Here is a 288,358-nt window from a genome sequence, read left to right as displayed (position 1 = left end):
CAAGATGACATCATTCAATTTTTCTCCGTAGATGGAGAAACTGCAAGGCTCGTGGTGAAAAATTTGGATCGTGCTTGAGGTAGAGGGATCAGGGTCGCAAGACGTCATGGGAACTTGGAAGCTTTCAAAATCGGCATAAAGGACGACGGGATGGTGGAGAAGAGCCTGGTGTTTCTGAAATTTCATCTTGGTTCCGGGTTCCGGCATGACATCTTCGGGTTCTGCATTCACGGAGCCAAAACACTTGTGCTGTTCTCTCATCTTCTTACCCCCGCGAAAAATTCTCAAACACCGATCGCAAATTTCGATCTTATCGCGATTCTTGCTGATCTGTCTTCCTACTAATCCTGAGAAATTCCGTATCAAACTGTAACGGCCATCTACAAGCAAGAGTCGAATTACATTATTCTGGCTTCTAGCAGGTCTTAAGACACGAATATTGCCGGAATCGTCAACCCCAAAAACAGAAATATCGATATCTTCTCCTTTTTCCTCTTTATAGTTTTTTAAAATTTGATTGATCTTATTCAGGGGCACAGGATAGGAAATTCCTCTCATTATATTCTCGTATCTTCCCTCATATCCTCGGTAATTGGACAGACGTTCGGGGTTAACATTATTTGCTGGGTGTAATGCGGCGATGACAGACCACAGGAAACTCTTCTGATCATTACTTTGTATGTTCAACACTGCATTTTGCTTTTTTTGTTTTTTGTTTTTTTTTTGAGTGCTGCGTAATGGTTTGAAATTGCAGACTCGAAGTTCTAACATGTGGTTGTGACCACAAAGACTCCATCCACTTCCTCTACCTTCAAACTCTTCTTGTTTTTGTGTCAAGTGCTCAAATAGCCGTGTCACTATCTCGTCAAGATTCTCGTTATTGTCATCGTGTAAGCTTTCACACCCTACGTAAAAGCTGAAAATGCTTGACTCGGACGAGACAACTTTCTCATACAGCAGGGTCAAGACGAGATGAATTTTAATTGCAACATTGACGAGGCAATCACGTAATTTATCGACTACCAGAGATTTCACATTGTCGAGGAAGATGCTCGAGTCACACTTTTCATCGCTTCCAGATTTATACGTCATGATACGTGCACTTTTATTCAAAGCATCGTCTTCATGCTCATCAATGCGAGATTTTTTTGCCGGTGGGGCTACAACATCATGATCCGGTCGACGACATTTTTTCAAATGCCTAGCAATATTAGGTTTAGAAATTAATATTCCGCAGTTGCGACATGCCACTTTCCCGCAAAGACCGGAGGGACCTGGTTGCGGTTCCATTTTTTCTCTCTGTTATTTATATATATATATATACAGAGAAATTTTTTGGGGGGGTTGTGGTGATGGTAGTGGAAAACGCACTGAAACAGAAGGAAAAAAAGTTGAAAAATGCTAGATATTTTTTCCTTCCACATATATATTAGACGCGAACAGTATGTATGTATGTATGTATGTATGTATGTATGTATGTGTGTGTGCACTGTTGTAGGAGGTTAAAAATATACGACATGTAAGTGTGTGTCAATTTTTTATGACTCCTCTGAATATGTGTGTGTCAGACGCAAAAACAAAAAATATTAATATATCATGAAAAAATAAAAACTTACCTTTCAACAGAGATAGAGAGAAAAACTTCAAAATAAAAACTTGTAGCTCACTAAAACTTCCACGATGATATATATGTATACTGCCAGATAAACAATTAAGAATACTGAACTGCCACGATTGACGTTTACCTTTCAAGAGAGATAGAGAAACTTCAAAATAAAACTTGTAGCTCACTAAAACTTCCACGATGATATATATGTATACTACCAGACAAACAATTAAGAATACTGAACTGCCACGATTGACGTTCACTATGATAATGACGTACAAAAAAACTGGTAGGTTATATAGGAACTCCTCTCCTTTTTTCTCCTTCTCTCCTTCCTACTCCACGCGACTCTCTTTGGTGAAAACACAATGAGCGCTATAGTCAATGTCCTAGCAAATAAAAACCCTTGTTGGCTGATTTACTCATGTTATATTTTTTTCAACAAAAGATTTTGTGATGCGCACAATATCCTGTGGGGGACAAATAACAATAAACGGGACGTTGATAGTTCCACCCATGTATGTATTGTCGATCATTTCCCCTCGGCCTCTATTCCACGCCCCGTCAGGGTGTGGTGTGTGAAACAAACGATTCCCAGTATAAAACTCAAAAAGCGGAAGATGCTGCTGTGTTTGCTTCCACCACATCCCCCTCTGATTCTATTGTTATCGGGGATGTGATGGATTCTTCATTCAGAACCGTGGGAAAGCTGAAAAAAAATAGAATCTCTTCGGGCGAAAAAGGATGCAAGGTGAATAGGTTCGGGGAGGGGTTGCTGTGGATAGTTTGGTCCGTGATGAAAATGTTACATTGGGCGACGAAACACAATTGCTCCACAGGGGACAGGAAAAATTCTACCGAGCGTCGCTATCCACGCGAACATTAGAAATTGCCTGAATGCCTTGGGGGGCTTGGCATAGGATTATCGATTTTCGTTTTTAGAGAATAATCTATGTAAGATTCTAGCATCGAGAATAAACAACATTGATTAAATTTTTGACAACATTCGCAGTACAAATCTAAACTCGTGATGATTTCGCCGTTACCACGCACCCCTGGCGAGGTTATAGGGGCCAGGTATCCTAAAAAAACAACAATTATTATTTTGTTTGCTTGCGTCACAATACGGAAAATAATAAGAGACATACGCACGCGCGCACGTATGTGTGTGGCACATCGTTCCCTCCCCGAGAGAGAAAGGTTTACGTAGGTCGCAATATATAAACATTTGGTCCCGGACTCGGAAAATTACGATAAAATACACTCATCTTTCAAAAATAAGAGGATGAGAGGAGAGGTTTACGAAGGTCACGATATATATATAAACATTTGGCTCCGGACTTGGAAAATTACGATAAGGTGCACTCATTTTTCAAAAATGAGAAGATGAGAAGATGAGAGGAGAGGTTTACGTAGGTCGCAATATATAAACATTTGATCCCGGACTTGGAAAATTACGATAAAATACACCCATCTTTCAAAAATAAGAGAATAAGAAAATAAGAAAATGAGAAGATGAGAGCGCGCGCGTGTGTATATGCCACATCGTTCCCCCGAGAGAGAGGTTTACGAAGGTCACTATATATAAACATTTGGCCCCGTTGATTCCAGCACTCCAACTTCATCTCTAATGTTGACGACAATGTTCTAAAGGTAGAGAGAATGAGAGAATGAGAGAATGAGAGAATGAGAGGATGAGAGAATAAGAGGATAAGAAGAGAGGTTTACGAAGATCACGATATATAAACATTTGGTCCCAAACTTGGAAAATTACAATAAAGTGCACTCATCCTTCAAAAAATAAGAGAATGAGAGAATGAGAAAAGAGGTTTACGTAGGTCATGATATATAAACATTTGGTCCCAGACTTGGAAAATTACGATAAGATGCACTCATCTTTCAAAAAATAAGAAAATAAGAAAATAAAAAAATAAGAGGATAAGAGAAAAATAGGAGGATGAGAGGAGGATGAGAGGAAGATGAGAGAATAAAAAGAGAATGAGAAAGATGAGAAGGATGAGGGGATGAGAGCTCATCTTTCACTCATCACTGCCTTTTTGCGCCCGTGAAACGTCGTCAGCGTAATAAATGAGGCACGGAACAGGGAGAGAAAGTGAGTTTTTCAACTTTTTGTGGTCGTTTGGTCAAGAAATCAGAGTTGCAGTGGGAGTCACAAATTTATACTACTGTTCACCATTACCAAAAGATTTGGTTAAGTTCTATTTGTTTGTCGTAAACAATTTTTTGGTTACCAAAACCAAATATTATTTTGGTAAATCTAACAAAATGTAGCCCATTTGTTTAGGAAAACCAAATAATTTAGTCAAAATTACCAAACGATTTGTTAAATAATGTATTCATAATTACTTATGTTGTAATTTAGCTAGGGTGGATAGTTTGTAGAAAATAACATCTCAAAATACACATTCAGAATAGAAAGTTTAATTAAACTAAGGGATATTGGAGCGTGTTTGTTTTTGTCTGCGGGATAATAAACCTTTTCTTGCTCCCACAAAAATAGGCAATAATTAGGCTATAGAGTTCAATGAACTAAAAGATCTCTAATTACGCACAGGTCATGATTTGTTTTTTCTCCGGCTTTTTTTTTTTTTTTTTTTTTTTTTTTTTTTGCTAGTGTCAACCCGTTGAGAGGGTTATGCCCTCACTTCGGTAAGTGATTTCATTGTAAGTTATGTGTGTTTCATCATTTTGGATGGTCTAAGTGCTTTTTTTTATATTGCAGAATATTTTTCTTATTAAGATTGGTGATTCGTATGTGTTATCTTACTTTTGAGCATGGTTGAGAAGATTGTAAATATGGATTTCGATATTTGGAGTCGGAGTATTGTTGGTACTGCTTAGGCTGTAGTGGTGGGATAAATATGGCGTGATAACTGCGATGGATGATATATATCGTATTCGTGTTTCTGTGGGTCTAGATCATCTAGATAACATGAATACATGGTGAGCAGGTGTTGTAATGGCGTATAAATATGTGTAGGTGCTGCATCATGTCGGATGTCAAGATGAATGGTATTCCAGAATACTGGGTTTTCGGATATCATGGCTTTGTTTATGTATCGTTGGCGAAGGCTCTCGACGTGATACAAAATGGTCGGGAAGGAAATTCTGTCATACAGTAGTGCTGTGGGATAAGGTAATTTAATCCGGAAAGCCAATCTAAATGCGTGCCGTTCAAAGATTTCCAGTTGGTCGTAGAAGGAGGCAGAAGCGTCAATCCAAGCCATATGCCCGTGAGTGATGGCTGGGCGCAAGAACATTTTGTAGGTGGTTAGGACTGTTGTCGGGTGTAATCCCCAAGATGTACCCACCAGTTTCCATAATAGGTTTAGGCGGTTCTTTACCTTCTTCTTTATCCTTTCTAAGTGTGGACGCCAGGTCAGTTTTTCATCTATGGTAACCCCAAGGTATGTTACGTGATTTGAAGGTAAGATGCGTCTCCCCTCTATTTTAATCTCCAAGAGTTTGGGGTTTCGGTGTACTTTGGAGCGACAGTGGGGAGGTAGGAAAACTACTGCCTGAGTTTTTGAAGAGTTTATTGATAGTTTCCATTGGTTGCACCAGCGAATAAAGGAGTCTACGGCCTTTTGGAGTGTTTTATTAATGGATTGAACTGTTTTCCCAAGAGTTAGGAAAGCAGTGTCATCTGCAAATTGGAATACGTGTGTGCTGGTATCCATGGTCGGCATATCTGTTACATACATTAAATATAACAGCGGTGACAAAACAGACCCCTGCGGGACTCCTGTGTGCAAGAAGATGGGATAGGATGTTGCCGAGTTCAGAGAGATGTATGCCATGCGGCCTGCCAGGAACGAATGGATAAGGCGAATGTAGCATTGAGGAAGTTGGAATTTGTGGAGTTTATATATTAATCCCGAATGCCATACTTTGTCAAACGCCTTTTCGAGATCGAATAAAAGAAGACACGATGGCAAGGACTTGTTATAGTGGTTTGTTATAGTTGTTATCAATCTCAGAAGTTGGTCGTTGAGGCTGATGGCTGGTCGGAAGCCTGCTTGATGTGCAGGTAGGAGCTTCTTGGATGAAAGGTGTTGGTGCAATCTGCGTACAAGTACTTTTTCAAAGATTTTGCTGAGGGTCGATGTGAGCTGTATTGGTCTGTAAGAGGATACTTCGCGAACAGGTTTCCCGGGTTTGGCGAACAGCAGCATTTTGGAAACTTTCCATTCTGTCGGGAAGTAGCCTGTTCGTAGTATATAGGTATATATGGTGGCTAGGATTATCAGAAAGGTTCTTGGAGCCTCTTTGACGAGTCGGTAGGTTACCGAGTCGAAGCCTGGAGCAGTGTTTCTTTTCCGAGATATGGCGCATGCGATGTCTTCTGGTGTTATAGGTGAGGTTAGAGGTTCCTTTTCATCCATACTATGGTCATTGTTAGGTTTGAGAGCTCGGTTATGTGGGTTTGAGACACGTTGTACTGTACGTGATTGGGTTGTTTTGTGTAATGGTTCAGTTTGTGGTGTGAAGATACCTTGGAAGTGGTGCGCAAAGGCGTTTGCTTTCTCTTGGTCGTCGTCTACGGATTTCCCATCGACTATAATGGGATATGTAGTTCTTGACCTTTTCCCTGTGAGTTTGTTAAATTGCTGCCAGTATTTTGATGGGTGGGATGTATCAGCCAGTGTATTGCACGTTTTTATCCAATTCCTTCTTTTATATGCAATGATATAGTTTTGTACCGTGCGGAGGAGTTGTCTATGATGCCGTAACGCTTCAGGATTTCTTGTTACAACATACTCTCGGAAGGCACGCCTGGAGGCTGAAATCAGTTTTAGATAGTTCGGCGGTAATTTTGGTTTATATAGATTGATGGTTTGAAGTGGGATGGTACTTTTCGCAGCTTCAGTTAAGGCAGAAGTGAGTAATGGGACTACATCATCCAGATCCCTATGGTTTGTTGGCGTATCTGCGTTTTGCACGGAGTTTTCGATTGCATTACGATATTTTTCCCAGTCTGCTTGATCGTAGGAGTACCTTGTTATGAGAAAGGGTTTGTGAGGAGTTGGTGCAGGTGCGTCAACTGTAAAGATTATAGGTGCGTGATCGCTACCAATGGGTTCAAGTACATCCACGTTGCTATTTGTAAGGAGGGAAGTCGATGTAAGTATAACATCTGGAGAAGTACTGCTGATTGGTCTAGATGGTTTCGGAAGTTGGTGGAAATGGCAATTTTGGCAGTTGACTATAGTTTGGTGAAATTGTCGCTTTTCGGCTTGTGGTCGACTATGGAGATTTATGTCGGCCATGATTATGTAATGCTTGTAGCTGTTTTCAATGTAATTGATAAAGTTGTATGGTATAGGATGTCCAGGCCGAACATAGATGGTTGCTAGGGTAATGCTTCTGTGTCTCAGATATATTGTTGCTATGCTGTATTCCGGCAGGTTGAAATGCGGTGGTAATGTGTGTTCTCTGTGCGGATATGATTTTCGAAAGCCAATTGCAGTTCCTCCATTTGCACGTTGAGCTTCCGTTGGCCCATCATGTCGAATCATATTATATCCGCTGATCTTGGGTTTGAATTTTGGCGTTAGGAATGTTTCGTTGAGGGCAAAAGCTGATACATTCTTTTCCTGCAAGACAGTCTCAAATAAGCTTTTGTGTTTTGTTAAAGAGCGAATATTTAAGAAGAGAAAAGAATAACCCATGATTGTTATGAAGAGTCTGAAAACTGTTTTAGGATGTACTTGTGTTTTCAAGAGGGTTGATATTGAAATGGACATGTGGTCCCGTATACGTAGCGTGTAACTGCAGTTTGAAAAGTGTTTTTGCAGCGAGTATGACTTGGTCCAGAATATGTGTGCGTAGAAATGGCTGTATGTTTTGAGTTGTAATAGTAAAGAATCGTAGCAGATCTTCCACAGTGATTGGGTCCATTAGTGAATTTGCCGGTTTGGTTGAGCTATCTATAGTTCGGATGGGAACAACAAGCTCAGGGTGATTTGGTTCTGGGTTAGGTCTGGCTTGGCATTTATAGCTGTAAGTAGGATGTCCTTCAGAGCATGTGTTGCATTTAGGCGGGTTCTGGATGTTTGTACAAGTGTTGGTAGAATGTGGCCCAGAACAGTATCCACAGATGGCTGAATTTGGACAGTTGGTTGTAGTGTGCTGATTGTATGTTTGACAACGTTCACAACGCACTGGCAGTGGTGTTGACGTCCTGGAAGGTTCGACTCTGTGCTTTCGACAATATATATAGGCTCCATTGTGCAATAGTTCGTCCACGGTATCTTTATCTACTGTCAGTATTCGAACCATATAGGTTGGTCCGTTGTCATTTCGGATTCTCATGCACTTGTGGATGGTGTGACCTTCTGCCTGAATTTCTTCAGCGATTTCTGTGTCGGTGTATTCAGGGGGAACACCCCGAATCACCACTGATAGCATTGGTGCTCGTTTAGGCGGAGGAGGTTGCTTTGGACGTGTAGAGGTTAGTGGCTTCATATTGGCATTTGTACCAAAAATTTGGTAGGAGGCCTTGTCTCTGATAATGGTGGAGAAATGTGGGTCAGTAGATTTTATAAGTATTCCGTTCCTGGTGAAGACTATTTCATTAACTGAAGCTCTTGGCACATATTTTAGGATTTGATTTAGGATATGTTTTGGCGTCTTGTATTTGGTGTCGTAGTTCGAAAGAAGGAAGTTGTACAGCTCTGGTGTCTGTGTGTTTACTCCGGTCTTGTTCTGTCTGGAGTCTGTTCTCTCTGGAAGTTTCTGCTTTTTGTTGGCAAGTGGTGACCTAGATCGATCTCGGGAATCCATGGAAGAGCTTCGGGAATTTGGGTTTTCTAGCTTGTTCCGGCCTCTGGCTCTGACATCTCTAGGGACAGTACCCCCAACTTGTTGGGGGAGCCCTTTATGCATCGCTTCCCTTGCACTACTTTGCAATCGGCGAGTGAGTGTGGAAGCTGCACTTTACACGTGATGGAGAGAGTCAGAGTCAAAGTCTCGGAAGAGACACTTACCAAACAAGATTTTAGAACCAAACAGCCAATGAGAAACGAGGACAGAAACCAGAGCCAACGAAAGAAAGAAAGGACTGGTACTGTGACCAGAGCTCCAACGGTGAATGTTTGGGGCTACAACCTAGTTGCGGCCACCTAAAAAGTGTCGTTCGAGCTAGATATCCCTTCGCAGCAAGGCGTTCAACAAAGTACCTCGGAAACACCAAACCACTGTGTAGACTGCAATTACCTCCAGTCGTCCTTTTCTCCGGCACTTACCTTCTACTTATATAGTCCAGAATCAAAAGGTTGCTCATGGGAGATTCACTTTTATTCACTGCAGTACATTTTCTTCTTTAATTTGTAGCTTTGATGTTCACATATCTTTCGAAGAATGTTAAAGCACAATTTTTCACTATGATTACAATCAAACGTACCATTATTTGTTGTACAAAAACTTATGTTTCTTGTACAAATTTTGACAGAACCATCTAGCGGCCGGTGTAGGAAACTCAGTATGAAGTAAGTATATTCTGAGCTTTTTTCAGAATATTAGGTTACACAGCAACATAAAGACTCGCTTCGAGTAATTATCTATATACATGAGTTTCAATTTTCGACAAAAGATTTTCATACTACACTCGACGAAACTGGACAATCGTTATTTCAATTTCGAAAGCACGCTCACGCACATATAGTAAATTTAACCAAACATTTTGTTTCTCTTTACTTACATATGTATCATTTTGTTTACGAGTACCATATTTTGTCTGACCAAATTTTTTGGTATTCTTAAACAAAATTATTTAGTAATTACAAGCAACATTTGGTTATCGGAAACAAAAGGCATAACCAAACAGCTCAACCAAACTTTTTTGGTAATTCCAAACAAACCAGTTTTTTCTGTGTAAGAACAGTGTTTTTTGGTTGTAACTTATGGGGAAACGGACTGACATCAGGTAGCATTGTTTTCAAGGCTCAGAAAAAAATATAATTTTTCATCAACTTCCGAGCCCTAGTGATCACTAGACCTCGGATTTTTAGGTTCTAAAAAGTGTGCTTTTAGGTTCCTATAATAGGCTCTAAAAATCCTAAAATAGGTTCTAAAAATCCTAAAATAGGTTCTAAAAACCCTAAAATCGGTTCTAAAAATCCTAAAATAGGCTCTAAAAATCCTAAAATAGATTCGAAAAACCCTAAAATAGGTTCTAAAAATCCTAAAATATGCTCTAAAAATCCTAAAATAGGTTCGAAAAACCCTAAAATAGGTTCGAAAAGCCCTAAAATAGGTTCTAAAAACCCTAAAATAGGTTCTAAAAATCCTAAAATAGGCTCTAAAAATCCTAAAATAGGTTCGAAAAACCCTAAAGTAGGTTCTAAAAATCCTAAAATAGGCTCTAAAAATCCTAAAATAGGTTCGAAAAACCCTGAAGTACTGATTAGGTTGAGTCACCGGCAATGAAAATGGGACACCTAAAGTGAGAATCATAGAACTTTAGACCTTCTGTAAACAAAAGCACGTGTACCCTAACAGTGTTGCAAACTTATGAAAAAAATAATCCACATAGCTTACAAGGTGTAAAAACATCCCATTTGTCAACAGATGCGGAATAAGCAGTGTATCACTGATGACCTGTTGAAAGTTATTGAATGTATGTGAAAAAAAAGTTAAAAATGTACATCTTGCCTGGTGGCCGACTTTCAGACTCATCACCGAAGTTCCGGCTCGGGTGTTATTTGTGAGTGTCCCTTCATCAATTTCATCTGAAGATCACTCATTCTCATCGTCGGGAATAGCCAAAAGTGGAAGAAAAGCAACGCTAAATTAAAAAAATCAAATACAAAATTTACATCTTATCCCCCAGGAGTAAGACAGTACCGTACCAAAGGATTAATTTTCTCTCACATTTCATAAAAAAAAACCTTGCTAGAAGAATGTGACACATTGAGATAAATTACGTTTTGAAACCGGGGTCTCTTCATTAAATTTATTTCATGTTTGAAAGTGTTATGATTTATTATTATAGATAATGAAAGTAAGCTAATACATATGATTTGATTGACTAAATTAATAATTATTAATTTACATAAAAATAATGGAAATAACTCATTTGGTTTGATTGATTTGCTTTATTTTACTTCCCCTCTTGTGCCACTTATGGCTAATTTGCGATGGGGATGAATGATGATGATATGATGACATCGATAAATGGACATTCACAAACATCCATGCCCAGGCCACGATTCGAACCCGGGACCCCTGGCGTCGTAGCGCGATGTGCTAACCACTCCGTCACGGGGGCGGCTAACAAATTTGGAATTCAAATATCACCTATCCCTCATCGTCTCGTAACTAATGACAAATGTGCGTGTCGATCTACACCTCAATGTCACACATTCCAGTATCTTACAGAGTGTAGTTCAACATCTCTAAAGTGACTTCATCCAAAAACACACTCGTATGTCCTTTTCATCCCGTTGAAAAATGCTGGATTATGCAGCAAAGACACCAAGGGAAACTAAAACTGCAACTTAGAGAAGCATAAAAGTAGGGAAAGAAGACTGTAGAAGACATAAATATTTTGAGGCAGTCACATTTTATTGTACGCTACATATAATATAAAATGCATATTTGCGGGTGAATTTTTAAATATTGTCACATTTTTCTTCTCTCTTGTTGAGAGGTGTTCATTTTAAATCAACCTCCCTCACCCTACGGCCTGCCCTCCTTCACCCGCAAAAGTATTCCGGAGTGTGAGGATGTCACCATGCGGATGGTAAACACCTCTGGATTATAGATCGACTCCTGTGTCCCACCCCCTACTCCATCCCCGGAGGATCGTCACTGACAATGTGCAATCACACTATCATATGCCGACATTCGACTTACCACTTCCGTTTCTGTACTTGACTTAGTGAGAAGCAGGGGCGGCCGCTCATAAGGACGATACGGACGCCGCACTGCCGTGTGTAATCACAAGTGAACAAACATTACTTTAACATTTATATATTATCTTTTACATTGTCTGAATTACAAATGTTCCGTTGCTTATAGATCGTTGGTTAGTCGGTTCTGTGTTCATTCTTCCGCGACAATTGCGAAGTTTGCAGGCCACCGTGCGGGGGAATACGGAATTTGGAGAGAAATCTGGCGGGGCGGCATCCTCCCACCTTACGAGACGTAGAGCATTTTCAGGCGCTGCCGCGAGGGGTAAGAGGCGAGGGAACTGGCGGAATAACACGCGCGGGATCTGTGGCTGGGAATGGGCTGGGAGGACGGAGGGTTTGTCGTCCGAAACCAACCCCCTAGGCGAAACTGGCCCTCTCTCCGGAGAACGGTAAACAATGAAGAGTTGCCAGAAGCAATGAAGTTAACACAAGAAGGAAAATTACCAACCGTCGAAAGAAATCATTCTGTATTCCATAGAGCAATAAATAATGCAATTTCCAATGAGGAAAGAAAATATCGGTAACTGAAAAAAGTACAGACAGGTGCTTGATATTTGTTATTTACCGTCGCTTTCTGCTACTTTTCGGTAATCACGACGATAATTAAATGATGGAAGGGCACTCACAAAGAACACCCATGTCCAGGCCGGGATTCGAACCCAGGAACCATGGCTTTGCAATGCTGTATGCTAGCCACGGAAGTCGGCTACAGCTTCGTGTTACTCACAAAATTAGATTTAATTACATGTTTTGATTAGCACGTTTTGAAAAGCACCTGATAGTGTGACAAAGTTTCACAATTTCTTTCGGATCCGGCTGTTAAATAAATTAGAAACTAGTCATCTAAACTCACCAAAAGCCGCTACAGAAACCTGTGTACTACGAATTTTTGAAAATTTGGCAAAATTGTCCTGCAACCCCGAGGCAATAAAATGACTGCATGGGAAGACGATAGCATTGACACTTGTTGCAAAGAGAATACTCGATTCTCTTTGCTTGTTGTTTCTTCGTTTTCCATGGACAAGTGAAGCTTTTTCGGTAGTGTGCTGTAGTTGTGCGTTTGTTGCGATGAGCTATGTGGAGAACTTGTTGGTGCGAAGTTTTTTTCCCAGAAGTCTAGATGAATAAAATAAACATAAAAAACCTAGGCCTAGACCGAATTTGAATCTAGAACAAGCATGTCTGAAGAAGATTTCTGGTAAGTTTGAAGTTTTTACTGTAGAGCTTGAGTTTCTGGTAACGCAGATATCACCTTTCCAGTGAGATATTTACTTTGCTGCCCTATTTCATATATCAATTAGTCATTGGACAGGAAACGTTTTTTGTGTAACATTTTTACTAGAAATTTTCACGTTCAATGCACGTAAATATTCGTCGTTGTGCTTATCAATTTTCCCCTCTGTTAAGTTAAAAAACAAACAACTAAATCTGTTAGAACTCTATTTCTTCTTCCATCTTTCGTAATCTTCGCATTACTGTTAAATAATTATTAATTTATCATAATATGTGCAAGCGTGCAAAGCATGATATTCGGTAAAGACGAATATATCAATTTCTTATCATGTTGGCTGTTATATACGAAATTAATCAATTAAACTCACATTACAAGTAGAGCAAATTTGTGAGGTGTCGCCCCTCCACTTTGGTTCACCACGAGCCGCCACTGGTGAGAAGTATTGAGGTTGGCAACAGCCTAATAACGGATTTCTTCCACATCATGTAGTCCGTTCTATGAAAGTACGCTAATGGAAGAAAAACGTTTAAATTACATTGGATTATACATTTTAAAATATATTTTCATTAAAGGTTTCTGTTTATAATAATAATACGTGATTATTGTATAAATTACAATCGATCACGTGAACAGCAAGAAAATAACGCCAGTTTCGAACATGGCGACTTCCATGCGTGCAGGAAGGTCTCCCCGTGTTTTCAGAGTAGTCTTTTGGAAATACAGCCGTTTGAAAAGCGGCAAGAAGCAGGTTGTTCTTAACGTTTATGTGACGTTGTGTCGGTGCTATCCTGAGCAAGCAGTGAAGTTGGTGTCCAAGTGTAATTGTGTGTCTGCGTCTTTGTGATTTCGGTGTGGTGAAAGAAAGGAAAACGACCGGTCAACAGGTCCGTAGCTAGAGGGGGGCAAGGGAGGCAACTGCCCCCCCTGATAGCCTGCTCTGCCCCCCTGTGAAAAATACAGAACACATTCCTACTTGGAATTCTCACTAATCTTTACAATTATATGATGTGTTACTCTAGCAACATTACAAAGACACTTATTGATTTTGAGATTTATTAGGGTGTATGGGATTCCGTATAATGTCGTATCAGGATTGGGGGGTGGGATATCCTTCCAGATTAGACTTCAGGAAATGATTTCACAATTTTCAGTATCAAGAACAGTTGTGACATTTTGAGTAGTATTGTATTAAAGGTGCCTAATGTGTTTGTATGTTTATCTTGGATGTCTTGCTATGAACTTGGAACTGCTTAAATTTTTGTTTCCCAAGTCTATCTTTTGGTAATAGTGTGGTAGAGAGATGGAGTGGATATATGTTACTTTGCGTTGCTTTTCTGTCACTTCTAGCTAATCGCAACAATGAAGGATGACGTGAAATTGATGAAGAGACACTCATAAACAGTGCCTCAAATACAGGGGGGCAGAGGGCATTGTCCCTCCCCGACCTTGGACGGAAATCCATTCTAGGGAAAGCAAACATTGAAGTAAAAAAACAAGACTAGGAGAATCTAAGAATAGCAGGACAATTGCATACTCATGATGGAATTAATTTTTACGTGTTCCTTGCATTTTTCTACCAGACGTCCAAGGGCACTTGCAAGGGGCACAGAGGGGTAATTGCCCCCCTCGATTTCAAATTTTATACAAATAAAAAAACATTTCGTAAAATTTTCTTGCTCGCTTCGCTCACATTATCTACTGTTCTTACAGTCCAAGTTCAGAGCCATAGATAGCTATGGGGCGGCAGGAGTCAGCTCTGGAAGCCAAACGATCTATATGAAAAAAAAATGTTAAACAGAATGCCATGATGCCCCGTAAAATTATTGCACCCTATTAAAACAATTTCTTTCTATGAAACTTAACATGAAATATTACTGATGACACTGTAATCCAATAAGTCATTGATCAATCAAGGGATTCCTATTTGTTTGTCAGGTGTCAAAACATATATTTCAACTATACTACAATTCACACAATATTTTGCAAAATGGTTAACGTAACCAGTAGGCAAACGTTGTCTGTAGTGATGCAAGAGTCTCCCCTTTGAAAGATATAAAGTCCGTGGTGAACTAAGGGACACATGTTTTAATGTTTTAGCAAGTACAAAAAAAAATGTATTAGCTACAAATGTTTACACAATTCATCAAAGTGTAAATAATATGTACCCATCAATATTTAATTAATTCTATTTTCTTGCATAACACAACACAATGGTGTTGTTGGATTCTCGTTAGATTCCTTTGTGTGTAAAAATCTTGCATACTAGAAACTAGAGGGAATCATTATGAAGCATGATTTATAAAGGGCTCCCTTAATCAGTTCTGCAGAGAGGCCCAAAGTTGCTGGTGCATATTAATAATCTATTAACATTATCGACCTGTAAATATCAAGTAGATACAGTCCTTATTAGCCTACCTAGGTATTTATGTTAAGGCTCCTTCATACATTGACGAAAACGCGCAGTGCAGACGTTCCGTTTTAAACAGATTTTTCAGTTACGAGCAAAGATAGGATCTCGGGGTTTGTTTTCTATCCTTCAGAAAATATGGCTGCGTATTTCCTACAAAGCAGAAATTTAAAAAAAAGACCCTGCTTAATAAGTAAATTGGGCATAAAAATGGGGAAAACCGTAATTTTCACATGCAATTATCTCGTTAACCACACAAGCTTATGGAAAACTGTTTTGTTGGGGACATGCAATGTTCATTGTACTTGACATTAACATCATCACTGTAGAAGTCAGTTTTCCTATTTTGAGACTGTTTGAGGAAAATGAAACCCTTGCAATACGTAAAAGTGTCCCTGCACTGTGGCGACATCTCGTGCAGATAGTTAGAAGCGTTCTAAACTCCACCCACAGTAGAACGCGGAGGGATACAACAAAATAGCTCGAAGACAAAACACGATCGCGAGAGACAGGGTGAAGTGTGCGTGCGTCAACTGGACGTGTTCAATTGCAAAATATGGGTGACGGCAGCAAGTGTGTTTGACGTAAGATGTGGGCTCCGAGAACAATGAAGTTTCAAGCGCTACAAAATCGCTGGCAAAATAACTACACAGACGTTCACGTATTGTGGAAGGGTTCAGAATGAAATATAAATAATACCTATCCGTTTACTACATCATCAAATGGGGAAGTATTTATAGCTTTCCATTAGACGTTTACATTGTACGTACGTAAACCAGTAACGTTATTTTGAGTAATTCAATTAAACCGGTGTCCTTGGCAAATATTACGCTATAATACGTAGAACAAGTTTGCTGGGGCTCCGGACCCCCCCGAAAGGATAATGAAGTACTAAAATTAAATAATGTAAATATACTCCTTTAGCAATTTTTGCATATTCGATGGATAATTTCCTCTGAACGCGTATTGGAAGGAAGGATTATAGCTATAAATATAATACGGCTTTGAAGTATAGCACCCGAAATACTTATCAAGTACTACTATTTTTACTCTGAATATTTTGGAAGGCAATGATTAGGATTGAGATCATAAGGCTTTGAAAGACATAAAGGATTTATTTAGGGCGTCTGGACCCCCTCCCCCAAACGAAAAGATTACCAAGTAATAAAATAATAACAATACTCGTCTAGCATTTGTTGTATATGATGGTTGTTAGTTTTATCTGAAGAGACTGAACTTATTGGAAAGCAAGGATTATATTGGGATAGCACGGCTTTGAATGATATTACAAAGAAGGTTTATGCATACTACAACTCATAACAATATGTATACAATATCTAACTGAAACTTCACTGTATCTAACATTTATTTCGTTATGCAATTATCGAAATTAAGTGTCCCTTTTCTGTCAAACATGTAACACCTGCACATGCCATCAAGACGAAGAAAGTAACTTTCTGGAAATTTGACGAAGAGCTTAACGCCAATATCATGAACACCACAGATAATTACTATTACCACGTGTAGGGTAATAGTAATTATTACACGGAAGAAGGTACTGTATCTTTGGTCTGTGGACACAGAAAGGTGTTAAAATAGAATACATCCAGAGAGATGATCAGTTCTGGAAGAAGAATATGGAAACGCAGCTACAACAATTCTATGTTGAGTGTCTACTACCAGAACTTGTCTATCCACGGCACACATGTTCAATGCAGATCCGAAATCCCACGAGAATAATCCAAGCCCAAAATAGAAGGGAATAAAAAAAACACCGGCAAACTGATCAAGAAGGAGAATCTTTCTAAACGAGGTAACCTTTGTAGGTAACGTATGCACTGTTTGTGGCATAGTTGGAAGTAGTTATTTCTGGGAGGCCTACACATAACGTACAGCAACAGATTTTACTATAGTAATTATTTAGAGGCTAATTTCTTCATGAATTTGATCTTATTTATGTATTGCAGTGCACAGGAGGCGTTTTGTATAGCAACAGAGAATATGTTTACCTTTGAGACTGATTTTGTCATATAAATTGTTCGCAAAGTATTATTAGCTTATGTAACGTAATGTACAGAAACACAGGGCGCTTTCCAATTATTGTGAGAATTTCGTTGTCATGTATTTGTTCTTATTGTATTACATAGTGTATCTACGTGCACTGCTGTTCATGAATATTTAAGAAGCTCATTGTTTCTGTCCGTGTATGATTTCTTTATTTTTTGTAGCCCAGTAATTTTTTATCTGTTTGTCAGATTTTTTTCTTTTCTTGTTATTTGTACTTCAAATAAGCAAAGATTGGAATAGTATACAGGGTGGGCCAGATTCAATTAGGCAGTTTTCGAACATTAGTAACCAATAAATCCAACAGCATACGGAAAAAATTGGAAAGTACATTTTTTGTCCATAGATGGCTGCATCATACGGTATGCTGTGAAGGAGGTTGATCGCTGGATTGGCCGTCGAGGGCCTGTGGACTGGCCAGCCCGATCACCCGACATCAACCCACCAGACTTTTTCCATTGGGGTTACCTCAAACACAAGGTGTACGCTAATCCCATTGACAGTGAGCAACATATGCGTGAGGTAATTGTTCAGGAGTTCAAGAATGTTCAGGTTAACATGTGTAGGAAGGCGTGTGAAAATGTTGCTTTGCGTCTACAAGCCTGTGTTGACTTAGATTGTGCCCAGGTCGACCACTATCTTAAAAATCAATGACTTATGTGTGTGTGATTCCATTTTTGTAACAATTTTGTAGCCGTTGGAATTGTTAACATTTGTCAATAAAAATAAAATGAAGAAAAAATAAAAATAACATCTAATCAAAAGCTGCCTAATTGAGTCTGGCCCACCCGGTATATCTACATAAGAAACTGTTACTTAAGCAAGAAAAATAAATGTACCTCGAGAAAAACCAGTCTACTCCGTTCCCTGCAATGTAGATGGCAATGTCTGTTCTCATCATCCCATTCATTACTCTTCACCACGAAATAAACTTTATCTGCAGAAAATAATACAGAAAGCCTACTAATTCAGTAGCGCACAACTTTGCTCTTCCAGTGTGAGCGTTGTTCGTTGTAAAACTACAATTTTAGCATACGTGTAGTTAATTGTACATGATCAGAATGATATGTGTATATCTTATGGAACACTGTCCATTCAATGAACCTGTTGTGATCACTGACTGGGCAAACTGAAGAAATGTTTAATTCGTGCTCTGTTTTAAACTAACTAGTGTCACACGAAAATATAAACAGTTCATATTATTAGATTACTATTGTTAATAAATGTTATAATAAAAAGAATGTATTGCCGGCTCCCGTGGCGGAGTGGTTAACACATCGCGCTACGACGCCAGGGTTCCCGGGTTCGAATCCTAGCCTGGGTATCGTTGTATGTGAGCAGTCGCGCAGGAACGTTTTGCATTTGGTGGGGTACAAAATTCACCCTCCCCATATATATATATATATATATATATATATACACGCACACAGACATACTACTTCAAACCAAGTGTCACAATAATAATAATTATTATTATATTTAATTAAATTAAAATATTAATTAAATATGTAAATTAATTAATAATGAATTATTATTATTACATGAATAGGTAAAATATAGTAAAATAATATAGATATAACAGCACGTTTGGAACCCTTCAAAGCTGTATGCGTCAAATTCCTTGCTTCCAATAAATTCAGCGGAAATAATCATCGAACAAAAGCTAAACAATATTTTGATTATTTACTTTTACTACTTGTTAAGTCTTTCGGGGAGGGGATCAGGAACCCCCCGTTAAATACGTCCTTGATATCTAAGTATAATGTGAAATATTATATTTTAGAACAACACACACATTCGTGTTATTTAATGCATATTTTGCATAAATATTTTTTTCTTAGTTTTCTTAGAATTTAAAAAAAAAAAAAACAGATTTTAAAACCAGATGAAAATTCTGAAACATGTAAAGCTCTGGACCTCGTTCGGGGTTTGTTTTAATTTAACGGAACGGGAAATCAGGAGTTTTAACTGTGAAAATTGCGAACAAAGATACATCTATTCATTTTAATGCAGGTTGAGATTAAAGGGGATGAGGAGGATCTTGGGACACCCCAACCAGAAATAATCATCTCCCACCCAATGGATATAGAAATTACATTATTAAATATATAATACTTATGGAGTTCCACTTCAGTTCTTTTCATTCTAATTTTAAAGTGCCATAGCTACGCATAAAAATATCTTAAACAATTTATGGCAGATGTGTACCACATCCAATGCCTTTGAGAAGCCATGTATTTGGTATTTTCTCAGACACCTACAGGGCGTTGTATTAAAAAAGAAAATAAAACTCGAGTTGAGATGGTTCCCGATCAACTCGTAAGAAGTCTAAGTTTGAAATATTTGTGAAACATTTGACAAAGCATTTATTTCTTATATAATTACAATTAGCTGTACCTAATGACACTCTACAAGCACTTTATCATTACATATACAAAACTGAAATCCTTCAGATCTCAGAGGAAACTAGGAAAGTTATTTGCTCAAGACTTTTTTCTTCTTTTCAATCCTTGGTGGACAATATGAAGAGCAGGCCAAGGTTTATTTTCGTATGTAATGGTATTAAATGCAGGTGCATGCGTGTTTTTTTGGGTGACATGTCAATTTCTCGTTTATGTGAAAAGGTAAACTTTAATGTAAGCAAAAGCATGTGCGCGTCACAGTTAAAAATTTTCGCATCTACAGAGAAAATCCAAAACGCATTCCCACCTCGCCGGCCTCCGTGACGATGGGGGTTACAATAACGCGCTATGACGTCAGAGGACCCAGGTTTGAATCCCGGCCTGGGCATGGATGTTATTTGTGAGTGTATATCAATTTCATCATATCATCACTCATCCTCATCTTCGCGATTAGCCAAAAGTGACAGAAATGCGAAGTAAAATAAATAAAATAAATGAATCAAACACCTTGTGAATCCATCCAATCCAAAATATACCAATAGAACCTGCAGTGAATCTAATTTATGTCGTTCATTCATCTGACTAATGTAATGTACAGTTTGACTTTAGGGTTTAACTTAAAATGGCTTTGTGTTTGTGTTGCATTCGATATCACAATTAGATTATAAGCAATTAATATCCAATTATAAGTATACCCTAATACATAGGTAAAAATAAGTCCCCCTGATAAAGTTGCATCCTGTTTAAATGTCTAGGAAAAATTTAATTTCACCTAGGAGTGATATCGCTATGCGATGAGTCGAGAATTGTCACAGCCTCATCTCATCTCCTGTGTGGTGAGGTCCTTCTCGTTCTTGTTTGTGCTTATTTTTGTTTCGGTTTCCACTCTGAAGTTATTAAAACTTATTCTAGATTCACTTCATGCTCAAATAGGCTAATCGGGACTCTATTTCCAAAAAAATATCTTAAAATATAGGTTTAAGTATAGTTTTCCGTACACCATCTTACAAAGTTATGAAAAATATGGGTGAGGTACAGGAGTACATTGTACCCCCCAAGTTGGTCTGTCGTGTCTCGTCTCGTTTGTGTAAATATTTCGTTTCGAAAAATTACATTTTAAACATTCAAAAGAAAATGGAGTCAGTCATATACTCTTCTGATGAATATTTGTATCTTATCTTCGAATCGACGAGACCACTTCTTTAGCATTCGTCTGCAGCATGATTTTCTGAGAGCAAATATGGTTCCATCGTTCCACACACATTTTAAACAATTTTCATCTTCTTAAGGAGGTTACCAAGAACACAGGTCAATGAACTAACTAGTAGCAAGCACAATGTAGTAGAATAAGTTTGTAATGGATTGAATTTCTGTGGTAAGAAAGATAATGCTCATAAATTATAAACAATATACACTTTTTTATTGGGTGAATTGAAATAGTACCTTCCGTCTGCTGTAAAATTACCAAAAGGGGCTACAACTCGATTTACTAGGGTACAGTACCCCCTTTAAAAATTTGGGGGTACAATGTACCCCTGTACACCCCCCCCCCCCGTTCCTGCGCCACTGTATGTGAATGTTCATTCATCATATCATCACCACATTAGCCAAAAGTGGCACAAAAGGCGAAGTAAAATAAAGCAAATCAATCAATCAATCAAAAAACAATGTATTGTTATTATTACTATAAATACTAAAATCTTAACAAACTTGAAACACCTCGCGACAAAATTCTGCGTACGCCAATTATAGTTACAAAAATTGTAATTTCTATTTAGGAACTATAGGTACAAAATATGAACAGTTTTCGATTTTTCTTTCATTGCTCTTTATGGAAGATTAAAGAGAGAGAGAGAGAGAGAGAGAGAGAGAGAGAAAGTGCCTTTTCCCCTCCCTGCCTCTCCCACATAATGATATATCCAAGATTCAAGACATGAAAGCGCGGCTGTGTTTACTATCTTCCATTTCATGAATGTTTCAGAATCTTTTGTCATCAAATTACGGATTTACTATCCATGAAAAATTCGTTACGTGTTAAAAGAACGATAATTCATGTTTGCTTTCTTCGCTCGCCTGCGCGCCAGATGGTCGGTCAACTGCTTCACAACAAACAAATTTTCGTCCTTCCTCCCTTGCAAGCGATTGTGTTTGTTTCTCCTCAGGTACTCCCCCACCCGAACTGCCCTCCCGTCAGCCGTGAACAGTAAACAGCAAATGCCTATCTTCAACGGTCTCATATGAAGATCTGTTTACATGTGTAGGTGATCTTTTATACTTTTTTAAAATCATTTCGCTGTTTCTTTAACATAACTTGTGTAGGTTCGTTAGGGACTATTTACTGTGTCGGAGCTCTACGAGGAAGTAGAAGCTGAGACCCAAGCAAACTGTGAAGACTGCCAATCTCGTGACGTACTCGGTTACGTCCGAGATACGTTACAGAGTAAGCCACGCAAAAACCAACCCACATGACCCTCCTTTTTTCTTCTTCTTCCTCAGATTCGACTTTCGTCAAATGTATGAAGGAGCCTTAAACTTCATATTCTTTGGCAATCTGGAAAGGTCATTATCGAAATATTGCTATTTGATGTTGCTCGAAGTTCGTTTGTTCGTTGCAGTTTCAAGATATCATCTCTTTTCTGTTACTTATCTCTTTTTGGGGAGGGGGCAAGTGTCTCCGTGTACCCTGTTATATCTGCCAATGCGACACAATATATTAAAAATTTGCCCCCTCTAGGATTGACTTTGCCCCCCCCCCCCCTACAAAGAATTCCTGGCTACGGGCCTGCCGGTCAAGTTGTGAGTCCCGCGAAAAAAATACGTTGTTGCTCGTATAAACAAGTACACCGATTTTGAGATAAGCGCAATACAACGCGAGGTGCTTTCGTATTCTTTCAATCAAAGAGCCGTCCTATTCACTGTGGAGAAGATGTTGATGGTGATGATTGATGACGATCTCCCCAATTTTAGCAGTCGACGTTAAATCCCCTCTTGTGCCACGTTGAGTTCCTTTTTGGAAAGCAAATTTGACAGACCGTACTGTGACAGGATGATGTCTACCGCCGAAAATGCCTCAAGTTCAAAAAGGAACTGCTGAATCAAGGTAAGAAAATACGTTACTTGCATGAGACGTGCGTAAATAATGTGCTTATTATCGTCGTCTTGTTTTCTAGTGCACAAGAAACCGAGAGAAAGATAAACAATCTCTTTTTATTCCCCGGCTTATCTTTGTTTAGCTTCTGCTAAAACTGGCGGTATATTTGTTGCACAAAGGAGAAAACAATACTCTAAGCCGCGCGTCAGGCTAAGTTTGCAGCAGGTTTTATGTATCAATCCGCGCGAGAACTGAGCTCAGAATCTTCCGTGCCAGTCTTGCCTCAACCGCCGAGCTGCTTACATCGTAGACACAGAGAAAATCCACAGTATTGCCAACAGCACAACACATCAACACCCGCATGCATGTCAAGCGAAATGTATTTTTGCTTCTCTTTGTCTCCTGAAACATAACATTTTAAAAGTACTTTCTGCGCATATATTATTTAATAAATGTGTCATTAATATAAGAGCGAAATAACTTTTAAACATGAGAACATGTGTGTACATTTCGAGCACGCAAAAGGAAAAATAAACGGAGATAAAAGTAAACAACAATAGGCCCCTCTTGAATTTAATGACAAATTATTGTTTTTGGTTTAGAAAGAAATACATTTATTAAAAACGTGATTGCTTCGTCCGCAATACATCCGTCAATGTAAGACACACGCACTTCAAGTTATACCACCAAAAAAGCATGATTTGTTATTGGTGATATATACAATCAGGTGCATTGTCTGTCGCTATTACTCTGGTTTCAATCACTTCACTAAACCAGGATTCAAATCTTGGTCTGTCCATTTCTTGCTGATAATCACCCTTCCCTTTCTTTGCGCGGAACAGTAAATATGCGCCTTCAACAAAGCTTTCATTGCCGCCAGTGGGTGAAACAATAAGCCTCCCCCTTCCCCTCTCCTTTTATCGTCGGTTTCTTCAGCCCTGGCGGTGGTTTTGCAAGGTGGTATCCTTCCATGTTTTATTCCCCCTTCCCCCACCGAGTTGAAGGACGTCTCGTCCAAATAATAAACATGTTTCTTCTCACGGCGATATCTTTTAATACCGCGGAGATTCTTTTGTCGTCAAACAACAAGCAATCGTTTCCTCTTGCTAAACTCAAACCGCAAATCATTCAACACCCGTGATACAATTCGTGCACATTGACGGCAAATCACCTCACGCCCTGTTTTACTTTGATCTTGTTTCCGCAAGAAGGATTATGCATTTAAAACAACTTGCTTGACTATGAAGAGCATTTCCCTTCGGATGAAGCCCAAAATAACATTCGGGTAAAACCGCGCGCTGAACAGGAGATTCAGCCATTCTCGCCGCTCTACAATAAACATAGGGTTAAAATAGTGGGATGTGCAACACTGGTATCACCGATTCCACGCGCTCTGCAAACGCATTCAGTCTCGCTCGACTCGCTCTAAAGTTTCAGTGTCTCTTCAACGCAATACAGATTCGAGTTGGCGAATCTGCGGTTCTAAGTTCGTCTGCACAGTGATTGCAACCAATTAAGTCCATACCTGCTAATGGATGTATTATTTTGTCTGTATATTACAAATTAAATAACTGTTTTCTTGCAAGTATGCAGTTGTGTCGGAATAGAACCCGTCTCAATGGAACTATATTCTGCGCGCACGTTTGGATCTACATATGCTAAAACCTGCTGCAAGGTTGACCTGACGCTTGGCTTACATGTCAACAATGTTGGGCAATAATTTGGTGGAAGAGGAAGCAATAAAACCAAAAGGCTTGAATTTACTGAAACGAATCTCTCACTCTCTTGTACGTATAACTTTGGCGCTGTCATACTGAGAGAGGAGGGGGGAAGGGGGATTTGTTAACCCAGTGTCAGATAAATGGGACTTTTGGCGTAGAAAACTATGTTCATTCTTGAACAAGAACACGTATTTAATCACTTCTAGATAATTTATTATAATTCAATGTGTAGATTATCAGTTAAAATAAGAATAAGTTTTTCCATGTTACGTAAAATTAAAGGTTGCGAGTGAGCAGCATATGATGGCCGCGTCATTCACGAACAGCTGGCGCGGAGTGATACGTTACTCGAAGTGAGACGGTTGTTTACAGAAGATCGGAAGGTTCGTGATTCTTACTTTATATCCTGAAATACGCACTATCTTGCATAATGTTATGTGTGTTGCCTAACCCTACGGCGATGACAGAACTTACCATTGGAAATTCCACTCTTCGTATAGTTAGGCAACAGTCGTTTTTCATATTATCCACAGCCAAACTCTGCAATTTTGTCTGTGAGGATCATCTTATGTGCTGAGAATAATCTTTCAACAAAAACATAGTCAGTGGTGCAAACTTCATTGCTGAAATGTTAGTTTGCAAGGTGTAAATGCCACAAAGCACCGAAGTGATGTGAAAGTGAACAACACCACACATATCAAAAGTTTGCACTTAGGACTGTACCTAGGTACAGGTAACAGTGGCACCAGACATTTTGCTTTGTTTTAAGCTTTGAAAAATCACCATGGACTTAAAGGAAGGGAAATCAAGAGAGAGTACGTTTCAAACACGTTCGTCATTGAATTTTTTCGTGACCAAACGAAGCAAATGCCTCTGTGTAACATAAAAATCCTGTAAAACCTTTAAAATATATAAAAACCTTTAAAAAAGGTTGATTTAGGCGCATAGACCTAAAATAGGTTTTAACAAGCAAAATAGTTTTTTAGGCACTATAAAACTTCATCAGTTGTTGCGTTTATTAACGAAACGCTGACATAACGTATTATTTCTTACATACCTGTAAAGGAAAAAATAGGTTAAAAGCCTACAATCCGAAATCTAGTGATCACCCACCCTTCCTCCAACCACTTTGCCACTCACTTTTCTTTTCGACGACACGAAATATCTTAACGCAATGTGAAATTTCCTCGAAGGACAATAACTGATGCCAGGTGAAGTTATTCGGTATATTTGTGATAATAGACTGGAGAGTGTGTACTGAAGCCACATAGAAAGTTCATCTTCGTGAATTCGGAATCAGCGCCACAGGAACGTTTTTGATTCGAGAGCCGTTTAAGCCTCATTGGTCCTTGTCCCTCCCGCCACCCACCCACAGGATTTTTTTCTTAAATTTCTTAAAACATGCTTTCACTACCAAAACAGTGTGTCACGTATTGATACTTTCGATTTTTTCAAATGTTTATGTAATAAAATCTCGAATCAAATGAAACTAGACAGATTTTTTTGGGCTAATTTTCAATTTCCATCTTTCCTTTTTACTTTTCGAGTGAACTCAACGAGCTATCTAGTTTCATTGATTCGGAAATTTTACATTGATTTATTTAATCATCTTGCAGAAATATCCATATCTGTATGGATAATATGCGATAAAGTGTTAAATAAAATGTGATTATTATTTTGTGATGGAAACACTGGCGTACGCAGGTGGAGCTGATAGGGCTACAGCCTGGTACCATGAAAGACCGTGAAAAATAGCTGCGGGAATTGAACTATATTCTACAATTTTGAATTCGAAACAGGATCAACTGGGTAATGCTCGTGTAGTCCAAATATGTATATTTTGAATGCTATTTATTTGCAAATTAAACTTTACTGCCTCCCAGGAAATATTCACACCCCTACTCTGCCCATTACTCATGTGACACCTTCACTGCAAATGATATAGTAAGAGGCAGGGAGGAGCACCGTTAGGGGGCCATGTCTTCCGAAAACTTTCGTGTGCCCCCCAAATTTCCTGTAATTTACTTCAAAATATAATTCAATAATAATAATAATAATAATAATAATAATAATAATCGAAAACTATATATTATCTTTTAGTGAATTTTATTTGTAGTATTGTAGTTTGAAACACTGCTCCTGACTTTTACTTGACTGCACTCCAACTCTTCTTTTGCCTTTGCTCAAAAACGGAAAGATGCAAATGGAGGAGGTAGCGTTATGTTAGAGTTTTATTATTGATTCCCCCGCCCCCCGTTGTGCACGCCAATGATTGTGTACACTTACATATCTTGAAAGCATAGGCGTGTGCAGAGGGGGCAACTACCCCCTTAATCATGGATGTCCGCAGATTGTTTGCAGAGAGCGGCAAGGAAGGTATTTTTTTTTCAGTGGATAATCGAGACATATTGCCCTCATTATAGTGTTGTCCTCTTAAAAAATATCACTTCCATTTGAAATTATCACGTTCCTGCATCCCCAATATTCTCATTAATGTAAATTACTGTGACTGATATCAAATTAGATGTGTGTGAAATATGTTCTTTTAGGTTGACATTCATTTTCCAGGGAGAGGTGTGGCCATCCTCCCCCCCCCCTTTCCGGACGTCTACGCCCCTAATACTTTCACATAAAAATTTCGTGTAGAGGAATCTTATCGCCGTTATTAAACGATATTATACTCTTGAAGAAAATGAAGATTAGAGACTACGGGTTGGCGGGCTGAATTATTTCCTACGTAATTGAACTATCCCGCTAAATGTCTATTAAGGGGGTTCTAAAGCCATGCTAAAGCATAGACCCAAATTTCTACGGATAACCATACAACTAATATAGATTCGGTAAGGAAGAAATTTTCCGATATAAAAGATTGTTTTATTCACTAGAACATGTGAACCTTATAATTTTGTTACGATTGAAGGGATTTGAGTAAATAACAGAAAATATAAGGTCTCCGTCATATTCAAACTGCTGCGTACAGATGGCGCTGAAGTGGTAGTTTTGTTAATACCTGTGCATTTTCTTTCTTTTATGATTAGTATGGAAGATTCCGTGGTGAAACAAAGATCACATGTTCTTCCCGCAAGCATCTGAAATACTATGTGAAAAAATGAAAACATTTCGTTCCTTCAGAAAGTAATGGGTATCATTAAAATTTTTGAAGTGGCGTTTCGTCGCAATATGCTCCGTAATGCAGATTTTAGCATACACTGTTGCCAAGATTTCATTCCGTGTTCTTTAACGACATGATCAATACAAGTTCTTGAAAGAGTGAAAATCAAATCAAGCTTATCGAATCCCGTACAGATACAAGAAGAAGGGAACAAATATTCCACGGAGGATGTTAAAAAGCTGAACAAGCTCGAAGGTAAGTCTTAATATTTAATTGCTTGTTGCTAAATATTATCCATCAAAAGCAAACTGCTTGAAATATAGGCAAAATATCTAATTTATTTACATGTTGAAGAAATGTCTTCTGATGTAATTTCGGTGAGAATATCGCTTTAACCTATCAATATATTAAACACAGCATGACTTTTTTTACTTCCAAACGAAGTTATTTCTTTGTAAATGGAAAATCAGAATAGAATGTTATATTTTACGTTAGACATAATCCTAATAACTACCGTTTTGAGATCATTACTAACTAACTAACTAACTAACTAACTCTCTAGCCTTCTTAAACCCGAAGGTTCATGGCTGCAGCAACACAGGCCTTCCATCTGTTCCTATCTTGAGCAAGTTCTATATACTCTTTTCCATCCCTACCGATTTCCTTTAGGTCCATCTCAACGTTGTCCCTCCATCTTCGTCTTGGCCTTCCTACAGGTCTCTTACCATCAGGTTTCCCAACAAGAATTCTGTAAACTCCTCTTTCCTCTCCCATTCGTGCCACATGGCCTGCCCACCTAAGTCTTCTTGATTTAATTATTCTAATAATATCTGGACATGAGTACAAATTATGTAGTTCTAAATTATGTAACCTTCTCCACTCACCTGTCTCCTCATCCCTTTTAGGTCCAAAGATTTTCCTAAGGATTTTATTTTCAAATACTCTCAATTTATGTTCCTCTTTCAATGTAAGGGACCAAGTTTCACACCCATATAATACTACAGGCAAAATTACTGTTTTGTATATTTTAACTTTTAGTTTCTTAGATATTAAACGAGAAGACAAAAGTTTATGAAGAGAGAAGTAACATGCATTTCCTGAATTAAGCCTACTTTTTATTTCCTCTTTAATATAATTTTCATTTGTTAATATTACTCCTAAGTATTTGAATTTGGAAACTGTTTCAAACGAGTTGTTACCAATAATTAGATTTTGATTATTATCTAACACTTGGTTTCGGCCTGTAAGCATATATTTAGTTTTCTCTTTGTTAACTTCCAAACCTATCTCTTTAGCAGTTTTGAAAAATATTTTAGCATTATTCTTAATTGTATTCACATCATCCCCCAGTAAGTCTACATCATCTGCATATGCTAACAACTGAGTCACACCATTTAATTTTAGACCTTCTTTAGTTTCTTTTACCTTCCTGACAGCATATTCTAAGGCAAAATTAAAAGCAATGGAGATAATGCATCTCCTTGTTTTAACCCATCATGAATTGTAAATTTGTCAGACATATTATTACCCACACGAATTTTACTTTCTGTTTCACTGGCGCATATTTTTATCATACTAACAAGCTTCTTAGGTATTCCAAACTCTACTAATATATTATATAATTTATCTCTTTTGACCGAATCATATGCTTTTTTGAAATCAATGAATAGCTGATGGACATTTTGATTATATTCCCACTTTTTTTCAAGTGTCTGTCTGATGTGAAAAATTTGATCTGTAGTTGATCTGTTACGTTTAAATCCACATTGATAATCACCTATAATTTCATTAGCATATGGGGTTAGTCTTGTTAAAATAATGTTAGACAATATTTTGTATGTTGTTGAGAGTAGAGAAATTCCACGGTAATTATTGCAGTTCATTTTATCACCTTTTTTAAACACAGGAACAATTATGGATTCTTTCCACTGTTGAGGGATTTATTTCTTCTTTATTCCATATTAAACAAATTAATTTATGAATTTGACATATTAATGAATTTCCACCATTTGAGATCATTACTATAGCATAAAATATACGTAGCTTAATATAGACTATATCTGATATCATTAAATCAATATTGCATTAAATGTTCTATTTTCATTTCTGTAAGTTAATTTCCAAACCTAGGAAACTCGTGCTATTCACATGTACAACATCCGAATGTTTATTACAAATCAGTAGTTTGTTCAAATGCTTTTTTACTTTGCCCTTGTACATGGTTGAAACAAGTACCTTCTGACCTTTTTTCTACAAGGGTTTTTCTCTTTATTTTTGATGCAGATCGGAAATATTCATGTGTATTAAGTAGGTCAGGCTAAGTTAGGTTTGATTCGGATAGATGTAATGTGAGATCCCTGAATGTTTGCAAGTTTCGGACACAGTTCTGTTATCTTCCTTTACAGAAACACGTCAGAAAACCGGTTCTGTAAACTGTATGAAGCTCTTCTGTTTTCTTGTTCTTTTATAATTTAAGGCGGCTCATAATGAGAGTGCATTTCGTCCGATAACTTGATGTTGTATATATTTAAAGTGTAAAAGTACACCCTAACAGTTATGAGACTAAAGTCTTACCGTCTATCGAACACAAATCTCTATGTTTACTGAGAATTTCCAAATGAGTACCGGTATAGATAAATGAAGATACTAGTTCCCATACTTGCAAGTACAAGGACAATAATTTAATTGTGGATGCCACAGAGCTTCATAGAAATCATAATTTGTCCTGATTATGCTACGTATATTTGGTTCAATATCAGATTGAATTTAAGTAGCCGTTTGTACTAAATAGTTTACTTTGAATACCAGTGAGTATGTACCTTGACTAGTTTTTCTCTCAGACCCAGGGACGTAGCTAGGTTGATCAGTTCGGGGAGGCCAAATCTAAAATTTGTTCCTATGCAAATATTACCAGACAGTAAAGTTAAACAACTCTGTGTGATGCACACACACACACACACCATCACACACACACACACACACACACACACACACACACACACACACACACACACACATACACACATATATATATGTTTTATATGTACATTATATTACATTATAATATTGCTACATATATAGTGAATTGGTATATAAAACTACTACGAAGTGTATATAATATATATGTGAATACTGGAGGTCAAATAAACATTAGAGTTCAAAATTTTCAGGAAGCAAATCAATTTATGAAAGTACTACTATTAAACTATTACTTTACAGTTTTCTTAATGTATTTTACTTTCTGCCTGTCTCAGTGACAACTTCTTCTTTTTTATCGAAACTACTGTGGAAGTGCTAAGCTGATTTCTTGACATCTGATAAATTATTCTGTGCAGGATTTTTCCTATTTAGCTATTCTGGAGAATCCTCCTGTGGATTGCATTATTGTGTCAAGATATTTGATATTAAGTTTCCGGAAAGACAAAACTACTACATTTATTTTCAACACAGCTACAAATGCAACCATCATGAGGATTCTTCCAAACCTACAGGTGAAAGGGCCTCGCCGATGGTGTAGTGGTAAGGTCGTCGCCTTGTAATCAAGGGATCCCGGGTTCGATATCCGGTGGAGATAATGGCACAGTGGTTCGGATCCCACTTTAAACTGTAGGTCCAGTCCTGATTAGCCTTTCTGTGCATAAAGTGAAGACAACAAATCAAACAAACAAACCTACAGATGAAATCTTACACATATTCATTTTTCAGAATTTACGAAATCTGCTTAGCACTTTCAGAGGAGAGATGTTTTTGAAAATTCCTCTCTGCTGAGACATGCAAAAATCAGTACAACGAAGCTTGCAAACACAGTTTTAAACTATATACAGGAGTCACAGTTGTGGACTGTTGACACATTTGTGTTCGTGCTTACTTATGTAGCAATTGCTAATCTTGAGACCGAGGCCATTACCGGAAGTTACATTCTTGGAACTATCAAAGAATGACGTCGTTTCGTTTGTAATGCGAACGAGTCTATGACACGATCAACATTTAATGACGTTGAAATTTCTTGTTCTATGTTTATGGTTGCCAAAGCAGATGTTCTCTCTTGGTTTGATTTGTTTCTGAGGTAAGATTTTAATCTCTTGTGCACGCTAAAAGATCGTTCACACGCACAAGATGATACTGGTAACGTTAATGCTACTTGTAACAGCTCTGCTGTAATTGGAAAAATTGTTTCCGGCAAAGCTGAATGCAGGTCAGAAATGCTGTTTAGTGTGGTTGTTTGTTTTATATTACGAACATAGTTTTGTAGTACCTCAATCTCATGTTGGTTATATTTGATATCAAACTTCTGTGCGAAGGCTTGCGGTTTTCAGTGAATTCACACAAAGTTGCGCTGAATAGCATACTGTTTTTACTATAAAATCACTGAAAAAACTGTTATACCTGTTCTTTAATTGTAATACAATTCCACAACGAAATATTTTCATAATTACCATTATTAATTACAACTGAGAATAATTTCTATGTATCAATAAGCACAACACATTTTCAGATTTTAACTATTTAGTATTTTCAGAGCACTCCCGCATATAGTTTTAGTCATTATTTGGTGTCCTAGAGCTCAATCGTTAGGGGCGTCTGACTACCATGAGAAAGACCCGGGTTCGGAGGTGAACCGGGATTTTTTCCCATCTGTTCAAGCGGCACGGGCGCCCACCGAGCGTCGTATAAAGTGGGTAATTGGAGGGAACTCTGGCGGGTAAAGGCGGCCACCTTCGGCCGTGATCAAGAAAGTATGGAGCCCAAACTCCACACTCTCTATACGCCTACATGGCGTGGTGAAAAGCACAGGGGAGCACTTTACTTTTTACATTATTTGGTATCCAGTATGTCATCATTAACAAAACATATTACATACACGCACACACACATACACAGTTTTTTGGGATAACAAATATAATTTGTTACTTATTAGAAACGCTTATATTGAGAGCGAAGCAAACTAGAAAAATATTACTAATTTCATATCTTTCATTCTTTCAAGCAAGCAATAACAATTTTACTTTCACGAGTCATCATGTAAGTAAACTGCTACATTTTCTTCGTCCTCTTGCATCTGCCCCGCCTCCCTCCCCCAAAGCCCTCCTGCCTCCTCACTCAAGTTATTCCTTGCTCGAGGGCACCGAGGTCATTGGACCGTTCTGGTACTTGGCACCCTGGATAGAAGCAAAATCTAGCAGAATGAACAAAATGAATCGGAAACAAAGATTTACTGGGGAAGGGAAAATTTAAACATATTTGCGTATTGCCTTTCAGAAACTGTGCTCTCAAACAGCAGGGGTACAACCCAGGGATAAGTCTTCTCTACCATTTGATTGTCATTTCCTTCCCTTTATCTTCTCCAGCTTTCCCTTGTTCCCTTAAAGCAAGACGCTCCTTGCAATTTGTCAGGTTCGACAGGTGACGACTGTCCTCTCGCAGGAATATTTTATGACAGGCAGTTCAGAAAGTATTTGGGACGCAGTGCCGCCTTTGGTTGTCCGCAACCTTCGCGCCAACATTTGTTGAACAAGCTTGTTTTATTGTCTCCATTCAAACTTTGTGCTGGTCTTAGGACCGCCTTGTGCCTTGTCAAGACGTTGCTTTCCTGAAGATAGAAGATCGCGTTTTATTCGTATTTCTGGGCCTCCTCGATGGCGCAGTGGTAGCGTCGTTGCCATGTAATTAAGGGGTCCCGGGTTCAATACCCGGTGGAGGCACATAGTGGTTCGGACCCCACTTTAAACTGTAGGGCCAGTCCCCATTAGCCTTACTGTGCATAAAGTGGACTTAAAACAATAACTCAATCAATCAATCGTATTTCTGGCTGCGAATTTAGGCAGGGACGTAATGATAACAATAATAGGACGTTACAAAATCATATTAATAATGGTAATAATGATGACGCCTTTAACATTGAAATTATTTTCAAATTTAAATTCTAGCAGTATTCCATCGCAAGCAGCACTCTACATTACGCGAGTGATTTGTAACTCTCCTCCAGACACAAACGTACGCAGGATTTTCTTTCGGAGGGGAGGTGGAGAGAGACAATATAAAATATTTGGTAATTACCACTTTTGGGATTCCTTTTTAAAGTTGTTCAAAGAGAGAAATGGTATATAGGGTCATTTTAGGGGGTGTGGGGGTTGCACTTACCAATTTGTATTTTTCCCCGAGTTCTTTACAGATTTCATTTCAAAATTTTGTTTTTCTCAAAGTTTCGGGAGAGTTGTAGCCTCATCAGCTCCCCCATGTATACACCAATGCCTCGAGATGTAATAGGAAAAATAGGACGCGTGCCACTTTTCTTTCGAAAATTGTGCACCTCTAAACTTGCACCCTGCATTATCGCAAAACGACGTTGGTGGTTTGTACAAGTGTCATGAAGACACTGACTTAGGTATTTTCACACTTTGTTTATTTCTGTCTCAGTTCGTGTTATCAGTAGGGAGCGCGTTTATAATAGCCACAAACCATGCTAAATAGACAGGTAAATTGGCGCCAAAAATGACAACTTGAAAAAGCCCAAAAGTAGGTAGTAAATATCAACTTGTTATTACCTTTCTTTTCAGTTCATTTGTAACTTTTCCTTCATTAATTTCCATTTACTTTTATTCTATGTATATTTTATTTTTCAAATTTTGTACCGCTTTTTTGTTACTTTTAGTTAATCGCAATGTTGACGATTATGAATGGCAATTAATGAAGGAAAACTCGCAAACGGCCATCACAATTATATGTAATATGCAGAATATTATTAGCGACTCAAATATTCTGGTTTTTCTTGTTGTTTTTTAACATTCTCAAGAATAAATTCACATTTTTGCTTTATATTGCATATTTCTTATAACGACACGTTCACCACGGCGGGCCTCGCAGGTGTGGTTTACCACGTTCCCTTATAACCAAAGAGTGCCAGGTTCAAGTCCCGGTGGAGGCACATTACACAATGGGTCGGAGTCCAATTGACATTATAAATCCAGTTCCAATTAATCTATTTGAGCATAAAATGGACTTTAAACTATTTTTGATTACGATGACAAGTTATTGTAATAATGAAAGAAAATAATATCTCCAATGATGTTCCAATATTTTCAATGAAATTCAGTCATCGATATGATTGTTCCAAATACATGTTCTTATTTTGTACTTGTTACATAAAAATGTTTCTGAATTTTAAATATGTTTATTTTTTAACTTAAGGCAAGCAACGTAAGCACACTAACAGAGCGTTACAAGTGTTAGATAGGGCCTCCCCGGTGGCGTAGTGTTAGAGTTCGTCACCTTGTAATTAAGGGGTCCCGGGTTCGTTACCCGGTGGAGTCACATAGTGGTTCGGATCCCACTTTAAACTGTAGGTCCAGTCCTAATTAGCCTTACAATGCATGGACTTAAAACATCAATTCAGTCAATCAAAGCAAGTACTAGATAGGCCTACATTCATGACGTAGGCGCTGTGGATAAATCTTGAAACACGAAGGGCGCCGTGAAACGAAAATGTTTGGGAACCCCTGCTCTAGACAGTGGAGATTAGCTTTGTTCCTTCGTTCGTCAGTGCTGTATATATTTTTTAAAACAATGCAAATATAGGTAAAAATTATTTCTCCGTTCTGCGAGGTATCGGTAGACCGTTAACATCTGCTAGCAATGCCAACAATGCATTAGTGTGCACGTTATTATCTCGGCTTCCACTCTCTCCGACATTCATTCTAAACCATGGCATTACTTATTTAATTTATTCCAGTGTTCGTGGCGGAGTGGTAAGCGTAAAGGGCTACGAAATCAGAGATCCCATGTTCAAACCTCCACCAGCCATTGGTGACTCATTCTGTTTGTCTATGCTCCCATCACTTTTCCATCCGTCCATCCTTCATCAATCCACATCGACTTGTCGTAAAAATTAACCTACGAGGTAGGAAAAAAGGTAAAATAGCCAAAATTGAAACCTATTGAATTTTAGCCGCCTCAGTGGCTGAGCACGTTAGCTCCCGAATTACGATTTTGTCCCCAAATGTTCTATGTCCTCTTCATGCACAAATAGGAGGCCAATCGGGACTGGACGTACAGTTTAAAGTTTGATCAGAACCACTATGTGCGTCCACTAGATATCGAACCAAGGATATATATGAAATCATATAGTGACGACATTACCACTACGCGATGTCCTCCCCTGGACAGGCAGGCGTGTCTTTTGTTACTGTCCATTCATTAATTTCTTGTATCACCGTTGCATATCTTTGACGAAAATCAAAGTACATCCAGTGTTCGAATTAAAATGGTGTGGGGGGGGGGAGTTTTTAATTTAACTCCTGACCATGTAAAGAATTTACCCTCATAAGTATATTCTAGATCATATTTTGCCATTGCTCAGAATTTGACGCAATCATTTCTTTCAATTTCAAGTAAATTTTACATTAATATCAACATATATATTGTCAGTTTCTGAACTAAATTTTACATTAAAATTAATACTGTTGTTGGTTTGCAAATTACAATATATATTTAATGAGAAAATATTTCCTGATTAATTTGCCTTCCTCTAAGAAAAATAATTCTGATATTAAATAAAAGTCCACTGAGACGAGATCAGTGATTACTGAAACCTTGTACACTAATTGGAAAATTTGTGTTATTTACTTTGAACCCAAGAAATTTATATAAATCAGTCCGTATGTTTTAGATACGGGATTCTTGAAACCCCACCCCTAGAGAAATTTCTGCCCAACGCAGTTGGCTTTCTGTCAGGTACAATTCTCAAAATTAGAATAGGGAAGCTGTGAAATTTTTCCCTCAGCATTTTTTCAATTTAAACACTGGATACAGGCATACACATACTTCATTTTTTAAATTTAGTCTACGAACATACACACACACACACACACACATATGTATAATTGTTTTACAAAAGTAATTGGTACTCACTTTGTAATTCGCCCACAGTTCCATGCATTTTAGATGGTATGACGTTCCTTTGTGTTCCTTGATTTTTTCACATGCTTTCTTCCAGTTGCGCATCCCTATTTTCCTGAAATTTGGTTCTGCATATCCTGAATCTGTGCCAAATTTACGGCATGGAAAACAAAAGCATGCGTCAAGTTCCACACTATATTCTAGCCACGGCGCAGATGCAAACCAATGTTTTTGAAATGACCGCTTTCGCTTTCCGAAGGTAGTATTTGGATAGTTTTGCAAAAGTGGTTGCCTAGGATTATCTACCCCAAGATCAGTAATTGTTTTCACATTAGTACATTCACTTGTTTTGTCTAACTTTGGAACGTCAGAACTTGGACCAACACCCTCTTCATTGCCATCATCTTCCACATGTTTTGGGATAGTTTTAAAATATCCGGTTTTGATAAATTTATCCATTCAAGATGGAAATGCACAACAACGCTAGAACTCTTCCGACACACGAACAAATACACAGTGACCGTAGGAACCCGATAGCAGACCTTCCTCGCAAGCAAGAACACAAAGCTAATCTGTGGCTCTGAAGCTGAAGCATAGAGAAATTTTAAATCTCAGAACAATGCCAGTACTGGAGAACTCTCTCCATAGCCTATGTCGCTCGACCACCTACTGTTGACCGCTCGGCCACGGCGGAGTCTTTGATGCCATCTGTATTGGAAGGGTCATTTACAACAAAAGGGTCGGATCTCTGGTTTCCAGGAACTTAGGGCAATAACCTCTAAGCAGGCAGATTTTATGACCTTGGTTATAATCTGGTAAGCAAGGAAAGGGTGGAATTTTGCTGTCCTACATTTGCTTCCGAAGATTTTCTTCGGAACAGTGTTTCCAACTCTGCTACAAATTTACCAGAAAATAATATGTAGTATTAATTTAGGATAATTTTTAATCGATCAAAATTTTGTTTGCGGGGGCCAGAGTTACAACTGCCGGGGCCAAAGCCCCCCCAGGCCCCCCCCTAACGACGTCCCTGCTCAGACCTATGAATGATTGATTTTGAATGGATGTCTGACATTATCATTCCATACAGTTAAATGTTTTAAAAATGCTTTTCTTGCTTCTTTGATGGTCCATTATGTAGGAGTCCCGTGTTTACAAATTTAGCCTGATTAACGTTACCCCACAAGACTACTTCTGACATCGATATACTGACCTAAAAATATCACGAAACAGTTTGTCTCGTCCATACCTTTCATTTGATATATTACATGAACATATTTGGATGAGTTTGAAATTTGACCTTTTATGGTCAGAATATGACCTTGAAATGACCTATAAGGTCGAAATTTTTGGTGGCATCCACCCTAGTTTTTCTGTCAGAACCATGACTGATTGATTTAGCATGGATGTCTATTATTAACATTCCATGCAGATTAAAAAAATATAAGCTTTCTCGCTTCTTGGCTGGTCTTCTATAATAATTCAAATAAAAATATAGTAGGAACTGAATTTCCATTTCATAATGTATTTCTGTTATATTACCTGCAACTTCTGCTCCTTGGGACAATGATGATGAATAATGATTTGATAAAATGGATGATTGGAACAAAGATAATGATATAAATACATACATGAAACCAGGATTTGAACCTGGAGGAACCTCACTCAATAAAGCGTTGCAATCATCACTCTACTATGAAAATATTTCTAACAATTATTTTGCAAATTTCTGTTTCAGGCTCATCATATTTAACATTCATTATAAAGTTAGATCACTGAAGTGAGCTCATATCGTGAACCAAACAGCCCTTTAATAACAGGACGATATCGTTAAGCATTATAGTGCCGAATGGATCCATTATTTTCAAATCCATTTACACAACATCTGTAAGTTCCATTATTAACTCAACTTGTCTAAGGTTGTAACAATGTAATATCACTATTTTTTAAACATGTTTTGTAAGTTCATAGTCTCGTTTACGATGTTAAAACTAATTTTATTTATTCCTTTTGCAGATGAGCATTTGAGAATCTAATCGAAGTGTCTTTTACCAATAGTAAAGAGCACTCCTGAAATTTGTATAAAAGGACAATAGGTTTGACCGACAATGGCAGTTGCGTACCATGGCAGTTGGTGTATAAGCTTCTAAGGAATATAAATCAACAAAGTGGACCCTTTGAACTTTACATGGAAGAGTACATACATTTTTGCTTACTAGCGTATACACTTGATTGAATGGTGATAATTTACTAGAAATCACGAGTCCAAAATATGCTCAAGAAATGATGTTTCAAGCCTTAATAATATCTGATAGCAATTGTAAATTGTATATATGGAGAAACAGGAGAAAAAAATACAGTGCGAGGGGTGTGACTTACTTGTCTTGTTTGTCAAGCATTGGCACACATTGATTGATATTCTTGCAAGTTGAAATTTTGAGAGGTATTTTCAAAAATCCTAAGAAAATTAATTTCTTCCTGAATGCGATGATGATTTGCAAAAAGCATATTAGGCAGCAATTAGGGGGAGGGGCAGATGGCCCCCACATTTACCACAATACTATACAAAACCTTATCCTTGCCCTCTCCCAGTTTTTGGAACCCAATCGCCAACACTGCTCTCAGAGAACGCAATAATGACTTGCAGTTTACGATAAAGAAAAATAATAAATATGCATTGAAATAACAACGTAAATATGATTTTATATATCCCAAAAATCTAGTTTTAGTAGTCCCTGTAAAAAATGATTTGTAAGCTATTGGACTTCTATTCTAATGGTATTTATTACTGTATTGTATCTTCCCTCGAAATACGTTTAAGTCTACTTTATACACAGAAAGGCTAATTGGGACGGGACCTACAGTTTAAAATGGGATCCAAACCACTATATACAGTCACCGGCAATAAAAATGGGACACCTATATTCTGAAATACCCTCATCCCTGCAATGCGTTATGTGTGTAACCTAACTCCACAACAGTGACAGAAGTTGCCATTGAAAATTTGCTATTACAAATCACTGATCGCCGTAGATTTAGACAACACACAAGACGCATTGTAGAGAATGCGACTTTCTGGATCTAGTTATCTCATTTTTATTGACGATCACTGTACACTCACCGTCTATCGAACCTGGGACTCCTGTATTACAAGGCGATTACGTTACCACTTTGCCAAGGGGGAGGCTCAACTTCCCTCGCAATTCATACCAATATGTTGCTGAACTCGATGATATATCAGCAATGTTAGAATAGTTACTCTTTAAAAGTAACTCTGGGTTAATCACTTGAGAAAGTAATTCGCATATAATTACTGTTATTACTGTTCTTAAAAAGTACCTTATATAGTTATTATTACAGTTACTTTACTCTATATTTGTTTCATCTCGTAAGACGTTGTTTGGAACATGAGCTGCAAGCGCGATGTCCGTTTCACCACCGATGACCACCAAATGCTGAGCATTAAGTTTCTTGAAATTATAACTTATTTCTTACATTTCATGTACAAACATTAAGGCAATAAAATTCACAGTAAACTTCTGTTACAAAGCAATGACGATTAACATTTCATTTCATTTTGTTGAGCAAACCAAATATTTTTAGAATTTTTGCTGAACTATAAAATTACTGTGTGTCCATGAGAATTGTTGGAGATTATGTATGTAGTCTTATATGGTAAGTGTTCTAATACAAATAAACTTGGAATACATCCTGGCTCTTGAAAAAAATACAAAATTGTCCTCATGGTCTCAAGATTTATTTTACCTCGCTTTCTGTGCCACTTTTAGCTAATTTACGATGATGGAGATGAGTGGATATGATGAAATTGATGAATGGACACTCACAAACATCCATGCCTAGGCCAGGATTCGAACCCGGGACCCCTGGCGTCGTAGCGCGATGTGCTAATCATTCCGTAGTTAGGTGGAAAAATAACTGAGTTATAATTACTAATTTCATAACGTAAGTAGTTTACAGTTACTGTTACTTGAAAATGTCACTGATACTTCCAAAGATTCTACATCAGCTGCAGAACTGAAAACCAGAATAGACCAAATCCGTAAAGAACTATGAAACAGGACATTGTGTGGTGACAAAACATGCAAATAAATTAGATGCGCTACGAAACTGTATTTAATATTTAACTATTATAAAAATAACAAATCTGTCTTCTATTGTGTATCCAGGATTCTTCTGACATTTTTCTTTCAAATTCGCGATATTAAAACTCAGTAACAAATAAGGGTGCATAATTCCATGTTTATTCACTTCAAGGATAAAAGATTGAGGATCGTTAGAGAGCGCTAATATTTATAAATACTTTCAAAATGTTCACTTAAATTCTGCAAATTTATGAAGAAAATCTGGTAACGTCACCGATAAAAGATATAAATGTGTTCAAGTACTGTCACATAAAGTGAATTCTACAGCCAACGAAGCATTCGCTTCAAACGTAATTGCAAAATGTTTTAAATTATTTCAATTACTCTCCTTACTTTATGCATTTCGTGTTCGAATTAACTACAGTTATCTTTGTATGTTCTCTTCTGCTTTCGAAATATTAAAATAAATACGTATTACAATACAAGGGATTTTATATTATTATTAGGACTATTACTATCTTCCATTGCTGATAAATTGTTATATTTTTTTCAATAGGAACATGCAACTAAAATCTCATGATAAACACTTACGTTGCTCCACATCTACTTAGATTTTTCAATAAAATCTACTAACCAACGTAACGTCATATCCCATCAAGAAGTACCCTAATCGACCAACCTGTATGTATCTACCTTAATTACGCGGAGAACTGGCAACACGGCCCTCGGTTGCCCGGACGCACACTATATAGGCCCTTGTTTTGTACTCATCAATACAGTAAAACAGTGAGACGGGAATGAGGTTTTTCTTACCGACTGAACTCTCATCAAGGTCTCTCCCCCAATAAGAGAGTCTGCGCCAGTGATGTTCGTCTACGCGTAAACAACGATAGTCTACGTTCTACACGTAGACTATTTTATACACGTAGATTACGTAATCTATTTAAACAACATGGCGAAAGTTGATAACTTAGCAAAGGCGACGTGGAATTAAAAGAAAATTATACTGCATATCAGTTCCTGATGTGTGAGGAGAACTTTTCATACTATTTCTTGCAAATTTGAACAATTTCTCACCTAGGAAGAAACCTAATATAGGAAATATTCTAGTGTTTTATGGGAAAAAGACCACTCTTGCCTCACGACTGCCATCTGTTGTTGTTTTTTGCATACTATTTATTTCTTCCATTGTTGGTAATATAAGAGAAGAGAAATTTTGTTGTAAATAGGGTTCTTTTCATTTCGTTAGGAACCAATATAGTTGAAAATGTCACTATCCTTTCATGAAAGCCTTGAAAATTAATTTTAGTGTACTTTAGATTGTCTACGTAGTCTATGTAAACTACAACCCTATGTAATCTACGCGTAGATTACGTGTAGACAACACATGTAGACGTAAACTTATAGTCTACGGCACATCACTGGTCTGCGCACGCCTATGCTTGAAAGGAAAGTTCCATAGATATTCATGGGTCAAAAAGTCACATTCATTTTCAAATTCTTTCGAACTTTTCTAAGAAACCTAGTCAGACATAAGAGCGACCACAAACAAAAGAACGTTGGGCGAAAAGTCTGCGTATCTCCCCCTTCTTCTTCCTTTCAGCTCGGGCCATAAGGAAACATGTTCCACTCTGTCCCCCCCCCCTCACGCGGGAGTACGGTGCACAGGAGTCGCGGGTCTGCGCAGGCTCTTTTGCTTGTGGTTCCACTACAGAAATTATTTGGTTTCTCATTCAATTCGATCTGTATGAGCAGGAGAGACTCAATGTAAAATTTTCACCCCGAGGAGGTTGGTCCCTCCCCCTAATTTCTACCCTGCCTCCCTTCTAAGTTTCAACCATGATCGCCCTACTTTCCACCCCCCCCCCCAACAAAATGACCACGTTATATATTTACGGTTTTAACGAGGAAAAATAATAACCTTATTTTTTAAATGTACTGTTAAAGATCACATTTATTGTAGGTATGTATTTATTTAATACCTACATAATGATGTCAAAGTAAGAGTAATAGCTTAAATTGCTATATGATTTTGCAATATACTTGTCATGTTATGCAGCTGTAACCAGGCCTGTAGCTAGGCAGGGGCCAGGGGTGGAATGTACTGTAGGCACTGTGATTGAATATTGTGCACTTTTTGTGTGATACAAATATCTGTATCAGGGATGATTTCAGTATCAATCAATTAACACTTCAAGAGGTGTTTTAAAAGATGTAGAAAAATGCAGTATTTGTATGATATTTATAAATTTTATGTAACTTAATGCCCCCCCCCCCACACACACGCACACATACATAATTTACCTTCATTTAATACTGTTAATTTTTTAAAGAATGAACTTGGTTTACAAAGCCCCCCCCCCCCGGCCGCCCCTGGAGATCAATTCTAACTACGGGCCTGGCTGTAACTACAATTAATTTTTGTCTACACAAATCGAATTCTTTTGAAACAAGTATGTAATTTAGAAAGAAGGTTTTGGCGCTACTCAAGGGGGCGCTAGGGTTTGGCTACCCCCGAGAACGATGCCCCGCCCAGCCGCAAGGCTCTTAAGCCGCCCATGGGCGTGAGGGAAGAGTGATATGTGAAAAGTTTTCACGTTCTATGACTTTCAGCTTCTATAAGAGCGACAGAAGGTAATGAACAAAGAATCTGTCTCCTACATGAGGATAATCTCTACGTAACCCTATCTGCATTATCAGTAAATGCGCCCGCGCTCAAAGTATTAAACGTCACTAATGGTTCTCCCTGGTGCCATTGTGAAAAGGAGGCGACCGACTGTGGAGAACCAGAATCGTAGACTATGGTAGAACGCCTATCATTCTGAACACGGGGAACTTACTGAGAACGCTCATCACCTTCAAGTGAAGACCTAGGTTTGTTTTTATTTGCTTGACACTTTACAGTACCACCATATGCTCTTGCTATAACCCAGCATCTCCAAAAATAAGAGATTCGTGCATGAAATGTACTAGGAGTTGTTTGACTAATTCACAGTGTAATTTATGTCTTATACTTTGCACCAACTTTCTTCAATATTTTGACCTTGGATCCTGTGCTATACAATAGGAATGGTACCGATCTGATTTGATTTGTTATTTAGCGCCACTTTTCTGCCACTTTTAGCTAATCGCAACGATGCGGATAAGTGATGATATGATGAAATGGATGAAAGGACACTCCAGATTTTAACCCTGGATTTCTGGCGTCGTAGCGCGCTGTTCTAACCACTCTGCCACGGAGGTCGGCAGGGGTGATACCGAAACGGCCTTTTAAAAATTGAGACGAGGCCGAGATTTTGGTGTGGTATTGAAAATTTTGAACAAAACCAAATTTGATTTATTATTCGACTTTTGCAAACATACCAACCGAATATCTATCTGATTTTTTTGATACGTCATATATTTTGCTAATGGTAAACACAGTCACTCAACTAGTGGCAATTGCGAGCTTATGCTGTACGTGGTTGCATGCACATGTACATTTATGATAAAATTAATATTTTCGAATGATTGAGACGTCACCCAGGAAAACAATATTAAAGAAAACTGGAAAGTTGGTGCAGGAACACACTGTGTATGTTATTTATATATATATTTTTCGATACTCGAGACAAAATGGAGACACAGTCAAGTCTCGTCTCGATACCGTTCCCAGTATGGAACCAGGGTGCGAAATCCTGGGGGGCGACAGGGATGATTCCCCCCCACCAACAACCTTGGCTTCAAAAATCCCCCCCACCAAAAATTTCCGGGGGACGGAGAGTTTGTTATAAAACAAAAAAGGTAAAGTGCTCCCCTGTGCTTAGCACCACGCCATGAAGGCGTATAGGAGGTGTGGGGTCGTGAGTGGGGGTGATGTGATCAGCATCACGCCCCTGACCGCCTTTCCTCCAGGGTTTCCCCCAGGTACCCATGTCATTCGACGCTGGGTGGGTACCGGGTCACTTTCAGGTTTTGAACAGGCCAGGGATCGAACCCGGGACCTTTAGCATGGTAGTCAGACGCGTTACCGACTGAGCCATCGCCAGAAAGAAGTGGTGAGGAGGAATGAGGGGTGTGACAGTTTAATCGCAGGAATGTCCCTGTGAAAGTAAAATGATTTTGGAATATAATGGGCAGTACAAGGACCAAAGTCGAACGCATTTTGACTCGGATAACTATCATACATATCGAGCATATTTATGCTGAAATTCATATAGCACCTAAATACCTTCTGTGCGTTGTTTTATGCTTCCTGTGTCACATTGTGTGTGTGTGTGTGTGTGTGTGTGTGTGTGTGTGTGTGTGTGGGTGGGTGTGTGTGTGTGTGTGTGTGTGTGTGTGTGTGTGTGTGTGTGTGTGTGTGTGACAATAATGAAGTGGAATATCATCTCGTCCCTGTACAGTAAGAATATACCTACATTTTTTTTAGCGCGACACAAATTAAACGTCTCAGCACAGACCCACTGCGATTCAGTTCATTGCTGGTGCAGGACAAATTTCAATCTCATTTATCTTCTTTATATGGAAAAACACAACGATAAGACTTTCCCAGTTCAAAGAGGAATGATGGTAGTTAAAAATCCAAAAATGAGAGAAATCGATTGGGGGTGTTTTGAACAGTTCAAACTTAAAATTTGAACATTTGAACGTAGGGTTCAAATTTGTCTGATCATTTCTTAATATTCTGCTCATCTTGATGTCCGCCATCTTGAATTCAACTTGAGAATTTTAAATGGGAAGGGGGTGATATGATATATCAAATCAGGCTAGAATTTCACGAGAAATGCAATGGTGAGGGTTTTTTTTCGACGTATCTTTAACCAGTAAAAAGTTATGACTGAATTATTGTACCAATTTGCTCCTTTTAGAGGTGTTAGAAAAATGCCTTAAAATTTGTTTAGCACATCGGTTATGCATCGAGATCAAAGTGATGTCTAGGGAGAGAAGTTCGCATGCCTAGTGTTGCCCACGAGACGAGACTTTGGCCTGTCTCGTCTCGTGGAGCCTCGTGGAAATGCTGTCTCGTCTCGAAAATATTCGTTTGTCTTATGACACATGGTCAATCTCGTCTCGTCTCGAATTTTTAAAAGCCTGTCCCGTCTCGTCCCGTGGGCAACACTACGCATGCCATTGCACACGATTTTAATCGGATACATCCATGAAGTGCTGCACATTATGAATGGTTGTCGCGAACAATTTACATTGTGACGCTTCCATTGAATTAAAAGTCCTTCACAGTGACAAGGCTAATGTTTATGTTCATAAGGAAGTTCATAAACAAAATATGCGACTCTTGTCATCTGATAACTAACTTTGGACAGAAACTGCATCACAACGTTCCCATAGTGTTCTGGTGTTCCTCCCTATTGAAAAAAAAGCTCTATAAAAAGTACCTTCTTCCACAAGCAAGGATGAAAAAACCTGTTTATTTAGGTAATAAATCCAAGTAGCCCTAAGCATTTAAGGTTCCGGTGATGGAAAATTGACTAACCAATCGTGTTCCACACAGCACGCCACACAATTAACTTACCAGAACTAACCAATCAGCTTTGATCTGTCAAAAATGGGTTATCAGATAAAAAGCATCGAATATTCTGTTTATGAACTTCCTTATGAACATAAACATTAGCCTTGTCACTGTGAAGGACTTTTCATTTAATGGAAGCGTCACACTGTAATTGTTCGCGACAACCATTCATAATGCGCAGCTCTTCATGGATGTATCCGATTAAAATCTTGTGCAATGGCATGCGAACGTCTCTCCCTGGACGTCACTTTGATCTCGATGCGTTACCGATGCACTAAACAAATTTGATGGCATTTTCTAACACCTCGAAAAGGAGCAAATTGGTACAATAATTCAGTCATAACTTTTTACTGGTTAAAGATACATAAAAAAACCTTCACCATTGCATTTCTCTTGAAATTCTAGCCTGATTTGATATATCATATCACCCCCTTCCCATTTAAAATTCTGAAGTTGAATTCAAGATGGCGGACATCAAGTTGGCCGTCGACCGTTTGGGTCAATGTGGTTCCCCCTTGGCCTGATAACGATTGGTCATCACCATTTCCATGTTGCAGTGGCCTTGTACCTAGGGTGTTAAGTGACTCTTTGAGCCATCCTGTATAGGCTATATATTGAAACTTGTACTGTTCAACTGATGCAATCTTCTACATTGTATTTTTCTGTATCTGTACATAAATATTTGATCAGAATATATGACTGCACACATAGAAAGGAAAGAAAAACTGAATTTGCCAATTTGAAAAGGAAAAGGGTTTCTAAATAAATAAAGTTTAAAATATGGAATTTGAATATCCAACTTTTAATCCTTGTAAGTTTTGAATTTAATTTTGAAAATTTGTTCAGTAACCATTATTAGAAGCAATATTTTTGTATTATGACTTGATGAGAACATGGACGCGTGTAAGACCCGTTTCATTTATCTTCCATGTGGGCAGCAGAGCAGTGACGGATTAAAGACGTTCTCTCTGAGAGGGCGGACATCCATCACGGCGCCCCCGCTCCGAACTTTCGGCGCCAAGCACACTTCCCCCAAACTAAGGTCCTACCCTATAATCATTAAAGCACTGTCGTGACTAAAACGTTGGAGACCAGCAGTGTGTAATGCTTTAACCACCCGCCCCCCTCACCAGCCATAGTATTTCTTGCACTATGAGGGCGGTTATAATTATGAATTGCATGCTTATAATGTTTTAAGTCAGAAAATACACATCGTGTGGCTGATGTTTATTGAAAGAAGTTTGCATTTTACAGCAAAGCAAGTAATGAATATGTATTTAACACATATCGAACAATCAAGATACAAGAAATAAGTAACGATATTAAATTCAGCGTAAAATAATTATTTGATCCCCTGTGAAGGGGCGGTCATCCTACGAGCCCTTTGATCCAACCTAGTAATATTATACTAGTCCACTTTAAATTCATTTCGTGCTTATTTTTTGTCGCCCCTCTCCCTTCCTCCGTCATCCATACCTTTGTTCGCCCCCTGTCTGTTGTCGCTTCCTTATCATTCGTCGCGTCCTATCTTTCATCATTCTTATCTTTGTTCGCCCCCTTATTCGCCGCGTCCTATCTTTCATCATTCTTATCTTTGTTCGCCCCCTTATTCGCCGCGTCCTATCTTTCGTTATTCTTATCTTCGTTCGCCCCCTATCTCACTTATCAACACTCAACAGACATGGCAGATCGCGATTTCAGCGCACCGTCATCCTTCTATGTAAATAAATGTTAGTATAAATGCCCATTCCATATCGATTAAAGCCCCTATCACACGGAACTGGATTTCTAGTCAGAATGCCCTAGTTGGCGATGAACTGACTTTCTGGCTAGTAATCATGGCCGCCTGGCTGACTGCTTGACTGGTTTTGAGGAATAGGACATGTTCTAATTGCTACTAACTTCTTCGACTAGATTCTGTGGAACAGCCAATCAGAGCAAAGTTTGGCCATGTGAAGATATTCTGTGAGTTTGTAAAGTAGCCTTTTTTTTGTCTGTGGCTTCCGAGTGCATACAACACGAAAGGCATGTTTACAATTGAAAAAGTTAAAATATTCTTCCATACGTGTACAGTAAACGTTGTAAAGTATGTATTTTATCAGCGCCGTTCTTCTCTACCTAAAACCATTTAATGCGATGCGATATTCCTCTCGGTTGAATAGTTATCGTATTTTAAAAGTGTGAAGTGATACGTTGTTTACATCTCGCGCGGCCGCCATTATGGGAACGAAAGACTATCAACAAGTACGGTGGGATCCATGAGTATTACCGTGCAAATTGTCCATCACCAAGTTCGTGTACTTTATTTGACCCAATAAAAGCTTCAAGAATTAAAAGAAAACTCAAAACATGCTGTTGACAACTTCTGCACCAGCATACACAAAACTCCATCGCTTAAGAACACATAGTATGTGAGAGAAATCTTAATGAAAATAGTCATGGACAATTTGCACGGTAATACTCATGGATCCCACTGTACCGTGTGAGGCGAAAACTAGCAAATGGGTAGCCAGTCCAGCGTCAACTAGAGCATTCCAAATAGAAATCCAGTTCCGTGTGATAGGGGCTTAAATGAAGATGCTTTTAAATTGTGTTGTTCTTGCCTGGGTGCTGTATAAAATGACACTGCATCACAGCAAAGGAAAAATTTTAAGTCAACAGTCTGTGCATGAGTAAAGTGGAACGGTTTAGTTTCCAGTCTGTGCGAGGATTGAGTTTTAGTGGCGCGGGAGTGTTTGTGTGTGCAAGTGTGTTGTGAAAAAGGGGATGTAACCGGTTATTGCGTGGGATTTACGAAGTGTTTGTAAGTATATCAAATAGTAAAATTATATGTCACACGTAAATTGGTTCTTTGTGCATAGTCTCATTCAAAGTGATGGTACAAATGCTTGTTGTCCTCATGCGCTGTCGTGGCTCCTTGACTATAATTGAATACTTTGAGAATGTACACTGCTATTTAGTGATAAGATAATTTACACTGCATATCATTGGATATTATCAGTTTAATATTAAAAATAAACAGCGCACATGTTTTGTGACACAATGCGCTATCATAGAGCTTTGATTTAGGGAGAATTGTAGTGAATATTTTATCCTTGCACTTTTTAAGAGCAGAAGTATAATACAGATATTAATTTGCAGAGAAAAATATTTTTGGATGGTGTATGCTTCCGAAAGGTGTAGTAATGATTTTCTTCCTACCAAATTAGACTTAAAGGCTTAAACTAAATTCGAGAGAAGTGGGATACATTTATTTTCTGGTATACAAGCCACAATACAGATTTGAATTTAATGCAGATGACCTACTTATTTGAATGCATGATTTGAATTATTTTACTTTGCGTTTCTACCACTTTTGGCTAATTGCAAAGATGAGGGTGAATGGTGATAAGATAGTGGAAGAAACACACATGGACAGCACTTAACACAAGTCCCATAGAGGATTATACTGGTGATAGGTCCAGACCCCAGAGCCTCGTAAGTCTGAAAATTGCAGTCCAGGGGGGGGGGGGGTACTACATGTAACTAAGGTTGACATTTGGGAGTCTGTAGAAAGGGTCACTCCTTACACCCCGACCTTTTATTTGATTGAGCTTTGTTTTATAATGAGTCTCACTCCCACCAGGGTGAGTTGCAGGAACTGGATGTGCCCATGTTTAAGATAATTTATCAGAAGCTTTGTACCTTCATAAATAACCGCAATAATGTGAATGATAAGTATAAATGGACTCAATTAACTGAACATTTAGCATTTGAAAACTACTTTGTTACAACAAGCAACTAACTATAAGTAGACAGAAATAGTAAATTGAAAGTCTTGTAAGGCATGCTATGTTTTTAACATTTTGTAATGCAGCAATCTAAAACAAATGGGTAAAAATGTCAAGGCCGGGAAACAGATTTCGGTAACAGTAGTATAAGCCGGAGACACATTAAACTCGTTTGTTTTCAAATAAAAATCATTGGTACTTCCCTCATATGCATAGCGGAAGATTTTTCAAGCTGGAAACCACTTTTTTCCCATGAAAAAAGCGTTATTTTTAACATTATAATCATTTATTGGTCGTTGCTAATTCGGCGGGCAAATTTTGACTCACGTTGTCTATCGTCAGCTGATGTGCAGTGTTTCAAAACTTATGAACTGATAAATGCCGCACAAACTATTCACAAAAGGATTTTAAGCGAAAATTGAGGCTAAACTCTACTTTACGTCCTTATCTGCATGCTGATTGCTTCTTTGCGTTCGCGGTGCGCGATCGTGGTGCGGCACCCGGCATCTCTTCGGGTAAGTACCTTTTTCTTTTTACACTTTCTGTTCACGATAGCCCCACTATCCATTCACGGGGTCGAGGTATGCCTACGAGGTTAGGTTAGGTTCCATTAGCATTCATTTCACCCCTAAATATGTGCTTCATCATCTAAAAAAATCCTCAGTACGTTCAATTGCGCATATCCGGACAACATCGGTTTTTCTCGATTTACTCCTTCAGGAAATTTTTGCTCGCTTTGAGATTTACGTTGTCGAATTCCTTATAAAATAAGCTTTCCAACGATATATGACACGTGTTCCTTATGAAAAGAACGTAAACTAGAGTCTTACCTTACATTGGAAAAAAAAACCGCTCCGCGTGGTTGCTACACTGTGAGGGGGGTTACATAACCGAACGCACGGAACATTTGATTCACGTAGTCGACGGTAATGGCGGCACGAGCTATCGTACAACGGAGATGCATGATTGACGAAAAATACCTTATTTACAGGCAAAATACGTTGCACGATTCTAAAAAACAATTTCCCCGGCTTCAGAAAGTCCTCAAGAACGCAATTCCGTAAGTACTTTCTCGTCTTTTCTCCTGTAAATTTTAAGAAATCCGTCTCCGGCTTATACTACTGTTACCCAGAATGTTTTTTGGGGCTATGCAGGAATGGTTTTTGGGGTAGTTTTTTTCCCACTATATTGCCCAACCTAAAGCAACCTAACCTTACCGTGATGGTGCGTGGGGCTATCGTGAATCGTTTTTGGTGCTATGCGTGAATGGTGGGTGGGGCTATTTGTGGATGGTCATATGATCCCGAATGGTTTTTGGGGCTATGCGGGAATTTTTCTGCTAAGAAGGTTGAAACACAGCATATCGACAACGCTAGTTATTTTGCATGTTCAGGAAACGATAAAGGAACGAGCAATAATTGCTCGATATGTTGACAATAGATACTAATTTTGTTAAAACAAGCAAAATCCCTTGGTAAACAATCTTTCGCAATGCAGAATGGGTAAGTACGAATGTCAACAATTACAGAATAAACAAGTTACAGACGTTTCCCGGCTTTGATAGTTTTACCAGGTCCCATGTTTTAAGGTTGTCTGAGCCCCATGAAACTCCATGTCATGTCAGCCATGTCATATGTAGATTGTCTAGGTATCATTTACCCTCTGTACCCCCTCGAAAAATTGAAATATTTTGCATGAATTATGAATATTTTCTTCTTTATGAATGTTTTAATTTTGTTTAGCTTGCGGAAATGTATTACTGTGAAGTTAAGTAAGTATGTTACCTGTCCGTGAAGCAGAACAGCCCGAAGGCTTTGTGCAAAAATATAGCACCGAACACAACATTCACACAACAGCAGCTATAATTTTATGTGGTTAGATTAGGATTGTTAGGTGTGGGACTTATAGTTATTTTCAACATGTTCTTTCGTTATTTGAGTGTGCATACAAACAGTTTTTACTAATAAGAGGCAGCGATGGCAGGTTTTTACTTATGTAGGTCATACTTTGGGATGAAATATCTCCATTATTTCTGTTTTCTGTGCGCTGGAACCAATTTTATACTGTGCAAAACCTTGATATCTGTTGATTAAAATAAAAATTCAACAGGTACAGTTTGTCCATTACCACTTTTTGAAAAGACTGTAGAATGGGGGAGACATGGATGAAAGAATAAAACATAAACTAGGTCAGTTGGTCAAGAAATTTGAAAACTACATTTAACAAACTACTTGATTTTTGAAGTAAGTCTTGAAACTTTCTTGGCGACGAATGATGAAAAGATTCTCTCGGGCTATCAACCAGATGAGTTGTGGAAAATATTCCAAGCTTTTCATACTTGATTTTTGTCATATTATTAATTAAGTTAACTAAGTTACTATGCATTACAACATAATACAGCTACTGCAAATTGCAAGATCTACTGCCATGAGGGAAATTCCTTTTTTATATGATGCTTTGCCTTATATTATATAATTATTTTTAGCCTCTAGAAAACAATTTCACAATTTGTAAAGCAGTTGCACCTTTGTTCAATAGGTACATATCAAAAATGAATGTGAGGGATCGTCAGTTACTCAGGAACCAACCAGCATCTCGGAATGGTACAGCAAGCAGCCTAGGAAGAGGGAGAAGTGGTAAGTACCTGGCATTATTTTGGCTTATACTGTACGGATACTGGTCTACTGAGCATGGATGCAGTTATGAAATAGCTACTCAGCTCACCAATCATGTTGAATATTCAATGCTTTATTCATGATCTGTTGTGGTTGAGTTGCAGCCTGATCCTGGTTGTTTTAGTGTGTGTTTGTTTATCAGTTCCATCTAATCATCTGTTATTTTGATCATCATGATCAAATTTGAGTAAGTTACTCAATATAAGTTACATGTTAAAGTTGCTTTATTTATTTATTCCTTGTTTTGGATGGCGAAGTTAAGGCACAAGCCTTTTCTTCCACTTAACCATCTCTACAATACATTTTATAAATTGATTTTTATAGCTAACTGTATGTTAAATATATAAAAAACTAAATATTTAAGATACCAAGAAATGAAATCTACAAAATACTAAGAACATTGAGATACCAAAAAAAAATAAAAACACAAGGAAAAATAAAAGAGAAATACGCAAAAAACATAAAAAATAAAGACAAAAATTCATACACACTAAGTAAAAAAAAACACGTAAAACATAAACACACACGCAACAAACATAGTCAAATTACAGAAAAAGTCGGTGGGTGTTGGTCCTACCAGTTTACACGAAGGTTTAATTTTATTTCCCTGTTTTCATTTCTGGTAAGTTGACTCCAGAAGATGATTTGTTAATTTTGATTTGAATTGGCCGAGGGAAGTAGAGTTTCTTATGTCATTGGGGAGGTCGTTCCACGCTCTGGTAGCAGTGACCGTTAAGGAATTTCCATAAAACGTTGTCTTGTGGGAGGGAATGGCCAGCAGAGAGTTTTTACTTTAAAAGCTACATCTTACTTTGTCATAAAATACAGGGTGGCGCGCGGTGTGGGAGATTTTGATAATGCCGTAATGCACAGTGATAATATATATATACCGTGCGTTCATTTCGATCTTCAGCCGAGATATCGGGAGAAGCGTGACGGGCGGCACTGGCGGAGATGCCGACATTTGCGGCCTGTAATGCCCGCTTATTTTTATGGACATACGCAGACATTTATATAAATATTGCTAAAGACGAGTACTAACCTGTGTTATAACACGCAAAAGTTATTCTGTAATTCATCCAAGTTCTGCCCTTATATACACAAATAAATACGCTTTAGAAACGATGTTAAGAACCACAGATAATAAAACATTTTAATCATAGTTTTGACCAGTATCGTCCTCCTTAAGTTTATATCCTTGAAAGAGTTTTGTGTCGATGGGGATCGTTTAGAGGTTTCGAATGTGCAACACTGTATCAAGATTACGCTGCAGACGAAACCGTTAAAAGCTAATGGTTTTCGTGAGCTTCCTTGCAATCCGAAATCTCCGAGCTCGAGTTTATTGTTCCTTCACGACTAGATGAAGACAGAGCTGTGAATATAGTGGCGAGCAGATATAAACCAAGAGCGTGTTAATTTCGTACCGTGCGCAAGAGTGTTATTCTTGGTTACTTGCCATTACTTGTTTGTGTTATTGCAGTGTGTATGTGTGTTGTGTCAGTCAGACGATTGGAATGCCAGCCGCAAGATTCACGTTAGAACAAAGAATTGTTATGTATGACACTTACGTGAAAACAGACTTGTGTCGAGATGTGTGTAGGCAATTTGTACAGAAACTCCCAGGCGTTTCACCTCCACATAGATATACGGTTAGTCATTTCGTCCTTAAATTACGAGAAACTGTATCGTTAAATTTTAAAACACGTAACCAAAAACGACGGATTCTAACCGAAACAAAACTCAATCAAATTGGTGCAGCGTTAGAACATTCTCCAAACAAACCTCTACGCCGTGTTTCACAGGAGATGGGCATGTCAAAATCATCGGCACATACAGCCACTAAGCTACTAAAATTAAAACCGTACTCTTATAACACAGTTTAGTGCTCGTTTTGCAATATTTATATAAATGTCTGCATATGTCCATAAAAATAAGCGGGCATTACAGGCCGCAAATGTCGGCATCTCCGTCAGCGTCGCCCGCCACGCTTCTCCCGATCTCTCGGCTGAAGATCGAAATGAACGCACGGTATTACATAATAAGGTACATGTATGTCATTTGCAAAAAACAAAACATAACTCACGTTTTGAAAATAACATCCTCTAAATGGCGTATCATGTTCAGGAAGGGTGATTTGAACTGGCCTGCAAGATCACCAGATCTATAGGTGTATCATTTCTTTTTATTGGGATATTTAAAGGATCGTGTGTTTACTACTCGTCCTCATACACTGGAGGAACTAAAGGCTGCGATATGTGAATAGATTCGGTATATCACTGCGGACGTACTTCAGAAAGTTATGAGAAACGTCCATTCCCGAATGCAGGAATGTTACTTCAGGGAGAGAGACAATTTGGAGGATGTTATTTTCAAAATGTGAGTTATGTTTTGTTTTTTGCAAATGGCCTACATGTACCTTTTTATGTCCAGCTTATGTAACAATATATATATTATTACTGTGCATTACGGCATTATCAAAATCTCTCACTCCCGCACCGCACGCCACCCTGTATAAACCTTACGAAGTTTCAACTGAACCACATATATGTAAACTCCACTCTAATGCACACATGCCTGTTCACTTATTTTTTACGGTCACACTGTTAGTGGATTCTGAGAATAGTAAAACTGTCATTTTTAATTTGTGCAAGTAAAGTAGTGGTAAGTTTAAAAAGTATCATATTTACACTACAATTACAGTGAAACTTTGATTTTATGATTGTCAGGAGATGAGGCTAAAAAATACTTAAAATACTGAAAAATGTAAAATCAAGGAAAGTTTTATGCCATTTTGCTATGTTGGGACCCATCATGATTGAATGGATATTGTGGGAAAATGTAAAATCTGAGTTCCATTGTACTTACAAAATTTTGTTAACACAATGGTATTGTGATCTGTTACTACTGATTACTGATAGTGAGTAGCCTAAAAAGGGTAAAATAGTAGAGGTATAAAGTATATAATAATTACTCGTGTACCTTATCCATGTCTTGTACACTCGCATGCGTGATCTTTGGCCACGTTGTGGGCATAATCATATTATAAATGGGGTAAAATGTCTGCATGTTGTATTGGATGAAAGGGAACAAGTGTAATTTGAATTCGCTAATTTTAAAATTTTAGAAAGTAACCTTATGTGTGTATGTGCTCTAATAAGGTACAAATATTCAAAATAGTATTGTCTAATTTCTTAGTAATAAACTGAGTAAGTGATAACCATTTCATGATAATTAGTTGGATAGTTTGCATAAACAAATTCAATAGCGACACTAAATTGGAAATGCAATATTTACACCTTTTGTCATTTTCACATTTTTAAAAGTAATTGGAAAATAATTGTTTTCCATCATTCCCCTCAAATTCCTACCTTGCCTCTGTAATAAATTCTGACGCTCGTATTTTGAAATACGAAATGTATAGCATAATTAACTTACAGTAGTTTTTGGGGGTGGAAATAAACTTTCTTTAAGTTACCTAGCAACGTCTGTTTCCATGGTGAACAACAAGCAGGGCAAACTCTCAAAATAGTTGTTCGTTATTATACCTCTAAACATTTAATTAAAACAACCACGATGTAAATATTTTTGCATTGAGTTTACCAATATATACGTAGTTGTATCTGGGCTGAAACTCCTTATGTAGATGTCAGTCTTGTTTGAGGCACCTTTTCAAAACCAGGAGTTGATTCATCTGTGTGTGATCTGTGAGAAATATAATGTAGCTAGACAATTAAGAATTGAAGGAAACAATGTGTGCTGCAAAGAATGCCTGTGGCAATGGGTTGCTAAGGACATGAAAAAAGGGCATTTTCATCCTTAGAAAAGGGCAAAGTGAGCGATTTTTTAATTTTCTCACCCTTTTGGGGCAATTTCATGGGGGTCGTAATCAGGCATTTTTTTGCTCCGAAGCTTTCTCCATGGTGAACGTTCATGTCAGTGAGTGAGTGGTGGGATTGGGGTTTTACAAAAGACTGCTGTCTGACATGCAAATAATAGTCCCAAGTATGACAGGATATATGACCATTTCTGTGTTTAGTCATTTTTTTATTGATTTTGGACTGGCTCATTAGACGTCACTAGGTGAATAAAGTAAGAAAATTTTCCCCAAAATACACACAGAGTTGTAATTGTATAAGAAGAGATTTCAACTGTGTTTGTGCTGTGAATTTTAATATTTTATCATTATGTAACTAAATATATACACAAAAGCTTTGAAACCTTTTTTTGGTGAATGTGCCCTATTATTTTGCCTGCATAAAGCACGAGAAAAAAAAACATTTAAAGATTAGATTGATTAAATAGCTTTTGAAACACTTATAGACTTGTTTTACTGCAGGTAAGTTTTATGATGGGAAACGGATATAAAATACAATTCTGTTAGGTGCACTCAATATTTACTTTTATAATGAAACATTGTAAACCTAAGAGATTACTTTATTACAAAGTAATAGAGTAGTTATGTTTCATGCAATTTTTGTTTGTTATCTTGCAGATAAAAATCAACAATTATCATACACAATTGAGATGTATTATGCAATGATTTGTTTTTATTATTTATACTTTCTCCCAGGATACCAATTGTCCTAAGATATAAGTGGTATTTGCTGAGAATTGCAATCATTATCTTGGTAGTAAACAGGGGAAAAATCTTAGCACTAAGGGTGCCATGAAACAAAAAGGTTTTGGAACCCCTGGTGTAGGATACATCGAGTAAGAAATGGTGAAGAAACTCCACTTTAAACTGTAGGTCTAGTTTCGATTGGCCTATAAAGTTGACTTAATACAAAACTCAAAAAACAACCAATCACCAACACTTTTATTTCAATACAAATCAACAACATAAATGTTTTGTAGCCACTTCTCTTACAGAGTTTCCACGAGGCTAAATGCAGACTGTTTCCCACACAACAATGCTTAAGTTCTTACACCACTACTTTTCATAACTCTTATATTGATAATTTTAAATTAAAATAAAAACAATTAATATTACATAATTTATCTCTTGAAAAATCACAGGTAATTTTCTAGTTGTTTATTTGGTTAACATTGAAAATATACAATTTAGACTTCAGCATTGATTGCTCCATTAATGAAGGGTAGTATGTAATGCTGATAGTCTTTCCTCTGCATTGTTGCATGCTTTGTATTCTCATCTTCATCCTCCAGAATTCTTGGTATCATATCCCATGACATGCTAAAAGTCTCACTGCAATTTATTCTGATTCATACCTCCACATGTTTCATCATTAATGAAATAATAGTTATTTTCACACTTTGTATTTATATGTTCCTTTTATTGCATATTAGGAGTGCTGCACCGAGGCCTTTTTGCTTGATTGTTTAATAGTTTGCACAAATGACACTAGATGGCTTACTGAATGAACAGTTTCTTCGCCCAAGGGAATAACACTTGAACATTTAAACAATCGGTATATGCTCAAAGTTCAGTAGTTCTCGTGTAATCGTAATTTTTCTATAGTAGAGGGGCCTTCAAATATGGATTGTGAAGTAAAAGATGCAGTGAAATTGAAACTAAAGTGAACATAGTCATCATCTCCATGTTAAAATGCGTACCAGTTTGTTATATCGGAGACACATTAAAATCGGATATTATGTGTTTCTTTGCTTTCTGCTCGTGAGCACAATGTTCCGTGTGTTACATAACGTAACCCCAGTAAGTGTTTCAAACCTCACCGTGTTTTCACTATAACATGATGTGTCGAGTATTTTTAATTTTTTTTTTTAAACTTTTCTTCCATAACCTAACCTAACCTTAAGGGAAATGGTTTGTGGGACTAATGTCAATGGGTTTTGAGGTATTAGCATAATTTCAAATCCGGTCACAAAAGTAGGTATTTTTCGGTGAACAAGGTTGCAACACTGCATGCACACTCCAATCGACAAAACACTGGCACAACGCATGATGAACCAGTACGCAATCGCCATATTGTGTGTTACAGAATTGAAATAACGAAGCACAAACAGTAAGTACTTGGAAATGTAAGAAATAGATTTTCATTAGAAATTCATTATTACACCTAAAGAAATGTTCCGCAATGCAGAATAGTACGTTATTTCACCTATACGAAAGTAGTACCATTACAGTAATGTCTCGACAGTCGACATGCATTTTAATTTCCAGTAATTTTCTCGATTATATATTTTTCATCTACCATACCTAATACACATAATAATTTTGAAAGCAATAAAGGAAAATTCTTCATCTGTGCCATAGTGCGCACAGTCCAAGAATTTTAAAACTACCCTAAAGAAACTGTATAAAAGATTCTTCACTCATTTAATATTAGTAGACAAGCACATAGAGAGGGGTAGGCTAGGGGCCTGAAGCCTATGCACAGAGGATACTTGTAGGCATGGGGGTATTTAAGGGGGGGGGGTCAATGGGTCCAACCCCCTTTTGGTTTCGTAAAATTACCAGATTACCTGTTCCATTTGCTTGTTCATAAAAATTTCTTCGGACTTATTTTATTCTCCTAAATTAGAGACGTATAGGATGGGAACATTTTTTCCCCTCGAGTTTAAGACTTTTAAGGTTTTTAGAAACTCAGTGCAAGAGACCAGGGAAACACCATAACATTCTCAAGTTGTTTAACACAAGATGGAGAGAAAAGTATCAATACTAAGTAGCGTGACTTGTGGAATTGTATTCACTAATTTTAGTAACTTTACAATTTACTAGTAGAAGAGAAATATTTCAGCAAGCTCTTCAGTTTCTTCACTGTGTAACCTGTGGGGAGTTTGAAATATCTCCACTTGTTCTAACCAAATTGTTTTCATGCAGTGCAAGATTGTGTTGGGCACCTCAAAAGGTACTCTTCAGTACTGTGAACATGTCAGTATTCTAATAGAGCTCTTAAAAAAAAAACTAAAAGAGAGTTCTGACAACTTTAATGAAATTTATTCCAAAGCAGAAAAAGTACAAAGAGACTATGATGAAGAAAGGAAGAGACCTAGAACACCGAGCCGTCAAATAGGAGGAACAATGCACCAGCTGAGAGCACAAAATAATATTACAAAGTAAACCATTATCGTTCATTTTTTAACCATTTTGTAGTAGAATTGAACTCACGTTTCTCTGAACACAGTCAACACATTGCAAAATTGCAACAACTTATTCAAAAAATGTGAAATGGCTATCCCTCATTCATTGGAACAAAAACAATCTTAACTGTACATTGAACCGCTCTCTCTCGATAATACAAGAGTTAACGAGTTACAAGAAGATGCAGCAAAGATATTTGACTTCACGATAGCGCCGCCGTCTGTTAGCAGCACCGAATTTCTGTTGCAAAGCTCTTCCATTGCATAGTAAGCTGTTTACTGTAAACAGTCAGTGCTTGGGTGCCCGGACTGTTCAGTCCGCAGTCTCAAATAAAGTTTTGACATTGTAAGATAGCAGCTTAGTCCATTATGCACCGAGAAGGAATTGCAAGATTAATGATATACTTGGAAGAGGATTTCTTTTTTTTCTTTTTTTAAGAAGTGTAAAGAATATGATAATGGATGTATACATACACACAACTTTGTCGGGTCCAGCACCCACACTCCCCAACAAGCTTCCAGTCGGCACTCTCTCGAATTTTCACTTATGAAAATAGCAACCATAATCATACCAAAGGTTGAACCCTTCCTTTACGTGAACTATATATACGCCCATACTGGTAGGCTTATATTCTAGATACACACTGCTAGAATTTTCTCTTCTTGAAAGTAGTAGTAGTAACAATATGTTTTTTTTTTTTGTAGATGATCTTCAGCCATAAGTCATAACTGAAATATTCTTATATATGCTAAACTTTTTTAAAAATCAAAAATCCGAACTGCGATTTTTTTAAATCTTCCAGTCGCACTGCGAGTCTTCTAGTCGCAATTTGCACCGCATCAGTTTCGATCAATGGTTTTTCATTCTTTCTGTTCTCAATTATCTTAAGTAAAGTTGCGACCAGAACTATCTTCTTTCCTTAGGAGCAAATAAAACTTCCTTTGCTGATTAACGCGACGCTTAAATCACCGAAGGGCTGAAGTTAAGAGCCAAAGAGAATTGCATCTTTTCCCGAGATTGTGGAGTATTGATAAGGCTTCTCTCTGCCTGCAGCTAGAATTGAAACGGCTTCCTTTGAGCTTGCCTTAATGACTGTATAGGAGAGGGGTGGGGGTTGCGAGCGGAAATTTGGGAGAAATTGAGAAAGTGTTGCGAACTGTGTTGGCTAAAGAGGGCTAATGGAAATTCCGAGTCGATATACGAGGGCCTCGCAAAAAGTAAGTTACCGCCTAACTGATTCTATCAGGTCACCGCTCTTTGCGACTTTTGTTCCAAACATTATACGATATTACCTTGATGCAGGTACTTTCAGATTATTGAATAATTAGTCCAAACTTCAATAGTTCATTGCGACTATGCTCTGTGCGATGAGAGGTTAGAGTTTAAATTCGATTTTTTTTTCTCATGCGGAAAATGGCAGGTGTAGATGCTTGAACCCTTGAACCAGTTGCCATGAAGCAGAGAAGCTTGTGTGGTTTACTGAGTTGCCAAACTTCCGCCGTAAAGGAGACGTTTTCAGTACTAAGTCAGGCTAAAGCTGGGTGGTTCGGTACTAGTTAGCAAATTTGAACAACCCTTCCCCTACTTTACCTCTACCTGCATTGGCGGAAGTGTACCAAGTCTAAGGGAGATTTGACACCAAACCGACACGCGACACATTTCGCTTAAGATTTCACCAATCGAACGCAACAGTGCCGGCGATTAGTGCAAAGACTAAAGAAAGTAAATGACAATGGCGACCGTGATTCCATTGCAGTATACGTAAGAGGTGAAAATTCAATTTTAATCTTCTGAGAGCTTGTGGTTCAGAAATATCGAAAGGACAAGAATTTTCAAAAACTACTTCGCTGTCCCAGGCCCAAGGTCCAGCACAACTTTAACCAACTTCCTTACTTCATCAACCTAGCATTTACAGTTAAGTTTATTCGGGCTAAATAGAATGAAGTTTAATATTTGAAGGGCTCGGGTGGAAAACATGTTAAGTGACATTTTGGTCATTTCTGAGTTAATTGAGAAAAAAAGGTTACGAAGCTATACTGTAGGTAAATTGTTTTCGTGTTGTGTTTACCAATTTCACAAGGCTTCACCGAGTACATTGCAAATTGTATGACATGGCAATTTCACTGAAAATTTGAAGGATGGCATATTTTATTTTGTAACACAAAAATTACCAAAATGTCACTTACCATGTTTTATGCGCGAGCTCTTCATTTATTGAAGACAGATTGGCATGTATTTACGAGTAAAATATGCACTTTGAAATGCACGTTTTTAATTTGTATTTTCCATGAACAACCAACATTTTACTGATTTGATCCGAAAATGTTAACAGAAATAAGCATGTAATTACATAATTACCCGGGCCTTGAGAACGAATATGGTTGAGCAAGTACCATATTACTCCAGAGGAAAGTATGTGTTGATGTACTTATACAACTGAGTAGAAGATTCGTGCCGATTGTGTCTTTCTTATAAGCTTCTCAGCCCTTCTCATGTCTCAACCAGCATCCGCAAATCCTCGAGAGAGATCGAAGGGAAGGAATCTGTCATGGATCTTCCAATATTCGTTCCTCGGTCGCTCACTCGCAAAGAATGTCACCGCATGCAGGTTGCCTGGGGAGCAGTCAAGATAAGACGCATTCCGAATGAGACGTTCCGCTGTGTCAGCAAGGAATTTGCTTGTCTGTACTCCCTCACCCTTTGGCAACGTGATCTTTACTCGGTCGTGGAAACAGCAGTGAAGATTGTGATATTTGCCGCGTTCTCGTTGTGTTCCTTTCTTAAGGTGATCTTATATCCTGGCCTGGCGAATAACTATTTTGCGCGTCAAGCTTGGGCTAACTTATGGGGTAATTTTGGTCACGATTATCTCGAGAACAGGTCGTCAAAAAACTTTCAAAATTTACCTGAACATCGAGAAAGGGTGTTTCTAGAGATCCACTTTTTGGTATTTAATGCACAGTGCAACCGTGCTGGCAGTCGGCGGACTCACTACAGGACCCCCGCTCACCTAATAAGCTGGTTTTGTCCCAGTATACAATAGGTTTAGCTTTGAGAAAATGGACGGGAAATACTGGAATGAAATTGCTGAAGCGTGTTTCGAACATACAAAACCTTCAAGGTATTGCTTCGGTAGGCTCTCGAGTTCGTGTTCTGATGGAAAACATCGTCGTTCTTGTCACACACAAAACTATGCCCCATTCCGATACACCTATCTTTACCACGCCTCACCCAATTAAGATGCCCTCGCCCGTAGAAGGCTGTTGCGCACCAGGCAGTTTATTAGTTTGAACAATTTACATAAACGAAACTTACTTAATGCGAGACTTCTTCAGACATACAAAGTGCTTTAGTAATTACAATGCCAATCCTTTAACAGCATTTCTTGCCTGTGCTGCGTGGTTGCACGTCTTCAGGATAAAATCCAGCTTTGAGAGCTCGTAGCCCAAACTAAGATGTATTCTGCTTGTGTTCTTCGAATTTTGAGTATTTTTACGTTTTTCTCCTAAGTTAACCCCACCGAGAAGGTTAAGTTAACCCCACATTATGCAGTGCTTGCAAGTTACAGGTTAAAAATTTAACATTTATTTATTTGCGTGAAAAATAAATGACAAATTATGTATTAAATTTTAGAGTAATTATATTGAATGTAATCGTTTGGTTGTAGTCATCCACCCACCAATCAGCGTGACGTCTGCTCTCTTCACACGTGTTGAGTTCCATGTAAGACATTGTGAGCTAACATGCATTTAACTTGTCTGCGTCATATTTCTGGTTTCTGCAGATTAAAAATAATCATCAACCTCATTTTGCCCCATTGCAAAAAAAGAAAAGTTCCCTACGTCATTCACGTTGTCTGTCAAGAAATTGTAAACTTGTTCTCTTTGCGGGGGAATTATTTTTAGACGTGACGAAAAGCCACACTGAGCAAGCTTTAATGAGGGAAGGAATTCAGATTTTTTTCTCTTCCTGCATGTTCTAGACCTTCCCCAACTTCTAAGAGGACCACATAGCGTACTAGATTGCGCTATTGCTCTGTGGTTTCATCAAGGGGACCTGGGTTCGATTTATATTACGTTTCAGTGATGCGCACCCCACCTGAGCGGCATAAAGTGGGCCTAAGAAGCGAAGTGTTTTTGCTAACTGTGCACTGTTTGATGAGTAGTGACCGACACGAAGAATCGTGTACTTTTATAGAGTTGAAGTTTATAGAAACTGCTAGGATATTTCAAAATCTGAAAAATTACACTTGTTTAGAATTTCCTTGCGTGAATATTCGTGTGGTTTTTCTCTCGCTTAGATGTTATCAATAGTTTAATAGACTTACCAGGCTGTCCCAGAAGTCCTGCACCATACAAGGGTGAAAATGAAACACAGAATATCAGAAACAGACATACTTTATTCAGCAAAGTACATGCCTCCATGTTCAATTACCTTCATCCATCTTTGTGACAACAGTTCAATCTGATGTCGATACCAGGTGGCAGGTTTAGAATTGAAAAACTCACGACAGGCAGAATTTACCTCATCATATGAATTGAACTGCCGACCACCCAGGAAATGTCAGAGAGAGTGAAACAAACCGTAATCCGATGATGCAACTTCCAGACTATAGACGGGATGAGGTAACAACTAAAATCCGTCAAGCTCAGTTAGTGTGTTAGTCACTCTTCTAGACCGGCGACTGGGAGCATTGTCATTTTGCAGCAGTAACCTCTTCCTCCTCGCTTATGCTGGGTATTTCCCGTTCAGAATGGCATACACTCGGCGTAATTGTTCAGAATACAGTTTACCTGTTACAGCATGACCTTCTGGAACAAACTAATAATGGACAATCCCGTCAATATTCCACCACATACTCCTCAGCATGAGCTTTTCCCCCAAATCTGTCCTGTTTCACATGGGCGATGGCTTGTCTTCTTTTCACCCACTGTTTACGTGTATCAGGGTTTTCAGAAACACCCACTTCTCGTCTCCTGTCACAATTCTCCTCCAAAAACGAAGATCATGCGGGTTTTGTAGTAATGTCTGCCAAATTGCAACTCTGCGCTGGGCCTGCACCTCTGTCAGCACGTGTGGACTTTATGTCGGGGCTGTTTACTGGTATATTCCATGTCAAGCAAGCGACGGTTTACTGTCGATTTGGATGCCCTAACTAGTCTTGCTAACACACGTTTTCTGGATTGTGGTGTAGCATTCACAGCATCCTGCAGAGACTCGTTAATGTCCATCGGAAGTCAACCCGTGCGGGCCTTGTCCACGAGGCGTAGATCACCTTAAGCGATTTTTTTTTAAACCAACGGGAAGCTGTGATCGATTCACCACTTCGTTCTCCACACGACAAATTTCCTCCGCTGCCTCTTTTGCTGTTAGTCGTTTATTCCATAAAAAACGTAGCATTGCACGAAGTACAATTTGGTCCTCACTCATCGTGCCCACTTTAACTTCACGGGAACACTCACTACACATGCAGTGCGTGCCTTCACTTCATCCCACGAACGTTCTCTATGCCTCCCAACAGCCTGTTAGGGGTGGCGCCAACTACCCTCGCAAACTTCACCTCTTGGAGTTCAGTGTGCTGATGGTGCAGGACTTCTGGGACAGCCTGGTACGTATCCACGAAACTATTGAGAATATTTAGACAGCAGCGAAAGCACACTACGCGAAGATTCACGTGGATGCTGCAACGTACCACCACTCCTTGCTCCGGCTGGTCAGTTGGGAGCACCAGTTCTCACCCAGGGTTCGGGATTAAGAAGATCCACCCTTCCTCCAGGAAGGAAACCACCGAATTGCGACACGTGACAGTAAATAAAATTCCAAATATTTTATAATTAAAATGTCCAAAATCTTTAATCACGAATCGCGCGCGTACATACTTATTCGCACAAGCCAAAAATATAATGTGTTGGGTCCTGCTTGCTTGTAGGCAGTGATGAGTAACTTATTTATCACGACAGAATCCGCGCACCGCCTTCACCGTTAATAGCAAGACCTCAACTGCTTACCTCGAAGCGCGAGGCGCAGCATAACAGATTGTTCTAACTTACAATACAAACTCATAACATAAAATAGCACAAGAAAAACTGGTAATTTATACAACACATCAATGTTAATTAGCGATAGTAAGCTAAAGTTCAGGTTGGCAACAATTAAAAATGCCAACGTGGAAGTTTTTACATCGGCAAGAACACGAAGCGTGGTTCCCCCACTCCTAACATAAACAGCCAATAGGAATACGATATTTTATTAAAAACGAGGGAGAAATACTTTGCTATAATATTAAACTATATAGAAATAACTAAACTGATTTTATCAAATGAATCATATTTGCCCTTGCACATAAAAATGATTAAATAAAGATTTAGTTTATAACGAAGACAAATTACTTCAATCTTGTACATTGTTGAACAAAAATAGATATTAAGAAGAAATGTATTTAACTTGTGCTTAAGGCCGTACTAAAGGCAATTTTGTGGTAATTTTTCGATAACAGATGGCAGCACCGTTTGCCATGGCAACCGAGGGCCATGTTGCCAGATCTCCGCGTAATCAAGGCAGATACATACAGGTTGGTCGATAAGGGTACTCAATGTGAGATGAAGCCATATTGGTTAGAGGTGAGTTAGTGGATTAAAAAGAAATAGTAGTAAATCAGGGAAATTGATAATCATGAGATTTTAGTTGTAAGTTCTTCTTACAGAAATAAGCAATATATCATCAGTGGAAGGTAGTAATAGTCGAAATATTAATATATAATTCGTTGTTTTATATTAAGTATTTTTTAATATTTAAAACGCAAAGAAGAAAATGCAATAATAAGCGTAGTTAAATATTAGTATAAAATCCGTTGTATTATATTCAGTATTTATCTTAATATTTAGAACGCAGAGAAGAAAATACAATTATAAGTGTAGTTAATTCAAACACGAAACGAGTCAAGTGAGGACAGTAATTGAAATAATTGAAAACATTTTGTGAATTCGTTTGAAGCAAATGCTGCGTTGACTCAGGCACGTATCCAAGGGAGGGCCTCGAGCCCCCCCCCCCCCCGAAAGTTTTCGGTTTTCACTAGATAAAATGGGTCTTTTTGGTTTCTTGTGTGTGCGAAATAAAATAATATGACGAAAATTTAAGAAGAGAAATAATTATCGAGGCAAGGTAAATTTTTATATAACCCTGTAATTGATAATAGCACGTATCCAAGGTGGGGATAAGGGGGTTCGAGCCCACCCTCAGGAAATATTTCAGTTTACACTAGATAAAGTAGGTTTTTGGCTTCTTGAATAATCTGACGATAATTTGAGGAGAGTAATAATTATCTAGGCAAGACAGAAAATGTTCTATAACTTTTTTATTAATAACTGCATGTATCCAAGACGGGGATCAGGGAGGTCGAGCCCCTCCCCAGGGAAATCTTTCAGTTTACACTTGATAAAATCCGGTTTTTGGCTTCTTGAATAATGTGACGATTGAGAGAAGCAATTATCGAGACAGAGGGAGAATGTTCTATAACCCTGTTATTGATAATAGCACGTATCCAAGGTGGAGATCAGGGGGTCGAGCTCCCGCAGGAAATCTATCAGTTTACACTGGATAAATTAGTTTTTTGGCTTCTTGAATAATGTGACGATAATTTAAGGAGCGTAATTATCGAGGCAAGACGGAGGATGTTCTATAACCCTTTTGTTGACAATATCGCACGTAAACTTTTATTGCGCTTTCATTGTTGTTGCCGCAGCGAGCGCGATCAATATGTAAAGATTTGTCATCATTTAGAAGCTGCACAACAAAGCGTGCCACGAGTAGGACGATTCTTTGTATTATTTATTCTTTGGAAAGCGGAAAAGGAAACATTCTTAAATAAGAGGTGGAGTCGAACTACTGGTAACATTAACGAAAGGTTTTATCTGCGGAACATTCTAGAATATAATGAAGACATAAATAAATACCCGGCTTCAATTTCCCGGTTGATCAGTACAACAGTAGTAATTCGAAAATGAAGCGGACTAGTGACGCAATTTCCTGTAAACTACGAAAGTCTACTTCTAGTTCCACTTCGTGTCCAAAGTTGAAGATATTGCCGACTAGGAGCCTCAGTGTAGTGCTAGTTCGAGGCATGAGCCGAAGAGATCGAAGGTCTCTAAAGTGAACATTTCACGAGTACCGGATATTGGGGCGGTTTATTAAGACATAAATAAGTTGCACAGATCAACTGTAATTTTATTTGTGCTCGGGCCAAATTTCGTGTATGCAGTCCGAGACTTTCATGGGATAAAAAGGACTTTTATTTAAGCCAACTGGGTTTGACACACACTTAAACACTTAACTACTACAAAGGGACAGCCGAAAATTTTATGAATGTCAAGAAGAGAAAGCAGGAAGATGCTGCATATGTAGATATTTTAGCGGAATTTTCAGCCTCTGCCAGGACCCGAACCAGGGTATCTGGTATATTGTGCCGTTGCTATACTGGCATACCCAGGATTTTCGAAAAGGGGGGGGGGTACGTATACTCTTTTCGATAGTCAGTCCTCATTTTACCATCTATATCTGCTTTATACCTTCATTTTTTTAGAAATGCTTGGCCGAAGGAGGGTTATGATCCCCACCAACACTCACTCCCTTGGGCACGCCACTGGAGATAAATGAGTGAGCATTTTATCATATTGGAAGACGAAACATTAGATGTGTTAGGAACGGAAGGGTTTTCACTGTGCATTAATTGTTTCTCGATCCAGCTGTATTCGAGAAGACTTCCTTTGTTTCGTGCCGATATATGACAAGACTGCGGAAGCTGTGACGGACAATTTCGAACACTTGGGAGTGCTTAGGCCTGAATATGCACAATTTGGTGTGTTTCAGCTTGTATAAGAGCTGCAAACATGGGAAGACGAGACACATTAGTGGTGTTCAGGCTCGAATCAGGGAGAAATATTCGAAAACTGTGTGCGTCCAGTTCGCAGCCCACAGTTTGAATCTCGCATTGTCGAGTGGATTGTCCATCCATTGTGTAACAGCTTCGTGAAAACACTCGGACACCAAAGATGTTTTGATGCCTGATGAGAAGAAACGGACAAACACGTTGTGATAAAAATGGCAGCCTTAAATGGTGGCTACTATTTAGGGGACAGTTGCTTCCCATTTTTTTGCCTCCACATTATGGCCTCGTAATGCTAGGCCTTGTCTGCCGAGAGAAAGTAAACTTTCCTTGCCATCCCACCCCCCAAGTTTTGCCACCAAAGGGCACCACTGCCCTTAAACATACACTTGTGAGTTTATATCTACACCCCTTAAAAATATATTGTTCAGCCCCCCTCGAAAGGAATTTCTGGATACGTGCCTGCATTGACTACACTTCATTTTGTATGACAGTACTTTCTACCATTGATTGGAGACTTTATACTCTGTCCCGACTATCTCTTCTGCAGCAAGGCTGCACATAGCGGCAGAGAAGAGGGGGGGGGATTGAGTGGGCAGAGCGAAGCAGTACACGATGCTGCGAAAGTTAGTAACTACAGCCGCTTTCACCCGTTCCACGCAATCCCGTTCCCTCTCACGTGTTCATTGGTAGAGCCATCTCGCGTCACTACTTGCGCAGAGACTTGTTTTCGTTCGTTTCCTCCAGCGAAGTTCTTTTCTTGTGTATAGAGTGACCGTTCAAAATATTCTTGGGTAGAACGCAACGCAACGCACCGTGCTTTCATTGTTGAAACGCAATTTCCCGCACCCTGTATTAGTAAAATCAGGGCAAGAAATTTCAAGTTTGAAGTCAGTCGCCGGACTAAAATCTTTGGTCGCCACTATTTTATATTGATAAATAATAAAAATATGAGCAAGTATTAAAAAGTTAGGAATTAATGTTTGTGTAGCGCTGTCGTTCTGCACTGAAGTACCACTTATCAATCGCAGCTGCTGGGTCAAACTCTGACAGGGGGGATGAGGGGGGGGGGTCCGTTTACGAAAACTCTGAGCAAATCATCCAGTGTCTCAGACTTCAGAGAGTTCCTGTAAGTAGTCTTGAGTCTGTTGTGACAGTTGAAACCTCCCCCACATGAGGCTGTGCTCATTGGTAGAACAGCACAAAATGTCAAAATCTGGAGCAAATTGGGGAATCTTGCTGAACACTCCGCGCTGTGGATCGGCACTGTGGATCTTCTCCAGCGTCTGATTCAAAGCTGCAAAGGAAACAAAAGTTTGTATTCTATCCACTCTGCTGACAGAACATCCATTTTCTCATTATAAAGGCTCGAGTTCAAGTATATGTAGAGCTTCTTTATTTCTTCTATCCCAAACTGAAGAATATTTTCTTTGGGAGGCCAACCCAAGGTGTCGAAAACATGCAGAGATGCAATCGCATCTGTTGACATAGACGGCAATGTTTCTGTGATGTACACCTTCGCATTGTTAATTAAGTTTCCTCTAACAGTCTGAAACTCTTGAACATCCCTGATCTTCCCTGAAATGGATACATGGTCCAAGAAATCTTGTTCGCTTGGTCCAACATTAGATTCCAGGTCAGCCAAAACTGAAATACAGTGTTCAATTCTTATTTTCAGAGATGAAATCAAAATATTCTTATTTTGCAGTGCCACGCTTACAGGGTTCAATTGCCCGTAGAAATCCAAAAGGAAGTACAGAAGCTTAACAAATTTAAATTGCTTCAAACTTTTCAGCAAATCCTTAGCTTTAGCGCCATCATTGTCTCTTCTATGGGCCACCTGTTCAAGATGGGTCACAACAGCTTTCCATGATTGCAAGAGAGCTCTTATTGCACGTTCTTTGCTGGCTAACCACCTAATAGTGTGGATATCACTCAGTTTTAGAATTTCTTCTATAACTTCTGCCGATTCTCTCAAGAGGTGAAGTCTTGAAGCGTGTTTGACACACATTTGAAACAACGAAATTTTAGTCGCCAGCCCAAAACTTTTGGTCGCCAATGGCGACCTGGCGACCGGAAATTTCGCGCCCTGAGTAAAATGAAATTAAAGATAAAACACATTTTCAATTTTTTCAATTATAAGCATTGTTCAATAATGCTTAAAAAGTCGTAATGTTAATTTTTCCACAAGGCCGTAAATTTCAGTTTCTTCATGTATTTTTCTTGCAGAATTCCAATTGATACAAAAAAGTGTTCCATTTTCTCAGGATGGCGATAAGACCAAATAATCTTTTAGTTTATAATATTTTCGGGTATATTAAAACCTGCAAAAGTTCTTATTCGCAATATTGGAAGAAAACTGAAGATGGAAATTTAAAAAAACATTAAAATCGTGACTTTTTATACTTTATAGTATAAAAAATATATATATATACATAAAAACGTAACGTTTCCACCCTCTAACAGGGTCTTCTTCAGACGAATATTCACAATTGAGGGTGGAAACGTTACGTTTTTATGCATATTTTTTATACTATAAAAGTTTTCCTTGGTCAGCATTTTAATGTTTTATTAACATGGAAACAAGGCTTAACAGTGTTACAATGGAAATTAAAGCTTAAATTACTATACTATAAGAAAATTATTTTTTTGAAGAACCTTGAAGTGATGTTTTAAGTCCTTTTTATGCACATAAAGGCTAATCAGGACTGGACCTACAGTTTAAAGTGGGATCCGAACTACTGTGTAATGCACCCCCACCATGTATCGAACCTCTTGAGTACAAGGCGACGACGTTACCACTACGCCATCGGGGAGGCTTTTATTTGAACACCGGGAATAAAGGTAAACGAGAAGCAGAGTGATTATTTGTTCGTTTCGTAATACTTAAGTACAATTTTACACAAGTTGCCTCCGTACAATGTCCAAGGTCCTGTTTCACAGTTCTTCACGAATTATACTGGTTTGTTCTGCAGCTGTCTTTAGAAGTAACAGTAACATTTTCGTGTAACAGTAACTGTAAACTACTTACTTTATGAAATTAGTACCTGAAATTCAGTTATTTTCCCACCTAAACAGTAACTAAATTGAAAGTTAGTTGTACACTCCTGTTCACATAAAGTGTCACTCTTTATAGGGTCGAACAGTTGAAGTATGTACCAATTGATCTGAACAGAAGTGTACAATTTCTATTTTTTTCGCATAGAAAGGAATTTTCTTTTGTTCCATTTTTACAATTTGTTGAATCATGTCCTCGCCTGAAACAATGGATTGAAATCGTGAGACCATGAGAACAATCTTATTTATTGCCAAGAACCAGAATGTATCTATTCCCAGCGTATTTTAATTAGAGTAATTTCGACATAAGGCTATATAATCTCCAACAATGCTCATTGGTATACAACAGTTCAACAGTAATTCTGAATAATATATTGTTTGCTCAACAAAAATACAATAAAATATTATTTTTTCATCTTTAAGTAAAAGATGTGGATTTTATTGCTTCTGTATTTACATATAAAATATATTAACTTAGTTATAATTATATGGTTGATTGATTTAAATATATTAACTTAGTTATAATTATATGGTTGGTTGATTTAGTTTATTTTACTACGCTTTTTTGTCTAATCGCAAAGATGAGAACGAGTGATAATATGATGAAAGTTATGAAGGATCACATACAAAGAATATCCATGCCGGGATTCGAACCAGAGACTCCTAGCGTCGTAAATCGCTGTTCTAACCACTCCGACACGGAGACCAGCAGTTATAATTATATATGAAACTTAATGCCAAGTTGTTGGTGGTCATCTGTGATGAAATGAATAGTGCGCTTGCATGTCATGTTCTGAACCATCTCTTAAAATATACAACTAATCTAGAATAAAGTAATAATTACAATTATTGTAATAGTAACTAAATTAGATACTTTTAAAGCAACAGTAATTATAACTGAATTAATTTCTCAAGTGATTAACTTTGAATTACTGTTGATATCTTAGAGTTCAGCATTACTCAGATAAGAATTGTAAGAGAAGTTTTCTAAGATACAATATGGTATTATTACCATTAGAATAAAATTCAAATCATTCAAAAATCATTGCATGAAAGGACTACAAAAACTATATATTCGGGATATACGTATAAATTCACATTAACATTTTTGTTTCAGTGTAACTTCATTCTCCTTCTTGCTCATCCTGCAAAACATTATGTCGTTCTTTCATAGATACGTATGCTTCTTGCTGTCTTGTAATCATCATCCCATTCAGAAAGCAATGATGGGCAAATATCCTTAAAAATTGGAACTAGCAAAAATTTCAAGGAATGTGTGCTATAACTTGCCAGACAAGACACACACGTTATACCATTCCCATTATTTTCAGTTTCTCTAATATACCGTTCCCAATTGCTGACTACTTGCAACCAGATATTAAGAAGTCTTGCAACATAATTTCTTGAGTATATTTTGGACTCTTCATATCTTGTAAACCATCACCATTCAACCATGTATCTGCAAATTGTGTACAGGTCAAACAATCCACAAAGATGATTTTGATTCCATAGAAGCATATCCACAAACTTCCACGGTGTTGGGTTGCCATTGTTTGTCAAATCTGTTGTCCTTTTTACAAATTTCAAGGTATTCTTAGAAGACATATCAAATGGATTCTCAAATGTTCATCTGCAAAAGGAGCAAATAAAAATATTGTTAATATGGTGTATGAGACTGAACTTAACAAAAATTAAAGAAACAAAACAAAAAAAAACATTTTCATTACATTGTTACAACCTGAGACAATTTGAGTTAATAATAAAATGAAAACAACTTAGAGATGTTGTGTAAGTGGATGTGAATATAATTGATCTAAACTACACCATAATTGTTAACGTAGTGGTCCTGTTATAACAGAATTATTAAAGGTTTGATTCACTATATCAGCTCAGATTCAGATCTATCTTTACAGTGCATGTTAAATATGACTTTGACTTCAGTAGGTTATTGAATCAAATATTCGTAACATAATCAGGACAGATTATGATTTCTCTGAAAATCAATCAATCTTACCCACAAATAAATGATTGGCTGTGCACGTGTAAAATATGTAAACTAGTAAACTTTCCTAATCTATACTAATTTCTAAATTCTCAGTAAATACGCAAACTATTGTTTGGTAGACTGTTAGGACTTTACTCTTTTAGCTGTTAGGGTGTACTTTTACACTTTAAATACATAAAGCTTGAACTTATTGGAAATGCTGCACTACCATTACAAGGCGTTCAAGATTATGAAAGAACGAGAAAACCGAAGAGTTTTATACAGCTTACAAAACCGGTTTTCTGACTGATTCTGTGAAAGAAGATAACAGAACGTTGTCCAGAACTTGCACAAAATTCTGGGATCTCACATTAAATCTATTCCAATCCAACCTAACTTAGCTTAACCTACTTAATGCATTTAACACTTGCGAGCTATATATATATATATATATATATATATATATATATATATATATATATAATCTTGTTTAAAACAGGCCAGAAACGACTCGTTCCAACCATGTACAAGGGCAAAGTGAAACTATAATGAACGACTGATTTGTAATACAAATTCCGATGTAAGTACGTACTTTTCAATAGCACCAGTGAAATACGAAAATAAACTCATGAACGATAGTAGAGCATTTTGTGCAATATCGATTTAATGCCAGAATATAATCTATATCAAGTTATTTCATGCTCTAGTAATAATCACAAAACTTTAATATCTGCATTATGCCTAATTTAATATAACATTCTCTTCTGATTTTACAATTGCAAAGAATTATGAACTTCGTTTGTAAGTTAAAATGCGTGCTGCGTTGCAAAGGTTGAGACGTTGAAGCGATATTCTCACAGAAATCATATCGGAAGGTATTTCCTCAACATGTAAATAAATCATACATTCTGCATCACTCTTGCATATTGAAAACGTTTTACTTTTGATGGATTAAGCAACAAGAATTTAAATATAAGACTTACCTTTCAGTTTTTTCCGATGTTTCCTTCTTCCAAGATGTACTGGATTCGTTATTCTCGGCAACTTGATTTAACTTTCACAATTTCGAAGCACTCGCATTGATCATATCGTTAGAAAACACTGAGTGAAATCTCGGCAACAGTGTTGGCTAAAATCTGCACCACGGAGTATATTGCGACGAAAAGCCACTTAAAAAGTTTTAATGATAGGCACTACTCTTAGAAGGTACGAAATGTTTTCATTTTTTCACATAGTATTTCAGATGCTTGCGGGAAGAACATGTGATCTTTGTTTCACCACGAAATCTTCCATACTAGTCATAAAAGAAAAAAATGCACCGGTATTGACAAAACTACCACTTCAGCGCCATCTGTACGCAGAAGTTTGAACATGACGGAGACCTTTTATTTTCTGTTATTTACTTAAATATCATTAATCGTAACAAAATTATAAGGTTCACATGTTCTAGTGAATAAAACAATCTTTTATATCGGAAAATTTCTTCCTTACCGAATCTGTATTAGTTGTACGGTTATCCATTGAAATTTGGGCCTATGCTTTAACATGGCTTTAGAACCCCCTTAAACAATGAAAACGTTGCATATATTATTTGGGATAATTATTACCCTATGAATTCTGAATAAATATTGCAAGAATACGCGAATAATATAAGATAAAACGTAAATACATACATGAATTATGAAAACAATTAAGTATAAATAATTTAATCCAAGTACTTAACTTGAAAGTATACGAATAAAATAAATGCCAATATACAACTTAAATCTGCCTAACATGGCGGTCGTTACAATTTCCCCCCTTGTCGGCATAAAAAAAAATGGCTGAGTATATCGAAGTATTTTTTTTTAATAGATGCTTACTATCGCATAACACAAATAATATTCGGTTGAAACAATTATAAAATTATACACTCAGATTACACTGAAAGAACTACTTGATAACAGATTCAAGTTTTCTTCCAAACAATAATTTATGACACATATAACTGAGATAAACTTTTAGGTTACATATAATCGTCAAAAGTTACAATAAATTTCAATTAATGTGCATGTACATGAACAATCAACTTGGATAATGTAAGATATACCTTCGTAAATATAAGCTTGCTGTAACAAAACATTTTTCAGGTCTTCTAATTCTTTCATCAAAATTTTTGTTCCTTTTTGGTCATTGTTTTTTGACCTTATTTTTATAAAGAGCACAATCTTCTTTTGACCTACTTATAGCTTTGCTTCTTTGAGCTTATCAATATATCAGTGTTTATTGTTTCGTCAACAATGGCTCTTTTATCGCGTTATACATTCTGCACCATTGTTGTTACATAACCCTTTAATTTGCTTCCGTCAGAGAAAAATAAACAAGACACAAAATAAAGGAACTGATTGTTACAACGCTGAAACTCTATATATCAACAATGTTTTTCTTACAAGAAAAAGTCTCATAGCTTAGCTTCCAAAAGAAAGATCTTTTTCCTTTGCTTCGTTTTTATCGTAGTACATTAAAGAACACAATGAACTAGATTGTTCATCATTGTTGAAAATGAAAAAGAGAATGTTTGTTGAATAAAATCTCAGTGAGATTGCGCTGATTCTTGAGGTTGTTGGACAAGGAGGATAGAATAAAAAGTTCCGAAGGAGCAACACCGATGTTTGCATAACTAGAAGTGTTCATTAACCATATGTTTATTGTATAAAGCGAGCCACAGCAGATCTTGAGAATTATAGGACTAGATAAGACATGTACAAAAGCATTAAGTTTGTTTTACTAAACAGCTGTTTTCCCACTTAGCTAAAACTTTTTTATGCGCGTCGCGTGTGGCATCGATAAAAGGTTTTGAAACACAGGCACCTGTTTCATTAAATTTAATTCACTCTCCACTCCGCTAAATCTTTCTCGCCTTTCGGGAAATTCGACTTCATAAGCCAATAGTAATTTAAATACATTTGGACTAATATAATTTGCACTTCAAGTTTGTGCATTTTCCGTCTACATATCTTCACAGATACGATGCTCACATTTATACTATCCTTTGGCACTCGTATCACATATAATATTTTCGGTGACGGAGGATGCATCAGTAAGTTGAAGTGTTAACTTATTTAGTTCAAAGCCCAGTTTGGCCTGGTAACCACATCGAAAGGAAACTCCAAAAACATGTCAGCGGGGAGATTCTTCACAACATAGATGTTGACTTTATGCCCATCAAAATTTCTGTGTCCACTATGCATAAACAAACAGTCCAGCTAAAGTGGTATTACTTTTGGAGTATTACAGTCTATAGATATAGCTCTTTTATGAGAGTTTCTTCACTATTTGACAGGTCTATTGCAGTGCTAACATCAGGTGGTTTTACTGAGGCGGTTCGCTTCTTGCACAGTCCTTGCCCAACTCGGAACGAATTAATTAGGCAAGACGAGCGTTTTCCTGGCCACTATGACCATCGAGACTCCAATAGTAGCGCCTTGTATCATTTATGGCCTCTTGCTGCTCAGGTGTTAATTGCAGGTCTTCAGTATTGGTCTCTGCGTTAACCATTGGTCTGCGCTGCGGTGAATCAGATCTTGACCGCTTTCCATAGTTCCGGCGGTAATAGTTCCCTCTTCTCGGAGGAGTCCAGCGTCTGTTCCTGTCTGAGCGCTCATCTGTTTGCACCGGGCGGTTTTGCTGATCTAGGCGACGAGGTTCCGGATACGGGCGATATTGTCTCTGAACCTGTCGATTAGGCCACGCGTTCTGCCTAATCGTGCGCACCTGCGGCGACCTGGTATTCTGCGGACGACAAGAATTAGCATCTTCATCACGTCGTCGCTCACCACCTGCGTTATCATACTGTCTGAAGCCAATGGGTTCTTCGCACGACTCGTAGCTTTTCAGGAAAGCAGTGAGATCACGAATGTTTCTGGGTGCATTAGCAAGGCACAGATGACGTACACGGAAGGGCAATTGTTCGATAATTAGCGTAACAACTTCCGGTTCTCGCAGAGTGTCCGATAGATTTTTAAAACCTGCGTATATGCTCCAGGCATAACTTTCCATGCTCGCATTGGTCTGCCGCGAGTACCGCCGTCTTCGCAAGGCTGCCAGTTGCCTTTGCTTGGCCTCAATAGAAGCAAACTGTGCCTTAAACTGATCACAGAAATCCTCGTAGTCAAGAAACTGGTCACGATTAGCCGAGAGCCAGTGCTCTGCAGTGCCAATAAAAATTCTCGACAACAAGTCCAATCGACACTCATCTGGCACTTGTATCAGATCGAAGCTTAGGTTCAACTCGCGGAGGTATTTCTCGGCAGAATGGGCTTCGATGTTTCCATCAAACTTCGGCAGCTGGTTGATGTCTGTCATACGGGGAACTCGAAAAACACGATCTTGGCACAGGACACTGTCTTTGTCGGAAGGATCTTCGTATCTCAGTCCACGCCGCTGATCGTTTCTTGCTTGTTTGGTGGGGAGAGAGACAAGGTACCTGTACATGAGTAGTTAACTGTCTTATCGTTACCCATATTGTGAAGTCCATCAGTGGTTCGGGGACCAGGGACTGACTTACGGTTTAAGTCACGCTCGTTTGTCACTGGAAGTTCTAGTGAAGCTAACTGTATCATGGAAAGCCGTGTCTGCACGTAGCGATAAGTTTGTCACTCGTTCTCCAAGTTCTTTTATTGAGTCCATTAGAGTGGAGCGTGTTTCGGTCACCGTACTCTGCACATGTGTTCGAAGTCCCAAAATTTCACTTGACAGTCGATCACTTCTTCCTGTACAGCAACAACTTCAGTCTCTAAAACCGTCTGTTTACAAACGAGTTCTTGTTGTGCCGACTCCACCTGAGTTATCCTCTCTTCAGTTAACTGAATCCGTGCAGGAATGGAACTAAGTTGCTGCACCATTTCGGATAACTGGCCCGTAAGCTGTTCATGGCGTCTCTTCTCCTCCTCCTTTTCGGCCTTCAATTTCTCCTCGCGCTCTCGGTCTTTCTCTGTGAACGCTGCGATCAGCTGTTCAAGTCGCTCACGCTCCTTTTCCGCTAGGGAGGCCACCAAAACATTGACCCACTCAGGCATCACTGTTGCTGGAGACGAAACAGTAGCCGTCGGATTTGGCTGAAGTCGCACTTCGAAGCATTTCTGGCATCGAAACTCCTGATCACCTCCATCCACAACAGTCTCTGTCATTGGACAGCACTCCGGGTGATATAGAAGCCGACACTCCAAACATTGGTGGTAACCTGAAGCGTCGCTCCACGGCTGGCTGCAGCACGCTGCCGATGTCTCGGAGAGTTCGGTGCGAACTTTGCTTCTAACTATCCGACGATCACCACGATCCATCTTCTGGAAATGACAATGGATTGGGTGGACAAAACACTAAGGGAGCACTGGGCAACACTTCACTGGGAAGGGGGAAGTCTTCTTTCTTCGCGCCCCTTAGTTGCGGCGCCAAAATAATGCAACGTGCCACCACTCCTTGCTCCGGCTGGTCAGTTGGTAGCACCAGTTCTCACCCAGGGTTCGGGATTAAGAAGATCCACCCTTCCTCCAGGAAGGAAACCACCGAATTGCGACACGTGACAGTAAATAAAATTCCAAATATTTTATAATTAAAATGTCCAAAATCTTTAATCACGAATCGCGCGCGTACATACTTATTCGCACAAGCCAAAAATATAATGTGTTGGGTCCTGCTTGCTTGTAGGCAGTGATGAGTAACTTATTTATCACGACAGAATCCGCGCACCGCCTTCACCGTTAATAGCAAGACCTCAACTGCTTACCTCGAAGCGCGAGGCGCAGCATAACAGATTGTTCTAACTTACAATACAAACTCATAACATAAAATAGCACAAGAAAAACTGGTAATTTATACAACACATCAATGTTAATTAGCGATAGTAAGCTAAAGTTCAGGTTGGCAACAATTAAAAATGCCAACGTGGAAGTTTTTACATCGGCAAGAACACGAAGCGTGGTTCCCCCACTCCTAACATAAACAGCCAATAGGAATACGATATTTTATTAAAAACGAGGGAGAAATACTTTGCTATAATATTAAACTATATAGAAATAACTAAACTGATTTTATCAAATGAATCATATTTGCCCTTGCACATAAAAATGATTAAATAAAGATTTAGTTTATAACGAAGACAAATTACTTCAATCTTGTACATTGTTGAACAAAAATAGATATTAAGAAGAAATGTATTTAACTTGTGCTTAAACAATGAAAACGTTGCATATATTATTTGGGATAATTATTACCCTATAAATTCTGAATACATATTGCAAGAATACGCGAATAATATAAGATAAAACGTAAATACATACATGAATTATGAAAACAATTAAGTATAAATAATTTAATCCAAGTACTTAACTTGAAAGTATACGAATAAAATAAAGGCCAATATACAACTTAAATCTGCCTAACATGGCGGTCGTTACAATGCTCTAGAAGGAATTCGAAGCACATGGCTCTTTACTTTAGCTGCGTTAAGTAAAGAGCCAATTTGAGGGAGGGGGTGGAAATGTAGGGTAATGGGGCTTTGACGACTGGCAACAGACTGAGTATACTGTTACAAGTTACGGTAAAATTTAACAATCTGCCTGTTAATTTACAAAACTGGACGCAACTTTTCTTAAAAACTTAAATTGGAATATTGTTATCATGCGTAAAGATAGATAATGGTAATGATAATGAATTACAGTTGTATGCGCTGTGAATATTTTTTTGAAAAACAATCAAATTACATTAATCATGTTAACCATAATGGTCATTAAAGCTCTAAAAACTGTCATGCGTTCAGTCATTTTACACGGTAGTTGGATGGCAGCGAAAGTTGACGGTCTTACACTATTTTTTTTTCTGTGTACATACGCGTACGGTTTGCCTGTTTTCCCCCCTGTGATATTAAACAGTTTTGGTTTCTTTTTGAGTTTTGATTCGCTAGTAAATCATGTTTTTTTTTCATCGGTGATTATCTTGTTTTCCTAGTGGTTAGTTTTATGTCATATTTTATTCTCTACCAGCATGTTTCTTCATTATGTCATTTTAAGCATGATACTGACGTGATTTAATACGTATCAGAGAACTCATTTCTTCCCCATTTAATGCGGTGCATGGCTATATCGTCACTCTTAATGACCCTTTTTGCATGTTTATTTTACGACTTAATTCCAAGCCTAGCATCCATTACATCTCTACAGAGTCCACGAATGTTTTAATATCTCGGTTATGATCGAAGTTAGCCGGAACATTTGAAAGGCCGTAAGTAAATATTTACAAGGCTCGAAGCTCGAGCGCTTCTCGTGAAGAATGAATGGCAAAAGTTCGGAGCAGCACCCTTTGGCTAGTTTAATTCAGACATAAACTTTTCTGAAAGGGATAAAGGGGGTTTGGCATTGTTGGCGTGTTATGGCCACAACCTCAATGTGATCACTTTGGTCTCGCTGCGGGCCAGATGATGCTCGGCACATTATCACAGGAGATGAGGAGATACGGCTGCCAGCATCACGGAACGGTGGCACGTTGGCTCGCCACCAAGCGTTTCGCAATCGCTCTGCTTCCGGACGCAGATGCCATTTCTTTTCCTTCAGCCTCTTGTCTGTTGGACTTCCTTCTTGAATTCAGATTGCATAACGATGTGCTCACCCCTCCCGTAACCGCACACGCAGGGTGTCAAAAGGGTGGCGGGTGGAGGTCACTTGTCCTACTCTGGAATAATGTAAAAATCAATCACCTTTTTATTCTTCCCTTTTATTTTCTTTCTTTTTCTATTTGGTAACTTCCCGCTCACTTTTCTCATTCGTGTCTGATTGTTTTGGTTTATTTTAGTTCGCTTTTCTGCCACTTTAGGCTAATCGTGAAGATAAGGATGAGTGATAATATGATGAAATTGATGAAGGGACATTCACAAAGAACGCCCATGCCCGGACGGAGATTCGAACCTGGGACCCCTGGCGTAGTAGCGCGTTATCTCAAGTTGTAAACGTCCATCTTGTGTTTTTGTCAAACTCAGTTCCACGTAGTGTACACCCTTGACTGCTCTGGCGTCTGGACTCTCAGCCACTATAATCCTCCATGCGGCTAGTGTTGTGTCCGTCCGTGTGTGTTTATCCTCTCATCAATTTAATCTTAACACAATTCATCCTTATCTTCACCGTTAGTCAACGGCTCCCGGCTTCGATTCCCGGTGTAGGCACATTGCACGGTAGTTCAGACCCAGTTTAATCTATAGGTCCATTTCCAATTAGCACATCTGAGCATAAACCCGCAGATTAACCCTAAGCAATTTAAAATATCGAATTTGAAAATGACCCATTATTGCATGCGACTTTTATATAAATATTTGAACAAGACATTCTCCTAATAATGTAGCCTAATCATGGATTTTAGAAGTGTGCTCGAGACCTAATTATTCCGAAAATTTCCGTTCAGTAGATGTGTATTCTTGACCTTGAACCTTGCCAGAAAAGAATGCCACGAAGAACTAATTATCTCCATCATTTATGTATTGTTTGTGATTTCCTAATAATTTGTAAGTGTTAGTGATTTGCTAGATCTTTGAAGTTATTTAGAACTCCACTGCATTTATATTTCGAATATAAGTGTTCTGAAAACTGAGATAGAATCGGTCTGCAAGCTACATACTTTCTCAATTTAAATTCGTAATTCTGGAACTGTGAGATGCAGTGGTATTTAAAGCATTGAATGAGCCTCTCTCTCTCCTCTCCCGTGTTCCTCCACACTGTAATCACCAGGAAAACCTTGATTTTTGACAACACTTTAGCAAGAGTATTTGCTTTCAGGTGCGGATTGGTTGTGAAAGTGTGTCACGTGCCCACAGTACACTCTGGGATGCAATACTCAAGGTGAACGACGCAAAAAACACAAGAGGTGACTACTCGAACGATTCCTCAAGGATATACTGACGTCGGTGTATCGAAAGCAAAGCCGAAGTTGCCACAGATAAGTTACAAGGTCGCACAACAATGAGCCGCCGTTTCACTTGCTTGGGCAGAAGACCACATTCGGTAGGGATGACCATCGAGAAATAATTGAGATGCGTTCCAAAAGTTTGCAGCCTTGGTTGACGAACTACAGGCTCCTAGGGACGTTACTGAGCTATAGGTGTGGACAAGTCTGTCAACGGAGAAAAGAAAATGACTAAGATTGTCGAACATATTATAAGCACAATCATTTCAGTGGTACTCGCAACAGTACTTCAATTGACGACTTACATCGATTATGTGTGGAGCCTTACCTCCACGTGCCATGACGACACAATAAGTGTTTGACCTTCGTGGCTTCTTATCTCGGCGTTTATAACAAAACGAAAGCAATTATGGATGACATATATAAGTATGCGCTTCCTGTTAAAAGTGTCTTACCCTATTTCCTTCATAAAATCGCCCAACATTTTATCCATTTTTAGTCATAGAGAATCCGGTTCTATTCCCTGTTGAAGCTTCAATTTCAATTGGAATGGCTCTTAAAATGGAGAGTTCTGATTGCCCTCCTTACACATTCATGCTTTTGGTTCCTATTTTGGTTTAGTTTATGTCACCGATGAGGATGAGGGCGATTTTATGACGTAACAAACTCAATGAAATCGATCTTGCCTTGACGAGGGTCGAACCCGGGACCTCTAGCTTGCATTGTGTTACGATTGCCAATGCGTCCTGGAGGGCGACGCAATGACTTTGTGTATTAGAGACTTCCATAAAGCATATGCATAATAGTACATTGTGCCAAAGCACAGGAAGACTTCACATGTGCTTTATATTTTATAGAATTTATAGAAAGTCCATGCTACAGTTCTAAGATATCAGTCCAGCCTATCAGAAGCTATTGCTTTGAGAATTCACAGCTGCGAGACGTGATTCCGTATTTCCTCATCCTCAAACGTGGATAAGCTATCAGGGAAGTGTTTTTTGGGATGCGTCCAATCTCATTTGGCTGCTGTTGCAAGAGAAGAGCCCCTCTTAGTTTTTGTCTTTCGCGGTCAATAGTTGGGTGTTTGAGACAGGTTTTTTGCCCTTCGATGAATCCATTGTACGCCTAAGTTCTGGTTCTTACTTGGCTCCATTACATAACAGAATACGGCATATAGAAGAAGGGTATCGAGATCTATGCAAATCGAGGGAACGAATTCGTTGAGATAACACAGTAAATGTCGCTGACGTTGGTCGACCATGTGTTTGGCGTCACAGTAACTTTGTCGTTCCCTTTGGCTGAGGTCACAGATTTAATCCTACGCTCCTATTGAGCACAGAGCTGGAGATTCTATATACTCTGAGACTTCACAGGTCTGGGCGTGTGTGTTTATTAACTCGAATAAAAATACTAATAAAACGAAATGCGTGAATTCTGAACGTACAATAATGGGTCAGAGTTTGCTATTTGTGACCCGTGAGTCGGTTAGTGGATAAATACGCGTAGTCCTCTATCTGGAGTCTGCTGTGACCTATTTACAGCCACATCGTGTTGTTTTTGTTCTTAGTTGCTAGATTCTTCAATAATTATAAGAGTTTTCTTGTTATTGTTACAATAATAACAATAAGAGGATCTTCCCGAAAACGTAGTGGTAACGCTTGTAATCAAGGGTTTTCGGTTTCGATCCACAGTGAAGGCACATTGCACGGTGGTTTGGGCCAGCTTTAAACTGTAGATCCAGTCTCGATAAGCTTATCTGAGCATATAGTTGACCTAAAGCAAAAGAGACAGAATAACAATAATACCAAAAAGAACACTATAACTCGGGAGCTTGTTTAAAAAAAAAAATAGTTGAAAATATTCCACATTCCATGACGTAGGTTGGGCCCATAATGATGTACCGCTTCAGTTGTGATTCTCTTTCCTTTTGAGCTCGCTTTAAACGTTCTCAGTGTCAGAAGGTGTCACAATTTTAAGTGGGGATAGATTTCGGAAAGCAGTGTAGGTCTATTGGAGAAAATCAATATTCTTCTGAGACGTTTATTATAATTTTAGATTTGTGTCGATTAATGTACACTGAGCTCCCTTGAATTTCACCTGCGTATACCTGACAGGTCTTTGTTATTCTCTAGCTCTCTCTCCTATATTTGGTGCCAGCATTCCTTGCTGGTGTCCTCGCTTACAGGTCAAACCGCGTTGGTGGTGGGAAAGATGTGTGGCCTTGCTTCATGTAGAGATTCAGTGTCCTATCTCTTTTCACCTGCTTTATTGCTGCCGATAAAATTATGGAGTTTACGGGGGCTGAGGGAATACCTTTTGCTGCTCTGTGTAGGGACAGTGGAAGGGATGGTATTGGTTCATATTTTTTTTACTTCATTATATGGTTAGAAAAACTAGATTTTTTTTTTATTTATTAATGTCTAAAAAAATCATAACATTTACCACAATCTACCTCGCATGGAAACTTACGGAGTGGTGAGCACAGCCCGCTTCGAAGCCAGAGGTCCCGGGTTCGAATCCAGAGATATGTGAATCAGCATGCCAAAAAATATCAATATATGCAAACTCTGGACCTTAAGCACGAATTGTCGCTGTGAGTGTGTGTATACATATAAATAATATGAGTTTTACTGAGTGATATTTATGATACATTTTAGTTTTTAAAACTTTTTTTTAAATTTAATAAGAAATCACAAACATACACACATGAGTTTATTTCATTTATATTTGGGGTAAGATTCGTATTTATGCAAGAAGCAGGTTGCCTCCAGAATTGAACATTTTAAAATTGAACTACTGAAGTTGACAGGCCATGGGAAACGTGCATACTTGAAACTAGAAAATACGCACGATTCAAGGGAATGGTCATGTGTGCCAATAAAATGCTAGCTGCAGAAATGCGACTACATATGAAGACTCTTCCTATTTGGATCACTTGTATCGACCATTATTTGACATTTTGTGTGGAGATATCGTAATCACCCTGTTGCTAGTGTAACATGTGTTTTGAAGACATCTTGCCGTGTCTCTTGCAGATGTTGACTACTACGAACAGCAGCCGTTCCTCGAGCCGCCCCTCGTCCAACCTGTGAAGCTGACCCCCAGCTGGGAGGAGACCAATTTGCCCAACGATGAGCTCAACTTCAAAGGGGTCACCATGGACCAGGTCGAGTTAGAAATGAACCCTCCGGTTGACAGGTAAGCACGACATATCTTATTTTTAATCAAGGTGGCGACACGCTGGGAGAAAAGTTGGGACAACTGTTATACTACACATTTCCACTATTTATGAATTACCTACCCCTCGCACTTTCTTTGTAGTGATAATGTCCCGACACTTTGAACTTCTTACTTTTTTCCTTTAACGACAGCATAGGCGACATGGTTTGGAATTTGAGGAGGGTGCGATACCTGGAAAAAAATACAGCATTCATAGTCTCATATATAGTGGCTAGCGGTATTTTCGGTATACACTTAACATTAACATTAACTTTTTAAATATATATTTATCATGTGCAAAGGGTAGGAAACTAGAAATGATACCGACACGGGGATTAATGTCCGAGATTTTGGTAAACTAGAATGTATTCTACTTGAAACTTTTTACCTAAACCGAAAATTGCTAGGACTTACTCAGATAAACCAATCGGATATATATCATTATTTTTAAACAGGTCAAACATTTTGTTTATCGTAATTGCAAAGTTAAGTTGTTGGTAGCAACTGTGAAACCGTGCAGCGTGGTTGCATACATACGGCATAAAATTTCAATTTTTCAAGGGTTTGTAGTATCCAAACTAGGAATGGCCAAATCCGGATAAAGATATTTTTCCGGATTATCCTAATTATCCCACGGTATTCGAATTACCCGGAAATTGGGATTATTCGAAATGTCCGGATATCCGAATGTGTGCATTATACGGACAACTCTCCACATAGTATTTTATTCGTCATTTTCGTATTCCACTGTACAGATTTTCTGCAAATCCTTCATCAAATCTGTTCCAACTGGATATCCGAGTTTTCAAGATATCCGATATTTTGAAATCCAGATATCAGTTATCCGGATTTTGTGGCCATCCCTAACGATCCGTCAAGCAGAAAAAAAGAAAGATAAAACGTCTGTTTGTCGCAGTGACCTCTACTATGCGCTGCAAAACTTTGTGGGGTAATATCCTGTTTGTGTAGCTATATATGTTGCATATGCTGTGTATTTTGAGACAAGTTCGAGAACAAAACGGCCCTCCTCCTATACGAGCCGAGAGATAGCCAAGTTTCTGTCACGACACCATCCTTAGCAAAAGGTGTCGAAAATCTGAAATTCGAAACGAATTCATGTAACATATTGAAAAAAAGATTACATAAATAATAATTTAGATATTTTATTTTGAGGCGTACGTCCTTAAAACAGAGGTGGAATTTATGAGTAACAGTCAGTTTTTTGGTCAGTGAAGTCAGTATTTTTGTATTGGTAACTGCAATTTGTAATTTTACTTATTGTATTTTTGGATATACATGATCACTTCCCAGTAATAGGACTGACATTGTTTCGGTAATTAAAAATAATACATTATTTGTATAATTTTTCCTAACATAGTAGTAACTATTATTGTACTTACGAAGTAGCCCTGCTATGACAGGGTTTCTTGAGCAATGGCTTTCCATAATTTCTGAAAACATGTATCTTCTGGTTTCAGGACTCGGGTTTTTCCTCTGATATTCTTATTCACCATGTTATGTTATTAATATTGATTTTTATGTGCAAAATGAAAACCAGTAGTACAACAACGAAAACATTGTCTTGATAAAAAGAAATGTGTGTTCACTAAGTAGACTTACAGATAATACTTTTTTGTTGTTGAAAGATGAGTTTCACTTTAAAAATTCTAATTTATCGATTGGCTGTAATTAAATTGGCAATAATTAGATTTTTTTTCCAGTTGAGTAATTTTGATCTTTTTGAGCAATTTCCATCCCTGCTTCAATTTTCCCCCGGATTTATCTGTAGACGAATTTTTATCTTTATTTCTGAAAACTTTTTCTTCTATTATCGCTATTTCTCTGTCCCGTCCTTACAAAAATCAACGCTTTTCCCCATTTTTCATTGACCAAGATCTAGTGGTCGTGAGCACAGCACCTAGAAGGTTGCGTAATTCCTCGTGATTTTATGGTTTGTTTTCGCAGACAACTTGCCGAGTTTACACACCTTGTTTTGTGGTACTTCGTCTTTAAGAACCTTGCACAGAAAGGTGCGCGCGCAGTTTTTGTCGCGATCAATGGCCAACCAATCACTCTGTTATTGTGGGTGGGCCGTGAACGGAGAAGGTTAGAATTTACGTCACCAGTCTTTAACAAATGCCTCGGAGTGCGAGTCTGGCACACTGTTTGAGTAGGATTATCATTCTCTCTGTTCTTTTGCGGTTTTGCCAGCGCAAATATGATACAGGCCACACGCACAAACGAGTAATTAAAGTATACAGAACACCGTTTGGTTTCTTCCTGGTGTATTTTTGGGGTCTTTGTTGGGAAGCCAGTTGTGTGGGTGGGCTTGAGGAGAGAGTGGCTTGTGGTGCTCTTAAGGTTTGTTCGTTTTGTATGTGTACGGTGTCGGTTTTCGTCTTTTGTAAAGGCGGAAATGATAATTGCATTTACGCCGACCTCAGTGGCGGCGTGGTTATCACAGCGCGCTACGACGGGTCCCGGGTTCGAATTCCGGCCAGGGCATGGGTGTTCTTCCTGAGAAGCCATTCATCATATCATCTCCGATTTTCATCGTCGCGATTAGCCGAAACTGGAAGAAAAGCGATGCTAAAAAACAAATCAAATAATATCATATGCTGTTCGCCTATACTCTGTCCCGGCTATCTCTGAATCAAGGCCACGGATACCAGCAGATAAGGGGGAGGAAATCGAGTGGGCAGAGCGAAGCAGTACTTCAGTCGGTCCCCCTCCACGCAATCTCATTCCCTCTCACATGTTCATAATGACCATGAATTGTAATAGAAACGGCAATGAGCATGAACAGCATTCCATTCCTTAAATCAACACAGGAAGTACAAATAGAGAAAATAGTAATGGAAAATTTGTCCACTATTATCTTTGCCGTTGGCTGTACGGATCAATTAGCTTTAGCAACCAACGTAAATGGCTGAATCATTGTGGATTGACAGAACATCCTTATAGCTACGTTTTCAAGACGTAGATCTCTATCTCCCCACTACTATTGGGCAACTTAAATGCACTGACAAACTTGAAATAGGAAAAAATATGGATGTTCAAAATTGCTGATAATTCAGTACAGTAAAATACATGTCAATGCATCCTTATAACCACGCAGCCCAAGTTGCACTATTGACACACTGGGTTGCATAATTTGCAAGCTGCAACTTTCGCCGTGAAAGTCGCACAGCTTCTTGTACAGTCACCGGCAATAAAATTGCATTGGCATCGGCTCAGCCCTAGAAATCTATATATAACCGCACATCTGCATTGAAGAGGTCCATTCACAGCAATGTTTATCGTTCTTTTTATCCTGGCAGAGTGTCGCGCATACCTTGCCACAGACGGAGTGTAGCCCGAGATGGAGCAGAGAATGAATGAGCCAATTAAACTCGGAGCAACTTTATTCAGTGTCGCGGAGAGACTTGAGAGAATGAGACCAATTCCAGGCATTTCGGAACTTGTGAGTCTCCTGTCGAGATGGGAGGAAAAGCGTGTGGGCGAACTTCTGACCTTTCTACCAGTCTAATCTCCTGCTTATCTGCACCGCTGCTGGTGGGTGCGTTGTCAAGGCACATCGAACGGAAAGTTTCAGCGACAGATGGGTACTTCACGAAAAATGGTAATTTGTCATTGTGCTGTGGGAACAGTACAGTGTTTCCTTCTCTTGATAGAACAATATTTTATTTTATCGCAAATAGTGGAATAATGTATATTTAGAGAGTACGTGATGCCGTGAGCCTGTAAAACTGAACATAGATGACTTCTTGAAACATACTTCGTAGGTATCTACCTGACTATTTTTAGAAAAGTCATACTTTTGTTTATGGTAATTACTAAGTCAGTCTATTAGTGCCAATTTGGACTGCGTTGCGTGGATTCCGTTTTTCGAGGGTTCGTGGCGTCAACACGAGGCGTCGGACAAAAACTTGAAGAAAAATGTTTCTACACGCAATGAAAGTTTGCGAAGTAACACCCTGTATATATTGTTTATAACTCTATAGAGGAAACCTAGTTTGATGTTTATAAATGGAGACGAGAACGAGACACTTGTAATTTCGTCTAGACACCATCCCTACTTATGGATTTACTTATGTTATTTTGCACTGCTTTTCTGCCTCCAGGTTAATCACGACGTTAAGTATTGATTAAGGTTAGCCGAAATTCTTGAAGCAACACTTACAAAAGAATACCGAAGCGCAGGTAGGGACGTGAACCAGGAGCCTTGGGCGGGTTTAATTATGGCAGAGTAGTTTGCATAGACTCAAACTAAGTGGTAAGTGTAGACCCCCAAAAGGAGAATAGTCTGTACTTAGTAGAAGTACAGCTTAAACTTTGAATGATTCATTTTAGCACTGGCACATTAAAAGTATAATGAGGAGGCGCCCAATCTTGCTGCAAGATATTAGAATTCCAAGGATTATTGAACTTTCTTCTGACAGCTGTTCCTGACAAAGTTGTGCCAGGCAAATCATACAATTGACCTTTCTTTCCACAGTTACTATATGTATATTTAAAAGAATCTGTAAATAATACAGGTACACAGTTAGTGCAATATCATTTCTTTAAAAGTTGTTTTCATATGCGATTTATTGCATTGTTTTTACCTGAGTTTATGGTCGTTTATAAGTTCACATTTAGGTCCATTCTGTATGATCTGGTATTGTGGAAATGAAGTACCTGCCCGTATTGCGTCCTTTCGAATTTGGTTTTACTGGGCAACACGTTATTTGTCAATGTTGTTTCCTGTTCTCAGTATTTGACCAGTTGTGCGACAGATCCGAAGAACTCGGAAAAACTAAGCCTTTCCTCTTTGCAAGAAAAACTGTTATTGCCTGCTTTGACAGAGTAAACCTGCCCGTGAGTAGACCAGCTTTTCGCGAGTTTGGAACAAGTTTGTTCAAGCTGTTAGGGCGACGGCGTCTTTCAGCAGCTGCCACATATTTCTCCTTTCTCTCTTCTCATTTCTTCCAGGAGGGACGTCAGGAGTGGGCGGGTGTCGAAGGAGGACACGCTTGTTTTCGGAAAGTTTTTGCAAGATTCCTATGCTTCCATTCTTCTTAACGCTGTTATGGCCTTTGTTCAGAGAAAATAGTAGTCTCACTGTTAATTCTGTAGTGAACATTGCCGGAACGTTGCTTTGGGAGTTCTCAAATGAAATGCCATTTTTAACAATCTGGACGTCTAAGCATTTGTGTCAATAATCTTAACTTTCAGAGGTTTTCTAGTGATTGTGACTTTTGTCACTCCTGAAGCTTCGTTTGGTTTATTAAGGTGTAGGCAGGGATAATTGTACACAAATTGTCCCTCACCATTTTACTGTGTTTCACACCATGTCAGCTTTGAGAATTGAAATAAAAACGCCTTAAGGGCAGGAGGAACAGTTTCTGTGCAGCAAAACCCTAAAGCTTAACGCCCGCTGAGGCGCGGTAACAGAACGCAACAGACGCGTTCCCGGCGTCTCAGTGGGCGATAACCTTTAAGATAACCTGCAGACCTCTGACGAGGAAATTCCGCACTTCGGTTCCGCGCCTTTCCCTGTAGTGGGCGTTACACCATTTAATTTCAATAGAAGCAGATAACAGAAGTTCTGTTGCCGCGTCTCACTGGGCGATATTCTTAAACAGCTCCTTCCCCAACTTTCTTTCGCCGCGGCGAGCTGGGAAAAGAGAGATCTGTACGCTGGAAGGTCGTATTTATACCAAGAGAAAACTTAGTATTATGCGTGTGGGAATATTATTTTACTTGTTCTACTGGGATTACCAAACTTCTGACGGCATAGCAAAATACGTTAATGGAAAGAAGACATGTTGAAGATTTGATTTATGGTAGGAAAAAGTCTAAAAATCCCATTTGATTAGCCGTAACGTGAAGTTGTTGTTGTTTTTTCTCCATAAAGAATGCATGGGAATCTTAAAATTCTTATGTTTTTCATTCATTTGTGTCCAACTTATTAACAACTTGTAGAATCGCTTCCACTTTCAACATGAGGAGAAATTCATACTTTCTTGTATAGTCGGGTTTCTTTTTAGTAGCGGTCTCGGGTTTGATACCCGGTGGATGCACATGGTTCGGATCCCACTTTAAACTGTAGGTCCAGTCCCGATTAGCCTTACTGTGCATAAAGTGGACTTAAAAACATCAAATCAATCAATCAATCAATTATTTTTAGTAGCAGTGCCCATTCCGACGATATTGAAGTAAATTCTCACCTGTCACTCTTCGCCTTCATATGTAGCATACATAGCGTGTAGAAGAAATGAACGATAATTGTCGTGGACAGTTTGCCTACTGTTACGTTATCCGCCCATTGTACTATCATGAAAACGTTAGTGGTTTGTAAGGTACTACCTTACTGAAGATGGCAAGTTACGAATATATCTTAATTCATGCAAACCGCAACCAAGTCTGTTATAACGCCAACGCGTGGTTGCAAACGTTGGAAGGAGCAAGCAGGAATGCCAAGACAAATTCCTTCATGAAACACTTGTTCAGCACGTCGTTCTGTGGACGTGTAAGGTGTAACCTGAGACGGTATACAAAAGTAAACCTCGCATTCACGTATAGTACACGCCGGTAACTGCAGTCTTGGAATTCAATGAGACTCAGGCGTCTGGACCTACGGCCATATCAGTGGCGTGCCCTGGATTTTCGAGAGGATGGGGTTACGTATACTTTTCTTTAGTTGTTATCCTTCATTTCGCCATCTTTTCCTGCCTTTGACGTTAATTTTTTAGGATTACTGAGCAATAGAAAGGGGGTAGTGATCCCCACCAGCTCCCCCCCCTTGGGCACGCCACTCGGCCAGATTATCGTCCTTATTTGTGCTGAGTGCCACTTTACAGCCTCAACTTTTGAACAGGATATGGAATATTTTTCCTCGAAGATAGTATAGTTAGTTATTGTTAAGGAATTTATGACTGTATTGGTTTTAAAAATTGAGTTAGTTTTCAACAGACATATTTTATTTATTTATATTTTTGAGAAAATTCCAGATATAGCACAGGTGGCAATTTTACACTGAAATTGTCAACAATGAAAATGCAATAATAATAATAAGCAAAAAGATATTAAAGAATAATAATTAAAAGTAACAAAATAACACAAAGAGAATAGCAAATTGACAAAAATATAAAACAAAAAATGGCACTATTTGATGTTATTTACAAACATTTCTTCTAATAGAAGACCGAAAGGCAAACTCGGAGGAAAATATATCGATTCTTGATGAGAGGTCATTGTATTGTGTGGCAATCTTTTTTGAATTTGTATTCAAGGTTTCTTTGTATAAAATAATCTTGTGTTGCGACTTGTGCGCATAGGTACTCGAAAGTGGAATTCCTCAAGGAGTGTGTTGCAGCGGATTTTGCCATTCACAATTTCGTATAAATAACTTAAATCATTCTGCAAACGTCGTTGATAAGCAGTTTGTAAGTTTAGAAAAGACAAAAGATGCGGAGATAAAATTGCGCAATGAGGGAACCCTGTATCGAACTACGTATAGCTAGGAAGAAGTGAAAGACTGAATCGATTCTAGAAAGTTGAGTAGGACACGCCATGGACCAGACAGGAGAGCAGTATTCTATTATTGGGGAAATGAATGATTTGAAGTATAAGGTAAGGGCTGAGATGTCACTAATTTCAGTGAAACGATACAGTAAACCTATAAGAGACGCATTGCCTTTTTCGTTGTGCCTGTTATATGTTCTTCAAATGCGAGTTTATGGTCGAAAACAATGCCTAGGTCTTTGTGAGAGGATACTGCTTGGATGTTATTGCCAGAGACGGAATAAGATGACTTTAACAGGTTCTTCTTGAGAGAGATGGTAAGAGTAGTACACTTTTCAGGATGTAATGTAAGGCCCCATGTTACACACCAGGAAGTAAATGTTGTTGTCATGTCATTCTGAAGAAGATGAGTATCGTCGGAAGTGAAGATTTCTCTGAAAATTTTAGTCATCTTGTTAGGGCCCTGTTTACAATATTAATTAATTGGCTTATCCCCGTATTGTGTGACGGGAATAAATAGCCTATATGCTGAGGTGCCCATAATATAACAACCAATCAATCAACGTCGTTCTGTGCCATTAGTAGATTCCTCATGCGGGAGCTCTTTCATGATTGCTTAGTACTGAATGGAACGTTTTATTACACACGCTTCTATCTGTTGTGAGTCGGATTATTTATCACATCCATGGAGACTATTTACAGGTAACACAACCACAAATCCAACCTTTTTCTCTGCAAGATCTCTAATGATGGCACAGTGGAGTGGTTCATGAGGATAATGGGCATAAGAGTTAGTTATCGGCTTCTTGTTAAATGCGGTTTAACAAAGCATTGAGCTGCTGCAGGTTGTAAGGTCAACAGAAGTTTATCAAGTGTGAATGTGTGGGATAAACATAGGAAAGTTTTCGCAGGAGTTTTTTTGTACTGCTCACCAGGATGTTGACGAAAATATTTATCTGAGTAAGTGCGTTCAAATGTCATTACTCTAAAGATTACGCCATAATAATTTGCGGCGATCAATAAAGAATCGATAAAATAACTTTTCCCTGAATGTTAATATATCTCCCTTTTTGGATGTATTCGATTCCTTTTGTAGATCCAGATTATGACGTTTCAACGCGTTGGCTCGTATCGTGTCTAGAGAAGCCTTTGTATCCGCATCAGTGGCTGATTAACGACGTCGTTGATTGATTGATTTAGTTTATTTTACTTCACTTTTCTACCACCTTTGGCTAATCGCGAAGATGAGGATGAGTGGTGATAAGATGAGATTAATGACGGGACGGTCACAAACATATAGGGATGACGCAACACAGGCCCCACACAGGATTATGCTGGCTGCGATTCCAGACGCCAGAGCCTCGCAGAAAGGAATAGCAATTCCGGTGGTGTTTAAGAGTAATATGGAGGGCGACAGCGAATAATAAAAGACCACCCAGCCCCCACGACATATGGTCGTTAATCGGAGTGCAAAGTGGTGACCATTTGTTATTTGACGATTTATTGCTACTTTTGGACGTTTGAAGGGGTGATCACTTAATTATATACGTCAAGGAAGGGCAAACACTACTATTCATTGACGGTTTATTGTTAATTTGGATGTCTCGTAGACGACAGGGCAGTCGTCCTTTGAGTTAACAGCCGACCTCCGCGGCGGAGTGGTTAGCTCAGTGGGCTACGACGCCAGGGGTCCCGGGCTCGAAACCCGACCTGGTAATGGCTGTTCTTTGTATCATCAATTTCATATTACTCATCCTTATCGTTGCTATTAACCGGCAGAAAAGCGACGCTAAATAACAAAAATAAAATCAAGTCAAACAGTGGTTAACTCTTGATACCTCATATTTAACACAGGCCTGATTTTAGAAGTACTCAGCCTATCCAGCTGTATTCACATGAGCATCTGTACAATAATTTTGTCCTGTGAATGTACCTTCAACCTATTAATACATATAACTGCGGTCAAACCAGATTAACTTGATAATGGAACGACTTGACTAGCTTTTGAATATCACCAGGCCTGTCGTGGGTACTTGAGTCCTCCTAACCTTTCAGATAACGCATGAGTAAACGTGACAACGGCCGACAGTACCAGAGATAGGTCTGCCATTGACGTATGAACAGAGCAAATGTTAATTCTAGATTAGCACGCAAAGTGCCGACATATTTGTACTCTACACAGAGAAAGAAGTTTGTTTTTAATGACCAAGAAATAGTTTCTAGCAACCCAAATATAGGCGACAAAAAAGGTTATTCATTACCAAATGCTTTTGTCGTAATCGTGCACATTTCTTTAGTTACTAAATAATTTGGTCAGAATTACCAGATTTTGTAACCTTAATCAAACGTGTTTTGTTAATTCAAATAAATCAGTTTTTACTGTGTGTCAATGTCCATGTTATTGGAAGAGCAACGGTGAAAGCTAGATCTTTCAACATACTTTTTTAATTTTCAGCTTGGGAGTTGTAATCATAATGTGTTTCTTAATTAGATAATTACTGGAATATTTCATTTAGTATCTCTTTCCCTTTCTTTAGAGCCTGTTCCTCCCCTTTAGTGTGTTTCCCATCCTTTTAAAGGCTTTTAGGGCACCTTTTTTTACATCCCGATTCTCTCCTTTTACATCCCGATTCCCATCCTTTTACATCCCGGTTCCCCTCCTTTTACATCCCGGTTCCCCTCCTTTTACATCCCGGTTCCCCTCCTTTTACATCCCGGTTCCCCTCCTTTTACATCCCGCTTTCAGATTCTGCTTCCCTTCTTTTTAACATTGTTTTTCTACTTTGAGTTCTGTTCTGTTTTGTTTTGGAGCACATTTCTCCTCTTGAAGCCTTTGCTCCCCCATTTACTCTATTTTTGTTTTTTTACAATCTTTTAGAGCCTATTTCCCGTTTCCTTCTTTTGGATCGCGATTTGCATATTTCAGATTGTGTTTTCTTCTGGATACTGTGTCTCTTGTTTTGGAACATGCTGTCCTTCTATTTCCCTTTTTATTGCCCATTTTCAAAGTTTCCTTCTTTGTAGTGACAGCCAGCGAGAATTTGTTGCAGAGTTAACTTTGACCAGAAACGGGTCGTAATAGATACAGACCGAGCCCTTCTCAGAGGATGTAGTTTCTCCTTATCTGCCCCGGCGGAAACAAATCGGGTGTAATCTGGCATCGCCCTTTTGTTTCGTGTCTCCTCCCCGCTTCCAGTTCTTAATTGGATCGTGTTCCAGTTGCAAAGCGAAGGCCCGCGCGATCTCCCATCGCCGGAACTGCGAGAGAAGACGGGAGGCATTTTGGAATTCTGTTGGGCTGTCAGCGGCGGAAGGAACGGAATGTTGTGATTCTTTGCTGTCGTGGCAGGTTGAGGGAAACTTTTCCTTGGCGGAGGGAATTCTTCCTCTGTAGCCAAGGATGACAACCAACCGAGCAAAATCCTGGAGAACCGAGCACGTGTCAATGGGCTGTTCATTGCCAAACAGTCGTTGTGTCCCAAAATATTTTCTATCGTCATTTGGGACGCGATGGAATGGCTATTCAAACGTTACTTTTACCGAAGTTTCTCGTGAAAATCGATACTAAAAATGTGTTTAGTAAAGCTTTAAGATTATGTAGCAAGTCATAAATTTCCGAAAATTGCATTCTCCTGAACCTAAGAATTAATAAATTAAAGCGCAACGGCAGGATAGTTCGAACGTGCTAAATATCTTATGTTTATGCACAAAGAGCACTAAACTTGACGTCATTTAGGTCGTCTCTAGCTGGCATGGAGCAATAATATAAGAATTTAGATTCCACTCACGTTTTTTGTTTTATTTCTTGGGTTGAGAGTATGTGTAATTCAATGCGGGGGTAGGAATAATTCCCCAAATTATCCGGAAAAATATATTAAGTGCGCGTGCGCGTGATATTTATTATCATACACTATGCCCTATCCATTAATTTAATAATTTCTTCCCCGGGTGTCGGTCGCACTTTTCTCTGGATTTGCACAAAATGTGATGCACACTCGGTGTTCCTTTCTCGAATCCACATCGAAATGCCACACACCACGTTCACGACTTCAAATGAAGGACGTAAACGGTCAGCGCATTCAACCACGTGCCTGAAATTTTGTACACTGTCTCCCAAGATGTGCTAAAACAATCTACCTTTGCATGGCGCTACAATTTTGTTTACCAGAAGCAAAACTCGATGTACAGTCAGCTGTAATAGAAGTCCACCCTAAAATTAATATACCGTAATTTATATTCCTTTCGTCAGAAAAGAAAAACAGGTATGGTAAAAATGAAGTTCCAATAAACGATGCAAGTCGTTGGGATTTCAGCGTGTCTTGTCAATAATTTCCTCATAAGGGCAATTTACTCTTGAGTATACCATCCCTAGTTGCCACGTAACCAATACTCGAACGCAGAACTTGTGCTGTATTCGTCAGTCAAAGGTAAAGGGTCATAACTTGATCGTTAAAATCAGCTCTAGGGGGGATTTTTGACCTACAAAGAGGGAAATTTACCTTTCACGCGGAGGGATTTTTCGCGAAAGTAAAACGATGTCGCATTCTTGGGCAGAACGCCCTTTTCGTCTCGACATTCCACGCCAGACGGTTTGCTTTTTTTCAATTTGGTAATTTTCTGCTTCGCGCGGGGCGTAATGCATTTAGCGCCTGCGGGTGGAGGAAGTCGACATCTCGCGGAACAGCGGAAACCCTTTCCTCATCAGCTAATTACATGCGTAATTTAATTCATTGCGTTCTTTGGAATTGCCGCTGCCTGATGGAACGTAGTGGGAATCTAAACGAAAAATTTCTCTGCCGGAAGCGTGCATGCGGAAAGAGTGGTGGGAAATTTTACCTGCACGTTTATCCAGCTCCAGAATATTGTAGAGTTTGTGATAGAATTCGAAATTTGCTGCGGAAAGTTGCAAAATACAACCACACAGTTCTTATGCGTATAAACATTATGACCATTTTGGAATTTCTGCTGTTTAACCTGCTCCCCGTGAGTGAAAAATCACTTCCCGCTCCTATATTCTAATGAGCAACGTAAGCAGGTCAGGGGCCTGTGTACGTAGAGCAACGTTATTGCCGTGTGTTGCAACGACCAGAAGACTGAACGTCTGGTAAAAAGCATAAATGTGAATGAAAGCAAAAAAGAAAATTGAAAAAAAATTTAAATGCAACAAAAGAATACTGAAAAATGACTTGAAGGCAAAAAAGGTGGTAAAATGTTATCTGGTTCTAATTGAAGGGAAACGGACTGCTATCAGGTTTAGGCCCAGAAAAAAATGATTTTTCATCCACTTTTGATGAAATTGATGGACATTTAGGAAAGAAATACCCATTTATGGACTCAATCCCGGAACCTTTGGTACCGAGGTCGTGCGTCGACCACTTAACGGTGTTTCTCAACCGCCGGGCCTTGCATTAGTTGTAGAGAGGTTCGTTAGATTCAATGGTTGACAAGTAATTTAAAACCTAATTGTAAATTGGTCAGCAAGCCTAGACATAATCAAAGTATTACTCTCTATATCAGGGGCTTCCAAATGGCGGCCCGCGAAGCCAGTTTGCAAAATACATTAATTTTATGTATTTTTATTAAAGTACGTTCTATTTTTACTGAAGGAACAGTATGGACTTCCTTAAACAACTGGCGTTTATATCAGATATCACAGGTCATCTGAACGAACTGAACTTGAAACTGCAGGAATGAAACCAGCTGGTGTCAGATTTAATGGGAAACATAGATGGGTTTCGTAATAAACTAAAGATTTTCAACGTTACTTTGGAGAGGAATAACCTGGTCCATTTTCCAAGCTGTCGGTGGCTAGCAGATGATGAAGAAACACTGGACATTTTTTAATTCTGTGCAAATATTAAAGAAATAATGGATGAGTTTGACTCCAGATTAAATATTTTGAAGAACTTCAAGCAGCGTCCAGCTATTTAGCAATCCTCTTGGCGTTAACATCGAAGAACAAGAAGCGATGTGTTCCTTCAAACTAGCCAAGAAAAGGGGCCAGAGTTTTTCAAATACCTTTCAAACGAACGCTTTCCAAACCTTCGTAGTTTTGGACAAAGAATGACATGGATGTTCGGCAGCACATACACGCGTGAAAGGGTTTTTTCTTCAATGAAGTTCATCAAGAACCGCTACAGAAGTCGATTGGTAGATTCTTCACTGCTTCACCTTCTGAGACTTTCAAATACAGAAATTGAAGTGAACATTCCAACTTTACTAAAAAGAAGCAGATCGGCCTCAATTTTCACATTGAACACTTAGTATGAAGGATTCTTATTTGTGTGGTGTGTTTTTCATTTCTTTCAATTCATCCAAGTATTGGGTTTTTGTGAAATAAATTGTAATTATACAATTTTGATTTGTGATTCCATTGTTTTTAATGCCTCATTTTAGAAATTTAGGTCATGCGAAAGTAAGTACTATAGTGGAACCACGAGCAAAACAGCCTGCGCAAACCCGCGACTCCTATGCACCGTACCCCCGCGAGTAGAGGAGGGGGAGTGTGGACCATGCTTTCTTATGGCCCGCGGTGGAGGGAAGAAGGGAAAGCTGCGCGGGGACTTCTCGTCCCAAGGTTTTTTTTCCTTGTGCTCGATCTATACATTCCTGCTGGATATAATTTTGGCCCTCGGACCTAGTTGGAAACCACTGCTCTATATGATCATCCCATACTGTATTTATTAATACTTAATTTCAAGGGACATATTAATTAACGTATAAAGCTTTAAAAAGTAGAAAGGTATTTATTAGTAATATTATCTGGATCGGGGCATCGACTTTAAGAAAAAGGGAATTCCGGACCGCGGTCTCACGAAGATCGAGGACTATCGAGTCGGCTGGCTACCTAAAGTGTTCTGAGCGTCCCGTTTTTACGACGTGCTTCATGTATAGGCGGGACTTGAGTTCCATGTGTGCGTTCTTGGCTGTACCCTCAATCCGATGCACAATGTGTTGAAACCGGAGACAAAAATAACGCGGCATATGTTGCATAAATATAGCATATTTAATTTTTCAAAGGAATGTATGCCGAAGAGACACGTCATCCCGGCAGCTATATTCGCCTTCTTGTTTCCTCTTCGCTCTAGTGCGCTCACATTTTGTGTGAGCGGTCCGAGTGGACCCATTACGTCAATCGTGTACCTTTCTATCGGCAGTAAATCCGCACGAAAATGAATTTGCACTAAAATTTTGGTACATACTACATGTCAATTTAATTGCACCTGGCACCATATGGTCGGTACCGGATGAAATTCAAACCGATGCAGATATTAACACTGTTGCCAGGTTAGTTTCAGGAATACAGCGTTCGTTCAAATTTTCGACTTTTCGTATGAATATATTGTAAATGGTTCGTATCGTCAGTTTCATCATATCTTTCATCCCCATCTTCGCGATGAGTCAAAAGTAGCAAAAAGGCGAAATAAAATAAACCAAATAGATCAATGAAAACACTTAACACTATTGCAAAAATATTCTTTGCCCGTCTTGTAGCTGCAGCCTGGCCGAGTGCCTCGAGAGGCCGACTCCTGGTCTCGCCACCGAAGGTTCTGTGTTCCAAGTCACGGCCTCTTGTTCCTTTAGGAGTGTTCCTATCGATTTCATAAAATCATTAATAACCATCTTCATCGTCGCGATTTGTCAAGAGAAAATAATGTAAATGGTTTGTCGCTCGTCTTGTAAGCGTCCGCTTTAGCCTTTGCATGAAGCTGGGTTGTTAATGGTCCAGAAACCCATATATTCTAATGAGTTCTATTGGGTTCCTCAACAGTACCGGAAACTTTTTTTGTCGCACAATTTAAATTCGGTCCAAATTGCGTATTGTTTCATTTCAGAACGGAACTTAAAAAAACAAACAAACAAAAAAAAAACAACAACTTTGCAAGAAATGTAAGCAAAATGTAGATTAAAGAAAAACTTTGCAAAAATGTAAAGGATCCTACGGAAAAAGCCATCCCCTTCCCTCTCGCTCTTTCTTTCGATAACATGTCAATTTTTCTTATTTTCTTTTCTCTTCGACATTTTCAATTTTCACGTATACGGCCATTATGTGTGAGAAAAGGCATGATACAGGCCGATCATCTCCCTGGGGTTCGACACAGCATCCCTCCAATAAATTATCTCGCATATGACTGGCAACAATGGCTTTGCGGCAACCCGTATTGTGCATTCAGGCGTGCGTGTTCATGCATGCGGCGTGGGATATGGGACGGCGACGAAGCCGCTGCCGACAGGTGTCGGTAACCACCTCCGTTCCACTGGGCCGGGGAGACCAATCCGGGCATCGGCTTCGTGGCGAAGGGGATATTGGGTTTCGTGGCACGGAATTGCATGGGAAAAACAGATGTGCAGGTTCCATGCCTACCTTGCGTTTCCTTCAGAGAGGGAAGAGGCAGTTGGGAACCTTCCATTTGGCCACGTATCTCTTACGTGGATTCAAATGCTAAAGGCGTAAAACCCACAGGATTAACCTCGTTTTGTCGGAAACGAGATACGAAGTACTAGAATATGCCTCCACTGGGAATCCAACCTATGCCATGGTTACAGGACGGTAGGACAGCGACGGATCCGGAAGTTACAGTTGCGAGGGGCGAATTTCAGTCACCTCACGGAGATCACGGAAAAATCTGACTTCCGTGTTCTAATGATTAGAGTATTGTTTTGCGAAAATAGGGGTCCAGATGGTTATTGGCTATTGCCACGGTAAACTGAACGATCAGTTACTACTATATTCATCTTCTCAATGTAATATGAAAGATGACGAGCAAATACGGTAATCACTGAATTGTTTACTCTCATTTTTATCTCAATGCGTTAATTTCGTTCAAAGTCTGTATCTTCTCTTAAATATTTTAAATACAATGTAAATCTGTGCAATCATCTTGTTGTTTAGGCAACATTATATACTTATATAGTCATTATATAACTTAATAACAATGGTACACGTATATACGTATGTTTGTGTGTGTGTATATATATATATATATAAAACTTATAATTATGTAATCAGAGTTATGTGTTCATCTTATATACAATTTTATATATATATTCATGTCGTGAGAGAGTCATGTATGAATTATATGTTTATGTCAGTTACTCGTATTATGGTATGTACAACACTATAAATGGGCATTTGCCTGTAGTGTGAAGTTTCATAAATAAATACAACAAAAACTTATTCTCTCGAGGAGTCTCGGGTCCGATCCCCTTTTGAGGGATATTGCACAGGAGTTCCGATGCTAATTTAAACTGTAGGTTCATGAAAATCGAGAAAGAGAACTTTATATATGGTTATCTTGCAGTTAGCGGAAAAGGTTGTTTCTATTTGCACCCATGTAAACCAACGCGGATCCTTCATGCTCTGAATATTTCTCATGATTGTTCTCACGATTTTGTTTCATCAGGTGATGACAAAAGGTGCAGAGCCTTGGCTTCCCTTGCAAATTGGCCATGGCTTCAGCTCTTGTTACTGTGGCCATCGCCACTGGTTAGCCATAGACAAGAGAGGATTCGCAGCATCGAAACGAAGTCTTAACGTTCGAAGCGTTAGAAAGAAAAGTTGTTCATTTTCGTGTCCTCTACATGCTTTCAAAGTATGCAGGTGTTGCACGGCATCGCACACGCTTCTTCTACTTTCAATTAATGCTGTGTTACGTCCCTTTTCTATATCTCTGGTTAGTCGCAACGATGAGAATAAATTATGAACTGATTGAATGGATAACAGAAAAAGCCACATAGGTTCAAACATGGGTCATCTATCTTCCTAGCGTCTTACGCTGACCACTTCGGCTTATGTGTGGACGTATGAAGGGGCACTCACAAATAACACCCATATACACGCAGGGATTTGAACCCGAAAACCTGGCCTCTGCGTCTGTGTATATAGTGGGAAGTATGAATCTGTGCTACATTGCTGCGTACATACAGTATAGAAAATTATGTTTTTTCAAGGCTGTCAGCTTCGAAACGAGTCTTTATTGAAAAAAAAGTGACAAAAGAAGAATCGTTTGTCTTTATATCATCCATACGCCGTGAAAGTTGCCTGTGTGTTATGGCGACACCCTGTATGCATGAAGGGGAGGCGGCGGGTAATAGCCTCTTTTTCATGCTTCATATTAATATTTCGAATGTGTTTTTGGGGGGGTGAACCAAAAGCTCACCTCCACAACACGCCCTTCTATGAGATAATTGTGAGATCGAAAGTATTTTTGTTTTGAGCAAGATGAGAAGGAAGTAGAAAAGAGGACAGCAGCTCCACTGACTAAGATGAATGAGTATTTTTAGGTCAGTTTGCAACGAGGTGCTGATAGCTATATTGTTACCGCGTGTTGCTCCGTTGTTCATGCAATAAACTTTGCTAACAACCTATTCACCGTGCTTAACGAGCTGTTCAGGAGACCCGTTGCTATGGATACAAGAAGCAACGCTTGGGTGTTCCTCGTACGTGGCCTCAATAGGGTTTCTCCGTACTTTTCTCTGCTTCATTTGACCGCTCTCAGAATTGAGAAACTCGACTTCGATTCCCAGATAAAGCACTGATGTTTTTTTGTCGCAGGAAAAGATAGGTAAAAATATTAATAAATAAATTATGGCCTAATAAGAGTAAAAGTTGGATTATGCCAAAGTTTGCAGACGACAAATTTAAATATTTGCTAATGAAAATTGATGCGCAAACAAAAATTAGGAATTTCAGGAGGACCTAATTGATAGTCCACTTTATGCACAGAAAGGCTAATGGGAACTTTACCTACAGTTTAAAGTGGAACCCGAACCAGTATGTACACCCAACGGCAAAAGAAATTTGAGGCGAATTATCCATCACCGTTTTCATCCAGTCTGTTTCCCACAATGTGATGATCACATTATTTATTAGGGTTGCACTTGAGCTTACAGTATTTTTACACAGATTATCTTACTATACAAACAGCTATAACAGCACATGATGCAGAATACAAAAAATGAAAATAGCTATGTATGATTTGCCTACTATTTCTTTTGCCGTTGGGTGTACCTGTATTGGGTATCGATCCCGAGACCCCTTCATTACAAGATGACGACGTTTCAGAAACACTGGTGTTAATCACACAGATACAAGTTCTGCAGCGTACAGGTGTCAAAGAAGAACACAACCTTCTTTATCAGAGTTTTTCCGTTTGATGCTCACTTTTGGCTCTACGAGTCCTCGAAACTTGCATGTGATCCTGAATATATACCGTGCGTCCATTTCGATCTGCAGCCGAGAGATCGGGAGAAGCGTGGCGGGCGGCACTGACGGAGATGCCGACATTTGCGGCCTGAAATGCCCGCTTATTTTTATGGACATATGCAGACATTTATATAAATATTGCAAAACGAGCACTAACCTGTGTTATAAGAGTATGGTTTTAATTTTAGTAGCTTAGTGACTGTATGTGCCGATGATTTTGACACGCCCACCTCTTGTGAAACACGGCGTAGAGGTTTGTTTGGAGAACGTTCTAACGCTGCACCAATATGATCGAGTTTTGCTTCGGTTAGAATTCGTCGTTTTTGCTTAGGTGTTTTAAAATTTAACGATACAGTTTCTCGTAATTTAAGGACAATATGTCTAACCGTATCTCTGTGTGGAGTTGAAACGCATGGGAATTTCTGTACAAATTACTTACACACGTCTCGACACGAGTTTGTTTTCACGTAGGTACGTGTCATACATAAAAAAATCTTTGTTCTAACGTGAATCTTGCGGCTGGCATTCCAATCGTCTCACTGACACGTCACACATACACACTACAATAACACAAACAAGTAACTGCAAGTAACCAAGAATAACACTCTTGCGCACAGTACGAAATTAACACGCTCTTGGTTTACATTGCTCGCCACTATATTTACAACTCTGTCTTCATCTAGTCGCGAAGGAACAAAAAACTCGAGCTCGGAGATTTCGGATTGCAAGGAAGCTCACGAACACTATTGACTTTTAACGGTTTCTTCTACAGCGTAATCTTGATACAGTGTTGCACATTCAAAACCTCCAAACGATCCCCATCGGCACAAAACTCTTTCAAGGATATAAACTTAAGCAGGACGTTACTGGTCAAAACTATGATTAAAATGTTTTATTATCTGTGGCTCTTAACATCGTTTCTAAAGCGTATTTTTTTGTGTATATAAGAGCAGAACTTGGATGAATTACAGAAGAACTTTTGCGTGTTATAACACAGGTTAGTGATCGTTTTGCAATATTTATATAAATGTCTGCATATGTCTATAAAAATAAGCGGGCATTACAGGCCGCAAATGTCGGCATCTCCGTCAGCGCCGCCCGCCACGCTTCTCCCGATCTCTCGGCTGCAGATCGAAATGAACGCACGGTATAACCCTTCTGCACAGAACGACAGTTGTCTTTAATTAATTAACCTTACAATCCGTACGTCCATTGAATTTTTTTTTCGGAAATTCTCATTGGAAAGTTTCCGGACACGATTATGTCCAGAATTTCTTACACGCGACGCGAAAGCAACACGGTGCCTTACTCTAGCATCTGAGTGACTCAAGTGCAATCTCACTGGAAAATTTATGAAGAAATCGCGTGTCGCTCGTGCTTAAATCAATGAGAGAGGAGGGAATATCACGATAACAATTGTTGTGGCCTCCCTGGCAGAGTCAGCGTAATGCGATGCAAAGCCAGAGGTCCGAGGTTCAAAACCTGGTTAAGGAATGGATGTATGTAATTGTTTTTGTTCCATCCTCATCGTAGCGCTTAACCAAAGAGTTAGAAAAGCGACGTAAAATAACCGAAGTAGAAAGAAGGAGTGTCATTTTCTCATAGAACATAAAGTTCTCCCCGATGGCGTAGTGGTAACGTCGCCTTATAATCAAGGGGGCCCGGGTTCGATAGGCGGTGGAGGCACGTATTGGTTTGGATTCCACTTTAAACTGTAGATCCAGTCTAGGTGCCTCCCTGATGGCGCAGTGGTAGCGTCGTCGCCTTGTAATCAAGGGGTCCCGGTAGAGGTTCATAGTGGTTCGGATCTCACTTTAAACTGTAGGTCCAGTCCCGATTAGCCTTAATGTGCATAAAGTGGACTTAAAACACCAAATCAATCAATCAATGTAGATCCAGTTTTTTTCTACGTAAAGTGAACAATTTTTCGGATTTTTGGTCTTTATTCACTGCACTGCGGTGACGTGTTGATCTGAGAGCTCTTGAAGGATTTCCTCCTCTGTGGCATTCAACAGCTCCCAGTGACGTATGACACATTTACAACTATATGAACAAACTCATAAAACATCAAAAGTCAAAATTAATACCTAAAGCGATCCAAAAGTTTTAGGTTAGGTATGATACCGAGATGGCATGTTAAAACATGTTAATTTTTTCTATGTTGGTGATAGAAGGCAAATATGAACTGAATATATCCACTTGGTTTGAGATGATGATGAATTGATTCGGTAGCCTATGGAATAATGAACGTTGAGTGAGAGTCTGGGAGTTAGTTGCATTATGGAAAGTTTCCTTGCTCCGTATTTTATGTCTGGGCACTCTGATAGAGAGTTCATGGAGTGGGATGCTAAATCTTAGGTTTCAATTAACGATCCTGTATAGCAATTTCATGTCTGCAACGTATCTACAAGATTCTGGAATATTAATGTGTAGGTTTACAAGCAGACCTCCCTTAGACAGGTGTCTCAGGGCAGGCGCTCTATATCGAACGATGGAGAGGAAAAAAGCTGAGAACACTGTCGATCTTGGAAGTATGAGAAAGGGCAGCAATGTTCCAAATTGGTGAAAAGTAATCTTGAATGGGGGGGGGGAGTTTTGAAGTAAATGGAAAGTACTTTCGGGTTAATTTTGATTTCGGTGAATCTGTACAGTAGGTCTAGCATACGCATTGCCTTTTTTGTGATGGTTGATATGTGATTATCGAAAGTTACTTTAGTTTGATTTTGATAAACTAATGTGCAATAGTTGAAAATTTTACCTAAACCAAAATTACTTTACTACGGGATGTATTCAGATATACGAAGCGGTTATCTACATTTCAGTTACTTTGCAGTAGACCCTATTTAACGCCTTATAATCTGATGGAGAATTTCTGTGGCAATTTTGCTAGCATTACAGAGGCGAGGAGAGAAAAAAACCGGGGATTTTTATCCAATAAACGCCGATGCAGGGAAAATCAACCTCAAAAGATTGGAAAACGAGCTCCGAGAATAAAGATCGGTACTAAAGGGGTATGCAGTATATTCTCGCTAATCCGATGCTTCGTATAATCCCAGGCAATGAAACTTAAGGAAACTTGCTCTACGTAGAACAATATGCACCTTTAAGAAGCCAAAATAAAGAAGCTCAAGAAACTTGGTTGAGTTTCCAGGCGATAAGTTTTGGAGGAAAATCCAAACTTTCGAGTGCTAACTTCACTCTCATCATCCGAGGTTGAATGTCTCTAAACCCGGGAATGTTCACCAGAACCGAATTAGTCGTTAACCCAACAGATAGAAACTCTTGAGTATTAAAACTTCTTTTCCAGTTTTGTGGCTCGAAAGAAACATTTGAGATGCAAAGTAGAAATTACACAGAATAGGCACGTTACCTTCAAATTATCTAAGCTGCTCGTCAAGTCAACCTTGCAGCAGGTTTTATGTATCAATCCGCGCGAGAACTGAGCTCAGAATCTTCCGTGCCAGTCTTTCCTCAACCGCCGAACTGCTTACATCGCAGACACTGAGAAAATCCACAGTATTGCCAACCGCACAACACATCAAAACCCGCATGCATGTCAAGTGGAATGTATTTTTGCTTCTCTTTGTCTCCTGAAACATAAAATTTTAAAAGTACTTTCTGCGCATAGATTATTTAATAAATGTGTCATTACTTAATATAAATGCGAAATATCTTCGAAACATGAGAGCGTGTGTGTATATTTCGAGCACGCAAAAATAAAAATGAACAAAGATAAAAGTAAACAACGATAGGCCCTCTTGAATTTAATGACAATTTTTTTTTTTGGTTTAGAAAGAAATACATTTATGAAAAACGTGGTTGCTTCGTCCGCAATACATCCGTTTCTGTAAGACACACGCAATTCAAGTTATACCACCAAAAAAGCATGATTTGTTATTGGTGATATATACAATCAGGTGCATTGTCTGTCGCTATTACTCTGGTTTCAATTTATGAATCACTTCACTAAACCAGGATTCAAATCTTGGTCTGTCCATTTCTTGCGGATAATCACCCTTCCCTTTCTTTGCGCTGAACAGTAAATATGCACCTTCAACAAAGCTTTCATTGCCGCCAGTGGGTGAAACAATAAGCCTCCCCCTTCCCCTCATCGTTGGTTTCTTCAGCCCTGGCGTGGTTTTGCATGCTGGTATCCTTCCATGTTTTATTCCCCCTTCCCCCACCCACCGAGTTGAAGGACGTCTCGTCCAAATAATAAACATGTTTCTTCTCACTGCGATATCTTTTAATACCGCGGAGATTCTTTTGTCGTCAAAAAACAAACAATCGTTTCCTCTTGCTAAACTCAAACAGCAAATCATTCAACACCCGTGATACAATTCGTGCGCACATTGACGGCAAATCACCTCACGCCCTGTTTTACTTTGATCTTGTTGCCGCAAGGAGGATTATGCATTCAAAACAACTTGCTTGTCTTTGAAGAAAATTTCCCTTCGGACGAAGTCCAAAATAACATTCGGGTAAAACCGCGCGCTGAACAGTAGATTCAGCCATTCTCGCCGCTCTACAATAAACATAGGGTTAAAATAGTGGAATGTGCAACACTGGTATCGCCGATTCCACGCGTTCTGCAACGCATTCAGTCTCGCTCGACTCGCTCTAAAGTTTCAGTGTCTCTTCAACGCACTACACATTGCAGTTGGCGAATCTACGGTTCTAAGTTCGTCTGCACAGTGATTGCAACCAATTAAGTCAATACCTGCTAATGGATGTACTATTTTGTCTGTATATTACAAATTAAATAACTGTTTTCTTGCAAGTATGCAGTTGTGTCGGAATAGAACCCGTCTCAGTGGAACTATGTTCTTGCGCGCACGTTTGGAACTACATATGCGAAAACCTGCTGCAAGGTTGACTTGACGAGCAGCTTAGTTATACGCTTCGTTATTACGTATCAGTTTTATAATCCATAGTATGTGCACTGATAGTACATATAAAATATATGATATTTTGTTTTATTACTGTGAATTCGAACCTTGCCAAATTTGTAGACTGTGGACACCAGGAGTATGTAAACCTTAAAAATCTCCTTGCTTGCATATTATATATTTTTTGTGGGCCGCGGTTGTCTAGTCGGTAGGGAGTCTGATTGTCACACGAGAGAACCGGGTTCGATTCCCAAGGTAATTGATCAAAGGTAGGAGTTTTTTTTGACAGTGCCCCTGCGTTGAGTAGCTCTGAGGCTCACCCAGACTGTAATCAGTATAGGAACATGCGGTGGTGGGGGTCTAAAGACTGACGGAGCGTGGTGCCGATCAAATCACCTCCACGTTCCCTATGTACAGTCACGGACACTGCCGGCTTGTAACAATTCCCTTGAAAGTCAATGTATTCATTACAACCCGGCAGTGTCCGTGACTGTACCTCCGTGCCACGATGCAGAGAACAGGGAAAGCTTTACCTTTTTTACCTTTTGCATATTATATTTAGCACACCGCTTGCTGATGCAATCTCTAATCTACTCCGTGCTTGTTTGTAAAGCCTGATAAAGCATATCATATTGAATGCAAGGTGTAATGTGTGTCCCTGCCTTCGTATGCCATCCATTTGCCATATGTGTACACATGTCTGTGGGAAAAGCAAGTATTAAAAATGTATCCACTTGGTTATCTTGTGCCATATGTTTATTCTTCATCCGCCAGATAACAGTTGACGAGATCAAATAAAGGCATGTACAGTCGAGTTCAGTGGTCAATCCACGATCTCGTCACAATGGGTTACATGTTCGAGTCCCGGCCTGGAAGTGGGCTTTCCTTTGTGCGTGTCCCTTTGTCCGTTTCATTTGAGCATCGTTCAACTTCATTGTTGCAAACTTTTTCCTATTTGGATCATTCTTCGCGTCGGTTTGATACCTCTTGGGTTAATCGCGACCTGAGGATGCACGATGAAATGGTGATGACGAGCGAATGGTTGGCACAGCGCGCTACGTCGCCAGGGGTCCCGGGTTCGAATCCCTAAATAGGTGTTCTTTGTGATTGTCTCTTCATCAATTTCATATATTATCACCAAGGAACGGATTTATATGTAGTAAAAATGTGCCAAATATGTAAAGTTATTTTCACCACAATATGGAGTTAAATGTGGCCTTAAAATTGCAAAAATTTGCCTTTTAAATAATATAAGACACTACACAAAGTACATTAAATACATTCTACCTTGACTGTTTTGAAGAGAAACTAGAAGCGAATCCCGTAGATGCCACAAAATCGTTCTGTGGCGTGCGCAACTAGAAGCGAAGCTGGGGTTAGCGGTTAGCAATGGCTTCTCGACTTGGATTCTCTTCCAACGTTGCCCAAATAACGTTTGTAACAACCAGGATACGATGCTTGAACCCTCATTCTCTAGTATTGACCACATATTGTAAATAAACAGGAGTTTCAAGTGTTTTACAATATCAAAAGCAAGCAGTTTGGAGGTGAGAAGAAAACATTATAGTTCGGATGACAGAAAGCTTGTAATTAACGCAATTGGAGGGTATAAAAAAGGCCATAAGCTTTAGTTTGTTTAACGTTGTATCGGACTTTATCAGTTATTCGCAAGGTATTCACTGAACTCTTTCGGTCACACGGGGACATGTAGTCATTTCACGAGTATGGAGTATATGTTGAAAAAATGTTCTGAAATTTGGAAATAATATGTAAAAATAACTGAAATATGGAAAATAAAAACTGAATTTTTCGAGTCTACATGTCATGATGTGCAAAGATAATACGTACAAAATATAACTCATTTCAGCTTCATACATAAATATGTATTGACATACGAGTATAATGATTATCACTCTTCCTCATCTTCGCGATTAGCCAATAGTGGCAAAAAAGCGACGCTAAATAACAAGAATCAAATCATACGAACACAATGATACTCCCATAGCCCAGACCTTATTATCGAAGGTATTTTCTGTTGAGAGTTGGACCTCTAAAACCCGTTTTTTGAACACAACCTTGAGCCATTGTAAAAGTAAGTTATGCAACTTGGATGACAAGTAGTCATTTTTTTAAGGAAGTTTGTTGTGTTCTTTCGCATAACTCGTTCGCTATGAGCCGGTGACATGGCCGTAGGCAGGATTTTTTTTTTGGGGGGGGAGGGGGTTCATTCATAATTGTTCTCTTGGGCGTCGCCAGAAATTTGAATAATATAAATAATAACAATATGTAATAATAATAATTAAAATATAATTATAAACTAATTTTATTCCAAAATAATAATAATTTTCATCATTATTATCATTATTATTGCTGTTGTTATATCCTTGAGGCTTACTCAGTCCAGCAGAAGATGAGTGAATATCCAGCACAAGTTCTCTTTTTTATTTTTTTTTAACGTTCCATACAGTGTACTGAAATGCACAATTATTATACTTTGTTATTAAATTTTAAATACCTTCATGAAAATGCTTTAAAAGTTAGATGGAAATTTTAGTCAAAGTTTTTGTTGTTTGACCTTAAAACTTAATTTTTGGAATTTTGAAAACTATGTAACCAGTTATTTTTAATTTTTATTTTTTTAAAAACAGCCCTGTGCATGTATTGTAACCGCAATCGCGATCGTAACGCGCTACGAAACTGGAGATCCGAGGTTTGAACTCCTATCAAGGGGGATTTTCAACTTTATCGGACAGGGAATTTAAAAGTTGGAAAGGAATTTTGGGACAATCATAAGGGAATTTTTAGTCTGACCCAGGAATAATACTGGAAAGTGGACAGCAGAAGTGAAATTGAAGGGGTCGCGCGGGTGGGCTGCAATTCCGAGATAAAATACTGTTTCGCTCAAGTTTCCGAATTACATATTTATGAAAATTCTAGATGGATCGTTTCAACATTGTGTCCTTGTTGTATTTCTGTGAAACTTCGAATACATTTTTGAAAATGAGTTACGGGTTTTGGTTTCTGAACTTTCATTAATCCAACATGTGAGATGTTTCTGGGGGGGTGGTTTGAACCCTAGAAACCTCCCCTCTAAATACGGCCATGGCCTGTGACGACGCTAAACGGGGCTATCAATATAGGGTGTTCCAAAATCCAGTTAACCGAAAGGAACGATATTTCGGTTACCAGGTAAACATCCATATTAACTTTCCAACTTCTGAGAAATTTTTGTGAACTTTTCTCCCGAACCTTACTCTAGTTGTTTCTCTCTCTCTCTCTCTCTCTCTCTCTCTCTCCCTCTCCCTCTCCCTCTCCCTCTCCCTCTCTCTCTCTCTCTCTCTCTCTCTCTCTCTCTCTCTCTCTCCCCCCTGGTGTCGTTACCGCTATCAGTTACACTAGAAGTCACGTTCTACATAAAACACATACCATTCAAATGGAATGTAGGATTGTTAAACCGGCACTCCTACGTTACGAATCACTTAGTGTTGTTTCTTTTTTTTTTTTTTTTTTTTGACCGGATCCATTGTTTTCAGTGCATTTGCCATCCTGTTAACACCTTGGTACCAGAAGGGAAACAACGGCTTTGTAGTGAATACTTCTAGTCGGGTGAGGTCTTTGCAAACCCCAACTTGTGGAGCTTATCAAGAGTATTCAGCTGCATACAAACACCTGTGTAAACAGCTGCCGCGTCAACTGCTGTCTCGGTGGCAGTGTCACCAACTTGGTACGTTTACCGACTTGGTGTCATGTTGAGGATTAACCGGCTAAAGCAGTATACGAATTAACGGGGGGGATGCGGGGGATTAACCACCACAAAAAATGTTATTCCTGCCAGGGATGTTTTTAACCCTCTCAAACAAATTTGAATTGAAAAAATATATAGTATACTGTTTCTTAATTATTTAACAAACACAACTGAAATATCATAGTCATCAAAGATTTCCATGCCGAAAAGTATGCAGGCTTGTGTATTAAAGGAGGACACCATTCTGCAATTGACCAACTTGACTGAGCCATGACCCTTCAGTGTCATCATGTCATCACTCAACCTCATCGTCGCGATTAGCCAAAAGTGGCTGAAAAGCGACGCTCAATAACTAATATCAAATCAAATACCGCAATTTTTGTTCGATTTGCGAAAGCAGTTTTCCATCCATCCTTTGCAGATAAATTGGAAAATACATTTTTGAATTGACACGGTTTTCTTAATAAGGCTAGGATATGTAGTCGATCCAATCAGTGCTTTTCCCTTAACCAGTTCAGTTTATTGGATGCGAATGCATGCTACAGCGATAAGTCTGCTTTTATGGGTGCATGGAACTTTTTCATGCATTTTGTGGTTTTCGAAAAATAGAGGCGATCTGGTTGATTTTCAGGACAATGTTTTGGCAACACTGCAGCCGTATGTATTGTGTTTCTGACAATGCCTGGTGTGAATAGCTGCATATGCGAACGTTCTGTTCTAAAAGTTGTTGACCCGAGACCTATTTCTACTGCAACCCAAATTTGTAGGCATTGGACTATCTTCTTCTTGAGGCACTACAACTTCATGTATTGAAAGTTTTGGCCTTCTCAACAACATCTCTCCATTTTTTCCTATCCCGGATGCTCTTCGTCCAATTCTTTACTTTCATGTCTTTCAGGTCTTGAATTATTTCATCTTCCCACCGTTTCTTTGGCCTTCCTATGGCTCGTGTCCCAAGTGGTTTCCATTTATATATTTCTGTTACTAGTCTTTCATCAGACATTCTATTTACGTGCCCAAACCATCTTAGTCTTTGTGATTTTATGAAATTTATGATATTTTCATTCCTGATTAACTTGTTGAGTTCTTCGTTGGTTTGTATTCTCCAATTTCCATCAGGTTCTTTTAGAGGGCCATAAATTCTTCTTAAGATTTTCCTTTCAAATATTGAGAGTTTCTGTTTACATGAGTCTTTGAGGGTCCAAGTTTCGCATGCATATGTGGATATGGGTCTTATTATGCTATAATAAAGTCTCAGTTTTGCAGATTTAGATATTAGTTTACTCTTAAATAGGGTTAAGTTGGCGAAATATGCTTTATTACCTAGAATAATTCTCTCTCTAATTTCTTCTTCAATTGTGTTGTCGCCATTAACAACTGATCCAAGATATTTGAAAGATCTCACTTCTTCTACTCTCTCGTCGTTTATAATTAGGTCTTGTAATCTACTTTTACCTTTTACACATCTGAGATATTTAGTTTTCTGCATATTAGTTACGAGCCCCATGTTCAAAGCTTCACTTTTTAGTTCTTCAAATGTTTCTATTAATGTCTTTTTCGTCCTTGCTGTTATAAGGATGTCATCGGCATATGCAATACATTGTTTTAATCTTGTTGATATGTTTCCTCTCAATTTCATCTTTTTCAATACAGAGTCTATCACTATACTAAACAGCGTTGCAGATAAGGGATCACCTTGCTTGACTCCACCTTCTATTTCGAATTCTTCACTCATTTCCCTGTTAATTTTGACTCTTCCTTTATTGTTGGTTAAGGTTAACATAATTAGTCTGATTAGTTTAGATGGTACTTCATATGATTTTAAAACATCTATTACTTTGTTCCTGTGCACCGAGTCAAATGCATGGGTAAAATCTATAAACAAGTTGTAGAGTCCAATATTAAATTCATAGCTTTTTTCAAAAATCTGTCTTACTATGAATATATTATCTATAGTTGATCAGTTGGCTCGGAATCCCATTTGATATTCGTCAAGTTTGTATTCAGTGCATTCCAATAGCCTTTTATTTAGTATTATAGCAAGTATTTTATATGCAATGTTTAGGAGTGTAATTGGCCTGTAATTATCACAATTTAATCTATCTCCCTTTTTGAAAATTGGGCACACTATACCTTCATTCCATTGAGTTGGTAACTTTTCATCATTCCATACACTTAATATCAGCTTGTGCAACTTCTGTTTCAATGTTCTTCCTCCATTTTTAATTAATTCTGGAGGGATGTTGTCTGATCCGGCAGCTTTATTTGTTTTTAGATTTTGTATTATGTGTGTTATTTCGTTCCACGATGGAGGATGTAGTTCTTGTTGATTATTGTCATTCTGTTCTATTGGTGCCTGCATACTTGTTGTTACATTATTATTAAGAATCTTTTTAAAGTATTCCTTCCATCTATTTAGGACTAGTGCTTTTTCTGAGATGATGTTACCTTCTGTATCTTTACACATCATTGGCGATACTGTTTGCTGTTGTTTAAAGGATTGTATCTCTTTAAAAAATTTTCTTGTCTCATTTTTCTTATAATTAATTTCAATTTGCCTTATTTTATCATTCAACCATTTCTTCTTCTTCCCTCTACACATTTTATTAGCTTCTTTCCTTTTTACATTATATAATTCTTGGCTGGCCCTGGTCTTTATTTGCATTGCTCTCCTTCTTGCTTTGTTCTTTTCTTGAATAATCCTTCTGCAATCTTCATCCCACCATTCATTTTTGGGGGTATATCTTTCTTTTTGTATAACTTCTTTAGCTGCCTCATTTATCGCATTCTGTATGTTACCCCAATCTTCGTTAACACCTTTGCTTCCCCGGAGGTTTTTCAATTTTTCATGTAATACTGCTCGATATTCCTTCATTTTTTTCGAGTTTTGTAGGTTTGATTTATTCCATTTGCTTTTTGGCGAAGATTTTATCTTATACATTGCAGGAATAGTCTGTATGTAGTCGATCCAATCAGTGCTTTTCCCTTAACCAGTTCAGTTTATTGGATGCGAATGCATGCTACAGCGATAAGTCTGCTTTTATGGGTGCATGGAACTTTTTCATGCATTTTGTGGTTTTCGAAAAATAGAGGCGATCTGGTTGATTTTCAGGACAATGTTTTGGCAACACTGCAGCCGTATGTATTGTGTTTCTGACAATGCCTGGTGTGAATAGCTGCATATGCGAACGTTCTGTTCTAAAAGTTGTTGACCCGAGACCTATTTCTACTGCAACCCAAATTTGTAGGCATTGGACTATAAGATTGTAAATATTTAAGAAAAATATTCGTGACCCCAACCATACTGTCTTTCTGAGACCTACGTGATATCTCCGTTCTGATACTTCCTTTTTTCTTCACTTCTTTCATCTTCCTAATATTACATCTTGATCTGACCGATTCAGTAAATTATAGAATAACGTCCAAAGTTATTATGTTCCTTATTTATTGTATGTTTTATTTTAAAACTATCCATTCTACCATGTTTTTCATGATGTTTTTTTCACAACCGAGTTACCTACTCTTTATTGATTGATTGATTTGGTTTATTTTACCTCGATTTTCTGTCACTTTGGCTAATCGCGAAAATGGGGATGAGCGATGATATGATGAAATTGACGTTAGACTCACAAAGAACATCCATGCCGAGGCTGGGATTCTAACCCGAGACCCCTGGCGGCGTAGAAGCCACTCCGCCACGGGGGTCGACACGTACTCTTTATTTTGCATCGCGTGCACTTGTGCTGATTTAATTTTTTTTTTCACCTATTGTTGTAAAATAGGATTTGACAGCTTGAAAATTCAGCATTCCTTATAGATAATAAACGGGCTGTCAAATCCGGGTACAGCTTACATTTTTTCCTGGGAAAGATCTGAAACGGTAAGTAGTACTTCCCCTTCTCCCAACAGGCAAGGAAACATAACCTGGGGCTAGGTTTACGGCGCAGCAACATTTTTGTGTTGGTCAATAAACGCCTCTCCTTCGCTGTCCATTCGTCGTGGGTGTCCTTACAAGAATTAGCAACATCGAAGGAACATGTGGTGGCCACAGGTACGGCCCTATTTTTCAATATCGAAGTTTGATATCTTTTCAATATTTATATCAAATAGATATATCGAAAATTGGAAATATCGGCGTCAATATCGATAATATAGGTCGACAAATCGAAATATCTTTTAGATGGATGTTTGAATTCTAATTTCAACTAGGAGAAAGACCATGGTGTTTTTAGTACATGTATTTTATACCGATAAATGTAAGAATGAAAATATCGGTATCGTCGATGTCGATATATTTAAAAATTATTCGATATCGATATATCGAAATGTCGCTCAGGCCTATTCACGCCTTGTCGGGATTGAGAGGAATCTGTAAGTTTGTACGCTTCTGTAGAAGGTGTTTGAAGCAATAAAAAAGAATAAGAAATCTTGTTCTTTCAGATCTTTTACGGGATGATCAAGAATTCAATTGTAACTGTATGTTCGTGAACTGTTGAGAAATACTGTAGACATTGGAAAAATAGGGACTTCAATTACCTAATTTAAGGCGATCTTTACACTGAGATTTGCGTCGTCCCGGTGTCAGACGCAGGATATTTTAGCGACGCCACGGAACTGTTGGAGCCATTCATTCTTCAAGAAGTCCATTTGAAAGTCGTAAAAATGTTCTCACCGAGTACAAGCCATCCAGAACCGAATTTTATGACGAAAACAATGACTTTGCGAGGACCGTGAAGAGACGTCCATTTTAAAGCAGGCCGGCTTAGTCTCTAGATATTGTAGGGGAAGGAGTTAAAAATTATCATGTAGAAGTCAGAATGAGATATTTCTAAGTTGCGCACTTCGGTTGCACTACATGGACATCCGCAACCATCTAGAAGAACCGAATACTGTACCTCCGTGCGGTAGGTTATTTTGGTACCGTTTCGGTCTCGCCTTACTTTCTGAACATCTCTCGGATTCTAGTCTCGAGCTTCGAAATACGTATATAGTATAAACAACCTATGCAGCAACACCCTGCATACATATTTACAGCGTATGAAGGTCATTAAGGCAAATAATTTTTCATGATTTTTCTGTTTGACGCCTTATTTCGATGCCACGACTCCTCGAAAAACTGAATGTTATCCTGAATATATGCAACCACACAGCACAGTTGTCACTAATGGATTGGTTACAGGGTGGTTACTCACCGGGAATTCCTTGAATTCCGGGAATTATGCGTGAATTATTAGGTCCGGGAATTATGCGTGGATTCTGCTTGAATTTTTCTCCGTAGACGTGAAAAATTTCAACTTTTATTAATCCAAATCCCATTCAATGTATACATATTTATTAATGCCCTGAGGCAAGTTTTTCACAGTTTATCTTATACTTTTATCGAGGAAGGAAAAGAAAGCTGCGCGAAAAACAAAACATAATTTTCTCAGTATGTTTACTTTGTTTGAGTCCTTTGTAGAAGAATATATCTGACAAGCGGAAGATTATTGCAAGATAAGATATCTTGAAGTCGATGTAAATGAAGTACACACAGCAGAACCTTTAGTTCCAGAACCTAACTTGACTGAAGTTAAAGATGCTATTAAAAGGCTAAAGAATAACAAAGCACCTGGCATTGATTTAATACCAGCTGAGTTAATTAAATATGGTGGAAATTCGTTAATATGTCAAATTCATAAATTAATTTGTTTCATATGGAATAAAGAAGAAATCCCTCAACAGTGGAAAGAATCCATAATTGTACCTGTGTTTAAAAAAGGTGATAAAATGAATTGCAATAATTACCATGGAATTTCTCTTCTCTCAACAACATATAAAATATTGTCTAACATTATTTTAACAAGACTAACCCCATATGCTAATGAAATTATAGGTGATTATCAATGTGGATTTAAACGTAACAGATCAACTACAGATCAAATTTTTCACATTAGACAGACACTTGAAAAAAAGTGGGAATATAACCAAAATGTCCATCAGCTATTCATTGATTTCAAAAAAGCATATGATTCAGTCAAAAGAGATAAATTATATAATATATTAGTCGAGTTTGGAATACCTAATAAGCTTGTTAGTATGATAAAAGTATGCACCAGTGAAACAAAGTAAAATTCGTGTGGGTATTAATGTGTCTGACAAATTTACAATTCATGATGGGTTAAAACAAGGATATGCATTATCTCCATTGCTCTTTAATTTTGCCTTAGAATATGCTGTTAGGAAGGTAAAAGAAAGTAACGAAGAACTAAAATTAAACGGTGTGACTCAGTTGTTAGCATATGCAGATGATGTAGACTTATTAGGGAATGATATAAATACAATTAAGAATAATGCTAAGATATTTTTCAAACCAGCTAGAAAGATAGGTTTGGAAGTTAACAAAGAGAAAACTAAATATATGCTTACAGGCCGAAACCAAGTGTTAAGTAATAATCAAAATCTAATTATTGATAACAACTCGTTTGAACCAGTTTCCAAATTCAAGTACTTAAGAGTAATACTAACAAATGAAAATGATATTAAAGAGGAAATAAAAAGCTGGCTTAATTCGGGAAATGCATGTTACTTTTCTCTTCATAAACTTTTGTCTTCTCGTTTAATATCTAAGAAACTAACTAACTAACTAGCCTTCTTAAACCCGAAGGTTCATGGCTGCAGCAACACAGGCCTTCCATCTGTCCCTATCTTGAGCAAGATCTATATAATCTTTTCCATCCCCACCGATTTCCTTTAGTTCCATCTCAACGTTGTCCCTCCATCTTCGTTTTGGCCTTCATACAGGTCTCTTACCATCGGGTTTCCCAACAAGAATCCTGTGAACTCCTCTTTCCTCTCCCATTCGTGCCACATGGCCTGCCCACCTAAGTCTTCTTGATTTAATTATTCTAATAATATCTGGACATGAATATAAATCATGCACTTCTAAATTATGTAACCTTCTCCACTCACCTGTCTCCTCATCCCTTTTTATTATTATTTATTATTTGAAGTAGGGTTACACTTAAGCTTACAGTATTTTTACACGGATTATCTTGTTTCAAATATTTTCCTAAGGATCTTATTTTCAAATACTCTCAATTTATGTTCCTCTTTCAATGTAAGGAACCAAGTTTCACACCCATATAATACTACAGGCAAAATTACTGTTTTGTATATTTTAACTTTTAGTTTCTTAGATATTAAACGAGAAGACAAAAGTTTATGAAGAGAGAAGTAACATGTATTTCGTGAATTAAGCCTACTTTTTATTTCCTCTTTAATATAATTTTCATTTGTTAATATTACTCCTAAGTATTTGAATTTGGAAATTGGTTCAAACGAGTTGTTATCAATAATTAGATTTTGATTATTACCTAACACTTAGTTTCGACCTGTAAGCATATCTTTAGTTTTCTCTTTGTTAACTTCCAAACCTATCTCTTTAGCAGTTTTGAAAAATATTTTAGCATTATTCTTAATTGTATTTATATCTTCCCCTAATAAGTCTACATCATCTGCATATGCTAACAACTGAGTCACACCAGTTAATTTTAGTCCTTCTTTAGTTTCTTTTACCTTCCTAACAGCATATTCTAAGGCAAAATTAAAGAGCAATGGAGATAATGCATATCCTTGTTTTAACCCATCATGAATTGTAAATTTGTCAGACACATTAATACCCACACGAATTTTACTTTGTTTCACTGGTGCATACTTTTATCATACTAACAAGCTTCTTAGGTATTCCAAACTCGACTAATATATTATATAATTTATCTCTTTTGACCGAATCATATGCTTTTTTTTAAAATCAATGAATAGCTGATGGACATTTTGATTATATTCCCACTTTTTTTCAAGTGTCTGTCTGATGTGAAAAATTTGATCTGTAGTTGATCTGTTACGTAAAAGTAACTAAAAGTTAAAATATACAAAACATTAATTTTGCCTGTATTATTATATGGATGCGAAACTTTGTCCCTTACATTGAAAGAGGAACATAAATTGAGAGTATTTGAAAATAAGATCCTTAGGAAAATATTTGGACCTAAATGGGATGAGGAGACAGGTGAGTGGAGAAGGTTGTATAATTTGTAGTCATGTCCAGATATTATTACAATAATTAAATCAAGACGAATTAGGTGGGCAGGCCATGTGGCAGAAATGGAAGATGAAAGAAGAGTTTACAGGATTCTTGTTGGGAAACCTGATGATAAGAGACCTGTTGGAAGGCCAAGACGAAGATGGAGGGATAACGTTGAGATGGACCTAAAGGAAATTTGTAGGGGTGGAAAAGAGTGTATAGATCTTGCTCAGGATAGAGACAGATGAATGGCCTGTGTTGTTGCAGCCATGAACCTTCGGGTTTAAGAAGGCTAGAGAGTTAGTTAGTTAGTTATTTCTAGTACGCGAAATGGCAAATGTAAACTCCGCAGCTTAAATTAAATATATGTATTGTTCAATTGAATTGAATTAGAATTTTTTGATACATTGGAATCGCACAAACCTTTATATTGTTAATATACTATTTGTTGTTGTTGTTGATTTAGTTTATTTTACTTCGCGTTTTGGTCCTCTTGGCTAATTTGCGAAGATGGGGATGAGTGATGAAATGATGAAATTGATGAATGGACATTCACAAACAACCAAGCCCGACCGGGATTCGAACCCGGGACCCTTGGCGTCGCAGCGCGATGTGCTAACCACTCGGCCACAGGGTCGGGCTAATATACTATTTGTGTGTGTGTAGGTGGTGAGGGGCAGTAATACGTAAGGTTGAAATTAGAGAAAACATCTGCTTGTACCCTTGAATTTTTGGGAAGTTCGCCTTGAAAACCGGGAATTATACTTGAATTGTATCATGATTCTAGAGTGGCCACCCTGGATTAAATAATTCCCATAAACACAGGCAGATATTCGATTGGTATGTCAGGAGAAGTGGCATAGAAAAGTATATGTGGTGTGTAGGTGTTTTTTTGTTTGTTTTTTTTTCAATCAACGCACCAAAGTCTCGAAAGACACCGAAAGTTTTGGATACTAAATTTCGATCTTGTCTCGAATTTCGAGACTAGACGCGACTTACCTCGGTATCATCCCTAATGTCGAGAAATTGGGTTAACATTCGATCTGCCGTACAGTGCTTGGAAAATTTATTGTGTCCCCGATAAATGTAAATATATTTCTGGATTAACGTGTTAAATTTCAGGGAATTTCTTAGTCTAGATTTAAGTATAGGGTTTTTGTTTCTGCTCTGAGAAAAAAGATCTGATGATCTCGTTCGAAAGCTTTGCGCTATTACGGATAGTATAGAGACGAGAAAGACCTTGTCTCGTACTTCGAGACGAGACGAAAACAGATCTCTGTAAAATCGATTCAAGTCTCCGAGATTCTCGATCTCGACTTTGGCACGAAACTGAAAAATTAACCTAAACGAAATTCACTTTACTCTGTAAAGTGTTAATTGTGAGCTGTACCGTGAGATTGCATATAGGATAAAATTCTCTTTTTATTTTGTTGTAGGGGCCTGTCCTCAATTTTGTCTTAGTTAAGGGGCTCCTCCCTATATTTTCAGACGGGCAAAGTTAAGGGGCTCATCCCTGTATTTTCTGACGGGCAAAAATAGCCCATGTGCTGATGTTCCCATAATATCAAATCGGTTATTTTCTCATTTTTGTTTTAGTTTGTGTTTTAAGTTCACTTTATGCACAGGTAGGCTAATGGGGATTGGACCTACAGTTTAAAGTGGGATCCGAACCACTGTGCAGCTCCACCGGGTATGGAACTCGAGACCCCTTGATTACAAAGCGGCGACGTTACCACTACGCCATTCTCGTCGTCGCGATTGTCCAAGGGAAGAAGGAAAGCGACGTAAAGTAAAGATGCAAGTACAGATGATACCTACAACGTATGCAAGTACTTCCGTGGATTCTGCTCCTACTCTGTTATTAGGTTAAAATTCTTAATGTTTTCGTGCTTGAGGAAGGCGTTCCATTGCGTGTGATCAATTTCAACCAGGAGTGCATGCGGCGTAACCTTTGGGCCGGCGACGACGGTTGAAGCGTATCGCGCAGTTTCCGTGCGAGTTCCAGAGTCCGCGGATCGATAGGATTTTTGTGGAGAGACCAAGAAAATGTGGCCGCGTCAACAACAGTCGAGTGCGCCGGCATGACGGGGAAGGGTTCGCGCTACCTGGCACCCTTAGCGAGTGCCGAGGACCTCACCCCGGGCACCACGCCGTCGCCAAGGAACCACCTGACCTCCCACGGTGGCGGGTCACTGGTCGGTTCGCGGGGGGCGCGATCCGTGGAAGACGTGGCTCGGCCGAGGACCCACATTCCAGATGGCGGCTTCTTTCATCTGAAGCGGGACGACGATGGGGAGCCCCAGATGCAGACGGCCAGCGAGGACGAGCTGGACGATGAGTTTCATCTTCATCCGATGATTGATGATGAAGCGGGCGAGTTTCAGCTGGAGGTGCCCAGCCAGCCCTTGTGTCCCGGACCTGAAGATAGGTGGGTACTTGGTATCCTGTTTTGCACTTGTTCCTCCCCACCCCTGAAATTTTTAGATTTATTAACGTTTACAGTTTAGGGGTATTTTTGTTAACCTTCTGATAGCAGCGGAACAAAGAAATAGAGTATTTTTTTAAAATTACTTTTCAAATGTACTCCCCCGCCTAATTTAGCCCTAAGTTACGCCCATTCCTGAGACAGATGGACTGTGTTGAATGTCACCCAGTCTTGTGATTGGTTGCTAAGGCCACGCTGGACCATTCGTCTTAGGTAGCAAACTCCATAGGCGTAACTTGGCGGAAACAAGGAGGGCACACACCCCAAAATTTTTAAGTTTATTAAAATTTACGAGAGTACTTTTGTTAACATTTTGGAATCTGAGGGGCAACATAATAAGGAGTAATATTTGTAATTTGTGACGTTTTTGATTGTGTCCTCTCCCTCTAAAATTAAGCCCCAAGTTCGATTCTGTCCTCCCAAAGTAAGGTTCCTAGTTACGTCCATGGCAAAGTCCTTTTCCGAAAATCGCTATTATATGCCATATTCTGAATAAAGAAAATTACATCTGTTTAGATTTTCTTCTGTGACATTGAAATTAATCTTCATGTACCATGCTTTGGTCGGTGTCTAGATATTTGTGAGAAAATAGACTCATGGGCCACGAAACTGTAAACAGCGAAAGCAATCCACGAGATTCACTTGAATTTGTAATATCATAGCGGTTTTTTTTTAAAGGAAATGAATTGAAGACTAAAATTGGTAAACGCTTTAAGTGCCACAATAATTCAAACACCGTTTTCCACGTTAAACTGTGAAATGTGCCATGCTTTATAATGTGGTAAACGTGAAATCTGGCTGGTAGCCCTCTAAGCAGTTCAAAGGGCGTGTAAAGAGGTCACTAGTGTGAACGTTCTTACGGGCTGATGTGCTGAACGATGCGATTTCCCAACACTTTCGCTTTTGGCACTTACAACGTTTACCACTTTTAGTCCTCAATTCTTAATAAATGTCTTTGTTGCCATAGGCCAAGAGTTCAGCGTGGCCTTTTAAATGATGTGCAATTTCATTGGCTTCCCTCATACCTTTTGGTTTTGACGTCTCTGATTTGTACCATGGTGTTTAGTGTTGGTCTTCCCGTGTGATCTCGTCCCTTCCTTCACATAAGGATCTCTCCTACGCATCTGATGTGTTATTGTCTGCCCTTGCGACTACTTCTTCCTTTTATCTACTACCTCCGCCGACTGCATCGTAGGCTTTCGAGGCAGCACTCTGTGGCGTGCCCGGAATTTCATTGAGGTTGTATCCTCAACAACCCCACCCACGCCACTGTTAGCACCATTTTTCTTCTGCTGCAGTTATCTCAAGTTTCACATCCTCATACTTTGTATTTATTTCGTTCCGCTTGAATAGTTTATGCCGTACTGCTAATGATATCGATGTTGTTTCTTTATCTTATTTAAATGTAATTTGATTGATAAGAGAATTGCATGAAGAAAAATCTTGAAAATTAAACAAGAGTGGGTCGCTTGAATATTTCTCAGCTATTATTCTGCAACTGACTGTGCTGTGCTTTAACGACTGTACACAAAATTTTAAGTTCGAAACAAACTAGCGCATGCCCGATAGCCTAGTGGCTGAAGTCACATTGTAATCAGATGGTCTCTGGTTTAATGTCTGAACAGTAGATCAAGTTCGACATAAAAGTCGAAAGTACAATCCCAATCAGCTTCGATGCTTGGAGTGTAACTGCAACTGACTGTGCTGTGCTTTAACGACTGTACACAAAATTTTAAGTTCGAAACAAACTAGCGCATGCCCGATAGCCTAGTGGCTGAAGTCACATTGTAATCAGATGGTCTCTGGTTTAATGTCTGAACAGTAGATCAAGTTCGACATAAAAGTCGAAAGTACAATCCCAATCAGCTTCGATGCTTGGAGTGCATTTGCTTGTTTCTGATATATCGTAGATCGTGCATAACACGTTATGTGAAAGGAATGTTTTGTTGTTGTTATCCTAAGTTGGATAAACTCCGTGATTAATACAAAGTTGGCACACAAAGCTGTGGCAACACTGCAGGCATATGACGTGCGTGTTCAAGATGGTGTCAAGTTATCGAGTTACTGCCAATTAGACATGCATAACGATGAACTTCACACCAATGTGTAGTCTCGCAAAGTATGCATACTAAGACAAGTTCATCAAGCAGGAGCAACTTTGAGCTGAAGTTACACGATGTGCTGCGCCAGAAATGTGACTGTGCCTCGCCGTAACTGTAATTTCAATATCTGCCTTGCTATCCATTTAGACCATCACACTTCGTGCATCATCATACGTGACAATATGTTGGATCTCCAACGACGCTAACGTCGGGAATGACTCGGAACCTCCTCCCTACTCGCTTGACATAAGTTCATGCGATTATCATCTGTTCTCCAGGATGGAAGAGTCTCGCCGATTAAGGGCTCATACAGCGGTAGTTGAAAGACATCAAAAGCATAATCGTCGAAAAAATAGGACAACGCAAGATTTCTTGGCGTAGTGTTGGAAAAAGTCATCTATACTAGTTTATACTAGTAATACACGCATCGTTTTCATTATAAATATTACTGCATGCAATATCTCGTCGAAAACAGGAAGTTGCACAATTAAGTAATATTGTTATTAATCTATAATATTTATATTTCTGCTTTTGCTACTAGGTCTAATGAATGGAGCGCGTGATCTCTGAAATGTTACCAGAAAAGTGCCTCTTGAGCTCGTAGAAATCGCGAGTCAGTATAAAAATGACATTTAAATGAAAATGAACTAAGTAATAATAAACCTGAATTTAAATATTTTATTATCCAAGTCGTGGGTCCTTCACATCTACAGATTTATAAATATACACCAACTGTATTCTAAAACTCCTCCAGAGCTAAATTATTCTCCAGGTCGTTAAGGAATCTGTCCTCTTCAGAGACAGGGCCATTCATTAGTTCTTGTTCTCTCGCTTTCAGGGGCTGCCAATGGCATTGATGCCTAGGGGCGCTTTTTATTCTACAGTTCTACCCTGCCCGAAGGAGATAGCAGGTTTCTTGTTGCAGTTTTTCTCGCATACAGTTTCTAGCGCTGCTAACTTTTGAACGTACGTTATCTTCGCACTGCGACTGGTGCAAATCGGTTTCGAAATACACATGCAACCCAACATATGACGGATATGCAATCTGCAATTCAATGCCCTCTATCAGATATTTCTCAGTTTGCATGTGCTGGTAATTCCTCCGGTCGTCTTTCTTTCATGTGACCTTTTCAGTATTCACCAGAGATGGAAATTTTTTTCTGCGACCCTACAAGCCATATCATGAGACAAATTGGATTTTTCTTCTTTTTCTCTTCTCCAGCGTATTAGCATGTAGGGAATCTTTTTGACCCAGCGTCGAATAACATGGATACCTGGAGGAAACCCTGGGGGGTAAAGGCGGTCAGGGGCCGTGATGCTGATCACATCACCCCCACTCACGACCGGATCAAGAAAGTGTGGGGCGTTACCCCCACACCCCCTATACGCCTTCATGGCGTGGTGCTATGCACATGGGAGCACTTTACCTTTACCAAATGCATCCTCTAGGACCCGTCTCATTATTGAATCGAACCCAGGATCCTTGTAGTGCAAGACGAGCCTTGAAGCTACACTTGGAATTGCTCTACAGTGTGTTCCTTCAGTCTTGACCTATAGGAGAAAAGCCCATAGTTTGTTCAGTGTGTTAGCCATTGCATCGCGTATACAATTGAAGACGAAATCTCCCCTCTCTGCCACACTTTATGGATTACAGTCGCAGAAATTTTCTTGCACGCCTGCCCTGCACGGTGCGTTCTTTCAGAAGAAGAATGCTCTGAATTTTGACCTTGTGAACCACTGCTTGTACGTGTCCTCACGAAACCAATTTTAAAGGAGTGAGATCTGTGTTCCTTGGAGGACCTTTCATTTATCCTTGGCGTACAGCCCAAATGTGCGGGAAACTGTATGTTGAGATGTTGCCGCGCTGTAAGCACGTAATGTGGCGGGGCGTCCTGTTGAATACTCCGATGAGTCCACATTTACAGAACACCCTGTATGTAAGAAAGAAACTCGTCCTGTTCTTTGTGCAGTACATTGCTGAAATGTTTGGTCTTCATTTGTGGCGTAGAACAAGAATTCAAATAAATAAGCATTTCTGTGTGGTGTTTGTCCTCCAGATGACTCGTCCCCATGATTTCAGTGTCATATGTAAATATGACTCCTGACGTCACGCTGATGCTTTCAAGTTATGATGCATCTCAGCACCGTCAGAACGTCTTCTCAATTTCTCTTCCTGGGATGTTCTGTCTTCAGCTCTCTTCTCAAATGCTGCAGAATTTGCATTTCTAATCCAGTCAGTCATTTATTTTCCATCCGCCTTCCCTTCATTTACATTCTTTCCCTAAGTCCCCTGTGTGTCACTTCTATGACGTTCCATTTCCCACCAACACACTCAATCGGTGCCGATCTTCTTAAAACTGTTTTCTCTGTTATTTTTCCAGGCCCACTTCTCAGTTAATTCAGACCATTCCATTTTGACTTGCATAAAGTTTATTACACCCCACACAAAATTATTTAACGTCGACTCGTTGGCTGAATGCGTTGAGAAGTGTGCTCACTATCGCGGAGCAGTCAGCGTAACTCGCTACGAAGCCAGAGATCCCTGGTTCGAACTCTGGTCTGGCAGCGATGTATCATTGTGTTTGTCCTGTCACCATTCATCCAAGGTTTTTCCGATGGCGTGGCGTTAACGTCGTCGCCTTGTAATTAAGGGGTCCCGGATTCGATATCCGGTGAAAGGATGTAGTGGTTCGAATTCCACTTTAAAATATAGGCCCAGTTCCGATTAGCTTACATGTGCATAAAGTGCCCTTACAACTTCTAGTTTTACATGTGCATAAAGTGCCCTTACAACTTCTACTCATCATTTATCCATCCGCCCTTGGGTCTCCCCGATGGTGTAGTGATAACGCCGTCACCTTGTAATCAAGGGGTCCCTGGTTTCTTACCTGGTGGAGGCGCATGCCACAGTGATTTGAATCCCACTTTAAACTGCAGGTCCAGTCCCGATTAGCCTTTCTGTGCATAAAGTGGGCTTAAAACGACAAATTCAGATTCATCATTCAGTACCATTAACCCAACAGGTAGAAAAGCGACGTAAAAGAACAAAATAGAATGTTACGAGTTCAGTCCCACAACTAGACGCTGGCGTTTTCCTCATGAGCACCCCTTTGATCAATTTCATATAATCATTATTCATCCTAGCGACGTCGCGATTAACCAAAAGTGGAATAAAAGCGACGCAAAATAAGAAATCTCCACATGAGACTGTCTTGTTTCGTCCAAATCCTGTTGTCGTTCATGCACGTTACCATACTTTTAAACTAAATCAATCAATACTGCATTGCAGAGTGAGCGGCGATACAGTAGCGTTGTAAGAGGGTTGGAAACTATGAAACGAGGGAGGTTGACGTAGAACTAAGAGAAAAAGAAACTCATCAAGAAACTTAGAAATGCATCAAGTCAAAATTGATGCATCAATTGACACAGTTAAACGTGCAATTCTTGAAATTATCGTGTCTGATTTTGTCAAGTGATGTATTTGAAGTTCTAATTAAGGAGCAGCAGCTGATAAAAGTACCGTTTTATGCATATCTTTGTGTGTGCATATCACATCAGATCAGATGTGCATCATTAGCAATTTTTGCACTTTAATGTGTTGCTGGCATGGTTGTTAAAGGTCCAGGAAGGAACCCATAAATTCTAATAGGTTTTTTTGGGGTTCCGTGATGGTACCGGAATTTTTCCCCGCACAATTTAAATTCGGTCCAAGTAGCGCATTGTTTCGTTTGAATCTACCGAACTGGACCGTATTTAAATTGATCCGCAAAATATGTTCTGGGACCGAATTGAAATACTTTAATGATAATTTACGGTCCAGAAACTCGACGTTTTCTGATTTTCTTTCCCGGACCGGAATTGAATTTATTTACAATTCCTGGTTACTGGAGTCAACATATTTGTGTCAATTGGCACTTTTTTTTTCTGTGTCTAGGAGGGTTCGTAGCAGTGTAATTATGACAGAACAGGTGAACAGGTTCCGCAAAAAAGGAGGGTGCATCTCCCTACATTGGTTTTCAACGCAAGCAGCTCCTCCACTCCTGCTCAAGCCTGAACTTCATCGTTATGGCAGAACGTAAGGCCGGAGCAAAGCCATTAGGCCCTCTAGCAATGTGTTAATTTGGAGCCGACCTTTGGAGGTTGATCGTTTTCTTCCCCACCCATTTTGGGCTCATAAACGAATGCGGACAAAGTTCTCAAGGCACCAGAAACAGTAACATTCAATGAAAGTTGTGGTGCCTGAGTGCGTAATCGCACGAAAATGGCGAAACAAAATTGTCTTTATTTCATAACACATTTTTATATATTCCAACAATCTTCCAACTGTTTTTTTTATACAAAAGATCAAAATCATCCAATACCTTGCCTTCATTATTATTAATTTTACAAATTAGAACAGACGAAGTCCCAGGTATTACTACGGAAAATATATCTTATTCATGTCAAACTTCAATAATCGCATTTCGAAAATCGTGTCCGCTTGTACCGCCCTACACCGTTATCACCTTCAGATATGACATTGATATAACTTTTCCTTTCAAAGTACGATATGTTACACAACTATGTCCTCGCTTGTACAAGAATAATTTAGTTTATCTTAGCCAAGCGAACTGTGGAACGTCCATATATGTTACCTGTGTGGCAGATATTGTTCAGCACAAAAATGAAATGCTCAGGCGTTATCACAGTGTTTCACGTCTGATCCGATTTAGTTTATTTTACGTCGCCTTTCTACCACTTTTGACTAATCTCGACGATGGGAGTGAAAGGGGAGGAGAGATGGACGAAGGGACAATTGCAAAACGCATATGGACAACACGAAACAACCCCCCACCGAGGATTATACTGGCTGTGGGTCCACGTTAGCTTGCAAGAATGCAGCCCAGGGTGTACCTTGGGACAGAGAGGTTTATATTTCAGTGCCTTCAACGAAAGTCACCCCAGGTTTCATCTCAAATGACATGCTGCGGAGTCCCCAGTGGAGAGAAACCTGACAGGTAATGAAGTGATCTTACCTCGTGCGAATTGCGCAAATAACCTTTTGTGTGGGGCTACCCGCCTCTCCCCCACGTGAACTTCACATTTGCCTCACGTTCTTATTTAATAAACTCAAGACAACGTTACACTAGAGGTCTCAAATCAGAAAACGCAAGTAGACATTATAGGTGTGTTTTACCTACGTCACAAACTGTTGCATTGTGGGATCGAGCAGCCATGATTGAGGCCGGTTCTTGTAAGCATGCGGAATTCAAGCGGGCGGAATAATTGAGCCTTATTTGCGATGGTACATTGTGCAGTATTCGGTTGTTTAACAGAAACAAACGTTTATCCTCCAATTTTGCCAGAAAGAACAGAAGGTGCGCTTCACGTCACGGAACTCGATAATTGTTGATCAGAAGATTAAAGCAAACATTACAGACTGTGGACTGAACATTTTCTCTCAGGTAAGTTCATATGTCACCTTTCTCTGTGACTTTTAGTACAAATGGATCAAGCTGGTGTGTTTAATCATACTTGCAAGTAGTGTTTCTTTGTTTTTGTTTGGTAGAAAGGTGCTGATACTTCCGATAAATTTGGCGATAAAAATCATAACATTCAACGTTAAATTCATATTGATAATTTTACGTTTGTACTTGATTATTTATATTTCGTTATTTAACAAAAACTGTTATTAATTTTTAGCCGATCCATGAGAAAAGGTGCCGGTAGCAGGCTTTGCGTACTGTCAGAGAAAAAAGCACTGCTTGATGAAAACATATTAATGATACATCAAAGTATCCCAAATTGATTTGGTTTATTTTACTTCGCTTTTCTGCCAGTTTTGGCTAATCGTGAAGACAAGGCTGAGTGATGATATGATGAAATTTATTAAGGGAAACTCACAAAGAAAACTCATGCCCAGGCAGGGATTCGAACCCGGGATTCCTGGCATCGTAGCGCGCTGTGCTAACCACTCCGCTACGGAGGACAGCATATCCAAAATTGTTAAAGCAAGGAGTCAATTACAAAGTAATTGCAACATTTTAAGTCACAGCGCTTGAACAAACCTTAAAGGGAAACAGACGATAATGGCAGAGCCTTGAAAATATTAGTAAATTTGTATTGGATGTAAATATTTCAAGCAGAATCCGAACCACTAATAAAGACGAAGACGAATTGATTCCAGGTTGCTGGGTCAAGTAATTTAACAGAGTTGGCCAAAGGTTTAGGCCCCTTTTCATTTCGTTATCGTCCAGTTCATATGGATCTACACCGCAAAACTTCGCCTTTTCTCCATATCTTTTTGTCTCGATTGCGCAAAGAGCTTGAACACGAAAAATTACCGCCATTTCTAGATGGCACAACATTGTCGTTAATTGTATGCATTGTCACCGAAATTTTACACAGTAGTAACAACAAACGTACAGTTGGCGCAGGTGTAACGAACGCTACGCATGGCCGTATTTAGAGGAGAACCCCCCTCCCGAAACTTCTGGCATGTTGGATTAATGGGAGTTCAGAAACTAACATTTGTAACACATTTTCAAAAAAATTATTCGCAGTTTCACGTAAATACAACCGAGAGAGACAATTCTGAAATGATCGAGTTAGAATTTTCAAACATTTTGAATTCTGAAATTTGAGCGAAACTAGTTTAATTCTCAGAATCGCAGCCCACCCGCGACCCGTTCATTTTCACGTCTGCTGTCCTCTTTCCAGTGCTGTTCCTGGATCAGACTGAAAATTCCCTTGTGATTGTCCCAAAATTCCCATTCCAACTTTTAAATTCCCTGTTCGATAAGGGTTTAAATCGCCCTTTATAAGAGTTCAGCTTCGTAGTGCATTACATCCACTAGCCTTCACCCAGCGGTCGATATAGTACATACATTTAACCTATATGCGGTCCTATAAGGCACATACTTATATAGTGCATAGTGCTTGTATATAATGGTGTTTGGTAAGTACAGGAACAATATGAGCGTCGGAAAGTGGGATCGAACTAGTCGATTGACCCCCTCCCCCCCCCCCCGAATTGACATCGTTTATTGCAAGTTGTAAAATAGCAGAACGTTTGTTAGTTTTATTGTTAATAACGGATATAGAGTCCAGTTAGTTAGTATTCGAACAGAATAACCAAAGAGAAACGGCGTTAGATGGAAAATATTGAGGTTACAATACAGGCACCAGGTTATGCTTTACCATTTAATCCAAAGAGTAACTGGTTCCACAGTTTTCAAAATTCCAAATATTAAGTTTTATGTGAATGGTCAAACAACATAAACTTTATGACTAAACTCTTACTTTGAAAGTTATGAAAAACTAAATATGGTGACCAAGGCAGTAATTTATTTTATTTAAAAACATAAACTAAAACGTAACGTTTCAACCTTCTAGCAAGGTCTTCATCAGACTCTGTATCAAGTGATAGTTTATGTTTTTAAATAAAATAAATTACTGCCTTGGTCAGCATATTTAGTTTTTCATAATCATGGAAACAAGGCTTAATGGTGTTATAATTACTTTTAAAGCTTTTTCTTGGGGTACCTAAAATTTAATAACAAAATATAAAAACTGTGCATTTCAGTATACTACACTACATGAAACGTAAAATAAATAAAAACAGTTGAGCTGCATATTCACACTTCTGATGGATAGAGTAGAAAAGTCTCCTCAAGGATATAAGGACAGCAGTAATAATAATAATACCAATAATAATACTTTTGGAATCAATTAGTTATTTATTATAAAATTTTAATTATTATTAATTAATAATCATTATTTATTTCTATTATTCAAATTTCTTGCGACGTCCATGGGAACAATTATGAGTGAAACCCCCCCCCCCTCTCGAAATTTTTTCCTGCCTACGGCCATGACGCTACGTGCAAGGTGAATGGATCCCTATGTGGTGGGTCATGGGCGTATTTAAAGGGGGTTCAACGGGTCCAACCCCCCCTTTTTGGTTCAGTAAAATTACCAGATTACCTGTTCTATCCGCTTGTTCATAAAAAATTCTTCGGGCTTATTTTATTGTCCTAAATTCGAGACGTATAGGACGGGATACGGATGGGAAGGAAATTACGAAATTCCTCATACCAGATGGGTCTGCAGACCAAATATCTGCACTTTTCTGATAGTTTCGGAATTTCTGCGATAAGAAACTGCATTGGGACTGTCAAATCAGTTATATTTTTTTCCCCCTCGAGTCTTCTTAAAGGAATTTAGTTTTTAAAATCGCAGTGCAAGAAAACCAGGTAAACATCGTAACATTCTCAAGTTGTTTGACACAAGATCAACTGAAAAGTATCAATACCAAGTAGCGTGACCGTAACTACATACACACAACTTTATCGGGTCCATTAAACCCCCCTCCCCCAACAAGCTTCCGGTCAGCAGTGTCCTGGATTTGCATATATGACCCCCCCCACGTGAACTATATATACGCCCATGTGGTGGGCATTTTCTTGCAGACGACAAACAACTCGGCCGCAAATATGGCGGCGGTGCGAATTCTGGCGTCACATGAAACCCACCTATACAGAATAACATGGGGGCTGTAGGGATATTTTAAGGGAAAGGTGAGTAAAGTTGATACTTCATATGATCATTACGCTTTTGTTAGAAATTTGAGGGGGAGAGGGCTATTGAGACGGTGTGGATAAAGGGACTGTGCACACTTGTGGGTGATACGTGTCCAAATGACGTAAGACTGTGCTTTATGGAAAACTGTGAGCACGCTAGCGACACAATCGTCTGCTGGTCGCGAGATAACAAATGTAACAACTGACCCTTTGATCTCCACCACTAGCTATTTATGGAAACGCCCCTCGGAAGGGGGATGGGGGTGATCGAATATCGCGTGCAACGTTCAGCGATCTCCCGCTGCTTTCGCTTTGTCAAGTGAAGGCGGGCGATTCCGCCTAAATGAACGCACACGGATGAGAATCCGCAAGTCTGTGCTCTGAGGGTAACACTGGCATTCAGACCGTACTAGGGTATGCATGTACAGCACGAAATTAATACAGGGTGATTCAGAAGTCTCGAAACCTGAACCCGATTGTTCCTTGACGCCGTTTCCTCGCATTGCAAAATCTTGGCAATATCTCAGTGCTCCACTTTCCCGGTTGAAATATTATTTGTTTGTTGCACAGGAAGCTTAGGAACTGGACGTACAGTTTAAAGTGGGATCCGAATCATCGGGTATCGAACCGGTAACCTCTTGATTACTAGGCGACGACATTACCACTACGCCATCAGTGGGGCTACAGGGATGTTTAGAGATTATTGGCACAATCAGCCAATGGGAAACGACTGGCAAGGTGCCACATAGACGTCCACACAGTGTTCACCGAAGTTTGACTATTTACTTGAGTGATCGAAGATGCATGGACACTCAGAGAAAGTGCATCACAATTTGTGAAAATTATGATGTCCTAACAAGCCGGATCTGTCCGTTGTACAGCTCAACAATGTGCAAGATGTGAAAAACCCTGGCAAACTCGCGATCGAAAGTTGACAGTCGTTTGTTTTCTCGCTTCCCATTTTCTTGTACCCTTGTGCCTCTGTGTTGCAGCCCTGTAACGAGTACACTCACGGTCCCCGAAAAGACGTGTCAATCATACCCCGGCACGGGGCCAAACGTCGTTATGTGTACGGGAAACCGGTCGTGACTCACGGTCCAGTTATCAAGTTCGGTACTGAGACGGTCGTTTATTGTCATACTATTGCGAGGCGGAGATTAATACCTTGAAAAGTTACACTGTCTTGTTTACCTTTGATATGTAGATTCGAACAATCATAAAACACTAATAGCATAATATCTGGTACCTGAAAAACGTCAAATAACAACACTGACGAACGGTAAAAAAGTGAATATATATATTGTAACAACAAAAAAATATTGCAATCAACAACTGTTTACAAAGCCTCCTCACTCTCACAACATTCACTCTATTCTCTTTCACACACATGAGGTATTTTTACATGTGAAGTATGGATACAAATCATGGATCTCATTAACATATCATTCCTTTTAATTTTTTAAACCTTCATGTGAATTTAGGGCATTTGTCTGCCAGCTCCCGTGCTCTTTTAAATTAACTTAAGTGCCAGCCCTCGGAAAGCGGTTAACTAAGACAATTGGGTCGGCGTGGTTAAATCTTTCGTTCGAATGAACGTATGCATCGAGTCGTAAGCACGACATTATACAAGTTTCTCGGACGGGGGTATTACACACAAGCCTCTCTCGTCCAATGAGAACAACTACTCAATTACATAGTGATGCAAAAACTTAATTGGCTCCAGCTGCCGGAATACACTAATCAATCGTCGGCGCGAGCAAAAATTACCTTAAAAACCACCATGCAACAAATAATACTATTTCACGCACACGACCTTGCAATAAAAACAACTACGCTTTCCACAATTAAAAGGACTCATCAGTCAACTATTGACAAATTAAATGGCGCGACGGGGCGGTCGGTTACACAAGAAATGGAGCACACTTTGACAATTTATACTAAATATTAAAGAAATGAAATGGAGCTTCTAACCCTGAATGCAGACAATTAAATTAGAACACCTGAACATGAAATTACCCTTTTTTATAACAATACCAAAAATTATCAGACGCGGGGGTTTAGGTTCTGGGTTTCCTGAGTAACTTCGCGAATAAGTGAGACTTCGGCGTTAACTGTACGGTGTTGATACTAACGACGCACGTTTACATGGATATGAGACCCTCTGAAGTATACTGTACCAGACTCTGCTACATGGCGTGGTCCTTCATCTCTCCTGGACGCGGCGCTTGCACACGGTTCCTTTGTGGCGAAATTGTCCTCCGAGGTCGATCGCGACGAAGAATAATTGCGACGATCTGGTGTACTTGCACCTCCTCAGAACTTCGGGCGTTCCTCTTGTCACTAGCGTCGGGTGTACGTGGTCACGCGTCGGTTCGGAATCTCTCTGGTGACGGGCTTCGATTCGGCGTCGTTCTGGAGTCGTCCTTCAATCTCTCCCTCTGGCTTCGATCGGCGTCGTTCTGGAGTCGTCCTTCAATCTCTCTCTCTGGTGACGGGCTTCGATCGGCGTCGTTCTGAAGACGTCCTTCGGGCTTTGGGCAGTGTTTGGCTTTGGTGTCGTCTTTGGCGTTGGCTGACTGGCTTCATCGGAAGATGGCGATGCATCGTTGCGGGTTCAGGGAAGTCGACAGACTCCCTTCTCAATCTCCTTTAGCCGCCCATGATTATGTAGTTAACGCTTGGCAAAAAACAAATCACCGCGTAATCTTCACCAAAATAAGGCGCACACTGGTAACTCTCTATCCGCAATTCGCTCACGGTACGTAAGGAAACAAAGTTCACGGACACAAAACAATGATCACGCGAGAGTGTAGCGCGGAGATGCTCTCTCTGTGAAATCCGGGTAAAAACTGTTTCTGGGATGGTAGCACCGCATATATATAAGAGATTCAAATTCGTCCGTTGAAACCCACGCTAAGGTGGCTTCGCTTCGCTTTCTCAGGGGATGGAAATGACCTCTGTCCATTGTCTTGAAAGGCGCGGTCGGCGACGCGTCCTGGATCCTTTAAGGCTTGGGCTCTAGCTGGTTTCCCTGGTCATCCGTGAACATGGGTTCGAACGCCTGCTGCGACTCGAGCCCGGTAGCGGCGAAAATAATCTTTCCTTATCTCCGCGTTGGTGCAAATATGTCATGTTCTAGGCGGCGGCTGTCACTCAAGAAAAACTCGTCCCCAACTCCCGACGACTGGCTCGGATACAAATTTATCCACAAAAAAAGAACCTCACACTTTTATATTTGAACATAAAATGAATCAAGATATAAAATTAATTTATATCGAACTGCGTTTCACATGTCACTAGATACCGTGACAGCCCGACCCTGTGGCCGAGTGGTTAGCACATCGCGCTGCGACGCCAAGGGTCACGGGTTCGAATCCCGGTCGGGCTTGGTTGTTTGTGAATGTCCATTCATCAATTTCATCACTCATCCCCATCTTCGCAAATTAGCCAAGAGGCACAAAACGCGAAGTAAAATAAACTAAATCAATCAATCAATCAAACTTCCAGATCGGGCTCTCGACCAGAAATGCGATTTCTGAGGCTACTTACCTAATGGCGCTGATGCCCGACCCGTCTGCTTCTACCAAAGCAAGTGATGAGGCTTGTGAGGAGTTTACTGGTCAAACTGTGCCTGGTAGCGCTCTAGCGGTCGCTCGCTTTGCTTTACCTGTGTAAGTGCCCTTGAACCCCCAGGTGCCTCGTTTCGTGGTAGCCGATATAAACAGGTCTAACGTATTCCGTGGACCCATTTCACACCTCCTGCCGTAAACACAGCCCCATACTTGTTTGGTTTCTGCCCACGTCTCCCATCGCTCTCATTTTGAGCTCCTTAGTGCTCTCCTCCGGGCGTACGATGATTTCCTTTGAGAGCGCCGCCTTCTGCGACTGGAACGCGAGCTGCTTTAGAAGTAACCAGAGCGTCTGGCCAATAATCACATTCCATAGGCCGATTGTACGGTCTGCTCAGGAATGGAACGTCGATTCTTTGCCAATACAAACAACCGTACTAACATGTCGTGGGGCGAATTTTGTGGTCGAACATTACAAAATAGCCGCACCTAGATTCCATGTCGAACAACTGCGACGAAAGATTCGTAAACAAGTTCATGTTCATCATAGTTTGTCCTCTCTGCAAAATCGGTAGCAAATATGCACAAAGGCACCTTTTCTTTCAGTCACATTTTCCTCTTGAGCAAACAAAATCGATTTTCCCCATCTTTTGTTTCGAGTGGCCCTTGAAATGGAAATTTTTGGGTGGGGGCTGTTTATTCGAACCTTTGGGGGAAGTAGGGGGTGCTTGTTGCAGTATCCTATCCAGAAATTTATTTCGTGTGTGGCGCGTTGAGCCTATGTTTCGTGTGTCCAATAGGGACAACATTTTCAAGAAATTTGTTCTTTATTTGTTTGTTTGTTTAAACTAAGCGATAACCTTGGTTGTTCTGTACTTAAGACATGAACTGTGACTAAACAAAGCACTGGAGAAAGCTAAACACTTATTGCAGACTCTGTAAATTGATATGAGTTAATTAGTTTTCTTTTTTAAAAAAAGTCTTCACAACAAAAGTCTTCACAACAAATAGTCCAGGCAAATTAGAAAAAAGAATGGAAAAAATTCAAACAGATAAAAATTTGGTAGATATCACCAGTATGGTATTTCAAACAACATACTAAAAGTCCCCGACAATCCGAGTTGTGCTCTGTCCGCCATATTGGAAAATGGCGGATGAACGGTGACGTTTGATCATAATTGCCTTATTAACTAAAAATGGTGAAGGTTGAGCCGAAAATGTGTTCAGACATAAATTAAAGAAAATAAAATTTCCAACAACTGTAAGAAGATAAATTTTTGTGATTTAACCTACCATTTCACTGTTAATAATATATGTAATTTCTTTAAGGGTGCTGCCCGTTGTGGAACTTCGATGTAATGGATCTGATCATCAGAAAACAAACTGAATAACCTTTTTGGCAAGGCAACAATGGATATAACCCAATATTGTATTATTTGTGAACAAACGTTGAGTGAAGGTGACACTATGGTTGTGATAAAAGGCTTAAATGCTATAAAGAGCAGCAGTTTACGTCGAAAAGATGGAATATTTGAGAAATTGGAAAATGAGACGAATGTGAGGTTACATATTAAGTGCCGTACAGACCATACTCGTGAGAGTAGTATTACTGCTGCAAGTAATTGTTCACCACAAAATTCAATACTCCTTCGATCAGCAGTACATATATTTCACTTCAAATGTGATTGCTTGTCTTGCAGTGAAGTTGATTTTCAAGCAGAAATGAAAAACAAAAATGTGAACAGACGAGTTAAAATATTTGAAGTTCGATCCTTAACATTCAAGGAGCAAATCATTGAAGCTGCCATCAAGAGGAACGATGATTGGGGAAGGACAGTGCTTGATCGAATGCATACCGTTATTGATCTAGTTGCATTTGAGGCTAGGTATCACCATCCTTGTTTCACTAAATTTTACATATCCTCACCTACATCAGGAAAACGTGGTAGGCCTGAAGATGAGTGTATTTCTATAGCATTTCTGCAGTTATGCTGCTACCTTGATAATGATAACTATGAGTGTCAATAATCGATGAATCAACTTATGACGAAGATGAAGGAATATCTTCCACAAAATACTGATGTCTCAGAAACAACTCTTAAGAAACACCTAGTTGATCACTATGGAGAAGACATGATAATAAAACACGTAAAGGGCAAACCACTACAGTATGTTTCCGTGATACAGGATATAAAATATTATCCAAAAGTTTGTACACACAGAAAGAAGAAGATCCAAAGAACGAAAGACTTAGAATTGTTAGAACTGCTGCCGCAATAATTCGGGAAGATATACGATCTGAAACATATGCTAAAGATATGTATCCAAATCCACATTAATGCTTGAAGACAGCTGATGATATGGTTCCAGAGACATTAAGGGTCTTTACAGAGGGTGTGATTATGAAACGAATAAAAGGAAATGAAGACTCCATCAAAAGAAAATGTGCGTGTATTGAGCATGTTATTATATCAGCAGTAAGACCACGGTCATTCAATTCAATGATTCAGATTGGACTTGCAGTTCATCCACATAGATATTTTGGTTCAATAAATATTATTGATATGTTATCAAGCATGAGTTTATGTGCATCCTACAATGAAGCCGTATTGTATCTTAGTTCTGCAATGTTAAGTGATGAGGAAATTGTTGTTGACAAGGAATTATTGAATCAGTTTGTTTTTGATAATGCAGACGTCAATGTTCGGACCTTGGACAGACTAGGAACTTTCCACAATACGGTTAGCATTATGTGCACTACTCCTGCAACATCTGTTCATCCCAGAAAATAAATTGTTGGATTGAAGAAGCAACCACCAGAATGTTACCTTGCCAAATTTGGTAATGTTCCATTACGCACATACGTTGTGCCTGCTGTCCGTGGCCTGGAGAAAATCAAGATTAAAGAAATTGAATACACCAAACAGGTAGCACCATCAGTGCATGTTGCATCACTTCTTGATTTTGTATAGATGTGTGGAAATCACCTTACCTTGTCACCAAGTCCAAGTTGGAGTATTTATATGGAGCTCGCCACTGAAGGTAGCAAGGAATATCACATTTCTGAAATAAGTATATTACCATTTATAAAGCTGCTGCCGACAAGTCCAGATGCCATATACTCATCCCTTATGTTCGCAGTTGAAGAATACATGAAACATGGTCAAAAGACATGTATTGTTACTTTCGACCAACCTCTTTATCTGAAAGCCTCTGAAATTGTTGCGGCTTCTCTAGACAACGGAGCCCGACCCTGTGGCCGAGTGGTTAGCACATCGCGCTGCGACGCCAAGGGTCCCGGGTTCGAATCCCGGTCGGGCTTGGTTGTTTGTGAATGTCCATTCATCAATTTCATCATTTCATCACTCATCCCCATCTTCGCAAATTAGCCAAGAGGCACAAAACGCGAAGTAAAATAAACTAAATCAAATCAAATCAAATCAAATCTAGACAACGGAGATATGTCGTCAGTTGTCCTTCGTCTAGGTGGATTCCACATGCTTATGTCGTACAAGGGAGCGATAGGATACATGATGAGGGGAAGCGGATTGGAAGAAGCTTGGTCAGTAATATATATCATTCGTTACAAGTCGCGAAATAAAAGTGTAAAACTTCAATCAACACCAGGAAAATTTGATTACAAAATAATGGGAAAAGTTTCCACAGAGTTAAATTTATTTTTTACATGATTGGATTATATTGGTTAAATTTATTTTTAACATTATTAGATAGGTTGGTTAAATCACAAAAATTTATCTTCTTACAGTTATTGGAAATTTTATTTTCTTTAATTTATGTCTGAACACATTTTCGGCTCAACCTTCACCATTTTTAGTTAATAAAGCAATTATGATCAAACGTCACCGTTTATCCGCCATTTTCCAATATGGCGGACAGAGCACAACTCGGATTGTCGGGGACTTTTAGTATGTTGTTTGAAATACCATACTCGTGATATCTACCAATTTTTATCTCTGTTGGAATTTTTTCCATTCTTTGATGACATTTTGCCTACTTTTACTGGACTAAAAGTAGAATACGAATGATCCATAAATATTACTGTAGGGTAATTTCTTACTTTTCAAAGAACGTGGATTGATATGGTATGCAATGTCCCCATTGTTTCTCAATTTTATTTTTGGTTCTTGAATTTGGGAGATGCCTCGTCATCCCCCCCCCCCCTTTTCTGGATACGTTCCTTGGTGCTTGTATGGTTCAACATGGTGACTGCAATGAAACAAGTAGGGTATGCTTTATGCGCGAAACCAATAATGAACGGTCGGTACGGCAACGGACAGGTTTTAATTGTCGTGTAGGCATCCCAGCCGTTCCGCTAAGGTGCGAGGTGAACAGGTGTGAACGGAGCGCTAAAGATTTCCTTCAAATCAGTTTGTCTGTGCTCTGCCGAATCGTTCACGGTGGGTTTCCTGCCGTGCACAAATAGCCCTAGTTCCTCTCTTCGCTTCGATCACTGCTTTCGAGATTTTGATTGTGTTAAAGTCGATGATGCCAGATGCATCACGCGAGTGACTTATAACAGATTTTGATTAATGACCGTTAAGGTTAGTGTGTCCTTGTAGTTCTCTACATCAACTGAGAGTGAATATTTGGAGAGGGCAAAATACACTCTGCCATCCCCACTTGAGGTACTTTGGCCTTGCCTTATTCTCCTCTGCATTCACACTCGTTTCTGTTCGCCCACATTGTAAATACTGCTAACGTAACGGCTTTACGGTAAATCCCGATCAGCCACTTTTTTTTTCGGGCAAGCCACTGTTAAAAAACGACCACCACATTCGGGAAAAAAAATCAGGCGGAACGCTTACTGAACAGTCGAAAACCGCACGAAGCGTGGAGCACAAAGCGACATTTAACGACCCCCCCCCACAAAAAAAAAAGTTTCCGGTTCCATCCGCTCTCTTTCAACGCACAGAAGTGGCTCCATTATGGCGGGACTGTATGCATCCATTGTTCGATAACTTCTCTACGATGTCGCAGAAGAGAGACAATTGGTTGAAGAGTCTGGCCATGGGGATGAGCTTGCGGGGGAGAGAGGTCTGCGAAAGAAGGCCACCATCTGCCTCTCTCACCCATCGGGATTGGGAAACGCGTCTGCACCGGAAGGGGAGATTTCGAAAACACCTGGTTTCCCTCCTGCGTAGGTGCCGCATATCCGCATTGCGTCATACAGGTTATTCCAAATAGGCCTATGGACCGTTTCGCGCGAATTCCCTCCAGCCGATAAAAATTCCTCCCCTAAAATTCTCCCGTTTAGTCATATTTCAGAAACAACGATATGACCGATGTAAACATGTTGCAGTTTGGTTTTGCATTATAGCACTGATAATACAAATTCACTATTTGAGTGCTTTTTAAAGTTAATTTTCATGTTCCTTCTTTCTGGAATTTTCCTCCTAGATTTCCCTCTGAAATTCGAGGCAACACTGCGACTTTATAGCTTCAGTTTGCAAACTTGATCCTGCTAACCGACCTAATAGATATATAGGCGGACAGGGAGCCATGAGAGCTTATTGGCCTTAAAGTTTTCGGTATTCCATTCTCCCCTATACAGTAAAGTAGGCTCTCCTACAACACTTTTAAGGAATCTGATTGGTTCCGATTTTATAATTGGTATAGCATCGAGAACGACAATCTTTATCTCATAATGAAAAATCTCTTCTATATCCCTTTACATGTGAGAGGATCAGATCAATTCTTGACTAAAATGGCCAGTCCGGATATTTGTCAGAGTGAGGGACCCATACAGCACAACATGGTTTCAGATATGTTACGGATACGTAACTCTTGAAACATTGTAACATTGCAGCAACATTGCGAAACATTACTGTGATGTTTCAGGTATGTTTCAGCAATGTAAAAATGTCCGCGAATCTAACATAACATTCGTAATGTTACAGAAACATGTCAGTGCAACATTACAGAAACGTGTCAATGTAACATTGCAGAAACATGTCAGTGTAACATTACAGATACATTTCCGTACAGTTTTGTGATATTTCAGTTACATTACAGTGATATTATTTCACATTATTGTTATATTGAATGGAATCAGTACTGTATTCATAAATGGCATATTTGAGGGGGGTTTGGGGTTAAACCCCCTTCAAATATTATTACAATATTTACTTGTAAATAATTTCCTGAAAATAGAATTCACAGTATTTCTTTTAAAATCAAGTATTGTGATGCTGTGCAAGTGCCAGAGGTCTTGGGTTTGAAACCTCATTAGGCATGATGCTTAATATTTATTTTATCTCCCATCAATTGACCACATATCTCAATTAATCTAGTCAGGAGAAAAAGTGCATAAAATTGCCGATTATACATTCGTTCATGTCAGACAAAGCTAGAGTTAAAAAAAACAAAAAACTTTAGACACCTCAAAAGAAAATATGAAACATTAAACTGGTAATCATCATTAATACCTTCAATTGTTTACAAAGGAATAGAGTTTTACATGCAATAACAAAGCTCTTTGTGGTTTGCTGTGCCACGTCACAAGGAAGGTTGGATTGAGGGTGATGTTATCAGCATCATGCTCCAGTCACTTTTCGCCCACTTTACTAATTGATGATAGACTGGAAGCATGTAAACATTTTACTAAATACTAAAATTTACTTTGTGCATTGTGTCACTTTATGATGAAAAATCTGGTACAATAAGGTATATTCTATATATTAATTACAAAAGAATGAACAGATAATTTGAGCATATCATCCCAAATAAAAATTCAAAATTAATGTAACAGTTAAACTGCAAACTTGCATGTCTGTAATTTACCATCACCTTGTACATAGCTATTGTGAATTATTTACACCATTTAGATTCTAATAATATTGGTTCTGACCATTATGCATTATTCTGGAAACATCTGAGATACTTTATTGGATACTTTCTGGAGATCATGCAGAGTGACCTACAAGTTACCTGAATTGGCAGTCTATACATTTGATAAGAATATCCTACATACTTACATAATTGGAGAAATTGACCACAAAGTTGGCAACCGTTAAGTATGCCGTGCCACCTTAAGGTCTGCGGAGCCATGGATTATTATTATTAAAAGAATCAGTAAAAAATAAAAACTTGGAAAACTATCAGTTCACAAGAAAAAAGAGCAAAATGGACACAAGCTAAACTTGGGCAATTTTTGGGAACTAACAATATAAATAAGAATTGAACAATAACAGCAAATCAAAGTTTAAAAATTGATGAAATGTGTTTTGACATTCTCTATAATCTTGAAAATGTGCAGTATCAGAGGTTGTGCTTGCCAGTCAGAATTACCAATGCTATTACTGTTTCTTGTAAGAAATTTCCATTGTCTTGTTGCTTCAAAGATGTTCTACGATTTCCGACATTACCATTTCTTCATGAAAACAATTTTACATAGATTTCCTAACTTATACCAAAACATTTCAAAATGAGAACGTGCAAGACATGATTTTTGAATGGTTTATATTATATCTTCCATTGATTTTCAAAATGGTTGTGCTAGGCTAGGTTCGTCAGTTTCAGAATACACTGTGAGAAATATAAATAAGAACCTTGCAGTGAAGGGATCCCAAGTTCAATACCATGTGAAGGCACATTGCACAGTGGTTGGAATCCCACTTTAAATTGCACGTCTACTCCCGATTAGCCTATCTGCACATTAAGTGGACTTCAAACAACAATTCTCACATGAAACAAATATAAAAGGATAAATATTATCAAAGGAATATATATTTTTTCACAAAAGTGTCTTTATTTTTTTGTCTAAATACATTTTTTTGTTCAGTTGAAATTTCTGCAGACCACAAGTTCTCACTCAGACAGCCTCAGTGGAACAACATTCAGTTTTACCTGTAAAGAGAATAATGTCATGTAACATCAATTCTGAATTAGCATTCTGTGGGCAGAAATATCATTTAAAGAAACAAAATTTTGCATAAGGTCATTCCACATCAGTTCAACCAGACCACCGTACCCATAATCTCAAATTTTCATGAAACTCGGCACATTTAATAATACTTTCATGGTGGTGAGAAACCATAGTTTTTCTCTCTCTCTAAGTTGTTCAGTAATTCCTCTTTCTTCCATTCCCAAAGCCTCCAAGTGTGAGCTGCACTGTCCTGGAAGAAAAATTCTAGCTCCCTTACAAATTATTCAAACTTCTTTGAAATTTCACAACATTACCAAAATAATAGAAAGAAAATATGACAACGTATCACATTCACATTTTAGTACACCAATAAATTAGTAAAATATTACCAGATTTTAGGCCAAAAACAATGTTTACTACAATTTCGATTTTTCTTAGGTTTGATATATCATCTAACTAGCCCAGAAATAAACTAAAAGGTGATTAATTCCTCCTCTGCTTTTTTTTAATGACTACCGGATTTTATACTTTTCACATTAACTCTTAAGAATCTAGATATCATTGAAGCACATTTTTTGGAGTATAAAATTTTAAATAGCGTTTTCATGGATGGCAGGAACGCAGGGCATGGAAGGAAAAGCCAAACTGGTGCCTTACTACTGGACCACCAGATCCACTTGGCAATTGGACAATATCTTCACTACTTGAGAAGCGGTTGGAAAACTATGAAGTGCTTTTTGTTGAAAATGGCTGGCTAGTGCATGCTAGTACCTTGGTATATCAGTAGCTATAACGTGCTCAAACACTACACAAAGTCTCATTCTAAACCGAGGGATCAAATCTACAAATTGTACTACAAGTTACATTCCTCGTTAATTTTATTCCATGTATTAAAAAGTTATAGTAGTATTCAACTACTTTTTAAGATGTGTCTTTGTCATAGTAAATGTAAATAAACTAATATTAGTAATTATAAAGGTAAGAACAAAACATTCATGTTTGACCATAGGATGTTTTCAGATAGGGCCAAGCACTGATTTTTATTTCAAAAGGGAGGGGGGAGGCATATTTTCTCCATAATAGTGTCACTCCCTGAAAGAAACACCGTCAATTCAAAGTTATCATATTTCTGCAATATCCTTTTAATAATTCACTCAAATGACTGTGACTGAAATAAAATTATATGGGTGAAGTATGAAATTTTAAGGTGACACCTTCCTGGCATCCATGAAAACCTTATTTAAAATTGTATACTCCAAAAATTGATTCTGTGATATCTAGATTCTTAGAGATAATTTGAAAACTATAAAATGTCATATACATTTTTTTTAAAATCAGAGAAGGAATGAAAACACCATCAATTTTATTTCTGTGTAAGTTAGATTATATATATGAAACTTTACTTTAAAAATATTTGAGTTGGTGTAACTTTCCCTTTAAAAAAATCGAAATTCTAGTAAACCTTGTTTTTGGGCCAAAACCAGGTAATATTTTACTAATATGCTGGAATATGAATGTCACATTTTTCTCTGAAATCTATATTGTTCGGTTAACGTTGTGAAATCTCAAAACACATTATATAATTTGAAGAGCGACAAAATTTTTTTCTTCTAGGACACTGCAGCTCACACTGGAAAGTTTGGGAATGGAATAAAAGAAAAGGAATAACTAAAAGTTGAAAGGGTCATAATTCAAGGTAAATACCAAAAAAATCATGTGGTTTCTCACCACAATGAAAGATGAAATGTGCTGAGTTTCATTAAAATTGAGGATCATAAGTTCTCAAACTCCTTTTGTTGGTAGAAACCCTCCAATGGTGGTTGTGTGACCATTTTAGACAAAAAAAACTTATTAGTACATGTTTCTAGATATCAGAAACAATGTTCAAAAATATTTATTGTCTTTAGTTTTCCTGGAACATCCTTTTTCCAACATTACAAAGGTGTTCTTTTTCTCATGTAGCAAATTACGGAAACCTTAATATCTCAAAAATCAGTAAAGCTAGAGACCTGAAACAAAATTCATTCTGTAGTTAATGAATCATACTTTCTATGATATTCAAGTATGTTTTGCTCAAAATTGCATCCTAAGAACAAAAATTAAGGTGGTAATTTGGGTAACAAGACAGTGGCCATGGTGGCTCAGTTGGTAACGTGTCTGACTACCATGCTAAAGGTCCCGGGTTCGATCCCCGGCCGGTTCAAATCCGGGAACTTTTCTAACGGTGGAAGCGGCCCCGGCACCCACCCAGCGTCGAATAACATGGGTAACGGGGGGAAACCCCGGGGGGTGATGCTGATCACATCACCCCCACTCACGACCGGGTCAAGAAACATGGCTGTTTATGGAATTTTGACAGTTTCGGTTTTAAATCTCTCAGATGGGTCCTTTTGAAAAATTCTGAAATTTGGCATGGAGGAAGCCCTGCATGAACCTAACTCACAGTAAAAATCTCAACTTTTAGACTCAACTTGTTTGGTAAATATGACATAATATATGCGATCTAATTTGTGACGTTGGTGTGTAATGTTAAGCTACATGTATACCTAGAATAATGAATGAAGCATTTCCTTTTTCTTTTTTAAAGTTGGGCTTAAAAAATCGGAAAATATAGTAACATAGGATTTTAATAGTTGACTTACCAGAAATTAAAATTACAAGGTATGACAATTGAAGATCTGTGAAATCCGTCAACTTCTACATGAGCAAAAAAAAGTCACGGGCAATTGTTGGAAAAATGGCTGGCCCAGGAGAACTAAATACAATCTTTTTTTGGGATATTGTTTTTAATATCTACAAACATGTACCAACATTTGTACTAAAAATGATTTTTTTTTCTTTCTAAAATGGTCATGCAACCAATTACTTGGTTGCTTTGACATGGAATGACCCACAATTGACATGAAACTATCCTTGAGTAAAATAAAAGCAAGCCATATATTTGAACTTCTGCAACCCATATCTGTTCTACAGGGCTACAAAATATTTTTACATTTCAGTCTTAATAAATACATTGTGTGTTTGTTTGTTGCAGCCAACTGATAAGAGGATGTGATAGAAATATGAGCAAAAGCATACCTATGCCTCGCTAGGGCTTCTAACCAAAGGCCACTTTTTATTAACCAAAAAGACCTTTGTTCATCACAGTTTAAGACAGAATATCGCACAAATTTCCATGGAGTGGTTAGCACATTCCACTGCAATGATAGGGGTTCCAGGTTAGAATCCCAGCCTGGCCGTGGCTGAACTGCATCCATGAATAAAGAATTTCTAATAATAATAATAATCTTTACAATTAGCAAAAATGTGGCAGAAAAGTAAAGTAATATAAACCAAATCAATTAATCATCACTGGCGGTCGGTAGATAGGCCTTGGTCCTCACGGGCTGTTGCATCACGGGTTATTACTATTTGGAAAAGAAGTTTGCATTTCATTTCATTTTACGAAAAGAAAGAAAATAAGGTATGACTGAAGACGACCGGACCCCTCTCAGATTTTCTTCATATTTGGCATACTTACTAATTGAGGCCTGCTAATGATGAATCTGAAGTTAAAATTTGTCGGAAACGTCTAGAAATTGCAAAATAATTGTGAATTATTGACACTAGCATATTGTTAGCATATGCAGATGATGTAGACTTACTGGGGGATGATGTGAATACAATTAAGAATAATGCTAAAATATTTTTCAAAACTGCTAAAGAGATAGGTTTGGAAGTTAACAAAGAGAAAACTAAATATATGCTTACAGGCCGAAACCAAGTGTTAGGTAATAATCAAAATCTAATTATTGATAACAACTCGTTTGAACCAGTTTCCAAATTCAAATACTTAGGAGTAATATTAACAAATGAAAATTATATTAAAGAGGAAATAAAAAGTAGGCTTAATTCAGGAAATGCATGTTACTTCTCTCTTCATAAACTTCTGTCTTCTCATTTAATATCTAAGAAACTAAAAGTTAAAATATACAAAACAGTAATTTTGCCTGTAGTATTATATGGATGTGAAACTTGGTCCCTTACATTGAAAGAGGAACATAAATTGAGAGTATTTGAGAATAAAATCCTTAGGAAAATCTTTGGACCTAAAAGGGATGAGGAGACAGGTGAGTGGAGAAGGTTACATAATTTAGAACTACATAATTTGTATTCATGTCCAGATATTATTAGAATAATTAAATCAAGAAGACTTAGGTGGGCAGGCCATGTGGCACGAATGGGAGAGGAAAGAGGAGTATACAGGATTCTTGTTGGGAAACCTGATGGTAAGAGACCTGTAGGAAGGCCAAGACGAAGATGGAGGGACAACGTTGAGATGGACCTAAGGGAAATCGGTAGGGATGGAAAAGAGTATATAGATCTTGCTCAAGATAGGGAAAGATGGAAGGCCTGTGTTGCTGCAGCCATGAACCTTCGGGTTTAAGAAGGCTAGAGAGTTAGTTTTATTGACACTAGCCCCACAAACCATTGACGTGTGGTTAGGTTAGGCAAACATAGTTAAAATTTCATGTCGTGGTAGTATCAGGATCTAGAAATTGCAAAATAATTGTGATCCATTGACGTGTGGTTAGGTTAGTTTCGGTTAGGCAAACATAGTTAAAATTTGGTGTCGTGGTAGTATCAGCAATATATATATTTTGCTTGTGAAACAAAAAATTTCGCGAAAATAGACTGTTACCAGCCCGAAAACTAACGCCTTATTTTTGCTTATTTTGCAATTTCTAGACGTTTCGTGATTTGGGAGGCCTCAATTAGAGAGTATGCCAAATATGAAGAAAATCTGAGAAGGGTCCGGTCATCTTCAATCATTCCGAAAATAACTACTGTGTTTACACTTGGCAAATATGGGGGGGGGGGGGGAGTTTTGCTAAGATTTCTTGCTATCTTTGACTTTACATGAATATAGTGGCTAGTGGCAGTTATAAAAAAGGTGCTGATGCCATCACTGTACATTATGGAGTATATAATGGGAGATTACACTTTGAAACAAGCACAATAATGAATCCAGCACATGTGTAATTTCTACATGTTAATTTGGATCATCAACATAATGTTTTTTATGACTCCTTGAGCCAAAAAAAATACAAATTAGCCCATCACAGAACGTTATTACTTACTTGTTTTCTCTGTCTAGCCAAGTTTGTCCTGCACAAGCCACAACATCAGACACCTCTTGCTCTTTAGTATTTGGCTGGTGTTGGCAAACAGTGCCTAGAAGAAAAAAAATCATAAATTGTATAAGGAATAATTCATTTGTATGCAAACTGAAATGCAAAATTTTCCATAATTTGAACCCGTTGACTAAGCAAGTAGAAAATATTGCATTTCACATAAACTACTTATAAAATTACAGAACAGTAAAATAAAATATTCTAGAAGTCTGACAATACTTCCAGTGCCTGCATAAGATACCATACTGCTACGCCAACACAAAATATAAAATGAGTGAAACATGCTGCTTATCCATTGCTGATTAACATGTATCTCTCATAACTAATAAAGAAGTAATAAAAAAGGTTCTAGCTGAATCACCTGGCAAAGCTAGTCACTCTATTATAATATACACTGTGTCCAGTCATGGCATGTGTCACTTTCAGAGGATTGCAGTCATTTAAACCAGTACCACATCTACTTTGTTTACAATTGCACTTCAATGTACATGGGCTATTTATTGTTGAATGGTTTAGCCACCAAATGAGAGCTGAATTAGTAAGAATTGAGTTTCAGAAGTAATTTAAAATTTGGCTGTAACTACTTTCACCAAGTGGTGAGAATACTCATGGAACTCTTTCACCAGGTTGTGAGAATAGCAGGAAGTACTGAAGACCAGAAATCACATTATAAGGTGTTGGAAGGGTAATGGTTCCGAATGTTTAATGATTTTTTTCAGTTTCATAGGAAGATTAAGTATTGCAAAATTGTAGAATTTATTGTTACAATAAATTTGAACCCTGGTGAAAGTAATTACCACTGTTTGGAATTCCAAAGTGCAACTCATTAGCAAATAAATAAAAACACGAAAAAAGTACCTTACGCAAGCATTTGTCGACAAGGCATTTTTCATTTGGAACACTTAGAGCTATAAATGGCCCACCCAACCTAACCACAAAAGCATTTAGAGGCGTTTTTTGAAAACTAAAGAGCCCTAAACCTTACTTGCCTAACTTTATTAAGAAACCCCTTTGCATCATGCACACATGGCAGTAGTAGTCCGTAATCAAGATGGTAGTAAACAAATGGCTGATTGCAATTGAGAAGTACATGTAAGTGAAACATTAATCTCAAAGCAAAAACACAGAAAGTGATTGCTATAACTCTGAAGTACATGTGTAAACAGACATTGAACCATGAAAAAAATGCCTGTGTACCATAATGAAATTGTAATTAAACAATTGGAACTAGGACCAAACCATTTATGAATGTAATATTATCTTCATCACGTGATACACTAGTCCATACATGATACATTTTTCCAACTGCATGGTGTGGAGGTAAAAAAGTAATGATTGCCTGCATGTAAACACACACACCAATGTAATCTTTATACCCACCAATAACTAAAGAATGTGTGTGGCAGTGTAACAGGCCAGGTCAGGTCAGAGATTATTCGCATGCACAGATTAAAACCTGGTAAAACAACTCTAAGCTTGCTTCACTAGTCACTCTGTCAAAATTTTACTTTGGTGGATGCTGTATATTCCATATTTAGATCAAATTCTGATTACATAAGTTTGCAATAATGTGACAATTATATTTTGAAGCAATGTAATCACAGAGTTGGGAAAAGTATTTCTTGTGTGCATTGCTGATTTAAGGTAAATTATCGCAATCACAAACACAAAAATTAGTTAGCAAATAAATTTAAAAAAAATATTGTTTCTGTTACTTGTTCTTTCACCCACTTCAAGCTGTGGTAATTGTAATGCAGCAACATTTCATTGCGTCCTGTAAAATTAGAATCTGAATTATAGGAGCACCATGTAAATCATGCTGTGATCTTCAGTAGTAGCCTGTTCGCTAAAACTCGAGCTACAATCCACACAGCTAAAAAAAAAATGCACGTGACAATGCTGCAGCCTTCGATTTACGTATCGAAATCGCAGAATGAATTTGTAGAAACGTATTTCTTATTAGATAAAAACTACTAACGTAACAACTTATGTAGTTCAAAGTATTCTACGCTTCTTCACTATGCACAGGGAGGTGAGAAACTTTTTTTAAGAGGGCAAGTTTTGTACAAAATTAGGAAGGTGGTAATTATAATGTAACCGAAAAATGATACATTTTCAGCAACAAGTACTTTCCGTCTCTTCCATTCAATCTATTTTCGGTATACTATAAATGTGCACTGCTTATAGGTAAGCACTTTATTCCCTGTTATTTTAGTTTCATGAGGTGCGAGAAGTTCCATGCTTCTTCACATCATGTATTTTCAATTAAACAAACAAGACGAAATACTTCTTTAAACACTGGTTTGATAACGCCTGCCTTGTTTCCACTCACGTTCTCACACACGTTACACAACACAGATTAAATATATAGCGTGCATAAGTATAACACAATTAAACACACTTTGGTATTAATAATATTCAACTTACCACTCAATAAACAACATTATTCTTCATAAGATGTGCACGACTCCCGGTCAGCGTTAAACGTAAACACAACATGGCCGCCTCAGAAAATTTCCCGGATGGCCGATGATGACTGAATCCAACGTTGCAATGTCTCCGAGACGTTCCAGAAACTAGACAATGAAACGATAACATTGCAATGTTTCAGAAACAAAACTGGGACTTCATGTGATGCTTTCTGTAATGTCAACGCGAAACCATATTTCTGAAATATGTCTGAAACTTGGTGTGCTGTATGGGGAGTAGAAAAGGTTTGTGATCTCTCTCTCTCTTCTCTCATTCTCATCGATCGTGTTGTCAAGTAGCTGGATTTGATAATTTTTCTGAAGAATTAGTTCTTCTCAAAACGTGTTTGATTGATTGGTTTATTTTACTTCGCTTTTCTGCCAATATTGGCAAATCGCGAATATGAGGATGATTGATATGATGAAATTGATGAATGAACACTCTCAAAGAACACACATGCTCACGCCAGGATTCGATCCTGGGACACCTAGCGTCGTAGCATGCTGTGCTAACCACTCCGCTGCGGTGGTCGACCCTTTCAAAAGGTATAACGGAAATGATGTGCCATAGTGGTCAGAGTAGACAACGAGACTAGATCTTCCTTCTGTAAGGGTCAAGGCTGCCAAGCAGTTTTTCATCGGGGTATGCATGGTTAGCACTTCGAGACCAGAGTCCTCCACTTCTGTTTTCAAGTAGCTCTCCAATTATCCTCACAAAGCTGGATAAACACTTAAATTTTGAAGCTCTTACCAGAAATCGATCCTAGGACTGTTCACACTGAAAGTGAGAGTGCCAACTATTCAGCTGTGTGGGAGCTCACTTTGAAATATCGTCGGTCCAATGACATAACGACCTATCTCATTTTTTCCAACTTTTCAGGAGAAGCAAAAAACGTTTTCGCACACACTTTCGTAGATGTTTGTGAGAAAACTATTTACCCCATAACAAATTTGGTTTGTCATTAAATTCTATTATGTTTCTGCTGTATAATAGTGTGGTTGAATGTTACATGTGTTGCGTTACGTGCTTGAAATTTCATAATTTCTTGACATACGTCGGTATGTCAGATCAAAATAATTACTCACACAGAAATATCTTTGAGATACGCCATGCAAATTAGTATCAAGTTACAGCTTCATGATTTGAGAAATCTTCTTTTTTAGTCAAAATGTGAGCAAAACTATATAATATTTATGATTTTATTGTTCATGAAGCTTTTTTTTTTTTCAAAGTGAATGGTTATTTTTATTTAGAAGTTCTTTAGATTTACATGCTTTAAGTACGTGTACAAATTACAAAATTCTTCACTACAAGTACAATTAAAAAGCTATACATGCAAAATTACTACATAACAAGAGTAAATATTAGGAGAAAATTTGGCTACATTACATAAACATCAATAAAACATTTTTGTGGAATAGAGTGGAGAACAGATTCAGTGATTCAAATTTGTATAAACGTTTTTGCAGTCACTGTCTAGAACAACTGCAAAATGACTTTCACACATTGACAATAAATCTGCATATTTCTCTTGCACTATTTTCACAGATTCTTTGTTCAATGGAGGTGTCATTCTCGCAGCTATACCTTTAGTATTGCATCTCTTTACTACGATTTTTGCGGGATTCTCTTGCAGTAAACTTGTTTTTTATGTAGATAGTATCTGGCTTGTTGCTCTGCAATCGTAGTTCACGAATATCTTTCCAACTGAACTTAATACCATCATCGGTCTTCTTAAGCTGGAAAAGCCTCAGATCTTCAGCAATTGCCTTAAAATTCAGAAAATCTTCCATCTGCATTGTGTTCACGATGTAAGGATGGTTTCTTCGGGCTAGTTTTATGATGGGTACAAGCTGAGAGGGGACAAATATATCTCCAACTTTCCGTAACGATCTGGAGATTGCACTGTGCGCAGAGTCTCCCTCGTTTTGCCCATGACGAGGCTCAAAAAATCTGAGCACAATTTCTTTTATATTCTCTGCTTTTAGCATTACATGCATAAGCGCAGCCACCACAATCCTATTCTTGTTTTGGCCAACACAACTGTCAGCATATAAGTGAACTGTATTCTTCTTTTCTTGATCCACTTTCATTAGATACTGGTAAAGACATGTTGCTATTTCACATGATCCACACTTGCTGATTCCTTCATGCCACAAGAAACAATGACAATTTTTCGTGTTCAGTTCATAGACAGTGAAGTTGTAGTTAGCCAGACGTCTGTTGTAGAACACGGATGAGTGTTTCGACATAGGCAAGTGAATAACTTGTTGCAGATCAAAAACAGCAGAACAGGTCGCTGTAGTCTTACTTATTGCTTTCAATTCTCTCACTTTACTTTTCTCTGCAACGTGCTGCTTAAATTTATCTTCTAGCTTCATTTTATCTTCATCAGATCCCTCATTGTACGTAATGCATAATCCACACTGATCTTTTTTGGGTTGATGAAATGCAAGATTCATACCCTTGAAAACATTTGTGTATGTTAGCAAAGATGCTCGACATGTTGTGTCAATCTCTTCCTTGTACATCTCATACATCTTCTTTACAGATAAATCAGAATGCAGATACTCCTTTCTTGAATATTTTCTACAATAGTGAGACTCCATTCGTGGAAAGCGATTTATGTGATCTTCCTCTCGTCATTTTCTTTCAAATGTTTGTATCTTCCACCTTGTTTTTCGGTTAGTAATATGCCTGTTTCTTGAATGTTGTTCACTGTCGTACGTATAAATCGTTCGCTAATTCCAAGAGTATTCAAAAACATCTTCTTGCAAACCTTCAGCCTTGTTCCATCCAGGGAAAGATAGTAAAATTGTGTTTTTGTACGTCTCGATGCTTGTTTTGTGGTTTTTTGTCTCGTATCTTCTACATCAACGTGTCGTGCTACGTACTCCCTTCGACGTTGCAAGTTTCCAAGATCGAAAAATCCATTTAAAATAAGTATTCGTGATTTCTCATTGTTCTTCAGTACATAACATTTTCTTCCTTTGTCGGTGCAGCCTGTGCAGGGGGGTTTCAGCAATCTTCTTTTCTTAACAACCTTCCCTGTAGTTGAACTGAAGTATTCATAGCCTTCATTACGTAACTTCTTACTCAGATTTTTCTTCCCTCCTTTTCTAGAAGCTGTAGTAGAGCCTTCTTTTGGTGATCCGTCGACATCATAACTTTCAGGATTTGTTGCAATGTGGTCTCTAGTGATGGCATTGCTATCACATATTATAGAATTGTTATCCTACACTTTGTTTACCACACATTTTGAATTGTCAATAACTCCCCGTTTCTTGTGTAATATATAGTCATTATCTTGAACGAAATGATCCCAGCAAAGCAGGATGTGACATCTGGAACACGAGGCGAAGACCTCATCCTTGCATCCTCTTGCTTCACAATGTTGCGATTTTCCTGGCAAATAATCTGGATCATCCGGGTCACTGACATCTTCAAGAAATTGACTTTCGGCATCAAAGTCACTCTCGTCCTGTTCTTGTGTAGGGGATGATACATCGTCATTCTTCTTCAGCAGATAAGACAGGCGTACATCTTCGTCAGATGATACGGCAGATTCTTCATTCAATGTTTCTATGACAGTCACTTTGTACCACTTCCATTCTGGAGGCCAGTAAAACTTTACAAATATTCCGGCTTTGATGTTATTTTTCCTCTTTCCGATCACGTGTAGTTCTCTTGATGGAACAATATTTCTTGAGCCATCTTCCCAAAGCACTAAGACGTCCATCTAATTCATAAGGTTGCTGATCTTAAAATGATCGGGACAAGTTGAAAGCTTTGAGAGTATTTTGACAACGTTGCATATTGCCTAAGAGAGCTTACAAACAATGCTTAATATACAGCTTTGATCCTTCTTCGAAAAACCATGCCGCTAATGTTAAATTGTGCTATTTCCGACATCAACAAAAGGTATCTAACAATTCATTTTACCTCTTTCTTTCCTTATCCTTTGTTAGACCGTTTCGCTATTGTTAAGATTGTGACCGCTGATTTGTAAACACTGAAATATACATTTCTGCATTGCTTTATTTTCCTCTTTGTGAGTGTATTGGCCCCGATTGTTGCATTTTTCTGCTGTAAGCAAAAAGATACACCAACTTGCAAAACAGTTTAGGATTTACTTTATCTGACATAACGACGTAAGTCAAGATACGCCGCTATGACATACCAAATTTTTTAACAAATTGAGATACGCAAAATCAAAAAATATTCATAACTTCCTTATTAATTGGATTTGAGTTACGCTGATTTGCCAGGTGATGCAGGGCACCGGTATGATCACAACGATGTTAATAACTCAATTTCGCAAAAAAAAAAAAAAAAAAAAAAAAAAAAAAAAAAAAAAAAAAAAAAAAAAAAACGTAGTTATGTCATTGGACCGACGATATATTAAGTTCTGAAAATTACATATGTTCATACAATAATTTCCAGAAGGCATTGAAAATAATCCTTGCATTGATTGCATTCACTGTTATATAGTTTCTAATAGTTATGTGGTACTACGGGGTGTCCCAGTTATAAAGTAACCCAGCTTCGATCAACATTTACATGCCAAGGATCATGATCATCAGTGTATTGATGACCTTGAGTACTTGGGTACTACTCCAAATTTGTATTGGAAGCATGACTTTTACATAAACAGAAACCCATTTGATAAAGACTAGTGTTTCTTTATTCACATTAGTGAGATCTTCCAGTTTCTTAATTGTCTATTTTTTTCTTTCTTTGCAGGTGGAAGCTGGTTTATTGGACATTCATGCTTCATGGGATTGGAACATTAACGCCTTGGAATATGTTTATTACTGCCAGAGACGTAAGTTATATACTTGTAACATTTGTGTTTCTAAAATGGACACAATATTCAGAAATGCTTTAATTTCCATGTCTGCATTTTGTGACATTAGTTGTGATTTTTCTCCAGGGTGGGTTCTTTAATAAAGCAGCACTTAAGCCCATCTGGGGTTAACAGTAAACTACAGGACTGTTTGAGTTAACTTTTGAACTACACCCCTTGATTTCAGAAAACTTGGAGATCTGTTTATGATCTTCTAGATCAGCAGTTCTTTACCTGTGGTCATCAGACTCCCAAGGGCTACCATGCCCTCTCACGGGGGTATGTGATAAAAGAAAAGATAAAGTGTTCCCCTGTGCATAGCACCACGCCATGAAGGCGTATAGGGGGTGCGAGGGTAACGCCCCACACTTTCTTGATCCGGTCGTGAGTGGGGGTGATGTGATCAGCATCACGCCCCTGACCGCCTTTACCCCCCAGGGTTTCCCCCAGGTACCCATGTTATTCGACGCTGGGTAGGCGCCGGGGCCGCTTCCACCGTTAGAAAAGTTCCCGGATTTGAACCGGCCAGGGATCGAACCCGGGACCTTGAGCATGGTAGTCAGACGCGTTACCGACTGAGCCACCGCGGCCACCGGGTATGTGAAATCTTGAAATATTATACTTGTGAATATTGGAAAAAAATAGACTCTATGGTATCAAACAAACTTATTTGAAAATGAAATATATTCCATGGCACATTAGAGATATAAACGTGACAATATTTTTATAAATATTAGAGTTTTACATGATATAATAGAAAACTTCTTAATATGAAATCCAATATTTATTTATTTACTCAGAGTTTCAGATACAGTCTTATTTGGCCATTTTACATTGAAACAACATAAAGTAGAAACAAAAGATAAAAACTGGTCAGTAATATACAAAAATTACGTTCTTCCAGGGGAAGTTTGTTGTAGATTTCTGGCAGCCTGTAAAACAAGGAGCGTTGAAGAAGGGATAGCCTAGTGGTTGGGTTGTGGAAGAGTTGCAGGTTGCACGTTTGCTTTTGGGGTACCCTAAGTGTGAATTCACTGATTAGGAGATCTGTTCTGATTTTGACATTTATTATCTTGTATAAAAATTTCATGTTAGCTAGATCACGACGAAAGGATGAGGAGTGAATATTCAGAGCAGCCATGCTGTCTGATTTGGATACATGTCTGAAAGAAGGTATTCTATGGCAAACAATGGCAAGAAAGAAACTGAGAACAGTATCTATTCTGGTAAGATTGGTTTTGCCCAAATTGGGAAGCAGTATTCAAGGATGGGCGAAATGAAAGATTTAAAGAATAAGGCAAGAGTTGATGGCTTTTGAACTTTACTAAATCTGTATAGAAGGCCAAGAATGAGCATGGTTTTTTTAGTGGTAGCTATAATATGATAATTAAAAGTGAGTTTTTCATCCATGATAATACATAGGTGCTTTTGAGTGAAAACTTTTTGGATTGGATTGTTTTCAATAGCATAAGCAGACACCACTTTGTTCTTTTTTAGGGAAAAAGTAAGGAAAGAGCATTTCTGAGGGTTTAATTCTAGATTCCACTGACGACACCACTTCACAAGTTCTGTGAGAGCATTTTGAAGAATTGTCACGTCATGTTGCGATGAGACCTCCTTGAGTTTACAATCATCTGCAAACAAAAGTATATTTATGTATTTGCCAGCCAATATTAAGTTACTAGTTACTACAGAAAGTTTTAGTGTCTCTTAGTTCGCTCTACAATTGAACAAGAGCATAACACAACTGATGAAATGATCTTCACAGGAGAAATATTGTTCACCCGTCAGTAGTATTGTAATAAAAGAAGTTTAAACAGTGTACTCGTGGTATCCACAATTTCACACAATGTAAAACCGTGGAAGTGAAAAATCAGGTGAAATTAATGCCTGGTTGAGACTGCATTTTTTACTTTAATTTGTAAGATGTTTAAAATTAGGGTATTTGCAAATATTGTTAATAGTGTTGTAAGTCATGGTAACATGTATGTTATATTGTTTTGTATTCTGGCCAGGGAAGTAAAATGGAAATCCTAGAGCTGATGGCTGTTTGGGGGTCCCTGGGAGTTACAAATTTATCAATATTAAAATCATTAACCCATTGTCATGTAGAATGTTAGGAGTGGGTGCCACATCTGGAGACTGCACAAAATGTATTGAAGGTTTTTCTGCCATTTGAAAGCAAGTTACTGATTTCTACGTATGAGGTATTTTTTTTTTCATTGAACCAGGTGCCCTAAGCACAGCTTCAAAATATTTGTTTATCAAATTTTACATTTTTCTGTATTATTACAAAGTATCCTGCATAATGCCGACAAAATGCAAAACTGGTATAGCTGTTAACAAATGAAGTAAAATATATGATATTACGAGGATAATATTGTAGATTTTGTTGAATTGTTGAAGTGAATTATTCTGTAGCATTGATCACTATATTACACTCTTATTTTGTTAACTTTGTTTAAAGAAATATAATAATGTTATCTATCAGACATGTTGCTTGATTTAATATTCAGGAGAAAATATTTTTTTATGTAAAGTAAATTTGCTAAACAAAATTTTACTTGTTATTATAAGATGACTCAGAAGTCTGAAACTATTTAAGTGTTTGTAATAAGATTATTGCAAGTAATACAATTATATGTAATACATATCTTGAGAACCATAATCTTCACAATTTATAAATTGCGAACTGTGAAATTAAAAAAAAGACGTCAGTTAATGTCTGTAAGTTTTTCGGAAAATCCAAGATTTTGTATGATTTCTGACTTGACTCATTCTGTCTGTACTCTTCATAATTGCTTCCCCAATGGTGTCCTTGCCTTGTAATCAAGGGACCCTGGATTCAATACCTGGTGGAGACATAGTGATTTTAATCCTACTTTAAATGGTAGGCCCAATCCAAATTCGATTATCTGTGCATAAAGTAGACTTAAAATGTAAAAAAAATATTAACTTCACATAAATTTTCTCTTCTTTCTTTGCAGTATTTTGTTTTGTACAAACTCAGCAAGGATTACACAGGAACGGAATCAAATTATGCAACTTATTTTCTACAGTACCTTGGTTTCGCATCTCAGGGGCCAAATCTAATCTTCAACTGGCTAAATATCTTTATTCAAATAGGGTAAGATTCTTATATTGTCATTAAAATTTTCTGATATTTGAAGTAGTTATACCAATCAAAGTGAGACGAATTTCACTTCAAGAAATACTGTTTAATTAACTTTTTACAAAGGCAGTGTCCCAACACCCCACAATGCTTTTATTGGCCCAATATTTAATTGGGCCAATGATTAATACATTGGTATAGAATTAATCAGTAAATAGAATATATATATATGTACTTGTACTTGATACAGAGTCTGATGAAGACCTTGCTAGAAGGTTGAAACGTTACGTTTAGTTTATGTTTTTAATAAAATAAATTACTGCCTTGGTCAGCATATTTATATTTTTTCATATATATATGTATATTATTTATTATCAAAAGTGCTAATCTCTAAGGCTGAACCGATACCGATGTATCGGTTTTGGAAAGTTTCAGTTGAAATTTTTTTACCGATACCTGTGCCGATACTTTTGCAGAATTTTTTGTTTTTCACGGACTTCGCAAAATTGCTATCCGACACTTTCATGGAGTCAAATCATCATGCAAATTATGCAAAATTCTAAGTTTTTTTCCTTCATTTTGCACCAGTTTTGTGTGAAAAGAACTTACAGACTAACATTAATCTATATTTTGAACAACTTTCAATTCTTATCATTTTCAAGCATCATTATCAGTACCACTGATAATATCGGCATTGGTGTCAGTTCAAAGTGTCATCAACTCAACCCTTTATTACATATTATATGTTTTCAGTTGATTTTCGTGAAATTTGTCTTAATAATTTTAGAAATTTGTTGTTATTATTATTATTATTATTATTATTATTATTATTATTATTATTATTATTACTACATATTGTTGCTTTTTTTTGTTTTTTTTTACACACAAAGCATGGATTAAGTTTTACTTAATCAAGTGGGAGATTTTGAAATTGCAGGAATTGTTGACAGTGTGCCTAGTTACATATGTACCAGATGAGTTAATTTTTGGGGTGGCATTGGAGCAAAAACATTATAGTTCTTGGTAAGGCTAATGTCTTGTATTTATTTTCCAGGGGAAATCTTACCACAAGAATTGTGTGGAGTATATTCATTGAAGTGTTGTTATTTATTGTCACTGTTGTGTTGGCAATGGTGGACTCTTCTGCATGGCCTGGGGCATTTTTCTGGGCAACTCTAGCAATTGTAATAGTACTCAATAGTAAGTATTGTTTTACGAGATGTTTGCATTAATGGCAATAGCTTATTTTTTGTTTTATTTTTAACTTATTTATTTTTAAATTCTGGAAGAAATCCATGTCAAAGAATAAATGGACAATATATTTAGGCCACAGTTGTCTGAGATTAAACATGAGCAGTTTTATACTTTTTTTTTTTTTAAAGTATCAGGTGTGTAGCAGAAAAACAATAACAAAAGGCATTACCTGTATTATTATTGTTGTATCCACGTAGTTTGCATTGTAGTAGAACTTTTGTGCCAAGCAAATCAAGAACTTTTTTGATTGTATTGAGTAGGTAAAGTTTTATACTTCCACGTAGCTGCTTTTGTTGTTTGTCCAATTAATTTCAAAAGAGACTGCCTTCATTGTGTGTACCTGCGTGTAAAATACGTAAATTAAAAGAAAACTATTATTAGCTCAACGTATTTTCTGCTCTGTGTTATGAAGTGATGTAATGTTTTGTCTTACAGATCCATGAAGAAATGTTTGAGCCTGTAGTCATACTTTATTTAAATTGTTTTAAATTAGTTATTAATTTATATTAAAGTATAAAATTCTAGTAATTGTATTATAAAAGAGTTTTGTTCATTTCAGTGGTAAATGGCATCTACCAAAACTCGGTGTATGGAATGGCTGCAAAATTGCCTCCAAAATACACAGGATCTGTGATTTTAGGGACAGTAAGTGAAGTTTTCTTCTTCTTTATATTATTTTTCTTATTATTTGGGGGACAACTATTAGTTTACAATTACAATGATGATCATTTATCATTATCTCTCTTATCATAGTTCTTCTACAAAAAATAAAAGGCTTTTGCTTTACATGAAGGATTTTTGAAAAAATATTCAGTAAACTAAGAAAATTTGCCTTCAAACTTGAAAAAAAGTGATATTGTTAATTTACCAAAAATGCTTCAATTTAACAATTTGCCAGCTGAATACTATGTTGTGTGTCCATCTGGACTGAGAGCTGATTAAAATTTGATGTGTAAGGATTTTGAATACACTACAAGATTTGCTCAAACATTTTATTAATGTTGATAATTCACGCCACTTGAAAACCATGTACATCGTTTCGGAACATGGCTCGTTAACCTGTAAGGAACATGATAATGTCATCAAGTAATCTCCAACGAAAAGTGGAGATACCACAAAATAGCATTCAGCTGGCAAATTGTGTTGTTATATTAAAAACAGGATATTAGCAGCTACAGCATCATGATATTGTTAGTTGCTGAGAAATTATATCTAGCTCTACATAGCATTTTGTATTTTGAATTGCTTTTAAATGAATGTTTAATCTGTTTAAGTTTTGATGTATCTAACATCAGAGAAGTATATTTCAAGTTACAAATGAGCTGTTATATTTTATTTTATACTACAATAAACAAAACAAAAATTCGTTTCTTCACCATCTTCAATCTTCTTAAATATGGAGAAACTAGTACTCTCTTTATCCGCGTGCACACCAAGCAACAGTACAACAAGTTCCTACGAGGATGGTGGCAGCAGCCACTGAAATTAATAGAACGAAGAAGAAAAAACAGTTTTGCAGATAAAGTGAGTACTAGTTTCTCCATATTTATATACTACCGCATCTCTCTTTTCCCAATTATGAATTCAACCTTGTTTTTAAATAATATTACTTTGTGCTATTTACATCTTATTATGACCCTGACAACATGTGTGTAGCAATTATTTTTCTATGCAGAAAGTAAAGTGCTTGGTATTGCAAATAAATGAGTGTTCAGCTTAGAAAAGTATCAAGTTTGTTTGTGTTTTGTTATGCATCTTATTAGAAACTGGAAAGATCATGCATTTTACAGCAAATGTGATTATTGTGCATTACAGTTGGGTATGTAAGAATTTGTGGATTGTTTTTCCAGAATGTCAGCGGAACTCTCACTGCTGTCATCAACATAGTATCCATAGCAAGTACTCCAAACGTGCGAACAGCAGCCATTTATTACTTTATTACTGCCTTGTTTGTGTTACTGGCTTGTTTTGATACTTACTTCGCTCTACCTCTAAATGTAAGTATGATTATTTAATATCACTCGTGTCTTTTAGTAATGTTCTTATTCTTTTTTTCCGATCCTCTCAATCTGAAATTGTTTTCCAAATTTTTCTGTCATGTGCAGTTTTAAGTTTTTGTTTAAATCTGGATCTTAATTGTGGAAGGATCAATAGGAAATTTTTTGCCAATACGGATACAAAATTGACAAAAATAATCAACAAGAAAGTCACATGATAGTGCACTTTTATTTGCAATGTTACTGATAAACGAATATGCCTTTATTGGTTGATTGTGTTAAATTCATAACAATTATAAATACATATGTCAAATAAATAAGCCATGATTTGAAATAAGCTTTATTGAAGGTTAAAACTTTTACATTTTTCCTCTGAAATTTACTTGCCATGTTCGTAGTTTCTTCTTACAGGCAGTGACATGAGTTTTTGCATTGAACGAAATGATGTGTAAAACGGAAAAGAGAATCCTGCATCAGCAACACAATGTTCCTTCAGTGTTAAAAAAAAATAAATGTAAAATTCCATTATATGAATTGGAATAGGAAATGACAGTAGTATAAATTGTTGCATGAAATATTTACAAACATCAGCAGTGTATAAGTTTTGAAACACTTTTCAGGGCTAAAGTGTTACAAAATTAAACATTTTTTTTATAAAAATTGTGATGAGTATTACACAGATCAGTACTAGGTCGATATAAATCCTTTTATATGTTTTATTTTCATGTTCTGTATTTTCTTGGTACTCCCTTTACAATTTTCTCTGCATTTTCTTCTTTGTAATTTTATGTGATTAAATTAAATTATATGCCGTAGATTAAAATAATTGGGAGAAAATGTGTTTTTCAAAAATTATAAGCTTTAATACAAAAATAAAATAGGGTACTATGGGAGAGTGGGGGAATAGGAAACACATGGGGTAATAAGAAACATGAAAAATTAACATAGCCAACAATTTTAAATTTCTAGCATTGATATTTTTTTCTTGCATAGTTGGTAACCCAATGTACCCAGAATAAAATAATGAGCTCAATTCTGCAATAAAAAGAGCACACAAAAATTATAAAATAATTTACAATTTTTTTCACCTTATTACCTCAATAGGGGTTATAAGAAACAAGCTGTGTATTTTAATGCATTCTATCTATTAAACTGGCTGGAGTAAGAAGATACACTCAACATGTGTATGTTATTTACCCATAAAATTTTGGTGCGTATTGTTTTTTTATATTTTTTACTAGAAAGGCATGAAAATGCAAGAAAATAAATGTAATGTTTAAAGTTTTTATACAGCTCTATATTTTCAAACCAAAATCAACTGACATCTTCAAATGCTTAATTCCAATAGCTTTTATGGTAAATGAACAAAGACAAAACAAGTAAAACATATTTGTGACTTTATAAGGTTCTTTTTCTTCTCTGCATATAATGTTTTCATTCGAACTAGGTCTGAGTGGCTTAAAGTAAATGGTCCGTTTCCGTTTAAAGATATAAGGCCACACAAGATAAAGTATTTATGTACACTTTGTATGTCGTCGTAAGGAGGTCAATTAAAAGTACCCAAAGATTCTTTGAGGAACTTGATTATGCAGCTGTCTTGCATTTTAGTAACTCATCGCACTGTCATAGTATCGTTCTGGCATAATAGTATCTGTTTCAGTATCTTCTTGATCCTCATGAGATGACTGTTCTGCTTGCAATGATGAGAAATCAAAGTCGCCGTCATCATTCAGAAAGGGTAATAAGATACTGCAGTATCTTATTACCCCCATTTACTTTTCATATTTGGGGTAATAAGATACATGACAATAATCACTATCTATTTTTGTGACAGAAAATTAACAAAATACACCAGAAAGTCCTATCTTTTGTCCACAGAATCACGTAAAAATATCAAGAATGTATACTCTGTATTTTCTATAGAAAATAATATTTGTGTGAAAATGCTACTTTCCCATGCAAAAGTTTCACACAAGCATAACCAAATGATGGAATAATCTTAAACATAACCACAATCTTCCTGATTATTTTTTTACAGTGATAGACAATTAATGGGGCTAGCTTGTGAATTTTTTTCAAATTTTTACTTTCAAAAATTAAGAAAAGAAAAAATAAGTTTCTTGTTACCCCTGTTTCTTATTCCCCCACTCTCTCCTAATCATGAAGTTTTTAATTCTAAATGCTAAGCAAATCATACTTCTGTTTTCAGATGTTGGTCACTTCTCAATTAACCATCTCTGCTATTAAATGATTATAATAATTCTGTTCTAGAGTATGTGCATGTCCAGCAATATTGCCACAATAGACAGGAAGGCATAAACCTGGCCTCTCGGGTAAAGATAAGGCTCGCTAATACACAAATCTACTTGTTTTCTTTTCCAGAGGTTCTATCGTTACCATGAGCACATGGCTCAGAAAGAAGAGACTGCCAAAGTGAATGAAAACAAAGGTGTGAAACCTTCGACTCCTTACTTCACTATCTTCAAGAAGTGCTTCCCACAATGCTTCAATGTTTTCATGGTGTTCTTTGTCACGTTATCCATCTTCCCTGCTATACATGCAGGTAAGGCACTAGGACTAATGTATAATGAATGCTCTCTCATGGTTAAGTTTAATCCATTAGTGTTATTTTCCTGGCCGTTGAAAGAACCTTTTTATTTTTTAACATGTTGACTGCCACAATAAAAAAAAAAATCCCGGGGGTCAAGATTTTTTATGAGAATACAATAAAAACTTCGAAAGCAATATGTTTCTTGCTGATTAGATGAAAAATTGTTATTTTTAATCATTTTATGTGCGTGAGTCATAGGCAACTCGCATGGTGCTAGAATCAATTATTATGCTGCACGCCATGTGAGTTATATTTGGCTCACAGCATATTTATTGTTTTTTTTTTCTGAGTATTGAGTCTTGTTATTTGTAACATGACTGCCATATACTATTTTATCGATATCATTCAATGAGCTGGCCAGCAATAATTCAAGGCCAAACACACAGTGGGAAAAAAATCGTGAAAACAGTTCATGAGTGACCTTTTTTTTTTTAATGCAAAAATAAATATAAAGGAAGTTAATGTACATTTGATCCATAGTTTTAAAAGGCTGGCCCCCATGGCAGAATGGTTAGCACATCACGCTACGATGCTAGGGGTCCCGGGTTCGAATTCCGGCCTTGGCATGGATGTTTGTGAGTGTCCATCAATCAATTTCATCATGTCATCACTCGTACCCATCTTTGAAAATTAGCCAAAAAGTGGCACAAAAGGGGAAGTAAAATAAAGCAAATGAATCACTCAATCGTCGTAGTTTTAAAATTGTTTGTATTAATTGTAACAATAACAGCATCACTAAATAAGATTTTCACGAACTATCTGGATTTTTTTTTCACGGATCATGTATATTATAGCATGGTAGTGTGAGTTGCCTGTACACCTCTAGGCTCCCAAGGTGAAGAGACATGCGAGTTAAATATGCTTCACGAGGCCTCAGCCATAAAACTATTGTGAGTTAAATACAACTCCTGTGACAGTTAACATGTTAAAGAGTAGACATAACACACATATGTGCTGCTACATTTTGTATGTACCTATTTCTGCATATTTCTTACATTTTGTGATGTTACATAACTCAAATATACAACCCTATTTTCTGCTAAAAGTCATCATCCTTCAGGCTCTAGCTGGGTCGGCATAGAAACCAAAAGTTTCAACTTCTTAATTTCCTCCATCACTCCTCTCTCATACAAAGTGTTTCAGTCCAATCCTCTTCTTACACTCCACTACCTGTTCTTTCCACAAGCATTCTGCTCTTTCCTTGGGCCTTATTCCCCCCCCCCCCCCATCTTGTGCAGGGATGCTACTGCTGATACTCTTTCTGGTCCCATCCTCTCCATATGTCCAAACCATCTAATCTGGACAGGTTCTGCAATAATTTGTCAATGAACTGCAATTAGTATTGAAAGCAGGAAAGAAAATTAGAAGTTTGAAAGACTTTTCATTCAGTTGATTCCAGAACATAAATTGCACTAATAACAAGATAGTACAAGTGCAAGTTGTAATGAACATAGCAATTTAATAATTTTCATTAAATGAAAGAGCGAAATGATGGCTATTAACTTGCACACTGCAGGTTCACAGCAATAATAATAATTACATAAAGACCTTAGTTTATACTAAGCAACATGGTACAGAGATTTTTTGTGTAATTTCAACAGTTTTCACACATCATGAATAATAATAATACTGTATATAAATACTTCAACTCCTAAATAAAGTTCTAAATATGGTCATGGTGAAACACTGGCATGTGATTATTGAATATTCAAAGTAGCACAACAGTTATAAATTAATGTGTAACATTAATGAGTTGAGCTAGTGAACTACATTTGCAGTAAAATAGCTGTATCATAGCTACTTGTATTTTGTAGTGTTCTGATCACTGTGTATATTATTAGAGTACTGCATTGGACCACTTTTGCTTAAAACATTCTCGATTGTACTGCACTCGCAGTGGAATGATTGGCAATGTCCCGTATTTCAGAACCTAATGAGCAGCACTGTCAACCTAAAACCCATACATGGAAGGAAACCACTCCATGCAATTACAATTCTAAATCATAATTCCGCATATTATTATGTAAGGCTCAAGTACAATACATATGAAAGTATGCAATATCTACAGACCGAAACGTAAAATGGATACACATGCTGACAGAGCTGCCTAAGCAATTACAAATTTCGTATCACAGTGCCACAAGTACATCATTGTTCACTTACCAAAAATGATAATCATATTCTGCGAAATAATAAAATGCAGTTATAACATACAATCTAACAATAATAATAACCCACAGTGCGACATCCCTTGAGAGCCTTGGCTTACCTACCGACTGCTGGTCTCCCTCCCACACTGTTCCTCCGTCACCTGTTATAGCGTGGAGATCTTAGACCTGTATGGGGTGTCGGGTGGTCAGCCCGACGAACCCCCAGCCATTGTAGGTCTTCTCGACCGGGTTACCGCTCACTCATTCGGAGCTCCCCAATTTCCTCACGATGGTGGGTTGCCACCGGCCCTATACGTAGGCCGAATAAATTCCGACCAGAGCCGGATTCGAACCTACGCCGTCCCGCAGCGAACGATCTCAAGACGAGTGAACGCCTTAACCCGCTCGGCTACAGAGGAGGACATAACATACAATCTAACATCATTTTAATGTGACAATAATCGAAGAAACATAAAATGTCAGCCTTGGTAGTTTCAGCCCATAATCATCTATTTCATTTTCACATATCTCGGTAAGATATACAAAACTGCATTTTAACATGGAGATAATGACTATGTTCACTTATTTTTCAATTTCACTTCGTCTTTACTGCACGATTCATATTTGAGGATCCATTACCATAGACAAATGATGGAAATATGTGTACTAATAGTGTTCGAGTGTATTCCGCTCGTTCAAACTTTTTTCGCCCGAGCTTAAAACCTATCAATTCTGCATGCCATCTAGCGTTGCCCGTGCAAACTATTTGCCGCTCGAGCGAAAAGCACTCATTGCAGCACTCTAGTATATGTAGTGATGTATTATTATGAGATTAAGTTTTCCTTTGCTCACATTTACTTATTTGTACTAATATCACTGTCACAATGCCAAGTGAAATAACACATGTCATTAACTCATGGTGTTGGTTGGACCCTGAATTATTGCTTTCAGAATTTCCACGGAAGCCTCTGAAAGCAGATCTGTATTTCTGAAGCTCTAATGCACATTGCCTTGAATGTTAACAGCTCAGTGGTACATTTTGTTGCCATTCATCACTCTCTCTCCTCTTTGTTTCAGATATCAAGATGTGGGATAAAGATTTCTTCCTGACTGAGAAGTACTTCACAGCAGTGACGTGTTTCCTAACATTTAATTTGTTTGCAATGATAGGGAACATATTTCCAATGTGGTTTACTTGGGTAAGTTTTCACTTTGTAGTTTTCTTAAATGTTCACTTCATTGTAGTTTTTTTTATTTGTAAGTTCCTTGTGTTCGTGTTTCATTTTGTTTTTCTGCAGGGATCACCAAAGATCACAATATGTAACTGAACAATACTATAAAGTTAATAATATCATGCACTATTGCAACTTAGCAGTCATAGTTATAACACACATTTTGAACCATACACTTTAAACAATTTTTGAATTTTTACGAGTAAAAAATATATTTCACAATAGAATTCTACAGTTGCTGACCAAGGCAGTTTTATTATACATTAAGATGACTTCACACATGACATTTCCACCCTATATGAGTGTCTTCCTCAAACTGAGAACTAAACTAGTTTTTAACATGGAAACAAGGCTTAATAGTGTTACCAGAATAGAGTAGAATTCTGTTATAAAAAAATATTATACTAACTCTCGTGGCAAGAGTGGTTAGCACAGGGGTTCCGGATTCGAATCCCACCCTGGACATGGATGTTCTTTGTGAGTCTCCCTTCATCAATTTCATTATATCATCACTCTTCATGATTAGCCAGAAAGTGGCAGAAATGTGGAAGTAAAATAAATCAAATCAATCAATGTTACAAAAATATATTTTGATAGGGACAGGAGAAAATATTTTTTTCAGAACAGTAAACGACAACAAAAAATTAAAATAATTTGGATATATAGATTTTAGTCCCACAAACTTATTATTTGTATCATCAAGAAATGAAAACTTTTTATGTCAAAGACATTGTTAATTTTATGCATGCTTCATTTTTTGACTCCCTGTTTATTTAATATGGCGAATTCTTGAGGAATGGAGATTTGATATCCTGTAAAAATTTCTTTCCTCAATGATACAAACCAGAATTTTTTTTTCAGACAATGGAAATGTGTTATTTATTTCAATTTCTGTGCTGTGTATATTAATTATATCTGAATAAAATATCCTGACAAACTACATTTTTGTGCATTAAGGGATCAAAATGGATAAAGTGCATTAATTCACCTCCAAAAGAAATACCATTGTCTTAGGTGAGGGTCGTTTACAGAACCTCTGCCTTTTACAACCCATTGCTCTAACCACTAGAAAACTGAGATTGGCAATTGATGCATCTTTTGGCATATAGCAATAAGATAGGCATACGTGCAATCTGATATTGTGTTCCCAGGTTTTATGTTTTCCCCAGAAAAATGTAAAGTAAATGTTTCACTATAGATGTTATACAACTCACCGTAGGGAATAAATTTTGAGTCTGATGCCATTTCTTTTTTCTTCCGTACAGCCTTCACCAAAGTACCTAGTAGTTCCTGTTGTCCTGAGGCTTCTCTTCATCCCATTCTTCATAGCGTGCAACTACCTGCCACAGAATTTGGACAGATCGTTTCCAGTTTTCATCCAGAATGACTGGGCATATTGGGTTGGTGCTAGCCTGCTCGGATTAACTAGCGGATATTACAGCTCGCTCGGAATGATGTACTGTCCAGGGTAAGCAATTATTTAGTTTCATTTGTAATAAATTAATGGTGATAATAGCTTTTAGCAAATACATTATAAAGCCTAGGAAGATGAGAGTAAGCATCTGCAAAAGCTTGAATTTACAAATTTGTTATAAATGCATAGTTTTAGAAATTTTGATAATTAAAAGAGAAAGTAATTAATATTTAATTAACATTAATTATATCTCAGATGGATCAATGTGAATTTTTTGTAGATGCGGATAAATAATACCAATACAAAAATTATAGGTACTGATAGTATTCCGATATAAATTTTCCAATAAGACCATGAATGGTTTATTCGCATCCTTAGTATATAATCAGCTGACTGCAAAAAGGTTTTCCTTAAAAAAGGAAATTGCATATTTAGACATTTACTTTACAAATCCAGGGTATGAAGCATGCTTTATAATTCAATACTGTCTTAAAGGTAAAGTTCCTCGTGCACATAGCACTGTACCATGAAGGCACATTTACAGGATGGGGGGGGGGGGTAGGACCCCACACATTCTCGATTTCAGTCATTTTGGAGGTCATGTGAAAAGCACCACGCTTAGCCCACCTTTACACCCCAGGTACCCATTGATTTGAGGATAGGTGAGCCTCAGAGCCACTTTATGGTGGGACAAGGTCGATTTTTATTTTAAATATCTTTGTAAGTTTTAATTTTAGCATTATTAATCTGTACGTTTGGCTAGGTAGTAGAACAGCAACAGCTGAACCTCGCCCAGCAATAAATTTGGTTCTGTTCAATTATAAAAATAACAAAATAGCAGAATTTTACATTAAATTAAAGGCTATTAATAGATATATAGTGGTAAAATTATTAGAAATTTTACTGATGAAGCTCTATACTGATATGCATATATCAGCTGATACCAACACAATACTTACATATCTGACCCATTCTTAATATTACATTTAATGCATTTGTTTAATCAGCTTGTACAAATATAAGGGTTAGTACAAAAATGAAACAAACAAGTCTTCAGCTGCAAGCGTAAGCAAATTAATCTCTTGTCATACCAGTCACCTCAACCCAATCTTTGTACAGATTTATTCTCCAACACTGCATTGTAGATGGATATCCAATACAAACATTAATGTGGTCATCTATTATGCCATTATTGTTGTTGTGGACAATCATTGTTTCAGACGATCATTTCCATTACAGAATGGTGGAACCACAGTATGCAGCTACTGCAGGTATGTTCGGCGGAGCTTCATTGATAACGGGAATTTGTGCCGGCATAGTGTTCTCTATGGCTATGCCAGAGTTTGTTTCTAGAGTATCGTGGACCATTTAAGTAGCAATGAACACTCCTGGACATGCAAAACAGATGTGTGCTGATGTGGTGCAAATATATAGTGCTATGTGTGTTTCTCGAATCTCCACAAGGCTGGACAGCCATACCACGTTTGAGATTTGCAAGGTAGTAAATCAAGAGTGATTTTTTTTTTTTTGTTAAATAGTGCATTTATTTATTTCTTATTTCTCTTTCTTTAAATATAAGACCTTTTAGTTACATTTAAAAATGGTAAGGGGAAAATATGATTGAGAAGGAACACTGAGAAATACAGCACATATCAGCACATTCTTACCAAGTGTAAACAATACGACAATAGCTCACATTTCCAAGGTTTTTTTTTTATTATTAATATTCAAAATGGCCTATGTTTCGTATTTTAGTAGTAAGAGTTCTAGTGGTCATATGAAGAATATTAGAGTGTGAAAAATTAGCAATGTTACAGAATTTTAAAACTATTACTATTTAAATGCTACGGAACACAAGAAAATAGGAATCATATCTAGAGGAGTGCAAATACGCAAATGAGTTTGTGTGTTATTAATTCTAATATGCATGAATGTATGTATGTGTGTGTTTGCTTTTTCTTTCCAAAACCAATTTTTCAACCTGTTGTGTGTGTGTGTGAATGCGTGCGTGCATGCGTGGGTGCATTGAAATCCATATAGATCACGTGTAATATATTTAATAACACCAAAAATATGAGAAATTTATACAAGATTTAATTCGATTTTTTATTATTTTTAGTCTGGAATTGGTAAGAAAACTTTGATAGATCATAAATTTATGATAAGTTGTATTATTATTATTTTGTGTGTTGTATCAGGCTGTATACCCAAAGAATATTTTTTTAAAAGAAATCTCTTTTAAGATTTCATAAATTGTAAAGACATGCTTGATGTAATAATACTATATGCTTATGTATATACACACACATCTGTGTATATTTATGTAAGTTTGTTTTTACAGATGTAACAGTGAGCTGGATTTTATTAATGTTTGCTAATGCGTATTTAGTATTCTTTGAATAAGCAGATTGTTAATGCATTTGAAAATGAAGTATGTGTTTGCATTAAATGCATAAATAAACATGAGTTTATTTGGTAAATTATTGCAAAATGAGTATTGTCCAAGGGACGTTTTTACATTCGTAACATTAAATGTGGAAGTATAAAAGACTGTTTTATTTCAAAATATATTCAGATTATGTGAATATATTGGTTCATCTTGGAGAAATTTTAAATAGCAACAGTTGTTTAAGACAGCGTACCACAATCTCGGTATGAAATGGCACTAATTTATCTTTGGAGGCACATGGCACACTGGTTCAGATACCATTTAAACTGTAAGTTCAGCCTTTCTGTGCATAAAGTCAATGTGAAACAACAAGTCAATGAATTAAAACTAATGTATCCTAGTGAAATCAATTTCTATGCGAAAACATTGGCTGTAATGCTCATTTTGAGTATACTAAGAGGCTCACTAACCAAACCTATATTTTTCCTAAAGGCAAATACCTAGGAATTTATTTTAAAAAGTGCTAGCCCATTGTATGCATGGTTGCTCACAAATTGGTCAAGTATCTGTTGCTTGTATGGCGTACCCACTTGCTCACAGTATTTTTCGTGTCATAGCACATGTTTGGTCATATCAAAAAGTTAAGATGGTGTGTATATGGGTAAGTGTGATGTATATAGGTATGTATAGTGTATATTTTATGGAAGAAAGGTTAAAAATGTCCTCCAATCAGCACAGATCTCAACTAATTAATAATGTATAAAGTTGGAGTTAGTAACCGATTACTTGACTTATTGAGTTCATTGTATACAAAGGAATGTGGAGATCATACTCCTCTTAGGAGTAATTAGACAACAAACTTTGCAAATCTTGTTTTGATCCTGCACTATGAATACAATTTATCATTCTCAGCCTTACATAAAAAGAAGTAGAACTACATATTCACACCCATGCACTCCCTTCTCTTCCTTGAACAACATATCAGTCTGTTATTGATAGACACATTCTTCTGGCTCTTCTATTCACAAATAAAAGTTTGCCGAGTAAAATAGCAGAAATAGGTTTACCTGCTTCTTGGTCCATCTCATGAAGTGAGAAACCTCCTCAGTAAGCACCAAAATGAACCACATTTGCTCATAAGTTTCTTCGAACTGAACATCTTTCTAAGAAGAAAAAACAGCAACTCTCACATATTCACCCATCGAGTTGGGCGTAAGTAGAGTTTACGTCTGCTGACCATTACAATTTGCTGATGCAAGGATTGAAAGTTGTTGCATTGCAAACTTACAACTGAAATTGACAATCAGAATAATTATTTCATATCTGCTCATCTTTTATGCCACAACATGCAGTGGGCAAGAAAAAAGTGTGAATTAATCAACCAATTCCTTGGGACTCATTTCATTTTATTTGCAAGTACCCATTAAACTGCATGTTTTGGATATCATATATCCACAGGAGGAACCTTTTTACTTCTTATGTTTCCGTTAGTATTCTTTCTCTAGAAATTTGGAAAGAAATATTGTTTTTTTTGTTTTCCTTCCATTGCATCATTTCATTTATGAGCAAATGAGAATGAATCATCCCCATCCTTCGGGCATGTGTAAGAAGTGTGTGAAAGAACGAATGAACATAGGAGAAAATGATTCCAAGTGCCAATTCATTATTCGTTTTAATGAAATTCATATATTGCATTATGCAAGAAATTACGAAAAATAATAAATATTACTGGAACGGCGAGAGAATGGTTGAAAGAACAATAAACAGACTGCAGTAGTGTTAGTGCAATAGAAGTTTAAAAAATGTAATCACTTGTCGTAAAGTGAAAATGTACCAGTATGGATATTTATAAAGGATTTGATACTTTTCTAAGTGCTCCATTGTAGATAATGGGTAGAGAGAAATCAAGGATCACAATACATTATGATAGTTGCATGCATTAAGAGAGTTGACAGTTGTAATTTAATGAATTAATAAGACCTGACGGATGTACTTAGTGATAGTTTTGATTCAACAGAAATGTATATTGATTTTCATCAAATAAAACTATAATGTACATGAAATTAATTCAATCATTAATTTGCTGTAGTGTAGTCTGTTACACAGTTGTTTGACTTGCATGAAGTTGACATGTTCTTGTCCATCAAATCCTGTATAAATCCCACCGTTATATAGAGGGGGTTGTTCTCCTTGAAGTTTCTAAGCTTCTGAAGCTCTTAGTATAATCTCCATTCTAGGTATGTTACAATCTCTTGCTGCTATTGGGCCCCTTGCACATGTGAACACTACTGCCATCTTCCTGCAATTGAGGGAACAAGTGCAACTGGACAAGCAACAATTTAAGTGAGATGGCAATAGGGTTTACATGTCCAAGGGTACCCAATAGTAATGAGAAGGTACAAAGTAAGTTATGGAATCGTGGGGAGGCTAGGTTGGCTTGGTAGCTGTTATAATAAATCCTTTGTGTGCCATACGTTACTCCATTAATTATTATTATTATAGAAGTATACTTTTATTTATTACAACTGTAATACTACTATTTGTCAATAGCTTTTATTTTTTCTGTTACTTTTTTATTTTCTGATTAAGTAGGTAATAGTATTATCTCATATGTGCAAGAGTTATGCTGTAGATTTTGATATACTTGCCACTCAACTCTTTTGAGAATTTCTCCTTTCATTTCATAAAAAAACACATTTTATTCCGTTTCAACACTAAATTCTTATTAATTTTCTTAACAATTGAGTAAATCATTTACTTGCACTGACACGAGAGATCCAAAAATCAATTTTAATGTAGTTACAGTACAGTGATGCAGTTACTTGCCATACTTTTTATTTTGATGAGACTAATTCATCACTTTCGTTCCTTTCCATAATTATTTGTAAATAATCACCACCATTCCATTCTCTTCTATTACTTTTCTGGCTTATGTCTGATAATGTCAGTGGTGCTTATTTTCTTCCAGCATGGAGATGTACTTTACCTTATGACTTAGCACACACAGAAGATGTACTACGTATGAATTGAAATTTCAAATTACAAAGCTCATCATATACTGCTCTCAATACAGTGACATATATGTGAATGTAGTCAAGTAATTTAGTTTATGTAGGCCCTCCTCTGCCTTGTCTCTTGAGTTTAATCTAAATCACTCGGATAATTAAAAGACTAGCCAGGGACCTGTAGAATGTGTTTTGTTTCTCCATTCTTGACACCTAGCAGGAAAAGTGGAATGAGGTAACGGGGAACAAGCTTAAAGCTGTGAAGCCCACCATTGGTGCATGATGTTTCTCGTACCATCCCTCCCATCGAGAAGAGGTCATTTTAACTCGGCTTCAGATTGGACACCGCTGTCTCACACATGGTAATTTGCTGCAAGGGCTGGACCCTCCAATGTGTTGTGTGTGTAATGTTATTTTAAGTGTTCAGCACATTCTCATCAATTGTGCCTATTTTAATCTTCCCAACTGTTTATCATTCATGTTGGAAGATGATGACAGTGTTTTAAGAAATGTTTTTTTTAGAAGAGCAGGCCTGTTATACGGTTTCTGAGGAAGTTTTCAGTGACTCCTTACCTCTTTCATGTACTGCGTGTGTCCTATGCAGCTCTCTTTACAACCTTACACTTTTGAACTTTTCTCAATGTGTTCTTTACACCCTTTTTTTTAACTTTAAGGTTCAGCTGGACCTTTGGCCAGCACCAGGGCAGCTTTTTTCGAATTTTCCTCTCCTTTCGGAAAACTGCTATGATATTCCAAAGTGTAAAAAATTAGATCTGCTTATAATTCCTTCCACCTAGACTTAGGTGGTTAAATAACTCTGATGATACAAATTTAAGCAATTATAATAGAATAAAGTGAGAAGTTAACCGCACGTTTAGAAGTAAAAAAAGAGATTACATGAAAAGCAAAATTAACGAAATTGAAACAGCAAAAACAAAAATATCACAGATTTATATAAAGGTGTAAATTAATTTAGAAAGGGGTGGCAACCTAAAGTAAACTTGATAAAAGATAAAGACGGTGATTTTCTAGCTGACCCAAGTGATATTCATGTAGGAGATAAATCAGAAGTAAATGAAGTACACACAGCAGAACCTTCAGTTCCAGAACCTAACTTGACTGAAGTTAAAGATGCTATTAAGAGGCTAAAGAATAACAAAGCACCTAGCATTGATTTAATACCAGCTGAGTTAATTAAATATGGTGGAAATTCGTTAATATGTCAAATTCATAAATTAATTTGTTTAATCTGGAGTAAAGTAGAAATCCCTCAACAGTGGAAAGAATCCATAATTGTTCCTGTGTTTAAAAAAGGTGATAAAATGAACTGCAATAATTACCATGGAATTTCTCTACTTTCAACAACATATAAAATATTATCTAACATTCTTTTAACAAGACTAACCCCATATGCTAATGAAATTATAGGTGATTATCAATGTGGATTTAAACGTAACAGATCAACTACAGATCAAATTTTTCACATCAGACAGACACTTGAGAAAAAGTGGGAATATAACCAAATGTCCATCAGCTATTCATTGATTTCAAAAAAGCATATGATTTGGTCAAAAGAGATAAATTATATAATATATTAGTAGAGTTTGGAATACCTAAGAAGCTTGTTAGCATGATAAAAGTATGCACCAGTGAAACAGAAAGTAAAATTCGTCTGGGTATTAATATGTCTGACAAATTTACAATTCATGATGGGTTAAAACAAGGAGATGCATTATCTCCATTGCTCTTTAATTTTGCCTTAGAATATGCTGTTAGGAAGGTAAAAGAAACTAACGAAGGACTAAAATTAAATGGTATGACTCAGTTGTTAGCATATGCAGATAATGTAGACTTATTAGGGGATGATATAAATACAATTAAGAATAATGCTAAAATATTTTTCAAAACTGCTAAAGAGAGAGGTTTGGAAGTTAACAAAGAGAAAACTAAATATATGCTTACAGGCCGAAACCAAGTGTTAGGTAATAATCAAAATCTAATTATTGATAACTACTCGTTTGAACCACTTTCCAAATTCAAATACTTAGGAGTAATATTAACAAGTGAAAATTATATTAAAGAGGAAATAAAAAGTAGGCTTAATTCAGGAAATGCATGTTACTTCTCTGTTCCTAAACTTTTGTCTTCTCGTTTAATATCTAAGAAACTAAAAGTTAAAATATACAAAACAGTAATTTTGCCTGTAGTATTATATGGGTGTGAAACTTGGTCGCTTACATTGAAAGAGGAACATAAATTGAGATTATTTGAAAATAAGGTCCTTAAAAAAATCTTTGGACCTAAAAGGGATGAGGAGACAGGTGAGTGGAGAAGGTTACATAATTTGTATTCATCTCCAGATATTAGAATGCTTAAATCAAGAAGACTTAGGTGGGCAGGCCATGTGGCACGAATGGGAGAGGAAAGAGGAGTTCACAGGATTCTTGTTGGGAAACCTGATGGTAAGAGACCTGTAGGAAGACGAAGATGTAGGGACAACGTTGAGATGGACCTAAAGGAAATCGGTAGGGATGGAAAAGAGTATATAGATCTTGCTCAAGATAGGGACAGATGGAAGGCCTATGTTGCTGCAGCCATGAACCTTCGGGTTTAAGAAGGCTAGAGAGTTAGTTAGTTAGTTATAATTCCTTCTAGAGCATTCACATGAATCTCCATGTAGTTTGCTTTCACTTAATGCAGACACAAAACTATTGAGAATATCTAGACAACAGCAAAAGCAAACCACATGAAGATTCACATGAATGCTCTAAAAGGAATTCTAAGCATATGTAATTTTTCGTTTTTTGAAAGGAGAGGAACATTTGAGAAAGCTGCCCTGGCGTCAGTCAAAAGTCCACCTGAGCCTTAAGTAAGAGGATTTTTCCTCATATGCTTTGAAGTGTGCCGACATGCCTAAAAATTTTAACTCATTCAAGCATTCATTCATTCAAAGGTTTAGCATAAACATAACAAGCAGATTTGTTGAGAAGTATTGTGAGATCTTACCTTCTTGTGAGTTTTACGCCTCAGTTGACTCTGTAGGGTGTCCCTTCCCATTGATAAGCACTCGAGCAGCAGGAGGCTTCTGAGTTTCACACTCCTGCGGCACTAGTACTTAGGAACGGAACAGGGGGTTTCACCATGATGGTGAAAGGTGACGTGATTGTGAATCAAGGATGATGATTCTGCAATTAGAAAGAAAGAGATTTAGTTCATTAGGCAGAACAGCATGACAAATAGACTGACACAAGCATGGAAAATACTAAGTATCACATGAAAAATGAGTTTTTTTAGTAAAATTCTTGATTACACAATTACAAGTAAGTTACTTTTTCATGTAACAGTAACTGTAAGTAGTTACTTTTGTTCTTCTTGTATGTACGCATTGCTTGCATTGTAGAATTATTTTCCTGTAGTTTACGGTTATTACAAGCATAAGAAAACAGTTTTTCGTTGTGACGTTTCAGGAGAACACATGCTCCCTTCATCAGACATTTATTTTCAAAATGAAGAAGAAAGGCTTTTTAATATAGCAAAAGAAATGGCTTTCACACTAACAGAATAAACCAAATCAAAAAACAAGTTTCAAGAAAACTAAAGGAAAAGAGAAATACAGACAAAGATGAAAAATCTGTTGAAATGAAATTTGTGTGCATTCCATTCCACAAGGGATTCTCACATAAAATTGCCAAAATTTTTAGAAGATTTAATTTCAAAATTATTTTTAGATCACCAAGAAGTTTGGAATGTACATTTAATGAATTCACAATGAGAAACTCTCTACCAGATGTGGAAACCACAGGAATATATAATATAAGTTGTTCATGTTCAAAGGATTATGTAGGACAAACAGCAAGGAAATTGCAATAAGATGGCACGAACGCGATTTGGACATTATAAATCTAAACCCAAGAACAGGTTTGTCAGCTCACATCATCGAAGAGAAGCATTTGATTAAAAAGAGAAGGGTTTTAAAAAGATTGACGGGGTATGTAGAGTTGAATGTCTGGAAAGCTTCGTTCATTGCAGAAGAACACTGGAATAAATTCAATAATGAAAATGGTAACATAGATCCAGTATGGAGTTTTCTTTTTCACAAATGGAGTAAGCCACCATCTTTAAAATTTAATGTAACAGAAAACATCAAGAGACTTTGTAAAAAGAATGATGACTTTGAATTACCTGATGATATTTGGGATTCATAATTTTAAATAAAAAATACTGTGATCAAAGATTTTTTGTCTTAAATAAGAATAAAACAGACTGCTTCTTTTCACAGTTAAATTGCTATATTACAACAATATAACATTGACAACATCCACTATATAACAGATTCTTTTTTTAAAAAAAAATTGCTAGCCATTGTTATAACTGTATCTTTAGTCAAAATGAAAATAAATGTCGGATGAAGGGAGTGTGTGTTCTCCTGAAAGGTCACAACGAAAAAAAAAAATTCTTATGCTTGTAATAACCGTAAACTACAGGAAAATAGTTACTTTTGTCTGTACATTCTAACAATAATGGAAAAAAAATATGGTTTGCAAATATATATATATATATATATATATATATATATATATATATATATATATATATATATATATTTCATGTGTGTACTTTTCCCAGAAGCAAAATATATGCATGACGTTATTCCTTCAAGTATAAGAATTTACTTTGAACTTTGTTGCCTCGGTGTCTTTATATTTAAACATATTATTTTATTATAAATTAATGAAAATTAATTTTTGATTTAGTCATTAGGGAAAAAGGAACAGTCTGCTTCCAGTTCATGCATGAAACATATTACGTGCATTGCATCTTATCTAGAAGATTGTTGATTGATTAATAACCTGTGGCATAACAGCCCATCATGGCCAGTGCCTACCAACTGACTGCTGTCCTCGCTCCCACCAGAGGTGGGAAATCATTCAACCAGTTACGGGGTGACGTATGGTCAGCACGAAGAACCCTCATTTGGTGGTGTAGGTTTTCTATGACCGGGTCATGCTACTCATTCATAGCTCACCAATTCCCTCAAGATGGTGGGTGCCCACCAGTCCCATACAGAGACCGAAATCTCAGGAAAAGTTGTTACTCTTTCACAAGGAGACCCAAACCTACACATATCCTGTAGCCAGAGCCCAAAGTTCCCACCTTAGATTGCACGGCCACTGTGTGGGACCACTTGATTAATTGAGATAGTTAAACGTTTTGGGTCATTTTGCATGTATGGCCATTTTGCACCCTTCCAAGTACATGAGGAAAAATCTCCTTATCTAAAATCCTTAAAAAGAGATATAAAGTGCCACTTGAGAAGGATTAAAAGTGCATGTTGTAATGGGACCTCCACAGAACAAAACACAACACATACAAAAGCTAAGGATAGTGTTATGAACTTCCTCAGATACAGCGTAAAAGACCTGCTCTTCTCAAAAAGCATAAAACATTTGTTGAAACATTGTCATCTCCTCACAACATTGATGATAAATCATTGGGAAGGTTCAAATAAAACTCTGTCTGAGGAAAGTGAAATCGGCACATTCGAGAAGGGGCCCAGCTCATCAAGTTGTATTGTTACTAGTCTTTCAAAGCTGGAGTCTGCCACTATTTCTTTCAAGTAGCTCCCCAATTGCACTGATAATGCTGGTTCGCCACTGAAATTTTGGAACTCCCAGCAGGGATCGAAACTAGGACCAGTTGCACTAAAGAAGAGAGCACTAATCATTCAGCTACATGCAAGCTTGTACCCCTGGTGCTTGGTCTTGATATGTTCTGCCACACACTGAACATGATGTGATCACGCATGAAGTTTAAGTCTTTCCTCTTTTTTCAGTTCAAGTACAATTCTAATTCAACATCCGTCATTCCAAGAACAAAAAAAGAATTAGGCCAGGATGGCACATGCTGTACTCGAATGCAGGAAGTGACACAATCAGTTCAAGTTTCCGACAGTGCTGCACTCTAGGGCAGCAGGAAAGAAGTCATCAGCCTCATTAAGAACAATTGGCCGTGGACCAAAGTGGTGGCACTGCCTGCTGAGAAGCAGAGGGGGGTTAATTCCAACGAGCTATATTGATTTAACAATCATCAGCCATTGCAACAGAGCTCTGCAGTTGCAATTCCTTGTAGAGTAGTTAATGCAAGGATCTACACACTTGTGGTTCAAGACTTACATGATAATGCATGAGCAAGGAATACCCTCATAATGGACAGTATAATGTCATATCAACAGTAGTGTCTGAACAAGCATTGACTCTCGTTTTTATTAAACAAAGTAAAACAGCTGTGCTGCCTATTGTAACATTTGTGTCATCTTGTTACTGCTGTATCCATGCCGGGAGGAAGTAGGCAAGGGACAAACAGAACATTATTCTTCACTCTAATCTCCAAATCTGCCTTGGTAAATTTTACATTTTTATGCTTTTTCTTTAATTTTTTTTTTATCTTTTTCATGACATAATACTTATTTTGATTCATATGTATATAACAGTAGAGCTAAAAGTGGCTAGTGACAAATACTATGAAGCCAAAAGTCCCAGGTTAGAAACCTGCTCAATATCAGCTACATGCAAGCTTGTATCCCTGGTGCTTGGTGTTGATATGTTCTGCCACCCACTGAACATGATGTGATCATGCATGAAGTTTGAGTCTTTCCTCCTTTTTCAGTTCAAGAATTAGGCCAGGATGGTACATGCAGTACTCGAATGCAGGAAGTGGCACAATCAGTTTGTCCCATTCATTCATTTCATCTGTTCAACCTGACTGTCACAATTAAACCACAAGATAGAAAAGTGATGCAAAATGGAAGTGAATGGTAACCGCTAGATAAATAAAATCGTATTGTGTGTGTTGGGAGGTGCATATTTGTTGTGTATTAAAAATAACATTGCTGAATTTGAACACCAGAATATATAAATGCACACTGTGAGATACACTATCAACCTTTCAACTGCTGTTAAGAAAACAAATAAATTTCAAATTGTGGAGTATGGTTCGATAGTTTCAGAATGCTTTGGTTGCTTTGCTAAATGTTGTAGTTTGTGTGAAGACCAGTAATTGAAGAACTTATGATTGGCACTATTTTACTTGACAGAAATTTCTTCTACTAATTTACAATACCATGATATGATGAAAATATTAATATCACAGTTCTGTATTGGCATATTATTACTTATTCTTTTAGATATAGATAACATTCTTTTCAGGGCCATACAGTTAGCAACACTTCCATCTCTCTTTTGAAGCAAGATTCTTGGAAATACCGTAAAAGTTGGGTTAAGAGCACACTATGGTTACCAGTTATGCTCATAAAGCCGGATGGGCATATTAACACTATTCAACAATGAAATGATTTTTTCATTTATGATTCTGACATATCAAAGCAAATTAAGTGTGCTTTTTGTAATAATTCCCAGCCTACAAAGAGATTTGCTGAATAATAAATAATATGAATAAATAAGTTTCCACTATATTGTGGGGAAACAGGTGTGAAGCTAGAGGAGGGTCAATGTGGGCTACCCCTTACAGAAAAACCCCAGTTTTTAGAAAATATATTTTGGTTGTCAATGTATAAGGACATCATCATGACAGATGGTATTTGAAGGGAGGATGAGGGGAAATTCCCTATCTTGTTTCTGCATCCGATCTCTGGTTGCTAATTTTTTACTTGGGGGAGGGGAGGGAGGAGGATTACACTGCATTTAGACTATTGTTGGTGTAGACATACAAGTGGTGCCGCTTCTAGAGTTACTTAGTATGAACCTTCCTTCATCTCCTATGGAAATTTTATTGCATAGGACACATCCAGTAGTGAGCGGTGACAGCTGAAGAGTGCATGCTTTCTTTTGTTGCCACAATTGTCCAGATGAAATGAAGAGCCACAATCAAGTTTTGTTTTAAATGTGGAAAAAGTGATGATGAAAATTGCATGTAGAAAGGACTGATTAAGCCATAGCAAGGTGTTTGAGTGATATGCACATTTTAAAAACTGCATGAATGACTGGAAGACAATCCAAGAGTGGGATGTTTCTCCACAAGCAAAAATGAGGATAATGTCGGGTGCGTTCATACTGCAACGTCGGCCAACCATCGGCTGAATATGAAAATGTTATTAGAATAGTTTGGCATCAGTGTGGGTAGTATTCACATTATCACACACACGATAAGCTTGGCAAACATGCCAAGTTTGTTCCATACTCATTTACACCAAAGCAAAAGAAACAGCTTGTGGAAGCATCATGAAATCTTATGTACCCAGTCTCCAGTCAACATTCACAATGTATGTGTTCGAAAAGTTAAACTGGCTGCTAATCAAAGAACACTTGTTCGAATCATGAAATCTTGTTGAATGGGTCGATGACCACCTGATTTTCTTATAGAACAGTGGTTTCCAACTTCAAAAGGTCCGAGGGCCAAAATTATTTTAAAAAGTTGATAGGCGGGCTGCATTTTTTTTTTTTGGGGGGGGGGTTAAAAATTACAAAAATTGTAAGTACTGAACTGAAAATGTAATACTTTCGCATGACCTACATTTCTAAAATGAGGCAATAAAACAATGGAATTACAAATCAAAATTGTACAGAAGGTCGTTTCATGTCCATGGTAACAAAGTTAGAACCCACCTCACCTTAAGAAAAACCATGACGCCACGAGCGGTGGTGCTCCACGTGATACCCCTGTCTTGCAGCAATGGCCCTGCAGCCGAGTTTCCATTGGAGGAGACTGCGTTGAAGAACACATTGGCCCAAACGATCATATTCCTCCTTTGCCGTATGACTGGAAGCCTTGTACTGGTGGATGACAACACGAGGTGTGTCGCTGCCATAGAGAGAAGGAATATCATGTCTGTAAAGTGGCTCCAAAATATTCGTCTGGTAATAGGTTGCATTTATTTTAGCCTTTTTTCCACTCTGAGCAGTGGAAGTTTGCTGTTATGGCAGTAACCACCAACAACCATGAACCTGCGTGGAAAACTTTCAGCACATTCACGTACCCACTCAGATCGACCTCTTGCATCACGTGGACGATAGTAGATGGCCAGGGACACCACATACTTCCAGCGGTCCCCTGCCAGATGGCGTTCGTAGAGCTTCTGACTGTTGGTCTTCCTCTCTTGGACATGTGAGGCACGAAACTTATGAACTTGAGCCTTGTGCTTCCGCACAAGTTGTAAATCTTGGGCTATGATGCGATTTGCAGTTGCAGGGAAACATTGCACTGCCTGTGCAATCACTCTTTGCGTTACAGGGTTTTCACATCGCACCAAGGATCTCACTTTCTGCACAACATCGGAGGAACGCTTGGGCTTCCGATATGTCCGAGGCCCACTTTGACTGGTTCCAGCAACAGGTACAGTGCAAGTTCTATGGCGATTGAACACTGCATTGATGCCCTTCTTTGACACATGGAATGCTTTCATGTGGCACTGTGTAATTATCTATAACTATAACTAACGTCGGAAAGGGTACAGATGTACCCCTCCCAAAAGACTGGAATTTTTGGTGCCATATAAACATTCACTCATACACCAACCATCGTTTTGGCAAGTCAACACACACTACTTTCGTCCTACTGGCTCTGGCTGCTCTGTGCTATGCCTACGTGCTGTTCCCTGTTGACCGAAATCGTTACCATCAACGTGGAACAACCTTCTGTATAATTACAATTTATTTCACAAAAACCCAATACTTATTGATGAATTGAAAGAAATTAAAGACACACCATACAAATAAGAATCCTTCTTAGTAAGTGTTCAATGTGAAAATTGAGCCCGATCTGCTTCTTTTATTAAAGTTGTATTTGAATTTAATTTCTGTATTTGAAAGTCTCAGAAGGTGAAGCAGTGATGAATCTGCCAGTCTGCTTCTGTAGCGGTTCTTGATGAACTTCATTGAAGAAAAATCCCTTTCACACGTGATGTGCTGCCGAACATCCATGTCATTCTTTGCCCAAAACTAAGAAGGTTTGGAAAGCATTCCTTTGAAAGGTATTTGAAAAACTCTCGTTCCTTTTCTTGCCTAGTTTGAAGGAACACATCGCCTTGCAAATCACGCAATTCAAGTTGGGGAGAAGCTATTTTGATTTTCAATCTTACGTTTAATGGAGATATTGCTCATTTCAATATTTGCACAAACTTTAACTATCAGTCACAGTACAATCCGAGTTGGAACACTGGAAATCTCTTCGTACTTCGTGCGTAGTAAAAACAGATCTCTATAGCGCCGCTCTGCAGTTTGTTTCTAAAGACACAGAGTGAAGCCTTCGCGGAAGAGGGTGAGTTCATTCCACATAGCGAAGAGGTGGAATGCGGGCGAGTTCATTCCGCATAGCGAAGGGGTGGAATGCATGGTGTGAAGAAAGTTAGGTCACTTTAGATTCATCTGATGATCATTATTGACTGCAAAATCAATTCTACCTGTGATATTGTCTTTCTTCACAGAGCATCCGTTCCTTCAGTAAAAAAAGAACGTATTTTAATAAAAATAAATAAAATTAATGTATTTTGCAAATTAGCTTCGCGGGCTGCAGAAAAAGGCAACGGGGGCCGCATGCGGCCCACGGGCTGCCAGTTGGAAACCCTTGTTATAGAACATTGTTACAGGTGATGAATCATGGTGTTTCCAGTATGACCCATCCATCAAATGTCAAACAGCTGGAGAGGGCACACTGATAACAGTGAGGGTCACAAAATTGAAAGTGAAAACAATGCTCATCCCATTTTTGATTCAATTAGGATGGATCCACTGCAAAATTTTTACCCTCCCAATAGGCACACTGTGAAAGACATTCTACACAGAGGTACTTGATCGCCTTTTGGAAACAATTAGCAGGGTTAGAACAGAAACGTATTAATCCACTGGAGCATTTTCATGCATGAAAATGCTCCAGCACATTCTTTGCTAATTGAATCGGAATTGCTTGCTAGAAAATTGGTCACAGTGATTAACCATCTACATTAATTGCGAATTTTGGTTCCATTTGACTTTTTCCTATTCCCAGAGCTGAAGACAATACTGAAAGGAGTGTGTTTTGACAATGTGGAGACCATTCACAAGAACGTGATGGCTATTTTGAACTCTATTCCAAAGGAGGACTGTGCACATGCCTTACAGCAGATTATGAGCAGTCTAAAATGTGTATAGGGAGGGAGGTTATGTATGTTGAATGTTACATAATAACCCTTGGCGTAACAGTCCATGATGGCCAGGGCTACGTACTGACTGCCGGCCTCACTGGTTGGGCTACTCATTTGTAGGTTCCCAATTTCCTCATGATGGTGGCTGGCCACCAGTCCCATACACAGGCCGAAATCACAGGAGAAAAGTTGTTACGCTTACCCCCAGGAGACTCGATCCTCCCTATCAAATGTTCTTGTCCGGTTGTGGAAGACATGACTAGCTCGAGAAGACAAATCTACATACAATAGGAGAAATAGGATGCACAAAACAACACTGTTGGTTTCAGATGAGTATTTCGTTTGTATAGGGAGCCTGTTTCCCTTATCCGTTCCACCCTTATTTTGCCACTTAACTCGTACAGTTAGTAGTACATTTGCACAATTATCTCAATTAATGTAACTGCACTTTACTCACATCCAAAAAGCTTCAACAATAAGTTTAAATGATCACGAAAATAAACTCCTACAAAGTTACCAATTCAAAGGTAGTTTTGTAATAGTTTCAATGCATAAGGCTTCTTTTTGGTTCAAATCACAGCTGACTTGACAAGTATAACATTTATGCTCAGTACAGATCATTACATGTGAAAGGCCAAAAGAACCACTAGGATAATTTTCGGCCCAGAATTATTAAACCCCAAAGGCCCCAGGCACGGCTCTACAATAAGAACTGCAGTGCTACAGGACCAACCAATTATTTATGAAAATAATTTACACAGGAATTAACTTAAATTTGATTGCACAGCATCGTTTATGTCATATAATTAGATATCAATATTTTCCCCTTGCCGGAAATTAGATGCTGCTAGCACAAAAACTATCTGACATCCTTCCCACTGCCTTTTAACAATTGCATAGCAAAAGGGGGTGGTGGTGGAGTTTGACTGATAGACTGTTCATAACTTAGTTGGTTCATGATTTTTTTTTAATTTCTATTATTTATTGTGGAAGATTCACATTAATAATGTAATAGAAAACTTAGTGTTAGCCAAGTAGGTAATTGTTGTCCCCTATGCAGACAACAATAGCAGAGAATACTGCACTAGTCACTACTGAAGGCCAACACTGGTCGATGAAGTTTCAACACTAGATCTTATTTGTGTTGAATTATCGTAAAATCAAGTCTCTTTCAAACTTTGGCTTTCAAAATGACGGATATTGTGATCTTGATATTGTTTTTGATGTAGTCAGATAATGGGTGGAAAGATGTTCAGATATCCTGCTTGACAGATTATGAAATATCCAGATATCTGTAAGATATGTAGCAGAATATATGAATGAAGAGTATCTACATATATGATTGATTGCTAATTGAAAATCTGATATTCTAATTTGCTAACCAAACGACTGTATTTCCGTTCTTTAGATTATATTAGGTTTTTTTTTAATTATCTGTGATAGGTATCATGACAATTTGAATATTCGGAAATCTGTTACTGAATTATCCTGATATTATGGGTATTATCCAAAAAAGAGCCAGGAAGTAACGACTTGTGACATGACTTTTTCAAGTAAATTCATTGGCATTCATTCATTAAGAAAATAAAATAATTGTTCACATTAAATATGCAAATTCAAAACTATACCAGATCATGTTTGTGTATAGTTGTAAACTTCTGTGTGTGTATAGTATAAGACTGTTGTAATAAGTGGTATGCAGAAGGGGGTTGGTGGGGGTCATAACTCTGTCCTTGATGCAGAATTCCTAAAAGAATATGGCCAAATATAGGATTGATTACTAACCAGAAGACCACATAACCCACATCCCTCGTACATAAGTATTGGGTATGCCACTGATTGTAATACGAAGCTATCAATATTTTTTTATAAAGCTCTGAAAAATGGATATTTTTGATTCTCTAGAATTACTAAATTTTCTCTGCGATGGCAACACTGTCAGAAAGTTGTTTTTTTTTCTTTTTTTTCTCCCTCGAATTCGTGGTTGATCTCCTTCCTCTTGGAATTAATCATGTACAATAGAATAGAGCATTACTTCCTACCCTCCTAACATGATGTGGATTTCACACATTTTTTGTACCTATATACTTTCATATAAAACAAATAGTTTTAGGTTTTTTGATCATCCATTGTTAAGTTTTGAATTTTAACACTTTGAAAAATGTTCCAAAATCACTGAATAAGAAGATTTTTTTAAATGGTCAATATTTTCTCGGCTCTTACAGCAGCTGCAATATTTGGCTTGGCGTAATTTTAAAACTTTTGCAATACACTTCGATTTGGCATGCAATTTTGGTAGCTCCAAGAAACAGCAAGCCCCCCCCCAAAAAAAACTACATTTTCTAAGCATACAATGCAATATTTCAACGTGAGATCATTAACTAAAATTTAAGATGATAGTTAATTTTGTAGTATTATAAGTAGGCAGGACATTTATGACATAAAAATAGTAAAAGAGAACTGACCCATTTTTTAAAAAAAAATGACCAATGTTTTTTTAAAAATTTGTTGTTAGTTCCTTAACAGGTACTATGCTAATTTTAGAGAGCAGTATAATGGATGGCAGCACAAAATAATTAAATTTGCTGTAATCATTCAGGAATGGGGCATTGTGACCCTGGACACCCTCTGTATGAAACACACTGATTGTTGCAGAACTATCAAATATCTGTAATTTGAAATACATATACCAAAAATAATTCTATCCCAATATTTATTGAAAAACCGAAAATATAGGTCTACTTTGTTTCCTGGAAACATTGTTTGGGCAAGCATTAACAAGCAGGAATATTCAGTAATAATAAAATCTGAAAACAAAAATACCATTATCTCTCAGACAAAGGCCCAAAAAAATTGCCAAAAAGTAAAGAAAATGTCATTTTTCCACCTGTTCAAGCGACTCCAGCGTCATATAAAGTGGGTACCTGGAGGAAACTCTGGGGAGGGGGGTAAAAGCGGCCAGGGACGTGGTGCTGATCATATCACCCCCACCTTCGGCCGTGATCAAGAAAGTGTGGGACCCTAACTCCACACCGCCTATACGCCTTCATGGCGTGATGCAACCTTTTCGTGATATACATTTTTGTATATTCGAGCATTCTTTCAATCATCAAATGCCTTGCGCCGACCTCTGTGGCAGAGTGGTTAGCACAGCGCGCTATGAAGCCACCAGGGGTCCCGGGCTCGAACCCCGCCATGTGTGTTTTTTGTGAGTGTCCATCAATTTTATGATGGCATTGATCCTCATATTCGCGGTTAGCCAAAAGTGGCTAAGCGCATGGGCGTCCGGAAGGGGGGGCAAGGGGGGGACGTGGCCCCCCCCTGGAAAACGAAAGTCAACCAAAATTTACATATTTCACACATATAATTTAATTTCAGCCACAATAATGTGTGTTAATTATTGCACGAACATGATAAATTCAAATTTAAGCAATGTTTTATGATGGATGAACACTATTATTGGGGAAAATATGCCATGTTGGCCCCCCCCCTGGAAAAATATACCATCCTTGCCCCTCCCTGGAAAAAATCCTGCGGACGTCCATGGCTAAGCGAAGTAAAATAATCCAAATCAATCAATCAAATGCCTTGCCCTATTTACAACTCAAATTGAAAAAAAAATAATAAGTATTTTAGAGATAACAACTAGTCGCAAATGGTCATTAAGTCTTAGGGAGACGTTCTGCCTAAATTATAATTTATTTTTTACAATCTTGTGATGCGACTTCGTCGTGCAATAGGCCTTTGAGCGCCAGTCAAACGCCTTTTTAATTGAGTAATGCGTAGTCAGTTCCATCGCCGCTGCTTTTTGGCTTTCGAGACCAGAGTCCGATGGTTCTCAAGATTCTGGGTGAACTCCGAAATGTGAATCGAATCAGAGAGCGAGAGCGTAAACTTATTGGCTACTCGAAAGTTGATTTTGTGACGACATAAGGGTCGCGCCGTTGAGCTTGTGTACTTGCTGTAAGGACTGGACAACATGGTATGATAGCAGACTCGCTTGCAACGTCGCATTAGTTAATGGACTATTATACAATCAAGCAAGCATCCCCCTCTTCGTCATCATGCCATTCTACGTTGTTAGTCACGTGAGCTTGCAGATGTTCCCTTGCTCAGAAAAAATGAGCAAGTCTGGTATTAGCTACTTCAGCTTATGTGAGTTCTCCTCTAGCCCCGAAATTAACGTCTGCTCGAAACATAATCCCTTCTGTAGTTTTAGAACTTGAAGGGGAAGGGTGTGATCGTTTGACACGATGATTTGTTCAGTGGCGTACTAACTGGAATGGCATGGTTCAGAGATGTCTGATGATTGAAAAAATAGGATGAATGATCCAGGATAAACACTTGTTTATCTGAATTTGATGGGACCAGGGCCGGATTAATACGAAATTGGGCCTGATGCTTGACATCTTCGGTGAACAATAAACACGACGACGTTATAGTTACGTTACAGTGCAAAGAATAATAGTAACTGTATAATAAGTAACGCTGTGTCTAGGCGTCCGAAATTGGGTCTCCAAATTTCATTCTGAGATTTATTTTCAGGTTAATATAGCAAAAGAAAACTGTTCAGCTTTCGGAAAATTCTCGTCTGTTTTCATCTGGGCCTATTTCAGGAATGGGCCTAATGCTGCAGCATCAGTAGCACCCATCTTAATCCGGCCCTGGATGGGACCACGCCCTTTTCGGATAATCCGTAATATATTGTATTCAACATGTACTGTCATCTAAAAATTGTTGTGAATATGGCACAGTAAACAATAAAATAATGTTAATTGAGCTACACTATATGTTATGTTATATCACGTGGAATCGCTTGTCTACGCTATTATTTTTAGTGAATCAATATTAAAGTCTTTTCGGATAAACGAGTTTTTAGTGCAATTATTAACTTGGGACATTTACTTATATCTGCTCACAAATGCAAAAGCAGCATTGTATTTTTTTTTTTTTTTTACCTATGGCGCAACAACCCTTGACGGCCAGGGCCTAGGTGTATAAAAATCCTAAGTTAAGTTCTATATATTTTGTTGCAAATATATTGATGATTAAACAATCATTAAAAGATATATTTCTGAACAAATAATAAGCATTACAAAAATCTGTCCTTCACCAAAACTTTTTACCCCTAATTTTTTACCCAGATTTCTTATTTTAAAAAGAACGTCCGACACACAAAAATGGTAGAATTCTTCCGTGTTTTGTACCTTGATCTGGCTGCACCAGTTAGGATGCAGTTTCATCTAAAGCATAAAAACACATCAGTTTATTTACTTACGTTGTAGGATTATTCTAAAGCAACTATTGCGATTAGATAGAGCCAAAACTTGTAAAAATAGCTGTACAAGTGAAGGAGCGCTTGCGAATCTGTGCAGAAGGGCCCGCAAAAGCGCCAGGTGTGGCCCTGGACTGGCTTGATTTGAATAATGTCGAAGAATCCCAGATAGCACGTAAGTTAACTGCAATTTAAATCAAATGTCGATTTAACTTGCAGTTAACTTACGTGCTATCTGGGATGGTGATTTTGCGATGGGAATTTATGTTTTTCGGCTTCCTTCACGGTGTTCAATTTGCATTTCTAAACGTAATCAACGAAGAACTTAAGAATCTACATATGCCACAATCTGTATATGCCATTGATAAAAACTTAGCAGCAACGGCACCACCATGGGGGGCGCTCTTGATCGACCCGCCCCCTTAATAAACAAGAAAAATACACAAATTCGTTTAGTTCAACTATACATTTTATGGGGTATTTAGTGGTCTAAGATGTGAATCCCCCTCCCCTCCCTACCCACTCATTTTTAGCTGGCACCGTCGTCGAAGTTGAACAATTATTCTCTCCCCTCCAATAAAAATGCCGAATACTTCCTGAACTTATTCATAGAACAATTACACATTTTCAGCAGATTGAAAAACTGAAAATGACAAGTAACTGGAAACTTGAAATAACATTGTATGTTTGAAAGTTTTAATCAGCAGCCTATTTCCGCAAGCTTTACGTTATTAAATGTCAAAGAATAGTGTGTAAGTCTGTGTGTGTGTGTGTGTGTGTGTGTGTGTGTGTGAGAGAGAGAGAGAGAGAGATCTGATTTGACAAGGAACGTGTTGCAAATACATGGATAGAGATATCTATGCCTGGGGCGAGAATAGAATTCAGTGCTTCCTGCACCCATCTTAGTGAACTTTTACTTCTATCTTAAAAAAAAAGAGGAAGAAACAACGAAAACCTTCAAGTACAAAATTGATGTGGCTCGTACAGAAAGATTTGTATTGCGAGGAAGGAAATTTTGCTAAATTTCCTTTTTGATGTCAAAACAACAAATCATTAGTTCGAATTCATTGTCAATAATAACAAAACTAGTAGAAAAAATATTTCTCTGTTGGGAACTAAATTTAAAATTTAGACTGGAAAATTACCTGGCTTTGCGCGATTCAATTATGACACGGGTTCGATACCCGGTGGAGGCACATGGTACAGTGGTTCGGATCCCACTTGAAACTGTAGGTCCAGTCCCGATTAGCCTTTCTATGCATAAAGTAAACTTAGAAACAAAAATTCAAATTATGACACTGCTCTTACGGGGAACTGGATGGACACAGTTTTATCTGTTCTCTGAATTTGCAACTGACTAACATAGATACAAACAGTAATAACAGTTTATCTTTCTTGGTCGTAATTAGAAAACAGTCCGAAATTTCAAAACCATTTATCGTTGTTCCCCTCCTGTACTAAATGAATGTTAATAGAGGTAATTTTGGGATGACGTCGATAAGTGATTCTCATCTCTCTCGAAGTTGTGCCTCGTGTGTATTTCATCCAATTTCATTTTTTTTTCTAGTTCTCTTGTAGCAGTAGCGACGACAGAATATTATTAAACGCGTGCCAGTGAATAAAGGTGAGTATCGAGTGCTGGCACATAAAAATTATTTTAAGAAATTATTCCATAATATCCATCGGCTTTTATACGTAGTATATATTTTTTTCCGAGCAATGCCCCTGCATGGAGCCTCTGGGATTTGCCCAGCCTCTAATAAATAGGTACGAGAGGGGTATAAAGCCAACTGGAGCGTGCTGCTGATCACATCACTTCCACAAATGGCCGATATTGTGAATATAACGGGCCCTGCTTCCGCATTGCCCATGTTGAAATGTTTAGGGTAGTTTACTCCATATAAAGTGCACTTGCCGTTATTTCCCATATTTTGCCCATTCTTGAACAATCATATCTCCCATTTAGCTCTTTGAACAGAGACCATAGATTATGGATTGGTTACGATAATTGAAGTAGTACAGGTAGGGGTAACCATTTGGTTTGCGTTATTTGTACAAAAAACAAAGTTCAACGAGTAAGAAGGAAGTTAGTATGCATTAGCAACTATATTCACTAACATTTTCGAAGAAACAACACTCTCCTTATGAAACTTAATCTTATCATTTTTGAAGTTTAGTTTCAAAATGTTTTCCCAGAAGTTATTTCGGAGCATGTTGGCAACAGTAACTTGAAAATGATGTCATTGCATAATCATAGCAAAATTATTTTGTTTTTAACAGTTCAGGTCGCCCCTGACCCCACTTTAGCGCCGGCACTAGGTTACGGCAAAACGTCAACTTCCGGAAGATGAATCTGGTGCAAGGAAAGATCTATTATACTTTACATATTGCATCACACGGCTTTGCTTCAACATTGTTCTATTCTTTTCCTTATATTCGTCAGTACACGTGGTTCCTAATAGGATTACTCGGTGCAATTAACACAACAGCTACAACAAAAATAACACCAACTACGTCACAACATGAAAGAATCACGTGATTTGTTTATAGACTTACCTGCGATGAATGTATAAATAACGCCAAAATATCCATCAGGAGAAGCACTTGCAAGACAACTGTCGGCTACCTTCTATATGTCCCCACTGCCGCGGCCGCTACCCTGATTGGCTTAATATAAGTCTGCTGACCCAATCGGGGGACTGTGTAATTCAAGCTCCATTATCCCTCATCAGGAAGTGGGTTCGACGTGACTCACAGAACGCAGCGCCCTCTGAACATTGTTGAAACAACGCAAAAACTGTGACAAAAGTGTCATTGCGCGGTTTAGAATACTATGATAAGTTTGTTTTCTGTTTTAAGAGAATAAACAGCGCAGTATGGAATTGGTTGTTGGTCTTGGTAGCCATCTTGTTGACCAAAAGTCGGTGGTAACGCAAAGTTGGTCCAGGAGTCTTCCGAAAAATTGGCTGACCCCTCGTGACCCCAGTTTTAGACACAAAATTATTTTGCTATCGATATGTAATGACATAGATTTTTTTAAAGAATACCAAACACATTTTCTCCATTAATTTTTGAACTGGGAAAATTATACAAACACACAGACACACACTGACAGCGGCAGGAAAAAAAAATAGGTGGAAATATATATTCTTCTAGGTACAGTGGGATCCATGAGCAGGCACGTATCCAGGAATTCCTTTCGGGGGGGCTCAACACAATTTTTTAAGGGGTATAGTAAGAACCTCACAATTGTGTGTTTAAGACCAGAGGTGGCAATTGAGTTCCAAAACGGGGGGGGGGGGGGGTGCGGAGGGCGTTGTAAGGAAAGTTTACTTTTTCTTGGTAGCCAAGGCTAACATTAAGAGATCATAATGTTGAGGCAAAAAAATAAAAAATGGGGAGCAACTATCCCTTAAATCGTTGCCAATGTAAGGCTATCATTTTAATCAGAACGTGAAATCGGAACATTTTTTACCACTCGACTCCTCTGTTTCCATGCATTAATATTGTGTGCCGGAACCATCTCAGTATGTGGGTTTGTCCATTTCTTCTCATCAGGCATAAAAACATCTATGGTGTCTTTGAGTGTTTTTACGAAGCTGTTACACATGCACGGGATGGACAATCCACTCGACAACGCGAGATTCAAATTGTGGGCTGCCAACTGGACGTAGACAACTCTCGAATATTTCTCTCTGATTCGAGCCTGAACACCACTAACGTGTCTTGTCCTCCCATGTTTGCAGCTCTTATAAAAGCCGAAACCCACCAAATTGTTCAGATTCAGGCCTTAGCACTCACAAGTGTTCAAAAATGCCTGTCACAGCTTCCACTGTCTTGTCATATATCGGCACGAAACAAAGGAAGTCTTCTCGAATACAGGTGGATCACGAAACAATTAATGCACAGTGAAAACCGTTCCGTTCCCAACACATCTAATGTTTCGTCTCCCAGTATGATGAAATTCTTACTCATTTATCTCCAGTGACGTGTCCAAGGGAGGTTTGGTGAGGTAATAACCCCATTTAACCCAGTATTCCTTTTTTTTAAAAAAAAAAAAAAAGAAAAAGAAAAAAAAGAGGATCGTCAAAGACAGGGAAAAAATGGCAAAATCAGGACTGACCACCAACAATAGTATGCGTAACCCCTCTCCCTTCTGAAAATCCTGGGCACGCCTCTCTTTATCTCGGACACATTTTTTAAAATCAACTGACCACAAGTTTTTATCATCGTACTGGCTATTGAAGTAAGATGCGTTCTTCCTGCAGGTTTGGATATGATGCTTTAGGGTGCTGTCGTCTGCCTGCCTTCACACCTAACCTTAACAAAGCCCTAATTTTCCATCCTTGTGACTTGGATTTTCAAGACTTAGGAAGGTTTCAGACCGAAGGGACACGCGATACATGTCGATTGGAATGGGCAAATCAACAGCAACGTTTCACACCGTAGCGACACAAAAGGCCGCACAAACCTAATCTTCAGGCGACATGGTGTGAAATCTCCCTTATTAGTAGTGTTGCCGACGGGACAGGCTTTTAAAAATTCGAGACGAGACGAGATTGATCATGTGTCCCTTTGACAAACGAATATTTTCAAGACGAGACAGCATTTCACAGCATTTCCACGAGACGAGACAGGCCAAATCTCGTCTCGTGGGCAACACTACTTATTAGGCCACGGTCATTGTCAACTCGAAGTAGTAGCTCTTGTTGCCCACAAAAAAATTATCCTCAACCGGTGATAATGCTCCTTCGGTGATAATGCTCCTTAGTTTTCTTCTCTCTCCTATATTTTGTGTGCTTGTTCACTATAAAGGACACCTTACGATTTGATATACACAGGACATATACTATGTAGACATTTTAACGAAAAATCGGTAGAAGTCAAGGATGGCTAGGTGGCTCAGTTGGTAGAGCCCTGATACGGGTCCTGGTAGGGCCTGCAATTTCCGCCTAAAATGTCTACATATGCAACATCTTCTTGCTTTCTCTCCTCGACATTCAAAAAAATTTCGGCTGTCTCTTTATGGTAGTTAAGTGTTTGAATGTGTTTCGAACCCAGTAGGCATAAACAAAAGTATTTTTTTATACCATGAAATTCTCGGACTGCATATACGAAATTTAGTTCTTGCAAAACTAAATCATCACTCAAAACTTTGATTTTCAGTTGATCTATGCAGCTTATTTCTGTTTTAATAAACCGCTCCAATATCCGGTACTGCTGAAATATTCACTTTAGAGAGAGACCTTTGATCTCTTCGGCCCTCGAACCGAACTAGCACCACACTGAGGCCCGGAAGTTCTGCTGTCGTCAATGTCTTCATTTTCGAATCACTATATCTTATAAAGCAATCAGAGGACGCTGACTGATCTGATCACCAATCGACTGTATGAATTCTCACACTTACCTCTGAAATCTCATTAACCGATTCTTTGTACAGATCAACCGAAATATTGAATCTGCGTATTCATATCCTCATTATATTCTAGAACGTTCCGCATATTAACGATTCGTTAATATTGCCAGTAGTTGGCTCCTTCTCTCATTCAAGAACGTACCCTCTCCCGACTGCCAGAGATTAGAAATTACAACGAATCGCCCTACGTGTGGCGCTACCTTTGTTGTGCAGCTTCCAAATGCTGACAAGTCTCTCTACATAGTGCTCAAGTGCGCTGCGACAACACCGAAAGCGCAAGAAGAGTGTACGTGCAATATTATAAACAGGGTTATAGAACATTCTCCGTCTTGCCTCGATAATTATTTCTCCCAAATTATCATCACATTATTCAAGAAGCCAAAATCCTAATTTTATCTAGTGTAAACAGAAAAAATTCCTGAAGGGGGCTTGGGCCTCCTGATTCCCACCTTGGATACGTGCTATTGACAATAATAGGGTTATAGAACACACTCCGTTTTGTCTCGATAATTATTTCCCTCAGATATATAAATTTATTATCTGCACATTATTCAAGATGCCAAAAATCTAATTTTATCTAGTGTAAATTTAAAAAATTCCTGAAGGAGGGGGGGGGGGCTCGAGCCATTAACAATAACAGGGGTATAAAACATGCTCCGTCTTGCCTTGATAATTATTTCTCTTCTTACATTATTTAAGAAGCCAAAAAACTAATTTTATCTAACGTAAACTGAAAAATATCCTGGGGAGAGGGTCGAGCCCCCTGTGCCCCATCTTGGATACGTGCTATTATCAATAACAGGGTTACGGAACATTCTCCGTCTTGCCTCGATAATTATTTCTCTCCTTAAATTATTGTCACATTATTTTATTTCACACCACAAGAAATCAAAAACCTCATTTTATCTAGTGTAAACCTAAAACTTTCGGGGGGGCTCGAGCCCCCTAAGCCCCCCTCTGGATACGTGCCTGGCTGTCTTGTTATATATCGGCACGAAACAAAGTAAGTCTTCTCGAATACAGATGGATCACGAAACAATTAATGCACAGTGAAAAACCCTTCCGTTCCCAACACATCTAATGTTTCGTCTCCCAGTATGATCAAATGCTTACTCATTTATCTCCAGTGACGTGCCCAAGGGAGGGTTGGTGAGGTAATAACCCCATTTGACCCAGTATTCCTTTTTTAAAAAAAAGAAAACGAAAAAAGGAACCTCAAAGACAGGGAAAAATGGCAAAATCAGGACTGACCACCAAAAATAGTATGCGTAACCCCTCTCCCTTCCGAAAATCCTGGGCACGCCTCTCTTTATCTCAGACACATTTTTTAAAATGAACTCACCAGAAGTTTTTATCATCGTATTGGAGATGCGTTCTTCCTGCAGGTTTGAATATGATCCATTATGGTGCTGTCGTCTGCCTGCCTTCACACCTAACCTTAACAAGGCCCTTATTTTCCATCCTTGTGACTTGGATTTTCAAGACTTAGGAAGGTTTCAGACCGAAGGGACACGCGATACATGTTGATTGGAATGGGCCAATCAACAGCAACGTTTCACACCGTAGCGACACAAAAGGCCGCACAAACCTAATCTTCAGGCGACACGGTGTGAAATCTCCCTTATTAGGCCACTGTCATTGTCACCTCGAAGTAGTAGCTCTTGTTGGCCACAGAAAAAAATTATCCTCAACCGGTGATAATGCTCCTCAGTTTTCTTCTCTCTCCTATATTTTCTGTGCTTGTTCACTATACAGGCAACACCTTACGATTTGATATACACAGGACATGTACTATGTAGACATTTTAACGAAAAATCGGTTGAAGTCAAGGATGACTAGGTGGCTCAGTTGGTAGAGCCCTGATTTGGATCCTGGTAGAGCCTGCAATTTCCACCTAAAATGTCTACATATGCAACATCTTCCTGCTTTCTCTTCTCTTCATTCATAAAATTTTCGGCTGTCTCTTTATGATAGTTAAGTGTTTGAATGTGTTTCGAAGCCAGTAAGCTTAAACAAAAGTATTTTTTTATGTCATGAAATTCTCAGACTGCATATACGAAATTTAGTTCTGGCAAAACTAAATCATCACTCAAAACTTTGATTTTCAGTTGATCTATGCAGTTTATTTCTGTTTTAATATCCGGTACTGATGAAATATTCACTTGAGAGGAGAGAGAGAGAGAGAGGGGGGGGGGCATTGATCTCTTCGGCCCTCGAAACGAACTAGCACCACACTGAGGCCCGGAAGTTCTGCTGTCGTCAATGTCTTCATTTTCGAATCACTATATCTTATAAAGCAATCAGAGGACGCTGACTGATCACCAATCGACTGTATGAATTGTCGCACTTACCTCTGAAATCTAATTAACCGATTCTTTGTACAGATCAATCGAAAAATTGAATCCGCATATTTATATCCTCATTATATTGTAGAACGTTCCGCAGATAAAACGATTCGTTAATATTGACAGTAGTTGACTCCTTCTCTCATTCAAGAACGTACCCTCTCCCGCCTTCCAGAGATTAGAAATTAAAACGAATTGCCCTACGTGTGGCGCTACCTTTGTTGTGCAGCTTCCAAATGCTGGCAAGTCTCTACATAGTCCTCAAGTGCGCTGAGACAACACCGAAAGCGCAAGAAAAGTGTACGTGCAATATTATCAACAACAGGGTTATAGAACATTCTCCGTCTTGCCTCGATACTTGTCTATCTCCTTAAATCATCGTCACATTATTCAAAAAGCCAAAAACCTAATTTTATCTAGTGTAAAATAAAAAAATCCTGGGGGGGCTCAAGCCACCTCAACCCCAGCTTGGATACGTGCTATTAACAATAACAGGGTTATAGAACATTCTCCATCTTGTCTCGATAATTATTTCTCTCAAATTATCTTGACACTATTCAAGAAGCCAAAATCCTAATTTTATCTACTGTAAACAGAAAAAAATCCTGAAGGGGGCTCAAGACTCCTGATTCCCACCTTGGATACGTGCTATTGACAATAATAGGGTTATAGAACACTCTCCGTCTTGTCTCGATAATTATTTCTCTCAGATTTATAAATTTATTATCTTCACATTATTCAAGACGCCAAAAATCTAATTTTATCTAGTGTAAATTTAAAAATTTCCTGAGGGGGGGAGCTCGAGCCACCTCATTCCCACCTTGGCTACGTGCTATTAATAATAACAGGGGTATAAAACATGCTCCGTCTTGCCTCGATAATTATCTCTCCCCTTACATTATTTTCACATTATTTAAGAAGCCAAAAACCTAATTTTATCTAACGTAAACTGAAACATTTCCTGGGGAGAGGGTCGAGCCCCCTGTGCCCCATCTTGGACACGTGCTTTTATCAATAACAGGGTTACGGAACATTCTCCGTCTTGCCTCGATAATTATTTCTTTCCTTAAATTATTGTCACATTATTTTATTTCACACCACAAGAAACCAAAAACCTCATTTTATCTAGTGTAAACCTAAAACTTTCGGGGGGGGGGGCTCGAGCCCCCTAAGCCCCCCCTCTGGATACGTGCCTGTCCATGAGTATTACCGTGCAAATTGCCCATCACCATGTTCGTACACTTTATTTGACCCAATAAGAGGTGTTGACAACTTCTGCACCAGCATACATAAAAATCCATCGCTTAAAAGCACACAGGATGTAAGAGAAAAATTAATGAAAATAGTGATGGACAATTTGCACGGTAATACTCGTGGATGGCACTGTACCATACAAAATTGTATGCATGGGCTGTATTTATCTATTTTTCTATCTTTGCTAGAGGGCGGTAATTCGCCGTTAATTAAACAATGTGTTCCAAAAGTTTACGTCTTCTTGATTTTTGAAACTTCTACTTTTTTTATGGTTTTGGAACATCTTCCCTTTTCAAACTTGGAGCTACGCGCACAAACCACTAACAGTCTTACTGAAATAAACACCGCACCATTTTTGCAGTGCACTAAAACATTTATATACAAGGGTTGGATAAAAAGTAATGGCAACACTGGTATAATTGCTGCTTGACTGTATTGGCAGAGGAGCACGTGTTACATTCCTTCAATGTAATCGCCCCCCCATCTCTACGACCTTCTGCCACACGCATGGGAGGCGTCGTACACCGTCAGCGCGTCCATCTCTGTCGATGTCCCGCAGTGACCGCCTTATAGCACGTATGATGGCTTCGCGCGTGTCGTAGTGCTTCCCGCCCAGTGGTTCCTTCATTTTGGCAAAAAGGTCGTAATCACACGGTCTCATACCGGTGAATACGGCGGATGTTCCAGTACCTCCCACTACCAGTTATGCAGGAGCGCCGTCACAGTGTTCGCAGTGTGACACTTTGCATTGTCAAGCAGGATGATGGGACACCGTGCCAGAACGTGCCGTCGCGTCCTTCTTAATGCGAGACGAAGGTGCTGTTGCAAGAAGGTGCAGTAGTAGGCTGCGTTGACCGTCTGCCTAAGAGACGTTGTTCTTCTTGCCTAAACATATTGTTAGGGCGCTTGCACTCTCGTCCTCTGCTTCAGAGCACTGCTGTTTTTGACTGTATAAGATACAATCGCTCCCACTCACTATACTTCCTCGTCTGACATTCCTTTATCAACCACGAAACGGTTGTGGCGCTGTGACTCGCCCCTTTCACGGCACAGCAGTGTTGCCATTACTTTTTATCCAACCCTTGTACATGTAAATTTCCTTCTTTCCCTCTCCCTCTCCTCGAAAGGAGGAAGAGAGAGATGGAAGGCCTCCCCGATTGCGCAATGGTAGCTTCTTGCTCTCCCCCTTCTTTCTATATATATATACGTATATAAGAGGTTTTTTCGGGATATCAACCAGGTGATTTCCGGATAGGCTTCCGAGCTTTCAAGAGCTAGCGTCACTCTCATCTTCAGGGATCGAAGTGCAGAGATGTGTCCGAGGTAAGTTGGTTGGTTGATTTCCCGAGAAAAGCTAATCATTCGCCGCCAGGAAAGCTTCAAAAAGTATTTTAATTATTATTTTTTATTTTTTTATTTCCCCATATCTAGGGTGTTCGGGTTTCATTTGAGTAACTCTGAATCAATTGAAAATATTATAAGCATAATATTTTATCGGACATGTGTAAAGATTCTAAACAGTGATGATCCATATATATCATGTCCATAAAGTTCGCAAAGAATATACATAAATAACTACTGTAAAATTTGCATTTTCTCTATATTTATTTATTTATTGAGAAAATTCCAGATACAGCACAGGTGGCCATTTTACAATGAAATTGTCAACAATGAAAAAGCAAAAAATAAAAGAAAATAATTAAATGTAACAAAATAACACAAAAATGAATAGCAAATTAACAAAAAATAAGTAAAAGATGGCACTCTTTGATATTATTTAGAAAACGTTTCTTCTAATAGAAGACTGAAAGGCAAACTCGGAGGTAGCCAGCCTTCTAAGTTTGAACAGTTTGTCTGACCTATGGTCCAGGACATGGGGTTCATATTAAACTCCTCTTTATGGAGCTGAGGGAGGAAGAGCAAAAGTTAAGAAAGAACCTATAGAAATGAAGTAAATGGAAATTCAGTGATGGATTCGTAAAAAAGGCCACGATAATGAGAATCAGTTTCAAAGTAAAATACGAAAGTAAAGGAATAAAGAATGAAAAAGCAATAGGAAAGAAATGGGCAGCGGTAAAAAATGAACACCTCCATACACTGTAAATAGTGCTCGAAACGGATGACAGTTCCGAAAATCAGGGTTTTATTCAGAATTTTCCATCGTGGTGGGGGAATATAGTCGTTTAGGGGGTGTAGGGAAAAAATTTAAGCCAGTTGGGATTTTCTGGAGGAAATTTTGCATGCTTATTTTTATTTTGAGTTGTTTCACGTCACTTTCCTAGGTTAATCACGATGATGAAGATGAAAGCATAGAGGAAGGAACATGCACAGTTAGATATCAAGAGCAGGGTGCGAAATCATTGAAAACTGGTACACAATCATATGTGTATATTATACGATATATGTACATATTTGTAATTTTAATAAAAGTAAAAATAAATTACTCAATTAAAATATATTATTATTATTAATAATAATACTATTATTATTAATTACAAAGGAAATTAATTTGTTACTTTTATACATATCAGATATTGCAAAGAAGATAATTTCTTTACCAACTGGTTAAAGATGTTAATAAATTATAAAATAGTTCAAGTGGTTTTATTATGTGTAAGTTTTTGTTTAGTTTTTGCTTTATGTTAATATAAATCAAGTAGATTTCATAGTAATTATTGTTTTGCATTCTTGTTTTACTTTTATTGTGCGTATTGATGTAGATTTGTTAACGATATCTTGAGAGAAAATTCATTCAATACTCACAACTACACTAATTTGTGTGTGTTTTCGATATTATTCTTAGTAAAGTATATTTGAAATTAAAAGTAATTGCTTATCTTTTGTTTGTTATAAGAAAAACTCCCCCCCGGAATTTTTTGGTGGGGGGATTTTTGAGGCCAAGATTGTTGAGGATTTCGCACCCTGATCAAGACTTTACCCAGGGTTAAAACTTTATAGCCCTGACTTCTTAGCGCTAAGCAATCCAATACACTGGGGCTGGCGAGTGGCGATAAATTAACCATTGTTGAAAATGCTTAGAGTAGATCAGCTTTTGTGTGGATATTTTAAGCGTTTTCTTGTTCCAATTGTGTTGAGTTGTCGAGCGAGCCATCCAAAGTTTTGCGTTCGAGCAGGGGTTTATCCAGAAATTTTCGTTTATGTGGGGGTGTAAGGTTGCTTTAGAGGGGTTATATAAAGGTAAATTTGGTACCAACATAACGATGATTTTTTTTAATTATATGGAGTGTTTCGGAAAAGTTGGGTGTATTAGGGGGTGTTGGGGTGTATGGATAAATCACTTGGTTCGAGTTCCGGCCTGATGTATGTCCCTTCACCAATTAGCCTAAAGGAGAACAAAATCGACGTAAAATAATAAATACAATAATAAGATAAAATATTTCTTGTGTGAAGAGAAATGCAATAAATTACTGTATACTAGCGTAGACAGGCATGGGCTCGTCGTGCACGGGCCCCGCTCAAAATTTTGCCAAGTCACACTGCTCCAAACTAAAATAGACTAGATGCTAAATGCCATTCGCTTTTCTTTGATTACTATAATTTCATGTTGTGCAAGGAAATGTAACTCAAATCACCCAATCCGATCTACCGCAGCGAGGTGGCTATCACGGCGTGCTACGAAACCAGGGGTCCCGGGTTCGAATTCCGACCTGGGCAAGGATATTCCTTGTGAATGACCCTTCATCAGTTTAATCGTATCATCACACATCTTTATGTTCGCGAATAGCCAAAAGTGGCAGAAAAGCGAAGTAAAATAAACCAAATCAATCAATCAAATCACCCACAAATGTTGTGTGAACCTTAGTTTTCCACAATCGTGATAACACCTAAAGACGTTAATCTTCGCCCGAAAGGGGATGAAATGGCTTTCTAAACACATTTTCCATGCATACTAGGTTGCAAGAAAAGATGCAAGTATAGTAGTTTACGTGATTTTGAACGTTTCTCGCAAATTTCACATTTGCAACATGTTCTCTAATGAAATACCGTAAAAAATCGCACGTTTTCTTGTATGTGAGCTTATTGTTTTTGATAACATTCTGGAAAGACTAATATCTTATGAATACAATAGTCCCAATTGCTACACAAAGTTACAGGTTCGGTACATTGGAAGTTGTTACTTTTAGAATTATTATCTAACAATTTTCAAACACTTTTTTAAATCAAAGATTGGGCTTTATTTGAAAACGAAATCCTGGCCCAAATCTATTTTTTTTTGTCAAATGCATTATAAATTTTAAAGAACAGAACTAATAATAATAATTACATAAAATGCGTGTGAAAAGATAAGTTTTAACACCCGTCCCGTTACCCGACAGATACTGCCCACACTATGCACAAAATCTTAATTCTGAATCTTTCACAGCTTTCACCCTAAAGACTTGAAGATTTCATTAGGTGCAAGCAAATGCTTACATCGAGTAAGACTTCAGACAGCAATGCTACTTTACCCTCCCCCGCCCCTATTTCCCCAATCCTGTTATTATTAAATTGGCGATTCAGTTAATAAAGTTCCGTAATCACGAACACAAGAAACAGCGAGGGGTGCTTTTGTACGAACTTTGCTGGAGGCTGTAAGTGACTCATAATGGCCAGCCTAACAAGTTTTGTATGTGCCAGCATTCAGTCGGAGAGGTTGCTGTCGCGTGACAAAGACCTAATCAGAACTTGTTAAAAGGACAATACGCTGCAGCTATAAGCCGAGTGAGTCCAGACCCCTAGACGGATCGAGAACGAGACAGCCAAAAGCATTTGCCTTTGCTGGTTTCTCTCTCACAGTAGCCAATCGAACAGATGTTCCATTGTACTTGGTGGAAGTTTCGCTTCCAGATTATTCCTATAAACTACGAACATTGCAAGGGAAAGAGGGATCCGCCCCTGAAAACTGACATAATTTGTTTCAAATCATTAAAAAACAAAATAATTATTTTGATAACTGCATACATTTTCATTGAATTAGTATTCCCATAGAAAACAAAATATATGTAAAATGCAGGAATCCCGGAGTTTCCAGAATTAAATGACATTTTTTATGTGAAGGTCACGACATAAACTTCATGTGAATGGATTTCACCCCCCCTTCTTTTCCAAGAAATTTTCTTGACGGAGTTGTGTAAAAGTTAATAACATATATGCATTTCAGTATATTGACAGTATGAAATGTGAATAATAACGAAAAACAGTGCCGGATATTCACTCATCTGGTGCATCGAGTAGAAATGCCTCCCCAAGGATTTAATAATAATAGTTATTACTGTTGTTATTATTGTTACGTGATTGTGATTATTATTATTTCTACTATTTCATTTTATATCAACGGACTGTGCCTACGCCAAACTGATAGATGAATGGATTCGTCTGATAATTGCATAACAATGTCCTATTAAACATGAACTGTACATCTATGGAATCCCCAAGCACTTTTCATGTTTTAAAATAATAACTCACTTTTAAAGAAAGTTTTCCTTAATAATTAGATACTATTTTGTTTGTTATTATAGTGTTCGGAAAAAAAGTAACTAGTTACAGTTACTCATTTTAAAAAGTAACTCAGTTACAGTTACCTGTAATTCAAAAGTAACTGTAAGTTACATTTACAGTTACTTTCTGCTGAAAATTTTCTTGCAACCAAATTACGCAAATCGATCATTATTAATTGTAATAAAATATTTTGTGAAGACTAACATGTCTTTTACTTATGTTACTGGTACATAATATAAGTCTTCGTATTTATATTTATTACAAAATAAAGTGCTCTCATATGCTTTGCGTGACGTCATGAAGGCGTATAGGGGGTGTGGAGTTAGAGTCCCACACTTTCTTGATCATGGCCGAAGGTGGGCGTGATGTTATGAGCGGCACGTCCCTGGCATCCTTTACCCCCCAGAGTTTCCTCCAGATACCCACTTTATACGACGCTGGGTGGACGCTGGAGCCGCTTCAACGGGTGGGAAAAAAGCTCGGTTCTCCTCCACCGAGGATCGAACCCGGGGTCTCTCGCATGGTAGTCAGGCACCCAAACGAAAGGAATGCCCCTATGCGGTAGTATCCCCCGTTATTAACATTTTCTCAGTTTTCACTTGTGTCAATTTTCTGTATTCTCATTGGAACGAACACAAACATCCATGTCCGAAACGAACTAGAATCCGGGACTCATGACATATAGTGCGTTGTGCTAACCACTCCGCCACGGAGGTTGACCTGGATTACTGCAACTTAAACATTTGTATTTATTATCATTGTTGTTCTTAAGGAATGTCCATTGGAGTGGGTGGGGGATTTCTAGAAACTGTATAGAAAGGGAGAGAGATATCACTCACGTAGAATATATTCTAAGAACGGAGGTCTGTTTCGCATAAAGGGCGTGTCAGAGAGAAATAAATTTGTTGTACAATTTCAAGTGTTTATGAACCAGAAAATGATAAAAAATATAATGTAGTAGCCTATAATTGTGCTTTATCAATGAAGGTGAAAATGGCATTTTAAACTTACCTCTTCAGTACTCTCTGATACGATTACATAAACAAGCGAGAATGATGCTAGGGTCTTCCTGATTCTTTAATTTGCCACTTGAGTGTTGTAATTCACTGTTGTATCAATAATAATGGTGAGATCTGTCGTATCCTGCTATTGCAAGAAAATGGGTTCTCATTTAAATCTTAAACGAGTAGCACTTACCAAAATATATTACTTTTTCAAAACGTCCAGAAATGCTGAATAATCATAAATAAACGAATTCTAACCGGAAAAATGTTTACTTCCATTTTTAAATTATCAGGAACTGAGATAAATTAAATCACGTGGAAACAAATACATTGTTTTCCATTCATATGCGCATTTGCTAGCTCTCGTCTTCTTCAGTTTCATTCATACTACCAGTATCGTTGAATTCTTTCGTAAAAACACTGAAATATTGCAGTATGTCCCTTTTAAGCTTAATCCGATATTATAGCAAAGGAAAAAACTATCGGATGCTGCTTACAGAAGGGGGAAGTTATAAGGTCACAGAGGAACAAACTACAGAAACAAGATACACTTCACAGCACACAACTGATACCAAACGAGTTTGAGTTTGAGTTGTTGTTTTAAGTCCACTTTATGCACAGTAAGGCTAATCGGGACTGGACTTACAGTTTAAAGTGGGATCCGAACCACTTGTGCCTCGAACCCGGGACCCCGCGATTACAAGGCAATGACGCTACCACTGCGCCATGGGAGAGGCCCTGATACCAAACGAGAGATGAAACATACGATAAACTTTGGAATTCCTGGCACCTGGTTGGAGTCTACCGACTGACCACAGCCAGGAGATAAATTTAGTACAACTACTTTCTCTTTTCCTCTTCATCTATTGCTTGCAAGAATTAATGTATCAAAGATATCACAGCAGAAACTAATTCCGGCTCACTTTGAGACCAAAATCGCCAATAATTTATGACACTTACATAATCATTTAAGTGTCGCAAAGTAACTGTTAAGACGTTACTTCTATCGTTAAAAAGTAACTCGGTTACTCACTTTTAAAAGTAAATAGTTACAGTTATACATTTTCTCAAAAATATAACTGTTACTTGTAACTAGTTACTTCCAAACACTGGTTATTAATAACTCATTTGAATGTTTCCAATTTCAAGCATTTAGGAATAATACGTATTAACAAGTGGAAGTTGAAGAAATAAAATGTAGGCTAAATAAAGGCAATGCACGTTAGATTTCTGTTCGTAAATTGTTATCCTCTTGTCTCACATCAAATAATTTGAAGGTTAGAATACAGAAACGGGAATTTTGTCAGCAGTATTGAATGAATGTGAGACATGTTCCCTTACGCTAAATAAGGAGTATAAATTAAGTTGTTTTTTTTTCTTTTAAAAAATGAAATTAGAGAAAATATTTGGACCTAAAATGGAATGTAACGAATGGGAATGAACTATGTACTTCAATAAAGACTTCAATTGGTAGGCCATGTGCGGTTCTGTTTTCTATACCGGTAGAGTATTTTAACAGGTATCGGAATCAAAAGAGAAGAAAAGGATTACAAGAACACAGAGAAGGGAAGTCCTGAAGATAAACCAAGCAAGCTTGGAAACCTCGGCTGCGTCGTGTATTGCCTAGACAGTGTGGGAAAACCGAGGTGGGAAAGTAAGGTAATTCAAGCCTGAAAGACGTACGTATGAGTATTACTGTTCAAGTTGTCCATGACTATTTTAATTAATTTTTCTCTTACATCCTATGTGTTTTTAAGCGATGGATTCTTTCTTATGTATGCTGATGCAGAAGTTGTTAACAGCTTGTTTTGAGTTGTCTTTAATTCTTGAAGCTCTTATTGGGTCAAATGAAGGGCACGAACATGGTGATGGACAATTTGCATGGTAATACTCATGAATCCCACTGTACAACAAAAGCTGGTGTTAGTAGGAGTTACTCATCCGAGTTACGAAGGTTCAGACATTGACGCACATATTTATAGATACTCATTCATCCAAGGAAGGGGACCATGATAACGGACTGCTATGGGATATCTGAGTCTTCTTTCTTGAGTACGTAACACCAGCAATGGACAGTTCAAAAGGTCTGGAGCTGAAATAGAGGGGAGAATCCCGAATCTGCAGTCCTGGTGCAGTATAGTAGACTGAGGTCATCGTATGGATGTCTGGTTGGGAATTAAGTTTCCGTTGAGAGCATTGTTTCACTCTATGAATATTGTTTGATTGATTTGGTCTATTTTACCCCATGTCCAGCGGTGATTCGAATTCGGGACCCTTAATATGAATATTATTTAGAGAGGGATTTATCTGTAACACAAATAGTACGAAACAATGAGAAAGGAAGTAAAGAAATGGAAAGAAAAATAATGTAAAAAGAAAATTAAAGGAAAAGAGGAAACGGGAGTAACAGAACTGATAAAGAAAGCAATGCAAAAAGAGAGAAAAAGGATAGAAGTGAAAGAGAAATGAGGGAGGAAAAAAGGAAAGAAGGAAGGAAGGTAAGAGAAGATAAATGATAACGGATAAAGAAAGGAAAATGTGAGGAAGATAAAAAAAAAAATGAGAGTCAGTTACAGGGACATTTTAATTGATTTTTTCATGTTCCTTCTTTGCGTGAAGAAATTATTTTTACAGTTCGTCATAACAGGACATTGAATGTAAATGAAATGAAATATTTCAATGGTAACACTGTTAAACCTTGTTTCCATGTTAATAAAACAAAAAAATGCTGACCAAGGCAAACTTTTATAGTATAAAAAATATACATAAAAACGTTTCCACCCTTGTGAATATTCGTCCGAAGAAGACCCTGTTAGACGGTGGAAACGTTACATTTTTATGTATATTTTTTATACTATAAAAGTTTGCCTTGGTAAGCATTTCATTGTTTTAGAAATATTTCAGTGGAGGAGAGGTTGAACACCACAATCGCCTCCCCCCTACCAAATATGAAATAGAAGTCTGCAAACTTGGCAGCGAGCGGGTTGCCTGCGACCATTCCAGTGAATGGGTCTTGTTTTGAGAGCGCCCCCTACGTGCCGTGGAGTTTGTCGTACTAAAGAGGAAGTCACAAATAGGATCTGAATTGGTGGAAATGGCGGGTTGCGCTAATCAAGCTGTGACGTCACATGAGCTACAATTACTTTGACCGCACGATGTCTCGTAGACACCCGCATGGCAGCTTTCAACCGTTTAATCTGTGTTCTCACGCGATGCATGCTAAAGGAAAGAATGATTGTTGGTGGAAGCAAAATCGGTTTGATTTTTCATCCTACTTGTGAATCATTTCATTTCTTAATAACGGCACCTTGAAAGATGTGATAAATTGAAGCTTATTACATATCTCTTTTTTTAAAAAAAAGTTTTATTCACTACCTATTTTAGCTCAGGTTTTCTAAAAATATGACAATGATTATTAAAAAGATATACAACCTCATTTCAAAGTCCCTGTGTACTGCACTGGTTTCGTTATATGGTTCATAGCCTACATCACAAAATACAGCATATGGTTTGAGATTGTTGATGACGACAGGAGTCCCGGATTCGAATCGCAGCCTGTGCAAGGATTTTCTTTATGAGTGTCCCTTCATCTATCATCACTCGTATTTTTCTTAAAGTCCATTTTATGCACAGAAATAATAATCGGGAATGGGCCTACAGTTTAAAGTGGGATCCGAACAATTACAGTATGTAACATTGTTATTCGTACACATAGAATTTCCGAGGAAAAAATGTCATATCTACTAGTAAATATAATCATTTTCATATGTACCTGGAAATTAATGTTAATGAAGGTTTCACCAACAAATGTCAATAAAAATGTATGTTCACAGTGCATAAACAGAGCATATAATTTGTGTGAAAAGAGAAAAACACGCTGTTTCATGCAACCATAGAGGAGATGCAACATTGTTATTCGTACAGGCAAGAGTTTCAATCTTCCTCGCATACAGCGCCACCGCTATTCGGGCGATTTTGTGCAGTTTGCAACTTCGTAACAAGTTTGAACATGCAGGCGCGCTCCCCGTCAAGCGGAATGCTGGCGTAGGTATTGTTGTAGGCATAGACAAATAACCAAGGGTTGTAGGCCTATCGTCTATCTATCAGCGTGTTCGAAATGGGCAAGGTGAAGGAACTTAGTTCCGATCTGAATGATGCTATTATAAATTTGGCTCTTAGAGGTTATTCGTTAAGAAAAATTGGACAAACAGTCAATAAATCACACTCCACAGTTCAATACATAGTAAACGAATTTATAGAGGAAGGTTCAACACAGAATGTGCCGAGAAAACCAAAAGAGAGACGGTTGAATAAACGTGATGAACGCTTTATTTTAAAAAGAGTGCGAGAAAACCCCCGACTAAGTGTTCCTCAGTTACGACCGTTAGTAGAAAATGTTGCTGGCAAGATGATGTTCGATCAAACTGTCCGACGTGTCTTGTGGAAGTATGGATATCATGGCAGAATACCACGAAAGAGGCCGTATGTAAATAAGGTAAATCGCAGGAATAGACATCCATTCGCGAAAGAGCACAAACACAAGGACCAGGAAGTTTGGGATAGTGTCATATGGTCAGACGAGTCCAAGATTAATATGTACGGGTCAGATAGGATAAATAGGGTCTGGAGAAAATCAAATAAAGATAATGATAACATTAATGCAGTTCCAACAGTTAAACACGGTGGTGGATCATTAATGATTTGGGGCTGTATGTCGTCCAAAGGTGTTGGTACCATCCAGTTTATTGATGGTATCATGCATGCATATGTCTATTTGGACATATTGAAGAACAATGTAAAGCAGAGTGCCCAAAAAATGGACATGCCGCCTATCTACAGATTCCAACAAGACAATGACAGTGAGCATAAGACGCGAGTTAACATGAATTGGCTAATATGGAATGTGCCCAAACTACTACAAACACCAGCTCAAAGTCCAGACTTAAATCCCATTGAGCATTTATGGGCAATTTTGAAGAGGCGAGTCCATAAAGCAGGCGTCAAGTCCAAACAAGAGTTGAAAACTCTTCACCGGGTATCGAACCTGGGACACCTCGATTACAAGGCGACGATGTTATCACTACCAGTGACGTTCGGTGACGTCGACACTTGGGGTAGTAGTCAGTGGCGTGCTCAAGGGGGGGTTGTTGGTGTGGGTCACACCCCTCCCCCCCTTTAGGGCCCAGTATTCCTAAAAAAAGAAGAATGTCAATAACAGGAAAAGATTGCAAAATGATGAATGAGTACCAAAAAAAGTGCACGTAACCCCCACCCACATTCGAAAATAAAAAAAAGATTTGATTTTACTCTAAGCCAGAGATCCTTGGTTCGAATCTCGGCTTGGCCATGGATATTCTTTGTGTGTGTCCCTTTATCAATTTTATCGTACCAAAAGTGGCGGAAAAGCAAAGTAAAATAAACCAAATCATGCAATCAATCAATGATTTGATTTCATTTTTGTTCCTTAGCGTCGCTTTTTTTGTCACATTTGCTTAATCGCGAAGATGATACGATAAAATTAATGCCCAGGTCTGGGTTCGAACCCGGAACTTCTGGTGTCGTAGCGCGCTGTGATAACCACTCCCCCACGGTTGGTTGATTTGGTGTTTTAAGTGCACTTTGTGCACAGAAACAAAATAGGTAACAAAACACAACACACTTTTTTGTAGTTTCTTCAATGATATTCTTTTGACTTTTTGAGTTCTGAGATACATTTTTCATTCCAAATCATTTCATTATTCACTGCAACACATAAGACAAGAATGCGCACTCATCACGGGTTCGAATCCTGGCCTGGATTGTTCATATGTGGTCCCTTCATCAATTTCATCATATCATCACTCATCCTCATTTTCGCGATAACCAAATGTGGCAGAAAAGCGAAGTAAAATAAACCAAACCAACAACAATATGAAATCGCGTTCTCTTGCCCAAATAAATACATCCGTATTTATGACTGTTAGAGGCCAAGATTAGTATATTTAAATAAAACACTACTAAAACGGGAGTGAGAGAGAGCCTGAGCACACATTTGTAATTTTATCATTATATATTCCATATTTGAAAAAAAGGAAAAAAAGAAAGACAGCATAACATTATTGTCTGCACATAACACGTTCCCATTTCATAAATAATAAAACTACATCCCCTATTATACATACATATTGTACAACGTGTAAAAGGTTGTGTAAATATAGAGAACATAAGTACTGCAGAAAATTTTACCTTGAGTTCTTTAGAGGATTTACAAAAAAAATCTATGAGAAACCAATCCCCTATCTGTCCTATAGGAGATAGACTGGGGGACCTGAAAGCCTGGGCTTTCAACCATTGCAGCGGGGAGCGACGAGGCAAGGGAGGTAGAGGTAGAAATCTTCCTTTTCCTTCGGCTGGCCGTTTCTACCTGGAAACTGGTCAGGCGGAAGAAGAGCGAGCAAGGGTATCCAGCCAGCTTTGCCCGCAGATCAGACCGATGGACGAGAAGCGCGTGGAAAAGAAAGTGTTGCATATGAACTGTGGCTTTAACAAGACAATAAATATTGTGATGTGAATATAATTCGAGATGCGAGATTGATTGATCTATCTCTGCTAGACTAGCTACTCCTCAGTGCACGTCACTGATCACTACGTCATTAGGTAGGCCCTACACAAAATATATATTTCAGCTATTATACCTAATATGTATTTTTGGATACTTGCCATGCCAGTTAAAGAGAATACAATGTAAATAATCATTGATTTTTTTTTAATTTTTGTTATTTAGCGTTCTTTCTGCCACTTTTGGCTAATCGCGATGATGAAAAGCGACAGGATATGATACATGATACACCAGAGATCCCATTTAGTTTAAATAACTTTAAAAAAAAACTCTTACGAATTCTTTCTTTTGTGCAAAAATATGAAATACGATGAGCAATATGCGTGTGCAGTGATAAATGCATTAAATGAAGGAAAAGTTAAAGATTGATATCCTGACAACTCCTATGCTGGTATGATATTGTTTCCACAACCAAATATATCTATTCAACATTAATGACACTAATAGAAATACTCGTTAATTGCTCAAGGTGTTCCTATTTGTTTATCGAGTACTAAACAAATTGAGACAGTTTCCCTTTATAGGGAATAAGAACAAAGGTAGATCCCAAGTCTCATGTTTCATGGAAGTACAAAAATTTCTACCTTACGATTTTTCTGTATTTATTACATCGTAGATAAAATGAAATTGTATTATTGTTATTATTATTATTAATCCATTTATTCGATTCATCTCTTGCATATTAATGGTCTTCTTCAATTGCCATTAGATTTATTTATACGTAAAATTCTAGAACACTAGAAACTGAATGAAAAATTATGAGACTCAATTTTATGGGGGTTATTCCTGAGCAAACAAAAATGATCGTTCAGACAATTCGATTATTGATGGCGGGGAAAGAACTTCCGGTTTGGCGAATTTTTCAATGTAAACAAGTGGAATACAGATCGTCACCGAGCTTATTTTCTTATAAAAGATCGGAAACAAAATGGATCACTTGAATTTTTTGAGTGATACGAGAGAGAAACAAAAGGTACCTAGAAAACATTGGCAATTTCCCGGATCCTTTGAATGCAGAACAATACTAATATTTTCCAAGGCAATGTTGATTTTCTACTATCAGTTTCGTTTTTGAAAAGACTTCTCCAGGTTGAAATGAAGCTTACATTAATTATAAACATTGAAATAGTTAGATTACAACAGTAAAAGAAATAATAATAAATACTACGGTTAAAATTATTGTTATACACTAATAATATATACCTAATTAAATAAAGTTTATTGGAATTTTATTATTATTGGTGTTGTTTATTATTATCATGCTATTCGATCCACAAGCCGAGTGAATATCCAGCACAACTATTTTCCATTAATACTTTTTTACATTTCATAGTTACTATACTGAAATGCACAGTTATTGTATTCTGTTATTAACTTTTGTAAGTGTCGTTCAAGAAAGGACTTTAGAAGTTCGAAAAAATACTCACAAAGTATGTATTGTGTGACGTCATCTAAAATTATAATTTTTCGAATTCTGAAAACTTTGGAACCATATTTATTCTTTGGATTCAATTGTAGAATATGAAAATATAACCTGGTTCCTGTATTTTTCACATATTTTTTTCGATCTAATGCATATTTTACATTGATTACTCTGTTCGAATACTAACCAAGTGAACTTTATTTCTGTTATTAACAATAAAAATAACAAACTTCCTGAGCGGAACCCTGTGGCCGAATGGTAGTCGACCTCCGTGGTGAAGTGGTTAGCAGAGCGCGCTACAACGCCAGGGGTTCTGGGTTCGAGTCCCGGGTAAGGCATGGATATTTGTGTTCGTCCAGTTGATAAGAAAGAAAGAAAAATGTAAGAATTGAAAAGTGTAAAAGTGAGAAAAAGAGTGAATGGTGGGGGATACCTCCGTGCAGGAGGTATTTCCTTTATTAAAAAAAAAATGGTTAGCACATCGCGCTGCGACGCCAAGGATCCCGGGTTCGAATCCCGCTCGGGCTTGGTTGTTTATGAATGTCCATTCATCATTTCATCACTCATTCCCATCTTCGCAAATTAGTCAAGAGGCACAAAACGCGAAGTAAAATAAACTAAATCAATCAACAAACTTCCTGCTTTTTTGCAACTTGAAATGAAGGATGCCAATTTCCCGGGGGGGGGGGGGGTTGACTGACCTACTGACGTCCATGGAGAGAGCGCTTATCAACAACCAAAAGGCAAATGCGTTATATTATGATTATAAATAGTTCCAACTTTAGACAATTACAATTTTCGAAAGACGTAAAATATCTTCATTTGATTTGATGAAGTGCCGACTGCAGAGCCTACTCCCTCGTGTTTGTGTCCAATCTTTTCGCTTTACTGCCTAAATCCACCGATTTTTCCGTATCGGGTCTGTCTGAAAACGATGCACAGATACCTGAGAACAATTGTTTGTTCCCTATCTCATGTTGAAACCAAATGCCACACAAATATTGTCGCCTTTTCCAAAGACACTGCCTTTACACCATTGAATTCAATGTTATTCTTTTCAAAACCAGAAGTGCAGTTCTCGCCAGCGCAAAGGAAGCACAGAAATGTAAACATCCTCTTAATCGGTTCTGCAAGAGGTGCATAACTGGTATCGCCGTCACTGCTTCTGCTGGTGTGTATTAACGTTATCTATCTACCTGCAATCAAGATGTCATGGCGGCACATTTCAGCAGGGTCGGCGACAGGGGTGGGCACGGGTGGGCAAGCGCCCACCCAAAAAATCCTGTGCCCTCCCAATCAAATTCACTTAGTACACACACTTGGGGATATGTGAATGTTTAAAAAAATAAGTATATTCTGGTATTCATTACATGTATATTTTACTCATGAATATTATCTATACTAGAAATGTTCACATGTCATCATCCCATAAAAAGCTGTCTTAACTTTGTCATTAGAAAGCAAAAAAAATTACTAGAGAACTTTAAACAAAATAAACTGTCATCAATTGAATACTTCTATGATTAGAAGCAGCTAGTACGCTTAGGAGGTGCAAAATTATGCAGGGTATGGTCAAGATGAGATCAGGATTTAGGGTGACCTTGAGGGCTGCAGGCCTGGGCCTTCACTGGGGAAAACTGCTTGGAAAAGTACTGCATAAAGAAAAAAGAAGGTACTTCGGATGTGATGAAAAAATGTAGAAATACGTATAACTAACCACCTCATGTAGCTAAGCAAAAAGTTATAACTGAAACTGTGGAAGGGGTTGGGGTGGGGTCTTGGTGTTGTAAGCTCCGGGCCTTCACATATATAAATCCCGGCCTGCGCATGATTAAAATAATCTCTAAATAAACAAATAAAAAAAAAACATCTTTGTGTTGCTTCCTCCAGCAACACAATAAAAATTTCGACTTTTTAATTAGGTCTACATTGAAATTCCAGAAGAGTCTCTTTCTTTATTTCATTACAAGTTTTACATACATGTCATCTTCAAATATCTACATGAGATACAAACAACAACTTAGTATATTTACTAATAAATACTAATAAGAAGTAATCACAATAATCACTACAATACCGAGGTGTATAAATTTTGATGTAACAGTTATGTGGGTTTGGAAAAGCTACAAAATTATTGAATTGATAATAGCCTATTAGTTACGTAATGATGAGATTTTCCTTGTGATTAACTTACGTAGAATTAAAAGAAGAAAGGGGTTGGTAGGAAAGCTTTGTTTTGAGGGCGTCAGAGAACTAATCAATCACGATGAGAATGGTTTAAACTTTAGAAGCATCAGAGGTTCAGCCGAAAAGGTCAACAGAATCTATAGATGCAGATGAAGTAAAGAAAAAAGGTGTCACGAAGTATCCATTAGAAAATTTTGTTTGTTTGTTTTTAAATCCACTTTTATGCTCAGATAGGCTAATCGGGACTAAACCTACAGTTTAAAGTGGAGTCCGAACCAGTGTGCATTGTGCTTCCATCAGGGGAGGGGGTAGTAGAAGCCAGAACCTCTTCATTAGAAGGTGACAACGTTATGCCATTCGAGAAAAAAAATATACAGAAAGAACTCGCAGGAAACGTGTCATTTTATCATCACAGAAGATGCGTTCATTTAAGAGGGTGTATTGCCTGAGACTTTCGGAAAACAACGTTATTGTTCACGAAGTTAGCTGCCTTGATCCAAGAATGAAACAATGTGAAATTGAAACTACCACCTCAACTTTCGAAGCGAATGAACTAATGAAACGCCACTTTTGAAAGAGAAAGTTGTTTGCTGATTCGACTGATTTGTTCCATGTGAAGTCACTTTTCTGCTAATTTGGCTAATGGCGACGATGAGGTTCAATGGTGATTAGGTGAAAGTACAGCGCCTAGAATAACATAGTGTGGAAAACGGCATGGTTCTGCCCTCTATCGCTGGTTCCACTCGAAAATGATCCGCTAGAGGCGCTGGTGTTGACCCCGGTGCTTGGTGTTCGACTGCTTATAATGGAAGTAAATGGGTTTTTTGCTGCAACGTCTGATTCTTTTCCTTGTAACATTTCTTTGTATCAGAAAATTGTTATGATATTTGGTGCTGTAGTCGCGAAAATATTAAAGAATGTTATGAACCGTCGATCATGACCTGTCCTTGAGTTTTTTATTAACAATACGGAAGAAAACATAGGTATGGATGGTAACACGTAACATGACAATTGCTGCGAGAATTAGTATTGTGTATGCATTATCCTGAAAGGTTCATTAATATTGTCATTGTCACAAATATTATTTTTATGGAAATTCACATAGACAATACTCGTTTATTTTTCAAAGATCTGCTTTACATCCACTCGTGTGTTGTCCAACTTACCGCCCAAAAACTCGCAAGCGTGAAATATGACACTTTTCGTTTCCCGCTTACTGGAAAAATGTAAACAACGCGTTGGTTGAGTTATATTTTCACCATGTCTGGAAACTGTCGCCACTGTTTTCTGCCTGGTTGTTCTAGTGGATATCGTTCAAGTAAAGAAAAGGTTATTTCTGTATATAGTGTTCCAAAACAAAAAGATAAATTAGCCGAGTGGAATCGTGCAATTCCCAGAGCTGACAAGGAACTCTATGACACAGCTGGTGTTTGTGAATTGCATTTCGATGAACAATACATTATCAGAGATTATGTTCACGTAATAAATAGTAAGGAGGTAAGGTTGCCAAGGGGGAGGATATTATTAACAAAGGATGCAGCGCCTACGAAGTTTCCAAATCTGCCAAATTATTTCACAAAAAGTGTTCCTGGAAAGAGAAAATGCAGAGAAATGTGTGGATCAAGTGCAAAAAAAAAGCCAAAGAACAGTTTGACATTTAATGAAAGTTTGTCCATTCCCTCGCTTAAAGCATAGAATATTCTATGCTTAAAGAAAACCTCACGGTACCCACAGAATTTTGGGGAAGGCATGTATGTAATCGGCTAATTGAACTCCATGGAATATGAAATTAAATTATTTCGAATATCTGCATTTCGGGGAAATGATTTCATAATATGTACGCCACGAAACATTTTTTCTCCTTCATGACACTATTTCAATTTTATTAGTATACAAAAATAAACTTGTGTACACAATCCAACGTTTGACGTCCAGCCTCACAGGCGATATGTTGATGCTCGTGTTGCGTTGCAAATAAAACGTATTTATGTTACTTTTCTGTGTAAATTAATGCCATTTCGAGACTGCAAATCACTCCACAAATATAACTGTTTCCATCAATTCACTTACCGCCTTTCTAGAGAAACAAATCTACACAATATATTCCAAAAACTAACTAAGCCGCATTACTTTCATAACAAAATTAGCACCTGGGTCGATCGCACTGCCATCTACTTGTCATCGTCTCGGGGAACCAGTTTCTTGGGTCGTTTTCCACACTACGTTATTCAAGGCGCTGTGACGAAGGACGAAAACAAATGCACGCAGACACTGAAAATACAATCCACCACAAACTATTATTTTGACTGTGGTTCCAGGCGCCAGACGTTCGTTTGCCTGCAAGATTAAGGGTCCCGGGTTCGAATCCCGCTCAGGCTTAGTTGTTTGTGAATGTCCATTCATCAATTTCATCCTTTCATCACTCATCTCCATCTTCGCAAATTAGCCGAGAGGCACAAAACGCGAAGTAAAATAAGCTAGATCAAATCAAATCAAAATCAAACCTGCAATATTAAAGTTTCCAGGGTATGCTGGGCAGGATAGAGGTTGACATTTGAGCGCTTTCGAAAAGGTCACGCCATACAACCCAAGTCATCTGTGAAAAAGAGATGAATTACCGGGCATGGTGATCAATTTCGATGAATTCCTTGTGTCCAAAATCACATGCTACAAAATGTAAACTATTTGTTACCTCAGTGCATGTGTTCATCTAACCATACGTGTGTTACTTCTCCCGCATGAGTAAAGAAGACTAACTTCAGAAAACGAATAGCACCTTAGCAAATAATCTCTTCAATTCTTAACAGATTTTTCAATGTTACTTGATTATTACTTATGGGCGATGTCTTGTCAAAATAGCCTTTCATAAGCCTTGGGATACTTTATGCAGAATGAAGAAAGAATTGTTTTGTTTTTCCACGTGTGTGTGTGTGTGTGTGTGTGTGTGTGTGTGTGTGTGTGTGTGTGTACATTCCCAATAAGACATTGATTTTAATCCAAATATCCAGTGGCAGCGATTAGGATGAACAAGGGGAATGTTCCCCCCGCCACATTTTGCCACTTGTTGCATCCGCATTATGACCTCTTAATGCTAAGACTTTTCTACCAAAAGAGTAAACTGTCCTTGCCCCCAAGTCCTTGCAAACATACATTCAGATACATTTGTCAGTTGCAATAACCTTCTAAGCCAAGAAAAGTGCAAGTTTCCGTCAAAAAATTCATATGATGAAAATAAAGTGATCAGGAACATGCATTTAAATTACGAGAAAGTAATTTAATTCTTCACCATTGTCTACCATCACACTTTTTATCACTGTCGCCGGATAGCTATATAAAATTGAGTATGTGTCTTGTATTTCTTGCACTTGAAGGACAAAATATGATGCAACCGATTCACCTTTATTTCACTACATTGACATGAATGAAAGAATGTGATTAGAACGTATGGCTGCGCACACACAAACACTTCCTTGAAATAATTGTGTCCATCGGAGACAAAGAAGTGGAACAAGATGCGAGAATAGATTAGAAAAGGAAGAGGAAAGACACCAAACACACACACGAGAGAAAGTGAAAGGGAGAAAGAGGTAACAAGCTGAAAAAGATATAAGAAGGCATTAAAGAGTAAAAAAGAAAAGATAAAAGTAAAGGGAAAAGAAGTGTAGTGAAATCGGGAGTGTAAGAGTGGAGGGGATACATATACATATATCGTCGGTCCAATGACATAACGACTTATCTCATTTTTTCCAACTTTTCAGGAGAAGCAAAAAACGTTTTCGCACACACTTTCGTAGATGTTTGTGAGAAAACTATTTACCCCATAACAAGTTTTATCATTAAATTGTATTATGTTTCTGCTGTAAAATAATGTGGTTGAATGTTACATGTGTTGCGTTACGTGCTTGAAATTTCATAATTTCTTGACATACGTCGGTATGTCAGATCAAAATAATTACTCACACAGAAATATCTTTGAGATACGCCATGCAAATTAGTATCAAGTTACAGCTTCATGATTTGAGAAATTTTCCTTTTTAGTCAAAATGTGAGCAAAACTATATAATATTTATAATTTTATTGTTCATGACGCTTTTTTTTTCAAAGTGAATGGTTATTTTTATTTTGAAGTTATTTAGATTTACATGCTTTAAGTGCGTGTACAAATTACAAAACTCTTCACCACAAGTACAATTAAAAAGCTATACATGCAAAATTACTACATAACAAGAGTACAACATTAGGAGATAATTTGGCTACATTACATAAACATCAATAAAACATTTTTGTGGAATAGAGTGGAGAACAGATTCAGTGATTCAAATTTGCGTAAAAGTTTTTGCAGTCACTGTCTGGAACAACGGGAAAAGGACCTTCACACATTGACAATAAATCTGCATATATCTCTTGCGCTATTTTCACAGATTCTTTGTTCAATGGAGGTGGCATTCTCGCAGCTACGTATATCTTTAGTATTATATCTCTTTACTACGATTTTTGCGGGATTCTCTTGCAGTAAACTTGTTTTTATGTAGATAGTATCTGGCTTCTTGCTCTGCAATCGTAGTTCACGAATATCTTTCCAACTGAACTTAATACCATCATCGGTCTTCTTAAGCTGGAAAAGCCTCAGATCTTCAGCAATTGCCTTAAAATTCAGAAAATCTTCCATCTGCATTGTGTGGACGATGTAAGGATGGTTTCTTCGGGCCAGTTTTATGATAGGTGCAAGCTGAGAAGGGACAAATATCTCTCCAACTTTCTGTAACTATCTGGAGATTGCACTGTGCGCAGAGTCTCCCTCGTTTTGCCCATGATGAGGCTCAAAAAATCTGAGCACAATTTATTTTATATTCTCTGCTTTTAGCATTACAAGCATAAGCGCAGCCACCACAATCCTATTCTTGTTTTGGCCAACACAACTGTCAGCATATAAATGAACTGTGTTCTTCTTTTCTCGGTCCACTTTCATTAGATACTGGTAAAGACACGTTGCTACTTCACATGATCCACGCTTGCTGATTCCTTCATGCCACAAGAAACAATGACAATTTTTCGTGTTCAGTTCATAGACAGTGAAGCTGTAGTTAGCCAGACGTCTATTGTAGAACACGGATGAGTGGTTCGACATAGGCAAGTGAATAACTTGTTGCAGATCAAAAACAGCAGAACAGGTCGCTGTAGTCTTACTTATTGCTTTCAATTCTCTCACTTTACTTTTCTCTGCAACGTGCTGCTTAAATTTATCTTCTAGCTTCATACTTCATACTCAGATTTTTCTTCCCTCCTTTTCTAGAAGCTCTAGTCGAGCCTTCTTTTGGTGACCGTCGACATCATAACTTTCAGGATTTGTTGCAATGTGGTCTCTAGTGATAGCATTGCTATCACATATTAAAGAATGGACATTTCCACTTTGACATGAAAAATGTTTTAAATCCATTCATTTTACAGATAATGACACAAACATGAGATGTGCAAAATATCTCGGCGATATTTGTTTCGGTTCTCGAGAAACACGCCTTCAAACACCGCTGAAATTCACCTCCTACGTCACAGATTTGAAAACGTTCTCTCCACAGACAGGAGGTCCTCTGACGTCATCACTTAGAAATACGTGGAGGCGGGGCTTCTGCTCGTCCCGTCAACTTAGCTTGAGCCGCGGAAGCGACAGAAAATTCACTTGTTACTGTGTAAAACAAGAATCTTACAACTTCCAGTGCAAACATCTGTGCTCCATTTCTTGGAGATGAATTATGCCCTAGCAGTATAGTAGTATTTACTATAATTCAGCCACTCGGTAGAGGGTTTTCCCATTAGGCTGACAAAGCAAACCTTGTAACAGTCAATGGCTGAACACGTGAACAGCCTTGTTCATTGCGAATACATAGGTTAGTTCTGACTGGCAAGAACTTATGTTATAGGAATGCCTTTTCTGGAATTACAATTATTTTCGTCATAATATTTTCTTCACAAATTTTAAGATAATACTTTTAGAACACACTGGTTTACACGCCAATTTCTGCAATATAAGAGGTGATACGGTATAAAAAGGTACGGTGAGTTTTTAAATTTCCTGCAGTAAATGACAGTTTTCTTCAGTTAATATATATTGCAAATTTTTGTATTTAGCCTACTTTTACGTCGCTTTTCCATTCACTTTGTTTAACCGCAACGATGAGAACGCATGGTTAATTTATTATGTATCATCTCTAACATCACATTTCTTCCCACTTTTGGCTAATCGCTACAATGAAGATGAATAACTACAAGCAGTATTCGAAGTCGGAGTGCAGGAGTACACCCCCCCTCCCAACACACACACACTACCACCAACTGCACAATCTAAGTATCACCCAACCTGCCATGATAAGAGACGAACTTTTTCTTCTGTCCCATCTCATTTCGAAATCATTCACTTGTCCCATCTCCTTTTATGAGACGAGACGGAACATGCCTCGTCTCCTGATCAACACTAACATCAACAATAGAAGCATCCCCCTAGCTGTCCCCAAAGTCTCAAGCAAACATCCTCCCATGTAACAATTTCCAGTTCAATGAAATGTCACTCACAAGGAAACAGTCATGCCCAGGTCGAGTCAAACCTGGAACATGCGACTTCCTCAGATAGGCATGAATTTTGTGTATAATAATTACAACGCCAGTTCATTCCTGGTAATTCTGAATCTGCAGTTTGGTTTGCATATATGAGCAGGATAATATTTAGTTTTCGAGGGCTGTACCGTCGAAACGAGGAGTCAAAAAATTATATATATATATATATATATATATATATGAAAGTTTTTTTTTGTATTTATAATGATAAGCCTTTGCATACGTTGTTAATTCTATATTTTTCTAGACTTGAGACGAGAACGAGAATTGCCCTCCCAAACCGAGACGGATGTTTATAAATTGAGACGAGACTGTCAATGAGACATTTACAAATAAACACGAGACAGACATTTTCAACTCTCAACGAGAACGAGACCAAGGCTGCCATGTCTCGTCTCGATAGGATCCTTAGTGGTGAAGTTGTGAACCAACCAATTAATGCGAGGTAACGAGATGAGGCGGCTTTTTTCGCAGTACAAAATTCAAAATAATTATATCGTACCATTTCAGTATGGGATATTGTTATACACATGGGCGTATATATAGTTCACTGGGGGAGGGATGGATCAACTTTTGGTATGATTAGGGTTTGTTTATTTCGTAAGTGAAAATCCAGGACACTGCTGGCCGGAAGCTTGTTGGGGAGGGGGTGCTGGTCCCGACAAAGTTGTGTGTATGTAGTCACACTACTTATTAATATTGATACTTTTCTGTTCATCTTATGTCACTACGTTTTTAAGAACCAAATTTCTTTAATATGATTCGAGGGGGGGGGGGGGAAATAACTGATTTGACAGTCTCAATGTAGTTTCTTATCGCAGAAATTCTGAAACTATCAGGAAATTGCAGATATTGGTCTGCAGTCCCATCTGGTGTGTGGAATTACGAAATTTCCTTCCCATCCGTATCCCGTCCTATACGTCTCTAATTTAAGGAATTTTTCATGAACAAGCGGATAGAACAAGGAAACTGGTAATTGTAGTGAACCAAAAAAAGAGAGGGGTTGGACCCGTTGAAACCCCCTTAAATACGCCCATGGTTATACACATTATTTCCTTGTAATAATTATACATAAACTAAGTATAGATATGTACTGTGCAACTAATGTAATCTTCTCAGTGTATTTTCTCTTATCTGCACAAAAATATTTTATCATAATTTGCGCAACAGAAATGGAACACAAACTGAAATTGCTATATGGAAAAGAAAGTTAAATAGGCTTTATAAATAAAGTGAAGAATGTGAAAATTCCTATTTTGCACTACATAGGTTACGGTAAATATCGATAAATATAAGTTTAAAAAATATTTTTGAGTGTCTGGTCAGCAACCAATTTTATAAGCAATATATTTCGCATGGCCTGAGAACACACACGCAACTGAACCCTTCCATTTACCTTGCACGTGAGCAGCACGGATATTTCATAGAAGAATGATCATTACAAAGCATAGCTTTCCTTTCTCCTATCGCTCCTTCTTCCAGTATTTAAATCGGTACAGATTGTAAATCTGCTGCACGTGTTCGCTCACCGTGGGCTACCCATCCGGAACTGGACGCTCGAAGCAGACGACAAACGAGCTTTCCCTAAGGAGTGACGTAGTAACATGGCGGCGGCGTGTTTTCAGAGCAACGCTAGCCTCACAACTTTGGAAGTCTCGTTTCTGCCTTAAACTGGACGCAGAGAAACGCGAGAACTTGCAGGGGTCATTTTTCCAGGGTGTAGTTTTTAAAATTGTTGTAAAAAAAATTGAGTGGAAATGTCCATTGTTATCCTGCACTTTGTTTACCACACATTTTGAATTGTCAATAACGCCCCTTTCTTGTGTAATGTACAGTCATTATCTTTGAACGAAATAATCCCAGCAAAGCAGGATGTGACATCTGGAACACGAGGAGAAGACCTCATCCTTGCATCCTCTTGCTTCACAATGTTGCGATTTTCCTGGCAAATAATCTGGATCATCCGGGTCACTGACATCTTAAAGAAATTCACTTTCGGCATGAAAGTCACTCTCGTCCTGTTCTTGTGTAGGGGATGATACATCGTCCTTCTTCTTCAGCAGATAAGGCAGAGGTACATCTTCGTCAGATGATACGGCAGATTCTTCATTCAATGTTTCTATGACAGTCCCTTTGTACCACTTCCTTTCTGGAGGCCAGTAAAAGTTTACAGATATCCCGGCTTTGATGTTATTTTTCCTCTTTTCGATCACGTGTAGTTCTCTTGATGGAACAATATTTCTTGAGCTATCTTCCCAGAGCACTAAGGCGTCCATCTTATTCCTACGGTTGCTGATCTCAAAATGATCGGGACAAGTTGAAAGCTTTGAGAGTATTTTGACAACGTTGCATATTGCCTAACAGAGTTTACAAACAATGCTTAATATACAGCTTTGATCCTTCTTCGAAAAACCGTGCCGCTAATGTTAAATTGTGCTATTTCCGACATCAACAAAATGTATCTAATAATTCATTTTACCTCTTTCTTTCATTATACTTTGTTAGACCGTTTAGCTATTCTTAAGATTGTGACCGCTGATTTGTAAACACTGAATATACATTTCTGCATTGCTTTATTTTCCTCTTTGTGAGTGTATTGGCCCCAATTGTTGCATTTTTCTGCTGTAAGCAAAAAGAGATACGCCAACCTGCGAAACAGTTTAGGATTTACTTTATCTGACATAACGACGGAACTCAAGATACGCCGCTATGTCATACCAAATTTTTTAACAAATTGAGATACGCAAAATCAAAAAATATTCATAACTTCCTTATTAATTGGATTTGAGTTACGCCGATTTGCCAGGTGATGCAGGGCACCAGTATGATCACAACGATATTAATAACTCAATTTCGCAAAAAAATGAGATACGTCGTTATGTCATTGGACCGACGATATGTATATGGCCTTACATTTATACCTGCCCACCTTAATCTGTCAATATACAGCTTCTGCCCGCCCGGTGAAAAATTTCTGGCGCCGCCCCTGCATTTCAGTTTCAAAAAGCTCAAGTACCGATTAGACTATTTGTGATATAGTTTTTATTTTTGGGCAGCCTGGAAAAGAATATTATTACAGGATTCCATTTTTATATTGCTCAAACGTTTTTTTGATTCGTTGAGATTAAACCAAGTCATCACTTTTCAATTTCATATTACTTAATCATAGCTTTGAGGCACGTGCCCCTGTTCTCTCCCCGCCTTCCCCGCTAAATTCGCCAACCCTAGTACAAGTAAACAGCGTACTGCGAAGATGATAATAAGAGTGTCCATCATCGTGTCATTCACTCTGTCTTGCGCAATTTGAGGTTGAAAATTTGCAATAAAATGATTATGAGCAAAGGCAAACATCTGTTGTAGTAAGGGTATAATTTTCTTACTTTAAAAAGTATGGAATGAAGGGAAAAACACGACATTAACGAAAATAGCGATGGATAATTTGCTCATAATTTGCAGTTGATTGTTCTCAAATTATCCACCTTTAACCACTACATTCTTTCAGCTTGTTTTGTGTAATAGGAGAGTGTAGAATTGAAACAAAACAGTCAGAAAGGCAGAAAATACATACTCTCACATAACCAATATAAAATACCTAGTGTAAAGTTGAAGGATGTAAAATTTAAGTGTTTGAAAATAAGATGATCATGGACAATTTTTGGTCATCGAGATTGTATGAAGTGTTTTTCCGATAGCTGTAGTCGCCGACTTGACGTACTCCAAACAAATATGATGGCGCCGACTAATAATAGGGTAGAAGAACTTCAAAACCATTTTAAAACGCATAATAAATCGCGTGAATATAATGCACATGTGTCAAAAGTTCATTCCGTTGGTTGGAGTTGTGATGGGAGGCGTTTGGCATCTGGTTCGTTTGATAAATGTGTCGCGATCTACATTTTGGATAGGGACAGATTGGTAAGGCTGTAGTTTTTTTAATTTTTTTATTTATTTGAGAAATCCTGAATACAGAAAGAATCCATTTTAAATCAGGATATCAACAGCGAGAAAAATAGAAGGTATAATTTAACAATACAGGGAATTTCTCCAATTTGTTTGAATTTTCGGTTACTTACTAATTTGGGTCTCCTAATCACGAATCTGCACTTAAAATTTGGCGCTCACGTAAAAATTTGGCGCTTATTTGGGGCAGGTGAATCCGGCCACTTTCTAACATGCCCTTAACAGGGAGTCTATAGATATAGGCGGGAAGCCGGAGCGGAGCGGAGGCGGGGCCGCGATAGCGGTTGGGGGCGGTAGGTCGATTACCCCAGGGGCGGAGCCCGGAACCGGCGGGAAATTCGGAAATCGAGGGTGTGGAAATAAGAACTTAATTTCGATTATTTTGCTATTTCCACGTGCGAGCGCCAAATTTTGACTGCAGATTCGTGATTAGGGGGCCAAAATTAGTGAGTATGCCGAATTTCAAACAAAATGGAGAAATTCCCTGTATTGTAAAATCGCTCCAAATAGAAATTAACAAATGAGAAGCACGCACACATATGTAACAAGAATAATACAATAAAAATAATAAAAATTAAACAATAATAATAAAACAATATCAAGGGTATAACAAATATTAATTTTTCTTCAGCTGCTTGATGCACGCATTTCTGAAAGCCTGCTTAGATAGATGGAAGCCTGGAGGATCAATTAGTGTATTGTACCTTGTTTGTAGCCTATAGAGAAATGACCTTTGTTCTAGGGATAGCCTTGAGGTTTTTGTATAAAAGAAGTTGTTGCATTTTCTGTTGGTACGTGGGATCCGGATGTGAAGATGTGGCAAGAGTTCGTTAGTGAAAAGTTGTCCATTCATGATTTTGAAAAGAAAAGTTAGATCTGAAACTTGACGGCGAAGGGACGGATCGTGAATTTGAAGAGTGGATAGAATTTCATGTTTGGAAAAGTTTGCAAGGGCTGGGCTGGGCATCCAATAGAAATTTCGCATATTTTACTTGTAACATGTGTAGAAGTTAGGATCTGTATGAAAATAAATTAGGGTATGACTTGAGATGATCGGACCCCTCTCCGAGTTTCTTTATATTTGACATACTCAATAATTGAGGCCTCCTAATCACGAATCTGAAGTTAAAATTTGTCGGTCACGTCTAGAAATTGTGATCCATTGACGCTAGCCTCACGAACCATTGACGCGTGGTTAGGTTAGGCAAACATAGTTAAAATTTGGGTAACTGTAGTATAAGCCGGAGACACATTAAACTCGTTCATTTTCAAATAAAAATCATTGCTACTTACCTCATATGCATACCGGAACATTTTTCAAGCTGGGGATCACTTTTTTTTCCCATGAAAAAAGCGTTATTTTTAACATTATAATCATTTATTGGTCGTTGCTAATTCGGCGGGAAAAACTTGACTCACGTTGTCTGTCGTCAGCTGATATGCAGTATCGTCAGCTGATGTGCAATGTTTCCAAACTTATGAACCGATAAATGCCGCAGAAACTATTCACAAAAGGTTTTTAAGCGAAAATTGAGGCTAGACTCTACATTACGTCCTTATCTGCATGGTGATTGCTTCTTTGCATTCGCGGTGCACGATCGTGGTGCGGCACCCGGCATCTCTTCAGGTAAGTACCTTTTTCTTTTTACACTTTCTGTTCACGATAGCCCCACTATCCATTCACAGGGTCCAGGTATGCCTACGAGGTTAGGTTCCATTAGCACTTATTTCACCCCTAAATATGTGCTTCATCATCTAAAAAATTCCACAGTACGTTCAATTACGCATATACGGACAACATCGGTTTTTCTCGATTCACTCCTTCAGGAAATTTTTCCTCGCTTTGGGATTTACGTTGTTGAATTCCTTATAAAATAAGCTTTCCAATGATATATGACACGTATTCCTTAGGAAAAGGACGTAAACTAGAGTCTTACCTTAAATTGGAAAAAAAAAACCGCTCACACGTCATCTTGTAAAACTACCGCGTGGTTGCTACACCGACAGGTGGTTACATGATCGAACACACGGAACATTTGATTCACGTAGTCGACGGTAATGGCGGCACGAGCTATCGTACAACGGAGATGCATGAATGACGAAAAATACCTTACTTACAGGCCAAATAAGTTGCACGATTCGAAAAAACAATTTCCCCGGCTTCAGAAAGTTCTCAAGAACGCAATTCCGTAAGTACTTTCTCGTCTTTTCTCCTGTAAATTTTAAGAAATCCGTCTCCGGCTTATACTATCGTTACGAAAATTTGGTGTGGTAGTATCAGGATCTAGAAATTGGAAATAATTGCAAACCATTGGCGTGTGGTTAGGTTAGGCAAACATAGTTAAAATTTGGTGTCGTGGTAGTATCAGCAATATATATATTTGTTTGTGAAACAAAAAAATTCGCGAAAATCGACAGTTTCCATTCCGAAAACTGTAAATATGCGATATCGCCCGAACGCCTCTCACTGGTATATTTTGTTAATTTTAGTATTGATACTTACCTATTATGCATTGCGGAAGATTTTTTAAGGTGAATTTATGCCTTTTTCCATAAAATAGTGTCAACATTTTATATTACGAGTCATTATTTGTATTGTTTTGTTTGGGTGACAATATGGCATGCACTCGTCATGGATCATCACGCGTCGTGCCTGTGTTTTGTCGGTTTGGAGTGGGTATGCAGTGTTTCAACCTTCTTCACCGAAAAATACCTACTTTTGTGTTCATTATGTCATCACAAACCATTGATGGATAGCCCCAAAAAACATTCACGATAGCCCCACAAACCATTCACGATAGCCCCAAAAAACATCCACGATAGCCCCACGAACAATTTCCGGCAAGGTTAGGTTAGGCTGGGTTGAGTTAGGTAAGCATAGTTAAAAAAAAAAAATCTTGTAAGAAAAAGGCACGTTTGGAAACACTGGCGAGACCGCGTGACTTTCGATGCTCACGCCATCTGCAGGTACATAATGGAAACAACGGCATAATGTCAGAAAATGTAAGTTCCTTACATAAAAAGTGATTATTTCTTGTTCTGCAGCATTCTATGGTGAAGTTTTCAGTTTCCGCGAAAGAAAATACCTCGAAGATCTTCGACAATGCTACACAAACTGATTTCAGTAAGTAGTTTCTCCTGTAAATTTGAAGAAATCCGTTCGGGCGATATCGCATATTTACCCCGAAAACTAACGCCTTATTTTTGCTTATTTTGCAAAATCTAGACGTTTCCGACAAATTTTAACTTCAGATTCGTGATTAGGAGGCCTCAATTAGTGAATATGCCAAATATGAAGAAAATCAGAGAGGGGTCCGGTCATCTCAAGTCGTTCCAAAGTTTGTTAAAGAGCCGGTTTTTCAATGTACCATCAATGTTTAAGTAACTAAACCTAGTATATCCTTTACAACAAGCTTGATACAGTTCTATATTTCCACCATTATCTAAAATATTTAATGCTTTAATTTGAGTTTTGTATTTCAGAATAAAGACTTCTTGTACCGAGGCCATAGTGGTAGTGTAGATCAGTTGTGTTGGCATTCTTCAAATCCTGATCTTCTTAGTACAGCAAGTGGGGACAAGACAGTACGAATTTGGGACACACGGTCACAGAAATGTGCTGCAACTATAAACACAAGGGGTAAGTCCATATTTTTAAGTATTGAAATGAACCTTGGTGATTAAGATTGAGAGGAAATTACCTTCTAGATGAAGTTTAAAGTACATTGTCAGAGGTAGTTTTAAAATATCTAGTTTTTTTTTCATATAATTTTTACTCTGCAGAGTACAGCTCCACGGTCGCCATTTTCAAAAATTCCCGTGAACCTTTTTTTCAGTATGTTCATTATATCACCATTAAGCCTTGTTTCCATGATATGAAAAACTCAATATGCTGACCAAAGCAGAAATTTATTTTATTTTAAAACATAAACTAAACTTAACGTTTCAACCTTCTAGCAAGGTCTTCTTCAGACTCTGTACCAAGTGCAAGTGTTTTTTCAAATATCTATATCCAGGGGTAGACAAATACAGGGTGCCTGAAAATTTTCATATGGCAACTGGATTTTCAAATTGTTCTAAAAAAGATTTTGATAAATGTCTGTTATATCGGAGACACATTTCTTCATTTTTACAGAAGAAACTACTTACGGAAATGAGTTTCTGTAGCATTTTGAAAGTTCGTGGAGGTATTTTCTCACCGTAGAATGTTGCACAACAAGAAATAAGCACTGTGGATATAATAAACTTGCATTTTGTGCAAAGCGACAACATTATGCTGTTGTTTCCATTATGTACCTGCAGATGGCGCAATTGTTGAAAGTCATGTGGCCTCGCCAGTGTTTAGAAACGTGCCTTTTTTTACGAGAATTTTTTTTTTAACTATGCTTACCTAACCTAACCTTGTCGGTAATGCTCCGTGGGGCTATCGTGAATGTTTTTTGGTGCTATCGTGAATGGTTTTTTGGGCTATCATGAATGTTTTTTGGTGCTATCGTGAATGGTTTTTTGGGCTATCGAGAATGTTTTCTGGTGCTATCGTGAATGGTTTTTTGGGCTATCGTGAATGTTTTTTGGGGCTATCCGTCAATGGTTTGTGGGGCTATCGTGAATGGTTTTTGGGACTATCCATCAATGGTTTGTGATGACATAATGAACACGAAAGTAGGTATTTTTCGGTTAAGAAGGTTGAAACACTGCATACCCACTCCAAATTGACAAAACACAAGCACGACGCACGATGATCCACAACTGTGCGTGCCATATTGTATTTTCCGCAATGGAAGAAAGGAAACAAAAGAATTACTCGTAATGTGAAAAATCGAAGTTATTTTCATGTAAAAAGCATAATGGCACCTTCAACTATGTTCCGCAGTACACAATTGGTAAGTACGAACCATCCAAAACACAAAATATTGTAACGACCCTGCGTGGTCATCACATGTAGCTATCCTGCGTGATAGCCATATTCTTTCATATATAATTATTAATGTTTGAGAAATGCCCTGCGAGGCTTACGCTTTTGATTTATCTAATTTTGAGTGCATTGGTGTTAAGCATATATTGTTATGGCACACACGTTTTGGTTAAAGAAAGCATGCTAAATACCCTGCGTGGTTTACTCATTCAGTTATCTTTTGTGCAGTAATTGTTGTTTAATTTGTAACTTGCATTGTTGAATCTCTTTATCTTGTAATTTCTTTAATGTAACGTGTTCAGTTTAGCACACAAGTGTTAGGTTTATATCGCCACATGCTAGTGGTTTTTACAATGCTAAACTTGATATTTTATAACGCACGAGTTGCATCTCGTGAATTGAAGGGAGTTTGCAACGCTGCAGCCGGCTTAGTTCCGATCTTCTCCACCCGCCTCAGTGCTGCCACCAAACAGTATATAAACAAAGCAGCGAGGCCCGGAGCTCAGTCGACTGCCAGATGCCGACTGCGAAAGACCTGGTTCCCAGATCTAGTCTGGAAGTTTCCCCTACCAGGATCCAATAGCTTCCTTGAGAAGGAAGGAGGAGAAAAGAAAAGCAGTTTTCCTACCTACCTACCTGGTCTGCCCCATAAGAGCTTGATGTGCTACCCTTGGGTCGTGGCGGCCCAAGCCCAAGTCTCCTGGGTGCTTCCAGACCTACCCTTTGTACCTTGCCGTCTCTTGCTACTGACTGGACATGCCAAGGGACCGAACCGTTCCCTTGTCGTAGCTGGATTGACTTTGCGGAGTCCTTTCACACCAACACCTTTGTGAAACCACGGCCCCTTGGCCCGTCCCTCGCTATTGATTGGACGCTTTCGCATGTTGTCCCCAGACGGCGTGGCACGTGACGGCTACCAAGGTTCCTATTGGTTACCTGTACTAGTTGGTTCCCCCTAAATTAGATAAGAATACTAATACTGCCCAGGTACCTCACTGAGGAGGATTTAAGAGCGTATGTGCTAAACTGGTTATTTACATGCGTGTATAAATATAAATAAACTTTTACAAGTTGACCTTTGACCTTTCCATACTAAACCCCGCAAGCCCTGAGATACTTTGAGTCCATGTCTTCGGCTGGCTACAAGCTAGCATATATGGGTACACTTTTGCACCGCTCCGTGGTGTAGTGTGCAGTGCTCCGGCGCGCGGACGTTGCAAAAGTTTTTGGCGCCCAACGTGGGGCCTGATTTGCAAAAACACAGGGCTCGACTTGTAAAACGTGGGGTCAGATTTGTTACGTGGTGAAGCCGTATATGGACTAGAAGTGGCTCACTAGTTGTAGTGCAAGAGTTAGTGACAGTGTTCGTCCATTGAATTCACGAAGGTAGTGAAGTGTTTTCGGAGAAACCATACAGAATTCACGAAGGTAAAGTGTTGTGACATATATACGATTGTGACAAAATGGAAAAAGAAACGTCCGGAATGAGTCTACGGAGCAGAGGGAGAAAAACCATGGAAGGTGAGACTGGGTTCGCATGCTGTGATGATTCTGGAGCCGAGATGGAGTCCTTCCAGTGTTTCCAGTGTCTCAAGAATTTCCATTTGAGATGTGAGGGGCAAGAAGAGACCTCAGAGACTGATGCAGAGGCTAGGTGTAAAACATGCTTATCAGCACCCTTGGTAGCGTCCCTGCTTGAACCAAGTCTTCCAAGTAAGACCCAATCAGACCATTGGCTGCTGGAGTGGTTAATGAAAGATAAAGAGGAACGTAAGAAAGAAGAGGAAGAGCGTAGACAGATTGATGAAAAGCAAAGGAAAAGGGAAACTGCTCAATTAGAGAAAACTCGTAAGAAAGAGTTGATAGAGCTGAGACAGGTGGTCGAATCCATGGAGGAGAGGAGACTCCTTGAGAAGGAAGAGGAGACAGCCCGTATTAAAGAGGAGAAAGCAGAAGAAGAAGCTAAAAGAGCAAGAGAGAAAGCAGAAGAAGAAGCTAAAAGGGCAAGAGAGAAAGCAGAAGAAGAAGCTAAAAGAAAAGAAGAGGTACATCAGTTTAGGACTCTGATAAAGTCTCTTGAAGAGAAAAGAGAGGTGGAGAAGCGAGAAGCTGAAGAGAAAAGGGAGATTGAGAAGAGAGAAGCTGAAGAGAAAAGAGAAAGGGAGTTAGAAGTTCTCCGTGTCCTGGTGGAAAGTCAGGAAGAAAAGAGAAAGAAAGAAAAGGAAGAAGAGGAAGAAAAGAGAAAGAAAGAAAAGGAAGAAGAGGAAGAAAAGAGAAACAAAGAAAAAGAGGCAGAGAATGAAAGGAGGCAGCTAGAAGCCGAGAAAAGTAGGGAGGAGTTGCGAACGTTTTTCTCTCAGCTTAAGGTTGACCAACGAGAAAGTGTTAGAGAAGAGTTGGAGAAAATCCGGATCTCTTGCCAACAGGAGGTAGTAAGGGTAGTAGAAGAACAACTAGAGCCCTTAGCTGAGTGGCGTGGAGAGATAGAAAGAGAGCATGAACAGATGAAGAGGAATCTAGATACCTGCTTAGAACTGGTCCAGTCTAGAGGGGAAGTTACTAGGAAAGAAACTGAAAGTGAGGATCCCGAGAGGGTTAAACAGATAGAGGTCTCGGTTGAAGCAATGAGTTCTGTGGTAAAAACCCTTGGGGAAAGGACCGAGCAGATGGAAAAAACTGTACGAGAGCAGAAGGAGGCTGCCGATGCATTGACGCGGAATCTCCGGGAAGAAGTTGTAACAACTGCTGGAGAAAAAGTGAACTCTCTCCGTGAAGAGACCAAGAGACTGGAAGTGTCCCTTCGAAGAGAGATCCATGAACAAACTGGAACTATAATTAGAAGAGTAGGTGAGCTGCAGGATAAGTTTCAAAGACTGCAGTTGCAAACCGAAGCCACTTCAGATGTACTCCCGGATTCTATTGAACGGGGTGGAAGCTTAAACCCGGAAGCGGTCACCTTTGAACCTCCTAGAGTAGTGCAAAGTCCCTACTGCGTCGAAAGAACCGTTCTAACAGATAGAGGTAAGCGACCTAGAGAGGGAGACAGTTCTGATGGATCTCCTCCTCGACGTAGAGCCGATTTCAAGATGCCTAGGATGGCTGATATCGCCCACGTACCAAAATTCAAAGGCGATATCGAGGCCCAATCGGCAGAGAAGTACCTCAGAGAGCTCAATGTCAGTTTCGAGCTTATGCAGATACCTGAGCACTATAGACTTGAGTTACTTCCTAGAGTATTTGCAGGCAAGGCTGAACATTGGCTGGCGGGAAACATAGATAGTTTTGTCAACTATGCCGACTTTTGCCTAAGATTTAAGGAGGAGTTTGCCTCTGAGAAAGCCAAACAGAGACAGTTAACTGCTGTGAGAAATCGACGATATTTTCGCCCAGTCCACGAGAATATGGAGAGCTTCGCTTGGAGCATCTACGCTGCCTATCGAAACTTGAGTGACAATTTCAGCGAAAGTGAAGTGCTGAATCTAATAATAGGACAGCTGCCGTATCGTATCTGGAACCTCTGCCTTGCGCATGCTCCAAGATCAGTTGATGAATTGACCAGTTTTCTCAAGGACTTCGACATCTATGACGATCCCGATGCTTGGAGAAATAAGGAAGACCCCAAGAGTAAAGAGTCTGGAATCAATAATAAGAGCTTCAAAGTCCGCAACATCGAGACCAGAACCAGCGGTAGAGAAGGAATGCTGCGAGGACTCCAAAGTTTTATAGAAGACAAGGCTGGAGAGGAGCGGACCGCAGCCAACAGGATGGTCAGAGGAACTTTAATCGACCTTATCCAGAAAGAGGTCGAAGCTTCCCTGATATAAGGAATTATCAGGATGGGAGTTCCCCTAGACGATACTCACCTCGGGATGCAGAACAGACTAGAAGGCAGTCACCAACCAGAGAAGACTTGACCTCTGAGCAGGAGGAAGCCCTAGAGACAACCCGGGACTTCCTGCATAACCAAAGGTCACAGTCTAGTCAAACAAACTAGAGCCTTGTCTAGGTGCTTCGTTCCCATTTAGGCAAGGGGCCTCGGAGGAGCGACCACTAAGATCTATCCAGGAACTAAAAGTAAATTTTCAATTGTCCGAAACAGAGGAAATAAATTTGCAAAGTGATCTGAAATCTGCACGAGCCTCTAAGACCAGTTACAAATCACCAGCAGTGTCTGCAAAATTGATGGAAATACCGATAAACTGTATAATTGATACCGGAAGCGAATGTTCAATTCTAAGTCATAATGTCTGGACTAAACTAAAGGATCAAATGCCAAGCATTCAGGTACAAAAGGTTCCAGAAATAAGATTAGTTGATTTCTCTGGTACCCACAGAAAGCGAGTTTTTGGAAGTAGGCGAGTAGAGCTACAAATAGGTGGAATGACTTTCAGTACTGAAGTATTTATATTGAAGGGATTTAGTACGGATCTTCTTTTGGGCATGCCATTTTTGAGGCAGCACGAGGCAGAGATAAATTTCAGGAAAAACTCTGTGAAGCTGAATTTCGGGAAGACTCCTGAACATGAGGAAGGGAATCCACTGGATATTGAACTTGTGAGGTATATCCAAAATGTCCAAGAGAGAGACAAGAAATGGATGTATAAACCCGCGGACCTCAGTGAGAAGGTCGACACGGTAGATATTCTAAAAGATTCCCAGAAGCAGGAGTTCCTAAATGTGCTGAGACGCAATTTGGAGATTATTTTTGAGAAGCTCGTACCATTGAAGAATGTTGGATATAAGCAGTGTGCCGAGACAGTTCCTTACAAGTCGCATTCTTTACCGCTTTTCCTGATGGCTTTACTGGAGAATGAAGATTGGAAGATTTGGAACTTCGTCCAGCTAATATTGTCTCATTATGAATTTATTGGTTTTGAGTTCGCTGATTAACTTGCCATGCACCCTGTCTCAGATATTTCGAAATGTTTTCCTCTTGGGTTGCTATTCCGTGTATCCCTGTCTAATGAAGTTCTGGACTACTTCACCATCTCTACGACGAAGCAATATCCAAACCCTCTAGAAAGGCTCAACAATTGTTGATAGAAGAATGAAAGTAAAAAGAGACGCTCTTCAATTAGAAGAAGGTGACTTGGTTCTTGTCAGGAATCGCAAGTTAAGTTCCCGAAAGAATAGGACTATCGCCAAATTGTTTGAGGTATACATTGGCCCCTATGTCGCCTCGGATGTTCGAAGCAACACTGCCCTGCTGTTGAACCCGACGACCAAGAACCCAGTCGACCGAGTGAATTTTGACAACCTTCGTCTCTTCAGGTGTTCCCCCGAACGGAGAAGACAAATAGTGAATGAAGAAAAGACTTAGTGATTGAAGAGTAAAAGAGATATAGACTCTGGTTTACCAAAAATTTTTCTGAAAATTTAAACTTTTTAATTTTCCTCAAAATTTTTGCCCGAGAGAGGGGCATATGTAACGACCCTGCGTGGTCATCACATGTAGCTATCCTGCGTGATAGCCATATTCTTTCATATATAATTATTAATGTTTGAGAAATGCCCTGCGAGGCTTACGCTTTTGATTTATCTAATTTTGAGTGCATTGTTGTTAAGCATATATTGTTATGGCACACACGTTTTGGTTAAAGAAAGCATGCTAAATACCCTGCGTGGTTTACTCATTCAGTTATCTTTTGTGCAGTAATTGTTGTTTAATTTGTAACTTGCATTGTTAAATCTCTTTATCTTTTAATTTCTTTAATGTAACGTGTTCAGTTTAGCACACAAGTGTTAAGTTTATATCGCCACATGCTAGTGGTTTTTACAATGCTAAACTTGATATTTTATAACGCACGAGTTGCATCTCGTGAATTGAAGGGAGTTTGCAACGCTGCAGCCGGCTTAGTTCCGATCTTCTCCACCCGCCTCAGTGCTGCCACCAAACAGTATATAAACAAAGCAGCGAGGCCCGGAGCTCAGTCGACTGCCAGATGCCGACTGCGAAAGACCTGGTTCCCAGATCTAGTCTGGAAGTTTCCCCTACCAGGATCCAATAGCTTCCTTGAGAAGGAAGGAGGAGAAAAGAAAAGCAGTTTTCCTACCTACCTGGTCTGCCCCATAAGAGCTTGATGTGCTACCCTTGGGTCGTGGCGGCCCAAGCCCAAGTCTCCTGGGTGCTTCCAGACCTACCCTTTGTACCTTGCCGTCTCTTGCTACTGACTGGACATGCCAAGGGACCGAACCGTTCCCTTGTCGTAGCTGGATTGACTTTGCGGCGTCCTTTCACACCAACACCTTTGTGAAACCGCGGGCCCCTTGGCCCGTCCCTCGCTATTGATTGGACGCTTTCGCATGTTGTCCCCAGACGGCGTGGCACGTGACGGCTACCAAGGTTCCTATTGGTTACCTGTACTAGTTGGTTCCCCCTAAATTAGATAAGAATACTAATACTGCCCAGGTACCTCACTGAGGAGGATTTAAGAGCGTATGTGCTAAACTGGTTATTTACATGCATGTATAAATATAAATAAACTTTTACAAGTTGACCTTTGACCTTTCCATACTAAACCCCGCAAGCCCTGAGATACTTTGAGTCCATGTCTTCGGCTGGCTACAAGCTAGCATATATGGGTACACTTTTGCACCGCTCCGTGGTGTAGTGTGCAGTGCTCCGGCGCGCGGACGTTGCAATATCCGATTTTAATGTGTCTCCGATATAACAGCCATTTACCAAGATTTTTTTTAATAATTTCAAGTTTACTTATGGAAATTTCCATTACCCTTTTTTTAAAAAAATAATGAGTACAGTAAATGGTTTTTAATGTTTGTGTGTTGTCTGTACCACATGTATCATTAAATCAGACAAACAAACATGGCATTATAAATTTTTGCACTGACCTAGCCGAATTTAAAATCTGCAGCGATATGGTAGAGTCAGCCATATATTATAATGTATTGCATAGTTATTCATGCTGTTACCTTTTGAGTCTTCTTTAGAATTAATTACTTTTAATCCAATCTTTAATTAGTAAATAAATTAGATGTTTTATGGTCACATTCCAAAATATGTACCTTTATCTTAGTTGGATTTATGTATTTATTGTCCAGTATTTGCAAAGAAATATGCTGGTTCCTGAGAAATAGGGGCTGCTGCCCGAATTATTTTTAGTTTGTCTATCCCTGTCTATATCAATACATACTAACATTATCTCAGTCAGAATATTTATTCCACATATTCATTTTTTACAAGATATTGTCACAGTCTCTGCTTGTTGTTCTAAAATTGAACAATACAGTACCCTAAGGGGTTTGCAGTGCCTTTTGGATTAGGGAAAGAAATTTTAATTTCATTTGAAAGAATAATACACATACTGATTGATTGATTGAATGAATTATTGTTTTAAGTCCACTTTATGCACAGAAAGGCTAATAGATACTGGATATACAGTTAACTGTAGTGGGATCCAAACCACTCTGCCATGTGCCTCCACCAGGTATCGGAACTAGGACTCCTTTTTTTACAAGGTAACTACATCAGGGAGAGTCCCAGTAATAATACACATGCACACAGACAAACACGTTTCTTATTATTATTGTTACCTATCATCATTGTATGCATGTGCAAGAGTAAAGCAAGCAGTCAAATGATTTAAAAATCTGTGGTACAGTCAAGTGGTTATATCTTTGCTACATTTTATATTGTCTTAATTTATGTTTAATTATTTCAGCTTTTAAACTGTTGTTAATGGCCAAATCCAATTTACAATTGTATGCATGTTTGTAATGAATACCATTACAAATTTAACTACCAAAATATGCAAATCAATTTATTCATATTGTCTTGCACTTCTCAAACATTTATGTGGAAAATATTTAACACCCAGTTGTGTGTGTTCTGTTTTCTATTGCTTATTTTTATAGCTCTTTGAACTCCAGTCTATCATCATTGAATATGAAATTCAATTTTACTCTTAAATATCTCTGAAGAGAGCTGGGGGGGGGGGGGGTTAGCACTTTCCCTCCTTGCCAACATCTTAAGGCTTGGCTGGACCTTTGCTGATGCTACCAAAATATAAAAAATTACATCCGCTTAGAATCCAGTCTGGAACATTCCCATGAACTTTTGTGTGGTTTGCTTTTGCCTAGATATTTGCAATAGTTTTGTAACTATGTAAGCTATTGAACTTCATCGTATCACAGAGCTTGTAGGAAAGATCAAATATGTGAAAATAGGTTGTAACAATGTTTAAAATCAACAGAAGCAGTGGTTGCTCCTGACATTAATGCTGTCCACCACAGTATCCTGTGTTATAATTTGATACCATTCTGAATTGTAAAATCAAACTATTCTCGGGCCAATTATTTTTTGTGCGAGATTGTGCACTTCATATACTTGCAATGGAATGAGATCCAACAGACAGTGGGGTTGGTAAAGCTTCAGGACAGGATAGATCAGGCACAGATGAGATGGTTAGGACACATGAAGGGGATGGATGCAGAAAAACTACCACAAGGAGTGGGAATAAGGCCAAGGGGGAGACCAAGATGTCTGTGGAAAGAGCAGATAACGGAGAGTATTAGGGGAAGAAGATAAGATTGGAACACTCTGGAAAGAGAGGAGTGGTGGAAATCCAGGGAAAAAGTTTAGAGGCTTGACTTCTATGCCACCCAGCCAGAGGCAGGAAATGGCGAAGGATGATGATGATATACTTGCAAATGAACAAGAATGTAAATATTTTCTATAATTCGGGGTGATTCTTACATAGGTCTAAACCCTAAAAACTGTATTATGTAGTAATGGACAAAAAACAATAACATTTTCATTACAGGTACCTGTAATTTTATGGAGCAAATTACAGCAAGTGCTGGAAGTTGTCCCCAGTGGCAGCAGCAGGAGACAAAGACTCAAATCTGAAATTGCATACTCAGTAGAAGAATGTATGTTTATGGTGCAAATGTGTGCTGTGAAACAAGTGTGGTTAGAACTCATTAAATCACCAATTGGTTTGGTAACTGGAAATGACAGAATCCCTTCTTGATAAATGACGTAAACATCAGGCTCAGTTCTGGATGAATCTACTAGATTGGAACAATTGCCTACAAAATCCTTATGATAGCTCACTGGAGACAGTCATGCTTAACATGTCAGAGGGAAGCAAAGCTGCTGTCATACAGATACATCAGTACAACAAGTTTAGTAATCAGCCGACTATGTGAACTGATAACAAGTTTATCTCCAGCTAAATAATGCAACACTTGAATTAATGCCTATAATGCAGGTTTTTTTACCCCCAAGATGTCTTTTTCAAGACTGTGGACGCTAAGATCATCTTATCTTACAACCTGGACTTCTTTTTTGGTGTGTGTGTGGGGGGAGGGGGAGGGGTTATTAGAAATAAATGATATACAGTAACAAACTGTGTACAATTGAAGCTTTAGAAGTAAGCATTCCCAATCAAATGCAAACATTCAGTGCTGTGTGGTCATTTGCTCAATTTCATTGGAACTAAGCATCATTAGAATGTCATTGATTTGCCTCCACTCATTGACAAGATAACATAATTTCAGGGTTTTAATCTACAAGCAACACTCTGCATATGTAGTAAAAGTAAAAATAAGCTCTACTCATGTTTGTTGACTCATTTACCAATATGAAAATTCCCGCAATTGCACATCCACTAGTGTCATGGTGGCAGAATGTCATATTTTTTTTTCTTATAGGTGAGAATATTAACATTACGTGGTCTCCTGATGGAAACACCATTGCAGTTGGCAACAAAGAGGATCTGGTAACCTTCATAGATGCAAGGACCCACAAAATAAAAGAAGAGCAACAATATAAATTCGAAGTGAATGAAATATCATGGAATAAAGATAGTAATCTGTTCTTTCTCACCAATGGGCAAGGTTGTGTTCACATATTAAGGTAAGCTAGTACATGGATTATATTGCAAAGTAGTATTGAGCTGATGAAAGAAGTTATCCTTGACTTAAAACAAAATTAAAGACCTTATCGCCCTTCCCAGTGGTCCTCTGAAGTGTAAGTACAGATATATTAGAATGATATATTGATAAGTGTCTATGTAATCACAAGCACTGAGTAATTAATAGTAATTCTGGAAACTTGCTTTGTTGGCTTTTGGTTTATTTTTCATGCGAGCAGTTGGTAAGTAGGCACGGGTTACGCACGGGTTAATGTGTGAAACTGTAATTACACAGCGGAAACCTCAATTTTACGCTTTTCAGAGGACCAAAGTGAAACATTTTAAAATGGCATTACAAAGTGTTGATTTATTTATGTTCCCGGGTATTACATTTTCCCATATTATGCATTCAATGGTGATGGTCCCAACATAGCAAAATTATTTTTCCTTGATTTTTTTTTTTTTCCCATCCCCTGGAAAATATAAAATCTGAGTTCTTCTGTATAACCACCTAATATTTTTAATAATGTATGGGGTAACACTGCCCAGTATTACCATAAATACTGTTACAACTTTGGAAGGTGGCTCCTCACCTGGTGCTGAAGGTCAACAACTTATCCAATCTCATTGCTACTTGAGCTACAGAAGTGATAGAACATTTATGTGTAGATTTCATGTCGAAATGAGGCGAGTGTGAAAACTGTGTGCCTGTTATAGCACTCCATAAGGCAGGGAAGCCAGTAGATGATATTTTTAAGACCCCCCAGAAGCTTTGAAAAGTGAACAAAGAATGAATATCAAATTCCTTGTGAAACGTAAGAAATCTGCAACAGAAACATTCCAAATGTTAAGTGAGGCTTATGGGGATGATACTTTGTCTAGGACACGCATGCTTGAATGGCATAAACGGTTTTCAGAGGGAAGGGACAGTGTGGATGACAATGAACGTACAGGGTGCCCACGAACTGCTAATTACGGAACAAAACATTGCAAGAGTTCGTGAAGTGATACAAGGTGACCGAAGATTAAGTGTTCGTGCAGTGGCTGAGTTACGGTAGTTAACTTGGATAGGGAAGCTGTTCGATGCATTTTAACAGAGGAATGGAGCATGCGGAAGATTTGTGCGAAGGTTGTACCAAAAGTTTTGTCAGATGACCAAAAACTGTGTCGTAAAGACGAGTGAGGACATGTTACAATGCCTTAGAAATGAGCCAAGTTTGTTGGAATCTGTTGTTACTTGCAATGAGACATGGATTTTTACCTATGACCCTGAAAGTAAGTTTCACAAGGAATGTGATGTTGATTCTTTGTTAACTTTTCACACTAGACATTTTTTCGGCAGAACACGGTTGCAGGTGTTCACTCAATGACTCAATACTCCCAACCCGCGAGACCGGGCGAGTCCAAACTTGCAGCACAGATAGAAGGGGTGTCACATGACGTCACCAAAACTATTATTGCCAACTCCTTTTTTTTTCACTTATGCAATCAATCCGTTTTTTTTTTTTTTGTTTTTTTTTGTGTCACACCTCGTATATCTATAGTAGTGAGTACTTGGAGGAGGATTGTACTTTTACGAACTTATTTATAATTATAACTCCATTAAGCCTTGTTTCCATGATTATGAAAAACTAAATATGCTGACCAAGGCAGTAATTTATTTTATTAAAAACATAAACTAACGTAACGTTTCAACCTTCTAGCAAAGTCTTCTTCAGACTCTGTATCAAGTACAAAAGTAACCAGATACAACAAGAAGGGTAATATATATACACAAACATTACTCCCTCCAGACTATTTAGAAAGTTGTTTGGAACTTTCTAGCAGATGACTTTCACTTTCCAACTTTACTTTCACCTAAAAGGCTAAACACAATTACTTCCATATAGAATGTGGTTGGACTTTTTAATCTCACGCTCTTTTCCCTTCATTTTTCTTCCTTCTCCTCTCCTCTTTTTCTCTTGTCCTTTCCACTCTTTCCAACATCTTCTTCCATTCTTTGTTTAACTTCAGTCCCCCATTCCAGTTCATTGTGTCTTCTTCGCCTTTCTTCTCTATTTCCTTGGCTTCCTTCCATTTTCTCACTAGCATTCTCTTCTCCCTTCCTATTTGCTTAGCCTCATCCCACTCTATGTCATGTCCTGTTTCTCTCGTGTGTTTAAATATTGCATTTCTCTCTCTCTTAAGTCGTACATCATCCCTATGTTGTTTCAACCTGTCTTTCAGCCTTTTTTTCGTTTCTCCTATGTACACACTCTGACATTCTTTACATTTTACTTCGTAGATAATCCCTTCTTCTTCCTCTTCTCTGTTTTCCTTTTTCTTGTTAGCATTCCTCGCTATTCCTAAGATGCTTCTCCCTCCCTTCCTGTAAGTTTTAATTCCTGCTTTCCTAAGCACTTTGCATATCTTTTCTGTGGTCTTCCCCATACTCCTTATTCCAAACCTTCTCTCCTCTTTTTCTTTCTCTTCCAATTCTCCCCTGCCCGTTTTCTTACTTCTTCTGTTTATGTCCAGTCTATCCTGCTTCTCATAGCCATTCTTTTCCAGCTGTTTCCATAGGCTATTTATTTTGCCTTCTTTTTCACATTCTTTCATGCATATTTTCTTGATTCTGTCCTCCATATTCTTTATAAAATTTATTTTTGTCACCTCACTTACATCACTTCTTTTGTGGCAGAATACCCCTGCTGCACACTTCTTCTGATGCCAAGCGGTTTCAATTTCTTGTCCTCTTTTCCTTTTCATCAATATATCTAGATAGCTTAACTTATCTTCTTCTTCTATTTCAAGTTCCAATAATATCCCTCTTTCTTCATCTTGAATTTCTTTGGCAAAAATGTCAAGCTGCCTCTTCGTTCCCTTCCATATGCCAAAACAGTCGTCCACATATCTGCAAAACAGAATCATTTTGTCACCTCCCTTTTCTATCACTTTCTTTTCCCATTCATTCATAACCAATTCAGCCAATGCTGGGCTTAGACTGGAACCTATATTTAGTCCTTCACTCATTAACATTAAAATAAAATTGAAGAAGAAAGGAGAGGGACTAGGATGGAAAGAAGAAAGAGGAGAAGAGGAAGAAGAAGAGGATACCAGAAGAAGAGTTGTGGTAATAGGGAATGTAGATCTAACAAAAGAAGAGGAAGCTGTTTTAAAACTAGGCAGAGGTTTCAAAGTTAAAGAAAGAAATGTAGATTATGAGGAAGTTATATATGACATTGAAGAAGCAGTGCTCCATATAAAAGAAGAACCAGAAAGAGACAAGATTAGAAGAAGAACAGCAGCCATACTGAAGAAAGAAATGGGAAAACAAGGAAAAGTAGATAATTTGAGTCAAAAAGAAAGGGAAGGGATGAAGAAAATCAAAACAAGAAATGATGTGGTGATAGAGCAGGCAGATAAAGGTGGAGCAATTGTGGTGATGGAAAGAGAATGGTACGAGAGGAAGTTTGAAGACCTAAAAGAAAATGGATATGAGGAGATTTGTGGAACAGGTGAAGAACAAACTATAAAAGAAAGAATCATTAAAGACTGTAGGAGGAGTGGATTCAAGAAATGCATAAAGGAGACAGGAAGACTACCAAGTTTGAAAGGCTTTCCAAAGATACACAAAGAGGAGATAAAGTTAAGACCAGTAATGAACTGCAGAAACAATATTTTGGAACCCTTAGAAAAGAAATTAAAGAAAGTTATTGACCTGTTAGTAACACAGCAAGAAAGCAGAGGAGTTAAGAACAGTGAACAAGTAGTAGACCTCATAAAAGGACTTAAGTTAAATGAGATGAAGACGACAATGTTTAGCTTAGACGTGAAAAGTATGTTCCCGAGCATCAAGAGGGGACGCGTTTTGGACATTATTAAAAAGAGAATGGGACAAGAAATTATAGGAGAATGGGATAGTGAAAGGGTAGTGAAGGCGCTGGAAACCATTTGGAATAACGGTTACAGTATAATGGGAGATAAAATAATGTTAATGAGTGAAGGACTAAATATAGGTTCCAGTCTAAGCCCAGCATTGGCTGAATTGGTTATGAATGAATGGGAAAAGAAAGTGATAGAAAAGGGAGGTGACAAAATGATTCTGTTTTGCAGATATGTGGACGACTGTTTTGGCATATGGAAGGGAACGAAGAGGCAGCTTGACATTTTTGCCAAAGAAATTCAAGATGAAGAAAGAGGGATATTATTGGAACTTGAAATAGAAGAAGAAGATAAGTTAAGCTATCTAGATATATTGATGAAAAGGAAAAGAGGACAAGAAATTGAAACCGCTTGGCATCAGAAGAAGTGTGCAGCAGGGGTATTCTGCCACAAAAGAAGTGATGTAAGTGAGGTGACAAAAATAAATTTTATAAAGAATATGGAGGACAGAATCAAGAAAATATGCATGAAAGAATGTGAAAAAGAAGGCAAAATAAATAGCCTATGGAAACAGCTGGAAAAGAATGGCTATGAGAAGCAGGATAGACTGGACATAAACAGAAGAAGTAAGAAAACGGGCAGGGGAGAATTGGAAGAGAAAGAAAAAGAGGAGAGAAGGTTTGGAATAAGGAGTATGGGGAAGACCACAGAAAAGATATGCAAAGTGCTTAGGAAAGCAGGAATTAAAACTTACAGGAAGGGAGGGAGAAGCATCTTAGGAATAGCGAGGAATGCTAACAAGAAAAAGGAAAACAGAGAAGAGGAAGAAGAAGGGATTATCTACGAAGTAAAATGTAAAGAATGTCAGAGTGTGTACATAGGAGAAACGAAAAAAAGGCTGAAAGACAGGTTGAAACAACATAGGGATGATGTACGACTTAAGAGAGAGAGAAATGCAATATTTAAACACACGAGAGAAACAGGACATGACATAGAGTGGGATGAGGCTAAGCAAATAGGAAGGGAGAAGAGAATGCTAGTGAGAAAATGGAAGGAAGCCAAGGAAATAGAGAAGAAAGGCGAAGAAGACACAATGAACTGGAATGGGGGACTGAAGTTAAACAAAGAATGGAAGAAGATGTTGGAAAGAGTGGAAAGGACAAGAGAAAAAGAGGAGAGGAGAAGGAAGAAAAATGAAGGGAAAAGAGCGTGAGATTAAAAAGTCCAACCACATTCTATATGGAAGTAATTGTGTTTAGCCTTTTAGGTGAAAGTAAAGTTGGAAAGTGAAAGTCATCTGCTAGAAAGTTCCAAACAACTTTCTAAATAGTCTGGAGGGAGTAATGTTTGTGTATATATATTACCCTTCTTGTTGTATCTGGTTACTTTTGTACTTGATACAGAGTCTGAAGAAGACCTTGCTAGAAGGTTGAAACGTTACGTTAGTTTATGTTTTTAATAAAATAAATTACTGCCTTGGTCAGCATATTTAGTTTTTTATTTATAATTTAATTATTACTTTAATTAGTCATTGAATTTGCTTCCCCTAGAGACTCTTCAGGCAAGTACACATGTTCAAAGCCACTATCACCCCTCCCATATCTTAAGAATTACTTTTGAAAGTCACGCATGAATTCTTTGTTGTTTATCTCCTTGTTGCTACTTTCAGTTACCCAGAATTGAAAATCCAGCATGTTCTCCAAGCTCATCCAGGGACCTGCATCTGTATTGAGTTTGATCCAACAGGCCAGTATTTTGCGACAGGCTCCGCTGATGCCCTTGTCTCATTATGGGATGTATCTGAGTTGGTCTGCCTTCGTACTTTTTCCAGGTAAGTCAATGTGATGACCTTCCCAAATTCTCCAACATACATAGTCAGGCAGTATGAAGCCTCTAATAGGCACATCTTTGTCTTACAGTTGATCTTCTTGATCAAATTTCATAACAGATGCTGTTCCTGCATACCTTTAGGGCCTTCCCAATGGCGTAGTGGTAGTGTCATTGTCTTGTAATCAAGGGGTCCAGGGTTCGATACCTGGTGGAGGCACATAGTGATGCGGATCCCACTTTAAACTGTTCCGATTAGCCTTACTGTGCAAAAAGTGGACTTAAAACATCAAATCAATCATTCAATCAATCCTGCATACTTTTAATCAGGGGCATGCACAGAAGAAAAAATGGGAGGAGTTTTTAACAGTAACAAGGTTCATAAGCAGTCTATTATTGGTATTATTTCGGAATTGACAACTCCTAATGTACTAACTACAGTATTCATGTTCCTGAAAATCAGAAAATGATTTCCCAAAATTAGAGTGGTGAGATTATCTTTCTAGCCCTAAAAGTTCAGGATCCAATACTCCTAGAGCAACATATACAGATTGATTCTTATAGAACCAGCCTGACAAAATGAGCTCTAGTATGAAATATACCATATAGATATTAATGTAATTTATACATGACATACCTTGGATAGTGTGTGCTGTTGATTGTGATCAGAGCATGTGCTGAAAGTGTTTTGCCATTTTCAAGAAGGCACACCTCCACTCACGTTTGCATATTTGCTGTGACTCGCCTCAGTGTTCCTCTGGTGATGTCCATGATTTGTCTAAATGTTGTCCTTTAAAGCTTGTAACTTACGTGGTTTGTTTGCATACACCCTGTCCATCAGTAAGCCCCCGGGCATGTTCGTACGTGCTCCGCTGTGTGCTTTAACTTTGCAGCATAAGTGCTGCCACCTATCAGATCATCTGCACACCATTAGACTCAGCGCAGCCCATGGATTATGATGTCATAATCATGAGCTGTTATATGAATTACTTGCAGCATTATTAGCAAATTCATCAGGCCAGTTCTATAAGAATCACCCTGTATATGTGATAGAGAACAAGATTTCAGTAAAAAATTGGGCATATTTCAGGATCAAAAGTGGTATATAAAGTGGCATTTTGGTTTTAAAATTGTGAATAACCCTTATTTGATTTAGAAACTATACTTATTATACAAAATAAACTTTTCCCTTTTTATAGCACATTTATGTACTTGTCACATATTAAGTTTCTTGTCTAAAGGAGTCCATTTTAGCTTCTCAAATATTTACAGCAGAATTAATCAATGTTCCATGATTTGCTTAATCCACAGGATAGTTAAAGCCTCAGAAAGTGTTGTTGGTAAATAAACGCTACATTTCAGGTTAAAAGTTTATTTTGCCATTCTTTTTGCATAACAAAACATGGTAGGAAGATGCACATTAAAAATTTACATTACAATGTGTTATTTCATGTTTCCATCAAAAACAAAATGTGCATGCTTCGACCTATTCCAAGTGATATGCAAAAGCTTGAAATGGGTGCAGGTATTTTTCCAATCATTTGCAGTGCAAAAATAAATTCGATTAGCTTTCACCTACTTTACATGAGAGCTAGTGTACATTTTAGAGCTATATTTAATTATTTGAGTCAAATTAGTTGGGTTGGGAACATGATTTTTCATTACAATGCATTGCAGTTAGTTGTTCACGTAACAATTCTACTATACGTTGAGCAATAATACGGGAGTTTTGCGATTTATACACACACTGCAAATATAAAAGAAGTGGACAAAGAAAGTTAATTTTAGATGCTTTTTTTATTTTTTAGTACTGTTACTTAACAGGAATTGGGGGCAGGAAGGCACAAACAACAAAAAGACCAAATAACCTTGTTGCTTTTTAATTGGTTAACTTATTTGCAATGCTTTCATTATGTTTATCAAGTATTTTGCCTCTAGGCTAGACTGGCCAGTCAGGACAATCAGCTTCAGCCATGATGGGCGTCTCTTGGCATCTGCATCCGAGGACTTGGTGATCGATGTTGGTGAGGTTGAAACTGGGGAGAAAGTGGTGGACATTCCAGTGGAAGCAGCCACATTCACAGTTGCGTGGCATCCGAAGAAGTATCTCCTTGCATATGCATGCGATGACAAGGACAAATATGAAAGAAAAATTGATGCAGGGACATTGAAAGTGTTTGGTTTTCCTTCAGACTGACCATCAATGGATTGGAATGAATTTTTGTACAAAGAAGAAAAGACTGTTGTGGTCACACTTTTTTTTATATGAAGAAAACTATCATTACTTGCCAAATAAAGTGTGTGCCTGTTTTCTAAATTATTTTCAGGATTAATAAGAGTTTTGTTTGATCCAATTATCTATTTTCAGTTGAAATACAGAAAAAATTCCCAATTTAATGCAATTCACCTCGTAATGTATAAGAGTTCAGTCTTAGAAAAGGGGGGGGGGGGCACACATTAAAAATTCACTAATGCTCAAGAAATGCTTTCACACCACTGGCCTACTTTGTCAGTATAATAATAGTTATTATTAGGTCAGGAAAAATGATAAACTGATTTTTCTTAACTAAAAAAAATCTGTTGCCTCACAAAAGTGGCCATATTCACACACACCATAAAATGCAGTAATGAAAAATCACAAATTGCAGTCAACAGCACTAATACTCATTCATTATTTCAAAAAAATGTCAAATTACAAAAGATGTAAAAACTGACTATCAGTGTTTCTCATTCCTGAATTAAATGATGTAGAACTGAGTAGTCAACACTACCCACAACTTCCAATAATAGGATTTAAGGCCCACAGAGTCATAACAATAATAACCAATAGACAATTTTTCTTGGAGATAATTGCATCATACTTTCTCCTTTGCTTATCACAAACATCCTGAACACCCACATTTTCTTCAGAGATCATTACAAAAATGTGTCTTCTATATTCAGTTACGTATATCACCATTCACTTAATGTTAAAACCTACAAACACCTGTACTTTATGGTTTCTTTACAATTTATTAACTTGAACACTACAAATGAAATAATAATAATTAACGTCTGGAATCAGGACCACGTTTCTGTCTGAACTCTGTTACTTTTTTCCAACTTCGTTAACATTTCTTCACTTTCTCCTGAACCTAAGTTCCCAATTTCCTGAAAAACCTCTTTCAGCGCAGTCCTAACATCATCTGGCATGTTCTTGGAGCTTCCAGCAATGAAGAAGTAACCGTTATCTTTACACAAGGCATTCCACACTAATTCTCCTTTTTCCTTTATTTTATGCTGAACGTATCTGTAAATAAATAAAGGTACTGTGAAACTTTCAATGCTTTTAAAAAAAAATCACGATAATGGCCTGAAATGAATCCTTACTATCAAGCAAAAATGCTGTTGAAAAAACAGTAGCAGGAAAAGAAAGGAAATTTGAATACTCTAGTACAGTGCTTGAAAAATTTTCTTCAAAGCTAGGTGCCAATTCTGAAAATCAGGTGCCAGGAAACAACCTACTAGCAATTGTGCATACTACAGTATGTTTCAAAAGTCGCGCAACTCAAACTTTGAAAATGTATATCATGAAAACTGTAAGATATATTTACACTTGGTTTTCTGCACTAAACTGATCATGTAGGCTATCACATGTTAGCATTTATCCAAATAAAAGCAATTACATTATTTGAAGGAAAAAACATTGTTAATTGGCTGAGAACATCTGAGAATTGATTTTCAACAATAAATACTAACTCTTAACAATTTGTGGGATCATTTGTTGGTGTCTGACTTGTCGTAACACAGTTGCTTTGTGAGGTACAGTGGGATCCATGAGTATTATTATGCAAATTGTCCATGACTATTTTCATTAATTTTTCTCTTACATCCTGTGTGATCTTAAGTTATGGATTTTTATGTATGCTGGTGCAGATTTTGTCCACACCTTGTTTTGAGTTTTCTTTTAATTCTTGAAGCTCTTATTGGGTCAAATAAGGTGCACGAACATAGTGATGGACAATTTGCACGGTAATACTCATGAATCCCACTGTACAGTAAAAGCAGGGTATTTTTCTTTGAAAACTTCTTGCACATGACTGTAAGAATTAGTAGTAAAATACTCTTCAGCAAAGCACACGCGATGCTCAAATGTATACGCCATGCTGAATCAATAAAATAACAGGAAAAATCTTGATTTAAAATTTTTCATGTAAATGTATGGCCAGTACTTAGGCACATGTTGCGTGTGTGTGTTGACAATATTTTGACCTGCTTGTGTTGCCATCTACAGAGATATGTCCCAAAAATGTCACTTTTTCACTCGAACCATAAAATCGTCAGTCAAAAATCCATCAAATGTTGCACATGACCAATATTGGTCGTAAATGGCAGATTGACATGGCATCAGTTATCAGACATCTAATTATGACCCTTCGATAAGTTCTTAAATATTTTTCTCACTCAAAAGTGCATTTCTGGAAAAATTTTAACGCTGCCTTGCACCAGTTATTAATTTATCAAATTTTTTGTATGGCGTAAAAAAGAGTAAGAAATTGTTACTATTCTATGGAATTTTCACAACGTTGATAAAAAAAATAATTTGCTAACTTACGCTGTACTGCAATTTGAACTTAGAATCTTCAAAATTTCATACATATTACAGTAAAAGATCACAGTCGGCAGGCTGAAATTTTTAGTCACCATGGCGACTTTGCGACCGGAATTTTTCGAGCCCTGCTCTAGTATATTATAAATGTAGGGTAAAGGTCCCCATGCATATATCACAGTGCCATGAAGCCACATTTAGAGGATATGTGTGTATGAAGGGGTGTAAGGTCCCACACATTCTTGATGTCGGCAATTTTTTGGAGGTGATGTGATCAGCATCATGCTCTGGCAGCCTTTACACCACCCCCACCCCAAGTATCCATTGATTTGAGGCTGGGTGAGCCCCAAAGCCACTTTTATGCAGGGGCAAGGCCAGAAAAATTCCGACCTTAGACCACCCACCCAAGAATCAAACCTGGGTCTCTCGCATGTCAGTCAGATGCCCTACCAACCATGGCTCCTACTCTAGCAAATTATACATGCATTAATAAAGTTTCGAAAAATTAGTACCGTCCAAAGCCAAGGATACATTATCAGAAATATAGTGCATTTTTTTTTGTTTAAAATGAGCACTTTTATCTAAAGGCTAAACTGTTAAGTATCATATTAAACTGATGCAGACTCCATATTAAAACAAAACTGGTGTACCCTTTTATACTATGGAAAAGTTACAAAAACAATACACGGAAATATAACAAAAGTTTACATTGCTCGACGTGTGAAGTCGATTTTTGAAAAAGTACTACATATTTGCCTTGTAAGATAAATCTCAAAAAAAGAGAATGAAGAATGTGTCAAGATACAAACTTTTCATTTATTTGATACACTTACACTTTGTTTGGCTGATCCCGTGAAAAGGCACAGAATATGGTGACTAGTTTATGATCCTGAAGTTCATGCCACTCTTCAGAGCAATGGAAGTCCTTTGCTTTGTTCCTGCAGCCAAAGAACAGAACCAAGTTGCTGCCCCCTTGGCCATTGTGTACCCTTTGCTGGATGAAGCTTCTGAAGGGAGCAACACCTGTTCCAGGTCCAACCATTACAATGGGAACAGTCTGGAAATATGTTAACTAAAATAAACTTGCACAATAATTAACCAAAATACATAACATATAACTCTGGCTGAAACTAGGAATACCACCCCCCAATCCTCCCTGGAATTCATAGAAAATAGCTTTTTTTCCTTACTAAAGATATGAATTGTGAAAAACAACAGATTAATCGGTATTGGCTGATACAGGCATATCGATTTATCGGCAAAATTACAGATTATTTTACTGATCCGATATATCTATAAATATATTATAATTTAGTGCACGATTCTGTCATTTTGTTGTAATTTTTATGGATAATCTCCATGCCCTACTTTTTAGAAAAGTAAATGTCAAAATACGTAACTTCTTTTGCACCACAGTTACCTAGAAACAAATATTTATTAAGGAGGTCAATGAACTATTCAGGTTCTTCAAAGACCATTTGGAATTTTATATCTGTAGTTTATCCGTATCAGCCAAAATTTCATATCTGCCCATCCCTAATAAGAAGATAAATTCAAATGTGACAATGTAAAACAGTTTTGTGCATTTGTTTCACTGACTGCTTTTAAAGAATTCAAATGTCATTGTTTAATCAATTGCTACTGATTATATACTGCAAGTATCATTACATTTGATTTCTAATTCTCTGTGTGCGTGTGAATTATGACAAAAGTATAGCAGATTTAGTTTTAAAATTAATTTTATGCACAGGGAGGCTAAACAAGATTGGACAAGTTAAAGTGAAATGTGGCCCCACTAGAAATCAAAGCAATGACCAGTGCTTGAAAAATTTTCTTCAAAGCTAGGTGCCAGCTCTGAAAATCAGGCGCCAAGAAACCACCTACTAGCAATTGTGCATACTACAGTGTGTTTCAAAAGTCGTGCAACCCCAACTTTGAAAATGTATATCATGAAAACCATAAGAGATATTTACACCTGGTTTTCTGCACTAAACTGATCATGTAGGCTACCACTGAGTTAATAAATTTATGTTAGCATTTATCCAAATAAAAGAAGTTACATTATTTGAAGAAAAAAAAAACATTGTTAATTTGCTGAAAACATCTGAGAATTGGTGGTTGACTAGTCGTAAAACAGTTGCTTTGTGAGGTACAGCAGAAGCAGGGAATTTTTCTTTGAAAACTTCTTGCACATGAGTGTAAGAATTAGTAGTATCATAAAATACTCTTCAGCAAAGCACACCTGCTGCTCCAATATATAAGCCATGCTGAATCAATTAAAATAAACAGGCAGAGTAGCTGCGAAAGTGAGCAAAGAGAATTCAGGATAACCAGGGTCAGTCTAGGATTCTCAAGAGTTCAATTTTGGCACAAAATCTTGATTTATGATTTTTCATGTAAATGTATGGCCAATACTTAGGCACATGTTGCGTGCGTCTGTTGACAATATTTCGACCTGCTAATGTTGCCATTTACGGAGATATGTCCCAAAAATGTAATTTTTTCACATAAATTTGTCAGTCAAAAATCCATCAAATGTTGAACATGACCAATATTGGTCGTAAATGACAGACATCTAATTATGACCGTTCGATAATTTCTTACATATTTTTCTCACTCAGAAGTGCATTTCTGGAAAAATGTTAAAGCTGCCTTCTGCCAGTTATTAACTTATCTAATTTTCTGTGTGGCGTAAACTGTTAATTTTTTAGCATTGGAAATATCTCAATGGATGAGGCTTTATAATGCAGAAAAGATATACATTTTCAAAATTTGGGTTGTGAGACTTTTGAAACATTATGTTTAAGAAGCTGAGCATCACAGTATTCAAAACATCGCTAAATCATTTGAGACAGCAGGAAATGGGGGACAAAGAGTAAGAAATTGTTACTGATTCTATGGAATGTTCACAACGTTGATAAAAAAATTGCTAACTTACGCTGTACTGTAATTTGAACTTAGAATCTTCAAAATTTCGTATATATTACAGCAAAAGATCACAGTTGCCAGTCTGAAATTTTTAGTCGCCATGGCGACCTGGCTACCGGGATTTTTTGAGCCCTGGCAATGACACCTTACAGGGCAATACAGCATTAAAAAGATGGGAGACCCTTCATAATTAACAGAACTTGCATCATACTTACAGGTGACTGTGCAAAGCGAAAGGACCCCTTTCTAATCCAGACTGGAACCTGTGCACCAGGTTTCAACCTGGACAGCCACGTGGAACATAATCCTTTCCTTGGAGAGACAAGTTTTGTCTTATATTCAACAACAGCAACCAAAATGTGAATTTCCCCAGGATGTGCCTTGAATTAAAGAAATTTGGGGAAAGAAAGATGAATATTGATTGACATAAGGAAACATTATAGGGGCATTCCACGAAATGTGGTCCTACTCCATGTAAATAACAAAATGAATTAATCTGAAAATTATTATTTATTGCTTTTAATTGAATTAAGGTTTAAATGTTTGTGAATGCATATAATTTGCAAATTTCACCAACAAAAATCATTAACATCTGTAGCCTATATGCAAAAACACTAAAAATAACTGTGTTAGATTATTTTGCATGTACAAAAAGTGGAAAGAAGAACATTGATAGCATACATGCTTCACACACAATTGAAGTCAAACTTGGCTACATATTTAAGGTGTCACCTCACACATGTAACACATTTTCGTAAATGCTTTTCATGGATTCATGCTATGTCATCATATTCAAGTTTTTCATTTCTTAGCAGACACCACAAAGTAGTCAATAATTCTATGAATATTTTAATCCAATCCCATGTCTCGACCCTTACATTTTATGTGCGAAATGTCACACATGTAATGCTGGAATGCACCTACAACAAATTTAAGCTGTCATTTCACAATTCTGATGAATGTGGTGCATTACTTGGTAACAAATATTGAGCCTCATTTAAAATATAAAAAAATGTAACCTCTCAGTTTACACATGCATTTTCTTCATGTATCATAGGAACAGTCACAGAAATGACTATCACACGACCAGGCTATTCAAAGGAATTTTGGATTGATAAAATTAATATTTATATTATATAATAACATTTATGTGAAACAAAATACTACTATCTGATTGTCAACTAATTAATTTACACCAGTTCTATTATTCAACAACCATTATGTATTGGAACAAAGCGGTATGAGAGATTTTTTCAATTGAGGAGCTAAGTATATAAGATAATGACAGGGACATCCAGACAGCATTCAATATCATAATATATACTGGACAACCTGAAAACATCTAATATTTTATTCTAACCTGAAAATATCTAATATTTTATTCAACTACTACATAATGCAAAAGTGCTACGGACCACCTCAAAATATTCAAGAACTTCTATTGCCTTTTGGGCATTTTCTTGTTTTTCTGCTTTTTGTAATAATAACCTTTCTTTCTTTAACTCACTCTCTTAAGGATGGGACATGTCAATCAGTAATTTGCAATTTTATATCAGGTTGGTACAATTTTGGTTATCAGTATCACTGCTCCATCAATACCCTACCCTTAAAATCTTGATAGTGGAACTGGTGTAAATTTATGCAGTCTGGTCCCACAGGGTGGCTACTGTAGAACCTTGATAAAATTCAAGTATAATTCCCGGTTTTCAAGGTAAACTTCCAAAATTCAAGGGTACAAGCAGACATTTTCTCTATTTCAGCCTTACGTATTACCACCTCTCATCAGCCACATACAAACACACACACACACAAATATATTAGCAATATAAAGGGTCTGTGCTATTCTAATTTATCCAAAAATTCTAATTCAATTCAATTAAATGATACATATATTGAAAATATTTAATTTAAGCTGCCGAGTTTACATTTGCCATTTCACATGCTCACACTCGAAATACATATCCACATAAATACACAAGTCACAAACGTTGTGGGATATATTAATCTACGAAAAATTGTTAACTGTATAAGAATGTCGAACTCAAATATTCCTATCAACTTCAAGTTAATCTTCCATCTGTCAGATAGACTGTCTTGCAAAGGACACTGACAAACCAAACGAACTGAGAGAATTACTTGTGTGTTATTTTCTACACAGCTTTCTTTTCTGTCCTCAATAAAAAGAAAAATAAACTGAAATACTTGCCTCAGAGCATTAATAAATATGTATAAAATTATTGTGATTTGGATTAATACAAGTTGCAATTTTTCACGTCTATGGAGAAAAATTCACGTAGAATTCATGCATAATTTCCGGGATTCCGGGTGAGTAGTCATCCTGTCCCAGAACGAGGGGCATTCAACTCAAACAACACATTTGAATGTATAGAAAATACTTCTTTCTTGATGTAAGTCCCCTCTACATTAATGCACTTATTGAAGCATTTCACTAGTGCTTGGTGTGACTGATTCAAAGATTTTAATTTGTTTAATTGAGCCACGGTAGCTGTCATTAGGGTGTCTGACTACCATGCGAGAGACCCGAGTTCGAACCCCGGAAGGGGAGAGCAGAGATTTTTTCTCACCTGTTCAAGCAGCTCCAGCATCGTATAAAGTGGGTACCTGGAGGAAACTCTGGGAGGTAAAGACAGCCAGGGGCATGGTGCTGATCACATCACCCCAACCTTCAGCCGTGATCAAGAAAGTGTGGGGCCCTAACTCTACAGCCCCTATATGCCTTCATGGCGTGGTGCAAAGCACGGGGGGGGGGGGGGGGGCACTTTACTTTTGTTGTTTCCTTTTTATACTTTTTAATTTTTTTCTTAATACATATAATGTGTAATGTATTTTTGTTGTTATTAATTTCTATTTTGTTATATTTTGCGAAAAAATATTATGTTGAATTAATATGACAATTATGATCACATTACATTTATTACAAAATTACGTTGTATAAATTATGAATATGAGAGAAGGTAAAAAATGAATGTAGATAAATAAGTGCTTAATATATGCAGCTTCATAATAGTGACATCAAGTTTTCATTGAAGCAACTCGTTGATAAAGGTAAATAATAGGCTCTTTCGTTTAAGTTTGAGCAAAAGGGCTTGCTTCATTGGATACAAGCAGAAAATTAGGCTTCCCACATACATAAACTCCAAATGTACTTTTCCTGCAATTTTTCTGAGTTATCCAGAATGTTCAAAATGTTTTTAGAGTACTTGATACACATTTCATTAATTCAATTCCATTGCACAACAGGCCTTTGAGAGCCAAGGCCTGCCAAGCAGATTTACATTGGGCCAGCACAGTGAGTCCCATCAACTGCCATAATTGACTAATAATTGATTGATTTGGTGTTTTAAGTCCACTTTATGCACAGTAAGGCTAATCGGGACTGGACCTACAGTTTAAAGTGGGATCCGAACCACTTGTGCCTCCACCGGGTATCGAACCTGGGACCCCTTGATTACAAGGCGACGACGCTACCACTGTGCCATCGGGGAGGCCCATTGACTAATAAATTTGTCCTAAATATATATGTATTCACATATACGGGATGGTGCATGAAAAAGTAGCCTGGCTCAACAGCATATGCTACTAACTTTAGCTATTTTTTCGTGTGCCACCCAATACATGTATCTTACAGCCTACATTTCTCTGTACATTTTTAAAGCACATACCTGGGGAGAAGAGGCAATGGAAAATGCCCTTGGCTTTATCTGAGGCATCAAGTCAAACAAATACTCGAGCTGAACATTGGCAGCAGCAAAGGGAAAGTCACGTAGAACTTCCAGTGTGTTTCTACGAGGCCTGTAGCAGTAGTTGTAAAGCTCTTCCTGTCCCTCGGCCATTGTGAACTCGACTAGCTTCTCCATTTCCAGATCACTGGAAGTGAATTTCGAAAGTAATTCAAATGCATATCGTCGTGGAAGTCCTTGAATATCCCAGCAATGAGCAGCACATTGTTCAAGGGTGCACGTAGAAGAAAGAATTGACTGGGGAGGTAACGGCACATCGGGATCATTCTGCTCCAACTTCACCAATTGGTTGCGACTAAATTTCATAACTTCGAAGAACTCATCCACATTTTCTTTCAGATTTTGCGGCTGCACCATTAGCACATCTCCAGGTTCATAGGTTAGGCTCTCTTCCAGAATCTTAAACTTGATCAAGCGAACATCTTGAAAATGATCCATCGTAGTTAATCGAATGTTGTCTTTCACTGTCACAAAACTAGGATTGGCTTGGGAGAATCCAGTAGTCTGTTTTGCCAATGAATCAGGTGTAAATCCGTTCAACACTACAGTACCTAGATCATCAACAAAAGTAACTTCATATTTAGGTGGGTCCAGAGTCTTATTATCTAATGCATTCACTCCCGCTGGCAGAGGATACAGCTGCATAACTTTATTCCACAATTCCTTGATCCATGGATCTACAACAGCATCTGGACCCAAGTCATGCTGATCATCAGCAAGTCCAAGGCTGATTAAAGGCTTTGCTCCTAATTGAAGCAGTCTACGGTAAAGTTTCTTGGCAACAAAATTGAATTTCTGGTATGACGAGTCTCCCAATCCTAAAACAGCACACTTCATGGCATTAAGAGAATTTGTTGGCAGGTTTTTCCGCAGCAGGAATCTCCAGAATTTCTTCATGTTGTCCGGCTCTTCACCCTGTCCAGTTGTTGAGCAAATACACACGACCAGTGGCTCATCGAGGAGTCGTGAAGGTTGGAAATCATCCATAGCTTTCACAGGACCTCTTAGGTGTAGCCTGTAAGAAAGATACAAACATGGGCTACAGGTGTTTTTTCTAACATAATATGCATTGTTTTGCAAGTCGAGAATGAAAGTAATGTCACCACCATCCAACTAGATTTCAAGAGAAAATGTTTATTATTTTAGCAGTTCTACACCTGAAGGTTCACTCATGCAACAACAATTGATCCAAAATTATTATTATTTTAAAATAATTATTAGATGATTAAGTCTTCAGATGTAGAACTTTGCTTTTGCTAGTTTAGACAATACTACATATTTGTCATTTAAAATAGATGCAATGCTAAAAATAAGAAAGTACTAGGTTGTTACAATCAAAGAGTTTTATCACTCTTTAACAAAAAAATTATTAATATATTTTTTTAAAAAACTGCAACCATGATAACAATGCCATTTTTGATGTAAATTATAAGAGGTCTGCTTTTCCCCAAGGAGATATTTCATTGTATTCTGCATTACTTAATTATCTCAAAAGTTACTCCATGATTAACTATGGTGAACAAAGAAATGAGAGTAATGTTTCATAGGTATGAACATAATGCTCCATAAGAATTCCGATATATGTTTGTTACCAATCATAAAACAGGCAAACAGATCAGGGTAACAGTGCGATCTCCACCGAACGAATTTCATAATTTTTACAGAAGAAGCTACTTACGGAAATGAGTTTCTATAGCATTCTGAAAGATCGTGGAGGTATTTTCTTCCATTGTGGAATCTATTCGACTGGGAATTCATGTATTTTTGAAGAAAAATATATCTTTATATATAAATTATTTTTGTGAAAAAAGCAAAATGCCACGTTAAAGAATCTTTCGCAATGCAGAATAGGTAAGTACGAATGTTAAAAATGACAAAATAAATGAGTGAGAGGTGTTCGGAGGAGATCGCACTGGTACTCAGAACAGTTTAATGTTGAATACACTGTGAAGCACTTTGCTGATGCCAAATCACACAAGTGAAAGTTTTAGTTTTAGCAAATAATTATGTTGTGCTAATTCAGCATTATCATTCTTGAATCTTGATTGTTCAATATGTGTTAAATGCACATACATTAGTTGTTTTGATTTAAAATGCATATTTTTTCCCACAAACATCAGACACATAATGAAAATTTTCAGAGTTTTTAGTTTGCTTTCTTAACCTCAACACGGAGTTTTTGTGAAAAACTCATGAAACATACCTTTTACCTTCCCTCCATATTCTCTCTGCAACATCTTGAGCAGTCCCTGTTTGACTTCCATATAGAACAACCAAGCTTCTTTCACCCATGGAGTGAAGGTCTGAAATAATGGGTAGGGGATTAGATATTGTTTTTTTTTTCTTTTTTTACAATTCTTATGTTACTCCACTGAATTTTGTGAAAGACTGGAAATTAAAATCGTAGGAATATAGAAGAGAAGCAAAAATACACTTCAGATATTCCACAGAAAGTGAACCTAGAGTGTATTTTAATTTTTTTTCCTAAATTGTAAAATTTTATGCATGAGAAAAAAAGTTAAAACCCAGAATTTTGTGAACACTGCAATTAAGTGAAATTTCTACTGTGTAACTTCAAAGTTAGTGTTAACATTTAACTTACAACATCATAAGAATGATTTGGTGTTGGCAACTCTGATATGTGCCTTTGTATTGTGACAAAGTACCTGATATTTTCCCTCCAATTTTAATGATGACATGTTAATAAATGGAGCAGCACATTTAAAGAGTTTTGAAGTGAGTATATACAGTAGTTTATTTTAATTTTTATAGTCATAGCTGTAATTGTGTGTTCCAACTGTAACAAAAAAGTGAAAAAAAAAAATTCTTGTAGGCACACAAAATATGATACTGCTGCAAGCCTTCATAGTTTGTAACTTTATAAAACATAACTTTAAAATGTACATTTAATATTTCTAACATTTTCTTACCTGTTCAAACATGACTAAATATAGGGTGACCAGACATAGTCTTTTTAAGAGTATTATACTCTTTTAGAGGTTCATACACTGTACTCTTTTCAATTTGCAAAAATCTCCAAATATACTCTTTTCCTTGCTATTTAATTTCATTCATTATTTTACGCATAAAAATGCCTTAAAATCCACAGAACGGAAAACGTCAAGATGTCAACAAACTGAAGTATTTACTCCTTGACTCAAGAATTTCCTATGAACAATTTCAAGAGTCATTTTCATATTCCATAAACAAGCAAAACATATTTCAAATTGATTGGAATTTAATGATAATGATTAGGGCTGAGCCGATACCACTTTGAACCGATACCGATGCCGATACTCTTATCGATTCCCACCGATACCGATACTTGAAAATTGCAATAATTAGTATTTGTTCAAAATATTGATCAATATTGGTGTGTAAATATTCTCCTCCAATTATATGCATCAACATACCAAGAAATTTGCTTTAGAATATTCAAGAATTGCATCATAATATTAAAATAGATAATATGTAGCCACAAAATATAGTATTTTGTGCAAAATTAGTGTAAAATAAAAAGGAAGTTTTAATTTTGCATAACTTCCAGGATGATTAAACTGTCAAGAAGTCGCGCGGGATTTTTGCGGACCCCGTGATAGAGCAAAATGCATGCGCACCTTCAACCTATCGACTATACTCTTTTTGGTCAACAAATATCTGGTCACCCTACTAAATATTTGTTCCAACCTTAACAAGCAATAAGCATTACTCCTGGATAAAGAACAAAAACTATTTGTTCCAGTCTAAGCTATATCAAAATAACTATTGGAGATGGCTAGCAGCAATGGATAAGAACAAAACTGAATTCACTAGATTGAAGTCCATCAAAATGATGGTTAATGATCCACTTTTTCTTAAAATACAAAAAATATTTCGAATCGCAAATATTTATAGTATGCTCCCATCCAACACTGAACTAAACACTAAAAAGCAAGTACCCAAACCTAAACGAAGTTAAAATATTCTCTGATGATGCAGCACCACAATTCAGAAATAAGTACAATTTATCACTCTTGTAGATTTTTGAGAAAGACTTTGGCTTTACACCTGAGTGAAACTTCTTTGCATGAAATCATGGCAAAAGTACAGAGGATGGAATTGGTGGGAAAGTGAATTCACAGCGTTTGGATTTCTGTTAAAAGTAGAAGGTATGTTGTGAATTCACTGGAAGGTGCCATCCACAGTGCTGTGTCAGAGTAGTAAAGTGATCATGATTACATCTTGTGGTACTGAAGCCCAGGGAGAAATGGAGGAAAGATGTGAGATCTATTCTTAACTTTCACTCCATGTATTCTTTCATATTAGATAAGGAGTGTTGTTAAGTGTTGAGCCAATTAATGCCATGGAAAGTAGCAGGGATTTCATTAAAATAATATAGCAACAAAGTAAAGATGTTGAGAATTAAAGAAAATCCAAGAATGAGACACATGTTTGGGACTTCGTACTGGCACATCTTGAGGGTTCACAAGAAAAAAGGACTGTTATGTTATACTTTGGTTTTGGATGAAAGTGCTTTCAAGGTTTCTCTAACAGTTATTAACCCCTTAAAAATGGAAATTGGTAAAAACAAATCCCACACTGCTGACTGTCACTATTACATCCTATGCTTCATTAATTTTCAGCATGTTGAACTATGGAGATATAATAGTGTTTTTATGATCTGACCATAACAATCGAATGGCTCATTTTAGCTGTACTTTAAAGTTCAGCCTTTGGTTTATTTTCTGAATAAACGGAGGACAGCAACTCGAGCGAGTTGCTTCCTTTCCTATCGATTTTTTCACTTGCGCTTAAACTCAACAGATCACTCTGTCAATGTAAACACTTTCTGAGGACAGTATAGAGTCTATGTTGTGTGTGTCCAATGTCCATGGAATTTGTGCCGATTATAGCAACAAACAAACTACGTATGATGCTATAAGTGTAGGAGATGAGACTTGATGTATTTGGTGTAAAAAAAAAAAAAGGTAAAGTGCTCCCCTGTGCATAGCACTACGCCATGAAGGCGTATAGGGGGTGTGGGGGTAACGCCCTACACTTTCTTGATCTGGTCATGAATGAGGGTGATGTGATCAGCATCACGCCCCTGACCGCCTTTACCCCCCAGGGTTTCCCCCAGGTACCCATGTTATTCGATACTGGGTGGGCGCCGGGGCCGCTTCCATCGTTAGAAAAGTTCCCGGATTTGAACTGGCCGGGGATCGAACCCGGGACCTTTAGCATGGTAGTCAGATGCGTTACCGACTGAGCCACCGCGGAGAAGTAAAATTATAAATAAGTAATTTACGTTCTACACATCCAAGAACAATCGAAAATAGAAAAATCAAGGAAATTTGTTTTCTTTCCAGACATGTCCTCGTGCATTATTGTATTCATTTCTCATGAAAAAAAAAGTGTGTAAACAGTTTCAGAACTGTGTGTAAACAGCTACTCGCCATAGAAGGGTCAAGTCGAGCAGACAGGCCAGTAACCCTCCCGCTCACTCGACCAGCCTTTAGATATATTTGATATATTTCTATCACTTTCAATTTTTTAAAACTTTTATTTTATTTTTTGGAGGGACTATTTTCACCAGGTGGTGAAGGTAGCGGTAACAGTTCAACGTCAGATTGTTTTATGATTTTTTTCAAATTCTCCTAGCAGGAAGACTAATTATCGTAGAATTTTGTCAATCATTGTCACACGAAATTTGAACCTTGCTTAAAGTAGCCGTTTGAAAAAAGAAAAAAAGTTATTTATGTTGGAAAAACAACTTAAAAATTACCTTACGCAAGCATCCACGCTTCTCATGGACAATGTATTTTCATGTGTAGAAATTGCAAAATAAGGGGGTCCGTGATCGCAACCGACAATGAATGATTGCTCATTATTTATCGCAAGATCTTGTTTGCGCTTCGAATACTTAAGGAAGGAAATATATATTCCTGACATTACTACGACCCCAAATTTTAACTATGCTTGCCTAACCTAACCTTACCGTGAATGGTTCATGGGGCTACCTGTGCAGGGTTTTACGACCTTAAATTTTAACTCTGTTTGCTTAACCTAAACTAACCAGTAACATTATAGGGGAGACGGATTTCTTCAAATTTACAGGAGAAAGTACTTACGGAAATAATTTTCTGTAGCGTTGTGGAAGTTCGTGAATGTAGTTTTGATCCATTATAATGCGAATACATGTTGTTTTCTGCGAAAATCTCTGTCCGACATGCTGTTTCTGCTGCCGCCATTTGCTTTCTGCACGAGAGCACAATGCTCTGTGTGTTAAGATGACGTAAGCCCATAGTCAGTGTTTCAAGCTTGCAGTTTTTTCACTAGAACATGACGTGTCGAGTATTTTTAATTTTTTTAACTATGCTTGCCTAACCTAACTTAACCTAACCTTACGGAAAATGGTTTTTGGGGCTAACGTGAATGGTTTTCGGGGCTAACGTGAATGGTTTGCGACGTATTAGCATAATTTCAAATCTGGGCACGAAAGTAGGTATTTTGGTTGCAACACTGCATAAATTGACAAAACACTCGCAGAACGTGCCCTGAAACAGTACGCTATCGCCCACCATAATGTGTTACAGAATCGAAATAACAAGTAACAGTAAGTACTCGTAAATGTAAGAAATAGACAATATCTTAGAAATGCATTATTTCACCTTAGGAAATGTTCCACATTCCAAAATAGTACGTTAGCAATGTAAAAAAAGTGCAAAATATATGATTTATAGGTGTCTCACCCATACTATAATAGTACCAAAAACTCTTATTTTCGTAGCACTTTAATGGCAAACGTTCTTCATCGAAGATGTCATTTTCGTATCCTGCAATTTTACGATCAATGCATTGTTGCCAAACTTACATGTAATCAAATCAGTCCAAATTCCACATGCTCTTCTACATCGTGATTGTCACTGTTGTCTTCTTCGCCATCCTTGATGCATTTCTGTGTGGGATCGTAGAGCTTACCGGCTAGGCGAAAGAATTCTAAGGTACGGTCCGATCAATCTGTACAACATTAACAACTTTTTTACTGTTCTCTTCCGCCATTCTTACAGGATCCATGCTCTCCAAGTATGAAATCAACAATGTGGCAATGCTGTAGACAGCATAACTAATTGCGAACATCAATTGTTCATATCAACAAATATGGTTTCCATACTTGTATACGGAGAATCATTGCGAGAGTAGAAAAGCTTATTTTACAACTTCTACACGTTAATGAACAATTTCTACACCTCACCCCAACATGTAAACCTCAGATAAATCATCGTGACTAATTATTTCATGTATATAAGCAGTAGAATAGAAATTACAGAAAAGTCCGGAATTGCAAATTCTTGCCGGAAAAATAATCATCCTCCAATGAAAAATTTGTGTTCACACATACTTACAATTAATTACTCTTGAGACTTAATTAGACTTGGAGCACTTTCTTAATGTTTCAACAATGCTTTTACACTCCATTATGAACGCTTTCCTCTTCCTCCTAACTATATCCCCACTTCCCAGCGACATACATTCCACAGGTTACTGTCGACACAAGGCTCAAAGGGGTGTGTGTCATGCTTGAGACCAGGTTCAACATGATGAGATTTTGAAAGAATTTAGGGAAATTATTGTAATTATAACAGCCCTAAACCTGGCCCACCTAACCTAACCACGAAAGCATTTAGGGGCAGTGACGTGCACTGAGGAGTAGCTAGTCTAGCAGAGATCGATCAATCAATCTCACATCTCGAATTATATTCAAATCACAATATTTACTGTCTTGTTAAAGCCACCACAGCTCATATGCAACACCTTCTTTTCCACGCACTTCTCGTCCATCGGTGTTCTCCGCGGGCAAAGCAGGCTGGATACCCTAGCTCGCTCTTCTTCAGCCAGGCCAGTTTCCAGGTAGAAACGGCCGGCCCAAGGAAAAGGAAGATTTCTACCTCTACTTCCCTTGCCCCCACACCCCCCGCTGCAATGGTTGAAAGCCCAGGCTTTCAGGTCCCCCAGTCTATCTCCTATAGGACAGATAGGGGATTGGTTTCTCATAATTTTTTTGTAAATCCTCTAAAGAACACAGGGTAAAATTTTCTGCAGTACTTATGTTCTCTGTATTTACACAACCTTTTACACGTTGTACAATATGTGTGTATGTATAATATGGGATGTAGTTTTATTATTTATAAAATGGGAACGTTTTATGTGCAGACAATAATGTTATGCTTTCTTTCTTTTTTTCTTTTTCAAATATGGAATATATAATGATTAAATTACAAATATGTGCTCAGGCTCTCTCTGACTCTCGTTTTAGTAGTGTTTTATTTAAATATACTAATATATTGGCCTGTAACAGTCATAAATACGGATGTATTTATTTGGGCAAGAGAACGCGTGTTCATATTGTTGTTGGTTTGGTTTATTTTACTTCGCTTTTCTGCCACATTTGGTTATCGCGAAAATGAGGATTGAGTGATGATATGATGAAATTGATGAAGGGACCTCATATGAACAATCCAGGCCAGGATTCGAACCCGTGATGAGTGCGCATTCTTGTCCTATGTGTTGCAGTGAATAATGAAATAATTTGGAATGAAAAATGTATCTCAGAACTCAAAAAGTCAAATGAATATCATTGAAGAAACTACAAAAAAGTGTGTTGTGTTTTGTTTCCTGTCACCAAATCAACCAAGCGTGGGGGAGTGGTTATCACAGCGCGCTACGACACCAGGCATTCCGGGTTCGAACCCCGACCCGGGCATGGGCGTTCCCTGTGCTCGTCCCTTCATCAGTTTCATCGTATCATCTTCACAATTAACCAAATGTGACAAAAAGCGACGCTAAGTAACAAAAATGAAATCAAATCATTGATTGATTGCTCAAATTGGTTTATTTTACTTCGCTTTTCCGCCACCTTTGGCACAACAAAATAGATGAAGGAACACACACAAAGAACACAAATGGCCAATCTGAGATTCGAACCCAGGATCTCTGGCTTAGAGTCAAATCAAATAGTTTTTTATTTTTGAATGTGGGTGGGGGTTACGTGTACTTTTTTCTAGTACTCATTCATAATTTTGCAATCTTTTCCTGTTATTGACATTCTTCTTTTTGAAGGAATACTGGCCCTAAAGGGAGGAGGGGTGTGACTCACACCAACCCCCCCCTTGAGCACGCCACTGACTGCTACCCCAAGTGTCGACGTCACCTCACGTCACTGTTTAGGGGTATTATTTGAATCCCTTAGAGCCCTAAATCTGACTTGCCTAACCAAATTATGAAACCCCTTCACACCTTACATGTGACCTAGGTGGCAGCAGCAGCCTGTACAAAGACAATAGTAAACAAATAGCTGGTGACAACAGAATCTATGACTGAAGATGACCGGACCCCTCTCAGATTTTCTTCATATTTGGCATACTTACTAATTGAGGTCTGCTAATGACGAATCTGAAGTTAAAATTTGTCGGAAACGTCTAGAAATTGCAAAATAATTGCGAACCATTGACGTGTGGTTAGGTTAGGCAAACATAGTTAAAATTTGGTGTCGTGGTACTATCAGGAATATATATTTGCTTGTGAAACAAAAAATTTCGCGAAATTCGACGGTTTTCATTTCGAAAACTAACGCTTTATTTTAGCTTTCATTTCTAGACGTTTCGGACAGTTTTTAACTTCAGATTCGTGATTAGGAGGCCTCCAATAGCAGTGGTCAGAAGTAGCAAGCTAATTGTAGCGTCGCTACTGTAGCTAGCTACAAAATATGTAGCGGTAGCTGTAGCGACGCTACATTTTGAAAATTGTAGATGTAGCGAAAATTTCGCTACAGCTACATTTTTTCTCAGCATTTTGAGGTGAATTTTGAATGTGGCAACAGCGTCAGAAAAAATCGACAGTAACCCTTAATTTTGCAGGAGGTTCATAAAGACAGTCTATTACATGGAGATACAGATTATCTAGATTGTAGATTATAGATATCTGCGTAATTTATTTAATTAGTATCTGAATAATTCAGATATCCAGATAACTAACTGACATATATGAATATATTCCTGCTAACAGCTACGTTTTTTTAGCTGCATCGTTATTTTGGGGAGAAACATGCCTCGTTTGCTGCTCCACTGGAAAAAAGTGCCTCGTTTGCATCACCCCCGGAACAAACCCTGTGGATATTCATGGTGTAAGAGACACCAAAATGTCATTAATTGCTGTGAAAGACACAACTTGCAGTGCAAGAACGAGCGATGATTCTCCACTGCACTGACAAGGGAATAGTGCCAGCAATAAATGGCTCAGTATGTTAACAGCATTGATCATCGTCAGTATATAGGATCTCACCAGCAAGAAATTATTGTTACATGAATGATAGAGTCTCTGGAATTACAATTATTTTCGCGATATTATTTGTTCACAAATTTTAAAATTACAATACGTTTAGAACACTCAGGTTTACATGACAGTTTCCTCAATAATTTTATCATATTGCAAAAAGTATGTACGAGTTATTGACTTTCCTGCAGAAACGACAATTTTCTTTAGTTAATATACATAGTTTTCAAATTTATGTATTTCTCCTACTTTTGTGTCACTTTTCTCTAAATTTGCTAATCATGACATCATCATCATCCTTTGCCGTTTCCTGCCTCTGGCTGGGTCGGCATAGAAGTCAAACTTCTCCATTTTTTCCTGGTCTTTCACCACTCCTCTCTTTCCAAGGTGTTCCAATCTTATCCTCTTCTCCTAACACTCTCCACTATCTGCTCTTTCCACCGACATCTTAGCCTCCCCCTTGGCATTATTTCCACTCCTTGTGCATTGTAAGCTCTTACTGGTAGTCTTTCTGCATCGATTCTCTTCATGTGTCCGAACCATCTCATCTGTGCCTGATATTTTCTGTCCTGAAGCTTCGCCACACCCATTGTCTGTCGGATCTCCTCATTTCTTATTCTATCCCTTCTAGTCTTCCTCAAAAGACTCCTTAAAAATTTAATCTCCACTGAATGCACCTTTTCTTTGTCTCTCTATGTCATTGTCCAAGCCTCTGCTCCATTCATAATTATTGGCTCATAGTATGTGTTATATATTACCTTCTTGCATTTCATAGGTACATCCCTGTCCCATATTAATCTTCGAATGCTTTGATATAGTCCACCACCCATTTGTCCTCTTCTGTTTACCTCCTCATCTATTCTTCCACTTCCCTCAATCATGACAATGAGGATGAATGGTTTATTTAATTATTCTCTTATATATAGTAGTTTTCTGCCACTTTCGGCTAATTGTGAGAATGAGGAAGAATGATGAGTGATGAACAGTGTGGGGAATGGAGGGGCAAGAGGATCTCATCCTCCCAACTTGGCGTCTTTCCCAGTTTTTGTTTTGGGTCCATTTTATGCATAGATAAGCTGATCGAGACTGGATCCTAACCACTATGTGCCTCCGCTGGGTATTGAACCTGGGGCCCTTTTGTAGTCAAAGGGCTCCAGGTACTTTTCATTTAAAATGCTGACTTCATATCAGTCTATAAAAAGTGAAATATTTATTCTCAAGAAAAATATGTTGATGTGAACATAAATACGTAATCCTACCAAATTTTATTTGTGTATAGTTGTAATAATTAATTTGGGTAACACCCTAATTGCAATATTCATATATCAAATTTGAATTGATATGGCACTTGCATAGGTATGGTATTCTCAAAAACTATAGTAAAAATAAGTAACTGAAGTAACACTGCTATCAAAATTATCAAATGAATGGAATCATGATAACAAATAACAGAATCTATTTACCAGTAGTAGTAGATTTTTTTAATACCAACATGGTTGTTTTCATTTTTTTTATGCAGAAGTAGCGCAAAAAGTAGCGAGTAGCGAACAGGAGTAGCGTAGCGAGCTACTTTTTGCTAAATGTAGCTGTAGCGAAGCTACATTTTGGAAGAGTAGCTGTAGCTGTAGCGAAGCTACTTTTAAAATGTAGCGTTCTGATCACTGTCCAATAGTGAGTATGCCAAATATGAAGAAAATCGGAGAGGGGTCCAGTCATCTTCAGTCGATCCACACGATCATATAGGGGTATATGGAAGGAGAAAACCATTCTAAAACAGGGGTATATGGAAGGAGAAAACCATTCTAAAACGAACACACAGTAAGTAATCGCTAAAACTCCGTAGTATGTGTCAACTGACATAATAAATAAAATCGTAAAAAAATGTCCTTGTACCATCTGATCATTAAATAAACGAAAACTTACAGCCACAGCATTTTTATAGAAACATAGTTCAACGTGCAACATTGGTATAAAAATAACTTTTGAATAAGTGTAATATTTTCAGATTTCTTTCAAATCGAATATGTTCTTATTACGGCGTTGTACTAAACTAAAAGGTTTAATTTTTTCTGTGTATATGCTGTATCATGCGATGTGTTCACATGTAGTAAAAGTTACGAACCCAGTGAGTAGATGGGAAAATACTTGACGTCGTTTTTCATCGATTATCTGTCATTTTTAATTATGATTAATGGCTTTTTTATTCATTTCGAGGGGTGACGCTATTGTTAATTAATCTAGCGCCACGTGGCGACACGTGTCGTGGGTGGAGGAGGAGATGAGTCATCGATGACTCATGCACACGTGTGAGTTTGAAATTAATGGTTTTCCATTAGTGCACAAAAGATACTATTATGTATTCCGTTTTTGACCTAAGCTAACCTTTTGTTGTATATTATATATGCGTTTCTGCCGGATATGAGTCTCAGATGATTTATACTGACGTTGGAGTTTGGAATTAATGGTTTTTCCATTAAGGTACAAAAGACACTATTGTGGAGTTCGTTTTCGGACTATTCTAGCACTATTGTTGTATATTATATATGCGTTTCTGCCGGATATGACTCAGGGGTGCTTTATGCACACGTGGGAACTTGGAATTAATGGTTTTTCCATTAATGTACAAAACACATTTTCGGCCTATTCTAAGCCGTCACGTCCGGGCATTTTGGCGTCGGTGGTGAGTCATATTTGGTATAATTAATGATCCGGATTTACCCGTATTCAACCGGTGCCGACGCGTTCGATCGGAGGTAGAAGATATTATAACACATGTTCGCTTTAAAGGCGAAGAAATTGAACGATGTATCCTATATGCAAACGAAGTATGCGAGCGGAATCCATGTTAATAATATTAACCTGTTACGGAAGAACCTGTTATGTGGTTGCATTCATCGGCACCTCTAACCGCGCGCGTTCATGGATACGCGGGGGGAAGAAAGGGTCGCCATTGTTACGGTCCCCTTCGCTTGGTCTTCTTCCGAAGTTGAATGGAAGGCAAGTGTCGCCAAATTTTTACACACGAGTATTGATTTTCTTTGAGGTTCCAATTTTATTTGGCAGAAGTAATCTACGCGGTATTTCTGCCGCCTTTCGTAACATTGCAAAGACTATTTGACCAAAACCGTAAGGAATTTGGCTGAACTAGGAACATTCAGTTCCAGTATCTACAAGTTAAAGTGGATGGCATCCACTATTTGCCCTTATTTCGGGGTTGCGAACCACAGACCATTTGATTATGGGGTTATAAACATCAGGATTCATGTAAAATTGACCAGATGTTTTTACTGTTAGAGACAATATTTCGCATTTTTTGTGTATTTTTACTCAGAAAACGCTATTTGAACGATTCAAGCAAGAGTTCGCATGGCAATTTAGACACACAAACTGTGTTTCTTCAACTTTAGTTGAAGTTTAGGTTTATTTTTTACTCTAATATCACAATTTCTTCTATTCAGACAACATTTTTTATTAAATTTTGGACTCACAAAGACATTTTTCAACTTTTAACTTGTTATTTTAAAAGTTTATTTCCATTTTTTACTCTAATATCACAATTTCTTCTATTCAGACAACATTTTTTATTAAATTTTGGACTCACAAAGACATTTTTCAACTTTTAACTTGCTATTTTAAAAGTTTATTTCCATTTTTACTCTAATATCACAATTTCATCTATTCTGGCAGGAGTGTTTATTCCAGTTTAGACTTGCAAAGATAATTTTTTCAACTTCTTTTATTAATTTTTCTATTTATTACCTTTTGTATCTTATATTTATTAATTCTTAACTTTGAGTTTTGTTCTTTATTTAAAGAATTTCTCTAATCACTAAGGAAGAAGTACTTTTAAGTAAAACTGTACCCACAAACTTTATTATTACTATTATTATTATTATTATTATTATTATTATTATTATTATTATTGTTTTTTGTTTTGATGTAGTTGTTGAATCTTGTTGTTGTTGTTAGGGTTTATTGACTTCCACTACGGTATTTTTGGTTTGCTTCGTAGGAAAGTTTGTTTATTTTAGAGTTTCCTCGGTATTTTCTTACTGTTAGGGTAGGTAAAGTTTCCTAAATATATGAGTAGGGTTCCATATATTCTTGTTTTTGCATGTTTTTCATATGATGTGATCACCACAACTCTCCAAGTGCTTTTACTGCATGTTTCCATTTTTATTGAGGCTTAGTGATTCCTAGAGCCACTTTATGCATGAGAGAAAGCTTGAAAATTTTGATCTCAGATAGTCGTCAACCTTATGTCAGAGTATTTTCGAGTATATTTTAGTCTTATTATGGCCCACTAGAATATCACGGCTTGCTTATTTTTTAGGTATGTTGCGCAGTTATTGTATTTTTGCTTTTGCTTTCTAGATAAACTGTATGAAATGTTTAATATTTGTACTTTTTGCACTTATAAGAGGCCAAACTTTTACTGTAACTAAAATTATTATGTCTCTAGGCACTGAAACCCCTTTACCAAGAGTACTATAACTGCATGTTTATTAATATTGTTTCTTTCATCCCTCAAATATAACAATTTAACAATATAATGACTAATCACAGGACAAGTCGAGGTTAGCAGATGACTACGTGGCTCTTAAGTCCACCTGCCAAACTTTTCTTACCATGCTATTTACTCTTATAGTTTTTTATTCGGGGTACATTTCAAGTACTACTTGACTTTTTGAGTGTTTGATTAACACCAGGGGTTATTTGTATCTGTTATGCTGTATTATTTGAGGCTTCTAATTTTTATTCTACAATCACTATATGTCCATGAGAACTAAATTCTACTGACTGAAGCTTAAAGCTTAGGCTCTGCAGCATGTTGAATGGTTAAGCACTGGTCAATATGAATTTTACAGAGGCTAGTAGGAGGCATAGGAACACACGCCAGAGCATTATTAGCGTGCAAGAAGCACTTTCAGGGAGTACTACGAGGAAACGAAGTTGATTTTTTTGAGGGCTTTACCAGTTACACTGCCAATATTTGCTATTTCAAGTAACTACATGTACCAAAACATTTTACAGCCCAACACTAACTAGACTTCAATTTATACTTTATTAGGTGCTAAATGTAGCAAGAACACTGATTGTACATACTTTTGAGAATCCAACTATATCAGGATTTTTTCTATGTAAGTATATTTTTATTGATTACTAACTTTAACAGACCAATCAGGAAGACGCCAAAATTCACTAAACTTAGTACTATAGTGTAGGTGATTGCATGAAAAGTAGAAATTATAACATCCACAAGATTTCGCTTTTTTTTTTTGCTTTTGTGACTAATCGTGACGCTGAGGATGTTATAATTTCTACTTTTCATGCAATCACCTACACTATAGTACTAAGTTTAGTGAATTTTGGCGTCTTCCTGATTGGTCTGTTAAAGTTAGTAATCAATAAAAATATACTTACATAGAAAAAATCCTGATATAGTTGGATTCTCAAAAGTATGTACAATCAGTGTTCTTGCTACATTTAGCACCTAATAAAGTATAAATTGAAGTCTAGTTAGTGTTGGGCTGTAAAATGTTTTGGTACATGTAGTTACTTGAAATAGCAAATATTGGCAGTGTAACTGGTAAAGCCCTCAAAAAAATCAACTTCGTTTCCTCGTAGTACTCCCTGAAAGTGCTTCTTGCACGCTAATAATGCTCTGGCGTGTGTTCCTATGCCTCCTACTAGCCTCTGTAAAATTCATATTGACCAGTGCTTAACCATTCAACATGCTGCAGAGCCTAAGCTTTAAGCTTCAGTCAGTAGAATTTAGTTCTCATGGACATATAGTGATTGTAGAATAAAAATTAGAAGCCTCAAATAATACAGCATAACAGATACAAATAACCCCTGGTGTTAATCAAACACTCAAAAAGTCAAGTAGTACTTGAAATGTACCCCGAATAAAAAACTATAAGAGTAAATAGCATGGTAAGAAAAGTTTGGCAGGTGGACTTAAGAGCCACGTAGTCATCTGCTAACCTCGACTTGTCCTGTGATTAGTCATTATATTGTTAAATTGTTATATTTGAGGGATGAAAGAAACAATATTAATAAACATGCAGTTATAGTACTCTTGGTAAAGGGGTTTCAGTGCCTAGAGACATAATAATTTTAGTTACAGTAAAAGTTTGGCCTCTTATAAGTGCAAAAAGTACAAATATTAAACATTTCATACAGTTTATCTAGAAAGCAAAAGCAAAAATACAATAACTGCGCAACATACCTAAAAAATAAGCAAGCCGTGATATTCTAGTGGGCCATAATAAGACTAAAATATACTCGAAAATACTCTGACATAAGGTTGACGACTATCTGAGATCAAAATTTTCAAGCTTTCTCTCATGCATAAAGTGGCTCTAGGAATCACTAAGCCTCAATAAAAATGGAAACATGCAGTAAAAGCACTTGGAGAGTTGTGGTGATCACATCATATGAAAAACATGCAAAAACAAGAATATATGGAACCCTACTCATATATTTAGGAAACTTTACCTACCCTAACAGTAAGAAAATACCGAGGAAACTCTAAAATAAACAAACTTTCCTACGAAGCAAACCAAAAATACCGTAGTGGAAGTCAATAAACCCTAACAACAACAACAAGATTCAACAACTACATCAAAACAAAAAACAATAATAATAATAATAATAATAATAATAGTAATAATAAAGTTTGTGGGTACAGTTTTACTTAAAAGTACTTCTTCCTTAGTGATTAGAGAAATTCTTTAAATAAAGAACAAAACTCAAAGTTAAGAATTAATAAATATAAGATACAAAAGGTAATAAATAGAAAAATTAATAAAAGAAGTTGAAAAAATTATCTTTGCAAGTCTAAACTGGAATAAACACTCCTGCCAGAATAGATGAAATTGTGATATTAGAGTAAAAATGGAAATAAACTTTTAAAATAGCAAGTTAAAAGTTGAAAAATGTCTTTGTGAGTCCAAAATTTAATAAAAAATGTTGTCTGAATAGAAGAAATTGTGATATTAGAGTAAAAAATGGAAATAAACTTTTAAAATAACAAGTTAAAAGTTGAAAAATGTCTTTGTGAGTCCAAAATTTAATAAAAAATGTTGTCTGAATAGAAGAAATTGTGATATTAGAGTAAAAAATAAACCTAAACTTCAACTAAAGTTGAAGAAACACAGTTTGTGTGTCTAAATTGCCATGCGAACTCTTGCTTGAATCGTTCAAATAGCGTTTTCTGAGTAAAAATACACAAAAAATGCGAAATATTGTCTCTAACAGTAAAAACATCTGGTCAATTTTACATGAATCCTGATGTTTATAACCCCATAATCAAATGGTCTGTGGTTCGCAACCCCGAAATAAGGGCAAATAGTGGATGCCATCCACTTTAACTTGTAGATACTGGAACTGAATGTTCCTAGTTCAGCCAAATTCCTTACGGTTTTGGTCAAATAGTCTTTGCAATGTTACGAAAGGCGGCAGAAATACCGCGTAGATTACTTCTGCCAAATAAAATTGGAACCTCAAAGAAAATCAATACTCGTGTGTAAAAATTTGGCGACACTTGCCTTCCATTCAACTTCGGAAGAAGACCAAGCGAAGGGGACCGTAACAATGGCGACCCTTTCTTCCCCCCGCGTATCCATGAACGCGCGCGGTTAGAGGTGCCGATGAATGCAACCACATAACAGGTTCTTCCGTAACAGGTTAATATTATTAACATGGATTCCGCTCGCATACTTCGTTTGCATATAGGATACATCGTTCAATTTCTTCGCCTTTAAAGCGAACATGTGTTATAATATCTTCTACCTCCGATCGAACGCGTCGGCACCGGTTGAATACGGGTAAATCCGGATCATTAATTATACCAAATATGACTCACCACCGACGCCAAAATGCCCGGACGTGACGGCTTAGAATAGGCCGAAAATGTGTTTTGTACATTAATGGAAAAACCATTAATTCCAAGTTCCCACGTGTGCATAAAGCACCCCTGAGTCATATCCGGCAGAAACGCATATATAATATACAACAATAGTGCTAGAATAGTCCGAAAACGAACTCCACAATAGTGTCTTTTGTACCTTAATGGAAAAACCATTAATTCCAAACTCCAACGTCAGTATAAATCATCTGAGACTCATATCCGGCAGAAACGCATATATAATATACAACAAAAGGTTAGCTTAGGTCAAAAACGGAATACATAATAGTATCTTTTGTGCACTAATGGAAAACCATTAATTTCAAACTCACACGTGTGCATGAGTCATCGATGACTCATCTCCTCCTCCACCCACGACACGTGTCGCCACGTGGCGCTAGATTAATTAACAATAGCGTCACCCCTCGAAATGAATAAAAAAGCCATTAATCATAATTAAAAATGACAGATAATCGATGAAAAACGACGTCAAGTATTTTCCCATCTACTCCAGTGTTTTTTCGGAAACTGCAGAGGCAGCCAGCGAAGGGGATCTGCACTTATTTATTTTTGCGTAGGACAAATGAACGCATGTGTCCACATGTGTCTGTGTCTGGCACAGTTTACGCGGCGAGTATGAAGCAGTGTTGCCACAATCTGTACACACAATTTCCCTTTCGAAGAGGTAAAATTTCTCTTTTTCGCCCATTTTTTCCCTTCATCTAAAGAATTATTATTATTATTATTATTATTAATTAAATATTATCGTTGACCCATGTTCGTATGTATGTATAAAATTAACTTTTAAATGCTACGACGCCAGGGGTACCGGGTTCGAATCCCGGCCTGGGCATGGCTGTTTGTGAGTGTCCATTCATAAATTTAATCATATCATTACTCATCCCCATCTTTGCAATTAGCCAAAAGTGGCAGAAAAGCGAAGTAAAATAAACCAAATCAATAAACAATTCAATCAATAACTTTTAAATGTTTTTTTTTTTTTGGAAGATTTAGATTTTATTTCTAAACCAAGCTAATTTTTTTGTTTTGAGATGAAAGCTAAAACTATGTTATAGTTGGCAACTGAAGATTTTCGTCAGTAAAAAGCAAAACACACAAACAGAGATTGGATTTAGGGAGGCCAATGCCCCTTGTGTTCATCACACCATCAGAAGAAAATTAAAAATATTCTACACAAAATGATGTTCTAGAGTCGTTTTCACGTTCAGAAGACACAACGGCGCTTATGGAGAAACCGAACAGTGTTGCCAATACAGCGCTAGCTCATGTCGCCGGGAAATGATGACCTTCCTTCACAATGAAGGTGTTACATATTTTGTATATATAATGATAATTATATGTAATTATTAATATTAATATTATACTGTGAACGTTACAGTTACCCTTTTTAATATGATCCATTGCGATCACTACACACGCGAGTGTAATGCACAAATATGACACTTCAGAAATCACTTAAAAAAGTAAAAATCACTGAGAGCTCACACAACTGAAAACACTTTTTCGGGAGAGGGAAAAAGTCTAAACAGACCAAAGTAGATCTCTCACTCAAGTAAGGGGAACCTGGCACATGGGTTAAATTCAAGTTGCAACCGACGTGAATGACTCAAGCAAGGCATGTCATATTTCTATCTTGAAGCCCCATATTTTGTCACGTGTTGGTAAGCCTTTCAAAGGTTAATATGGTGTCTATGAATTTATGTGTACGTTGGAAACTGAAAGGTGATCTTCATTTCAGTATTAATGTCGACAGTAATGTAAACGAAAACAACGTGTATTTGCGACAGCACTAATGTTGCTCACAACAGCAGCATTGGAAATAATTGTCAATTATTAAATTTAAGTAATTTCAATTCTATTATAACAAATTGCATGAAGTTCATATTTTTACTGGATGGAAATAAGATAACAACTCGAAAACTTGGTGGTGATAGCCGGAATGCTGCGGTGAGTCGGCTCAAGATGGCCAGACAACGTCTCCTTACTTCGCGCGCGGTTCGGGTTAAAAAGAAACTCCAAATGCATGGAAGTAATATTTCTGGGAAACTTTGAGTGGTTATAAAAAATAATTTCATTATTTTCTCCACAACTTCGTCGCTGAAAGTTTTTACTTGGAATTACGGAACAAAAAATGGCCAGCGACGACATTTTCTACTGCACGAACATAAAAAATCTCCACATACTTTATTTGAATATTTTTTAATGCGAATATGCTTTAAAGTATTGATAAATTCTGAGTACCACCATCACCTATGACAATTAAAAAACAGTGTCAATTTTTTTAATAATGAATGCTTCAATTTTACAGCATGTTTCAACGTTAGGAATGAAAACAATGTAAAAATTGTGTTTTTACGGAAAATTTGCGTTTTTAATTTATCTAAAATTATGTAAGCAAGTTACCAGTTTTTTGTGTTCACCATCGTATTCTGTACAAAATTTCCTGCAAAACTGCAGGTACCGATTTTACTTAAGCTAAATTTGTAAATCCAGAAATTTCACAACAGCGCGCTCGTATTTCCCATAAGAAAAGCATTGCCCATAAGAGCCCATTGTGTCTTCTGAACGTGAAAACGACTCTAGTAAGGCGCACATATGAAGAGTTTGTGTGGAAAATCACATTTTTGCCTCCCCATAAAAATGTTAAGTTTGGCGCATGGATATACGCGTTTTATTAAAAAAGATATATATAGTACATACCTGGGCAAATGTTCTATTCTGGTAAATTTCACATATTAGGTGGAACTTCTAAAACACAGCAAGTTTTTTTATTAAAATTTAGTCCATTGTTGGTCACTTCTTGCCACTCTGCACGGAATTTTTTAACTTTTCTAATATATTCTGGAGTTGCAGATAGTTTCCTTTGCTTCCCTTGTTCTCCCGTCGTCCAAGACGGGCACAGCCTTCCACCAAACCTCGCTGACGACGAATAACCCACCCAGTGTCCAATGAAGACTGAAGTAAAGATAGGTTTGCGACAAAGATAATTTTATGGTTTGCACGTGCAGTGTTTGAGGTAAAATTCAGAGAACCGGGGAAAGCATAAATAAACAATACCTTCGGACTCCCACTCCCATAAGGGTGAATGGCCAAAGACCTCCGGCCCCAAACGGTAGCCAGATGTGGGTCAATCCAAATTCCACCCTTCCTCACAGAACAATGTATATGACAAAATAAAAAAAATAATAAGTTCTCATTTTCAAAACTGGAATCTGTTATAATGTTTAATATAATTAATGGGTGCGTTCCGAAAGTCTTAACGAAACGAACGCATTCAACGAAAATAACTAGGCTCGTGAATCTGGTGAAACCAGTTATTTTACGGACTTATGGGACACACTAGGCGAAAGCGCAGGCGCAGCGTTTTGTTTAGAGAAAGTTTCCGCATGGCGTCAGCGGAAGGAATGTCCTTATGGCAAAAATAAACTCTATTATGGCCACTGTTACTCATTTTAATCACATTCTAAGAACGGTCAAGGCATACTTATCTTGTGCATGTTGCTTCATATCGCTATCTGTTAAAATTATAATACATTTTCCGAACTAGTGCAGTTTGAATCCATTAGCACGCGCTTTGTCTGCAAGGAGCAGACGATTTTCACGGAACAAACCAGCATCCTGGCCCGTGCGTTTGGTGAATCTCGTTCTTGCACGAAACGCACGGAATGCGACTTTTGGGACAGCATAATGAAACTCACGAAACGCACGGAAGCACTTATGGAACGGTCAGTTACCATAACTCGTTTAACGCGTTAAACACGTGCGACTTTCGGAACGGGCCCATTGTTTAGTCTGTCTTAAAATTTCCCTGGAAATTCGCTATTTTTCATCGAATTTCCCTTTTCCCTTAAAATTACCTCCAAATTTCCCTTCAAAAAGGGAAATTTCCCTTCATGTGGCAACACTGGTATGAAGAGCCGGCTATCAGCTGGACAGTTCTGTACAAATGATTTCCAAGCGTTCCTCCTGTGAGCAGGACCAAAGGAGGATTATTTTTGGGCAGGACTTTCGCTCTCGCCACAAGCACAAGGTCACGCTGCAACGTGACAGTGGGTGATGGGGGCGAAGGGAAAAGATCACACACTGCACAGTGGTTCGGATCCCACTTTAAACTATGCCCAGTCCCGATTAGCCTATTTGTGCATAAAGTGGAACATTGCAAAATATCAGTTAAATTATGGTTAAAGTAAATGGTAGACAATTAGTTTTGTGGTGAGCACTCCCCCCTACCTGTTAATTATTTATTTATGAGAAAATGGAAACATACGAAGCTCAGGCCCGTAGCTAGAATTGATCTCTAGGGGGGGCTCACGGTTTATCAGGGGGGGCTCACGGTTTATCAGGTGACTTTTAAAAAAAAAACGTTTCACATTAAATAAAGGTAAGCTGTTTTGTGTGTGTTAAGGGGGTCATTAAGTTAATATAAAACATTAAAGAAATAGAAATATAATACAAATAATATCCTCTTTTTCAATATCTTCTAAAACACGGTCATTTCTCGAAGTGTTAATTGAATGCTACTGACCTCATTCCTTACTAAACACTTCATACACTTTTGATTACACAAATATTTGTATCCCATATGAAAAATGCATGTTACTTCTTTCTTCATAAACTTTTGTCTTCTCGTTTTATATCTAAGAAACTAAAAGTTAAAATATACAAAACAGTAATTTTGCCTGTAGTATTATATGGATGTGAAACTTGGTCCTTTACATTGAAAGAGGAATATAAATGGAGAGTATTTGAAAATAAGATCCTTAGGAAAATCTTTGGACCTAAAAGGGATGAGGAGACAGGTGAGTGGAGAAGGTTACATAATTTAGAACTACATAATTTGTATTCATGTCCAGATATTATTAGAATGATTAAATCAAGAAGACTTAGGTGGGCAGGCCATGTGGCACGAATGGGAGAGGAAAGAGGAGTTTACGGGATTCCTGTTGGGAAACCTGATGGTAAGAGACCTGTAGGAAGGCCAAGACGAAGATGGAGGGACAACGTTGAGATGGACCTAAGGGAAATCGGTAGGGATGGAAAAGAGTATATAGATCTTGCTCAAGATAGGGAAAGATGGAAGGCCTGTGTTGCTGCAGCCATGAACCTTCGGGTTTAAGAAGGCTAGAGAGTTAGTTAGTTAGTTAGTTAGCATATGAAAAATGCACAATATTCAATAATAGTGACTACAGTACATACCTCTGCCTTAAAAAAGTTGGAGTCGGCGATTCTTCATGTTGTTGAACCTGTGAAGCAGTCTCGACATATCTATGTTCGATGCTCGTTTCTTCTCAAATGCCAGAAAAACAAGATTTGCCAGGCGCTTGCTGCAATTTGACAGTTTCTGAGGGCTATTGATGCGGGTTAACACAGAGAAAGTGGATTCACACAACGCTGTACTGCATGCAAAAGTTCTTATGCCAGCAAGTAGAGCATAAGTGTCTTCGTAGGCCATTCTAGTTTTGTACAGTTCTTTAAAAGTATCAGGGGAATCCAGTTTCTTGAGATATGCATTGCAGTTAGTTCCTCTTTTGACGGAATGGTGATTCCAAAGGCTGATAAATATTCAATGTTGCTAAATTGAAGGGACTCAGCCGATGATATAGCCTCCAATAAGTCGTCGTTATTGGTAAAACGTCTATTTATTTCTGTTAGCACAAGATCTAAACATTCGTAGAATATTTGTGTGAGAGATGTGAGCTTTTCCTCTCCTAGGACGTCAGTGATAACGAAGTCTTGCAACTGTGTATTTCGTTTTCTCTTTCTTGTGGGGTGCTCAACAATATCTTCATGAATTCCATCCTCTTCTAGCAGTACATTACTTTCTTGCAGAATGCCTTCGTACACATCTTCCTGACGCATGCTCCTTAATGTTTCTGTGGCAGCTTCAATCATCTTTCTACCAGCATCCAAATGAACATTACGTGCTTGAAGCATTTTATCAACTGGGCTTAATATTTCAAGGATCTTTTTCATGAACACTAAGCAAAACCGAAACTGAGGTTTGCTAATGACTACAAGCAAACCAACACTTGCTGCTACGGCATCCCCGTTAAAATTTCCATTTTTCACCAACTGCAAAACATGAATTATATCTCTGTAGTTTTCAAATATTGTTCTCGCCATTTTTAAATGTCCTGACCAACGTTGTTCTAAAAGTCGCGAAAGACTTCTCCCCTCGTATAAAATGGCAACTTTTCCCTTTTTTAGAAAATTGTGCAACATGGAACTCTGTTCGAAAAAGTGTTTAATTGGAGAAATTTCATCCACACATTTAACAATTACCAGATGTAACCGATGAACAATTAAACAATGAACGTAAGGAATTAGACGCCCAAGCCGTTGCTGGATTAAAGCTTGCACACCACCTTTCTTCCCACTCATAACTGAAGCCCCGTCAAAACACTGGCTGAGCAATTTCGCACTATCCAAACCATATTTCTGAAAAATATTTAGTGTTAGATCTGCAAAAGACTCTGCATCAAAAGCTGACAGTGTTTCTATGCACAGAATTGATTCCATGACTGTCCCATTCTTTACATAGCGGATTCCTACGGCTACGTTTTCTCTGTTGTTTTTATCTCGTGTACCGTCTTCAAGCAAAGTATACAAAGGAACATCTGCACTATTAATGTCACTAACAATGTTTTCACGTACGATGTCAGCCATTATTTCAATAATGTCATTTTGAATTTCAGGGGACAAGTAAGATGCGTTTTTAGGCACCTGCTTAAAACAGTCTGCCAGTTTCTCATCTTTTCGAAGCGTGAACTCGAAAAGATTTCGAAACAGGCTTTGTTCCTCATGTTCTTCTAAGTGGTACGTTCCCCTAAGAGGCAATTCGTTTATTGCAAGGAACTGAATAACTTCAGCAATGCTCTTGATATAATATTGATTCTTTTCAAGAACATTCTGGTTGACTAGTGTAGAAATAGATTTTCCCACCAACGAACGGTTTTGCTTTTCTGCCCACCTTGACATTGCTTCTATGTGTGTAAGTGACGCATCATGTTTCACTAGCTCTGCTTTGGTTTTATCGAGAGCTGCCTTCCAGTTCTTAAAACCTTTAGATGTAAAGGTCACTTCTTTGCATCCGAAAGGCCGATATTGTCTACAAGCATAGCAGAATGCTGCATCTAAAAATTGCGAATACTCTAACCATTTGAACCTTTTAAACCAGTCACTTTGAAAACACCGTCCATCAGCATTTCGGGGGTAATGTTTGAGTTTTAGCTGTTTAATTTCCTCACCTGGTTTGGAAATGTCCTTTACTTCTGTAGGCAAGAAATCCTCTTCTTGATTGGAGGCAGCCGTAGATGGGGAAAGAGTAGGTACGGTGGTCGCCGTGGTCAAAGATTCAGACGTTTTTTTACGAATTATGAATTTATCCATGATGCTGGGGAATCGTTAAAATATCACAATACTACACACCAAGGACGAAACATGGTTATATTATTCGTCACTAAAACCACTCACTATCACAGGAATCAGTTTTACGAAGATACGAAACACAATAACACCCGCGCAAACGCAAAACCTTCTTTACACGAATGAAGAACTCAACAAAGTGTATTTGTCAATGTTTTTCCCCGACAGGGCATGGGCAAGCCCTTATATTCCACCCCCGACCGGGCAATAAAACTTCCCTTCGCAAAACTTGGGAGCCGATGACCTTTGATGCAGATGGAAAGGACCTGCTACAAGGGGAAGCCGAAAGAGGGGGAGCGAAGGTGCATAGATCCCCTGTGGAAGAAATTTGGAGAACCTTCTAAATACTTCCCGTTACTTAAACTTCGGTTTATAAACAAGATGAACAAATGTGTTAGCTGCTCTTCATGTACTGTGAATTTATCCTTCTATCAAGTTATGAGCAAATAATATCCACACTCTACATTTTCACTTCTCACGGCAAACAAATTATGCAATAGTTTTACCTAATACCAGGGGGCTGACGACAACGCCAGGGGGGCTCAGCCCCCCCCCTGGCCCCTGCCTAGCTACGGGCCTGACGAAGCTGTACGGTGAGTCAGAGAGGTGACCAGACGTCCTCTTTTATCTGGACATGTCCTCCTTTTTAGGCGTCTGTCCGGTGTCCGGGCGGATTTTTTAGAAATCGGTAAATGTCCTTTTTTTTGGAAAGAGCATCGACCATAGCAAATGTGCTGCATAGAGAAGGCTTTCACACTGGGTAGATCAATGCTCGCCAGTAGAGAGGCAGCACTTCGTTCCTACGCGTCAGCAAAAATTCGATGCGACTGGTGTTATGTTACATCCGGTGTAGCGGGGTACGAGCTGTCTTATTGTTGAGTCAGCAGAACGTGTCTGATCACGTTGAA

The 288,358-nt window shown here is 38.0% G+C and overlaps 3 protein-coding genes and 1 long non-coding RNA gene across 4 annotated transcripts; 2 read left to right on the top strand and 2 right to left on the bottom strand.

Moving 5' to 3' along the window:
* The first annotated feature begins 48,745 nt into the window (after positions 1 to 48,745).
* Ent2 (Equilibrative nucleoside transporter 2) lies at positions 48,746 to 176,365 on the top strand. Its single transcript, XM_083126923.1, has 12 exons — positions 48,746 to 48,882; positions 52,388 to 52,485; positions 85,470 to 85,632; positions 158,053 to 158,134; positions 161,143 to 161,282; positions 162,322 to 162,467; positions 163,081 to 163,166; positions 164,372 to 164,518; positions 166,901 to 167,081; positions 170,357 to 170,478; positions 171,777 to 171,979; positions 173,165 to 176,365. Exons 2-12 carry the CDS (start codon positions 52,401 to 52,403, stop codon positions 173,295 to 173,297), a joined length of 1,488 nt encoding a protein of 495 aa, XP_082983049.1. The 5' UTR covers positions 48,746 to 48,882; positions 52,388 to 52,400; the 3' UTR covers positions 173,298 to 176,365.
* On the bottom strand, positions 145,548 to 153,341 carry LOC145991553 (uncharacterized). Its single transcript, XR_014442071.1, has 3 exons — positions 153,268 to 153,341; positions 150,787 to 150,880; positions 145,548 to 145,647 (listed from the first exon to the last, which is right to left on the bottom strand). It is a non-coding gene; the product is annotated as an uncharacterized LOC145991553 (long non-coding RNA).
* A 53,370-nt stretch (positions 176,366 to 229,735) lies between the features above and the next one.
* tex (THO complex 3 homolog tex) lies at positions 229,736 to 252,821 on the top strand. Its single transcript, XM_083126922.1, has 5 exons — positions 229,736 to 229,978; positions 233,507 to 233,663; positions 244,611 to 244,815; positions 250,347 to 250,508; positions 252,443 to 252,821. Exons 1-5 carry the CDS (start codon positions 229,736 to 229,738, stop codon positions 252,699 to 252,701), a joined length of 1,026 nt encoding a protein of 341 aa, XP_082983048.1. The 3' UTR covers positions 252,702 to 252,821.
* A 325-nt stretch (positions 252,822 to 253,146) lies between these two features.
* LOC145991138 (NADPH-dependent diflavin oxidoreductase 1) lies at positions 253,147 to 280,596 on the bottom strand. The gene is made up of 6 exons (XM_083126921.1): positions 280,516 to 280,596; positions 263,985 to 264,085; positions 261,704 to 262,796; positions 258,236 to 258,400; positions 255,926 to 256,149; positions 253,147 to 253,793 (listed from the first exon to the last, which is right to left on the bottom strand). The coding sequence occupies exons 2-6, from the start codon at positions 264,071 to 264,073 to the stop codon at positions 253,565 to 253,567; spliced, it is 1,800 nt and encodes a 599-aa protein (XP_082983047.1). The 5' UTR covers positions 264,074 to 264,085; positions 280,516 to 280,596; the 3' UTR covers positions 253,147 to 253,564.
* Positions 280,597 to 288,358: the final 7,762 nt, after the last annotated feature.

Source organism: Lepisma saccharinum, chromosome 8 (genome assembly GCF_977018435.1).
Source record: "Lepisma saccharinum chromosome 8, izLepSacc3.1, whole genome shotgun sequence".
Taxonomy (NCBI): Eukaryota; Metazoa; Arthropoda; class Insecta; order Zygentoma; family Lepismatidae; genus Lepisma; species Lepisma saccharinum.
The sequence above is the reverse complement of the archived record's forward strand: the minus strand, read 5'-3'. Positions and strand labels throughout refer to the sequence as shown.

Bases quoted from the DNA above. Each gene is read 5' to 3' on its own strand.
- Ent2 (XM_083126923.1), top strand. From the start codon at position 52,401: ATGAATGTGAGGGATCGTCAGTTACTCAGGAACCAACCAGCATCTCGG. The intron at 163,167-164,371 runs GTAAGTGAAGTT...TTGTTTTTCCAG, and splicing joins GATCTGTGATTTTAGGGACA to AATGTCAGCGGAACTCTCAC. The intron at 167,082-170,356 runs GTAAGGCACTAG...TCTTTGTTTCAG, and splicing joins CTTCCCTGCTATACATGCAG to ATATCAAGATGTGGGATAAA.
- tex (XM_083126922.1), top strand. From the start codon at position 229,736: ATGAAGTGTTTTTCCGATAGCTGTAGTCGCCGACTTGACGTACTCCAA. The intron at 244,816-250,346 runs GTAAGCTAGTAC...TGCTACTTTCAG, and splicing joins GGTTGTGTTCACATATTAAG to TTACCCAGAATTGAAAATCC. The intron at 250,509-252,442 runs GTAAGTCAATGT...TTTTGCCTCTAG, and splicing joins TGCCTTCGTACTTTTTCCAG to GCTAGACTGGCCAGTCAGGA.
- LOC145991138 (XM_083126921.1), bottom strand. From the start codon at position 264,073: ATGGGTGAAAGAAGCTTGGTTGTTCTATATGGAAGTCAAACAGGGACT. The intron at 258,401-261,703 runs GTATGTGCTTTA...CTTTAATTCAAG, and splicing joins CCATTGCCTCTTCTCCCCAG to GCACATCCTGGGGAAATTCA. The intron at 256,150-258,235 runs GTAAGTATGATG...ACATATTTCCAG, and splicing joins TTCGCTTTGCACAGTCACCT to ACTGTTCCCATTGTAATGGT.